The sequence below is a fragment of the Schistocerca americana genome, chromosome 8 (assembly GCF_021461395.2).
Source record: "Schistocerca americana isolate TAMUIC-IGC-003095 chromosome 8, iqSchAmer2.1, whole genome shotgun sequence".
Lineage (NCBI taxonomy): Eukaryota > Metazoa > Arthropoda > Insecta > Orthoptera > Acrididae > Schistocerca > Schistocerca americana.
In genome coordinates, this window is record NC_060126.1 from 80,538,265 (window position 1) to 80,826,622 (window position 288,358).

A 288,358-nucleotide genomic window follows, 5' to 3' on the forward strand; every position below is an offset into this window, starting at 1 on the left:
TCAGGTCAGAAATGTCACAGTTCTTAGTAATTGACGGAAAGTCATCGAGTAAGACAGAAGTAATATATGGCGTTCCCCAAGGAAGTTTTATAGGTCATCTGCTGTTCCTAATCTACATAAACGATTTACGAGACAATCTCAGTAGCACTCTTAGATTGTTTGCAGATGATACTGTCATTTACCGTCTTATAAAGTCATCAGATGATTAAAGCAAATTACAAAACTAGAGAAGATATCTGTATGGTATGGAAAGTGGCAACTCACTCTAAATAATGAAAAGTGTGAACTTACGCACATGAGTACGAAAAGGAATTCGCTGAGTTTCGGTTACACGATAAATCACACAAATCTAAAGGCTGTGTATTCAACTGAATACCGGAAACGGCGAGGAGGACACGATGATGATGATGATGATAGGGATTACAATTACGAACAAATTAAGTTGGAACGATCACATAGATAATGTTGTGGATAAAGGAGACCAAAGACAACGATTTATTGGCAGAACACTGAGAAAATGGAACAGGTCTACTAAACACACTGCCTGCACAACGCTTCTACGTCCTCTTCTGGAGTATTACTGTGCGATGTGGGGTCAGCATCAGACTTAGGACATCGAAAATGTTCAAAGAAAGCTAGCTCGTTTTGCACAATCGCCAAATAGGGGAGAGAGCGCCATAGATATGAAACGTGAAATGGGGTAGCAGTCATTAAAATAAAGGCGTTTGTCGTTGCGGCAGGATCCTCTCATGAAATTTCAATTATCAGCTTTCTCCTTGGAGTGTGAAAATATTTTGTTGAGTCCACCTTCATAGGGGGAAGGATCATGATAAAATAAGAGAAATCGGAGCTCGCATAGAAAGATTTAAGTGTTCGTTTTTCCCGCGCGCTGTTCGAGGGTGGAGCAGTAGAGAAATAGCTTGAAGGTGTTTCGATGAACCCTCTTCCACACACTTAACCGTGGATTGCAGAGTTATCATGTAGATGGAGATGTACGAGAGCTATTCGCTTATTAAGGTCCGATTCGCCGCGAAACAGAAATCATAGTGAAAATGGAAAATAGTTCAGCTGCTTCTCTGCACAATCGGCGCTCCGATTTAGACATGTGTTGTCGCGTTGTCCCAACTTTCCGATACCCTCGTCACAGAAGGCAGCCTCCTGTGATCTCCGCCAATTCTCTACACTCATCTCCAGCTAGCTGTGTGCGCCAGAATGTTGTCTCCATAGCCAGCAGATCATCCGAGCAGAGGTGAAACTCAGAGGGAGCCAAGTCCAGGCTGTATGGCGGGCGGCCAAACACTTTCCATCGAAACCACCGCAGGGGCGTCTTCATTGCCCCTGCAGTGTGCGGCCGAGAACTGTCGTGAAGAAGGAAATGCGTGACAGTCATGTTATGTGGGCTGCATGAAATCAGGCGAAATCTCTCACTGGGCCCTCATTCTAGGCGGGAAACATTATTTTCTAGGCATCTTAACGTGCTCACTTTGTGCTCAAAACTTAAAAGAGCGACGTGACGTGATCGACAGGCATAGACAATGCCCAACACATCTGAGGAAAACTTCATCGGATTTTCATTGTGGTTCAATTTTGCAACCAAACAGCCCTTGTAGTTCCACAAATGAATAAATAAATAAATTATGGCTTAAAATAACCAAAATTAAATCAAAGGTTACCAACAAATTATAAGCTTCTTCTTTCTCTTGGTGAGGTTGTCTATCACCTCCTGTGGTGTAATAGATATTGAACGATGAATGGTCAGGAGGGTTAATCCATTTATAGTCTTCTCTGAAAATATAAAACACAATTATCAGTTTAATTCCACTGATACAGCAGCATATGTTATTTACTTTTAGAACTTGTAGGTAACAATCAATGATAATCTAATAACTGTTATATGACTTCATGTGAGACAATGAATCTCAAAGTTCGCCTGTCCTGTTTAGCTTCACAAGTCTATCTTGATTCTCTTTGAAGTGAATATGGCCTCTCTGCTATGGCTGTAATTCAGGAAGTATGGTATCTTCATAATGTAGTTGATATATGGATATATGTATTGGTTGGATAATTGCAGTGCTTACATGGAGATGAAGGCCTAGAATCTTCTTTCACGAATTTCTTTCCCCACAAATGTAACTTAGCAATGACGTTTTCAACTCCACGCTTCATGTCTTCAGCGTTCAGTTCAATTAAGTCCTTCAACTGTTCTCGTTCTTCACTATTTTATAGTACTTCACTGCTTCAAATCTGGAACAGGAAGGAAGTCCAGACGACATTTTCTTACGTTCTGTAAACTTTGAGTTTCATTGTGTCAAAAAACAGTCTAAAAATGGAATAAAGACATCCCCCCGTTAGTACTCTTCAGGATCGTGCACCAAGTAGTATAGTATCTCAACCACCTGTGGATCCAATATTGAGATGTCCAGTTGTTGACAAACTTCAGTTGCCCTGACAAAAACAGTCGCGAAAGTTTTTATACCATCAGACCTCAGAATTTCCACTTTTCTTGTAGCTTCAGCTACTTCCATGACCTGTCTCAAACACAATTACATTATGTTATTTATAAAAATGCACACTACTTATTTGTTTCGAATCATAAAAGTTGTACACAAATTAATTAAGATGACACTTACTTACTTAACCAATCCTGTCAGAAACAGCTTCCCAATCCCCCCAAAATATATCTGGTGTTTTTGTGGGATTGGTGGGGATGGGTGTGACAAGTTAAAACTCCACACTGGGTGCCAAACTCCCTAGCTACGCCACTGCCTAATACAAAAATTTGACCAATTTCCAATGGCGTAACAACCCCTGGTGGCTGTGTCTTAGGGTCACTGACCAGTCACTGAGTGAGTTTTTTTAATTGTATTCTGAAAGATATAACTGTGTTAATTTAATCGTGCTAATCTTATATAGCCATAAATGTAACTTTTGTATCAGGAACAAATGCCTAAGTCTTGAAGTGCAGAAGAAGAAGAAGATAGTTTTTTTTTCTAGTGGCTTATTAATGAAGCAATACAAATAATCAAAGATCTTAGTTGTCCGTGATTTCAAGATGTAGCTAAGAATCTCTTGCGTTGATCTACGTCTGCTGAAAATTTTGAAATTGTGTGATCAATACGATACCATTAGCTAAACTATTTCCGATCGACAAAATTGCCAAATTAGAGAGTCGTGACTGACTTATAGTGGACTTAAAATAATTCGTAATTAGCTGAGTTTTGACAAACTCCTATTATAAGACACTTGCGAAACACAGAGAGTTAGGAAAATCGTAACACCACAATAAAGTTAGGAACAACTTCGGAAAATTCATATCCACCCGTGAACTGACAGAAACGTAAAGACATCCAGCCAAGAGACACTTGTTTTAGAACTTTGGCAGGTCGCAGAAATCTTCTTAGGCGTGCGAGCATACCCTCTTCAGAAATCTCATCATAACTGTCAACGATATTTTTTACATTTGTGGGAAATTCCATTTCCGAGGTTTTAATCAGACTGCTGAGCTCTAACACAGCAGAACGATCTGGTACACGTTCCATCGTTTTGCAGTATGTGTCGATATGTTGGAACAAACCTGTCGATGCACTCTAACACTGGCTTTCTTCGTTCCTGGTGCAAAGTCATCGTCTCAGTTGCAGCCTTCTCTCTAGGCACAATTTTCTTCTTCAAATGGCTCTGAGCACTATGGGACTCAACTGCTAAGGTCATTAGTCCCCTAGAACTTAGAACTAGTTAAACCTAACTAACCTAAGGACATCGCAAACATCCATGCCCGAGGCAGGATTCGAACCTGCGACCGTAGCGGTCTTGCGGTTCCAGACTGCAGCGCCTTTAACCGCACGGCCACTTCGGCCGGCTTTTCTTCTTCCTGATAGTTCTACTTTGTCCACTGGAATACCTATCTCGTTACATGTGGCCTTCGGAAATTGAAGTGCTTTGTGAACAAGATAATTTCTCTTGCCTTTCAGAAAGAGCTTTAAACGTATCATCTTCGTAATATACATTCCGAAGCTACCAAGAATCTGTAAGTACTTTTGAGCATGGTTGACTCCAAGACAGTACTTCGTGAACACAAAAATCACACAAAAGAGAATGAATGTGTGAAATCTTATGGGACTTATCTGCTAAAGTCATCAGTCCCTAAGCTTACACACTAATTAACCTAAATTATCCTAAGGACAAACACACAGACCCATGCCCGGGGGACGATTCGAACCTCCGCCGGGACCAGCCGCACAGTCCATGACTGCAGCGCCTTAAACCGCTCGGCTAATCCCGCGCGGTCACAAAAGAGAACTGATGCAATGCTGCCTGCATTGTTTCTATGATTTCCGAAGACTCAGACAGTTCTTCAGTGGCATCGATAGTCTTTTGAAACCAGTGAAACACCGGCCTAATAGCTTCGTAGCGAGCACTTCACAGTGAGTCTGTAAGTCTCGTAACTGTAGCTCCAACGTCTTTCGGAAGGATTATCCATCTGTGGGTAGAAACTGAATAAAACACGTAGAAACTTTCTAAAGTCTCAAGAGAGTCACACACAATGGAATTGTTGCAAAACGCGTAATCTGTACATATTGAGAGAATGGTCCTTAATATTAAGTTCACAAATTCTTGCTTGACTGCTGCATACACTCCACGCACTGTCGTATCCTTGTCGTCAGCACACTGTTATATCCACAGTATCCTCTTCAGTAACCTATAAATTATCTTACGTTACGAAAACGGCCTTCTTCCCAGTTTACAGCAAATAACCGAGAAATGATTCCTTTATTCTACTTTTATGTTATGATTGTGAACGTAACGAGCGATTTCGCTGATCTGATCTATATGCGAGATATAGAAAGTTTCAGAATAGGCAAAAGAAAATTCTATTGGAATATTTTGACCCGACGCAAGTACAACCCAAGTCATAGTGTTTAGCGACTGGCAAACTACGTTAACAATGCCCTCTGCACAAAAAAAATGGATGTAGAATTGAAATACGTGGCTTAACTATCTTAAATACTATGAGATGATAATGTTTGTTCACACGCTACGCCTATTTTAACGGTAAAAGGCGCTTATGCATGCAAAAGGGCAAGACCAGTCTATAAGCTCTCTAGCTGTACGCCCGCTTCCACAAGTGTCAGGAATGAAACGACGAAAAAAAGAAAAAGTTTTTTTAGTGCTCGTGCCGCAGATTCTATCAAGTTTTGTGTCCCCCACGGAGCTGGCACGCGGTGCGTACCACACCCCCCTCACTACACCACTGGTACTAGATACTTCGTATTGCTTTACTACTAATGGAACTCTGAGACGCTCTGACGTCTTACGTAAAAAAGCCGCAAAATCTTTGGTAACCACTATGTCGTTAAACCACGTTTCTTTTATTTCAAGGTTCTCAGACGCAATATCTCCACTTTATAGATATCGACAGAAGTCTGTATTAAGTTGTCGGTGCTAACAAAGGAAACTTCCCATCGCACCCCGCTCAGATTTAGTGGTAAGATGACCCATTATATAGGTACACGGATCAAGCATGATAACAGAAGAAGGTGTACTGACCTGTGAAGCAAAAAAGCAAAATAGAAACGGTGAACGGTCCAAGCTTAACGAGTGCAACATGGAGGAAAGTGTGCGGGCCACGGCGTCGTGGTTAAGTGGTCACGGGCTTGGACTGCAGGGTGGACGAGCCGGGTTCAGACTCCCTCGGGTCGTTTACTTTTTTTCACAGCATTAGGAACTGTCCGTCCGATCACTGAAATGTTTTTTCTCTTTCCGTAATCCTGACAGTTGTCATACTATACATTGTTTATAGAATATGAGTCATGTGGTGAGGACACATTACCATCGCAAGTAAATGTGATGAATAGTGAGAGCTGGCGGATACCACGTAGACGTCTCACAGAAATGAAAACAACAAATAACCGTGTGTGAACTATATTACAACAAAGGATTTCAAGGGTCAAAACTTCCAAAACGTTGAAAACATATGTTCTGACAGAGCACAGAGAAACTGTGTGATTGTGAAACCGTTGCGTTCATTTTTTGCAGCTCATGTGACAAAAAACATAATTTCTTTGCGAGTGATCACATTCACGTTCATACAAGACTGTTAAGCTGCGAGACGCACCGGAATTAACGCACGCAGCTCTTTCACACGTCACTGCCGAACGGCTCATCATGCAAGAAGGTTCATTCTGTTGTTGATAAGCTCGTTATCAACGTAGCAGATGACACTTCCAGAACAGCAATGTATTCCTCAGATTCGGATAAGGAGGGAGCTAAGAGATTTACCAGACGACTGACTGTAACTAATACCTTCAACGGCTTCAGTATTCAACAGTACGGTAAAATCCCTGCAGTATGCTTTTGCGTCACCCACAGCTCGTTCTGAAAAATTATCCTGTGTTTAAGTTAAAAATTTTCATCACTCTTGTTTGTAATTAGAATAGTACCAGGTGATAACGCGAGCATGTTATACTTTCCGTCTGGTCACCTAAGAAGCGCGTGGTGGTGCTGGAGTTTTGCCGAATATTATTTCATTCTCTGTAAAAATTAAATGATATTCTACTCTGATATTCTACTCTATATTGTTGCTTTGCTCGTCTCTTTTTATGTCTAAACTGCAACTGCTCACAACCTTGCGGGTTAGTTGGACGGCTGGCTGGCCAGTGCTGTCCAAGTTTAATGCGCCGGTAAAGCCGTTGTCCCGCAGTATTGCTCAGTCTATGTGCGTGTGACACAGTATAAACGTATCCTTATTATCGTACTTGACTGTCCTGGTCTCACAGCTGGCTTCCGCTCCACGTGAAAAAAAAAAAAAAACCCAATGAGATTCAAGCAAACGCGGAAGAAGACATGGCGTAATGTTTACAACAGATTTATTATTATGATGAACAGAGATAGCTGTTTTGCCGCCATAGGCAAGAACTGAAAAATAACGCCCCCTCGTTTCTACTACCATCCTGCGCTCCCCCCCCCCCCCATCCCCCACCCTTCACCTCACCCCCTGATCAACCACCACCACTGATGCCCAATGGCAGATCAATGCAAATCAGGGTCATGTTTCTTTAAAGTCAGTACAGCCATTACGCTGTTTTTTAATTGCAGTGTTACATTTACACGATCATGATTTCGGCTTTACAATGGCATGGTCAAGTGTTTTAATATTATACAGTGCCTAGGATGGCATACTGTCGTATTTAAAATACACTGTTAGACACATTGTCTAAGGGTCAACATTTCTTGTAAAAGCCTGCTGCTTTGTTTTATCACTGAGTATATCATCTTGTCACTGAGTATACCATCTTGTCAAGATGATATACTCAGTGATAAAACAAAGCAGTAGGCTTTTACCAGAAATATTGACCCTTAGACAATGTGTATAATAGTGTATTTTAAATACGACTGTATGCCATCCTAGGCACTGTATAATATTAAAACACTTGACCATGCCATTGTAAAACCGAAATCATGATCGCGTAAATGTAACACAGCAAATAAAAAACAGTCTAATGGCGGTACTGACTTTAAAGAAATATTTATGACTCTGGTCCCACATTATGAAAAAATTATTAAGGGTCATGTTTGTTTCGGTTTCGGACACAGTAGCGACTGCATTAATTTAGAAGCAGACAGAGGCAATGTGTTTACTTTCGTCAAAGTAAGTAAAAAGGCTTACTGAGTAACTGTTCAGTATGCTTTTGAAAACAACTCGGTGTTTTAATTTTTCCTCTTTTTCATTTTTTCTCTTCATTTGCACAACTTTTTCACATTTTCATTTGAAAGTAATTTTTTCCGCCCTTTGTCGCCCCTAAAATTTTCCCACTGCAGGTGGCCGCCTAGCCGTCGGCGCGCGGGCACTGCATCAAACGTTGAGCGCGCCGAGTTTCCTACATCACAGCGTGGAAGCAGGGGAGTCTTTCCGAACGTGCAGAGGAATATCTAGCGTGTCAGATATTCTGAACGTGCGTTTGAACGTTGACGGGTAAGATGGCTGAGCGTCGCCATCTCCCTTCGGTACAGAGTTGTGAGACGCCATATTGGCCTCAAGTTGAAGCCATTGTGTAGACTAAATACAGTATAACCTTAGTATTCGGACACTAAGAGATTTTTACTTTGCTGCATCGTAACTGTATTCTGAATAAAAGAAAAATATAATATATCGACGTACTATATGAAGGTAGATGTCTAGTAAATAAAAGTACGAATGATGTTTACACAGCGTATACTGCTTGTTAAATAATACGATTGAAATAAAGCACTCTTCGATGGCCACATTACTTTAATATCCGGACAGATGGCAGTGCCGCATTTGTTTTCACCGTCCACACCGGGGTAAATACTTCGAGTATAAAGGCAAGGGTGTGCTTACAAGCGCGGTCGACTGTCCAGACTGTACGATGCCACGCAAAGTTTATACTAGTTTGAAGATACGACAGCTTGTGATTTTTCGCAACGGGAAAGGCAAATGATATAGACAAATTGCTGCTACGCCCAACATAAGTAACAGTACTGCGGCAGATATCGTCAGACGATTCAAAAATGAGGACCGTATCGACTCTATACCGCAAAAGGGCCGGCCATACTCGGTGCAGCCAGGCCAGCACGTGAGCTGCTAAGCGGGACTGGCAAGAACGTACACCCTCAAACGATTTGCAGAGCACTGAAGGAAAGTGGCTAAAATGGAAGAGTGGCCAGGAAGAAACCGTATGTGAATGAACAGAATCAAAAGAAGAGATTGTACTTTGCCAGGGGATTTATTACGACGGATGAAACAGGGTGGAACGACGTCATTTTTGCCGACGAAAGTACGAGGGCAGTTCAATAAGTAATGCAACACATTTTTTTTCTGAAACAGGGGTTGTTTTATTCAGCATTGAAATACACCGGGTTATTCCCCAATCTTTTAGCTACACAACACTATTTCTCAACGTAATCTCCATTCAATGCTACGGCCTTACGCCACCTTGAAATGAGGGCCTGTATGCCTGCACGGTACCATTCCACTGGTCGATGTCGGAGCCAACGTCGTACTGCATCAATAACTTCTTCATCAGCCGCGTAGTGCCTCCCACGGATTGCGTCCTTCATTGGGCCAAACATGTGGAAATCCGACGGTGCGAGATCGGGGCTGTAGGGTGCATGAGGAAGAACAGTCCACTGAAGTTTTGTGAGCTCCTCTCGGGTGCGAAGACTTGTGTGAGGTCTTGCATTGTCATGAAAAAGGAGAAGTTCGTTCAGATTTTTGTGCCTACGAACACGCTGAAGTCGTTTCTTCAATTTCTGAAGAGTAGCACAATACACTTCAGAGTTGATCGTTTGACCATGGGGAAGGACATCGAACAGAATAACCCCTTCAGCGTCCCAGAAGACTGTAACCATGACTTTACCGGCTGAGGGTATGGCTTTAAACTTTTTCTTGGTAGGGGAGTGGGTGTGGCGCCAGGTTCGAAGTGATGAACCCATGTTTCATCGCCTGTAACAATCTATGACAAGAAATTGTCACCCTCTGCCACATGACGAGCAAGCAATTCCGCACAGATGGTTCTCCTTTGCTCTTTATGGTGTTCGGTTAGACAACGAGGGATCCAGCGGGAACAAACCTTTGAATATCCCAACTGGTGAACAATTGTGACAGCACTGCCAACAGAGATGTCAAGTTGAGCACTGAGTTGTTTGATGGTGATCCGTCGATCATCTCGAACGAGTGTGTTCGCACGCTCCGCCGTTGCAGGAGTCACAGCTGTGCACGGCTGGCCCGCACGCGGGAGATCAGAGAGTCTTGCTTGACCTTGCGGCGATGATGACACACGCTTTGCCCAACGACTCACCGTGCTTTTGTCCACTGCCAGATCACCGTAGACATTCTGCAAGCGCCTATGAATATCTGAGATAACCTGGTTTTCCGCCAAAAGAAACTCGATCACTGCCCGTTGTTTGCAACGCACATCCGTTACATACGCCATTTTAACAGCTCCGTACAGCGCTGCCACCTGTCGGAAGTCAGTGAAACTATACGAGACAAAGCGGGAATGTTTGAAAATATTCCACAAGAAATTTCCGGTTTTCTCAACCAAAATTGGCCGAGGAAAAAAATGTGTTGCATTACTTATTGAACTGCCCTCGTAAATTTAACGTTTTTGGGTCGGATGGACGAAGCACGGTGTGGTGGAAGAAGAATGAAGAATTTACAGTTACAAATATTAAACCGACTGTAAAGCATGGAGGTGGCAGTTTCGTGACTAGGTCTGTACATCGATATTTGGACCGGGCGAACTGGTGTTCATCGACAGTATTATGAACAAATATATCTATTTGAACATATTATGGAACAATTTACGGAAAAGTGCTGAAACCTTGGGGATATCACACAAGTTCAGATTTTACCAGGACAATGATCCGAAACGTAAGGCTCGCGTTGTGCAGCAATATTTGTTGTACAAGTGCCCCAAAGTCTTACATCCACCACCTCAATCACCTCTCCTCAACCCCATTCAGAATGTGTGGGGCGAACTGGAGCGACGTATTATAAAAACACCAGTATCGTCCAAGGAAACTTTGTCCCATTCTTCTTTTAATCGACACTTCAGTCTACGTGCGGATTTTTTAAAAAAGATCATTTGCAGTATGCCGCAGCGTTTGAAAGAAGTGGTAAAACAGAATGGCTACCCGACAAGATATTCAAACATTTAATGTTCCACAAACTCTTGTCTTGAAATGATTAGTTCTGTAAAGTGGCCACATATTAAAGTAACGTGAATATAGGACCGAGTTGTATTTAAATAGTGTTATAAAGGAACTTATGTACGTTATCTTAAAACGTTTATGCTATTATTTACAAGACACATCACGGAATATAATGCTTGGTTATATGTTTTGGTTTGTTTTGTTGCGAATAAAGTTATGATGCTACACGGTTAACATATCATAGTGTCCGAATATTAAAGTGATTCATTGTACGCCGTTCCTGAGCACGCAAATTGAGGATCAGTCAGAGACCCGTCGTTGATTGTACGATTCGTTGTAATAAAATGACGAGAAACGTATTATCCGTGGTGAAAGAATTATTATAACTTGCTTATTATGAGAGTACGCCATTTGAAGGGAACGGCATGTTGAGGATCCATCAGAAGCATATCGTCCTTGGTACAATTCTTTACAATTAAATTTCAGTTACCAGTATAACTACGATTAAAGCTTGCAGGAGATGATAAGATGCCAGCTACGGTCATCCAAAAATCGTGGTCAACATATCGGCCTGAGGAGCGCCACAAATTCGTAACGACAAGTATTGTGTGTTGATGCTTCGCGTCCCCCTACATCCACATATTTTCTTCTAACTTCCATTTTTTAATAGGTTCTGACACTGTCTTATTAATTAAACATAAATGTATATAATCGCTGTCTGTAAATGTAAGTGCGCTCTTTTCGAGGAGTGAGTTTGTTCAAAAATGGTTCAAATGGCTCTGAGCACTATGGGACTTAACTTCTGAGGTCATCAGTCCCCTAGAACTTAGAACTACTTAAACCTAACTAACCTAAGGACATCACACACACCCATGCCCGAGGCAGGATTCGAACCTGCGACCGTAGCGGTCGCGCGGTTCCAGACTGTAGCGCCAAGAACCGCTCGGCCACCCCGGCCGGCACATGTCGCTGTCCCATGACTTCTGTCACCTAAGTGTATCTTCTAGCCCTACAGAGACTACCCGAAAACACTCTAAGAAAAAATTGTGTCTGTATTAACGCAGTAAGAAAGATGACGCACAGAAACTAATTAATAACGATTAAAAGGGGAAAGTAGCTTTGAGGAAATTTAATTTCATTGTGGTGGTGGTGGTTAGTGTTTAACGTCCCGTCGACAACGAGGTCATTAGAGACGGAGCGCAAGCTCGGGTTAGGAAAGGATTGGGAAGGAAATCGGCCGTGCGCTTTCAAAGGAACCATCCCGGCATTTGCCTGAAACGATTTAGGGAAATCACGGAAAACCTAAATCAGGATGGCTGGAGACGGGATTGAACCGTCGTCCTCCCGAATGCGAGTCCAGTGTGCTAACCACTGCGCCACCTCGCTCGGTAATTTCATTGTCAGTTAACTTTTTACGAAGCAATGAATTCTTTAAACACACGTCAATCTGTCTATTTTCTATTTGCTCCATCCTCAATGAGCATGAATCTGTGGTGCGAATCACACCCAGCCAGGAATAGTATTGAGAACAAGTTTTTGTTTTTGTAATCAAGCGACGCACAGTCAGCTGGCTCGATGGCTGCCTTCTTAGTAAACCTTGAACTTACTCTTCCTTCGAGAAATAGTGGCACCTTGTGTTTACTTTTAAATTAACTCGTGTTTTTCTTATTCAGTAACATAAGTAAAAGAGAGTCATCCCGGTCAGCAGACTGCATGACACAACCGGAGTACGGCGGCGAGGCAGGCGCGACAGACGTCAGCGACGACGAAGGAGCCGCTGCTCTCTGCGCGTCTCCCGTGGCTCGTGTGAGTGGGGCCTTGAAGGCGCCCTTACTGGACCATACTCCATCTCGTCTGGGTTGATGTTGTCAGCAAAAGTGGAAACCACTGATCTAGTGGGCATAATGGCGATGCTGCCAAGTGTAGCCATAGCTGTACGCGGTCATTGGCAAATCACACAGCAGAAGGTTGCTTAAACACAGGTGTTAAAACTATTAAATACAAAACTGAATGAGGAGTCCAAAAGTTTGCTGTATATGTCTTTATTCAATAAGAGTCATCTTGTTACAGCGGAATATTTGACTCTTCATTCAGTTTTATATTTGACAGTTTTAACAGCTGTATTTAAACAACTGTCTACTGTACAAATTGTCAGTCAATAGTGTATAATTATTCTAGCTGTGGCTGTCCCAGCTTTAGAATTATCTGCAGCCGTAGCAGTCTTTTTTGCGTCATATTATTATAATTCCGTCTCCAGCGTGATTTTTATTGGATAATGTCTTACTGTTTAGTAATCTGAATGTACTAAAATTAGTTAAAATGAGTATGGTGGCAATTGAGAAAATTCTCCTTGTAGGTTCCGTGCGACGTCGGAGGTCGTGCGCTTCCAGAGAGCCGACTCACGGCTGGGAGCGGTGGCGCGCTCCTGTAACCCAAGCGACTGGGGAGCCGTTGTGTGGGAGAGAACTGCGGCTGTGCACGCAGTTTCGATCGTTCTGTGAGCTCCAGAACGACCGCGGCGACGTCCCCGAGCATTTACCCGGGGGTGTGAGGGGGTTCTCCGTGCTCGACAGCCGCCTGATGACAGGGGCGCTGATCACCTCGCGACGCCGCACGAAACGCGGCCGAGGCCGATCGAGACAGTAAGACGCGACGTGCTATGAGAGCGAACTGCGCAGCCAAGTCTCAGCCAGGGAGCCGAGGCCCGGAGTAGTCGCTAGCGAGGCGGCGGTTCTTCCCAGTCCAGGTGGCCCAGGGCCCGGGAATAGGCGCCGTTCCACCACACAACTACTTTTTTCTCGCATTTTCTTACTTGCTGTTTTATTGCCCATAATGAACCATTCACTCTGCAACGGAGTGTCCTCCCATTTAAAGCTGCCTGATACCTTAGAGCTGGATTTAGAACCCGCAATTTTTACCTTCGCTCTGCCGACTAAGCTGTACTGTTGTACAGTACTTAGGGTTAGAGACGGGACAACCGGATGTTTTCTAATAACTGGTTGGCCAGTCGGTTTTTTCAGTCGAGAGTAACCAGTCTCTGCGGCCACGTCGGCTGTATGGATGTTCGTCACCCACTCTCTGGATTTCAGTGGTTTCTCATAACGTGAGATAGTCGACTGACACAAGTCCCTGACGGTTGTATCAAGTTTATTCAATGTTTTCACCCTGTCTCCAGAGGTGTCCCACTTACGTATTTGTTCAGACTTCTCAATTAATAGATTTCCACATTTTCCCATTCTTTAACTTCAAGGGACTTGCTTTCCAGATGAGAATGCACTCCGAACAAGGTTCGACGAGTTCTTCGGGTCTGTTCAGCGTTGGCAGACTTGTAAATAGTCAAGGAGAATATATTATTAATGACTATGTATGTGATGTGTTTATTAAACTTTCGGAAAAAGGCTACGAACTTGTACAACAACCCAATACATCGAAAAGTTTATCCTTAATTCGACAAAAACTTCCCTTGTTGCTGCCATTGTACATACTGTTTTTTGAGACAAATTCAAGCTGGCATGAGCAATTCGAAGTTAATCGAAATCAATTTCGAGTGGTGACACAGCAGACGACGCCCTTGATTACACACAAAATGCCTAACGGGTATTCAATTTGCTTCAAACATAGCAGAGGCATAGCCATTCTATGAAAATTAAACTCGTTGGTTGCTGCCACAAGTCGGTTACAATCCAAGAAATGAATGGATAATTCAACCGGTAAGTAAACGTACAGCCGAGTGATGGGATTCTTTCCCAACAACTGACTGAGTCAAATGTTTATATTCGGTTGTTCCCATCAGTACTCGCGACCAGCGTTGCCACGTTCTATCTGAACTAAATCGTGAATTTTTACGAAACCTAGACAAAACGCACTTAGGCTAAAATTTAAAATACAATAATACAAAACACTGCATTCTGCCATATTGCTCGCTTTCAACCTTCTTAGTAGGATCTTCCCTTCTTCTCCGTCGATAAAACAAGGAAACTGCAGGAACGTAACTGACTGAATCGTGTTCACCGCTAATTCAATTTATAACTGTGGTGTTGAGTTTCTCTCAGCTCGCTAAAGGTTCATCAGCCTGAAAATTCGATCTAGACCAGCAGTGGAATGAGGTATAAAAAATATGAAACAGACAACTTCGTACTAGTTTTCACTGTTTTCATAACGTCGAAAAAAATTCATCCACTTATCATCCGACTTCAACTTAAAAAATTCTGCTCTTCATCCTTAAGAAACGTGTTCAGTTACACACATTCTTCGAACATAAAATCCTCGCCTACACGAAGTTCATCTAGAGACGTCACTTCTACGAATTCTAAAACTAAGCGCTGTTCCCCTATTAATGAAAGTGGTTTGATAGCTTTGTACACGGTCTCTTCAAACTCAAATCATTTGTCAGAGTAGTTCATGCCACGCTGCAAGTCGTCGGTCGCTTCTCTTTTCGATGTTTTGACACGCTCGTCATTTCTACACCTACATCTACATGGATACTCTGCAAATCACATTTAAGTGCCCGGCAGAGGGTTCATCGAACCACCTTCACGACTCTCTATTATTCCAATCTCGTATGGCGCGCGGAAAGAACGAAGACCTAGATCTTTCCGTACGAGCTCTGAGTTCCCTTATTTTATCGTGGTGATCGTTTCTCCCTATGTATGTCGGTGTCAACAAAATATTTTCGCATTCGGAGGAGAAAGTTGGTGACTGGAATTTCGTGAGAAGATCCCGTCGCAACGAAAAACGCCTTTCTTTTAATGATGTCCAGCCCAAATCCTGTATCATTTCAGTGACACTCTCTCCCATATTTCGCGGTAATACAAAAGGTCCTGCCCTTCTTTAAACTTTTTCGATGTACTCCATCAGTCCTATCTGGTAAGGATCCCACACCGCGCATTCTAAAAGAGGACGGACAAGCGTAGTGTAGGCAGTCTCTTTAGTAGATCTGTTACATTTTCTAAGTGTTCTGCCAATAAAACGCAGTCTTAGCTAGCCTTCCCCACAAAATTTCTCTGTGTTCCTTCCAATTTAAATTGTTCGTAATTGTAATTCCTAGGTATTTGGTTGAATTTACGGCCTTTAGATTAGACTGATTTACCGTGTAACCAAAGTTTAGCGGATTCCTTTTAGCACTCAGGAGGATGACCTCACACTTTTCGTTATTTAGGGTTAACTGCCAATTTTCACACCATGCAGATATCTTTTCTAAGTAGTTTTTGAATTTGTTTTGATCTTCTGATGACTTCATTTGTCGATAAACGACAGCGTCATCTGCAAACAACCAAAGACGGCTACTCAGATTGTCTATCAAATCGTTTATATAGATAAGGAACAGCAAAGGGCCTATAACATTACCCTGGGGAACGCTAGAAATCACTTCTCTTCTACTCGATGACTTTCCGTCAGTTACTACGAATTCTGATCTCCCTGCCAGGAAATCATGAATCCAGTCACATAATTGAGACGACATTCCATAAGCACGCAATTTCACGACAAGCCGCTTGTGTGGTACAGTGTCAAAAGCCTTCGGAAATCCAGAAATAAGGAATCGAAATCCCTTGTCAATAGCACTCAACACTTCATGCAAATAAAGAGCTAGTTGTGTTTCACAAGAACGATGTTTTCTAAACCCATGTTGACTGTGTGTCAATAGACTGTTTTCTTCGACATTGTTCATAATGTTTGAACACAATATATGTTCCAAAATCCTGCTGCATATCGACGTTAACGATATGGGCCTATAATTAAGTGGATTACTCCTACTACGTTTCTTGAATATTGGTGTGACGTGTGCAACTTTCCAGTCTTTAGGTTCGGCTCTTTTGTCAAGCGAACGGTTGTATATAATTGTTAAGTATGGAGCTAATGCATCAACATACTCTGAAAGGAACCTAATTGGTATACAGCCTGGACCAGAAGACTCGCTTTTATTAAGTGATTTAAGTTGCTTCACTACTTTGGGGATATTTACTTCAATGTGACTCATGTTGGCAGCTGTTCTTGGTTCGAATTCTAGAATATTTACTTCGTCTTCTTTTGTGAAGGCATCTGGTAAAGCTGTTTTTAGTAACTCTGCTTTGGCAGCACTGTCTTCGATAGTATCTCCATTGCTATCGCGCGGAGAGGGTAGTGATCTCACATTGAAGTCCGCACTAAATTTCGAGCTTCTGTGAAAGATCGCTAATCTTGGGGATTTTGCGTCTGTTTAAATTTGGCATGTTTGTTTCGTTGTTTCTGCAACAGTGTTCTGACCCGTTTTGTGTACCAAGGAGGATCAGCTCTGCCGTTTGTCAATTTATTTGGTATAAATCTCTCAACTGCTGCCGATACTGTTTCTTTGAATTCAAGTCACATCTGGCCTACACTTATATTATTAATTTGGGAAGAGTGGACATTGTCTCTCAAGAAGGTGTCAGGTGAATTTTTATCTGCCTTTTTGGAATAGGTATATTTTTCGTTTATTTGTGGAGGATTTGGGGGTTACAGTATTCAGTGTCGCTACGACAACCCTGTGTTCACTAATCCCTGTATCCGTTTTGATGCTCTTTATTGACTCAGGATTATTTGTTGCTAAGAAGTCAAGTGTTTTTTCACAACCGTTTACTATTCGCGTGGGCTCATGAACTAACTGCTCGAAATAATTTTCAGAGAATGCGTTTAGCACAATTTCGGATGATGTTCTATGCGTACCTCCGGAATTAAACATGTATTTTCGCCAACATATCGAGGGTGAATTAAAGTCACCACCAACTATAATCGTAAGAGTCGGCTACGTGTTTGAAATCAAACTCAAGTTTTCTTAGAAGCTTTCAGCAACTTTATCATTAATTAGGAGGTCGGTAAAAGGATCCCATTATTACTTTATTCCGGTTGCCAACAATGACCTATACCCATATTAACTCACAGGAACTATCTACTTCAATTTCGCGACAAGTTAGACTACTTTTAACTGCAACAAACACGCCACCGACAAGCGTGGTTAGCCTATCCTTTCGGAACACCGTTAGGTTCTTCGCAAAAATGTCGGCTGAGCTTGTATCAATTTCGGCTGAGCTTGTATCCGGCTTTAGCCAGCTTTCAGTGCCTATAACGATTTGAGTATCTGTGGTTTCTATTAGCGCCTGGAGCTCTGGTACTTTCCCAACACAGCTGCGGCAATTTACAACCGTTAAACCGATTGTTCCTGTATCTACGTTCTTCCTGTGTTCGACCTGCACCCTTTTTGACTGAAGCCCTTCTTGTATTTTCCCAAGACCCTCTGACCTAAGAAACCGCCCAGTCCACGCCACACAGCCCCTGCTACCCGTGTAGCCGCCTCCAGACCTATTCAGCGGAAACCGAAACCCAAGCACCCATTGGCGCGTCGAGGAATCTGCAGCCTACACGGTCGCAGAACAGTCTGAGCCTCTGATTCAGACCCTCCACTCGCCTCTGTATCAGAGGTCCGCAATCGGTCCTGTCGACTATGCTGCAAATGATCAGCTCTGCTTTCGTCTTGCAAGAAAGAGTGGCAATCTTTGCCACATCTGTTAGCCTCTCGAAACCAGAGAGAATCTCTTTTGATCCAAAGTGACATACATCAATGGTACCGACGTGAGCAACCACCTGCAGTTGGCTGCACACTGTAATCTTCATAGCATCCGGGAGGACTCGTTCCACATCTGGAATGACTTCACCCAGTATGCACACGGAGTGCGCATTGGTTTTCCTTTCCTTCGTGGCAGCCATGTTTCTAAGGGGCCCCATAACGCGCCTAACATGGGAGCTCCTAACTACCAATAATCCCACCCTCTGTGATTGTCCGGATCTTGCAGGCTGAGGTGTTTTCTCTGAAACAGGACAGGCGACAGCATCTGGCTCAGCGACAGTGTCAGCCACAGACAGCACCTGGAACTTGTTCGTCAGACAAACGGGGATGCTTTACATGCGGCCGCCTGGGAAGTTTTTCGCCACCTGCTACGCCCCGGGGCGACCTCCTAGTCGACCACAGGTGAGGGGTCAGCCTCAGTGGGAGCAGTAACTGGGCTGGCCACCGGTGAGGACCGATGGAGGACTCGGACGTCCGTTGGATCCCCACGGCCGGCCCACAACAGTGGTGTCAATCCACTGCAGCCTCAAGCTCTGTAACCGAATCCATCGCAGCCTGCATCTGAGAGTGAAGTGCCAGCAATTGGGCTCGCATCCCCACACAACAATCGCAGTCCCTGTCCATACTAAAGACTGTGAAAAACTAAACCATGCAGGTGAACAGACTATCGGCACGTGCTGCGCAACCCCACTCTAGACCCTGACGAAAACGCAGGAACTGTGTCTAATAGATTAGATTAATACGGAGCGATTTAAAAACCTAACTACCTGCACTCAGGTGAATTAGAAGCTCGTAAAAGTCACAATATCGGTTAGTTCCCTGTTGCTGCTTGTGTCTCGGCCGGCTACTGCTTCTGACTTCTAGACGACCGAGGACGCCCCAGAGGAAGCACACTTCAGAACACTGCTTAGTTGTTCCTGCAGAGAATGACTGAGCACTGTGACTCGAAAGCAACGGCTACTGAGTGAAGTTTGCCAGCTTAGTTCTCAGACGGACATTAAAAGCAGAATTTTAAATTTCAGTACCTTTTACAAGATTGCTTCTCAGTTTTAAACCCATAACGAACAATCTAAAGTGGAGATCGTAATATTATAGAAAATACTGTCGATTTTTGTGCTATTTACATTTTTACCTATCCCGACGAGGTTTAATAGCAAGTCGGGTATTTCATCTGGAAATTCGGGACAATACCGACTAAATCGAGATACCTGACAACTCTACCCAGGTCCCGCCGAGACTACTTCCGCCTGCACCTCTGTTATGTTTCCGCCTCATTTTTACCTGTTGTTGTCACGTGCAGATCCAGGGGAGGGGGGGATGGAGGTGTGGGACTCACGACGGTGAGGACGCCTCCCACCTCACTCCTCCCACAATATTTTACTAAAAGCGTAAATTTCCAAATTTCTCAGCGTAGTATCGGAAAATAAAGACGAAAATTAAGAGATGATAATTTAAGAAAACAGAAAACTACGTTGAAAGGCAGGCCAGTTTACACGCTTTTACCTGTCAGCGTGACATGAGTGCGTGCAGACAACAGAAGGCGAACACTCAGGGGCCGGCCTCACGCGCTGCCAGCACCAAGTCCGGCAGGGTTCCCACCGACTGGGTCGGAGATGTTCTCCGCTCAGGGATTGGCTGTTGTGTTGTCCTTATCAACATCATTTCGTCCCCATCGACGCGCAAGTCGCCGAAGTGGCGTCAACTCGAAAGACTTGCACCAGGGGAACAGTCTACCCGACGGGAGGCCCTAGCCACACGTCATTTACATTTATCAACAGGTCGAGTGAACCGAGACAGGAAGGGAAAGACACCCGAGAAAAGTGACAAGGAAGACCGACTGTCACGAATAGAAGTGGAAACTATTGAAAGAGACAGCATTTCTTCCGTTTACGTGCCCCCCCCCCCCCCCCTCCCCCAATGTTCAGTGCAAATTATGACTTCCTCACACTTTTGACAGTTTCAGACTTCTTAATTCAGTTGCATTAGACGTGCTTATCAGATTTTCGAACGAGTGCTTGCTTGTAAGACGATGTGTTTTTCAGAATAGTAATTTCTTGCAACTTGTATTAAAAGGATATACTAGGCACTACTGTAAACAAATTACCATTGTTAGTATTGCACTAAAACATTTATGTATTTTATTACAATTATTATTCAGATTTTAGACGTCTGTGGACATTAAAATTGTCAAAAGTGGAAGTGAGAATAAGCTATCTTTATGGGCGGGTGGTGGGTAGAAAAATAACAAACGCTGCCCCCCTGTCCCCCCGCCCCCACCTATTCCCTCTCCCCAGTCCAAATAACCAGAATCCGGAGCTGGTTGTTGCTGGCGTAGTCATCAGTCAAAAGACTGTTTTGATGACGCCCTTTGCAGTGGTCTATCTTCTGCTTACTACATTCAAGCTATGGTGTCCCGCCAAAATTCCTACTCACCACTTCCGTGAATCGCAGAATGAACTATTGCGTAATGCCTCAGAGTGTGTTCCATGTACCTACCCTTTTATCGTCTACTTGTGCCACAGAGGTCTTCTATACACGATGCACCTCAATAGCTCTTCGGCACCCACCCACCCACTTTTGTTGTTTGCACTTTCCATCGTCCACATTTCACTGATACATAACGGCACACACACACACCTCCTTACAGAGTCCACTGTTTTCGTGATTTGGCAACTTTATTTTCATTTAAACTTCCTGTCGCCACAGTCCTCAGTTAACCGAAGGGCTGGAAGTCGTGTGTGCCACCGCTCCGTATTATCGCGTTTTAACTGTTTGTGTATAGTATTTCATGAGGCACAGACTTGGGACCAGAGAAGCATTTGCCTGAAACAGCGTGGAGCACCGCCTAAAAGCCGCACTCAGGCTGGCCGGTGTGCCAGGAGAACGGTCGTTAACCGGCCGCACGCATTCCATCCTGATCTCGCTGTCCTCCCTGTCTCACAAGCTAGCGTCTTAAAGTAATCCGAGGATATAATATTTTGTTGTAGTCAATTTATATTTCATCGAAACAAAGTTCTATTTTTCGGGAACGCTGGATCGTTACTTCCAGCGTATATTTTATATCCTCAATACTTCCGGCATTGTCTATTATTTTACAACCCAAATGGCGATACTCACCTGATACTTTTAGCGTCTTATTTCCTAATCTAACGCTCTCAGCACTATAGGATTTAATTCCAATATACTTCGTTACCTTGATTCACCAATTCGAATATACTCCGTTACCTTGATTTACCGACGTTCATCTAATAAAATTTCTTCAATGCACTACCACCTCCATTCAACCAATCTTCCGAGCCCTTTGCTGCCTCAGACATAATTACAGTATCACAGACAAACCTGAACATATTCATTTCTCCTCCCTGAACTTCGATTTCTTTCCCACATTTCTCCTTGCTTTCCATTACTGCTTGGTCTGTGTACAGATTAATAACATGAGACACAGTCTACATCACTGCCTCACTCCCTTCTCAGTGTAATATATTTAAATAACCGCTCAGCTGAGACACAAAGTCCGCAGTAAACTCTATTGAAATGGTTTTTTTTTTTTTCAGTCTGACTCGCCATTGTAGTGTTCGTTCTTACTTTTTATTAACATGCAAGACGTCCGAAATAATACAGAAATAATCTACAAACGCTAGTAGAGGCATTACAAGTTAAAAAAAAGGAAAAAGAAAACACCGGATAAGCGACTCGTCGACGTCAGAGTCACCAGAGACTGAGGAGAGTGCGTTCAGTTTATGAAAGGTTGTGGGCGAGAGTTTGGCAGTCCACTTCCGGTGACATAAGGAAATTACGAGAAAATTCTGTATTTTCTCACAGATACGTAATCCCCAACGTTCCCGGATCCTAGTCTCGAATACGACTGCGTTGCGTTAACAATCGACTGTCGGGTAGTTAAGGGTGGGGGACGTCCCGCGAAGGGGTGGGGACGGTAGGCTCCCGTGCTGCCATCTGGCAGCCCAACGTTCGCGGCGTCTCTTCAAAGTAACTGCGGGGCGCGCGGTTTGGTTACAGGAAAACCTGCCGACGCCCGTACGTAGGGTTGGCAACCATCCCGTATAACCCAGGAAATGCCGTATATTCACTTCATTTGGACGAAAATCCCGAATCCCGTAATTTTCAAGACATATCGCGTATTTTCAGAACTCCAGCCATTAGATGATGATTGCTCTGATGCTCTTTGTCACTTCTTTTCCTTTGTGTGAATATCAGCTTATAGTCATTATTTATGTTATGTTATTCGTTTCTTAATCTGGATAATGCAGCAGTGACCGATTAGCTTTTTTTTGTGACTTGGTAAGTGACAAGGAGAGAGAAAGGGAAGTTAAGGCGGCAAACAATAAATCTGACTTCTTGAGCGGCACGTCACAAAAAGAATTATGCAGCGCAACTGCAGGAGAACTGGTATTCGTGTATGACAGGGGCGGGCAGGAATCGTGCACGTGTGCGGTGCACTAGCACGCGTGCAGTTAACAGGTGTTCTGCGTGCACACAGGGGCAAGCTGGCCACCCGATTCTCTCCCCTCCCCATCATACAGTCTCTCTGCTCCTTCGTCTGTAATGTGTTTTCTTTCCTAGCTTGCTTTATTGAGTGAAGGGATAAGGTTAGTAGGAGTGCTTGAAAGAAATCATGGTTTGAAACAGTACCTATTACTTACGATACGTTTTATTTAATTATCACAGGTGGAGTTTACAATACTTTTAATGTCTGGAACAAAATTTCTAGATACAGGCAAACGCAAACAGTTACGTAAATTTTCATCACTGATGTTTACTCTTAACTGAGACTTATTAATTTTGATAACGGAAAAAAAATCTCGAGCCAAACATTGACATTCTCTTCGCGGCTTCACCTTGGAGACGAGGAAACTCTTGCTGTGGAAAGTCAGGATAAAAGTCTATTGCACGCCTTGCCAAAAGGAATTTGTCTCTCAGACGAGAATTACACTGTAGATATATTAATTCCATTTGCATATTGGGATGAATATCATGTACAGAAACAGCAGATGGTCTCGAGAACCATTCAAAAGCATGGGATAAATATTATATATCCCCAAATGGCTTGAGAACTTCCTCTTTTATTGCACTAAGTACGGAAACATATTCTTTGCAATTCTGTTCTCGCACAACATACAGAGTATGGAAACGCACTGCGTTCCCTGACGAGAGCTGTTGTTCCAACAAATCCTCTTTGTTCCTCTTTCATTGCAGGTGCTCCGTCTGTTGTCACTGACACCAAACGTTCCCAGTTTAAGCCAACTGACTCGACAGCTTCTTCAACGGCTTTTAGGATGTCCGCGCTGGTGGTCGTGCTTTTTAAAGATATCATATCTAAAAAATCCTCTGTCATGTGCAGAGCAGTGTCCACGCCGCGGACATAAATCACTAATTGCGCGGCGTCTGAAATATCTGTGGTCTCATCAATTGCGATGGAAAATGCAATAAACTCCTGCACTGCATTCCTTAATTGACGGTAAACGTCACCTGCCATGGCACATATACGACGACTTACAGTCTGCCTCTGCCGAGAAAGAGTGACAGCTCGAAACTGATTTCCATTCAGTGGGCAAAGTAAATCAACAGCGTCATTGATGCATTCCTCTATAAACTCACTTTCAGGAAATGGTTTTGCAGCTCTCGCTATATTAAGCGCAATCTTATAACCTGCACGTACCGCTGGGCTATCATTGTTGTCGCCCTGAAAAATTGAAAACAGTGCTCAATAAAATGTTAAATCAGTTAGATGAGAGACATGGCGAAAAAAGTCGCAAATCTCTCGTGACAACAGCAACTTACGTCAGATTCATCTAGTATTGTCAGATCGCTCTTCTTAAGCTCAGTCAATTTCCCCATCCGCTCAGAATCCCACAATAAATTGTACTCGTTCTTGTTATATTTATTATAATAGCGTTCAATACTTTCTTCCGCTGACCAGCGAGAATACTGCCACATATTAAACATTTCGAATTTTCACGTTTTTGCACAAAGAAAAAATGATTCTCCCATTCCTTTTTAAAAGTTAGCAAATCTACACTTGTCTGTTTCCTTGATTCACTCTGCATTTTCCGGTTATTGAAATACGACGCTCACTATGTAACGTCCACAGCTCAGGCTCGCACTGCACTGCCGCGTCGCCACTGCCCCAGTCGACGATTGCACGCGAGCAGCGCACGTGCAGCGCTGTGCGCTCATGAGCCGCGTGCAACGTCTGCCCGCCCCTGGTGTATGACAATGTAAAACTTAACCTCAGTTGGACTGCAACATGAAACTGACGAAGGGAGTGTTCAGCGATTCGTGTACTTCAAAAAACATGCAGTGTGGTCTCACAGAAGCTGAAGATCTCATTACATATGTTTTGGCCCCCAAACGTGTGTTCGATTATACTGAAATTTTGAAATAACCATCTAAGTTGAACTTATTTTTCTCTGTTTGTACTGTGGTTTTTTTCCCTTGTTTGTATTTGCAGGAATGTATGTAATTTGTGTTGTTGATGTAGTGATATAACTTTTTTATTGAGAATAATAGAACGATTATTTACCAATTGTTATTCTGTATGAATAGTCAACTTTAGTTTCATTATTTTCTACAGTTATCCGTTATTTTCACTTCTCTTACGTACTACCATCCCGTACCTCCACTTTAAAGAGTTGGCAACCCTTTCTATATGACACGGCACTGACGGAAAGAAAAATCGCAGCTCCAAGAAGGGCTTGTGCGAAATAAACGAGAGTTGGTAGGCCTTTTTCTACACCTGAAAGATGTCTGTTCAAATTTCACGCCAGTCGCTAACGAGTGGCGCTAATAGTGTCACTATGAGAATGGAAATAGCGTTTGCTTTAAATACACGCTGTGATGGTTGTGTGCGTTAGTTACCTTTGAGATTGGATGTGGTGAGTTGCTTTTAGTCAGGAATGCCTTTAAGGCAGGGACGGCCACGGCGTGTCAAACTGCACGCGTGTACAGATGTGCTGCACGCGTGCCGTCCAGGACTCGGTCCGCCTCGCCACTCCTCGTGTTTCCTCGGTCTTTCGCGGCACTGCTCGGCACGGCGCGACGTTAGACTAGTTGTGCGATGCAACATCGTTTCATCCGGCATAGGGTGCGTTAGTTGATTCGTAGTGGCAGCCGTGTTTATTCCTCGCTATTTGTTAGCGATTCGTAGGAAGTTTATAAGTACAGGGCTATTACAAATGATTGAAGCGATTTCATAAATTCACTGTAGCTGCATTCATTGACATATGGTCACGACACACTACAGATACGTAGAAAAACTCATAAAGTTTTGTTCGGCTGAAGCCGCACTTCAGGTTTCTGCCGCCAGAGCGCTCGAGAGCGCAGTGAGACAAAATGGCGACAGGAGCCGAGAAAGCGTATGTCGTGCTTGAAATGCACTCACATCAGTCCGTCATAACAGTGCAACGACACTTCAGGACGAAGTTCAACTAAGATCCACCAACTGCTAACTCCATTCAGCGATGGTATGCGCAGTTTAAAGCTTCTGGATGCCTCTGTAAGCGGAAATCAACGGGTCGGCCTGCAGTGAGCGAAGAAACGGTTGAAAGCGTGCGAGCAAGTTTCACGCGTAGCCCGCGGAAGTCGACGAATAAAGCAAACAGGGACTTCATCTTTCAACAGGATGGTGCTCCACCGCACTCCCATCATGATGTTCGGCATTTCTTAAACAGGAGATTGGAAAACCGATGGATCGGTCGTGGTGGAGATCATGATCAGCAATTCATGTCATGGCCTCCACGCTCTCCCGACTTAACCCCATGGGATTTATTTCTGTGGGGTTATGTGAAAGATTCAGTGTTTAAACCTCCTCTACCAAGAAACGTGCCAGAACTGTGAGCTCGCATCAACGATGCTTTCGAACTCATTGATGGGGACATGATGCGCCGAGTGTGGGAGGAACTTGATTATCAACTTGATGTCTGCCGAATCACTAAAGGGGCACATATCGATCATTTGTGAACGCCTAAAAAAACTTTTTGAGTTCCTGTATGTGTGTGCAAAGTATTGTGAAAATACCTCAAATAATAAAGTTATTGTAGAGCTGTGAAATCGCTTCAATCATTTGTAATAACCCTGTACTTTTCAGTGGTTGTTGCAATGGAACACACGCTCACAAAGAGGCGGGGTAGTGACAGAACGTTACTAGCCTTCAGTGCTGATTGGGAATCACAATATTTTTTCGAAGAGAAGGATGAAAATTCTCAATGTCTATTATGCAGTCGCATACTCTCCGGGCACCGCAAATTTTCAATAGAACGGTATTATAACACCACACACAAAGTTGGGGCTGATAGATCAAACAAGTTGGCGGAATTAAGACGACGTAGTGTTATACAGCGAGACGGACCGAACGTGAGTACCCCTTGCAAATCTTTGTGCTTCTGATGTTTGTATTCGTACATATTTGTCGTTAGAATTCGAATTTAGAGTTCACTCAATTTTTGTTTCCTTTTTTTAGCCAGCAACCGAACCTGTCTTTAAGAGCAAGCTACAAAATAGCGTTCAAAGTTGCAAGAGCGAATAAGCCTTTCAGTGGTGGTGATTTCATCAAGGAGTGTATTGTTGAGGTTGGTTGGTTTGGGGAAGGAGACCAGACAGCGAGGTCATCGGTCTCATCGGATTAGGGAAGGACGGGGAAGGAAGTCGGCCATGCCCTTTCAAAGGAACCATCCCAGCATTTGCCTGGAGCGATATAGGGAAATCACGGAAAACCTAAATCAGGATGGCCGGACGCGGGATTGAACCGACGTCCTCCCGAATGCGAGTCCAGTGTCTAACCACTGAGCCACCCCGCTCGGTTGTATTGTTGAGGTGGCGGAACTCTTGCCGCCACTGGAAGTAAAGAAGTTTAGTGAAATTAGTCTTTCCAGACAGACAATAGCTCGCCGCATAGCTGGTATGGCAGCGGATGTCTATAGGCAGTTAATTGAAAGTGCCTGCAAGTTTATTGCATTCTCGATTGCTTTGGAAGAGTCGACCGACATTTCGGACACAGCGCAACTAGCGATTTATGTTCGTGGAGTCTGTGGTGTCACCGCCAGACACCACACTTGCTAGGTGGTAGCCTTTAAATCGGACGCAGTCCGTTGGTATAGGTCGGACCCGCGTGTCGCCACTATCAGTGATTGCAGACCGAGCGCCGCCACACGGCAGGCCTAGAAAGACTTCCTAGCACTCGCCCCAGTTGTACAGCCGACTTTGCTAGCGATGGTTCACTGACAAATTACCCTCTCATTTGCCGAGACGATAGTTAGCATAGCCTTCAGCTACGTCATTAGCTACGACCTAGCAAGGCGCCATTACCAGTTACTATTGATGCTGTAAAACATGTACCGTCAAGAGCGATGTTCACCAATTATGGATTAAAATTAAGTATTCCAGCAGCTACGTACGTTTTTTGCTAGTCTAATTTCCTTGACCTTTTCCAGACCTCACGCCAGCCTGCGTGAGCTACAACGCGTGCCTTTCGGCTTCCTCTCATAGTGGGTTGGCTGTCTTGCCAATCCACAACAGAGTCGACACAAATTTGCACGTGACGGAAGAACTGTTAGATTTAGTACCAATGAAAGACACAACGAGGGGTACCGACTTACTAAAAGCAGTTGAAGAGGCAGTTGGAGCCGTTGACCTGAACTGGAAAATGTTAGTTTCAGTCACCACGGATGGATCGCCAGCAATTCAGGGGCTCAAAATAGGCTTGTAGCATTGTTGCGTAAAAAACTAGGACGATCGACGTAAGATTTGTGCGGAATCATTGTTTTGTACACCAAGAAGCTCTTTGTGCTAAATATGCAAATTTGGAGCACGTCATGAAGTTGGTAGTCACCATAGTAAACTTTTTGAAATCGCATGGCTTAGTACACCGTCAGTTTCAACAGTTTCTCATGAAACTGAACGAAGAGTATGGAGATGTTATTTACCACTGGGAAATACACTCCTGGAAATGGAAAAAAGAACACATTGACACCGGTGTGTCAGACCCACCATACTTGCTCCGGACACTGCGAGAGGGCTGTACAAGCAATGATCACACGCACGGCACAGCGGACCCACCAGGAACCGCTGTGTTGGCCGTCGAATGGCGCTAGCTGCGCAGCATTTGTGCACCGCCGCCGTCAGTGTCAGCCAGTTTGCCGTGGCATACGGAGCTCCATCGCAGTCTTTAACACTGGTAGCATGCCGCAACAGCGTGGACGTGAACCGTATGTGCAGTTGACGGACTTTGAGCAAGGGCGTATAGTGGGCATGCGGGAGGCCGGGTGGACGTACCGCCAAATTGCTCAACACGTGGGGCGTGAGGTCTCCACAGTACATCGATGTTGTCGCCAGTGGTCGGCGGAAGGTGCATGTGCCCGTCGACCTGGGACCGGACCGCAGCGACGCACGGATGCACGCCAAGACCGTAGGATCCTACGCAGTGCCGTAGGGGACCGCACCCCCACTTCCCAGCAAATTAGGGACACTGTTGCTCCTGGGGTATCGGCGAGGACCATTCGCAACCGTCTCCATGAAGCTGGGCTACAGTCCCGCACACCGTTAGGCCGTCTTCCGCTCACGCCCCAACATCGTGCAGCCCGCCTCCAGTGGTGTCGCGACAGGCGTGAATGGAGGGACGAATGGAGACGTGTCGTCTTCAGCGATGAGAGTCGCTTCTGCCTTGGTGCCAATGATGGTCGTATGCGTGTTTGGCGCCGTGCAGGTGAGCGCCACATACAGGACTGCATACGACCGAGGCACACAGGGCCAACACCCGGCATCATGGTGTGGGGAGCGATCTCCTGCACTGGCCGTACACCACTGGTGATCGTCGAGGGGACACTGAATAGTGCACGGTACATCCAAACCGTCATCGAACCCATCGTTCTACCATTCCTAGACCGGCAAGGGAACTTGCTGTTCCAACAGGACAATGCACGTCCGCATGTATCCCGTGCCACCCAACGTGCTCTAGAAGGTGTAAGTCAACTACCCTGGCCAGCAAGATCTCCGGATCTGTCCCCCATTGAGCATGTTTGGGACTGGATGAAGCGTCGTCTCACGCGGTCTGCACGTCCAGCACGAACGCTGGTCCAACTGAGGCGCCAGGTGGAAATGGCATGGCAAGCTGTTCCACAGGACTACATCCAGCATCTCTACGATCGTCTCCATGGGAGAATAGCAGCCTGCATTGCTGCGAAAGGTGGATATACACTGTACTAGTGCCGACATTGTGCATGCTCTGTTGTCTGTGTCTATGTGCCTGTGGTTCTGTCAGTGTGATCATGTGATGTATCTGACCCCAGGAATGTGTCAATAAAGTTTCCCCTTCCTGGGACAATGAATTCACGGTGTTCTTATTTCAATTTCCAGGAGTGTACGTTGGTTAAGTCGAGGGTCATGCCTCGAGAGATTTTTCAATTTAAGACTCGCTATTGTTGAGCTCCTGAAGGAAAAAGGAAAGGCAGAGTAAAAATTAGAAGATCCAAAATGGATTGCAGACCTCGCCTTTTCAGTTGATCTGACTGCACACTCGAACGCTCTCAATAAGACGTTGCAAGGTGAGAAAGAGCTTATTTCTGATCTGATGAAAAAAGTGGATGCATTTAATAAGAAACTCACATTTTGGAAGGAACAACTCATGACAAAGAAAGTCAGAGAAAACGCAACTTCTGACGAATTCGTTTCTGTGTTGGAGGAACTACAGGCACAATTTTGTAAACGTTTTCAGGACACTGTCAGTCTGACATCTGTTCTTGAACTATTTTCTAGACCCTTTGCCGTTTCAGTTGAAAGTGCCCCAGTGCATTTGCAAATGGAATTGATCGATCTGCAGCGTAATTCCCGTTTAAAGGACAAATTTTTTTACTAAGGTTTTCCTCGTGAAGAGTTTCAATGTCTCCACAAGGAGGCTGCAAAAGTTATATCAATGTTTGGATCGACATACGTGTACGAAAGGTTTTTTTTAATTATGAAACTAAATAAGTCACGATTACGTGGCAATCTGAGTGACGAAAATACGAGAAACTGTCTACGTTTATCCGTGTGCCGTCAGTTTGTGCCGGTTATGAACTTTATTATGTCTACAGCGAGAAAAAAATAATTAAATTAATGGTGATAATTTTGTTGTATTTGTCATATGTTTTGTTGAGAATTGTAGTTATTGCAAATTCTGTACAGTAGTTCCAGATAATAAAATTTGCTTGTTTCACATGTAGTTGGAATCACTTATTCCACATCATACTGCATGCTGTAGACTACTTTTACGTCCCTTTCTATATCTCATCTTATATGTTGTAAGAATTTTACGAGTGACGATGTGAGAAGCACGATATTGTTGGTGTAATGCAGTTTCAAACCCAGCGTTATTGTTAATTTTCTCTAGGTGTACCAACAGCCAACAACGATTCGGTATTGCTCAACACGATGTGTTGTACAGAGCTTAATATTATCAAATGTCGTAATATGAAACTAAGCCACCTGCTAGCAGGGAGGTATTCTCTACACGAATGCACTGTCGCATGCGGCGTGTTCGTAGTTCCGCGAATGTGCGCGCAGTCTGCTGGTGTGGTAGTGGGGGACGTGTGACATCAGAAGGGAGCGACCCGCACGCGTGTGAAAGCTCGGCATGCGTGCATGCACACGTGCCGCGTTCTTGGCCGTCCCTGCTTTAAGGCGACGAAGACGCAATTATCGACACTTGACTGAATTTGAACGAGGTCGTGGAACAGTGCTACGAGAAGGTGGATGTTGCTTCAGCGATATTGCAGAAGGACTTGGCAGGAATATAGCCACTGTTCACCATTGCTGGCAACAGTGGTCGGGAGAACGTAGTATGTACATTTGGAAGAAGACCGGACTGGACGGGCACGTGGCTCTCCAGAGAGAGGAAACCAGCGTTTGAGCGGAAGGCTCTGTCGTGTCGCACTCCATCTGCAGCAGCAGCTGGCGCCACGGTGACACACCGAACCGTTACAAATCGGTTACTTCAAAGACAGCTCCGACACAGACAACATGTAGCATGCATTCCACTAATCCCAAACTAACGCCGTTTTTGACTTAGTAGTGTGAAGCGAGAGCTCATTGGAGGGCAGGGTAGGGGTTTGTCGTATTTTCTGATGAAAGCTGATTCTGCCTCGATGACAGTGATAGTCGCATGTTGGTTAGAAGGAGGCCAGATGAGTGCCTGCAAACAACCAGTGTGCGTCCTAAACACACTGGACTTACACCTGGATTTACGGTCTGGAGTGCGATTTCGTATGACGGCAGGAGCACTCTTGTGGCTATCCCACGCACCCTGCCTGCAAAATTATACGTCAGTCTGGTGATTCGACCTGTTGTGCTGCCATTCATTAACAGCGTTCCAGGGGGTGTCTTTCAAAGGGCGACGCTCGCCCACGGACCACAGTCCTACAGAGCGTCGACGTGTTGCCTTGGGTCGGCCGCGGTGGCCGAGCGGTTCTAGGCGCTTCAGTCCGGAACCAAGCGGCTGCTACGGTCGCAGGTTCGAATCCTGCCTCGGGCATGGACGTGTGCGATGTCCTTAGCTTAGTTAAGTTTAAGTAATTCTAAGCTTAGGAGACGGATGATTTCAGATGTTAAGTCCCATAGTGCTCAGAGCCATTTGAACGTGTTACCGCGGCCTGCCACGTCACCAGATCTGTCTCCAGTCGAGCACGTATTGGACAACGTCAGGCGACAGCTCCAGCGTTATCCACAAGCAGCATTAACTGTCCCTGTGCTGACTGACCAAGTGCAACAGGCATGGAACTCCAGCTCACAAACTGAAACACAATGCGTGCACGTTCTCATGCTTGCACTCAACATTCTAGCGGTTACACCGGTTGCGATTGTACCAGTATTTCACATTTGGAATCGCTTATCTCGCGCTTACATTAACCTGTAATTTTGCAATGTCAATCACTGCAATATGTTACCTAGACAAATGTATTCTCGAACTTTCATTACTCTTCATTAATTATTTTTTGATGCTCCGGTTGTTTCCGTCAGTGTAGCTTTGTTTCACTAAGGTAAACAGTCACTTCGAATTGAATAAGTGATCGTTCATTTGAGAAAACTGTACTGAGAAATTAAGTGGAACAAATGCAGTTTAGTTGAATCCATCATCAGTTATACTCATCTACAGCATTTTTGACAAGAAAGTAATTACAAGAATGGGGGAAAAAGTGTTCATCCAGTACGAGATAAGAGGCCAGCCGGTGTGGCAGAGCGGTTCTAGGCGCTTCAGTCTGGAACCGCGGGGCCGATACGGTCGCAGGTTCGAATCCTGCTTCGGGCATGGATGTGTGTGATGTCCTTAGGTTAGTTAGGTTTAATTAGTTCTACGTTCTAGGCGGCTGATGACCTCAGAAATTAAGTCCCATAGTGCTCAGAGCCATTTGAAAGTGATAAGAAGTCAACTATTAGATTCTTCTCTCTTTTATACTGCAACATAATCGTAAGGCACGAAATAAAAGTTATTGGAAAAGATGTCTTATAACAGCCAAGAGATGTTACACTAATATTTTTGTTATTTTCGACTAGTACCGTCAGGTAGACAAAACTTATCAAATTGGCCTGGACGGTACGGTTCGTTCACGCCGACAATACAGACAGAACACAGCAGTGACTTTACAGTACACTTCTACATCTACATCTACATCCATACTCCGCAAGCCACCTGGCGGTGTGTGGCGGAGGGTACCTTGAGTACCTCTATCGGTTCTCCTTTCTATTCCAGTCTCGTATTGTTCATGGAAAGAAAGGTTGTCGGTATGCCTCTGTGTGGGCTCTAATCTCTCTGATTTTATCCTCATGGTCTCTTCGCGAGATATGCGTAGGAGGGAGCAATACACAGCTAGACTCCTCGGTGAAGGTATGTTCTCGAAACTTCAACAAAAGCCCGTACCGAGCTACTGAGCGTCTCTCCTGCAGAGTCTTCCACTGGTGTTTGTCTACCATCTCCGTAACGCTTTCGCGATTACTAAATGACCCTGTAACGAAGCGCGCTGCTCTCCATTGTATCTTCTCTATCTCTTCTATCAACCCTATCTGGTACGGATCCCACACCGGTGAGCAGTATTCGAGCAGTGGGCGAACAAGTGTACTGTAACCTACTTCCTTTCTTTTCGGATTGCAGGATTCTTCCAGTGAATCTCAGTCTGGCACTGCTTTACCGACGATTAATTTTATATGGTCATTCCATTTTAAATCACTCCTAATGCCTACTCCCAGATAATTTATGGAATTAAATGCTTCCATTTGCTGACCTGCTATATTGCAGCTAAATGATAAAGATCTTTCTTTCTATGTATTCGCGGCACGTTACACTTGTCCCCTCACGTCCACGATGAGTCGATTCCTGAATTCAAACGAATTGTGATTACCTCTTGTAAATTATCTCATAGGGCTTTGAAAGAACAAATTTACTTTAAGATCTGCTTCCTGTTTCATGTCTCACAATTCCGTAACTATCACGTCACTGAACATCTGTCGCCCAAAAAACATTAATCGGTTCGGCATAGCAAACACTGAAAGTGAGCTGTGTGTGTCCGTCTGTAATGAAACTCAAAATAATCTCACACTTCGTACACGAAGCACTTTTAAAACTATTACGTCATTTGAAAATGATGAGTTAGACGCTACGAATCAATCTCTACCAAATAAATGAGCTTCCTGTGAAATTTGAAACTAGTGCTTTCGCTCTTAGTCGCTAAGGATAGAAAGAAGAAAGGTTGCAGTGTAACCTCTCCAAAAAAATTATTGGGAACGTTGCGACAGCTCATTTGCATACGGATAGCACGGGGCCAATATAAAGCAATCATCTTGTTATTCGTCTGAGGCGACTTACGGAACAATGGGAAGCGTACCTCATGAAGGCTGGATGTTGGTTTGCAAACTACTCTCTACGAATACGAAGCTCATTTCTTTACCAATACGCCACATCATTCGGGAGGAGAAAAGGAAGCTTGGGGGTCTAACGGCTCTTCGAGGTCATTACAGACGGAACAGGACAAGACCGGAGAAGAAAATCGACGATCTTCACAAAATGAATAATTCCAGAATTTGTCTTAAGTGATCTACGGAAACGACGAGAAACCTAAATCTGGATTGCCAGACGGACTCACTTTATGTGGTACGAATTGGATTACGTTATTTGTATTCAAATCACATGCCAAGTCGTGATATCTGACAAGCATTGCATCAGTGGTGCTCGATTTGGAACAAGCTGTTCTAATTCTGATGCTGGAAGAAATTCCAGCGCCGGTATTTATCGCAAATGAGGAGAAGAGGTGGAGAAATAAGTTTTCCGATCATGAGACTGCACGTCAGTCTGACCGTGGTACTTCAGAACGTGGCCGATGTCTCGTGAAGTGACGCCGTCTGGCGCTGGCTGCGGGTGGTGTGGGGGGAGGGGGCGGGGGGGGGGGGGGGGGAGTCGCCAGCCTTCAAACCCGGCAGCCTCCTCAGTGTTACTCGAAAGGCGCGTACTGCGTGGCAACAGCAGGTTCCTTCACGTTCCTACCTTTCTTTCCGCACTCATCCACAACAGAAGTTAGCCTCCGCATGGCACAAGCACCCATCACAGTCAGCGATCGATACACAAATGGGTTATAACGGGCGGAGAAAGGCAATGGCAAATCGGTAACACTAAAACCCAGACCGAGACAGAAATGGGACACCCCTACCTTGTCCCCAACATCAAGTCACGAATCACCAATGGACTGAGTTTGACTTTGTTAAATGTGCAGTCGTTACAAATATTTTAGCACAGAACCACTAATATTAGGAACATAACCCACAACAATGCGTTTTACGAGTGAAACTCCCATCATATGCCTGTCTGAGTTATATCAAATGCACTTCAAAAGCATTCGAGGTCACCCTATAAAAATAAATAAAATTATTCGGACATGAAGCTGTCGTCTTACTTTAAAAACGCCAACGCTAGATTCCCTGATACACTTATTGATATTAACTATCCGATCAAATTTACTTATCCTGTTGTCAGCATCATGCTTTACAGTATATCTCACTACGCTGTTTGCTGCGAACACCAACTGAAGATTGTATGCCAGAAAAAATTTCCCCTGTTTCTGTGAAATTTTCCCAGAATCTGGTAAGTGACGATCTTCTTATTCCTTGTTATTTCCTTTTTCCGTTTCTTCTTGCCCTTGTGACTAAGACGATTTGCCACCTCTGGAATGTACCCGACATTTCCTGCTGCATGCGTTTATAAAATACAGTGTACATAGCGAAACATATAGGAGAAACAGGTAGGAAATTTACGACAAGACACAGGGAACATATAAACACTTTAGATTGGGCAACTACGGCAGATAGGTGGTTGCCAAACATATGAAAGGCATAAAAGAGGACTTAAAGAGGAAAGGAAAAAAAAAACCGGACCTGCTAGAGGAACATGAAATAGCAAACCAACGAGTTAAGTTTAGGGAGAATTGTAATGCCTTCCTCAACGGCTTTTACATTTCTTTGAGGGTGGCGTTATTACGATAGATGTGAACAATTTGGCACAGATTATCACTAGTACGGTGTGTCTCCATCGCTTTGTACCATCTTTGGAGTGTTTAGGAACGGCTGGTGGCTCAGTGCAGTCTGGCAGAGCCGTAAGTACACATGTTTACCAACTAGCGGTGCACTGTGAGGCAGCTGATGTGGCCGCTGTTTAGCGGCCCACGGAAGCAACGCTTTGGAGAATGCGTGGAAACACGGATAAGTGGAGTAGGGGCTGTGGTGTTGGCGTTTCTAGAGTAAGACGAAGACTTCATGTCCGAATAAATTTATTTGTTCCTGCATTTTGATCTTGTGCATTTTATAGACGATTAAGTTAGACAGTCAAATTATGGAAATTTGACTCCCAAAGCGCGTTGCTACGGATTATGCTCGTAATATTAGTGGTTGTATGCTAAATTACTCATAACGATCACCTTAACAGCCGCTGTCTCGCTAGACAGTATTAACACTTTGCCGTCCGCACGTCTCGTACAAATTTACTTGCTTGTCGCCGGCCGCTTGTCACCTTCCCGTTGATAAGCTTTTACGCGCTTTAATTTTCCAGAAATTCTCTATTTTGCCGTATCGTTCCACAAACTCGAATTTTCTTTTCAAGTAACTTCTCTGCAAGTTCTACACTGTTACAATGATTATCCATGCACAGGTGATGCCTGTTTCCATCAGAAGGTATCAATACTTCCGTCACTGTTTTTGCTAAAGGCTGTCCAGCGCCGGAATGTGAGGAAATGGATCCCGTACTCGAATCACACAGCATCCGAATGAGTATGCCGTATTTATCAATTTTCGACGGATTGTGAACTTTAAAATTTAACCGTCCACGCCACGGTATCATTCCTTCACCAATTGAGATGTTTTGACTTAAATTAAATGCTTCTTTAAACTTTTTGGAAAAATAATCGACTACGAATTGCACTTTGACAAGCGGGTCGGCACTATCCAGTTTATTGTTGTTGTCGTAAAAATGTAAAAATGATAATATTTGTCTGAATCGGTTGCGGGACATCGTTTTGCCAAATATCGGTGTGTCTATGAACGGATTCGTTAACCAATAATCATTGATCCTTGCTTTTCTTACAATTCCCAGAGGATAGCAAGCCCAAACCATTTTCTAAGTTCGGGTCCCGTAATGTCGACAAATTTGGCATTTTTAAAATCCAGTTTCCTCCTATTGCAATTTTGACTGTAGTACTTGTTGATTTCGTTGCTAATATATTCAAACAGATCGTTCCCAGTAAATACGCTCTGTGTATCTTTGGGAAATATGTTTGCACCCGGGGATCCTTCAAATTTGTTATTGGTCCTCGGTAAATGAAAGTCTGACCACTGTGCACTGCCTTCTTCGTCTGATTCAGTCGAATCAGCTGGCAATCTTAGCGTTCGCCGAATTCTTCTTGGACGTATTTCACTATCTTCCTACGATTCTGCTTCACTTTCATTTTTTTAAATATCCAATGCCTTCTTCCCCTACCGGCCAAGTCGTCCGAAACGTCAGACAAGACGTCCGCGCATTCATCGTAAATAATCCTATTGCCTCTTTCGTCCGCCATGATGGAAAGGCACAAGTACTTCTAAAAACAAAACACTTGTTGACGTGTGTAACTTATTATTACCTAAACAAAACACCAACAGAACGCAAAAGATACTAACGTGCTGTCGCCGGCCACTGCGCGATACTATGCTCACGACACCACTGTGGTGTCGCAGGGCAGCATAGGGTTAAAAAGTGCAATCTGTAGTCTCATTTGTTTCCAATAAAATTCCCCGGATGACCAAGATTATTGTGCGCTGTTCAAGTCTTCTCGCTTTATAACAGCCTAAGGAAACCGTGTGAAACTCGTACTAGGACTGCGCTGCTCGCCGTCCCCCCCTCGCCTTCTCTACACCCACGCCCACAGTCTGTAAACCAATGTCTCACGTATTGGACTTTCTTCTAGTTCCAGTTGCGTATGGATGTCGGTGGGAATGACTGCTTAAATGGCTCTGTAATTTAACTTGTCTTTGCCGTCACTACCCGAGCGACACGTAGGCGGTTACTCTATATGCCAACATACCTCACACCATACTGGGTCTACCCGGCCTGGGTAGCAGAGTGGTTCTAGGCGCCACAGTCTGGAACCGCGCGGCCGCTACGGTCGCAGGTTCGAATCCTGCCTCGGACATGGATGTGTGTGATGACCTTAGGTTAGTTAGGTTTAAGTAGTTCTAAGTTCTAGGGGACTGATGACCTCAGAAGTTAAGTTCCATAGTGCTCAGAGCCATAAGAGACTGGATCTTGAAACTATGTAAGACGGCTCTCGCGGGATAGCTGACGTCTTCAGAGAGAATAGAGGAGCACTCACTGTCTCTAGGCATTCACAAATTCTTGACTGAGTCGGGCGCACTGGCGTCACCTATAAATTAAACCAATTCGTGTACCTAAGGCACATAATCTGGACCACAGACTCCTTCCTTCGAAAGCAGCAGTTACTTATAGGGAATACGTTCCGTTTCAGCCAGATACGATGAGTTGATGCAGGAATACTACAAGACTGGGTGAGTCCCCGTTATGTACCGTACACTGTTTACGGGAGCGACATACTTAATCAGGTAGGTCGCGAAACAGATCTTTACGCCGACGACTCTGTGATATTTAAGAGCTGTCGCAAACTTCACTTTATCCACAGAAAATTAGCGCAACATTTTAGCAAAACAGTCCAGTGGTGACGCATTTGGAAGATTAAAATTTACCTTACCAAGTGTCAATATTTCACAACACAATCACCATTTTTCTACTGGTGGCGAAGAGTTACCCTGCCGTGATTTGATAACATGTTTAGGCGGGAAGTGATAAATATATATCCCGGAATAATCACACAAATAAAATCACAAGCAAAGGTTGTATATCTTATTCCGAGCACACCCTCTCCTCAAAGGACAAGGGCCCACTACAGATTGCAAGCAAAGCGTTGGCATAATTATAGACTTACACCGTTGATGTCAGTCTGTTGTAGAATTATTGAACATGTTTCACGCTCACGTATTATGACGATTTTGGAGAACGTAAATCTCCTCTACAAAAATCGACATGGATTTCGCAAATAGTGGCATTGCCAAACTCAGCCAGCTCTGTTCCTCCTTGTGATCCGTGGACAACGGCGCTCAGGATGATGCCGCGTTCCTTGACTTCAGGACGGCATTTGACGCCGTCTCGTATTGCCTTTTAGTGAAAAAAAATATACGATTACCGAGTATCGGGCCAGATTTGCGAGTGGATTCGGACAGAACTCAACACATCACTCTGAATGGAACAAAATCGACAGATGTAAAGGTAATCTCCAGAGGATCCCATGGAGGTGTGACAGGACCGTTACTGTTTACACTGTATATAAATGAACTAATAGAAAGCGTCTTTAAGACTGTTTGCAGATGATGCAGTTGTCTATAAGAAAGTGGCTATCGATTTGCTAATGATCTACAGAGGGTTGATAAATGGCCCAGGCTCTGGCTGTTGACCCTGAACGTAAATAAATGTAACATATTGAGCAAACAAAGGTAAAGAAATCCACTCTTGTAGGCCTAAAACTACACTGCTGATGATAAATTGCTAGCAACAATATCTATTGTCTAATACCTCACTATATCCAGTGTCATATTAAGTGGAATGTACACGTAAAACAAACACAGCAAAAGCAGATGCCATACTGAGATTCACAGGAAATCTAACTCATCCACGAAAAAGGGGCTTATAAGGCGTTTGCTCGGCAGATTCTTGAGTACTGTTCACCAATCGGGGATGCTCACCGGGTACGACTGACAGACGAGACAGGGAAGCACAGACGAAGCGCGGCGCATTTCCCTCAGGGGAGAGCCTTACAGAGATTCTCGACAAACTCCATTGGCAGACATTACAAGAGGGGTGTTGCGCATCAAGGAGAGTTTTACTGTTGAAACTACATCTGGTGAAATAATCAGGATGAGAAATTTCGAGAAACCAGTGCTAATAGGCTTACCGACACTCATTCTTCCCACGCGCCATTCGCGTGTGGTTCAAATGGTTCAAATGGCTCTGAGCACTACGCGACTTAACTTCTGAGGTCATCAGTCGCCTAGAGCGCAGAACTAATTAAACCTAATTAACCTAAGGACATCACACACATCCATGCCCGAGGCAGGATTCGAACCAGCGACCGTAGCGGTCGCTCGGCTCCAGACTGCAGCGCCTAGAACCGCACGGCCACTCCGGCCGGCTTCGTGTGTGGAACAGGGTAAAGGGGGGGGGGGGGGGGGAGAGGACAATCTGTTAGTGGTGCCGTAAGTACCCTCAGCTGGTTGGGGAGGATTTATGTAAAAGTAGATGTAGTTTTTTGCCTTTTGGTACGGGTCCCACAAACTTGAGCAGGAGTGATTTGTAACCGTTTTCCTTTGTAGATTGCGCATTTCCCTAGTATTCTACAGTAAACTGAAGTCCGCTGCCTGCTTTGCCAACTAGTGAGCCTTTGTGACCGTTCCATTTCACGTCCCTACTAATAACGGACACCCCTGAGCTCGAATGCTCGGAGCCGCACGACACTATGTGTAGATTAACACTCTATCATAAAAACAACAGTGGTGTTTGTCATTTCCATGCAAAACTCCGCACATTTCTACTGACGCCATCAAATGGCAGCATGTTGCAGCTGCACTTACAAGTGTTTCAGTTGTGTTCAAATGGCTCTGAGCACTATGGGACTTAACTTCTAAGGTCATCAGTCCTCTAGAACTTAGAACTACTTAAACCTGACTAACCTAAGGACAGCACACACATCCACGCCCGAGGCAGGATTCGAACCTGCGTCCGTAGCGGTCGCGCGGTTCCAGACTGAAGCGCGTAGAACCGCTCGGCTACCACGGCCGGCTTCAGTTGTGTGGATGGTATAACTACTGCATGTGCTCGCACGCGGGCTGTTGTGTAAACTGTTTATAGTGATATCGTGAAGATAATTATTGCTATGAATGTGGTCAAAATATTAGGTACAAAGTTGCGACATGGTGGACATGGAAATGAAATCTGGGTCGAGGATAGAGAGTTCGCAGATATGCACTATAACACAATAATTTGGAAATACAACGGGAATAACACAGAAATATATGACGTTACACTAGATATGCTGATCCTGAAGGACAGGAAGAACCTGGACCTGAAGGTGGCTGGATGTTCAAGGAGTACACGTCGCTCATTTGCAGAACAACAGGAACAGTCCAGTCAAAATGAATACGAATTATCGCCACTCAAAAATTCGAGGCCCATTGTATTAGAAGATATTGATGACAGTCTACTAGAGAACATTTATTAAGACGGTTACAACCGTGGCTTCAATTCCTATAGCAAACTAACCAGGCGCTATAAGAACATTAAAAGTAAATCAAATTACAGATCAATTCTGTCTAGCAGAAGGCGAGCAGGGGTTCGTTTCAAAGGAGACAGACTGTCGCAATTACAAACTATAAAAGTGCATGTAATATTGCAGTTTGATAGAGCAAGTTCACTATTGGCATCTGCAAATGTGGCCACTAGAACCATCTAAAATGGTTAGCTTGGACGATTTGAGAGCTTCGATTTCTTTCATCGACAATATTAAGGCTGAACATGCCATTTGATTCAGGCATATTACTACGAGGTGCATTCAAGTTCTAAGGCCTCCGATTTTTTTTCTAATTAACTACTCACCCGAAATCGATGAAACTGGCGTTACTTCTCGACGTAATCGCCCTGCAGACGTACACATTTCTCACAACGCTGACGCCATGATTCCATGGCAGCGGCGAAGGTTTCTTTAGGAGTCTGTTTTGACCACTGGAAAATCGCTGAGGCAATAGCAGCACGGCTGGTGAATGTGCGGCCACGGAGAGTGTCTTTCATTGTTGCAAAAAGCCAAAAGTCACTAGGAGCCAGGTCAGGTGAGTAGGGAGCATGAGGAATCACTTCAAAGTTGTTATCACGAAGAAACTGTTGTGTAACGTTAGCTCGATGTGCGGGTGCGTTGTCTTGGTGAAACAGCACACGCGCAGCCCTTCCCGGACGTTTTTGTTGCAGTGCAGGAAGGTATTTGTTCTTCAAAACATTTTCGTAGGATGCACCTGTTACCGTAGTGCCCTTTGGAACGCAATGGGTAAGGATTACGCCCTCGCTGTCCCAGAACATGGACACCATCATTTTTTCAGCACTGGCGGTTACCCGAAATTTTTGGTGGTGGTGAATCTGTGTGCTTCCATTGAGCTGACTGGCGCTTTGTTTCTGGATTGAAAAATGGCATCCACGTCTCATCCATTGTCACAAACGACGAAAAGAAAGTCCCATTCATGCTGTCGTTGCACGTCAACATTGCTTGGCAACATGCCACACGGGCAGCCATGTGGTCGTCCGTCAGCATTCGTGGCACCCACCTGGATGACACTTTTCGCATTTTCAGGTCGCCATGCAGGATTGTGTGCACAGAACCCACAGAAATGCCAACTCTGGAGACGGTCTGTTCAACAGTCATTCGGCGATCCCCCAAAGCAATTCTCTCCACTTTCTCGATCATGTCGTCAGACCGGCTTGTGTGAGCCCGAGGTTTGTTGTCACACGATGTTCTGCCTTCATTAAACTGTCGCACCCACGAACGCACTTTCGACACATCCACAACTCCATCACCACATGTCTCCTTCACCTGTCGATGAATTTCAATTGGTTTCACACCACGCAAATTCAGAAAACGAATGATTGCACGCTGTTCAAGTAAGGAAAACGTGGCCATTTTAAGTATTTAAAACAGTTCTCATTCTCGCCGCTGGTGGTAAAATTCCGTCTGCCGTACGGTGCTGCCATCTCTGGGATGTATTGACAATGAACGCAGCCTCATTTTAAAACAATGCGCATGTTTCTATCTCTTTCCAGTCCGGAGAAAAAAATCGGAGGCCTTAAAACTTGAATGCACCTCGTATATTTGTCACACGTAAGTAAATAAAAGATGTAGTATACGTCAGAAGGCACAACATTTTATGGAGCAAGTGAATGTGTTTATGAGAGAGCAGGGTGTGGTTAAAGGAAATGTTTGGTACAGTGGCCAGAGTCAATTCGAATATGAAATGTCTTCATCATCAACACTGTCTCACAGAGGAAAGGAAACTACAGCTAGCGTGTTGCAGTCTGTACGTGACTCTACTCACAGCAATACAGTTGATGTGTCTTTATCAGTGTCAAATTGTACATTTGTTTTGAAGAGGCACAAGACGCTTTCGGTCCAAGTATTTCAAAGTCATTTGAAACAACCTGCCAACGAAACAAATATGTGAAGGCAAGTAAAAGTGTAGAAATTACTAAAAACATGAAACGTTCCCTATCTTCAGTCTTTGGCCGGAAAATGTAACAAGTGAAAAGAGCCTATTGCTGTGTGGTTACTCGTCAGGTCATAGAGATCGTGCACTTATAGCTACAAGTTTTCCAAACAAAGATGTTAAGCTGAAGATACTGCCACCGAAAGTATTGCGAATCCCATGATGTTTATTTCTTTCGACAATATGAAATGTGTATCAGAAGGATTACTAATTTTGTAGGAGTACAATGTGCCAAACCCCAAGTTAAGGTATATGGTGACACTTCGCTCTGTGATTTACAATCAATTTTCTGCACCAAAGCATGCGCCTATGTAGCAATATGCTTGGCGAAAGTCAGGTTATCTATGACACTGACATACCCATATCGTCATTTGAAACTGAAATTAACGTAACTTTTATTATCGGACTGCTTGAATGTGGGAGTGATTCTGAATGTAAAAACGGGGCTTTACTGAGGTGTTCTCATTGTTCTATTTCACTTTGTTTTAACCAGTTCATCGAAATCCCGCATTTGCACTATTGATTGAAAATGTGATAGTACAATGACGTCGTTGAATGACGTATAATTTCCCTCCTATGTTGATTTGTTTCTCTCTATTAAATTGACACTTGCCGTAGAATGCAACGTTTTGCGTGGAAATGACACAGATCACCGTTTTTTATGATCTAGCGGTACTCTAAGTACGGTTTAGAGCGGTTCCGAGCGTTCGAGGTCAGACGCGTCCCATGTAAGTGTTAGACCCAAGTATTTGTACGAGTTTACCGACTGCAGTTGTGAGGAATTGATACTATATTCGTAGGAGACTATGTTTTCTATTTTGTGAAGTGCACACTTTTATATTTCTCAACATTTAAAGCAAGTTCCAAATCTTTGCATCAGTTACATATGTTATCAAACTCTGATTATTTGTGCAGCTTCATTCAGTCTGTCCTTCATCTTAGGTAACTATTTCACGGGCGGAAAGTTTGAGGTTACTATTAATATTGTACGCAAGGTCTATAATACACAACATGGACAGGAAATGAGTAAACAAACTTCCCTGGGGCACATCTGAAGTTACTCCTACATCTGTCGACGACTCTCCGTACAAGACAACGTGCTGCGTTCTCCCTACGAAAAACCCCTCGGTCCAGTCACAAATCCCTCTCGACGCCCCATATGCTCACACTTCTGATGATAAACGTAGGTGTAGTACTGAGAGTCAAATGCTTTTCGGAAACAGAGAAACACTGCAGCCACCTGATTACCTTGATCCATGGCTTGCAGTATGCCACGTGAAAAAAGTGCGAGTTTGGTTACACATGATCTGTATTTCCGAATCTGTTCTGGTTAGCTTGGAGGGGGTCGGTCTGTTCGAGATGCCTGATTATGTCTGCTATCAGAATATGTCTAAGATTCTATAATAAATCGATGTCAAGAATACTGGGCGGTAGTTCTTGTAGACAGGTGTGATTTACGCTTTCTTCCAGCCAATAGGTACGGCTTCTTGTTCGAGAGATCTATAGCGCACTGAAGTTAACAGAGGTCTAACTTAGCCGCGAATTGGGTATAGAATCTGATAGGGATTCCATCGGGTCCTGTGGCTTTGTTCAGTTTTAACGATTTCAGCTGTTTCTCAATACCACTGACACTACTACCTATTTCACTTATCTTCTTAGTGGTACGAGGATTAAATAGGGGCAATACTCCTGGGTTTTGCTTCATAAATGAACATTTGAATACAGAGTTTAGCATTCCTGCTTTTCCTTTACTGGACTCAATTTCAGTTCGTGGTTTGTCCTCGAATGACTGGACACTAAATTTGGTGCCAGTAACAGCTTTTACATACGACCAGAACTTGAGTTTTGTGAAAGATCTTCGGACAGTATTTTGCTATGGTAATCATTGAAGGCATCACACATTGCTCTCTTCATAGCCAAACGCTTTCATTCGGCATCTCTCTATTTATAGCCCTAAGCTTTGTTTTATACCTGCCATGGCGTAGTATCTGTTTCTTTAGAAGTTCCTTTAAGTGACTGTATACCGTGGAGAATCGCTCCCATCATGAACGGTTCTACTGGGTACAGATTCGTCCAGTGCGTGGTCAATTATTCTTTTTAAAAAACTTGAGCTATAGACGCCCTTCATGTTCCTGTCCTGAGCTACACATTCAAGTTCTTCACTGAGATATGACACTACTGCTTCCTTGTCCCGTTTGCTGAACGTATAAGTTTTTATCCTTGTTTTAGTTGCTCTTTGTACTTCGGTATCCATCGTTGCTATAGCTGCCTCATGGTCATTGATGTGGACATCCTCAAAGAGGTCAGATCTGTGTGTTACCATCAGATCTAATATATTTTCATGATGAGTGGGGTTTCAAACTATCTATTCCAGGTAGTTTTCAAAGAAGGCATTTAGTTATGTTTCACAGGCTGTGTTGTTACGCCCACCACCAACAAAACTGTAACTGTCCAAATTAATGTTGGATGATTAAAGTCTCCTCCATTGATTACAATATGATCAGCGAACTTACGTACAAGTGAACTGAAGTTTTCTCTAAGATTTTCGGTTACATCGGGACAGTCTGGTGGTCGACAGAAGGAACCTATTACAGTTTTATGCCCGCCCTCGATACAGAGTCTTGCCGAAACAGTTTCTCATGCAGCTTCAATTTCTACAGCGGTGGATTTGAGTTTCCTGTCTACTTCGACAAATAGGTCACCTGCATTTCAAATCGTCTCGCTATACGTTTACATTTTCGCAAATTTCTTACTACTGTCAGTTTCAGGTTTTAACCAGACTTCTGTGTCTAGTATCATTTGAGCTTCAGTACTTTTTAGGAGCACTTTGTTGAGCATGCTTCGGCAATTTACCGAATTCCGTGCAGTTGCGATCGCGGACGTTTGCGGTCGGCAGGGTTTGCCGGACATTTGCCGCCACCACATTCGCCAGGCAGTTCGAGCAGCGATCCCCCAGGCAAGGAAGGCCCTTCCTCCTGGTCGCCGTGTCCGCCTTCAGACGCCGCCTCCGCATCTTACCCCACGCAGCCAGTACGAAAGGGGCCTCCTTCGACGTCCTGGATTCTTGAAATCACATTGCCATTTGAAAATACTGATATAATTGTTGATAGTGCCGCACAACGCAGATGGATTTTAGATACAGTAGTTGTATCTGATACCAACGTATTTCCAATAACTGTTCCATCGCACCGAAATATAGAGCTTCTTTTCAGAATACAGAAATGGAAATATTTAAAACTGTTGGGAAACGTGAGCAATACCATCGACTATACCAATATGTAACTAGATATTTCAAGCATGAATGTAGCCCCATTCACCCTCCGTCTGTACGGTAGTTTCTTACCACACTTACTAATTGCGATAGAAACAGCCCATCGCCATGGGAGGAACAGGAAAGGAACGATGTGAAAAGAATGCGAATGTTCGCTAATCATTTCGAACGCTCCGTTTGTGGTTATTTTAATTCCTATGACTGACAGTCCAAAACAACAATAAGGAAAGAAGAGATGGGTATCTGAATGGTTAAAAAGAAGAACGATGTCCCATGAACAAGAAAATCTTTAACAACGTGTCGCGGGACAACATTCAAGACAGAGAAAGAAAATATGATCGCTAAATAGGAAATTACAGATGAAAGATGGAACTGCAGTTTCTGGTGACAGGACGGTGAGGTGATGTGAGTGATGTTTAATGTTGGCTTCGTTAATTCAAATCCCACTGCTTGTTGATTAAACGCTAGTGAACCGAGCTACGACCAGCTAGTTTCATCATTAACCTATTTATGGATACTCTTGGGAGACCTGAAACTCACTTTAATTTTTACAACTAATAACGGCTGATAGCCATCAGTCTTTGGACTGTCAAAATAACTGATCGTTTCTCATTTCGGCGTGTTTAAAATCAGCCTAAATAGTGTTCGGCATTTTTATGCAAGGACTGCAGTGCACTCTACTTCTAACCATACCTTAACACTGGCGTCGAAAATGTTGCTAAACATACTTAATAATTTTAACTAAATAACCCGAGGATTCAGTAACCTTTATACCTTTTTAATACATTACTTTTTAACAGTTTTAGTTCAGCTTCTGAAATGGGCAATGGCTTTGAAGCAAGACCTAATGTTGCCTGCTCTTCAAAATTTTTATTGTTCTCTCTACCCTGTTGTCTAGCTTCAAGCATTTCTCCTTCCTCTTCTTCCCTTGAAGATGAAGTGGAGGGGCAAGGGTACTTACATACTCGCCTGAGTGTATGAAAATAATTCCATTCCTCCACCGGTGGGACTCACACTGATGGTGCACACTATCCGTGCTCTGTGGGTTTAAGCCCTGCAGAATACTTCCTTATTCCACATGTGGATATGCATTGTTAGTCGTAAAAATGAAAGACGCAGTGTCCAAACTAGACTTGGCCACTGTTTCTATGTTTCGATGCAGTGTATCGATACGTGGAACTGTTTCAGTGTTTCGGAACGGCTGTGGTTCACTGTTTCGAAACAGTGGTGTTTCATTCCGCCCCTGTCTCGGATAACAGGACCAGATTCGATCTCGAGCCAGACACAGAAACTGTATCGTTGTTTCAAAATAAGGCTGTTTCAGTCCACCTGTGCTTGGAACGGACTAATTGTATCGAAACAGTGATGTTTCATTCCGCTCTGTGTAGGACAAGATTCGGGCCGGCACAGGTACTGAAACATAACACACCACTCCATGAAACACTTTCAAGAGTGTCGAAATCTTTTTGACAAGCAATAGCATGAAGCTTAAGATATACGAAAATAAAGCTTCGCTTCTAGCTGACTGTCCTATTCCGAAATGGCGTAACATCTGCTTTATAAACACGAACCAAACAATAAAACAACGCATACTATTCACATTCTAAATAATAAATATGTGAAAATCATTCAGTTAAATTACACCTTTTTTTATAACATCCGCTTCTCTGTTCATGTACAGCAATCATATTAAGAAACACAAGTAAACTTACAACATTTTGAATAAAAAAGGCGTAGAGTGACAGTTATTAGACACATACATAAATTTGATGTAGGTATAATTGCAAGCAATCTGTTTGACATATCACTTATAGTGTAATGGTGAACGGGAAGGGCTGGGGAGCATGGTGAATTTATAGTAACGGTTCGAAACACCTTGAAAGTCAAAATTTTTTTCTGTTATATTTTGTTATTTATTCGAATTATTTGTGAGTCTATAGTCAATGTGCCTATTATCCACAATGATTCCCTTTGTGTGCTTGGAAATTAGCAGCATGGATATATTACCCATACTAACGGAATGTGGGAATCCCAGTAGCATATCCGTAGTTTCTGCAGTTTGCTCCCACCTCCAGTTCCGTTCGTTGTGGTTCCTCTGTCTTCAGCTATGGCTGTCCTCAGCCAATTGAAAAGTAAGAAAGTCACACGACACGAAAGCGGTGCATTTTCTGCAGGAAATACGAAATGCCTATACGCCTAAGTGATAGTTTCATACTTTCTGCAATGTGATTAGCGCTCTCGCTCCTCATTTGTGTTTATATGGACATACTTATACAGTAGACATTCAAGATGATAAAATGTGTAGGATTATTAGATAACTAAACACAAACTGTTCCACTGTTTCGAAACAGCGTATCGAAACATTACATTGTACTGTTTCATTTGTTTCGAAACATTTACGTGTTTCAGTTTGCCCATCTCTAGTCCAAACATTTGAAGGCCAGGATAACTACCACTCAGGACACCGGAACAATGATCATTTACCTGGGTGCAAAATGCATCACCAACCTGAGGAACCAACGCCCTGGGTATCTTCGAAAATGAACACCGAGACATCTGCATCCATGTCAGTGAGGAAGATGAGATTAAATGTAGAGGTCATCACCTTCGGACGGCGCTCCACAATGCCGCAGGCTCTTTCACTTTCCACATGATGCGATGTCTTCCACATTTTTGTCAATAGGTGTAACTTGGCTGTTTAGGTTTTTATGTTGGTAACGCCACGTAGCGCTCTGTATGAAAATCACTGGCTGTGCTGCGTGCAGTCTGTGGCTGGTTGGCATTGTTTGAATATTCGCTATTGTAATGTTGGGCAGTTGGATGTGAACAACGCGTAGCAGGGTTGTGATATGTACGAGAATTCTCATACGCATACGAGAATTTCGTCATTTGTACGATGTACGAGGCAAAAGTGAATATCGTACACGAACATACGAGAATTCTGCCTAAAACTTTTTTTTTAGCGTTTAATCCGATCGATAACTGGAGTCGTTACAGACGACTTAATCTACACTATTCTATCCTAACTTAGTCTACAGACATCACAGAAACATACATGCCCACGGGGGAACTCGAACCTTAGTAGTAGCCGGCTCGTGGCTCGTGACACCACGCCAAGTCGTGTGACTATGGAGGCGGGTCCAAATTTTTTACCAAATATACATTATACACATTTGTCTGGAAAATAACCAATTCATCTGTTATATTTTAAAAATGATTAGAAACTGTTACGAATCCATGCAGTCTGTACCAATCAACAAATTTCAGGCAGGAGAGAGAGCGCCAAACTACCGACATGACAAAACGATTAAAGTCGAGAATGAGGCTTAGTTCAAAGTCTGGCCCTGGAAAATAAATTAAATAAGCTAACAATAACGAATCACTTTGCTTTGCGTGACATATTTCACTCAGTTCGAATTGTTAGGTTTCAGAAATAGAGCGGCCAACGAATCTCAAAGCACTAAATGGAACTTTAATCGAATATTATTGGAAAGCAATTAACAGTAGACCTAATTACCCTACAATACTGTGGAATTCTTAAGTACAAACGAAAGACATTTCATCAGACGGTATTGTTTCGTCTTCAACAAACGATACTCTTAACAATGCGTATTTCGCGTATAGTCATTACGAGTACGTTTAGCTAAATTCATTTACTGTGTAGTTTCTTTTTGTAAGTGTTTCGGGTTACTGTGTGTTACTGTGAGTGGAGAAATGGGAAGTGACAGTGAATATGAAAACACAAGCACGAAACTTTCGTGCACGCCGGAGAAAAAACGTCTAAAAAGAGGTGAAATCTCGAAGATAGAACGGCCTGTCCATCGACAACAAAAATTTCGTGATGATATTGCAATACCAGCATGGTTTCCGAAATCCAGAATATTAAAAACCATTCCAGAAGTAAGAAGCACCTAAACATGGTGCAGTCTGTTACCGTGCGACAGCCTTCAGTTGCTCAATTTGTCACAAACGCACAACAAGTTAAGAGGAAGGTTGCTAAAGCTGAAATCAAATTATCAGCATTCTTAGCAGAACATAATGTGGCATTTTTAGCTGCTGACCATTTATCCGGTTTGTTAAAAGATATTTTTCCAGACTCTGATATTTTCCAGGGCCAGACTCTGAACTAAGCCTCATTCTCGACTTTAATCGTTTTGTCATGTCGGTAGTTTGGCGCTCTCTCTCCTGCCTGAAATTTGTTGATTGACACAGACTGCATGGATTCGTAACAGTTTCTTAAACGGCACAAAGCACGTGCCATTGTTTCTAATGTTATTGGGACGTCACACAAAGAAGTGTTGGCGAAAAAACTACAACACGCCAAATTTAGCATAATGACGGACGAGTCCACCGATATCGGAACTGTGAAAAATTCGTGCGTGGCGATCCGCTTTTATGACAAAGATTCAGGTGAGTAATAATAAGAGCTAGTTTTAAAATAATAACCAAATTAATTCTAAAATAAATTTTCCTGTCAAGTTACCACTTTGTATCACTTCTCCTTTTACAGGTTGTATTGAAAGTAAGTTTTGGGAGCTATATAAAGTTTATGAAGATGGAGACTTAAATATTGAGAAAGCTTCTACTGCAGAAAATCTCTACAATGGTGTAGTAAAAACGTTTCAACAGCATAACATTCCATTTGCCAATATTATTGGCTTTGGAGCAGATGGTTGCAATACTATGATGGGAGTTCGTAATTCTGTAGCAAGCAGATTCCGAGATAGCTGGCCGGGAATTTTTGTAATGAAGTGTGTTTGTCATTCGGTGCATATATGCGCAAGCGAGGCGTGCAAGAACCTTCCAAGAGCTTGTGAGGACCTCGCGAGGAATATTTATGGTTTTAAACTCAGTGCGAAGAACCAGGCAGAGTTAAAGGAATTTCAGGTATTGTAGCATTTTATATCTCGTAGACTTTATTTTACGTCCGATTGTGTGGAAATAGGCTAAACATTATGTTTTATTCCAGGTATTTTTAAACTTGGAACCACACAAATTACTACATCCTTCACAGACACGTTGGCTGTCAATGATCGCGGTTGTTAGGACAGTGCTGGAAAACTGGGATGCTCTAATGCTGTTTTTTAACCAAAAATGGCTTTCTGAGCGAGTTCTAAGTGCTGAACAAGTTTTTAACTGTTTACATGACTCCTTTGCAAAAATGTATTATATATTCTTAGAGTGGATTCTACCAAAATTTACTACTTTCAACGAGTATTTCCAGTCTAGAGCAGTAGTAATTCTTGACCTTCTTGACAAGATTAGATCTCTCTATACAGAAATACTTCTGTATTTCATGAAACGCACTTATGTCATGGGAAAAAATCTCAGTGATGTTGACCCAAAAAATGCAGCTCATCGTCTGGAAGATTCACAACTGTATTTGGGTGTGAAAATTCTGAAGACCGCTGGCACACCAGAGATAAAGAATCACCCACATCTTATCAACGATTTTTATCATCGATGCAGGAACTTTTTTGTGGTGAGTATACATTTGTGTGTTTATGTGTGGCAAACCTAATGAGAGCTATTAATTCTCAAATATTACAGACAGCTTCGTGCCAGATCAAATTACGGTATGATATGGAAGATAAAGTGCTGTCCAAACTAGCGGCACTCAAACCTACAAATGCCTTGTCACAAAGTTTCCGAGATACAACACCTTCACTCACGCCTTTAATGGAACTGTTGCCACGTATAATTCCTCCCTCAGATCTCAATTTAGCACAAACTACAGATGACGACCAGTGGAGCCGTCTCCCTCTGGTTTTGGCTTGTCTCCCAGACTCACTACATAAGGAACAATCACCGGATAAAATGTGGAATATATTAAATAACGAATATGAAGAATTTAAGGAATTGAGCGTTTTCGCTCTCTCAATTTTGAGTTTACGTCATTCAAATGCAGACTGCGAAAGAGGTTTTTCTAAGGTATGTAGACCAATGAAGCTAATAACTAGTTAATAATATGATTTCATACTTGTCAGGTTATTGAAGTTTCATGTTCAACTTCAAGTAAACCGCATGAAAACCAAAATTAGGAACAGACTCCAAACCAGTACACTGAATGGAGCACTTCTTGCCTCTGAATGCATTAAAGAACGACCAGGAAACAACGGAACATGTGTAACTTTTGAGCCAACACACGAAATGTACGAGAAAATGACGTCGGACACTCTTTATAAAACGAAACAGGAAGAAGAAGATGTAGACATCGAATTTGTTTCATAATTACAAATTCTTGTTCATAGTTTTATTCATATATATATATATATATATATATATATATATATATATATATATATATATATATATATATATATATATATATATATATATACGGTGTTACAAAAAGGTACGGCCAAACTTTCAGGAAACATTCCTCACACACAAATAAAGAAAAAATGTTATGTGGATATGTGTCCGGAAACGCTTAATTTCCATGTTAGAGCTCATTTTATTACTTCTCTTCAAATCACATTAATCATGGAATGGAAACATACAGCAACAGAATGTACCAGCGTGACTCCAAACACTTTGTTACAGGAAATGTTCAAAATGTCCTCCGTTAGCGAGGATACATGCATCTACCCTCCGTCGCATAGAATCCCTGATGCGCTGATGCAGCCCTGGAGAATGGCGTATTGTATCACAGCCGTCCACAATACGAGCACGAAGAGTCTCTACATTTGGTACCGGGGTTGCATAGACAAGAGCTTTCAAATGCCCCCATAAATGAAAGTCAAGAGGGTTGAGGTCAGGAGAGCGTGGAGGCCATGGAATTGGTCCGCCTCTACCAATCCATCGGTCACCGAATCTGTTGTTGAGGAGCTCCATCGTGCATGAACCACATGCTGTGTCGTACTTGTAAAGGCACATGTTCTAGCAGCACAGGTACAGTATCCCGTTTGAAATCATGATAACGTGCTCCATTGAGCGTAGGTGGAAGAACATGGGGCCCAATCAAGACATCACCAGCAATGCCTGCCCAAACGTTCACAGAAAATCTGTGTTAATGACGTGATTGCACAATTGCGTTTCTCGTCAGCCCACACATGTTGATTGTGAAAATTTACAATTTGATCACGTTGGAATGAAGCCTCATCCGTAAAGAGAACATTTGCACTGAAATGAGGATTGACACATTGTTGGATGAATCATTCGCAGAAGTGTACCTGTGGAGGCCAATCAGCTGCTGATAGTGCCTGCACACGCTGTACATGGTACGGAAACAACTGGTTCTCCCGTAGCACTCTCCATACAGTGACGTGGTCAACGTTACCTTGTACATCAGTAACTTCTCTGACGCTGACATTAGGGTTATCGTCAACTGCACGAAGAATTGCCTCGTCCATTGCAGGTGTCCTCGTCGTTCTAGGTCTTCCCCAGTCGCGAGTCATAGGCTGGAATGTTCCGTGCTCCCTAAGACGCCGATCAATTGCTTCGAACGTCTTCCTGTCGGGACACCTTCGTTCTGGAAATCTGTCTCGATACAAACGTACCGTGCCACGGCTATTGCCCCGTGCTAATCCATACATCAAATGGGCATCTGCCAACTCAGCATTTGTAAACATTGCACTGACTGCAAAACCACGTTCGTGATGAATACTAACCTGTTGATGTGCTTGGTGCTAGTACTGTAGAGCAGTGAGTCGCATGTCAACACAAGCACCGAAGTCAGCATTACCTTCCTTCAATTGGGCCAACTGGCAGTGAATCGAGGAAGTACAGTACATACTGACGAAACTAAAATGGGCTCTAACATGGAAATTAAGCGTTTCCGGACACATGTCCACATAACATCTTTTCTTTATTTGTGTGTGAGGAATGTTTCCTGAAAGTTTGGCTGTACCTTTTTGTAACACCATATATATATATATACTACGAATAAAAAATTTTCAAAACGTACGAGAATTTTTACTAAAATACGAGAATTTCATGAGGTTGGTACGAGAATCGCGCTGTCTGGATATCACAACCCTGGCGCGTAGCGTTGCGCAGTTGGAGGTGAGACGCCAACAGTGGTGGATGTGGGGAGAGAGATGGCGGAGTTTTGAGAGCGGACGATCTGGACTTGTGTCCATCAGAAAGAATAAATTTGTAAGACTGGATGCCATGAACTGATATACAGGGTGAGTCACCTAACATTACCGCTGGATATATTTCGTAAACCACATCAAATACTGACGAATCGATTACACAGACCGAACGTGAGGAGAGGGGCTAGTGTAATTCGTTAATACAAACCATAAAAAAATGCACGGAAGTATGTTTTCTAACACAAACCTACATTTTTTTAAATGCAACCCCGTTAGTTTTGTTAGCACATCTGAACATATAAACAATTACGTAATCAGTGCCGTTTGTTGCACTGTAAAATGTTAATTTCATCCGGAGATATTGTAACCTAAAGTTGACGCTTGAGTACCACTCCTCCGCTGTTCGATCGTGTGTATCGGAGAGCACCGAATTACGTAGGGATCCAAAGGGAACGGTGATGGACCCTAGGTACAGAAGAGACTGGAACAGCACATTACGCCCACATGCTAATACCTTTTTATTGGTCTTTTTCACTGACGCACATGTACATTACCATGAGGGGTGAGATACACGTACACACGTGGTTTCCGTTTTCAATTACGGAGTGGAATAGAGTGTGTCCCGACATGTCAGGCCAATAGATGTTCAACGTAGTGGCTATCATTTGCTGCACACAATTGCAATCTCTGGCGCAATGAATGTCGTACACGCCGCAGTACATCTGGTGTAATGTCGCCGCAGGCTGCCACAATACGTTGTTTCATACCCTCTGGGGTTGTAGGCACATCACGGTACACATTCTCCTTTAACGTACCTCACAGAAAGAAGTCCAGAGGTGTTAAGATCAGGAGAACGGGGTGGCCAATTTATGCGTCCTCCACGTCCTATGAAACGCCCGTCGAACATCCTGTCAAGGGTCAGCCTAGTGTTAATTGCGGAATGTGCAGGTGCACCATCATGCTGATACCACATACGTCGACGCGTTTCCAGTGGGACATTTTCGAGCAACGTTGGCAGATCATTCTATAGAAACGCGATGTATATTGCAGCTGTTTGGGCCCCTGCAATGAAATGAGGACCAATGAGGTGGTCGCCAATGATTCCGCACCATACATTTACAGTCCACGGTCGCTGTCGCTCTACCTGTCTGAGCCAGCGGGGATTGTCCAAGGACCAGTACTGCATGTTCCGTAGATTCACTGCCCCGTGGTTTGTGAAACCCGCTTCATCGGTAAACAGGTAGAACTGAAACGCACTCTCTGTTAATGCCCATTGACAGAATTGCACTCGATGATTAAAGTCATCACCATGTAATTGCTGATGTAGCGACACTTGAAATGGGTGAAAGAAGTGACGATGCAGTATGCGCATGACACTACTTTGACTCTGTCCACCGGCTCTCGCAATGTCCCGTGTACTCATGTGTGGGCTCATGGCAACAGCAGCTAACACACCAACTGCACCCGCTTCTCCTGTGACGGGCCTGTTACGGACCAGTTTGCGTGCTATGACCATACCTGTTGCATACAGTTGGCGGTAGATGTTTTGCAATGTGCGGCACGTTGGATGCTCTCTGTCCGGGTACCGTTCTGCATACACCCTACAGGCTTCAGCTGCATTTCGTCGACACTCGCCATAGATGAGTATCATCTCCGCCTTTTCAGAGTTCGAATACACCATGGTCACAGTTCCTACAACACTACACTACCACAGACGTCTGGTAACACGGTGTACTACAGTTGGTCTGCGTGCGGGGACGAATGCAGAATAACGATAGCAGCAAGCGCTACATGCGGACTCTGCGACAGCTAGACGAAACCACAACAGTGCACTACAGCCACACTCGTAAACACGGTCGTCATCGTAAACATGTCCCTGCAGATGCTGCTCGCCGACCGTGGCCCGTGTTTGTTACAACACGCAACTGAACGTCGGAGGTTTCAAGCGTCAACTTTAGGTTACAATATCTCCGGATGTAATTAACATTTTACAATGCAACAAACGGAGCTGATTACGTATTTGTTTATATGTTCAGATGTGCTAACAAAACTAACGTGGTTCCATTTAAAAAAACGTAGGATTGTGTTAAAAAACATACTTCCGTGCATTTTTGTATGGTTTGTATCAAACAATTACACTAGCCCCTCTCCTCACGTTCGGTCTGTAGAATCGGTTCGTCAGTATTTGATGTGGTTTACGAAATATATCCAGCGGTAACGTTAGGTGACTCACCCTGTATATATTATGACTTTTGAACACTATTAAGGTAAATACATTGTTTGTTCTCTATCAAAATCTTTCCTTTGCTGACTATGCCTATCAGTATTTAGTGCCTTCAGTAGTTAGAATATTTTATTTAGCTGGCAGTATTGGCGCTCGCTGTATTGCAGTAGTTCGAGTAACGAAGATTTTTGTGAGGAAAGTGATTCATGAAAGGTATAGGTTATTGTTAGTCACGACCATTCTTTTGTAGGGATTATTGAAAGACAGATTGCGTTGCGCTAAAAATATTGTGTGTCAGTTTAGTGCTGATCAGAATAAGTAAAGAGCGAAATGTCTGAGTACGTTCAGTTCTGCTCAGCTCTTTGAAAATCAAATGACGTAAGAGGTTTATCAGCACTGTAATTCATTAATTTTTCTGAGGGGACGTTACATAAGAAAGACCGCCTCTGTCTGTTATTTGAACCATCCTGTGTCTTGTGGGAGCAGCATAGTCTACACCATGCTATGTCCAGCTTTCTGTGAGAGCCAATGGATCGAAACATGTTAATGTTGGTTTAACACCAGACAGAGTGAGTCATTGTAGAGAAACAAAAATGTATGTATGTGTACACTTGTGATTGTGAGATATGGTTTTCCTCCAGTACAGGCGACAAAAGTTAACACAGGTCCTTGGAAGCGATTTCGATCACTGTCCGCCTGCTCCAGTCGACGGACGCAAGTATATTTAATGGGGTCATCACATATGGTCGATGTCAACACACAGAGCCGGCCGCGGTGGTCTCGCGGTTCTAGGCGCGCAGTCCGGAACCGTGCGACTGCTGCGGTCGCAGGTTCGAATCCTGCCACGGGCATGGATGTGTGTGATGTCCTTAGGTTAGTTAGGTTTAAGTAGTTCTAAGTTCTAGGGGACTGATGACCACAGCAGTTGAGTCCCATAGTGCTCAGAGCCATTTGAACCATTTTCAACACACAGACGGTAGTTGTTTCCGATGTAGCTCAATAGAGAGACGTGTTAAAATCTTATTGAGTTTTCTATCAGATGATGTTAGCCAAGTTTCTATAGTTCGTAGTTTTACTCCGTTGGATGTTAAAAAAAAAAAATAACAAGAGAGAGGGAGGGAGAGAGAGAGAGAGAGAGAGAGAGAGAGAGAGAGAGAGAGAGAGAAAGGGGGGGGGGGGCACTGTGCAGTCAGCGAAGAGTGGGACACCATTACGTTTTAGTATTTCCAAGGTGGTAATCATAGGAATACGATAAAGAACATTAGATCACGTACCAAGGGTATTTATAGACAGCCATTCGATATCGATCAATTGTAGGTGTTATGCTTTTGAATTTCTTTGAGCGGAACTCTGCACGGTTGTGAATTTCCTCCTATACGTTAGTGTGTTATTTTTCTCGTAGTGATAGCTGTTTACATAGCCAGTGACGGGTGGAGGACTAAACGGCCTTCTAACTAACTAATGGAACAGTGCTGTCGGAGCGTGATGTGAATTCGGCATAATTAACAGGGGTCTGTAATTTTGCGGCGGACATCTCCTATCGTTGAATCAGTTGTATCTAAATGCTACGTACCGAAGACCGGAGGATTCGTGGAAACACTGGTAGGCGATACTCTGACGAAAGGGGAATTGAGAGGTAAGCAGTGTACCGCTGCGGGTAAACATATTACAACCTCTCATATACGTCTCGCGGAGTGACTGCAATGAGAAAATTAGTGGTTAATACGAAGAGTTCTACAGAGAGACAATCACTAGCAGAATTTCTGTCTTTGTTTTCTCAATAAATAAGAGACAACATTCTTCCGTGAGTTTTAAGCGCCTATAAATGGATGGAGTGACATCTTCATACATAGGTAGACTAAATTTAAATCTACATCTATATGCATACCTCGCAAGCCATCGTATGGTGCATGGCGGAGGGTACCCTGTACGACTACTGGTCACTTCCTTTCCTATTCCACTCGCAAACAGAGCGAGGGGCAAAACGACTGTCTGTATGCCTCTGTATGAGCGCCGATTTGTCCTATCTTATCTTCGTGGCCCGTACGTGGAATGAATGTTGGCCGCAGTGGACTTCTTCTGCAGTCAGCTTCAAACGTCGATTCTGAATAATATTCCTTGAAAAGAACAGTGCATTCCCTCCAGGCATTCCCGTTGCAGTTCACGGAGCATCCGCCCACTAATTTAGCGGTAGCCAATTAGTAACACTTCTGTAGGGCTGTATTCTGAGAGAAACCTAGATCTGCCGACTCATAGGCGACTGGAATGCGGCGCTCAGTAGGCAGGTATTTTGCTACTGCTCACTGGGTCAGTCCATTTGGGATATTTCGAAAACACATCTCACAACGTTTCGGTTTGCAGGAGGGATGAGGGGAAGCAACTTGTTCAGCATCCTGGCATGTACCCCAGTGACGTTTAAGCGCCCAGTCCTGGGAAGGATAGGACAACTTTTGCGAGTCTGGAGTCATTAACAGCTGTCCTTCTTAGCGAGTGGCGGACTGTCGGCCTGGAGCAGTACAGCTCTGAGATTTGCTACCCAGCGGCAGCAGTGGAAGCTGTCCACGTGCGATGCGGTGGCGGCGGCGCGGATGGGGGTGGATGTGTCACGAGGGTGGAAAAGAGAGCGAAACGCCCTATTGCCCCCACAGACCGACAGGTCTCAGTACGATTAGTTCGGCAGCAGCATAGCTGAATTCTAAATGACTTACTTCCACCAGGATGGCACGGTAACCGAGAGACAGCTCAGCTATTTGACGACGGTTACCACCCATTTTGGTATCGGAAGAAGTGCCTGCCTGCCCTGTGGGAAGCCTTCAGAAAGGTCACGGAAGTGACTGTAACGGTTACCTTGCAAGGCCGGCCGCGGTGGTCTAGCGGTTCTAGGCGCTCAATCCGGAACCGCGCGACTGCTACGGTCGCAGGTTCGAATCCTGCCTCGGGCATGGATGTGTGTGATGTCCTTAGGTTAGTTAGGTTTAAGTAGTTCTAAGTTCTAGGGGACTGATGACCACAGATGTTAAGTCCCATAGTTCTCAGAGCCATTTGAACCATTTTTACCTTGCAAGTGTAATACGATAACAGAAAAAGAATTACTCACTTTGTAAAGGGACTCTCATCATCAATTTAACTAATTAGTCAATCAGTTTTATATCAATGACGTGCCACCAGGCGGATGGAGGCGAGGGCGTGGATATGATTGGAGAGGTGGAGCGGTAATAAGGCATGTTTTCGTTGCGGCGAGATCTAACAGAATTTCAGTCTCCCATTTACACAGGAAGAGATGATCATTATAATAAAAATCAGGTATATTAGCGAACCTATAAAGTGATAAGCAGTAGAAACCTGATATATACAACTCCTCTGTGCTGCTACCTTGACATACTTCGTCGGTGAAGCATTTGGTTACTTTAAGAGAGTTCGAAAGTGAGAAGGCATCGTATGACGGAGGTAGAGCATGCTCTCAGCATTCCGTCATGAGCCATCCTGTGGTGCAGGATGTGGCAGATTTTAGGCTGACAAGAACAGAATTTTTCTACTGATGAGAGAACGTTTCGAGGAAATATAGCCTGTGTCGTAGTGTTGTACAGGATTTTCACAAATAACGATACTTTAAGAATCTGAAAACGCATGTATGGTCCGATTTCTTCCTTGGAAAATAACTCGTATAAAACGGAGGAATCCACATTTTGCGTGAGAAATTCTAGGTGTTTTGACGAAACAACATCTCCGTTTCGGATTGGGTAAAGTTGGTTTTTTAAACTGAGGAGTTTGTCAGTTGTGGAACTGCAGTTAGTCCAGATCGCGCCTGCTCGTCTCACATTATGCCACGGCCAGCAGCAGGAGTGGTCGGGGGGGGGGGGGGGGGGGGGTCGCTGATCGAAAGCCGCAGCTTAAGCCTCTCGCTAGCGGTAGTTACAAAGACCGCTTCCGGGCGCTAAGCGGCAACAGCTTCGGCTCAACTCTCTGCGACCCCCGATTGCAACCCCCCCGCGGGACTCACCCGTTCTTCGGCAGGGTTTTCCCAGTGCCAGGGGCCGTTCACGTCGGATAACCCCGCGCACTGCAGGCCGCCCTCCTCTACCCCCGCTCTATTGCGCCCCGCGTTGCACTCCGCGCACATAGGTCGTAGGGTCTCCCCTCTCCTGTACGTACACAATATACTGCACTCTCGCCGAAAAAGCAAAAGTTGTCGTTTCGAAAAGAGCAAAATTGTCGTACACGCCCCCTCGAAGTTATCCAAATAAAACGTCCCGATGCAGGAAAGATGTCGGATCCTCCCTGCATGTCGCCTCCAGTAACCCGCAGTAAAGCTGCAGCACAAGAGGCGGGAATGCCGGCTGTTCCCGCCAACATCTCCGTCCCACTCTCCGCGTCCCAAGAGGCAGCTGCCTCGAAATACCAGAAGATCGCCGATCAGCAACTGCTGATCGAGGTGCTGATGGTGGGTGAACACGCACAAACACCGACACACCCACACACACACACACACACACACACACACGCGCGCGCCTGTCGCAAACACAAGAGATATGATAATTTTAACATTTTTATGCAGCGACAGCAACTGATATTGTTTATACAAGAATATACAGCCTACAGTTGCAGGTTAACTTTATCGTTTACCTAGGTTTCAACGTTAGTAATAACGTCTTCTTCAGAACCTGCAAAAAGTTCATATTATAATGTGCTAGTAAATTATATTAGATATGGTCATCCTACAGGATGCAACGTGTAGTACTTACATAAAATATTATTTAAATGTTTGCGTAGAACAAGCCATGTCCTAAGTCAACTTTATAAAACTTATGGTTATGCATCAAGTTTTATAAAGTTGACTTAGGACATGGCTTGTTTTAGGCAAACATTTAAATAATATTTTATGTAAGTACTACACGTTGCATCCTGTAGGATGACCATATCTAATATAATTTACTAGCACATTATAATATTAACTTTTTGCAGGTTCTGAAGAAGACGTTATTATTAACGTTGAAACCTAGGTAAACGATAAAGTTAACCTGCAACTGTAGGCTGTATATTCTTATATAAGCAAGAGATATGACCTCGCTCTCACCTCTGGCGGCTCAGGCACCGATAGAACCGGAGCCAGCGCCGACAGAAGACAGCAACAGCTCCGAAGACGGACCGTGGCATCAGTCAGGTCCACGACGCAAACCGCTTCAAAACACACAAACAAGTGAGTCCACAAACACACGAGGCAACCGCCGAGTGCTGCTGCCAACTCCATCTACATTGCAAAATAGCAACACCAGCAACACGGGGAACAATACGAACAACCCTGCGACAGCAGCACACACAAGCAGCTACGAAGAATCCGAACAAGTCCTCGGCTGGCTTCGCACCAGTAATTATACACAATTACGAAGACCGTAGTCTCCTAAACAAATAATTTAATAAGAGACACAACCCCGCAACATTTTACTCCAACCTCACCGGGTAGGTATGCCGACGCTGACCGAGAGATCAACACCGGCACCCAGCGGCAGCTGCCGAGTAACGACACCGCACAACGTCAAAGGTATCGACCTGCATGATACCCACTACTAACAAAGCCCCCTTGCATGACATGTCGCAGGCAGCAAGACATCCGCTACTGCTCTTACTATCCGACCTAACTATCGCAAAGGTTTTTTCCCTTGGCTCTCACCTTGGCACTTTTTTTCCCTCTGTCCTTCAAACCGCTATCCTTCGTTCGACTTTAGATCCCATCTATCTCCAGAAGAGCGCGTATTAATGGTTAACCTTAAGCAGACGTACGCAAACATCGCAGTATCCACATCTTGCAACACCTCACTGTATTGAAAACTAACCATTATGCAGATGGAAGTAGACCTTTCGAGACGGTCATCACGCCGGTGTTGGCGTGGGGAGGGGCTCCACCATTTTTTTCTTAAAAAAAAACAAAAGAAACAGAGGCTCAGCTCATCAGCGCACCTGACGATGGCGACATGTCTGATCGCCGAAATATTGTTCCCGTTGGACACTATGAACCAGCAGTACACCCGTCCACTCTTCAGTCAGCAAAAAATGGTTTTAGCCGTTTTTGCATCGTGGGGTTTTTAAACGTTAGCAAGAATCACCCTGTATAGACCGTGGCAGTGAGAGGGAGATGCTGAGTACGAAAGCTTCACTATGAAGAGAGACTGGGTACACGGGTTTGGAATGTTCTCTGTTAAAAGAGCGCCAGTACATTGACATGCCACAACTTTTGGTGTCGAAGATGGAATGTGGACTGAGACAGCTGGTTCCCCACTTTTCTTCCTTTTCATGACGAGCATAATCGCCTTGTTTGTGCTTCAAGTGGAGCGTTTCTTCGCTGGCTTACACTACGGTGCTCTACGTTGCACAAGATACTGCCGGCGGAACTCGAGTGAATTAACAATTGTTCGTGGTGCAGTAGGTGGAATCAGAATGCGCGGAGACTACGACATGTCAATCTACTGTATTTAGAAAACGGACGCCCCCGAAGAAATGGCGCGAAGTGTTCCAGCGCGGAGTAGAGAGTTTATACACAGGTTTATCAGAGTAACAGCTCCTGCTATTTTGGTGCCGTAGAGGGCAAGGATGTAAATATCACTCTTCAGTAATGCAGTGTCTGCAGATGCATCGTTTTCTACACGAAGATCAGTGATCATCACTCCGAGATTAGATGCCTGTGCTTCAGCTGTTATCATTACCAGAAGCCATGAAGTATTGAAGTTGGTTTATTACTATTGGTCACAGAATATCTTCGGCGGAGGTTCGAGTCCTTCCTCGGGCATGGGTGTGTGTGATTGTCCTTAGGATAATTTAGGTTAAGTAGTGTGTAAGCTTAGGGACTGATGACCTTAGCAGTTAAGTCCCATTAGATTTCACACACATTTGAACATTTTTGAACACAATATCTTCTACGAAATTTGTTTACTTAGTTTCGAGTATTAAAATGTATAATATTGTTTTCCTACGAAAGTGGCGATAGACAGGCTTCCTAAATAGAGATTCAGAATGTGCGGAGACTACGACATGTCATTGTACTGTATTTAAAAAACGGACGCCCCCGAAGAATGGCGCGAAGAGTTGCAGCGCGGAGTAGAGAGTTATTCACAGGTTTATCAGAGTAACAGCTCCTACTATTACTACTTGCTGCCTCCGGTATGTAATTTTTTTCCGTCTACATTTTCTGCTGTCATATTTCTGATTTCCACAGACATTTTTAATCAAAATAACAGTAGACTGCGCTAACTACGAATTTAAACAACTACACTCCTGGAAATGGAAAAAAGAACACATTGACACCGGTGTGTCAGACCCACCATACTTGCTCCGGACACTGCGAGAGGGCTGTACAAGCAATGATCACACGCACGGCACAGCGGACACACCAGGAACCGCGGTGTTGGCCGTCGAATGGCGCTAGCTGCGCAGCATTTGTGCACCGCCGCCGTCAGTGTCAGCCAGTTTGCCGTGGCATACGGAGCTCCATCGCAGTCTTTAACACTGGTAGCATGCCGCGACAGCGTGGACGTGAGCCTTATGTGCAGTTGACGGACTTTGAGCGAGGGCGTATAGTGGGCATGCGGGAGGCCGGGTGGACGTACCGCCGAATTGCTCAACACGTGGGGCGTGAGGTCTCCTCAGTACATCGATGTTGTCGCCAGTGGTCGGCGGAAGGTGCACGTGCCCGTCGACCTGGGACCGGACCGCAGCGACGCACGGATGCACGCCAAGACCGTAGGATCCTACGCAGTGCCGTAGGGGACCGCACCGCCACTTCCCAGCAAATTAGGGACACTGTTGCTCCTGGGGTATCGGCGAGGACCATTCGCAACCGTCTCCATGAAGCTGGGCTACGGTCCCGCACACCGTTAGGCCGTCTTCCGCTCACGCCCCAACATCGTGCAGCCCGCCTCCAGTGGTGTCGCGACAGGCGTGAATGGAGGGACGAATGGAGACGTGTCGTCTTCAGCGATGAGAGTCGCTTCTGCCTTGGTGCCAGTGATGGTCGTATGCGTGTTTGGCGCCGTGCAGGTGAGCGCCACAATCAGGACTGCATACGACCGAGGCACACAGGGCCAACACCCGGCATCATGGTATGGGGAGCGATCTCCTACACTGGCCGTACACCACTGGTGATCGTCGAGGGGACACTGAATAGTGCACGGTACATCCAAACCGTCATCGAACCCATCGTTCTACCATTCCTAGACCGGCAAGGGAACTTGCTGTTCCAACAGGACAATGCACGTCCGCATGTATCCCGTGCCACCCAACGTGCTCTAGAAGGTGTAAGTCAACTACCCTGGCCAGCAAGATCTCCGGATCTGTCCCCCATTGAGCATGTTTGGGACTGGATGAAGCGTCGTCTCACGCGGTCTGCACGTCAAGCACGAACGCTGGTCCAACTGAGGCGCCAGGTGGAAATGGCATGGCAAGCCGTTCCACAGGACTACATCCAGCATCTCTACGATCGTCTCCATGGGAGAATAGCAGCCTGCATTGCTGCGAAAGGTGGATATACACTGTACTAGTGCCGACATTGTGCATGCTCTGTTGCCTGTGTCTATGTGCCTGTGGTTCTGTCAGTGTGATCATGTGATGTATCTGACCCCAGGAATGTGTCAATAAAGTTTCCCCTTCCTGGGACAATGAATTCACGGTGTTCTTATTTCAATTTCCAGGAGTGTATAAATGTATTTCCAATTTTCATTGTATCTGATTATAATTTCATAGCAAAAAAACAGAAACACACTTGCGTGATGTGCCCTTGCTAATATCATGTTCTAAATTTCAAACTAGTTTTGCAATGAAGTCCTTATAGAACTTTTGTTACAGTATACAGTTTCCTCATACCAGTGCAATTTCAAAACGACACATTATTGGACATAGGTTAAATATGTGATTTCGTACTCTTTATTATTTCAGGAAACTATTAGTGGTTATTGTGACACGCGTTGTACAATGTTCAGTCACACTCAAAATTACAGGAAATGGAGAAAGATAAAAACCGTGTCAACCGTATCTCCCACTGCGCCTTTGAAATAACTGACGCAGCACTCGTATCAGTCATGAGTGAGCGAGCAAAGATTAAATATACCGAGAAAGAATACTAGTGCCTTGACGCGTTCATGGAGTAGGAGACTGAAAGAATAATAATAAACTGGTTTTAAAAGTAGTAACAAAGACAGTTATCAAGTTATCAGGATCCCAAGACCACCGAAGCCAGGGAACTGGATGATAGCGCAACTATAATCTACACAAACTGATACGACTGACGAACTTGCGAGTTCGGCTTCCGATGCCATCCAAAAATGGATATTGTAAAATGAGCGTAAGCCTCATTTAATTTTATTTTTAAAATGGTTTAATTTACTTTCACTTAAGTTTAAGACAAAAGGCTAAATATTATACTGATTTGTACATTGACGAAATGTCTTGTGCCAGTAATGCTGCGACGTGGTTATCTATCTCCACTTGTTCGCTGACGTCCCCACATAATATACATTAGCGCTATGTACAAGGTGAGTCAGGAGGGAAGGTACGTGTTTGATTCTGAACAAAAATCTTGATGTGGGTATATTCCCTATTACGAATGGTTTCCGAGATAGAGCGCTTTTAATGTACATTTCTATTTGTTTTCTGTTTTATTCATTATCATTGTTTACAACGTACCACAGTAATACTGAGGAAACTGAGACGAACATTTTGATACAGGACGCTTGTGGTCTATCGAGTCGGAAAACTGGCCTACAAAAAGCTTCCAAGGTACAGCGCACGCGCGTCGTGCGAGATTTTCAACATTATCGCGATATCTCCGCGCAAACTGTTAGTCCTAGACAAAAAATAAATAGGACCTTTCCGGTAGAAAATTTACTTTAGTTTAATTGTGTACTGAGACACGTTTTCGCTGGAGTGTGCGATTTTCGAATTATCAGAGAAAAACGTTCAGTTCAAAACTGATAAGCGAGTTCTACCTCGGAAACCATTTGCAGTAAAGCATGTGTCCATATATGGTCTTTTAGTCTTGAGACATTAGCACACTCGCTTGACAGCAACGACTCGCGCAATGAGTAGCATATTATAGCCTACTTGCATTTAACACTGTCAATGTCTCTTTGCGAGCCTTCCGTTCGGGAAATGTTTGAATCACAGTTGCCAAGGTTTCCAAATCTGTGAAGCTTTGTTGATGCATAGTTGATATGAGTCCACTTTAAACACGAGTCAGAGTGCCGAATACAATCAGCCTCGTCTACAGTCAGTGGACGAGCGCAAATGGTGTGCATAGCTACACATACATTCGGGAACAAACTTAATATTTTAAGAACGTGCGTCTTATTCAACCGTTGTAATTGTTACAAAGTAATATATTCAAAACTAAACTATGAATTGTTTTCAGATATTTAATTTATTCCTTTAAATCTATTGTGACATCATTATGGTATTCATAGATAAATAACTCGCACGCCTCAGCGACCTGATCGTCAGTCATCTTTAAGTATGTCCATAAAACCAAAATGTTCCATATAAAATATTCACTGTTTTTAATCGAGTTTTCAAGTTAGACACGAGATTGTCAATAATGCCATAAAATTCATCTCTCTTCAATAAATCTTGTGGATTCACATCTGTTACTTCATTCTTGGCTTTACCACGAAATGATTTCCTCTTCATCGTGTGCGCCTCCAGAAAGTCAGAATCGATATTAACTGCACTGGCAACAAGTTTAGATCAGGTACCATGGCGTCCCATCTTCGCTAATATATTTTAAGCAATTTAATAAGCTCGCAAAGTGTCGTACCTCAACATCAAAGGTAGTACTTCAAGCTTTTAATAATTTGCTTCTGTAGGCGTTTGGTACCAACCTTTGGATAAATTGACGCCTTCATTAAAAACTTGAATGAACTCACATAATCCATAAAAAAAACCGTACCACAGAACGTGTTTCAGCTGACAAATTTAACTTATTGGGAGGTTCATCAGAAACGGCAATCTTATTCTGGTGAGTTGCAATTAGGATTGCAGCGTCAAGCGAGCGCTCCAACGTTCATCAGTCATGGAATCTAAAAACTTTCCAAAACAAAGTTTCAGAAATTCCCATTGCGGTGTCCTGATATTGAACATGTTGTCGCGAAGTTGAGTCACTCCAAAAAAAAGTATCTGCTTATGGCAACTTTCAGCTGCATGGGCTCCATATAAGGTTATTACAAGCACATAGTAATTCAATAATACTTCTCATTCTCTTTATGGTCCAAAATGGCACCCCTGACGTGATGGGCACAACCAGAAATAAATTCATTCTGAGGTTCACTTGACAGATAACGCACTTATAAAACACTTTCCATCTTCTTGTCACCTCTGACCACGCTCATGGGTTTTGCAAAAACTGGATCGTAATGACTCGAGAGCTCTAACATTCCGAGGAAATTTCTGTTATTTGAATTTCTATAATTTTCTGAGCTGTGCCTCTGAAGGCCAATATAAGGCTTTTTTGTGTTGTTGCCTTGGATTATGATTACACGAATATTTTGTCAGGGCCCTTGAGGTACGGCAATACGTGAACACGGGAAGCAAGTTTAAACAGTTTTATTAACAAAGGCGGATTATAAAACACGCACGCTACACGCACCCATCATCACTGTGTCTGACATCCTAACACCGGACAATTACAGTCGTATCGAAAGGCTCCATGGTGAGCTAAGAAAAAGAGACTCATTCGGGCGCGCTAGTTAATACTGCGCGCTGCGGACGGCGGCCAGTCGCGTGCTCTCCGTCGCAGTACAAGGAAATAATGCCACAAGTAGCATGAGAGTTCCCATGTAAATTGGCTACTCTACGGACGAAGAAAAGAAGACATTACTTCTTTACTTCCGAACATCAGCATGGTCAAAGCAGCTCTTTCATGTCATCCATTTCTTCACTTCTATTATTCTTCCGGGACAGCTATATACAGACAGAAGTATTTATTTTGTGTTTACTCTTGAATGTAAAATATTTTCTGTGTACTCGTTTTTTGTCACCTTGTGATGGAATCACAATTGCCTTATCTTTGAATGTTGTTGGTAAACCTACGGAATTATAACGACGTTTTTCAGCTGTTGCCGTCTACACTTGCTCGGAAAATGTCTTGGTAGGATTTCCAACATTTAAAAACAAGCGCATTTTCGACTGCATCACAAGTTGCTTTTAGTGCACGATGCCTACAGAAAGTATTGTGCATTCAAGATCATACACGAAATAGAATTGTATGTAGTTAGTCTGTATGGATCATAAAACTGAAGTGGAAAGGAAGAGTAACATTGGTTACACTGATGCTGGGGTGATGGTCTTTTATTTACTGTATGATACAAAATTTGTTTTACAATAGCATATTTGCCAACTGAGCATCCTGTTTGTCTGAACATTACGTGAATGTATGACAGTTCACTTAATACTTCCCAGCCACAGAAATCTGTTTTGTTTTTATATGACGTGAGAGCTGAAACAAAGACCAAACAGCAAAATCGTGAAATGTAAACACGATTCACGTGGAGACTACCCAAGCACGGCTCACGACCTGTCCTCACATCTTCAGTTCTGCCAGTCCCTCGTCTCCTGCCTTCCAAACTTCACAGAACCTTGCAGAACTCGCACTCCTGGAAGAAAGGATATTGCAGTGACATGGCTTAGCCACAGCTTAGGGGGATGTTTCCAGAATGAGATTTTCACTCTGCAGCGGAGTAAGCGCTGATGTGAAATTTCCTGGCAGATTAAAACTGTTTTACTCTGCCAGTTCGAGTCTCGGTCCGGCAGACAGTTTTAATCTGCCAGAAGTTGCATATCAGCGCACACTCCGCCGCAGAGTGAAAAATCTCATTGGCACACTCCGCCGCAGAGTGAAAAATCTCATTCTTTTCTGTATGTTTTCGTATGGAGTGTATCCAGGTATGGAAGTGAAATATGGGCAATGAACAGTTTAGACAAGAAGAGAATAGAAGCTTTTGAAATGTGGTGGTACAGAAGAATGCTAATGATTAGATGGGTAGATCATGTAGTTAATGAGGAGGTACTGAACAGAACTGGGGAGGCAAGAAATTTGTGGCATAATCTGACTAAATGAAGGGATCGGTTGTTGGGACACATTCTGAGCCATCAGGATCGCCAGTTTAGTACTGGACGAAAATAGAGGGGCTAAAGAGTCGTAGAGGGAGAACAAGAGATGAATACAGTAAGCAGATTGAGAAGTATGTGCATTGCAGTAATTACTCGGAGATGAAGAGTCTTGCACACGATAGAGTGGCTTGGAGAACTGCATCAAACGTCTTGGACCAAAGAACACAACGGCAAGTCAGCGCTATGCTACAAGGAACGACTGTGGCCGATACTCCTGTTTTCCTTTTCAGTTCCACGTAATTCGATCAGTCTTTTGTCTGGGAGATGAGTAACGTCTTTTCGTTGCTAAGCGACCGCAGGATGCCAGCCAATGACGGACTGCGCATGAGCATGTAGCACAGCCCATGTTGCTGCGCTGCGTGTGGAATCGTTCGCGATGTGGTAAGTTAGCGGTGTGTGTGAAAAATGCAACCGGTGTAGTTTCGCGTTTTTTTTTATCTAGAAGTGTAGTTCGTAATTTATTTCGTTTTGGGCATTTATTCACTTCTATTTAATTTCACACCGTGCCTAGAGCGATAAGTGGCGTAAACCCATCACATGAAGTGAAACAAAGGAAGAAAAGCGTAGTGCATAGCCGGACTCGGGAATTTGGGTGTTCGGTGAGGGAGTATTTTGGAATAGAGAGGGAAAAAAATCTGCATTTATTTCCTACTGGTCAAAACGTAAAGAGGACTCCCGTAGCTTTTGAAAGTGTAGTGAGTATTGTATTCATATGTTTTATGTTTTTTTTATGTTACACTTTCCGACTTGTTCCACATTCACGAGAATCTCATTTTTGGGTCAGTGAAACAGAAGCTGAATCTAATCTTATCTATCGACCTCAGCTGCAGACGTATCAGCCGTAAATAATGAAAAATAATTAATGCGTGATATCTTCAAGATCACTTTCTTTTGGGTAGCTGCTTAACGCTCAGTTTTGTATTGTGACATGCTAGATGCTTAGTTATAGAGAAATAAACGTAGGCAGTATTTGATTCACTTATAGTAGGTGTCTACTTACTTTACAAGCAAAAAATAGTACAAAAGTAACAAAAAATACTGTTGTGACGTTAAGGATAGTTCTACTTTTTGTTTACGTTCCAGCCGACTACCACAATATAGTGCCAGCAGCGTAGTTACTGTTGTCAGGTAGTTATATACTGAGAGTGCGCTCTTTCGTCAGTCTGCAGACAGAATAATAATGAACTACACTGATGTTTCGAAATCCAGAAGTTCATTCGGAATTTCATTTTTCTATTTCTGCCTGTGGATTAATATTTCCTCCACGACATCAATTTTACAGGTGTGTTGTACGTAAAAGGAAATACTGTGACCTGGCTCCTGATGTATTTAGGTGTATCAAGTTCAGTGCATATTTTGAGTCTGAAACAGTCAATTTCTTCTTGCAAACAGGCTTTGAAGTTTCTGATCATTTTAACTACGGAATAGTTATTAAAATGACTACATATAACTTTAGATACCGGTATGCCTGAATCGCAATGTTACCCGTTTGCTTCGGAGATGTCATACACCAGTTGTTTCATGAAATCATTGGTAGATGTAAAAGTGTTTTGCAAATGCAATTTTAAATAGTTTATCCGAAATAACGTCTAAATACCGTACTATTATGCACTTGAGCTTTTGATTGATAACATAGGTGATGATACTATTTCCTAACAATCTGTTGTTGTCTTATTACATGATACAATAGTTATCGCTTTCAGATTCGTTACTATCACAACTGTGTGTTGCGGACTTGATGTTAAAACGAGTGTGTCTCATAAGCCTCCTGTGCTTATGGCCCTGAATGCTGTTAAATCGTTCGCTCGTATAATTTTTTTTTTTTTTTGACGTATATAACAGGACATACACTATCTATGAAGCATGTTAGTGTTGAACAGCAGTAGTCACATTTCTAATGAGTGATTATTCTCCCCAACCTTATCTTTCTGTAAATTTGCTTATATCAATTGGATACCCCTTACATTTTTTCGCAGTTGATTTACGACATTTGTTCATAATATGCATAAAAATACTTCTCAAGACCGGTGTGTTATATTTCCTGGGTCAAGAGGAATGATCGAAAAGAGTCGTCGGCTTTGGCCTGTGATGTAATGTTAATGGTTGCTGTCACGTCATGCATGTATTCACAGTTTTGTTATTAGTTGGTGAAGCCAACGTATTAGAAAGGGGGGGAAAAAAAACTCGTGACACATTGATCTGTAGCTTAGCCCGAGGTATAGGTTACAATGAAAGGTGACAGCCCGGTTGAGAGTCTACGAATTCAACAAATGTGATACTAAAATACAGGGGTTGTGGTGACAGACCAAAAAAATATCATCGCCAATAATATCACGTTATAGTCACCACATTGTTTATGGCGTTTGTCGCATGTTTCCGTTGTCAGTGTCACTGATCGAAGGCCAACGACTGCTATCGAACATACCTCGATATCCAGGTTTTGTGAAACAATTGAAATAACATTGCAGTTCCAGTTTTTTGTTACGAAAAGTGCGTTCAAATATGGCGCGAAAGTGCTGCTACTTGCAAGTTTCACAACTGTCACTTGGCATTCATATTCGTTGGCTTCGCCAACTCAAAACCAAATTGTTATCTTTCAGCCCAACCTTGACCTCGGACTACGCGAACGATCAGTCAATAACCAAAATCAAGATTTCAAGGAGGACGAAGCATCACACTGTAACCGAATTTTTCTGCCGTTGTATTCATTATCACCACGAATATTGTTACGAACTCACGTTTTTGTGTACAATTTCTGCTACTTAACTGTAATGATTTAGAATTTTATGGTCGGAAGGCACGCTGCTGAGCTTTCAGTGTTGTCCACCTAAAGAGCAGTCACTGTGTGTGGGGGGTGTTAATTAGCTTTGGAGAAGGCATTGCCCATAAACTCAGTAACGTTTTGTTGTGTTCGTTTACATGTTGAACATTTAATGCCCCACATAGGCCTCTCTGTTGAGTGGTTACCTTTATTCCATAGTCCTTCCAACATTTGAATTCCACCGAAGATTTTACTGATATGAAATTGTATTTAGCACTTGAATATATTGTCTACTCTGAAGTTTATTAGTAATTACATAATCTCTTAATTTCTGTGACATTCCATTGCATCTTTTTGTACTGTGAATTGGTTATGTAAGAATGTAGGTGCTTGTTAATAACTAATACTTGTATTCTCATTTAGATAACCTGTCATTGCCTGTGCTTGGTAATTGCATCATAGCCTCACTCAGAAGAACTTCTAACTTGATTAGGAAACTATTTCCACTAGAGGTGTAGACGTAGAATTACACTTCCCAGAATGCTATATAAAAAAAAAAGGCAGTTCATGGGGTGCTGTACTTGATTCCAAATCTTAAATGCATTGTGGGACATTCTTCCTCAATTTCTACTGGAGGATTGTGGTCTTTCCTAGCTCCATAGGGAAATACGGAAGCGTTGACCCTTCCATAGACTGAACACCTGTTTCATTTTCTTTTGGTACATGTTTGCTCATAATATAAATAAATATATGGGTATCTCATTAGCAATAACTTCTGTTTCTTCTAATTTTCTTAATGCCTCTGAATTTTATTGCAAAATTTTTAATGAAATTAGTTTACAAATGTTTTTCCCCTTCCTTCCTTTGTGTACAAAACTTGTGCTCCTTACTTCATACGACCATGCCACTCCATCAAAGCAGCATCTTTTAGTAGCATACCTTGAAGCTTTCTTGTTGTTTTTGTAGTCTTGTGTTGTGTGATTTAGTATTAGGAGGTACATATTTTGTGGATAACATGGCTACTTTAATGTAGGCATTACAAAAGTTAAGATTTGTGTTCTTTTCGTTACAGGCCCGCGTCGCCCCCCCCCCTCCCTCCTTCCACAAACACACACAGTCAAAATGAATTTGAAAGGTGAGTTGTAAGGAGCAGTGTTTCAAGAAGTAATTCTAAAATTTCTTGATACGGAAAGAAACACAGTTACGTTATTGTAGTATTACAGCAAATGTAATGGCATAATCAAAGTAGTCAGTTGTCACTGAAATCTAGTTTCTTGCTGTAGTTGACATAAAGATGACATTTGTAGTAATATGATAGGCACCCAGTGGAAAATGGACAGTGTGTGGAATAGTGCAATGCTTTCCATTACTCTATATGCATCAACATATTAACTTTTTTCAGTCTAAGTAGTTTTAACATACTGAGAATTATGTCATTGTTGCATAAGTGATACATTACCCCAGCATATCTTCAGAATCTGGTATAAATCATGTAGCAATGCCATCTAGTCTGAGGATATATCTGTCCCCTTTGTTGTGTGGTGCAGGAGTGGAACAATTGCAAGGCAATTTAACATCGTGGGAAGTAATGTAATTCCTGATTTTTATGAGGAGAAAAATGTAAATGATAATTGTACTGGAGAAGTAATTTGTTCTCGTTACATTAACTTCTAAGATTTATCAGTTTCTAAATCCTTTTATGAATATATGTAATGGTCCACACAGCTGTTTAAAATAATAGTGGTCCATATAAATGTATATTGTTTTTTAAATTTGTGTAATGGTAGATGTCTTTTAATTCTTGAAATACTCAACACAGTAGTTTGGGGGGAAGGGGTATATCTGAATATACTTGTAGTTGATTATATACATTTGCTGCATCTTAAGTAGTTGTCATCCAACATATCCAGGCTTTTTTTTTTTTTTTTTTTTTTGTTTGAGTAACATAATTACAATACAGATTTGGTTTGTTCTAATAAAAGGGGTTCACATAAGAAGTAAATGGAGGGTAGATAAAATAATATCGTTAATCAGAGCCGGTGTGGTACACTGTAGAGTACACGAGGTTCAGTTCAGCAGGTGAGCTCCTCTGTTGTTGTAAAGAGTCATCCTGTGCAGGGAACCCTGTTTCTTAATATTTGACATGGCTTTTGCAAATACAGATCTGAGCAGCTTACAGGTATCTTTGTGGTCCATGCTTGTGGCCTGATTGGAGGTGATCAGATGAGGTCTAACCATTGAGTGAGTAAGCTCTGACCTTGGGGTTCTCCAGTATGAAAATCTATGGATAACTGTGGAGAGTGCAGGCATTCAGTAAAGCATACAGTGGTTTTCCTGGAATTCAGTTGTGTCTTGGCAGATTGGTATCGATGTAATAAATTTGCGTGCTAGTTAGTACCTCAATAATTTAAAAATTTTATAATCGAGTAGAGCTGTGACGAAGGTGAGGGTTTATTTACTGATGAAGTTACATTTACTATATACTGAGTGTCGTACTGATGTATATAGCGAAAATAATTTCTCATTCTAGTGTTACATTAATAATGCTCCTGATATTGAACAGTGATTGATTGCTTACAACAAACTTCATAAAGGAGTAAAGCTACACTCAGGTTACAAGTCATGAGATACCTCCTAATATTGTGTCAGACCTCCTTTTGCCCATCATAGTGCAGCAACTAGATGTGGTGTGGACTCCACAAGTTGTTGGAAGTGCCCTGCAGAAATACTGAGACAAGCCAAGCTACAGCTGTCTGTAATTGTGAAAGTGTTACAGGTGCAGGATTTTGTGTGTGAACTTACCACTTTATTATGACCCATAAATGTTTGCTCGGATTCATGTCATGAAATATGGGTGGCCAAATCATTTGCTCAAATTGTCCAGCATATTCTTCAAACCATTCGTGAACCATTGTGGCCTGGTACTGTGGTGCATTGTCATTCATAAAAATTGCATCATTGGTTGGGAACATGAAGTCCATAAATGGCTGCAAATGGTCTCCAAATAGCTAAACATAATCATTTCTGGCCAATGATGCATATAAACACAGCCCCCACCATTATGGAGCCACCACCAACTTGCACAGTGCCTTGTTGACAACTCAGGTCCACAGCTTAATGGGGTCTGTGCCACACACAAACCCTACTGTCAGCTCTTACCAACTGAAACTGGGACTCATCTGACCAGGCCACGGTTTTCCATTTGTCTAGGGTCCAATCGATATGATCACGGGCCCAGGAGAGGCACTGCCGGTGATGTCATGCTGTTGCCAATGGCACTCACGTCGGTCATCTGCTGTCATAGCCCATTAAAAACAAATCTCTCCACATTGCCCTAATGGATACATTCGTCATACATCTCCATTGATTTCTGTGGTTATTTCATGCAGTGTTGGTGGTCTGTTAGTACTGACAACTCGACACAAATGACGGGCCTGCTGGTCGTTTAGTAAAGGCTGTAACAATTTCTTAAATGGATTCTCTTCTTTTTTGTTTTTCCCATAGTCCATGATTCACTACCATACAGTGCTGCATTCTGAATGTACATTCTTACAAAACTGTTCTTCAAATTAAGGCTAATATTTGATATTAGAATACTTCTTTTGCTTAGGAATTCCCTCTTTGGATGTGCTAGTCTATTTTGATTTTCTCCTTTGTTCATTCATCGTGTGTTATTTTGATTCCAAGGTAGCGGAATTCCTTAACTTCATCTGCTTTGTGGTCCCCAATTTTTATGTTAAGTTTATCACTAATCCTCTTCCTTCAGTTGACTCTCAGTCCATATTCTGTTCTTAGTAGACTATCAATTCTATTCAACACATTTTGTAATTCTTCTGCACTTTCACTGAGGAGAGCACTATTATTAGGGAATTTTGGTACTGATATCCTTTCACCCTGAATTTTAATCCAACTCTTGAACCTCCTTTTATTTTCATCATTGCTTCTTTGGTGTGTAGATTCAACAAGAAGGGAGACTTCAAATAAATTCCTGTCTTCCAATCTTTTTAATCAGGGTGTTTCATTCTTGTCTTAATTCGTATTGTTCCCATTTGAATCTTGTACATACTGGATATTATACTTCTTTCCCCATAGCTTTCCCATACTTTTCTCAGAGTGATGAACGTCTTGCACCATGTTGTTGAACATTTTTCCCATGTTGACAACTATGAACATTTCTTTATTTTTCTCACATCTTGCTTCCATTATTAATTGCAATTTTAGAACTGCTACTCTGGCGCTCTTACCTTTCAAAAGCCAAACTGACCATCATCTAACAGATCTTAATTTCGTTTTCCATTCTTTTGTATATTATTTTTGTCAGCAATATGGATGCATGAGCCATTAAGCTAACTGTGCAGTATTTTTTTGCATTTATCTACCCTTGCTACCTTGGGGATTGTCGTTGTTGTGGTGGTGGTCTTCAGTCCAGAGACTGGTTTGATGCAGCTCTCTGTGCTGCTCTATCCTGTGCACACTTCTTCATCTCCAAGTAACTACTGCAACCTACATCCTTCTGAATCTGCTTAGTGTATCCATGTCTCAGTCTCCCTCTATGATTTTTACCCTCCGCGCTTCCCTCCAATACTAAATTGATGATCCCTTGATGCCTCAGACTGTGTCCTACCAATCGATCCCTTCTTCTGGTCAAGTTGTGCCACAAATTCCTCTTCTCCCCAATTCTATTCAGTACCTCCTCATTAGCTATGTAATCTACCCATCTAATCTTTAGCATTCCTCTGTAGCACCACATTTCATAAGCTTCAATTCTCTTCTTGTCTAAACTATTCATCATGCATACATGGCTACACTCCATACAAATACTTTCAGAAAATACATCCTGACATTTAAATCTATACTTGATGCTAAAAATTTTCTCTTCTTCAGAAACACTTTCCTTTCCATTGCCAACCTACATTTTATATTCTTTCTACTTTGACCATCATAAATTATTTTGCTCCTCACCTGATTTAATTCAGCTACATTGCATTATCCTCATTTTGCTTTTGTTGATGTTCATTTTATATCCTCCTTTGAAGACGGTGTCCATTTCTTTCGACTGCTCTTCCACATCCTTTGCTGTCTCTGACGGAATTCCAGTGTCATCAGCAAACCTCAAAACATTGATTTCTTCTCCATGGATTTTAATTCCTACTCCAAATTTTTCTTTTGTTTCGTTTACTGCTTGCTCAGTATACAGATTAAATAAAATCGGAGGTAGGCTACAACCCTGTCTCACTCCATTCCCAACCACTGCTTCCCTTTCATGCCCCTCGACTCCTACAACTGCCATCAGGTTTCTGTACAAATTGTAAATAGCTTTTCACTTCTTGTATTTGACCCCTGCCACCTTCAGAATTTGAAAGAGAGTATTCCAGTCAACATTGTCAAAAGCTTTCTCTAAGTCTACAAATGCTAGGAACGTAGGTTTGCCTTTCCTTAATCTATCTTCTAAGATAAGTCATAGGATCAGATTGCCTCACGTGTTCCAACATTTCTATGGAATCCAAACTGATCTTCCCCAAGGTCAGCTGCTACCAGTTTTTCCCTTCTTCTGTAATGAATTCATGTTAGTATTTTGCAGCCATAACTTATTAAAGTGATAGTTCAGTAATTTTCACTTTCAGATTCAGATTCTTTATTGGTCATTCAGCATTATTGCATGCAATAGACTTCGTCAGTTCACTTAACCTATTAATTTTACAAAATAAATTTTTACATGTTTAAGTTGATACTGGGCATTTCTAAAAATTCTTCTAATGAATAGAATGGATTAGTTAACAAGAAGTTATGTACATTTTCTTTAAATAATTTGTCAGGCTTGATTGATGCATACTTAGACAATTTGTTATATATTTTAATTGCCGTATACTTACGACTGTTGTTAATTTTAGCTAATCTATTTTGTGGCAACAGCAGAGAAGTACAGGTTCTTGTATAGTAGTCATGCCTTTGATTTGTTACACTTAAATTTGGTAGTTCAGCAAGTATGTAGTTAACACTGTCAATAACATATAAATTAATAACTGTTAAAATTCTATATTTAATGAACAGTGCTTTACAGTGTGTTCTATTATCTACCTTTGCCATTACTCTGATTGCTTTCTTCTGGCTCACCATAATTTCATTTATTTTTCTGCTGTTTTCCCAGAGTATTAACCCATACCTTAAAACAGATTGAAAAAAGACAAAGTACGCTGTCCTTATGTACTCAAATGTCACAAAACACATCAGTCTCTTCAACAAATATGTAACTCTTGACAACCAACCACTATGTGATCAACATGAGAGTTTCATGTTAGACTGTTGTCAAGTATGATACCTAAAAACTTTGCCTTTTGTTTTTCTATTTTTGTAGTCTTTAATAGACTGAACCACATATTCTGGGTCTTTTCTTCATTTAATAATAGACCATTTGCATTAAACCATGGTGTTGCATTTTCTTTTGCCAATTTCATATCATTTACAAGGTTATCAAATACATGGTTTACAGGGAGAAAAGTTGTATCAACAGCATACATATACGTCTTTACATCTGTATTTCCTGGTAAGTCATTTATGTGTACAAGGAAGAGAAGTGATCCCAATTTAGATCCCTGTGGCACTCCGTGTTGAACCTCAAGTGTGTTTGACAGATGACTTCCTGAACTCACCACCTGTTTCCTTTTATTGAAGTATGATTTGATGAGTTTTAAACTTTTATCACATATTCCATAGTACTCAAGTTTAGAGAGCAAAAGTGATTGGTCAACACAAAGGCTTTGCTCAGATCACATAAGGTTACCTGTGTGTGAGCATGGTCCTCGAATGCTGCTAAAATGTCTCTGACTAAGAGCTCTATGGCATGTGTAGCTGACCTTCCTTTTCTGTAACCAAACTGTAATGCACTTAACATATCATTTAGTTCTAGGTACTCATACATCTGCTGATATATTATGCCTTCAAAGACATTTCCTAGTACTGGAATTAGTGAAACTGGTCTGTAGTTTGCAGGATCTGACTTGAAATCCTTCTTAAGGACTGGAGTGGAGTCACCTTGGATAGTTTGAGAGGATCAGGAAAAACTCCTTCTATGAGACACAGGTTTATAGAACATGTTAGTGGTGCTGCAATGTAATGTATGATTTCTTTCAATAGATTGTTTGACGTATTAAAAATGATTTGTACTGCATGAATTTTTCGTTTCTTTGACTTTTTTAAGAACTTCATGTTGATGTACCTCTTTAAAGTGTTTCAATGATGACCTGGCCCTATTATGGTTTAGGTTTGCACTCTTAAGATAATCTATACATGTTACATTGGGTTTACTGAGCACCTTTTTGATATCATCTGCACAGCTAACAAAATATTTGTTGAATGTATCTGCTGGTACTGGGGCTGTCTTATCAAAGTTTCTGACTTCACCTTTAACCATATTAATTACTGACGAGGCTGTTTTGCATTGGTTTTTATTATTTTTTGTGAGATTTGTGTTGTATCTTTGTTTCACCAATTATAACTCTTTCTTATACAGTTTCTTAGTGGTTTTTTCGAGATCCTTAATTTCATTAGAATTGTTTACTTTGGCAAGGTGCTTCAACAGTAGTTCTTTGGTGTACCACAATTTACCCTTTCTTGTTTTATGATATTTCTTTTGAACAAAATGGGTTTTTAAAGTACCTATTAAGTAATTGTGGAATGTTTCATAAACTGTTTGGGCACTGGAATCACAGTTTTGAAATAATTTGTCCCAGTTTGTTATGCTCAGCTGGTGTGTTAGTTTTCTGAGATTGTGTTTTGTTAATATTAAAGTATTAGATTTGGTTAACTTTTGTGCAGCCTTGCTCTCATCCCCTTTCATAAAATGTCTTAACTCTACTGTTAACATGGAGTGGTCTGAGAAAACAAATTCATTTACCTTGGTGGAGTACATATTATGAGCACAGTTGACAAAAGCATTATCCAAGCACGCTTTGAGTTTTGTTGGTTCTGAATTTACATGATGGAAGTTGTGCTGCCTTAGCATATTCAGTAACTTATTTACATTGGGTTTGTTACATGTTACATCAAAGCTTAAATTAAAATCTCCCCCAATTACAGTTACATATTGTTTCCAGTTCGTTATGTAGCAGAGTACACTGTCTAAATTATCTAAAAAAGTTTTATCATCTGAGTCAGGGTAATGGTAGATACACACTATAACTTTCATCATATCACATATGGTCCCGGTAATTTCAAAGTGTTTCTCTACACATGCCCAACTAAGATCTAGTGCCCTACACTCTATTTCATTTGAAACATATATAACAGTACCACCAATACGGTACTGAGATCTGCAAAAACTGCTTCCATGTTTATAACCTTCTGGTACATAGTATTGTATTTCTTCTGGTTTAAGCCAACGTTCAGATAGACATAAGAAAGAATACTTATTCTGTGGCAATGACTCCTCCAGAATTTCAACTTTACTTTCAAGACCCTGAATGTTTAAAAATAAGATGTTGCTGTGACTTATCTGTGAGTTAGCAGGCTGGTTTTTCACATTTTTATTTTCTTCTTGGCTTGAAACCATAAAAAATTATCACTGAATGACACAGATGTGTTTTTCCTTTGGCTCCTCCTTAAGTAGTGCTGTGTTGCTGCTCCAGTTGTTGTTGGTTCGGCTACTGCTGCTGCTGTTTCTGTTGTTGATGTTGCTGCTTCTGATGATAATGATGATGTTACTGTTGTTTCACTTATTTCTGGTGTTTGTTGTTCCACAACTGCTGTGCCTTTGTGTGAATTGTTAACATTTGGGGTGTTCACTTGCATTAATAAAATTTCACATTTGTCTTGGAGTGGTGTAGCTTCACTGACAGCAGATTTCACATTGGAGTTTCCAGGTAACACACGCTTCCCGTCCATGAGACGTATGACTTTTCTATCATCACACTGCACATTTGAGTTTTTATTTACTAGTTCTAAAATTTTTGTTACTATTACGTTTTTTCCAAGTGCATTTAGATGAGAACCGTGTCTTGTGTGAAATCTTTTACCGAAATTGCTGATGTTACATTTTCAAACTGCTTGCAAATATTTTGCATCTCTTTATTTGCAGTTTCAATTTCTTTATTTACACAGGACCATTCTATCAAGATATAACAGTGCGGCACTGAAAAAACAATAACATTTGTTCCTCTCAGCTCATACAGTTTTCTTTTTAGGGAGATTAAGAGATCGTTTTTTTCGTTGCTAGCGACATCATTTGATCCCACCAGGAAGATGGAAAAGTCCTTTTTGCTCAATGAGGAAACTTTTTCTTGACTCATTGACGTAGCAGCACTGAATTTTGCTCCTGGCTTAATTGTACAATTAAAATTAAAATTCTGACTGCTTGTACGCTGAAATTCAGTGGCTATATTTCGTCCTCGGCTGTCGGCATACAGTTCAGTTTTACCGGCACTTGCTGTTCCGAGATTACCTGTTTTCTGCCTACCTTTGCAATAAGCAAAGTCTTGTTCGGCACTATTTATTATGTCCTTTTTGTCAACACTTGCTTTCTTTGGGACTGGAATTAATTTATTCTTCTTGAAGTCTGAGCGTATTTTGCCTGTCATATACCTTGCTCACCAGATGGTAGAGTTTCGTCAGGGCTGACTCTCTGGAGGCTACTAGTTGTTCTAATGGAATGTTGTCTACTCCCGGAACCTTGTTTCGACTTAGGTCTTTCAGTGCTCTATCAAATTCTTCACGCAGTATCGTATCTCCCATCTCATCTTCATCTATGTCCTCTTCCATTTCAATAATGTTGCCCTCAAGTACTTAGCCTTTGTATAGACCCTCTATACACTCCTTCCACCTTTCTGCTTTTCCCTTCTTTGCTTAGAACTGGTTTTCCATCTGAACTCTTTATATTCATAGGATTGGTTCTCTTTTCTCCAAATGTCTCTTTAATTTTCCTGTAGGCAGTATCTTACACCCCCCACCCCCCCTCCCAGTGATATATGCCTCTACATCCTTACATTTGTCCTCTAGCCATTCCCGCTTAGCCATTTTGCATTTCATGTCAATCTTATTTTTGATACGTTTGTATTCCTTTTTGCCTGCTTCATTTAATGCATTTTTATATTTTCTCCTTTCATCAATTCAATATCTCTTCTGTTACCCAAGGATTTCTACTGGCCCTCATCTTTTTACCTTCTTGATCCTCTGCTGCCTTCACTATTTCATCTCTCAAAGCTACCCACTCTTCTTCTACTGTATTTCTTTCCTTTGCTCGTGTCAATTGTTCCCTAATGCTCTCTCTGAAACTCTGTACAACCTCTGGTTCTTTCAGTTTATCCAGGTCCCATCTCCTTAAATTTCCACCTTTTTGCAGTTTCTTCAGTTTTAATCTATTTTAATCTATAGTTCATAACCATAAGTGTGGTCAGAGTCCACATCTGCCCCTAGAAATGTCTTACAATTTAAAACATGGTTCCTAAATCTCGGTCTTACCATTATATAATCTATCAGAAACCTTCCAGTGTCTCCAGGCCTCTTCCTTGTATGCAGCTTTCTTTCATGATGCTTAAACCAAGTGTTAGCTATGGTTAAGTTATGCTTTGCGCAAAATTCTACCAGGCGGCTTCCTCTTTCTTTCCTTACCCCATTCCATATTCACTTGCTACTTTTCCTTCTCTTTTCCTACTGTTGAATTCCAATCCCCCATGACAAAAAAAGTTTCATCTCCCTCCGCTATATGAATAATTTCTTTTATCTCATCATATATTTCTTCAATCTCTTCATCATCTGTGGAACTAGTTGGCATATAAACTTGTACTGGTGTTGTAGGCGTGGGCTCAGTGTCTTTCTTGACTACAATAATGTGTTCACTATGCTGTTCGTAGTAGCTTACCTACACTCCTATTTTTTTTATTCATCATTAAACCTGCTCTTGCATTACCCCGATTTGATTTTGTATTTATAAACCTGTATTCACCTGACCAGAAGTCTTGTTCCTCCTGCCACCAAACTTCACTAATTCTCAGTATATCTAGCTTAAACCTATCAATTTCCCTTATTAAATTTTCTAACCTACCTGCCCAATTAAGGGATCTGACATTCCACGCTCCGATCCATAGAATGCCAGTTTTCTTTCTTCTGATGGCGACATCCTCCTTAGTAGTCCCTGCCCGGAAATTCGAATGCGGTACTATTTAGCTCCGGAATATTTTACCCAAGAGGACACCATCATCATTTAACCATACAGTAAAGCTGTATGCCCCTGGGAAAAATTACGGCTGTAGTTTTCTCTTGCTTTCAGCTGTTTGCAGTACCAGTGCAGAAAGGCTGTTTTGGTTCATGTTCAAAAGCCAAATCAGTCAATCATCCAGACTGTTGCCCCTGCAACTACTGAAACGGTTGCTGCTCCTCTTCAGGAACCACATGTTTGTTTGGCCTCTCAACAGATACCTTTCTGTTGTTATTGCACCTAAGGCTGTATCGCTGAGGCATGCAAGTCTCTCCGCCAATGGCAAGGTCCATGGTTCATGGGAGAAAGTCTGATAATGTACCTCCATGCTCAGAGATTCTGTTTTATTGTGACTTCCTCCACTGATTTCAGAAATTCTGAAGGAATGTTATCTATCCTTTCTGCCTTATGACTCACATTTCTTCACCACTTTTGTCATCAGACAGTTCCTCACCCTTATACAGGCCTTCACTGTGTCCTTTCTGCCTATTCCCATTGCACTGTTAATGTTGATTTCACCAAAGGATGTTTTGGCTTTTCTTTGTGCTGAGTCAGCCCTTCTGACAACCCGTTCTTTTTGATTCCTTCGCATTTTTCCTGCATCCATTTTGCCTTGGATTCTGTGAGCTTCCTATTTGTTTGGTTCCTAAGTGACTCATTTCTGCAGTGCTGAATTGCCATGAACATTTTTGTATTTCTTTCTCTTGGCAGTTAATTGAGGAATATCTTCATGTTTATGTTAGAGATGTCCATTCCTTTACAACTGAACTGTCGACCATGGTTTTCATTATCACAGTATCTATAGCCACTTTGCACTTCAAATGCATATCATACATCATTTGTCATTACTTCAATGTGGTGCTATTTTGCATACTGATTCTTCTGGACGAGTTTCTTAAACTTCGGCCTACCCTTCATAGTTACTATGGATCAGAAAATTAGCATATATTTTTTGCCAAAAACAGGATTATTTTCATCAAATCTCTCTCTCTCTCTCTCTCTCTCTCTCTCTCTCTCTCTGGTTGGGGAACTTTTTGCCTGGAATGTTGGCACTCTTGGGGGGACACTACTTTATCGTAGGCACCTTAAGCGTTGGACAGGAGGGCTTGCATGCCTCAGTGGTGCTGAGGGCTATGCCGGCAGTAGGATAGCTACTGGTAGTGCCACCGAAGCCAGACCAACCACAGTGGAGGGGGGGGGGGCAGCTAATGAAGAGTGTCACACAAGTACCTAAGTTTTTGTGATACAAGGCCTTAGGTGACTACCATGTTGTGGCTGAGTTACATAAAACCCTTAATTCTGTAAAGGTCTGCTCCAATATAATGGAGATGGACACAGGAATTGCATGGAATATTGAAAAATATCGATGACATGCAAGTGCAAGACTATACAAGGAGAACCAATTGCACATTGGAAAAAACTGCTAAATTTATTTTAATTTTTCATACTCCAGAATCACTTGAACATATTCTTGCAAGTTGTAGCAATTTTAGGGTTCAACTATTTGTTACCCAATGCGATGCTTCATGTGTCAAATATTTGGTCATACCACTACGGCATGTAATAGAAAGGCTATTGGGGGAAATATAGGAGGCTTAGCTCATGAAACAGACGATTCTTGTACACTTCCTTCAAAATGCATAAACAGTGATCATCTAATATGGAGTAAGAAGTGTGGGGTTTATAATGAGGAAAGGAAAATTCATCAGGAGTTGAAAGTTAAAACGGCATGCCCTATGGTGAAGCTAAAAAAAACTTTTAAAGCTATGCAACCTCTGCTGTTTGCTGCTACTTTTGCTTCAACCCTTAAGAGGCCAATCGGCAAGTGTGATGTTTCCACACAATCCAGACTACAGATTCAAGTAATAGTGGCTGTGCGAGAAAAGCTACACTTCAACATGAAATCTTTTGGAAGTTGTTGGCGACATACTTAGAACCTCCATCACATACCACTGCACACCATCAGTTGCCCATTAAGCCATTCTCTCTAGCCATATGAGCAACTCCTTGCATAAGTAAGAAAAAACATCTTACAAAAAGTGGCAGCTAAACGTTCGGATCAGTGAGTATACTCCCCTTCCGATGGTGATTTTAGTGCCAAGGATGTTGACATCTACATCGAGAACTGAACAGCTGGGCACCATCTAATGTCCCGCCTGACCTCCTGGCTAAATCTTCTCCACTGAGGAAGGAGTACAAAGACAGTTGTCACTAATAAATGGCTCCCACAGAGTCTTATTTGTTTGCAGTGGAACTTAAATGGATACTGATCACATATAGAAGAATGACAACTCATGGCCCAGGAGAGACCATTCTGCATCTGCTTGCAAGGAACTCATTTTAAAGTCACCAGTACTTCTGCATTTAGGAGCTACCACCCCTGCAGGAAAAACGATGCAACTGGAGATAGGGCTAAGAGTGGAGTGGCTGTTCTGGTTAATTCCAGATACCTCTCTCCTGTCTGTCTTACCACGGTCACACAAACAGATGCAGTGGAACTTCTCACACCGGTTAAAATCTCAGTGTGTTCTTTATGTTTTCCACCTCAGATGCACTGACAGAACTCTTCCAGGCACTCCCCTGCCAATTCCTCCTCATGGGGGACTTCAGTGCACACAATATGCTCTGCTACCATTTGCTGCAAGGGTCAAGTTACTAAGGGCTCTGTCCATTCAGAGAACATCTGCCTTGTGAACTCTGGTCAGATGACATTTCTCCACAGCTACAGGGTCTTTTTCAACCATTGACCTTTGCTTTTACTCCCCAGCTGTTGCAGTCTCAGTTCAGTGAGAAGTGGCCGCAGATACGCATTCCAATGACCAGTTTCTGGTCAGGATTCATCTGCTGACATGGACAGTGATCGACAGGAGATTGCAAAGATAGAGGATTCATAGGGCAGATTGGTTGTGATACAGTCAGCAGGCCATCTTGGAACAACAAATTGTGCTCAGGACATGGTGAATCATATCATTTGTGGGATCAAAGTAGCTGCCACAGATTCCATTCCCTGGTCTAGCAGCCACCATGGATGATGGTCTGTTCCTTGGTGGAATGACTAATGGTGCTCAGTAATCGAAGCCAGGTGGTCAGCTCTGAGGAAATTCAAACACCATCCAACTACAGAAAACCTTTGTGCCTTCAGATCTGCAAGAGCACAAGCAAGGTGAGTGATAAAAGAATGGAAGATGAAGTCTTGCAAGGAATTCACAATTACCATTAACTGGTCCACTTCCACTGGGCAAGTTTGGGATTTAATAAGACGGATTTCAGACAAGGGCAGTACACCTCCCATTAAGGCCTTGGTGAGAAATGAGGTCTTGGAGGACATGCCAAAAGACATGGTTCAGATTTTAGCTGAACATTTTTTACTGTCACTGCATCATCCAGACAAACTCTTGTGTTCCAGGTGTTCTGTAAGACTGCAGAAATGAGGAGGCTCTGCTTCTCATGTAATGAGGTTTACAATCTTCCATACTCCACGTGGGAATTAGAATCAGATCTTTCCATGGCCAGAGACACTGCTCCAGTACCCAATCAGATTTGTTATGCCATGTTCTGTCATCTGTGCCCAAAGCCAAAGACAAGCTCCTATCTTATTTCAGTCAGATTTGGTTTGATGGACAGTACCTTCACGACTTAGGAGGAGGCAATGTTAATTCCATTATGGAAACTAGGTAAGAATCATACCAACCCTAACAATTCACCAACTGTTTGGGTAAAACACAGACACATGGTCAACCATTGCCTCATTTGGCTTCTCGAATACTGAGGTCACTTGTGCCACTCCCAGTGTGGTTTCAAGTGCTATCATTTTGCCCTTGATAACTTCATTCTACTAGAGATGGCAGTGGCAATGCATGATTCCTTCTTATGCTGAAACCACTCGGTTAGTTTTTTTTTAACCTTGAAAAAGCACCTGTGATACCACTGGGAGGTACAACATACTTCACCAACATCATGAATGCAAATGAAGTGGATGTCTGCCACTTCTTATCTGATCCGTCCTTGAGGACTGTTCCTTTTGAAATTGTGTTGGTGATGCCTTGTCTAATTGCTATGTTCAGGACAGTTTCCCCCGAGGCATTACACTCAGTCTCACATTGTTTGGTGTCGCTTATCAGTGGCATCTCCTCCACAGTCAGGAGCTGTGTTAAATTGTCTTTGCAGATGATGATGCAGTCTTCTGCTCTTCATCCAATTTTACAGTGACGAGGCAACTACAGCTGACCATCAGGAGGCTGGAAGCTTGGGCCAATAAAACTAGTTAGGTTCTCACCAGAAAAGACTATGTGTGTCAATTTTTATTGTTCATGTTGAAATTTAACCAGCCAGAGCTCACAATATGGGATAGTATTCTACATTTTAAGAACGCGGTGTACTTTTTGGGCCTACTATTTGACTCTTAAATTAAACCGGTGATAACACCTGAAAGACCATCAAACAAAGGGCTTCAAACTGTTGAATATTTCGAAATTCCTCAGCCAGAAAGTGTGGGAGATGACAGGTACTGTATCCTGTAGTTTTACAGGTCATATGTCAGATCGAGTTTAGATTATGGCACATTGATCTATGAGTCAGCCCATATTTCCTACCCCTATATGATAGAGGCTATCCATCATGAGGGTATTGAGATATCAACTTGACCCTGATGGACCAACTCAGCTCAGAGTGTGTGTGCAGAGGCTGGTGAACCACCACTCTGGATTTGGTGGTGCCTCCTGGCTTGACAAGCCCTGAAAATATCAGCATTGCATCAATCATCGGCATTTAGTACAGTGATCCACCCTAACTTTGAGTGGCTGGTGGAACCGGCCCCATGTGACCAGGCCGTTTGAGATGCATGCTATGGACTGTCTCAATGATCTGAATATATCAGACCTCTGAATATACAACTAGGGAAGGAACAAACCACTGCATTTCTGTCCCTATAATCCCAAAAGTGATTTTTAATCTTAGTGTAGTACAAGAAAACTTCTACTGCAGATTAAACAATGGAAACACCAGGTAGGAATGTCATCAATGTAGGAAAAGACAGATTGCTACATACTGTAAAGAAGATATGTTAAGTTGCAGTCAGACACAATTAAGTCACTTACACAAAGCTTTTGGCCACAGCCTTTGCCAGCAGAAGATAAACTCGCACCATTTGTACACACAAGCGAGCACACCTTACGCACACATGACTGCCATCTCCAGCAGTTCGGACCAGTCTGCAGCTATCATGTGGGATGAAAGCAGTAATCTGGAGTGGGCAGGGAAGGGGACAAGATAGTAGTGTACGGGTGTCGGAGTGAGAGGAACCGTGTCCGGTGGAATGTGCAGGGACTAGAATGGCAACAGATGCAGCGTCAGGTTGTGGGGTAGGGAGGTGGATAAAAAAGGAGAGGAGCGGGGAAAGATGGGTGGGTGCATTGGCAGAGGGCAGCAAACAAAGAGCTTGGTAGATGAGAATGGGGAGGAAACGATAGGACAGAGGGGATGTAAACTATTGGGTGGAGGGTGTGGGGAGCGTATGTTACCTTAGGTTGAGGCTGGGATAACTACAGGAATGGAGAATGTATTGTAAGGCCAACTCCCATCTGTGCAATTCAGGAAAGCTGATAGTGTGGTGGAGGATCCAGATGGCTTGGGTAGTAAAGGAGCCATTGAAATCGAGCATTTTATGTTCACTTCACTTCACCAGCTGTGTCCATCCCAGTCCATCCCACATGATAGTTGCATTCTGGCCAGAGCTGCAGGAGTTGATGGTCGTGTGTGTGAGGTGTACTTGCTTGTGTGTATGAATGGTGTGTGTGTCTGTGTTGCTGATGAAGGCTGTAGCCGAAAGCCCTGTGTAAGTGTCTTCTAATTGTGCCTGTCTGCAACTTAACGTGTCTTCTTTGTGGTAAGTAGCAATCTATTCCAGTTTAGTGGTTTTTACAACTTTGCTTACTTCCGGTTTAAGTACATACCACAGTTTTGTCATTCTTAATACAGATAGATCCCATTAAGAGAAAGCCACTGGTTGTTTGGCTGTTTTTCCTGATATGGTTTTCAAAGTGCACCTTCTGGAACCCCCTGCCCCCCTACAGGTCTGGGTGTTAGAATAGGCCTGAGGTATTCCTGCCTGTTGTAGGAGGTGACTGAAAGGAGTCGCTCCTGTTTCGGCCTTAATGTGATGGTCCCCTGTGGGGTTTGACCTCCATTCTTCCAAATTTTTCTGAAGAGCAAGCCAATTTGGGAAGGGCACCTGACATGGTGCATTGTGTCCATCGTGCATTGAGATCTTTAGCCCTCTCTCTCATCGTGGCATTGCAGTCCCGCTCATCCTCCATCTCTTGGGCGAAGACACCTTCCTGGGTTTTCTCCATCCACCATGCAGGGTTGTTTTCTGTGCCGATGATGAGAATGGACTTCCTTGCACCTCATATCCAGTATGGTAGCCAGTCCGTTGTGGTGTACCCTGTTGGTTGTAGCCTTCTGACCCCCCCCCCCCCCCCCCCCCCCCAAGGGGGTTCACAACTCATTTGTGGATACGTGTGTGGCGAGCACGGTCGGGGCCCCGAGCTAGTGCAGTTCTCCTTCCTTTCTGGGCTGCCCTACCCCCCTTCCCCATCTCTCCTCGTCCCCAATCCCCCCCCCTTCCCCTTCACACTCCCTCTTCTTGGGAGTAATGCATCGAGCCTTCGTCCGGAGACGGACATTTTAAAACTCCAGGAACCTATTTCCTTTGTTTTTCTCCATCCTCACACTTTCTTCCTCTATTGGTCTTTCCCTACATTCACTCTTCTCCTTGCTTTCATGCCCTTAATTCTATCTCTGCCTCTTTCTCCTTGCCCTGTTCTCCTGGTCTTCTTTTCCGTGTCTTATTCTCCACTTCGGCGTTTGAGATTCTTTCTCTTTGCTCTCTTCTTTCCTCCGTGTGTGTGTCTGAAGGCCGACCCATGCGTTCGCATGCGTGGCCGGTGACAGGGTAACGCGTAATTCCCCGCCCTGGGTAGACAAGTAAGGCACACACGTACCCCCTGGCCCAGGGAGGGGTGATTGCCTGAGCTGTTACCTTCTGAATGTGCCGATTGGTCCCTCCGTCTGTTTCTTGGGAGGTGTGACCTGAGGTGTGAACAATCACCTAAGGTGGGAGTGCCCTCTGAGAGGGCCCCCACAAGGAAGGAGTGCACCATCGTAGATGCTGGCAATCATGGGGGACTCATCCGCAATGGATTTCTCTTCTTCTTCTTCCCTTTCTTCTGCCCAAAAAAGAAAGCTAGATGAGACTCCTGTTCCGAAAACTCTACCACCAGCACCGAAGTTTCTTGTTATCACAAGATCTGATGGTCACGATTTCTCAACAGTCAACCCTTTCGTCATTCAGAAGGGTGTATATGCGATTGCAGGACCAGTGAAATCTTGTACTCGGTTGCGCAACGGTACCTTGCTGTTGGAGACCAAGCGCGCCTTCCAGGCCCAAAAATTACTTTGAGCCACTCTCTTACACACATTTCCTGTACGGATGGAGGCCCACCACATCTTGAATTCGTCGTGTGGCGTGGTGTATACCAGGTCACTCGACGGACTAACTGGTGAGAAGATTCTGGTTTTCCTGCCTGATCGGGGAGTGACGGCCGTCCATCGGGTCGTGAAAAGGGTCGACAAGGACCTCATACCAACCCTAACCATATTCCTGACATTCGACAATGTGCAAGTGCCTTCACGAATTAAAGCGGGTTATGAGATTATTACTGTTTGGCCGTATGTACCCAGCCCTACAAGGTGTTGCCAATGTCAGCAGTTTAACCATACACGGCAGTCTTGTTCAAGTGTGGCTAAATGTGTTATCTGTTGCAGGGATGCCCATGAGGGTGACTGTCCACCTCCGTCCCCTCGTTGCATCAATTGTATGGGCGACCATGCTGCCTCCTCTCGCGACTATCCCCATCTACAAAGATGAGAAAAGTTTACAGGAAATTCAAGTGAAAGAGAAGGTGTCGACCTAGGCTGCTTGCAAGTTATTCAATAGCAGAAAGCCCACTGTGCTTCCGGCAGGTAAGTACAGTACCGTTCTCGCCTCTCCTCGGCTTACCAGGGAGGTAGCTACACAGACATTAGAGCTAACATTTAGCGATTCGGTCGTCAGATCAGCCAGTCCTAAGATCGCCCGATCAACGTCTCCCCTTCCTCCCACCAACCCTAAGGCTCAAACATCATCATCTGCTACTGCTAAGATGAGGACCTCTAAATCAGATGCTCGGACCTTCGCCGAGGTGCGTTTCTTCTCCTGCACAACCCAGTGGATGCCATCCCTGGCCATCTTCAGTTTTGCCAGGCCGCGCCGCTGGTAGCTGATCATCTGGCCTTCCTTTCACCGGCAGAGGAAGCTGCCCCTCCTGACCAGCTCAGGAAGGTGGCAGACGCAACTGTTGAGTTGATGGACCATGACTCACCACCTATCGATTGCAGCAGGAGTGCTCCCTTGAAGCCAGGCTCTCAGCGGCCATCGAGGTGACCCTTTCTTGTTTCTTTTTTTTTTTTTTTTTTTTTTTTTTTTCGTTTTCATAATGGTACTTCTTCAATGGAATATTCGCAGCATTCGGTCTAACCGGGAGGAACTAAAATTGCTCCTTCGATTGCACTGCCTGCTTGTCGTAGGTCTCCAAGAAACGAAGTTACGCCCATGCGATTGTATTGACCTGGCACACTATACCTCCATGTGTTTTGACCTACCCTCTGTGGCAGGTATTCCGGCTCATGGAGGGGTCATGTTCCTGGTTCGGGATGATGTTTACTACGATCCAATCACATTGCACACATATCTGCAGACAGTTGCCATCCGAATTACTCTCCCCATTTTCACATTTTCCATTTGTACAGTTTACACTTCATCATTGTCTGCCTTTACTAGGGCAGACATGATACAACTGATTGCTCGGCTTCCTACACCATTATTGTTGATTGGAGACTTTAATGCCCACCATCCCCTTTGGGGCTCTCCAGCATCCTGCCTGAGAGGCTCCCTCTTGGCAGACCTTTTCAACCACCTCAATCTAGTCTGCTTAAATACCGTTGCACATACCTTCCTTTCGGACGCAATGCATACCTATACCCCCCTTGGACCTCTCGATATCCACTATCCAACTCGCACGTCGGTTCGAGTGGTATGCTCTGTCTGACACATACTCCAGCGACCATTTCCCCTGTGTAATCCATCTCCTGCATCACACCCCTTCTCCACGTTCCATTAGCTGGAACATATGCAAAGCCAACTGGGGGCATTTCACCTCCCTGGTGACCTTCCATGACCAAAACTTCTCCAGCTGCGATAGTCAGGTCGTATACCTCACAAACGTTATTCTCACTGCTGCTGAATATTCCATCCCTTGTACTTCCTCTTCTCCATGTCGAGTCCCAGTCCCCTGGTGGACTACAGCACGCACCAACGCTATTTGTGCTCGGCGACGTGCTTTACACACCTTCCAACGCCACCCTATGATGGCGAACTGTATCAGTTCACTCCGTGCACAATATCGTCGTGTTATCAAAGAACGCAAAAAGGCTTGCTGGGTGACTTTCACTAGCTCATTCAACAGTTTTACTCCTCCTTCGGTTGTCTCGGGTGGCCTGTGCTGGCTATGTGGCACCAAGGTCCACTCCCCGATTTCTGGCCTGTCTGTAGCGAATGAAGTCCTTGTGTATCCTGAGGATGTCTCAAATTCCTTCGGCCACTTTTTTGTGGAGGTTTCGAGCTCTGCCCATTACCACCTGCGTTCCTCCCCCGAAAACAAGCAGAGGAGGCACGGCCACCTTCTTTCCAGTCTTTGAATCGTGAAAGTTACAATGCCACCTTCACCGAGCGGGAACTGGAAAGTGCACTCGCCCAGTCCCAATCCTCTGCTCCGGGGCCCGATGGTATTCAGCTGCTGAAGAACCTTTCTCCTGCAGGTAAAGGCTTTCTTCGTCGCACCTATAATTGCATCTGGACTGAAGGTCATGTAGCCACACGCTGGCGTGAAGCGATTGTTGTTCCTATACCCAAACCAGAAAAAGACGAACACCTTCCTTCCAGTTATCGCCCCATCTCCCATACCAGCTGCATCTGCAAGGTGATGGAGTGCATGGTAAATTCTCGATTGGTTTGGCTCCTTGAATCTCGACGCCTCCTTACCAATGTCCAATGTGGCTTTCGTAGGCACCACTCTGCTGTTGACCACCTAGTTACCTTGTCGATCTTCATTATGAACAACTTTTCGCATAAGCACCAGATGGTGGCTGTGTTCTTCGATTTGGAGAAGGCTTACGACACCTGTTGGAGGGCAGGCGTTCTCCGCACCATGCACGCTTGGAGCCTTCGCAGTTGCCTCCCTCTTTTTATTAATGCATTTTTAATGGATCGAATATTCAGGGTATGTGTGGTTTCTGTTTTGTCAGTTGCCTTTCGCCAGGAGAATGGGGTGCCCCAGGGCTCCATTTTGAGCGTGGCCCATTTTGCCATATCTATCAATCCAATAATGGATTGCCTTTTAGCTGACGTTTCAGCCTCCCTTTTTGTGGACGACTTTACAATCTACTACAGCACTCAGAGAACATGTCTCCTGGAGTGTTGTCTTCAGTGTTGTCTAGACCGTCTATATTCCTGGAGTGTCGCTAACGGTTTCTGTTTTTCTGGTGATAAAACGGTCTGTATGAACTTCTGGTGTTACAAACAGTTTCTTCCACGATCCGTACATCTTGGTCCCATTGCTCTCCCATTCGTGGAGACAACAAAATTTTTAGGTCTTACTTTTGACAGGAAACTTTGCTGGTCTCCACATGTGTCTTACTGCTCGTTGTACCCGTTCCCTAAATGTCCTCCGTGTTCTCAGTGGTACATCACGGGGAGCAGATCGAATCGTCCTGCTTTGCTTATATCGGTCCCTTGTCCGATCAAAGCTGGATTATGGGAGCTTTATCTACTCTTCTGCCCGGCTGTCCATCTTAACGCCGTCTAAACTCTATCCACCATCGGGGCTTACGTCTGGCGACTGGGGCATTCTATACCAGCCCGTTTGAGAGTCTCTATGCCGAAGCTGCCGAATTATTGCTAAACTACCAGAGTGATATGTTGCTTTGTCGGTACGCCTGCTGACTGATGTCAATGCCTGACCACCCATCATATTTCTCCTCCTTTGACGACTCTCTTGACCACCAATACGGGCTGTATGTCTCTGCCCTGTTACCTTCTGGAGTTCGCTTTTGTCGCCTGCTTCAGCAACTTGATTTTACCCTCCCTATGACTTTTCGTGTGGGTGAGAGCCCGACGCCACCTTGGCTACAGGCTCAGGTTCGCGTTCATCTTGAACTCAGCTCTCTCCCAAAGGAGAGGACCGCGGATTCGATATACCGCTCGGGGTTTGTCGAACTTTGTTTGATGCTCGCTAATAACGTCTTTATTTACACAGATGGCTCCAAGACTACTGCTGGCGTCGGATGTGCCTTTGTCGTTGGAGATGATACCTTTCAGTACCAGCTCCTTGACGAGTGTTCAAGCTTTACAGCTGAGCTTTTTGCTCTCTATCAGGCTGTTCAGTCTATCTGCCGCCATAGTCATTCTCCCTATGCCATCCAGTGGTTAGCACACTGGACTCGCATTCGGGAGGACGACGGTTCAATCCCGTCTCCGGCCTTCCTGATTTAGGTTTTCCGTGATTTCCCTAAATCGTTTCAGGCAAATGCCGGGATGGTTCCTTTGAAAGGGCACGGCCGATTTCCTTCCCAATCCTTCCCTAACCCGAGCTTGCGCTCCGTCTCTAATGACCTCGTTGTCGACGGGACGTTAAACACTAACCACCACCACCACCTATGCCATCTGCTCTGCTTCTTTGAGCGCCATTCAGAGTCTCTGTGACCCACATTCGGTCCACCCTCTCATGCAACGAATTCAATGGTCCCTTCAGTCGCTAGCTGATACCGGCGCCCGTGTCCCTTTTTTGTGGATACCTGGCTTCGTTGGTGTGCCTGGGAACGAAGCTGCTGATGCTGCGGCCAAGGCTGCTGTCCTCCTGCCTCGGTCAGCTTCCTTTTGTGTCCCATCAACTGATGTTAGTGGGGTTCTTTGTCAGTGCGTTTCATCATTTTGGCATGAGGCTTGGTCCTCTCACCATGAAAATAAGCTTAGGGCCATCAAATCGATTCTAACAGCTTGGACGACCTCCTTACGCCCTTCCCGGCGAGAGGAGGTCATTTTGGCCAGGTTGTGGATTGGGCATTGCTGATTTAGCCACTGCTACCTGTTGTCCGGTGACACCGCCCCGCAGTGCCCCTGTGGTCATCCATTGACGGTGCGCCATGTTTTATTGTCCTGTCCCCATTTTATTCACTCTTGTGTTGTCCTATGTCTGCCATCTACCTTACAGGAACTTTTAGCTGATGACGCTCGAGCAGCTGCTAGTATCCTTAGTTTTATTACATTGACGGACTTGTCCAAAAATATCTAACTCTTTATTTTGTGTATCTGCGTCTTTGTAAGTACTTTCTGGTGTTGCCCCCTTGCGTTTTTCTATGCTATTAGTGTACTAACATTTGTGACTGGGCGCAGATGACCTTAGTAGTTGAGCGCCACAAAAAAAAAAAAAAAAAAAAAAAAAAAAAAAAAACCTCCTGACACACGAGGATCGCTCTGCTGATGCCTGCGCCATTAACTCCCCACATATGCCAAGGAGTAGATGCCCGTCACCCCGGGGAATCGGACTCCCAGCAATGGCCATACTGCCTGGTGGCCTTCTCACCTACAATCCTACAATGCTAAAAAGTACGATGCTAAATCATTCTCCTCCCTGGCCACACCATGGGAGAAATGCCACGCTAAGGATGGCAGTGAACCTTATTCACCCCGATACCTCATATGTACGAGAGCTGATGGGGCTCCTTTGTTTCAGTGAAGTCTCAGTTTTTTGTAGAGCATTTAGAAGACAAGTTTGGGGAGGTGGACAGCTTGTCCAAAATGTGCCATGAGTCAGTTTTGATAAAAACAGCATCCTCTGGCCAGTCAAGGGCATTAATTGCTTGTGACAAGTTGGGGGATGTTTCTGTTACCATCACACCCCATAAGAGCTTAAATATGGTCCAGGGTATTATATTCCACAGAGGCCTTCTTTTGCAGTCTGATGATGAGCTGTGCGCTAATTTAGAGTGGCGAGGTGTTCATTTTGTCCAGCACATCCATCAGGGTCCGAGGGATAATCAGGTTGCCTCCAGTGATTCATCTTGGCCTTCGAGGGTGACACATTCCTCAAGAAGGTCAAGGTGATGGTCTACTGCAGTAATGTCAAGCCATATATCCCTCCCCCGATGCAGTGCTTTAAGTGCTGGAAGTTCGGGTCGAGATTGTGGATGTCCATCGCATCCCCATACTCCATGTGCCCCACCTCCCAGCTATGTCAACTGCAGAGAGTATCATTCACCTTGCTCACCAGACTGCAAGATTTTACAGAAAGAGGGGAAAATCATGGAATATAAGACCTTGGACCGACTGACTTACATTGAAGCGAAGAGGAAATTTGAGTGCCTGCATCCTGTAGCTATGACCTCCTCATATGCCGCTGCTACGGGAACAGTTGTCGCCCCATCAGTTCCTTGAATTCCTTTTGCCTCTCCGAACCGGAAGACCACACCTGCATCCTTGTGGTGGTGGAGGGGGGGGGGGCACTTCCCTTCTGGTTTCTCCCAAACCATCTACTTCAGGAGCAACACGCCCCCCCCCCTCCCCCCAACCATCGGGGATATCAGTCTCCACTTCTGAGCCAGAGAAGCATAAGTCTTTTTCGGCTCCTCTCACTAGGAAGGGGTTCCTTGGGTCACTCCCTTCCCAGGTTTCTGCTAGTGGGAAAGATGACACCCACCAGTGGCTGAAGAGCCTGAAAGCAGCTCATCCTCAGCCCCGGAGACTGATTCAGTGAAGTCCTCCCAGCCAGTGAAACCCAAGGAACAGCATGAGAAATCGAAAAAGAAGACCCCAAGGACAAGAACATTGCAGTGGCGGCACCACCACCACCGGTACCTACAAGCCCTGCATCTGAGAATGAGGTGGAGATTCTGGCGTCTGCTGAGGACCTAGATCTCGCCAGACTGTCAGACACTGCCTCACTGAATGTTCCATGCCTTCCCAGTCTAATGATGACGTCATCCTCCAGTGGAATTGCGGCATTTTTTTCCACTGCCTGGACGAGCTACAGCAACTGTTAAGCTTTACACCTGCTTTCTGCGTTGCCCTCCAGGAAACCGGGTTCCTGGCAATGTGGGCCCCTGCCCTCCACGGGTATAAGGGATATTACAGGAACTGTAGTGACTATAAACGAGTGTCAGGTGGAGTTTGCATTTATGTCCTAAACTCATTCTGTAGTGCTACTGTGCCCCTTCAAACTCCTCTTGAAGCTGTGGCTGTCAGAATAAGGATGACGCAGGAAATAACTGTCAGCAATGTATATCTTCCTCCAGATGGTGCAGTACCCCTGAGTGTATCAGCTACAGTGATTGATCAACTCCCTAAACCTTTCCTACTTTTGGAAGATTTTAACGCCCATAACCCCTTGTGGGGTGGCACCGTGCTTACTGGCAGAGGCAGAGATGTCAGAACTTACTGTCTAAGTTTGACTTCTGCCTCTTAAATACTGGGGCCACCACACATTTCTGTGTGGCTCAAGGTAGTTACTCAGCCATTGATTTATCAATTTGCAGCCCACGACTTCTCCCATCTATCCACTGGAGAGCACGTGACAACCTGTGTGTTAGTGACCACTTCCCCATCTTCCTGTCACTTCTCCAGCATCAGGCCCACGGATGCCTGCCCAGATGGGCTATAAACAAGGTGGACTGGGAAACTTTCACTATTGAATCTCCTCCACACGGTAACATAGATGTGATGGTTGAGCAGGTGACTACCACAATCATTTCTGCAGGAGAAAATGCGATCTCTCGCTCTTTAGGGTGCCCCCGGCAAAAGGCAGTCCCCTGGTGGTTGCCGGAAGTTGCTGACCCAATTAAGGAGTGCTGGCGAGCTCTACAGCAGCATAGGTGGCACTCTTCCCTGGAGCACATCGTAGCCTTTAAACGGCTCCATATCCGTGTTCACCAACTTATCAAACGACAGAAGCAGGAGTGTTGGGAGAGATATGTCTCGACCATTGGGTGCCATACATCACCTTCACAAGCCTGGGCAAAGATCAAGCGTGTTTTCAGGTACCAGACACCAACAGGTGTTCCTGGTGTTAACAGAAATGGCGTGTTATCTACCGACGCAAACGCGATTGCTGAGCACTTTGCTAAGCACTATGCTCCAGTCTCTTTGTCGGAGAATTACCCCCCCCCCCCTCGCCTTTTTGCACTCTCAAAGGATGGCTGTAAGGGAAAGTACTCTCATTCACTACAGGCCACAGTGAATCCTGTAACGCTCCATTTACAGAGTGGGAGCTCCTCAGTGCCCTTGCACATTGCCTCGACACAGCTCCAGGGCCAATTCGGATCCACAGTCAGATGCTTAAACATCTCTCATCTGACTACAAGCGACATTTCCTCGTCATCTTCAACCTGATCTGGTGCGATGGCGTGTTTCCACCACAATGGCGGGAGAGCATCGTCATTCCGGTGCTCAAACCTGGTAAAAACCCGCTTGATGTAGATAGCTATTGGCTCATCAGCCTCACCAATGTTCTTTGTAAGCTGCTGGAACATATGGTGTGTTGGCGGTTGGGTTGGGTCCTGGCCTACTAGCTCCATGTCAGGGCAGCTTCTGCCAGGGTCGCTCTACCACTGATAATCTTGTGTCCCTCGAGTCTGCCATCTGAACAGCCTTTTCCAGACATCAACACCTGGTTGCCGGATTTTTTGATTTACCACTTCGTACTTTCAATGTCCAAGTTGGTGCCTCCCATAGTTCTCCCAGTATCCAGGAGAATGGGCTCCCACAGGGCTCTGTATTGAGTGTCTCTCCATTTGTAGTGGCCATTAATGGTCTAGCAGCAGCTGTAGGGCCGTCCCTCTCAACTTCTCTGTATGCAGATGACTTCTGCATTTCATACTGCTCCACCAGTATTGGTGTTGCTGAGCGGCACCTACAGGGAGCCATCCACAATGCACAGTCATGGACTCCAGCCCACGATTTCACTTTTCGGCCGTAAAGTCATGTTATGCATATCTGTCGGCATCGTACCGTTCATCCAGAACCAGAACTTTATCTTAATGATGATCCACTCACCATAGTGGAGACATATCGATTCTTAGGACTGGTTTTCGACACCCGATTGACTTGGCTTTCTCACCTTCATCAGCTTAAGCAGCAGTGCAGGCATTACCTCAATGCCCTCCGCTGCCTGAGCAACATCAACAGGGGTGCAGATTGCTCTACACTGCTGCAGCCCTACAGAGTCCTTATTCAATCCCGCCTTGACTATGGGAGTCTGGTTTATGGTTCAGCGGCACACTCAGCGTTGTGTTTACTCGACGCGGTGCACCACTGTGGCGTTCACCTAGTGACAGAAGCTTTTTGGATGAGTCCGGTAACCAGCATCCTTCTGGAGGCTGGGGTCCCTCCATTGCAGGTTAGGTGTGCACAACTGCTGGCCAGTTACGTTGCATACATTTGTAGTTATCCTGAGCATCCGAATCATTGTCTGCTTTTCCCACCCACAGGGGTTCGTCTCCCGCATCGGCGGCCCAGGTCAGGGCTTCCCATACTCGAGATCCACTCACGTGCAGCTCCATGGTGTATGCCTAGCCCACGGCTTCGCCTGGACCTTTAACATGGCCCTAAGGCCTCAATTAACCCTGCGGCACTCCACTGCCACTTCATCTCAATTCTTGAAATGTACCAAGCCCACGAAGTGGTTTACACAGATGGCTCAATGGCTGCTGGTCACATAGGCTTCGAGTATGTCCATGGAGGACATGCTGAACAGCATTCCTTGCCCCATGGCTGCAATGTTTTCATTGCTGAGCTGGTGGCTATATCTCGTGCTCTTGAGCACATCCGTTCATGCCCTGGGGAGTCGTTTCTTCTGTACACTGTCTCCTTGAGCAGCCTATAAGCTATTGACAAGTGCTACTCTCATCATCCCGCCCCCCCCTCCCCCCCTCATGAACCATGGACCTTACCGTTGGTGGGGAGGCTTGTGTGCCTCAACGATACAGATAGCCGTACCGTAGGTGCAACCACAATGGAGGGGTATCTGTTGAGAGGCCAGACAAACGTGTCGTTCCTGAAGAGGGGCAGCAGGCCTTTCAGTAGTTGCAGGGGCAACAGTCTGGATGATTGACTGATCTGGCCTTGTAACACTAACCAAAAAGGCCTTGCCGTGATGGTACTGTGAACAGCTGAAAGCAAGGGTAAACTACAGCCGTAATTTTTCCCGAGGGCATGCAGCTTTACTGTAAAATATTCCGTAGGTAAAATAGACTCCCATTCAGATCTCCGGGCGGGGACTACTCAGGAGGACGTTGTTATCAGGAGAAAGAAAACTGGCATTCTACGGATTGGAGCGTGGAATGTCAGATCCCTTAATCGGGCAGGTAGGTTAGAAAATTTAAAAAGGGAAATGGATAGGTTAAAGTTAGATATAGTGGGAATTAGTGAAGTTCGGTGGCAGGAGGAACAAGACTTTTGGTCACGTGAATACAGAGTTATAAATACAAAATCAAATAGGGTAATGCAGGAGTAGGTTTAATAATGGATAAAAAAATAGGCGTGCGGGTAAGCTACTACAAACAGCATAGTGAACGCATTATTGTGGCCAAGATAGACACGAAGCCCACGCCTACTACAGTAGTACAAGTTTATATGCCAACTAGCTCCGCAGATGATGAAGAAATTGATGAAATGTATGATGAGATAAAAGAAATTATTCAGGTAGTGAGAGGAGAAGAAAATTTAATAGTCATGGGTGACTGGAATTCAAGAGGAGGAAAAGGGAGAGAAGGAAACATAGTAGGTGAATATGGATTGGGCCTAAGAAATGAAAGAGGAAGCCGCCTGGTAGAATTTTGCGGAGAGCATAACTTAATCATAGCTAATACTTGGTTTAAGAATCATGAAAGAAGTTTGTATACATGGAAGAACCCTGGAGATACTAAAAGGCATCAGATAGATTATATAATGGTAAGACAGAGATTTAGGAACCAGGTTTTAAATTGTAAGACATTTCCAGGGGCAGATGTGGACTCTGACCACAATCTATTGGTTATGAACTGTAGATTAAAACTGAAGAAACTGCAAAAAGGTGGTAATGTAAGGAGATGGGACCTGGATAAACTGAAAAAAAAAAACAGAGGTTGTACAGAGTTTCAGGGAGAGCATAAGAGAATAATTGACAGGAATGGGGGAAAGAAATACAGTAGAAGAAGAGTGGGTAGCTTTGAGGGATGAAATAGTGAAGGCAGCAGAGGATCAAATAGGTAAAAAGACGAGGACTAGTAGAATCCCTTGGGCAACAGAAGAAATATTGAATTTAATTGATGAAAGGAGAAAATATAAAAATGCAGTAAATGAAGCAGGCAAAAAGGAATACAAACATCTCAAAAATGATATCGACAGGAAGTGCAAAATGGCTAAGCAGGGATGGCTAGAGGACAAATGTAAGGATGTAGAGGTTTATCTCACTAGGGGTAAGATAGATACTGCCTACAGGAAAATTAAAGAGACCTTTGGAGAAAAGAGGTCCACTTGCATGAATATCAAGAGCTCAGATGGAAACCCAGTTCTAAGCAAAGAAGGGAAAGCAGAAAGGTGGAAGGAGTATATAGAGGGTCTATACAAGGGCGATGTAATCGAGAGCAATATTGTGGAAATGGAAGAGGATGTAGATGAAGATGAAATGGGATATATAATACTGCGGGAAATAACTGATGATGGTCGAAGTAGAGAGGATATATAATGTAGGCTGGCAATGGCAAGGAAAGCGTTTCTGAAGAAGATAAATTTGTTAACATCAAGTATAGATTTAAATGTCAGGAAGTCGTTTCTGAAAGTATTTGTATGGAGTGTAGCCATGTATAGAAGTGAAACGTGGACGATAAATAGTTTAGACAAGAAGAGAATAGAAGCTTTCAAAATGTGGTGCTACAGAAGAATGCTGAAGATTAGATGGGTAGATCGCATAACTAATGAGGAGGTATTGAATAGAATTGGGGAGAGGAGGAGCTTGTGGCACAACTTGAATAGAAGAAGGGATCGGTTGGTCCGACATGTTCTGAGACATCGAGGGATCACCAATTTAGTATTGGAGGGCAGCGTGGAGGGTAAAAATCATAGGGGAGACCAAGAGATGAATACACTAAGCAGATTCAGAAGGATGCAGGCTGCAGTAGGTACTGGGAGATGAAGAAGCTTGCACAGGATAGAGTAGCTAGGAGAGCTGCAACAAACCAGTCTCAGCCCTGAAGACCACAACAACAACACTCTCATCATCCCTTGGTAGCGAACATACAGGAGTCCATCTGTACCCTGGAACAGTTCACTCATTCAGTGGTGTTTGTCTGGATCCCAGGTCATGTCGGAACCGAAGGCAATGAACTTGCCGACAGGCTGGCCAAGCAGGCTATGGAGATTGGCTTCTTTGTAACTGACCTGCGTTCAGTACTACACCACAAGGTTTTGCGACTTTGGGAGACATAATGGCATAACCTCAGCACGTACAACAAACTGTGTGTCATTACGGACACTACGAATGTGTGGCAGTCCTCCATGTGGGCCTCTCGCAGCGACTCTGTGGTTCTCTGCCGGCTTGGCATTGGCCATGCTTGGGGGACACATGGCTACCTCCTGTGTCTTGATGATCCACCTCAGCATCGGTGCGGCACCCAGCTGATAGTGGCCCATATCTTGGTGAGCTGTCCTTCTTTGGCACCCCTGTGATGGACTCATCAGTTACTGGACTCGTTGCCATTAAATTTAGCTGACAACGCCTCATCAGCTAATTTAGTTTCACGTTTTATACATGATGGTGGGTTTTATCATTCTATATATGTTTTAGCACATGTTCTGTGTCCCTTTGTGTTCTCCGCTCTAATGCTTTTAGGGTGGGTGTTTTAATGTGTCGCAGAGTGGCTGGCTTTTCCTTTTTATTCTCATGGTCAGCCAGCCACAGTCATCTGCTCACTTGTTTTTACCCCTTGTACCTGTTTCTTGCTTCTCTCTGTCTTTTTCTTTTCCTGTTTTGTGCATAGTAGTGTTGGTTGTCCTCTTGTCATTCTTGTGGTTCTTCCTTTCTCCTGTTATTGTGCTGTATGTGTCATTTTCTTCTTTCTCTTGTGTAATTGTTTTAGCAGAAACAAGGGACCAATGACCTTGCAGTTTGGACCCTCCCTTCTCCCCCCCTCCGCCCCCCCCCTCTTTTAAACCAACCAACCAGCCTTCTGGAACAGTTTGAAAATTAAGATGTATAGTTGTGTGGCATTATGGCAGCACTGGAGTGCACAGGCATCACAGTGCAAAGTTTCTCATCTGTTCTGACTTGCTCAGTGCTCTAAAACTGATCCATCAAATGTATCTTGCAGACCAGTTGATACACCTCCTCCACGACTCCTCAAAACAGCTCCAACACCATGGCAAGGTGGTGAGGTGATCTTTCACTGAGTACCTGGAAACGTTGGCGTACAGGAAAATGACACAGCTAAGACAGTAGCCAAAGGTAAATGGACAGGAGGAAAAAAAAAAAAAAAAAAAAAAAAAACACCCTACTCACCATGCGGTGGCAGGATAACACACACACACACACACACACACACACACACACACACAAGGATTTAACTTTCACAAGCTTTCAGAACCAGTGGCTCCTCCTTCTGGCAGAAGAGTTGAAGGGGAAAGAAGAGGTGTGAAGGAAAAGGACTGGAGAGGTTTAGGGAAAGGGGTACAGTTCAGAAAAGTCACTCAGTACCCCAGGTCTGGGGAGACTTACCAGATGGGATGAGAAGGAAAGACTGATTGTTGGGAACTGCACCGATTTGAAAGTCTGAGAGCTTAAAAGTAGAAGACAGAGATTACTACTAAAACATGGTGCAAAAATTAATACGAGTGAAAAGATAATTGTTCTGTATGTAACAGAGGTGGGTGGGGGGACGGTGAAAAATAGACAAGTCAGAAAATGAAAGATGTAGAGAACTGAGATGGAATGAAGAAAGGAGTAGCTACTGTGAGTAAATGCTGAGACAGAAGGAATTAACATGAATTAAGGCCAGGGAAGAACCATGGCCCTGTTGTAAAGCTAGTTCCCACCTGCAGAGTTCTGAGAAACTGGTGCCTGGAGGAAGAATTCAGGTGGTGCGTATGGTGAAACAGGCACCGATGTCGTGACTGTCATGTTGTACAGCATGCTCCACAACGGGATATTGTGTGTTGCCTGTATGCACCCTCTGTCTATGCCCATTCATCCAGACTGATAATGGGTGGTAGTCATGCTCATGTAAAAAGTAGAGCCACCTGTGAAATGACATATGTCATATACCAGCTGTTATGTAAACACTGGCATTTTACATTGGCGTGACTACCACCCAGTTATCAGTCAGGATGAATGGGCATAGGCAGAGGGTGTACACAGGCAACATACTCTATCCTGTTGCAGAGCATGCTGTACAACATGGCAGTCATGACCTTGGTGCCTGTTTCACCACATGCGCCATCTGGATTCTTCCCCCAGACACCAGTTTCTCAGAACTCCACAGGTGGGAACTATCACAACATGTCCTTAGTTCTCGCCACCCACCTGGCCTTAATTTATGTTAATTACTTCTGTCTCAGCATTTATTCACAGTAACTACTCCTTCCTTCACTCCGTCTCAGTTTTCTACATCTTTTATTTTCTGACTTGTCTATATTTCACTGTCCCCCCTCCCCCTCTGTTACATACAATGCACTTAGCTTTTCACTCTTATTAACTTGTGCACCATGGTTTAGCAATAATCTCTGTCTTGCATATTACCCTGTCTTCTACCTTTAAGTTCTCAGGTTTTCAAATCTCATCCGGTCAGTCCGCAGCAATCAGTCTATCCTTCTCAGCCCCCTCTGGTAGATCTCCCCAGACCCGAGGCTCTGAGTGACTTTTCTAAACTGTACCCCTTTCCCTAAACCTCTCCAGTCCTTTTACTTCACCCCTCTTCCTAACCTTCTACTCTTCTGCCAGAAGGAGAAGCCACTGGCTTCAGAAGCTTGTGAAAGTTAAATCCTTTGGTGTGTGTTGTGTGTTCCCCTGCCACCGCTTGGTGAGTAGATCTTTTTATCTGTCCATTCACATTAAAGTAGCCAAAGGAGAGTATTGTGATGGTGTTGTACATCAATGTGACATCATCCACTTGCACGCTGTCATTTCACTATCTGACAGATGAATCGTGTCAGTGGGAAATTGTATTGTTTGAGGTGGCAGAAAACAAACTGGGATTAGTCAAATTGATCACACAAGCATGGTGTACTTCATGCCAACTCTACCAAAGGAAGTAAATGCTACTTACCAGACTGTGTATAGGACATAGCTTTTTTAACTCGGGGAGCCCTCCTTAGGGTCCAACTCTCAGTGAAATTTATTTGTACCATTTTCAGTTTATCATATTTTGGCTGTGTGTCTTGCACTCTGATTTCACCGCAGCCCTCGGTTCAGCTGGTTCTGAGATGTTGTGAACCATTGAGCCTCATCCGAGAAGTGCTGGTGAGGAGGGGTGGACTTTAATGTGTTACAAACTATTCCACAAGTGGAGACAGACTTTGCCCCCCCCCCCCCCCCCCCCCCACACACACACACACACAAGAATCACACACCAAATTTTTTGTCAGGGTGCTGATGTCCATGCTGTTGAGCATCCTGCATCCAAAATCATCATCTTCTGGAATGTTTACTTTTTCAAAACCTTCAGTTTTTTTCGAAACTGGCCTGTTTTTTTCTTTAGCCTGTATTTAAACTTTCAACAAGTGATTGTCCTGTTAAGGAGAAGTAGCCTTTTCCTGCCAACGAAGTGAATATGTGTTATAACGTCAAGTTTAACACATATATTTCAGAACGACACAACACATATGAGTCACAGAGTAAGTTGACAAGCAAGACATGTGTACACTTTAGCATTCGAATGAACACTGAGTCCCAGTCTAGCGGCCGCTGCTCGGCTGGCCGCTTAGGTGGCGCAGCTGCTGCATGGCTGGCATTCAGCGCCGCACGTATAGGACGCGCGTAATTGCGCGGCGGCGCTTTGAATGATCGGCGAGTCACAACACTTTTCCCCCCTTTGAAATTGTTGCACTGGTCTTGATGGAGGTGTCCTGGAGATGCCTAATGTCCATAGGCATTGTTTGACTCGCCATAAAGTCTCGAGAAGGCGTCTTCCCGTACGGACAGAAGTGTCCCCGATTTTAACGGGTCAAGATGACAGGAGACGTAGGTGTCGAATCTGTTGGGGCCCCATGCACCAATCTGCCCGTTGTGGTAAGTCCAGTTGATATGACAGGAGACATGGGTGATGTGTCAGCGTCCGTTGGAGGAGGAGGCGAGTAGATTTGTTCTGACAGAGGATGGTCACCCGGTTCCTGCATAGGCACGTCTCCTGGTGGCGTCCATTCTTGTGCTGGGATCACGATGACGGTGAGAGGGCTGCGTTGAGAGATGCCAAGATCCCAAGTGTCAGGTAGAGCCGAAGGTGGTGTAGCGGCATTTGGAACAGGCGTTGCCAGCACGCGAGGTCGAAGCTGGTCCAAATGACGCACTGCAACACTCGTGTCCGTCTGGATTTCATACAGGCGTCTGCCACAGTGTCGTAAGATGCGGCCCGGGCACCATTTTGGCCACCTGCCTTATACCCGTACCCAGACGAGGTCATCGGCGATGTAAGATGCGGCCCCCGGGCTCCATTTTGGCCGCCTGCCATATCCCCGTACCCAGACGAGGTCGTCGGTGGTGAACCGGCCAAGTGAAGGCGCCCGCGGCCGTGAGGTGGAAGGCCGCAGAAGATGAAGTAGCATGCGGGGCTGTCGGCGATGTAAGAGCTCAGCCGGGCTGTGGCCGCCCATGGGGGTGAAACAGTAAGACGCCAGAAACTGGAGAAGCACATCATCAGCAGCAGAAGAAGTCAGAAGTTTCCACATCTGAGCCTTAAATGTGCGGACCAGTCGTTCAGCCTCACCGTTGGATTGTGGATGGAACAGCAGGGCCGTGACATGTGTAATGCCGTGACGAGCACAAAAATCCGCATATTTGGAAGAGGAAAATAGGCAAGTTGCGGACCATTATCAGTAACAAGAGTAGAGGGGAGGCCTTCCAAAGAAAAAATGTGGGCGCGAGCACTGGTGGTTGCCGCGGTGGTAGGCGACGTGCAACGGACAATGAAAGGAAAGTTAGAGTAGGCGTCAATTACGAGGAGCCAATAAGTACTTAAAAAGGGTCCTGAAAGTCAGCATGAATGTGCTCCCAGGGCTTCTCAGGCGAAGGCCACGGTGACAAAGATGACTTCGGGGCAACAGCCTGTGACGCACAAAGACCGCAGGCAGTGACCATGTGTGCTATTTCAGAGTCGATGACAGGCCAGTACACATGACGGCGCGCCAGAGATTTTGTGCGAGACACACCCCAGTGGCCTTGGTGGAGGAGGCCCAAGACCGAAGCACGCAAAGACGCAGGTACCAGAACACGTGGCAAAGCATTGTCAGTGGAAAGGAGGATAACACCATCCCTAGCCGTGAGGCGGTAGTGCAAAGCGTAGTAGTTCCGCAACGGATCAAAAGTCTTAGTTGACGGGCGATCTGGCCAACCCTTCTGAATACAGCGTAAAACCCGGGAGAGGGTAGGGTCAGAACCCGCAGCAGCTGCCAGCCTGTCCCCAGTGATGGGGAACCCGTCCACAACCCGCTGCTCGGCAACATCCACGTGGAAACAAAAGTTCGTCCCTATCGAATGCCTGATTAGGACCCATGGGAAGGCGAGACAGAGCATCAGCATTTGCATGTTGAGCCGTTGGTCAGAAATGACTCTCATAATTGAAACGAGACAAGTAAAGAGCCCAACGCTGGATGCGGTGTGCAGCCTTGTCGGGAAGTGACTTGATGGATGAAACAAGGAAACAAGTGGTTTGTGATCCGTAACAAGATGAAATTTTGAGCCATAGAGAAAAACACCATACTTATGAAGAGCATAAATAATGGCCAAAGCTTCTTTCTCAATTTGAGAATACTTTTGTTGGGCATCTGTGAGCGTTTCGGAGGCATAAGCAATGGGTTGCTCCGAAGCGTCAGAAAAACGGTGCGCAAGGACTGCACCAACCCCATATTGAGAGGTGTCTGTGGCAAGAACAAGATGTTGGCCAGGCCGATAAGTAGCCAGGCACGGGGCCTGTTTCAGCATAGTCTTCAATTTCTGGAAAGCCCCATCGCATGACGCGGACCAGTGAAAAGGCACGTTTTCATGCAACAGGCGATGCAATGGTTGAGCCACCGAATCCGCAGACGGCAAAAACTTGTGATAGTATGCTATTTTCCCCAAGAAGGCCTGCAGTTCCTTAACAGGTGTGGGGTGAGGAAGGGCATCGATCGCAGCGACAGTTTGCTGAAGCGGACGAATACCATCCCGAGCGACTTGAAACCCCAAATACGTGATAGATGCCTGAAAAAGTTGTGATTTCTGAAGATTACACTTAAGACCGGCAGTCTGTAAGACATGAAAAAGTGTGCGGAGATTTTGAAGATGTTCTTCAGTGGTGGAGCCAGTGACAACAATGTCGTCCATGTAATTGATGCACCCAGGGACAGGGAGCAATAATTGTTCCAAGAATCGCTGAAAGAGAGCAGGGGCGCTAGCAACCCCGAATGGCAAGCGTTGGTATTGGTAGATGCCGAAAGGCGTGTTAAGGACCAGAAACTGCCGGGAAGCAGTGTCGAGAGGAAGTTGATGATAAGCTTCTGACACGTCAATTTTAGTAAAATACTGGCCTCCAGCAAGTTTAGTGAACAGTTCTTCAGGACGGGGCATAGGGTAAGTGTCGCTGAGCCATTGCGCATTTACAGTGGCTTTGAAATCGCCACAGAGACAAATATCACCATTTGGCTTAGCAACGACAACGACAGGAGAGGACCACTCACTGGAAGTGACAGGAAGCAAGACCCCTGAAGTAATGAGACGATCCAACTCCCGTTTTACGCGATCACAGAGGGCCACAGGAATGGGCCGAGCCCGAGAAAACTTAGGCCGAGCAGTGGGTTTGAGCGTGATATGAGCTTCAAAGTCATTTGCACGGCCTAACCCAGGAGAAAAAAGGGACGAAAATGTCGTTGACAAGGAATCCAGTTGAGCATAAGGAATAGCATCAGAGACAATATTGACAGAGTCATTTATGGAGAACCCAAAAATGCGAAAGGCATCGAAACCAAAAAGATTGTCTGCGTTGCTCTGGTCGACCACAAATATGGGAACAGTGCGAATGACGGATTTGTAAGATACCTCAGCATTAAACTGTCCCAAGAGAGAGATCCTCTGTTTATTGTACGTCCGTAATTGCCAAGTGACAGGTGACAGGAGTGGAGAACCCAACTGAAGATATGTCTGAGAATTAATTATAGTGGCAGCAGAACTGGTATCCACTTGCATGCAAACATCTTGACCAAGGATTTGGACAGTGAGGAATAACTTCCCTGAAAGGGAAGAAGGGCAATTGACAGACAACACAGAATCAGTATCAGTGTCATGTTCATGAACATCATGTATGCGGTCGGATTTGCAAACGGAAGACACATGACCTTTCTTTTTGCAATTGTGACACACAGCCCAACGTTGGGGACAATCCTCGCGTGAATGTTTCGTAAAACACCACGGACATGAAGGAAGTTGCCGGGGGTTTTGCTGCAGTTTCTTAGTGGGTTGTTTACGGTTAGGCCGAGGCTGCACGTGGGAGCGCACTGCGGCCACGTCGGCCAGCGGGGACGCGCCGCACGCGTCGTCAACAGCGCACAGAGGTTGTATTTCCCCGACATCACCCCTCGCCTATATTTACGCCCCAGCGGTGCGAGAAATTTCAAAAGACTCCACAATGGAGAGAACTGCATCTAGAGTTGGATTCGCCAACTGAAGGGCACGGTGCCAAACTTCTTTGTCGGGCGCCGACCGGATAATAGCATCCCGTACCATGGAATCGGCATACTGAGGCCGTGAAGTTCAGCAGCCAAAGCGCGATAGGATTGATGTGGCTGTTTTTGACAACAATAAAAGGCAACACGAGAGGCTACCACATGCGTTTGCTTTTGAAAATAGACAGACAGTAGTGAGCAAAGGACAAAGACGCAGGATCCTTCAAAGGAGCCAATTGCGACAACAACCGATACATTTGAGGTAAAATCCAGGAAAGGAACAGAGACTTACATGGTTGTTCATCCGTAACATGAAATGCCAAGAAGTGCTGTCGAAGACGTGTTTCATAATCAGACCAGTCTTCCGCTGTCTCGTTGTAAGGAGGAAAAGGAGGTATAGCCAACGACGAGAAACGCCCCGCATTTGACGCCGCGACGAAATCGCAAATTGCTGCTGTTAGAAGTGCTTGCTGTTCAAGGAAATTTTGCAATAGTTGCTCGACAGTAGCTATCGAAACCTGTGGGTCAACGGTGAAAAGGAAAAACTAACTACCTCGTCGCCAATTGTTATAACGTCAAGTTTAACAAATATATTTCAGAACGACACAACACATATAAGTCACAGAGTAAGTTATCAAGCAAGACATGTGTACACGTTAGCATTCGAATGAGCACTGAGTCCCAGTCTAGCGGCCGCTGCTCGGCTGGCCGCTTAGGTGGCGCAGCTGCTGCATTGCTGGCAGACAGCGCCACACATGGAGGACGCGCGTAATTGTGCGGCGGCGCTTTGAATGATCGGCGAGTAACAGCAATATGTATCTGATTCAATGTGTTTCTTGACATTATTTTTCTTTCCCACTTAATTTGATAATTACAAAATCTACCACATATTAATTTTGACATTATGTGGATGTTCATAGCCATGCAACCCATACTTCACAACGCAACAAATAGAACTCACAAGGCACTTAGCATAAAAGAGAATCGAAAATAACTTCTTTTGCATGTTCGCATTAAACAAACCATTCACACAGGAGGACTGTACAAATATACCACCATTTGACTGTTGCATAGACTCCTGCATGTTGTCCCTGGTGTAGAGAAGCAAATGAAGAGGTTGAAAACAGATAAAATACCAGGTCCAGATAGAATCCTAATTTGGTTTTTACAAAACGTGCTCTGTGCCATTGGCCCCTTATTTAGTTTGCTTTAATCGTGAGTTTTTTGCCCAAGACAAAGTCCGAAGCAGATGGAAAAAGTGTGGGTGATTCCTGTACATAAGGAAGGTAAAAGAGCAGAACTGCAAAATTATAGACCACCATCCATAACATCAGTTTACTGCAGAATTCTTGAACACCTTCTGAGTTTGAATATAATAAATTTCCTTGAGACAGGAAAGCTTCTGTCCACAAATAATCACGGATTTAGAAAGCACCACTCTTGCAAAACTCAGCTTGCCCTTTTCTCACATAATATCCTACAAATCACAGGTGGAGGACAACAGGGAGATTCCATATTCCTAGATTTCTAGTAAGCATTTGACACAGTGCCCTACTGCAGAATGTACGTGAAGGTCCAAGTATATGTATTAGATTCCTAGATATGTGAGTGGGTCAGAGACTTTTTAAGTGATAGAATCCAGTACATTGTTCTCATTGGCGAGTGTTTATCGGCGACAAGGGCGTTATCAGGAGTGTCTTAGGGAAGTGTGATAGGACCACTCTTATTCTCTATAGACATGAATGATCTCATGGGCAGGATGAGCAGCAGTTTGTGGCTGTTTGCTGTGATGTGTGAGAAGGTGTCGTAGTTGAGTGACCATAAGATGATGCAAGATGGCTTCTGCAGTCTTTCTAGTTCATGTGATCCATGGCAGCCTTGCTCTAAACATGTAAGTTAATGTGGGTGAATAGGATAAACAGTGTTCAAATACAGCCTTAGTAGTGTGCTGCTTGACGCAGTCACATCGATAAAATATCTTGGCATGAGGTTGCAAAGCAGTATGAAATGGAATGAGCACATCAAGGTGGTAGTTGGGAGGGCGAATGCTCAACTTTGTATTGTTGGGAGAATTTTAGGAAAGTGTTAGCTCATCTATAAAGGAGATGGCATACAGAATGGTGGTGTGACCCATTCTTAAGTACCGGAAGAGTGTTTTGGATTCCCACCGGGTCAAATTAAAGAGAGACATTGAAACAATTCAGAGGTGTGCTGCTAGGTTTGTTAATGGTAGGTTCAAGCAGACCACAAGTATTACAGAAATGTTTTGTGAACTAGAATGGGAAACGCTGCAGAAAGACAATGCTGTTTTCACAGACACTATTGCGGAAATTTAGAGAAATGACATTTGAGGCTGACTGCAGAACAATTCTGCTGACCACAACGTACATTTTGTGCAAGGACTATGAAGAAATTAAGGCTCATGCGGAGGCTTTTAGACAGTCATTTTTCCTTTGCTCTATTTGTGAGTGGATCAGGAAAGGAAATGACTGACAGTAGTACTTAGTACCTTCTGCTGCCATGCACTTTGCAGTGGCTTGCTACTTCTGGTGCTGAGACAGCTGTAATTGAAATCAGTGATGGACAAAGATTAGTCTTTTCATGCATTTCAAAATAAGAAAAGAAAATAATGAGCAACACACAACAAAAGTCATAAACACCAACTACCGTGTGATTGCTTATTGAGGATGGCAGAGTTGAGAGTATTGTAAATGAGATAGTTCAGGCCCAACCTCTAGCAGTATTTGACGCAACCACAATTCAAAACACCTGCCACAGAAACCACCACATTAAAGGCCAATTCACACTGACATTCATTCACAGCACTGTCGCAGCCGTGTGTATTCACATTGTCCATCACGTCATGTCAATTTGCTTAGCCCAATACTGAATGGTGAAAGTGAGGTTATGACTTACCATTCATGATAGGTTGGTTGATTTGGGGGAAGGGATCAAATAGTGAGGTTATCGGTCCCATTGGATTAGGGAAGGATGACGAAAGAAGTTTCAAAGGAAACATCATGCCATTTGCCTGAAGTGGTTAAGGGAAATCATGGGAAAACTATATCAGGGTGGCCAGACACGTTGTCCTGAATGCGAGTGCATTGTGCTAACCACTGCGCCACCTCGCTCAGTCATCCATGGTACAAAAAGTCAGATTATACTATCAGAATTGAGGAACTGACTATGCTAAAGTTTATTAATGGCCAAAAGAAACTTCATAACGTATGTTCTTGATCAGTTTTGTGTGTTATGAGAAGTGAAACAACATTTCAAAACATTGACATTTGTTTTCCAGCAAAAATATATACATACAAACACATCATACAGTACTTATAAGGGAATAAATAGAGCCTTTTGACCTGATCAATTATGTTTTTCCCCCTTGTGTAACTGATAACTTCATAAACAACTATATTTTTCTCCTTTATCACAGCTGCCTTTTTCACTTAAAGTATTATTTAATGAAAATTGCTTCATCGACTTATGTTATTATTTAAATGCACTGTGGGCATCAGCTCTATTGTGCTAACCTGTTGTAAAACATAAATAATTTTTTACTTTCAGATATCTGACCTCACTTGCAAAAAATATTCAAGCTGTCATGGAACATCTGTAATTTGCCACAAAAACAAAGCACAATAATAAAATAAAGATTAAAAAGACACAAAAGCACAAAATCTGTTACTGTAACATGGGTTTGTGTGACAAAAATAGATTAACTTTTGATGTTAGCAGACGATTACACCATCAAAAATTTTATCCCCAGAAAATCTTGATGTGATGTGATGGTCGGTTGATGGTCAGAGTGAATGCTGGCATTTGAAATGCATTGTGAAATGTTCTGAAGTGATGTTATGGTCAGTGTGAAATGGCCTTAAGAGTCTGCTTCATACCAGCTTTTGAACTATAGCCAACATAAAAATGTACACTGCACTCCCACTGATTTTTGTTATATGCTGCAACAACAGTGCTCTAAGTGGCAAATAAGTTATACTGTTACACTGCTGAATACCATATTTGGTGAATGTAAACACTACCATTTATATTTATAAAAAACAAAGATGCTGTGACTTACCAAACGAGAAAGCGCTGGTAGATAGACACAATAAAAAACACACAAACACGCACAAATTTCAAGCTTTCACAACCCAAGGTTGCTTCATCAGGAAAGAGGGAAGGAGAGGGAAAGACGAAAGGATGTGGGTTTTAAGGGAGAGTGTAAGGAGTCATTCCAATCCCGGGAGCAGAAAGACTTACCTTAGGGGGAAAGTGGTATCCCGGGATTGGAATGACTCCTTACCCTCTCCCTTAAAACCCATACCTTTCATCTTTCCCTCTCCTTCCCTCTTTCCTGATGAAGCAACCTTGGGTTGCGAAAGCTTGAAATTTGTTTGTGTGTTTTTTTATTGTGTCTATCTACCAGTGCTTTCTCATTTGGTAAGTCACAGCATCTTTGTTTTTTATATATATTTTTCCCACGTGGAATGTTTCCCTCTATTATATTCCTATCATTTATATTGATTTTTATAATGCTTTTTTTGGTGAGTGTGGGGGCTAATTTGTGCTTCCTTTTGCTGTCACTTGAGCAGAGCTATATTAGACTGTGGTACTGTGTTGCATTACACCCTCAGTTAGCATGGTACCAGAGCATTGGCTGCTCTGCTTCGTTGTTGCATTCATGCACTTTTTATTGTGCAAACATGCACTTAAGCGCATCGTCTTTCCATATTGGGCTTTGCTAGATGATGTGCAAAACTAGTCACCTTTTATATTTTTGATATTTATAGGCATCAAATAAAGATATTTCAAACTATCTCTTATGAAATAGTTCATCTGGATACAATTCGCCGTGAAATAATGTCTTTGATGTAATTTTGCATTTCGTTTTGCTGCAGAATTCACATCTCTGTTCACATTTATTGTGAAATGAATTTTTTTTGTCCTGAATCATTATTGGCTTGTATGAGTCATTACTGGCTTGTAAGCCAGATCTGTATCTGCTCCCGGGTAAGTCTTGCAACCCAGTATCTGATTCTGTCTGGCCATGATGTAATTAACTTGCAATAATTTGATATCTTGAAGCCTTTTCCAATTATGCCACCTCGTCTTGTGGTTTTTGAACTGTGTATCCACTATTTCTAGCTGAAATTTATTGCAGATATCAGCTAGCCTTTGTCCTCTTTCATTCCCACTATCAACCTGATACTCTCTTGTAACTTTCTTCTGTTGCTTGCCTGACCACTGCACTCCAGTGCCTCTTGATTAACATCTCCTTTTATGTACTGAATTACCCTTTTGATATCCTCATTCACTTCTCTAACAGAGGAAGGTTCAGATACAGTATCAACAATTGTGTAAAGAATATATTGCTACTCATTGCATGTATAACTTGTAGACAGGCACAACAAAAAGACTTGTGCACTCACCTTTTGATCAAAACCTTTTTCCTGCTGTTCTGGCCAGACTGCAGCTATTGTAGGGAATGAAAGCAGCAGGGAAGTGGCAGAGATAGCAGGTAAGGGTGCAGGGAGAGGGGAGTGCCATCTGATGAAGCGTGTGGGGACCAGAAGGTGTCAGGACAAGGCTGCCAGAAGCAGCATTGTGAGACTTTGGGTGAGGCGAGGGCCTGAAATAGTAAGTGGTAAAGAAGAGGAGCAGAGAGGAGAAAGGACTAGTGGGTATGTTGGCAGAGAGTGGTCCACAATGAGGCTGAGAGGACGTGAATTGGGAGTATGTGATTGGACAGAGGGAACAGGAACTGTTGGGTTTGCATAATTTTGTTGAGACCAAGATAATTTTGGAAACAAAGAATGAGTTGTAAGGATAACACCCATTTGCTCAGATCAGAAAAGCTGGTGGTGGAAGGGGGATCTAGTGTGCGCAGGTTGTGAAGCGGCCAGTGAAATCAAGCATATCATGATCAGCTGCATGTTGTGCCGCATGGTGGTCCACTTTGGTCTTGACCACAGTTTGGTGGTGGCCATTCATCGTGGTGGACATTTGCTTAGTAGTCATACAAATATAAACAACTGTACAATGATTGCAGCGGAGCTGGTATATGACATGGCTGTGGCTGTCACAGACTTTCAGAGGCCATGCCACCTGTGAACATAGCATTGATCATCCTCATTGTGAGCCACTTCCTGCCTATGCACCTACCACTCTTTTCCACACTCTGCTTCTCTCCTTTTCCATTCCCTGTTCCCCCTGCATCTAGAATGAGCCACTACATTTCCCTTTTCAGATTGTTCAGTTTCCCTATCACCTTCAAAAGTCATACATTCTGCACTCTAATTTGTAGTATGTTATCGCTTTGATAGTTATTCAGTCTTTTTCTCTCGATCATCTCCCACTTGGCGACCATGTGCAACAGGTCCAAATAGGGGACTACTCTGCATTCTTTGCCCAGTGGAGAGATCATAATGTCACTTTTCTAATTACAGGCCATGTGTCCTGTTGATACACATTGTCTGCCTGTAATGCAGTGGTATCCATTTCCTTCTGCACCCTGATGCTGTCGAGCATTGCTGGTACTGCTACCTTTTAGGAGCAGTTCACTGTCTCAAGGGAAAGAGATGGCTCTGAAGCTCTGTCCCCTCCTCTATTCCCTTTGACAAGGTCTTTACCAGTATGAGGGTGACTGCTCATGCCAGGAGTCTCTGGCAGTCTTTACTGATGACTTTTATTCAAAAGTTAGGCAGTGACTCTGTTCAAAGACAGGACTCGGGTTCTTTTGGTTACTAGTCAGGCTCTACCCCTAGCCAACAGTTCCAGTGCTACTGACATACAGTGCTAATGTTGACACGTATGATAAGAGACCCTAGAGGTGTCAAGTCAATAGCATACAATCCTCCCTATTCGCGGTGCTCGTACTGGTTTAGGCGATCACATGACAGTGTTATGTAGCAGTGTGGCAGCCTGACAGTCGGTCTTCAATATTGTATGAAGCTACACACCATGCTCCATTCATTGTTTTAGAACTGACCTGATTGTGTCTCATTGTCTTGCTTTGGACTAGCTCTTTGGTTATTCTTAAGTTTGTACGATGTCTTCTGCTTCCAACTGGTTTCTGATTTGCATGTTATTGCCATTACCGGATCAACACATTGGTATCACAACCGTCTGTGCCTGTTGCGAGCTCGCTGGTAGCCGCACTGCACTGAACTTTTCTGTTTACTGCTCTGCCGCCACGTCCAGTGGTCCGTTTCCTTAAAGCTGTGCCAGTGCCTGTTTAAATACTGTATAGTCAGATGGTACACTAACCTAATTCCTGTGGTGGCATGCTTGGGAGGCAACAAATATTTTCATGAAGCTTTGTTATAATTGAACACTAACCAGTCTGTGGTGTTTAAGGCAGTATCTACTGTTATGCACAGTACCAAACAGGATATGTGTGTTCTGCCTTAAAATTATTGAAAGATGTGCATATTCATGTTTTTGCAGCACAGTCACTGTACCATTAAATTTCAGGTGTGCAGCCGCATAAATCCAACTTCTAATATTTTGCTGTATATTGTTCAGCCTTCTTGAGTTTGAGCTGAAAGACTGACACTCCAGAATGCACTCCATCCCGTTAATCTTGTGGAACTCACCATGTGCATGTGGCCACAGATAACAGCTGCCAGAGACATTGATCAGTGGCAAAGAAGTACAATGTGCATAAATTATATCAATGAATGCGCAGTCGATCCACACTGGGGTGCCGTTGTGTCACTCTGAGCTGCACTGCCACGACATCTTTGTAGGTTAATTACAGAAAACACTGGATTCCATGACATACCCAAGCTGAAACCACAATATCTATTAATGGAATTCATCACAAAGTGAATTTCAGTTGCCTCTGTAACCAAGTCCCAGAAAGATGATATAGATCTAAAAATTCAGCATTTTTGTACATAATAGTAACCAGTATCAATACAGCATTCTGCCACAGCCAGTTTATTTGGCTGAAAGGGGTGGGTGTACCTGCTGTGTTATGTACATCTTTTGTGGACTGTATGAATCACTGTCCAACGTATGAGAAGCCACATTCACATGGGATCTTGTAAACCCCAGCCTTCTGGAACATCAAATTATCTTTAATGGAACACGAATGCTGTTGTCTTTGGTGTAGAACAAAAAATCATGTTCACTTTGCGCTTGCTGAATATCCATCCTATTTTTGATTATACATATCCCACGTATAATAGGAAAATGTGTTGAGGTCATTGTGTGTTTGAACAAAACAGTTTGAAAAAACCTGAAATCTTCAATCAATAAGTGTTAAGGATTCTGGAAGCAGAACATTTGTGAATAAACACACCACATCAAAGTGGACAAATAGGTCAGAACTCTTCGGTTTCAGTGATTTTAGCTTTCCAATGAAGTCCACAGAGTTGCACATATGATATGCACATTTTGCTGCAAGAGGTCTTAATAATGATGCCAAGTGTCTCACACAACCATAGTTTGCAGAGCCATTGCTACCCACTATTGAATGCATACCAACATCTTTCTTAGGGAGCTTTTTATTTAATAATGAAATTTTTGAACAGACTGGTGGTGTCCCTTGCACCTTTGGTGGTCAATTTATTTATGCACTTCAAGGAAAGGAAGGTGCTGGAATCTGCTGTCTTATTCTGGAGGTGTTTTGACAACACATTCATAGTGTGACCCCATGTTGAATATAAATTACAAGAATTTTTAAACCGTCTGAATTCCATCTGTGCACATAACCATTTTACAATGAAAACTGAAAAGGAAGCATGCCTTTCATTTGTGGTTGTGTAGGTTCTATGCAAAGATGATGGCACCTTGGGTCATACAGTATATCAGAAATAGATGCATACAGATTTATATTTATGTGCAAATAGCAGCCACCACCCTTCGCAGATAATGGGGGTTCTCAGAACTTTAGGTCATAGATTACACATAACTCCTGATGGGAGCAGCTTGCAGGACTAGTTGCTACACTTAAAGAGAGTTTTTGAAGCCAGCAAGTATTCTCCACAGCAGATACATCAGGTGCTATGAATGAAACAAAAAGGTGGCCATAAGCAGTGCAGAAGAACACACACAAAGTTTCAAATCCATGACTTTCCTGCCATATGTGGGAAGTGTATTATCAAAAATAGGGCAGATCCTCAGCAAGCACAAAGTGAAAGTGATTTTTCGTCCTCCATCGAAGACAGCAGCACTATTGTGTTCTGTTAAAGATTATCTGATGCTCTGGAAGGCTGGTTTTTATGCAATCTCCTGCGAATGTGGCCTCTTGTACATTGAACAGATGATTCGTACAGTCCATGAAAGGTATATGGAACTCCTGCCTCTTACAGCCAAATAAATCGGCTGTGGCAGAATGCTGATACTGTTCACTCTATATTGCATGAGAATGTTGAAATTTTAGTGTCTTCATCATCTTTCTGGGCATCAGTGGCTAGGCAGGCAATTGAAATTCGCTTTTAATTAATAGAGACAGCGACATCAGCTTGGATAAGTTGTGGGCTCTGACACTTTCTGTAATAAACTTACAAAGACATTGCAGCAGAAAAGCCCAGGGTAATACATTGACATCCCAACATGGATTGATTGCACAGCCACAGATATAATTCATGCACATTGTACTTCTTTGCTGCTTGCAGTAACACTGTTCACGTTTACGTCGCACTTCACTTAGCGTAGATCGGGACTGTGTCCTAGGCATGCCCGATGTTAACTGACTGGGCACGGCCTGTGCTGCCAGAGTTGTTGTTGTTGTTGTTGTTGTCATGCTGGCAGAGGTCGCGTCCAAATTCTCGCGTGCCCTCTGGTGGACGGGACTCTACTTGCGGCAACTACCGTCCGTGACGCGCCGTGCCAATGTGCGCCTCCCGCTATCTTTCTGGTGGCTACTACACTCCTCCTCCTTCGGGGGGTGAAGCCACTGTGATCCACTGCATCAGTAGGTGGAGCGTCGGGCAGGAGCGATGACCTCCACATCCATTGGATGGCTGGAGTCGAGGGGATCTGCCAACCCTCGAGCCGGAACCTTCGAATACGGCTGGAAGTGACCCACACGAAGAGGCCCCCGTCGTCCCACAACCGGAGCCCGGGACAGAACGGGCGACAAGCTGTCGAACTCCGGATCCTGTTCCACCCCGGGAGGAGCAAGACCCAGTGGCGGGGACGAAGGGGAAGGGACAACCACAGGCGAACCAACCTCCTGAGAAACCGGGCCTGCTAGGGGGGCCGGCTCTCGCTGGGGCATCTCGAACGATGGCGATGCCGATGCTGGAGCTACTGGAGGCTGCCAAGGCTGAGAACCATCACAGTGCGGCAGAGGCACAGCGAGGAGAGGAGGCAACGTCCCCTGTGAAACCAACACAGGTGCCGGCAATGGGGAAGCCGGTGTCCTAGAGGGCGGAGGGTGGGTGCCCGAACGTGGACGTAGCTGATTTTGGTGACGACGTACCACCCGGTCCCCCGCCTGCAAGGTATAGAGCCGGCGGCCATTTCGGCGCAGGACCACCGCTGGTATCCAACGTGGATTGCGAGCAAACCCACGGGCCCAGACCGACATACCCAGTGGAAAGCCAGGTACCACGTTTTGTGAAGACTGGCGAGGACCAGGCCGGAGGAGGTGCAGCAGAGTCCTAGGTTGACGCCCATGGAGGAGCTCTGCGGGGCTGCGTTCTCCCATTGGTGTGGTCCGGTATGCCGTCAAGAAAAACGTCAATGCTTCCTCCGCAGGAAAGTCGTGCACATACTTTTTCATCTGCGTCTTAAATGTGCGCACCATGTGCTCGGCTTCCCCATTCGATTGTGGATGGAAGGGGGGAGAGCAAACGTGCCGAATACCAAAGCGCCTACAAAAATCCTGGAAGGTCTGCAAAATAAACTGAGGTCCATTGTCCGAGACCAGGGTGATTGGCAGACCTTCCACAGAAAAGATTTTTGCTAGTGCCTGGATTGCAACTTCTGAAGTGGTTGAGGAGCAGCGAACCACATATGGGAATCGGGAATAAGCATCAATGACAATGAGCCAAAAACCATTGAGAAACGGGCCCGCAAAATCGATGTGAACACGTTCCCATGCTTGGGTTGCCGGCGGCCATGAAGAGAACGCTGCCCTGGGAGATGCTTGTTGGCTTGCACACTGGGAACAGGCGGCCACCAAGTGCTCAATTTCTCTGTCAATACCGGGCCAGTACACATGTCTGCGAGCCAAGGTTTTAGTACGGGAAACACCCCAGTGCCCCGCATGTAATAACGTGAGGACCTCCCGTCGTAAACTTGCAGGAACAACCACGCGAGGAGCTGTATCATCGGTAGCCAGAAGGAGAACGCCTTCCAAGACCGAGAGGCGGTCCCGTAGAAGAAAATAATTACGAAGAGGGTCCGAGGCCCGGCCCGGAGGGCGGGATGACCACCCCTGCTGAATGAGGCGAACTACTTGCCGGAGAACCGGGTCAGCTGCTGTTTCCCTGGCGACTCGAGAACTAGTGATCGGGAAGCCATCAACCGCTTGGCGGGATGCCTCATCCAAATGAAAACACATAATCTCCTCTCGATCGAACGTAGGATCCGGGCCCACCGGAAGACGGGAAAGAGCGTCGGCGTTGGCATGCTGTCCTGTAGGGCGAAAATGAATGTCATAATGGTACTTAGAGAGGAACAAGGCCCAGCGCTGTAGTCTGTGGGCCGCCCTATCCGGAATCTGAGAGGCGGGGCCAAATAACGATATTAACGGCTTATGGTCAGTGATTAACTGAAACTTCGTGCCATACAAGAAAGGGTGAAACTTGGTAACAGCGTAGACAATAGCCTCTTTTTCCACCTGGGAGTAATTGGCCTGCGCGGGACTAAGCGTTTTAGACGCAAACGCCAGTGGTTGCTCGGAACCATCTGCGTTGCGATGGGCCAGGACCGCCCCCACCCCATACTGCGAAGCATCTGTAGCCAGGACCAATGGCTTATGGGGATCAAAAGTAGCCAAACAAGGGGCTGACGTGAGGAGGCCCTTCAACGAGGTGAACGCTCGCTCGCATGCAGGCGACCAATCAAAAGGAACACCCTTGTGCAGAAGGCAGTACAGGGGGTGGGCTATAGTGGAAGCCCTGGGAATGAACCGGTGGTAATAGGCTATCTTGCCTAAAAAAGCTTGTAACTCTTTCAGCGAAGCGGGCCGAGGAAGGTTGACGATACCTTGGACCAAACTGCCTAGTGGCTGGATACCGTGCCGAGAGATGGTGTAGCCCACCTACTCAATGGATGGTTGAAAGAAGGTTGACTTATGCAGGTTGCAACGCAAGCCCATAGACCTGAATTTGAGAAAGAGGGTGCGAAGGTTGTGCAAGTGTTCCTTCGTGCTGCGGCCTGTGACAATTATGTCATCCAGGTAATTAATACAGTGAGGAATTGTCGACGTGACATGCTCAAGATAACGCTGGAATATCGCCGGGGCACTGGATATCCCAAAGGCCAACCGCTGGTATTGGTAAAGGCCAAACGGGGTGTTGATGACTGCCAGCCGTTTGGAGTCCTCATCAAGTGGTATCTGACGATAAGCCTCTGACAGTTCGATTTTCAAAAAATATTGGCCTCCTGCCACAGAGGAGAACAATTCATCAGCACGAGGCAAAGGATAGGTGTCCACCACCAATTGGGAATTAATGGTGACCTTGAAATCGCCACAAACACGTAATTTTCCCGAGGGCTTCCTTACAATAACGAGGGGCGAAGCCCACTCACTGGAAGAAATGGGAAGAACGACCCCTAGGGCTGTCAGCCGGTCTAGCTCTTCCTTTACCTGAGGGCGGAGAGCCAAGGGGATCTGCCTCGCGCGTAGAAAACGCGGGGGAGCCGACGCCTTCAACGTTAAATGTGCTTCAAAATCTGAAACACGCCCCCAGGCCCTCCTCAATAATATCTGGAAAGTCGGAGATCAAAGATTCCAATGATTGATAGGGAACGTCTTCGGAGACCAACTGTATGGTGTCAGCGATAGAAAAACCGAAAGCTTGAAAGGCATCCAGGCCAAAATGGTTATTTCATTTGAAACATATATAACAGTACCACCAATACGGTACTGAGATCTGCAAAAACTGCTTCCATGTTTATAACCTTCTGGTACATAGTATTGTATTTCTTCTGGTTTAAGCCAACGTTCAGATAGACATAAGAAAGAATACTTATTCTGTGGCAATGACTCCTCCAGAATTTCAACTTTACTTTCAAGACCCTGAATGTTTAAAAATAAGATGTTGCTGTGACTTATCTGTGAGTTAGCAGGCTGGTTTTTCACATTTTTATTTTCTTCTTGGCTTGAAACCATAAAAAATTATCACTGAATGACACAGATGTGTTTTTCCTTTGGCTCCTCCTTAAGTAGTGCTGTGTTGCTGCTCCAGTTGTTGTTGGTTCGGCTACTGCTGCTGCTGTTTCTGTTGTTGATGTTGCTGCTTCTGATGATAATGATGATGTTACTGTTGTTTCACTTATTTCTGGTGTTTGTTGTTCCACAACTGCTGTGCCTTTGTGTGAATTGTTAACATTTGGGGTGTTCACTTGCATTAATAAAATTTCACATTTGTCTTGGAGTGGTGTAGCTTCACTGACAGCAGATTTCACATTGGAGTTTCCAGGTAACACACGCTTCCCGTCCATGAGACGTATGACTTTTCTATCATCACACTGCACATTTGAGTTTTTATTTACTAGTTCTAAAATTTTTGTTACTATTACGTTTTTTCCAAGTGCATTTAGATGAGAACCGTGTCTTGTGTGAAATCTTTTACCGAAATTGCTGATGTTACATTTTCAAACTGCTTGCAAATATTTTGCATCTCTTTATTTGCAGTTTCAATTTCTTTATTTACACAGGACCATTCTATCAAGATATAACAGTGCGGCACTGAAAAAACAATAACATTTGTTCCTCTCAGCTCATACAGTTTTCTTTTTAGGGAGATTAAGAGATCGTTTTTTTCGTTGCTAGCGACATCATTTGATCCCACCAGGAAGATGGAAAAGTCCTTTTTGCTCAATGAGGAAACTTTTTCTTGACTCATTGACGTAGCAGCACTGAATTTTGCTCCTGGCTTAATTGTACAATTAAAATTAAAATTCTGACTGCTTGTACGCTGAAATTCAGTGGCTATATTTCGTCCTCGGCTGTCGGCATACAGTTCAGTTTTACCGGCACTTGCTGTTCCGAGATTACCTGTTTTCTGCCTACCTTTGCAATAAGCAAAGTCTTGTTCGGCACTATTTATTATGTCCTTTTTGTCAACACTTGCTTTCTTTGGGACTGGAATTAATTTATTCTTCTTGAAGTCTGAGCGTATTTTGCCTGTCATATACCTTGCTCACCAGATGGTAGAGTTTCGTCAGGGCTGACTCTCTGGAGGCTACTAGTTGTTCTAATGGAATGTTGTCTACTCCCGGAACCTTGTTTCGACTTAGGTCTTTCAGTGCTCTATCAAATTCTTCACGCAGTATCGTATCTCCCATCTCATCTTCATCTATGTCCTCTTCCATTTCAATAATGTTGCCCTCAAGTACTTAGCCTTTGTATAGACCCTCTATACACTCCTTCCACCTTTCTGCTTTTCCCTTCTTTGCTTAGAACTGGTTTTCCATCTGAACTCTTTATATTCATAGGATTGGTTCTCTTTTCTCCAAATGTCTCTTTAATTTTCCTGTAGGCAGTATCTTACACCCCCCACCCCCCCCTCCCAGTGATATATGCCTCTACATCCTTACATTTGTCCTCTAGCCATTCCCGCTTAGCCATTTTGCATTTCATGTCAATCTTATTTTTGATACGTTTGTATTCCTTTTTGCCTGCTTCATTTAATGCATTTTTATATTTTCTCCTTTCATCAATTCAATATCTCTTCTGTTACCCAAGGATTTCTACTGGCCCTCATCTTTTTACCTTCTTGATCCTCTGCTGCCTTCACTATTTCATCTCTCAAAGCTACCCACTCTTCTTCTACTGTATTTCTTTCCTTTGCTCGTGTCAATTGTTCCCTAATGCTCTCTCTGAAACTCTGTACAACCTCTGGTTCTTTCAGTTTATCCAGGTCCCATCTCCTTAAATTTCCACCTTTTTGCAGTTTCTTCAGTTTTAATCTATTTTAATCTATAGTTCATAACCATAAGTGTGGTCAGAGTCCACATCTGCCCCTAGAAATGTCTTACAATTTAAAACATGGTTCCTAAATCTCGGTCTTACCATTATATAATCTATCAGAAACCTTCCAGTGTCTCCAGGCCTCTTCCTTGTATGCAGCTTTCTTTCATGATGCTTAAACCAAGTGTTAGCTATGGTTAAGTTATGCTTTGCGCAAAATTCTACCAGGCGGCTTCCTCTTTCTTTCCTTACCCCATTCCATATTCACTTGCTACTTTTCCTTCTCTTTTCCTACTGTTGAATTCCAATCCCCCATGACAAAAAAAGTTTCATCTCCCTCCGCTATATGAATAATTTCTTTTATCTCATCATATATTTCTTCAATCTCTTCATCATCTGTGGAACTAGTTGGCATATAAACTTGTACTGGTGTTGTAGGCGTGGGCTCAGTGTCTTTCTTGACTACAATAATGTGTTCACTATGCTGTTCGTAGTAGCTTACCTACACTCCTATTTTTTTTATTCATCATTAAACCTGCTCTTGCATTACCCCGATTTGATTTTGTATTTATAAACCTGTATTCACCTGACCAGAAGTCTTGTTCCTCCTGCCACCAAACTTCACTAATTCTCAGTATATCTAGCTTAAACCTATCAATTTCCCTTATTAAATTTTCTAACCTACCTGCCCAATTAAGGGATCTGACATTCCACGCTCCGATCCATAGAATGCCAGTTTTCTTTCTTCTGATGGCGACATCCTCCTTAGTAGTCCCTGCCCGGAAATTCGAATGCGGTACTATTTAGCTCCGGAATATTTTACCCAAGAGGACACCATCATCATTTAACCATACAGTAAAGCTGTATGCCCCTGGGAAAAATTATGGCTGTAGTTTCCCCTTGCTTTCAGCTGTTCGCAGTACCAGCACAGAAAGGCTGTTTTGGTTCATGTTAAAAAGCCAAATCAGTCAGTCACCCAGACTGTTGCCCCTGCAACTACTGAAAAGGTTGCTGCCCCATTTCAGGAACCACACGTTTGTTTGGCCTCTCAACAGATACCCTTCTGTTGTTATTGCACCTAAGGCTGTATCGCTGACGCATGCAAGCCTCTCCACCAACGGCAAGGTCCATGGTTCATGGGAGAAAGTCTGATAACGTAGCTCCATGCTCAGAGATTCTCCTTTATTGCCACTTCCTCCACTGATTTCAGAAATTCTGAAGGAATGTTATCTATCCTTTCTGCCTTATGACTCACATTTCTTCACCAATTTTGTCATCAGACATTTCCTCACCCTTATACAGGCCTTCAGTGTGTCCATTATGCCTATTCCCATTGCACTGGAAATGTTGACACACTTGCTTTTAATTTCACCAAAGGATGTTTTGGCTTTTCTTTGTGCTGAATCAGCCCTTCTGACAACCCATTCTTTTTGATTCCTTCACATTTTTCCTGCAGCCATTTTGCCTTGGATTCTGTGAGCTTCCTATTTGTTTGGTTACTAAGTGATTCATTTCTGTAATACTGAATTGCCATGAACATTTTTTGTATTTCTTTCTCTTGGCAGTTAATTGAGGAATATCTTCATGTTTTTGTTAGAGATGTCCATTGCTTTCCAACTGAACTGTCTACCATGGCTTTCATTATCACAGTATCTATAGCCACTTTGTACTTCAAATGCATATCATATATCCTTTGTCATTACTTCGGTGTGGTGCTTCTTTGCATAATGATTCTTCTGGACAAGTTTCTTAAACTTCGGCCTACTCTTCATCATTACTATGGATCAGAAAATTAGCATATATTTTTTGCCAAAAATAGGATTATTTTCATAAAATCTCTCAATCTCTCTCTCTCTCTCTCTCTCTCTCTCTCTCTCTCTCTCTCTCTCTCTCTCCCCCCCCCCCCCCTCCCTCTCCCTCCCTCTCTCTTTCTCTCTCTCTAATTTGTTTTCCCAAGTGATAAGACGCACAAGTTTAAATGGTTGTCACACTACATGAGTGAAGGCAAATCCTTAGAGCTAGGAAAATGGCTGTTTAAAAAAGTACTGATTGGGGAACTTTTTGACTGGAAAGTTGGCACTCTTGGGGGGACACTGCTTTATCGTAGGTGCCTTAAGCGTTGGGCTTGCATGCCTCAGTGATGCTGAGGGCTATGCCGGCAGTAGGATAGCTACTGGTAGTGCCACTGAAGCCAGACAGACCTCAATGGGGGGGGGGGGGGGGGGCTAACGAACAGTGTCACACAACATAGGCAAAGCAAGTACCTATGCTTTTGTGATACAAGGCCTTGGGTGACTACCATGTTGTGGCTGAGTTACATAAAACCCTTAATTCTTAATACAAGGAGAATCAATTGCACATTGGAAAAAACTGCTAAATTTATTTTTCATACTCCAGAATCACTTGAACATATTCTTGCAAGTTATAGCAATTTTAAGGTTCAACTATTTGTTACCCAATGCGATGCTTCATGTGTCAAATATTTGGTCATACCACTATGGCATGTAATGGAAAGGCTGTGGGGGGAAATATAGGAGGCTTAGCTCATGAAACAGACGATTCTTGTACACTTTCTTCAAAACGCATAAACAGTGATCATCTAATATGGAGTAAGAAGTGTGGGGTTTATAATGAGGAAAGGAAAATTCATCAGGAGTTGAAAGTTAAAAGGGCATGCCCTATTGTGAAGCTAAAAAAAACTTTTAAAGCTATGCAACCTGTGCTGTTTGCTGCTACTTTTGCTTCAACCCTTAAGAAGCCAATCGTCAAGTGTGATGTTTCCACACAATCCAGACTACAGATTCAAGTAATAGTGCCTGTGTGAGAAAAGCTACACTTCAACACGAAATCTTTTGGAAGTTGTTGTCGACATACTTGGAACCATTAGTTGCCCATTAAGCCATCCTCTCTAGCCATATGAGCAACTCCTTCCATAAGTAAGAAAAAAACATCACACAAAAAGTGGCAGCTAAACCTTCGGATCAATGAGTATACTCCCCTTCCGATGATGATTTTAGTGCCTAGGATGTTGACATCTACATCAAGGAACTGAACAGCTGGGCACCGTCTAATGTTCCCCCTGACCTCCCAGCTACATCTTCTCCACTGAGGAGGGAGTACAAAGACAGTTGTCACTAATAAATGGCTCCCACAGGGACTTACTTGTTTGCAGTGGAACTTAAATGGATACTGATCACATATGGAAGAACGACAACGCATGGTCCAGGAGAGACCATTCTGCATCTGCTTACAAGGAACTCATTTTAAAGCCACCAATACTTTTGCATTTAGGAGCTACCACCCCTGCAGGAAAAACGCTGCAACTGGAGATAGGGCTAAGACTGGAGTGGCTGTTCTGGTTAATTCCAGATACCCCTCTCCTGTCCATCTTACCACGGCCACACAAGCAGATGCAGTGGAACTTCTCACACCAGTTAAAATCTCAGTGTGTTGTTTGTTTTCCACCTCAGATGCACTGACAGAACTCTTCCAGGCACTCCCCTGCCAATTCCTCCTCATGGGGGACTTCAGCACACAAAATATCTCTGCTACCATTTGCTGCAAGGGTCAAATTACTAAGGGCTTTGTCCATTCAGAGAACATCTGCTTTGTGAACTCTGGTCAGATGACACATTTCTCCACAGCTGCAGGGTCTTTTTCAGCCATTGATCTTTGCTTTTACTCCCCAGCTGTTGCAGTCTCAGTTCAGTGAGAAGTGGCCATAGATATGCATTCCAATGACCACTTTCTGGTCAGGACTCATCTGCTGACATGGGCAGTGATTGACAGGAAACTGCAAAGATAGAGGGTTCATAGGGCAGATTGGTTGTGATACAGTCAGCAGGGCATCTTGGAACAACAAATTGTGCTCAGGACATGGTGAATCATATCACTTGTGAGATCACAGATTCTATTCCCTGGTCTAGCAGCCACCTAGGATGACGGTCTGTACCTTGGTGGAATGACTAATGGTGCTCGGTAATCAAAGCCAGGTGTTTGGCTCTGAGGAAATTAAAACACCATCCAACTAAAGAAAACCTTTGAGCCTTCAGATCTGCAAGAGCACAAGCAAGGTGAGTGATAACAGAATGGAAGATGAAGTCTTGCAAGGAATTCACAATTTCCATTAAGTGGTCCACTACCACTGGGCAAGTTTGGGATTTAATAAGATGGATTTTAGAGAAGGGCAGTACACCTCCCCTTAAGGCCTCGGTGAGAAATGAGGTCTTGGAGGACATGCCAAAAGACATGGTTCAGATTTTAGCTAAACATTTTTTACTGTCACTGCATCATCCAGACAAACTCTTGTGTTCCAGGTGTTCTGTAAGACTGCAGAAATGAGGAGGCTCTGCTTCTCATGTAATGATGTTTACAATCTTCCATACTCCAAGTGGGAATTAGAATCAGATCTTTCCATGGCCAGAGACACTGCTCCAGGACCCAATCAGATTTGTTACGCCATGTTCTGTCGTCTGTGCCCAAAGCCAAAGACAAGCTCCTATCTTATTTCAGTCAGATTTGGTTTGATGGACAGTACCTCCACGGCTTAGAAGGAGGCAATGTTAATTCCATTATGGAAACTAGGTAAGAATCATACCAATCCTAACACTTCACCAACTGTTTGGGTAAAACTCAGACACATGGTCAACCATTGCCTCATTTGGCTTCTCGAATACTGAGGTCACTTGTGCCACTCCCAGTGTGGTTTCAAGTGCTATCATTTTGCCCTTGATAACTTCATTCTACTGGAGATGGCAGTGGCAATGCAAGATTCCTTCTTATGCTGAAACGACTTGGTTATTTTTGTTTTGTTTTTTGACCTTGAAAAAGTGCCTGTGATACTTCTTGGAGGTACAAACGTACTTCACCAGCATCATGAATGCAAATTAAGTGGATGTCTGCCACTTCTTATCTGATCCGTCCTTGAGGACTGCTCCTTTTGAAATTTTGTTGGTGATGCCTTGTCTAATTGCTATGTTCAGGACAGTTTCCCCCGAGGCATTACACTCAGTCTCACATTGTTTGGTGTCACTTATCAGTGGCATCTCCTCCACAGTCAGGAGCTGTGTTAAATTGTCTTTGCAGATGATGATGCAGTCTTCTACTCTTCATCCAATTTTACAGTGACGAGGCAACTACAGCTGACCATCAGGAGGCTGGAAGCTTGGGCCAATAAAACTAGTTAGGTTCTCACCAGAAAAGACTGTGTGTGTCAATTTTTATTGTTCATGTTGAAATTTAACCAGCCAGAACTCACAATATGGGATAATATTTTACATTTTAAGAATGCTGTGTACTTTTTGGGCCTACTATTTGACTCTTAAATTAAACCAGTGATCACATCTGAAAGACCATCAGACAAAGGGCTTCAAACTGTTGAATATTTCGAAATTCCTCAGCCAAAAAGTGTGGGAGATGACAGGTACTATGTCATATGCCAGATCGAGTTTAGATTATGGCACATTGATCTATGAGTCAGCCCATATTTCCTACCCCTATATGATAAGGGCTATCCATCATGAGGGTATTGAGATATCAACTTGACCCTGATGGACCAACTCAGCTCAGAGTCTGCGTGCAGAGGCTGGTGAACCACCATTCTGGATTTAGTGGTGCCTCCTGGCTTCACAAGCCCTGAAAATATCAGCATTGCATCAATCATTGGCATTTAGTACAGTGATCCACCCTAACTTTGAGTGGCTGGTGGAACCGGCCCCATGTGACCGGGCCATTTGAGATGCATGCTGTGGACTGTCTCAAGGATCTGAATATATCAGACCTCTGAATATACAGCTAGGGAAGGAACAAAACACTGCATTTCTGTCCCTAGAATCCCAAAAGTGATTTTTAATCTTGGTGTAGTACAAGAAAACTTCTATTGCAGATTAAACAATGGAAACACCAGGTAGGAATATCATCAATGTAGGAAAAGACAGATTGCTACATACTGTAAAGAAGACATGTTAAGTTGCAGACAGACACAATTAAGTCACTTACACAAAGCTTTTGGCCACAGCCTTTGCCAGCAGAAGATAAACTCGCATCATTTGTACATATATGCAAGCACACCTTACGCACACATGACTGCCATCTCCAGCAGTTCGGACCAGACTGCAACTATCATGTGGGATGAAAGCAGTAATCTGGAGTAGGCAGGGAAGGGGACAAGATAGTAGTGTACGGGTGTCGGAGTGAGAGGAACCCTGTCCGGTGGAATGTGCAGGGACTAGAATACCAACAGATGCAGCGTCAGGTTGTGGGGCAGGGAGGTGGATATAAAAGGAGCGGAAAAGGAGAGGAGCAGGGAAAGATGGGTGGGTGCATTGGCAGAGGGCAGCAAACAAAGAGCTTGGTAGACGAGAATTGGGAGGAAATGATAGGACAGAGGGGATGGAAACTATTGGGTGGAGAGTGTGGGTAGAGTGTATGTTATCGTAGGTTGAGGCTGGGATAACAACAGGAATGGAGAATGTATTGTAAGGACAACTCCCATCTGTGCAATTCAGGAAAGCTGATGGTGGAGTGGAAGATCCAGATGGCTTGGGTAGTAAAGCAGCCATTGAAATCGAGCATTTTATGTTCAGTTGCACGTTGTGCCACAGCGTGGTCTGCTTGCACAGCTATCTGGATCCTCCCCTCCACTACCAGCATTTCTGAATTGTGCAGATGGGCGTTATCCTTACAACACATTCTCTGCTCCTGTAATTATCCCAGCCTCAACCTATAGTAACATGCTTTCCCCCACAGTTTCCATCTCCTCTGTCCTATCATCTCCCCCATTCTCATCTTCCACTCTATTTGTTTACCACACTGTGCCAGTGCACCCGCCCATCCTTCCCCACTTCTCCCCTTTTTCACTCCTTTTTGCCCCACAATCTCCTGACACTGCACCTACTGGCATTCTAGTCTCTACACACACAGTCAGACAGTGTTCTTCTCTCCCCCCACCTGTACATTACTATCTCTTTCCCTTCCCTTCCCTTCCCTTCCCTTCCCTTCGCTTCACTTCGCTTCGCTTCGCTTCGTTTCCCTTCCCTTCACTTCCCAGCCCCCAGCTGTGTCCATCCCACATGATAGTTGCATTCTGGCCAGAGCTGCGGGAGTTGACAGTTGTGTGTGTGAGGTGTACTTGCTTGTGCGTATGAATGGTGTGTGTGTGTCTCTGTTGCTGATGAAGGCTGTAGCCGAAAGCCCTGTGTAAGTGTCTTCTAGTTGTGCCTGTCTGCAACTTAACTTGTCTTCTTTGTGGTAAGTAGCAATCTATTCCAGTTTATGTTTTTACAACTTTGCTTACTTCAGTTTTAAGTACATACCACAGTTTTGTCATTCTTAATACAGATAGATCCCATTAAGAGAAAGCCACTGGTTGTTTGGCTGTTTTTCCTGATATGGTTTTCAAAGTGCACCTTCTGGAACCCCCTACAAGTCCGGGTGTTAGAATAGGCCTGAGGTATTCCTGCCTGTCGTAAGAGGTGACTGAAAGGAGTCTCTCCTGTTTCGGCCTTAATGTGATGGTCCCCTGTAGGGTTTGACCTCCATTCTGCCAAATTTTTCCGAAGAGCAAGCCAATTTGGGAAGGGCACCTGACATGGTGCATTGTGTCCATCGTGCATTGAGATCTTTAGTCCTCTCTCTCATCGTGGCATTGCAGTCCCGCTCATCCTCCATCTCTTGGGTGGGGACACCTTCCTGGGTTTTCTCCATCCACCATGCAGAGTTGTTTTCTGTGCCGATGATGAGAATGGACTTCCTTGCACCTCATATCCAGTATGGTAGCCGGTCCGTTGTGGTGAGGCCGCCATGTACCCTGTTGGTTGTAGCATACTGACACCCCCCCCCCCCCCCTGTCCAGGGGGTCCACAACTCTTTTGTGGATACGTGTGTGGCGAGCACGGTCGGGGCCCCGAGCTAGTGCAGTTCTGCTTCCTTTCTGGGCTGCCCTACCCCCCTTCCCCATCTCTCCTCGTCCCCAATCCTTCCCCCCCCTCCCCTTCACACTCTATCTTCTTGGAAGTAATGTATTGAGCCTTCGTCAGGAGACAGACGTTTGAAAACTCCAGGATCCTGTTTCCTTTCTTTTTCTCCATCCTCACGCTTTCTTCCTCTATTGGTCTTTCCCAACGTTCACTCTTCTCCTTGCTTTCATGCTCTTGCTTCTATCTCTGCCTCTTTCTCCTTGCCCTGCTCTCCTTGTCTTCTTTTCCGTGTCTTATTCTCCGCTTCGGCTTCTGAGATTCTTTCTCTTTGCTCTCTTCTTTCCTCCGTGTGCGTGTCTGAAGGCCGACCCATGCATTCACATGTGTAGCCGGTGACATGGTAATGCGTAATTCACCGCCCTGGGTAGACAAGTAAGGCACGCACGTACCCCTGGTAAAGGCCAGGCCCAGGGAGGGGTGATTGCCTGAGCTGTTACCTTCTGAATGTGCCGATTGGTCCCTCCGTCTGTTTCTTGGGAGGTGTGACCTGAGGTGTGAACAATCACCTAAGGCAGGAGTGCCCTCTGAGAGGGCCCCCACAAGGAAGGAGCACACCATCGGAGACACTGGCAATCATGGGGGACTCATCCGCAATGGATTTCTCTTCTTCTTCTTCCCTGTATTATGCCCAAAAAAGAAAGCTAGATGAGACTCCTGTTCTGAAAATTCTACCACCAGCACCGAAGTTTCTTGTTATCACAAGATCTGACGGTCACAATTTCTCAACAGTCAACCCTTTAGGGTGTATAGGCGATTGCAGGACCAGTGAAATCTTGTACTCGGTTGCGCAACGGTACCTTGCTGTTGCAGACCAAGTGCGCCTTCCAGGCCCAAAAATTACTTTGAGCCACTCTCTTACACACATTTCTTGTACGGATGGAGGCACACCGCACCTTGAATTCGTCGCGTGGCATGGTTTATACCAGGTCACTCGACGGACTAACTGAGGAGATGCTGTCTTTCCTGTCTGATCGAGGAGTGACGGCCGTCCATCGGGTCGTGAAAAGGGTGAACAAGGACCTTATACTGACCCGAACCATATTCCTGACATTCGACAATGTGCAAGTGCCTTCACGAATTAAAGTGGGTTAAGAGATCATTTCTGTTCGGCCGTATGTACCCAGCCCTACAAGGTGTTGCCAATGTCAGCAGTTTAACCATACACAGCAGTCTTCTCCAAGTGCAGCTAAATGTGTTACCTGTGGCAGGGACCCTCATGAGGGTGACTGTCCACCTCTGTCCCTTCGTTGCATCAATTGTATGGGCGACCATGCTGCCTCCTCTCACGACTGCCCCGTCTACAAAGATGAGAAAAGTATACAGGAAATTTGAGTGAAAGAGAAGGTGTCGACCTCAGCTGCTCGCAAGTTATTCAATAGCAGAAAGCCCACTGTGCTTCCAGTAGGTAAATACAGTACTGTTCTCGCCTCTCCTCGGCGTACCAGGGAGGTAGGTACACAGACATGAGATCTAACATTTAGCGATTCAGTCGTCAGGTAGGCCAGTGCTAAGATCGCCCGATCAACGTCTCCTCTTCCTCCCATGAACCCTAAGGCTCAATCATCATCATTTGCTACTGCTAAGATGAGGACCTCTAAATCAGATGCTCAGACCTTCAAGAAAGAACTGACACATGAAGATTTCTTGAGTACACAAACTTCACAGCAATCAACTGTTCTTTTGACAAAACGTAATTCTTCAAAGAAGGATCATAGAAAGAAGAAAGAGTTCTCCATCTCCGCCGAGGTGCGTTTCTTCTCCCGCCCAACCCAGCGGATGCCATCCCTGGCCATCTTCAGTTTTGCCGGGACCCACTGCTGGTAGCTGATCATCTGGCCTTCCTTTCATCGGCGGAGGAAGCTGCCCCTCCTGAGCAACTCAGGAAGGTGGCAGACGCAACTGTTGAGTTGATGGACCATGACTCACCACCTATCGATTGCAGCAGCAGTGCTCCCTTGAAGCCAGGCTTTCAGCGGCCATCGAGGTGACCCTTTCTTGTTTCTTCTCTTTCTTTTCGTTTTCATAATGGCACTTCTTCAATGGAATATTCACGGTATTCGGTCTAACCGGGGGAACTAAAATTGCTCCTTCGAATGCACTGCCTGCTTGTCGTAGGTCTCCAAGAAACAAAGTTACGCCCATGCGATCATATTGACCTGGCACACTATACCTCTGTGGGTTTTGACCTACCCTCTGTAGCAGGTATTCTGGCTCATGGAGGGATCATGTTGCTAGTTCGGGATGATGTCTACTACGATCCAGTCACATTGCACACAGATCTGCATGCAGTTGCCGTCCGAATTACTCTCCCCACTTTCACATTTTCCATTTGTACTGTTTACACTCCATCATCGTCTGCCTTTACTAGGGCAGACATGATACAACTGATAGCTCAGTTTCCTACACCATTTTTGTTGATTGGAGACTTTAATGCCCACCATCCCCTTTGGGGTCTCCAGCATCCTGCCCTAGAGGCTCTCTCTTGGCAGACCTTTTCAACCACCTCAATCTAGTCTGCTTAAATACTGGTGCACCTACCTTCCTTTCGGACGCAACGCATACCTATTACCACCTGGACCTCTCGATATCCACTGTCCAACTCGCACGTCGGTTCAAGTGGTATGCTCTGTCTGACACATACTTGAGCGACCATTTCCCCTATGTAATCCATCTCCTGCGTCACACCCCTTCTCCACGTTCCACTAGTTGGAACATATCCAAAGCCGACTGGGGGCTTTTCACCTCCCTGGTGACCTTCCATGATCAAAACTTCAGGTTGTATAACTCACGGACGTTATTCTCATTGCTGCTGAATATTCCATCCCTCGTATTTCCTCTTCTCCACGTCGAGTCCCAGTCCCCTGGTGGACTACAGCATGCAGCAACGCTATTCGTGCTCAGCAACGTGCTTTACACACCTTCCAACGCCACCCTACGATGGCGAACTGTGTCAGTTACAAACGGCTCCGTGCACAATGTCGTCGTGTTATCAAAGAAAGCAAAAAGGCTTGCTGGGTGGCTTTCACTAGCTCATTCAACTGTTTTACTCCTTCTTCGGTTGTCTCGGGTGGCCTGCGCCGGCTATCTGGCACCAAGGTCCACTCCCCGATTTCTGGCCTGTCTGTAGCGAATGAAATCCTTGTGGATCCTGAGGATGTCTCAAATGCCTTTGGCCGCTTTTTTGCGGAGGTTTCGAGCTCTGCCCATTACCATCCTGCCTTCCTCCCCCGAGAACGAGCAGAGGAGGCACGGCCTCCTTCTTTCCAGTCTTTGAATCGTGAAAGTTACAATGCCAACTTCACCGTGCGGGAACTCGAAAGTGCACTCGTCCGGTCCCGATTCTCTGCTCCGGGGCCTGATGGTATCCATATTCAGATGCTAAAGAACCTTTCTCATGCAGGTGAAGGCTTTCTTTGTCGCACCTATAATCGCATCTGGACTGAAGGTCATGCACCCACACGCTGGCGTGAAGCGATTGTTGTTCCCATACCGAAACCAGGAAAAGACAAACACCTTCCTTCCATTTATCGCCCCATCTCCCATACCAGCTGCACCTGCAAGATGATGGAGTGAATGGTAAATTCTCGATTGGTTTGGCTCCTTGAATCTCGACGCCTCCTTAACAATTTTCAATGTGGCTTTCGTAGGCGTCGCTCTGCTGTTGACCACCTAGTTACCTTGTAGACCTTCATTATGAACAACTTTTTGCATAAGCGCCGGACGGTGGCTGTGTTCTTCGATTTGGAGAAGGCTTATGACACCTGTTGGAGGGTGGGCATTCTCTGCACCATGCACACTTCGGGCCTTTGCAGTCGCCTCCATCTTTTTATTAATGCATTTTTAATGGTTCGAATGTTCAGGGTACGTGTGGGTTCTGTTTTGTCAGATGCCTTTCGCCAGGAGAATGGGGTGCCCCAGGGCTCCATTTTGAGCGTGGCCCTTTTTTCCATAGCTATCAATCCAATAATGGATTGCCTTCTAGCTGACGTTTCAGGCTCTCTTTTCGTGGACGACTTTACGATATACTACAGCACTCAGAGAACATGTCTCCTGGAGCGCTGTCTTCAGCATTGTCTAGACCGTCTATGTTGCTGGAGTGTCGCTAACGGTTTCCGTTTTTCTGGTGAAAAAACGGTCTGTATGAACTTCTGGGGTTACAAACAGTTTCTTCCACGATCCTTACATCTCGGTCCCGTTGCTCTCCCATTCGTGGAGACAACAAAATTTTTAGGTCTTACTTTTGACAGGAAACTTTGCTGTGCTACATGTGTCTTACTGCACGTTGTACCCGTTCCCTAAATGTCCTCCATGTTCTCAGCGGTACGTCATGGGGAGCAGATCAAATGGTCCTGCTTTGCTTATATCGGTCCCCAAAGCTGGAATATGGGAGCTTTATCTACTCTTCTGCCCGGCCGTCCATCTTACGCCGTCTAAACTCTATCCACCAACGGGGCTTACGTCTGGCGACTGGAGCATTCTATACTAGCGCTTTTGAGAGTCTGTATGCCGAAGCTGCCGAATTACTGCTAAACTACCGGCGTGATATGTTGCTTTGTCGGTACGCCTGCTGACTGATGTCAATGTTCGACCACACGTCATATTTCTCCTTCTTTGACGACTCTCTCGACCACCAATACGGGCTGTATGTCTCTGCCCTGTTACTTCCTGGAGTTCGCTTTTGTCGCCTGCTTCAGCAGCTTGATTTTACCCTCCCTACGACTTTTCAAGTGGGTGAGAGCCTGACACCACCTTGGCTACAGACTCAGGTTCGCGTTCACCTTGAGCTCAGCTCTCTCCCAAAGGAGAGGACCCGGATTCGATATACCGCTCGGGGTTTGTCGAACTTCGTTCGAGGTTCGCTAATAACGTCTTTATTTACACAGATGGCTCCAAGACTACTGCTGGCGTCGGATGTGTCTTTGTCATTGGAGATGATACCTTTCAATACCGGCTCCTTGACCAGTGTTCAAGCTTTACAGCTGAGCTTTTTGCTCTCTATCAGTCATTCTCGCTATGCCATCTGCTCTGCTTCTTTGAACGCCATTCTGAGTCTCTGTGACCCATATTCGGTCCACCCTCTCATGCAATGAATTCAACGGTCCCTTCAGTTGCTAGCTGATACCGGCGCCCGTGTCCCTTTTTTGTGGATACCTGGCCATGTTGGTGTGCCTGGGAATGAAGCTGCTGATGCTGCGGCCAAGGCTGCTGTCCTGCCTTGGACAGGTTCCTTTTGTGTCCCATCAACTGATGTTAGTGGGGTTCTTTGTCGGCGCGTTTCATCATTTTGGCATGAGGCTTGGTCCTCTCTCCATGAAAATAAGCTTAGGACTATCAAACCGAGCCTGATGGCTTGGACGACCTCCTCACGCCCTTCCTGGTGAGAGGAGGTCATTTTGGCCAGGTTGCGGATTGGGCATTGCTGATTTAGCCACCGCTACCTTTTGTCCGGTGAGCCCGCCACACAGTGCCCCTGTGGTCATCCATTGACAGTGCGCCATGTTTTATTGTCCTGTCTCCATTTTATTCACTCTCGTGTTGTCCTGTGTCTGCTGTCTACCTTACAGGAACTTTTAGCTGATGACGCTCGAACAGCTGCTAGTATCCTTAGTTTTATTACATTGATGGACTTGTCCAAAAAGATCTAACTCTTTTATTTTGTTTATTTGCATTTTTGTAAGTACTTTCTGGTGTTGCCCCCTTGCGTTTTTCTATGCTATTAGTGCACTAATGACCTTAGTAGTTGAGCGCCACAAAAAAAAAAAAAAAAAAAACCCTCCTGACACACGAGGATCGCTCTGCTGATGCCTGCGCCGTTAACTCCCCACATATGCCAAGGAGTAGATGCCCGTCACTCCCAGCAATGGCCATACTGCCTGGTGGCCTTCTCACCTACAATGCAAAAAAGTATGATGCTAAATCATTCCCCTCTTTGGCCACACCATGGAAGGAATGCCAGGCTAAGGATGGCAGTGAACCTTATTCACCCCAATACCTCATATGTACGAGAGCTGATGGGGCCCCTTTGTTTCAGTGAAGTCTCAGTTTTCTTAGAGCATTTAGAAGACAAGTTTGGGGAGGTGGACAACTTGTCCAAAATGTGCCATGAGTCAGTTTTGATAAAAACAGCATCCTCTGCCCAGTCAAGGGCATTAATTGCTTGTGGCAAGTTGGGGGATGTTTCTGTTACCATCACACCCCATAAGAGCTTAAATATGGTCCAGGGTATTATATTCCACAGAGGCCTTCTTTTGCAGTCTGATGATGAGCTGTGCGCCAATTTTGAGCGGCGAGGTGTTCATTTTGTCCAGCGCATCCATCAGGGTCCGAGGGATAATCAGGTTGCCTCCGGTGATTCATCTAGGCCTTCGAGGGTGACACATTCCTCAAGAAGGTCAAGGTGATGGTCTACTGCTGTAATGTCAAGCCATATATCCCTCCCCCGATCCAGTGCTTTAAGTGCTGGAAGTTCGGGTCGAGATTGTGGATGTCCATCGCATCCCCATACTCCATGTGCCCCACCTCCCCTATGTCAACTGCAGAGAGTATCATTCACCTTGCTCACCAGACTGCAATATTTTACAGAAAGAGGGGAAAATCATGGAATATAAGACCTTGGACCGACTGACTCACACTGAAGTGAAGAGGAAATTTGAGTGCCTACATCCTGTAGCTATGACCACCTCATATGCCGCTGCTACAAGAACAGTTGTCGCCCCATCAGTTCCTCGAATTCCTGTTGCCTCTCAGAACAGGAAGACCACACCTGCCTCCTTGTGGTGGTGGAGAGAGGGGGGGGGGGCACTTCCCTTCTGGTTTCTCCCAAACCATCTACTTCAGGAGCAACACGCCCCCCCCCCCCCCCCCATCCCCTCCAACCATCGGGGATATCAGTCTCCACTTCTGAGCCGGAGAGGCATAAGTCTTCTTCGGCTCCTCTCACTAGGAAGGGGTTCCTTGGGTCACTCCCTTCCCAGGTTTCTGCTAGTGGGAAAGATGACACCCACCAGTGGCTGAAGAGCCTGAAAGCAGCTGGTTGTAGGACTTCATGCTCATCCTCAGCCCCGGAGACTGATTCAGTGAAGTCCTCCCAGCCAGTGAAACCCAACGAACAGCATGAGAAATCAGAAAAGAAGACCCCCAAGAAGAAGGAAACTGCAGTGGCGGCACCACCACCACCGCTACCTACAAGCTCTGCATCTGAGAATGAGGTGGAGATTCTGGCGTCCGCTGAGGACCTAGATCTCGCCACACTGTCAGACGCAATGGACTGCTCAGACAATAAGTTAATGGCAGCAGGTGACCCTGAGGCATAAACTGCCTCATTGAATGTTCTATGCCTTCCCAGTCTAATGATGACGTCATCCTCCAGTGGAATTGCGGCATTTTTTCCACTGCTTGGCCGAGCTACAGCAACTGTTAAGCTTTACACCTGCTTTCTGCGTTGCCCTCCAGGAAACCTGGTTCCTGGCGATGCAGACCCCTGCCCTCCATGGCTATAAGGGATATTACAGGAACTGTAGCGACTGTAAACGAGTGTCAGGTGGAGTTTTCGTTTATGTCCTAAGCTCAGTCTGTGGTGCAACTGTGCCCCTTCAAACCCCTCTTGAAGCTGTAGCTGTCAGAATAAGGACAACTCAGGAAACAACTGTCAGCAATGTATATCTTCCTCCAGATGGTGCAGTACCCCTGAGTGTATCAGCTGCAGTGATTGATCAACTCCCTACGCCTTTCCTACTTTTGGGAGATTTTAACACCTATAACCCCTTGTGGGGTGGCACCATGCTTACTGGCAGAGGCAGAGATGTCGAAACTTACTGTCTAAGTTTGACTTCTGCCTCTTAAATACTGGGGCCACCACACATTTCTGTGTGGCTCAAGGTAGTTACTCAGCCATTGATTTATCAATTTGCAGCTCACGACTTCTCCCATCTATCCACTGGAGAGCACGTGACAACCTGTGTGTTAGTGACCACTTCCCCATCTTCCTGTCACTTCTCCAGCATCAGGCCCACGGATGCCTGCCCAGATGGGCTATAAACAAGGTGGACTGGGAAACTTCACTATTGAATCTCCTCCACACGGTAACATAGATGTGATGGTTGAGCAGGTGACTACCACAATCATTTCTGCAGGAGAAAATGCGATCCCTTGCTCTTTAGGGTGCCCCCGGCAAAAGGCAGTCCCCTGGTGGTTGCCGGAAGTTGCTGACCCAATTAAGGAGCGCTGGCGAGCTCTACAGCGGCATAGGTGGCACCATTCCCTGGAGCACCTCATAGCCTTTAAACGGCTCCATACCCCGTTCACCAACTTATCAAACGACAGAAGCAGGAGTGTTGGGAGAGATATGTCTCGACCATTGGGTGCCATACATCACCTTCTCAAGTCTGGGCAAAGATCAAGCGTGTTTTCGGGTACCAGACACCAACAGGTGTTCCTGATGTTAACAGAAATGGCGTGTTATCTACCGACGCAAACGCGATTGCCGAGCACTTTGCTAAGCACTATGCTCAAGCGTCTGTGTCGGAGAATTACCCCCCCCCCCCCCCCCTCCCTTTTGCACTCGCAAAGGACGGCTGTAAGGGAAAGTACTCTCATTCACTACAGGCCACAGTGAATCCTATAACACCCTATTTACAGAGTGGGAGCTCCTCAGTGGCCTTGCACATTGCCTCGACACAGCTCCAGAGCCAATTCAGATCCACAGTCAGATGCTTAAACATCTCTCATCTGACTACAAGCAACATGTCCTCACCATCTTCAACCTGATCTGGTGCGATGGCATGTTTCCACCGCAATGGCGGGAGAGCATCATCATTCTGGTGCTCAAACCTGGTGAAAACCTGCTTGATGTGGATAGCTATTGGCTCATCAGCCTCACCAATGTTCTTTGTAAGCTGCTGGAACATATGGTGTGTTGGCGGTTGGGTTGGGTCCTGGCCTACTGGCTCCACGTCAGGGCAGCTTCTGCCAGGGTTGCTCTACCACTGATAATCTTGTGTCCCTCACGTCTGCCATCTGAACAGCCTTTTCCAGACACCAACACCTGGTTGCCGGATTTTTTGATTTACCACTTCGTACTTTCCATGTCCAAGTTGGTGCCTCCCATAGTCCTCCCCATATCCAGGAGAATGGGGTGCCACAGGGCTCTGTATTGAATGTCTCTCCATTTTTAGTGGCCATTAATGGTCTAGCAGCAGCTGTAGTGCCGTCCCTCTCAACTTCTCTGTATGCAGATGACTTCTGCATTTCATACTGCTCCACCAGTATTGGTGTTGCTGAGCGGCACCTACAGGGGGCCATCCACAATGCACAGTCATGGACTCCAGCCCACGGTTTCACTTTTCGGCCGTAAAGTCATGTTATGCATATCTGTCGGCGTTGTACCGTTCATCCAGAACCAGAGCTTTATCTTAATCACCATAGTGGAGACGTATCGATTCTTAGGACTGGTTTTTGACACCCGATTGACTTGGCTTCCTCACCTTCATCAGCTTAAGCAGCAGTGCTGGCATTACCTCAATGCCGTCTGCTGCCTGAGCAACACCAACAGGGGTGCAGATTGCTCTACGCCGCTACAGATCTACAGAGCCCTTGTTAAATCCCGCCTTGACTATGGGAGTCTGGTTTATGGTTCGGCGGCACACTCAGCATTGTGTTTACTCGATGCAGTGCATCACTGTGGCGTTCGCCTAGTGACAGAAGCTTTTTGGATGAGTCTGGTGACCAGCGTCCTTCTGAAGGCTGGAGTCCCTCCATTGCAGGTTAGGTGTGCACAACTTCTGGCCAGTTACGTTGCACACATTTGTAGTTATCCTGAGCATCCGAATCACTGTCTCCTTTTCCCACCCACAGCAGTTCGTCTCACGCATCAGCGGCCCAGGTCAGGGCTTCCCATTGCAATTCGTGTCCGATCCCTTCTTTCCGTACTGGAGTCCTTGCCTTTACCACCTATACTCGAGATCCACTCATGCGCAGCTCCATGGTGTATGCCTAAGCCATGGCTTCGCCTGGACCTTTAACATGGCCCTAAGGCCTCAGTTAACCCTGCGGCACTCCACTGCCACTTCATCTCAATTCTTGACATTACCGAGCCCATGAAGTGGTTTACACAGACGGCTCAATGGCTGATGGTCACATAGGCTTCGCGTATGTCCATGGAGGACATACTGAACAGCATTCCTTGCCCGATGTCTGCAATGTTTTCACTGCTGAGATGGTGGCTATATCTCGTGCTCTTGAGTACATCCGTTCATGCGCTGGGGAGTCGTGTCTTCTATATACTGACTCCTTGAGCAGCCTACAAGCTATTGACAAGTGCTACTCTCATCATCCCTCGGTAGTGAACATCCAGGAGTCCATCTGTGCCCTGGAACAGTCCGCTCATTCAGTGGTGTTTGTCTGAACCCCAGGTCATGTCGGAATCGTAGGCAATGAGCTTGCCGACAGGCTGGCCAAGCAGACTATGGAGATTGGCTTCTTTATAACTGACCTGCGTTCAGTACTACGCCACAAGGTTTCACGGCTTTGGGAGACAAAATGGCATAACCTCAGCACGTACAACAAAATGTGTGCCATTAAGGAGACTACGAATGTGTGGCAGTCCTCCATTTGGGCCTCTCGCAGGGACTCTGTGGTTCTCTGCCGTGGCTTGGCATTGGCCATGCTTGGGGGACACATGGCTACCTCCTGTGCCTTGATGACCCACCTCAGTGTCGGTGCGGTACCTGGCTGATAGTGGCCCATATCTTGGTGAGCTGTCCTCCTTAGGCTGCCCTGTGATGGACTGATCAGTTACTGGACTTGTTGCCATTAATTTTAGCTGAGAACGCCTCATCAGCTACTTTAGTTTCATGTTTTATACATAATGGTGGGTTTTATCATTCTATATATGTTTTAGCGCATGTCCTGTCTCCCTTTGTGTTCTCCGCTCTAATGCTTTTAGGGTGAATGTTTTAATGTGTCACAGAGTGGCTGGCTTTTCCTTTTTATTCTGATGGTCAGCCAGCCACGGTCATCTGCTCACTTGTTTTTACCCCTTGTACCTGCTTCTTGCTTCTCTCTGTCTTTTTCTTTTCCTGTTTTGTGCATAGTAGTGTTGGTTGTCCTCCTGTCATTCTTATGGTTCTTCCTTTCTCCTGTTATTGTGCTGTATGTGTCATTTTCTTCTTTTTCTTGTGTAATTGTTTTATCAGAAACAAGGGACCAATGACCTTGCAGTTTGGCCCCTACCCTCTCCTCTCTCCCTGCCCCCCTCTTTTAAACCAACCAACCAGCCTTCTGTAACAGTTTGAAAATTGAGGTGCATAGTTGTGTGGCATTATGGCAGCACTGGAGTGCACAGGCATCACAGTGCAAAGTTTCTCAACTGTTCTGACTTGCTCAGTGCTCTAAAAGTGGTCCACCAAATGTATCTTGCAGACCACTTGATACAGCTCCTCCACGACTCCTCAAAACAGCTCCAACACCATAGCAAGGTGGTGAGGTGATCTTTCACTGAGTACCTGGAAACATTGGCGTACAGGAAAATGACACAGCTAAGACAGTAGTCAAAGGTAAATGGACAGATAAAAAAAAAAGCGTACTCACCAAGCAGTGGCAGGATAACACACACACACACACACACACACACACACACACACACACATGGATTTAACTTTCACAAGCTTTCGGAACCAGTGGCTCCTCCTGGCAGAAGAGTTGAAGGGGAAGGAAGAGGTGTGAAGGAAAAGGACTGGAGAGGTTTAGGGAAAGGGGTACAGTTTAGAAAAGTCACTCAGAACCCCAGGTCTGGGGAGACTTACCAGATGGGATGAGAAGGAAAGACTGATTGTTGGGAACTGCACCGATTTGAAAGTCTGAGAGCTTAAAAGTGGAAGACAGAGATTACTACTAAAACATGGTGCAAAAATTAATAAGAGTGAAAAGCTGGTTGCGCTGTATGTAACAGAGGTGGATGGGAAGATGGTGAAAAATAGACAAGTCAGAAAATGAAAGATGTAGAGAACTGAGATGGAATGAAGAAAGGAGTAGCTACTGTGAGTAAATGCCGAGTCAGAAGGAATTAACATGAATTAAGGCCAGGGAGGAACCATGGACCTGTTGTAATGCTAGTTCCCACCTGCAGAGTTCTGAGAAACTGGTGCCTGGAGGAAGAATTCAGGTGGCGCGTATGGTGAAACAGGCACCGAGGTCGTGACTGTCATGTTGTACAGCATGCTCCACAACGGGGTATTGTGTGTTGCCTGTATACACCCTCTGTCTATGCCCATTCATCCAGACTGATAAATGGGTGGTAGTCATGCTCATGTAAAAAGTAGAGCCACCTGTGAAATGACATATGTCATATACCAGTTGTTATGTAAACACTGGCATTTTACATTGGCATGACTACCACCCAGTTATCAGCCAGGATGAGTGGGCATAGGCAGAGGGTGTACACAGGCAACATACTCTATCCTGTTGCAGAGCATGCTGTACAACATGGCAGTCATGACCTTGGGGCCTGTTTCACCACATGCGCCATCTTGGTTCTTCCCCCAGACATCAGTTCCTCAGAACTCCACAGGTGGGAACTATCACAACAACATGTCCTTAGTTCTCGCCACCCACCTGGCCTTAATTTATGTTAATTACTTCTGTCTCAGCATTTATTCACAGTAAATACTCCTTCCTTCACTCCGTCTCAGTTTTCTACATCTTTTATTTCCTGACTTGTCTATATTTCACTGTCCCCCCTCCCCCCTCTGTTACATACAATGCACTTAGCTTTTCACTCTTATTAACTTGTGCACCATCTTTTAGCAGTAATCTCTGTCTTGCATATAACCCTGTCTTCTACCTTTAAGTTCTCAGGTTTTCAAATCTCGTCCGGTCAGTCCGCAGCAATCAGTCTTTCCTTCTCACCCCCTCTGGTAGATCTCCCCAGACCCGAGGCTCTGAGTAACTTTTCTAAACTGTAGCCCTTTCCCTAAACCTCTCCAGTCCTTTTACTTCACCCCTCTTCCTAACCTTCTACTCTTCTGCCAGAAGAAGAAGCCACTGGCTTCAGAAGCTTGTGAAAGTTAAATCTTTTGGTGTGTGTTGTGTGTTCCCCTGCCACCGCTTGGTGAGTAGATTTTTTTATCTGTCCTTTCACATTAAAGTAGCCAAAGGAGAGTATTGTGATGGTGTTGTACATCAATGTGCCATCATCCACTTGCACGCTGTCATTTCACTATCTGACAGATGAATCAAGTCAGTGGGAAATTGTATTGTTGGAGGTGGCAGAAAATAAACTGGGATTAGTCAAATTGATCACACAAGCATGGTGTACTTCGTGCCAACTCTACCAATGGAAGTAAGTGCTACTTACCAGACTGTGTATAGACATAGCTTTTTTAACTCGGGGATTCCTCCTGAGGGTCCACCTCTCAGTGAAATTTATTTGTACCATTTTCAGTTCATCATATTTTGGCTGTGTGCCTTGCACTCTGATTTCACCGCAGCCCTCGGTTCAGCTGGTTCTGAGATGTTGTGAACCATTGAGCCTCATCTGTGAAGTGCTGGCAAGGAGGGGTGGACTTTAATGTGTTACAAACTATTCCACAACTGGAGGCAGACTTTGCCCCCCCCCCCCCCCCCCCACCTACACACACACCAAATTTTTGTCAGGGTGCAGATGTCCATGCTGTTGAGCACCCTGTATCCAAAATAATAATAATAATAATCATCATCATCATCATCATCTGGAATGTTTGCTTTTTCAAAACCTTCAGTTTTTTTCCAAACTGGAATGTTTTCTTCTTTAGCCTGTATTTAAACTTTCAACAAGTGATTGTTTTGTTGAAGAGAAGTAGCCTTTTCCTGCCGATGAAGTGAATATGTATCTGATTTAATGTGTTTCTTGACATTTTTCTTTCCCATTTAATTTGATAATTACAAAATCTACCACATATTAATTTTCACATTATGTGGATGTTCATAGCCATGCAACCCATACTTCACAACACAACAAATAGAACCGACAAGGCACACTTCACAACACAACAAATAGAACCGACAAGGCACTTAGCATAAAAGAGAATTGAAAATAACTTCTGTTTGCATTAAACAAATCATTCACACAGGAAGACTGTACAAATATACCATCATTTGACTGTTGCATAGACTCCTGCATGTTGTCCCTGGTGTAGGGAAGCAAACGAAGAGGTTGAAAACAGATAAAATACCATGTCCAGATATAATCCCAATTTGGTTTTTACAGAAAGTGCTCTGTGGCATTGGCCCCTTATTTAGTTTGCTTTAATCGTGAGTTTCTTGCCCAAGACAAAGTCCGAAGCAGATTTAAAAATGCAGGCGATTCCTGTACATAAGGAAGGTAAAAGAGCAGAACTGCAAAATTATAGACCACCGTCCATAACATCAGTTTACTGCAGAATTCTTGAACACCTTCTGAGTTTGAATATAATAAATTTCCTTGAGACAGGAAAGCTTCTGTCCACAAATAATCACGGATTTAGAAAGCACCACTCTTGCAAAACTCAGCTTGCCCTTTTCTCACATAATATCCTACAAATCACAGGTGGAGGACAACAGGGAGATTCCATATTCCTAGATTTCTAGTAAGCATTTGACACAGTGCCCTACTGCAGAATGTACGTGAAGGTCCAAGTATATGTATTAGATTCCTAGATATGTGAGTGGGTCAGAGAGTTTTTAAGTGATAGAATCCAGTACATTGTTCTCATTCGCGAGTGTTGTTTGGAGACAAGGGTGTTAACAGAAGTGTCTTAGGGAAGTGTGATTAGGACCACTCTTATTCTCTATAGACATGAATGATCTGATGGGCAGGGTGAGCAGCAGTTTGTGGCTGTTTGCTGTGATGTGTGGGAAGGTGTCGTAGTTGACTGACCATAAGATGATGCAAGATGGCTTCTGCAGTCTTTCTAGTTCATGTGATCCATGGCAGCCTTGCTCTAAACATGTAAGTTAATGTGGGTGAGTAGGTAAAACAGTGTTCAAATACAGCCTTAGTAATGTGCTGCTTGATGCAGTCACATCGATAAAATATCTTGGCATAAGATTGCAAAGCAATATGAAATGGAATGAGCGCATCAAGGCGGTAGTTGGGAGGGTGAATGCTCAACTTTGTTGTGTTGGGAGAATTTTGGAAAAGTGTTAGCTCATCTATAAAGAAGATGGCGTACAGAATGGTGGTGTGACCCATTCTTAAGTACTGGAAGAGTGTTTTGGATCCCTACCAGGTCAAATTAAAGAAAACCATTGAAACAATTCAGTGGTGTGCTGCTAGGTTTGTTAATGGTAGGTTCAAGCAGAACACAAGTATTACAGAAATGTTTTGTGAACTAGAATGGGAAATGCTGGAGAAAGACAATGCTCTTTTCACAGACACTATTGCGGAAATTTAGAGAAATGACATTTGTGGCTGACTGCAGAACAATTCTGCTGACAACAACGTACATTTTGTGCAAGGACTATGAAGAAATTAAGGCTCGTGCGGAGGCTTTTGGACAGTCATTTTTCCTTCACTCTATTTGTGAGTGGAACAGGAAAGGGAATGACTGACAGTAGTACTTAGTACCTTCTGCTGCCATGCACTTTACAGTGGCTTGCTACTTCTGGTGATGAGACAGCTGTAATTGAAATCAGTGATGGACTAAGATTAGTCTTTTCATGCATTTCAAAATAAGAAAAGAAAATAATGAGCAACACACAACAAAAGTCATAAACACCAGCTACTCTGCGATTGCTTATTGAGGATGGCAGATTTGAGAGTATTGTAAATGAGGATAGTTCAGGCCCAACCTCTAGCAGTATTTGACACAACCACAATTCAAAACACCTGCCACAGAAACCACCACATTAAAGGCCAATTCACACTGACATTCATTCACAACACTGTCGCAACAGTGTGTATTCACATTGTCCATCACGTCATGTCAGTTTGCTTAGCCCAATACTGAATGGTGAAAGTGAGGTTACGACTTACCATTCATGATAGGTTGGTTGATTTGGGGGAAGGGATCAAATAGTGAGGTTATCGGTCCCATCGGATTAGGGAAGGATGACGAAAGAAGTTTCAAAGGAAACATCCCGGCATTTGCCTGGAGTGATTAAGGGATGGCCAGACACGTCATACTGAATGCGAGTCCATTGTGCTAACCACTGCGCCACCTCGCTTAGTCATCCATGATACAAAAAGTCAGATTATAGTATCAGAATTGAGGAACTGACTATGCTAAAGTTTATTAATGGCCAAAGCAAACTTCATAACGTTTGTTCTTGATCAGTTTTGTGTGTTACGAGAAGTGAAACAACATTTCAAAACATTGACATTTGTTTTCCAGCAAAAATATATACATACAAACACATCATACAATACTTATAAGGGAATAAATAGAGCCTTTTGACCTGATCAATTATGTTTTCCCCCCTTGTGTAACTGATAAATTCATAAACAACTATATTTTTCTCCTTTATTACAGCTGCCTTTTTCACTTAAAATATTATTTAATGAAAATTGCTTCATCGACTTATGTTGTTATTTAAATGCACTGTGGGCATCAGCTCTGTTGTGCTAACCTGTTGTAAAACATAAATAATTTTTTACTTTCAGATATCTGACCTCACTTGCAAAAACTATTCAAGCCATCATGGAACATCTGCAATTTGCCACAAAAACAAAGCACAATAATAAAATAAAGATTAAAAAGACACAAAAGCACAAAATCTGTTACTGTAACATGGGTTTGTGTGACAAAAATAGATTAACTTTTGATGTTAGCAGACGATTACACCATCAAAAATTTTATCCCCAAGAAATCTTGATGCGATGTGATGGTTAATTGATGGCCAGAGTGAATGCTGGCATTTGAAATGCATTGTGAAATGTTCTGAAGTGATGTTATGGTCAGTGTGACATGGCCTTAAGAGTCTGCTTCATACCAGCTTTTGAACTAAAGCCAACATAAAAATGTACACTGCACTCCCGCTGATTTTTGTTATATGCTGCAACAACAGTGCTCTAAGTGGCAAATAAGTTACACTGTTACACTGCTGAATACCATATTTGGTGAATGTAAACACTATCATTTATATTTATAAAAAACAAAGATGCTGTGACTTACCAAACGAGAAAGCGCTGGTAGATAGACACAATAAAAAACACACAAACACACATACAAATTTCAAGCTTTCGCAACCCAAGTTCGCTTCATCAGGAAAGAGGGAAGGAGAGGGAAAGACGAAAGGATGCGGGTTTTAAGGGAGAGTGTAAGGAGTCATTCCAATCTCGGGAGCGGAAAGACTTACCTTAGGGGGAAAGTGGTATCCTGGGATTGAAATGACTCCTTACCCTCTCCCTTAAAACCCACATCCTTTCATCTTTCCCTCTCCTTCCCTCTTTCCTGATGAAGCAACCTTGGGTTGCAAAAGCTTGAAATTTGTGTGTGTGTTTTATGTTGTGTCTATCTACCAGCACTTTCTCATTTGGTAAGTCACAGCATCTTTGTTTTTTGTATATATTTTTCCCATGTGGAATGTTTCCCTCTATTATATTCCTATCATTTATATTGATTTTTATAATGCTTTTTTTTGGTGAGTGTGGGAGCTAATTTGTGCTTTCTTTTGCTGTCACTTGAGCAGAGCTATATTAGACTGTGGTACTGTGTTGCATTACGCCCTCAGTTAGCATGGTACCAGAGCATTGGCTGCTCTGCTTCGTTGTTGCATTCATGCACTTTTTATTGTGCAAACATGCACTTAAGCGCATCATCTTTCCATATTGGGCTTTTCTAGATGATGTGTAAAACTAGTAACCTTTTATATTTTTGATATTCATAGGCATAAAATAAAGCTATTTCAAACGATATCTTATGAAATAGTTCATCTGGATTCAGTTCGCTGTGAAATAACGCCTTTGATGTAATTTTGCATTTCGTTTTGCTGCAGAATTCACATTTCTGTTCACATTTATTGTGAAACGCAATTTTTTTTTGTCCTGAATCATTACTGGCTTGTAAGCCAGATCTGTATCTGCTCCTGGGTAAGTCTTGCAACCCAGTATCTGATTCTGTCTGACCATGATGTAATTAACTTGCAATAATTTGATATCTTGAAGCCTTTTCCAATTATGCCGCCTCGTCTTGTGGTTTTTGAACTGTGTATTCACTATTTCTAGCTGAAATTTATTGCAGATATCAGCTAGCCTTTGTCCTCTTTCATTCCCACTATCAACCTGATACTCTCCTGTAACTTTCTTCTGTTGCTTGCTCGACCACTGCACTCCAGTGCCCCTTGATTATCATCTCCTTTTATGTACTGAATTACCCTTTTGATATCCTCATTCACTTCTCTAACAGTGGAATGTTCAGATACAGTATCAACAATTGTGCAAAGAATATATTGCTGCTCATTGCATGTATAACTTGTAGACAGGCACAACAAAAAGACAGTTGCACACTGACCTTTTGATCAAAACCTTTTTCAGAAAAGTTTGGAAAACACACCCACATTTACACAGGCAGGCACGCCGTTAGCACACAAGTGCTATTTCCTGCTGTTCTGGCCAGACTGCAGCTGTTGCAGGGAATGAAAGCAGCAGGGAAGTGGCACAGATAGCAGGTATAGGTGCAGGGAGAGGGAAGTGCCATCTGATGAAGCGTGTGGGGACCAGAAGGTGACAGGACAAGGCTGCCAGAAATGAGGGCCTGAAACAGTAAGTGGTAAAGAAGAGGAGCAGAGAGGAGAAAAGACTAGTGGGTATGTTGGCAGAGAGTTGTCCACAATGAGGCTGAGAGGATGTGAATTGGGAGTATGTGATAGGACAGATGGGACAGGAACTGTTGGGTTAGCATAATTTTGTTGAGAGCAGGATAATTTTGGAAACAAAGAATGAGTTGTAAGGATAACACCCATTTGCTCAGATCAGAAAAGCTGGTGGTGAAAGGGGCGATCCAGTGTGCGCAGGTTGTGAAGTGGCCATTGAAATCAAGCATATTATGTTCAGCTTCATGTTGTGCCGTGTGGTGGTCCACTTTGGTCTTGACCACAGTTTGGTGGTGGCCATTCATCCTGCTGTACATTTGCTTGGTAGTCATACCAATATAAACAACTGTACAGTGATTGCAGCGGAGCTGGTATATGACATGGCTGTGGCTGTCACAGACTTTCAGAGGCCATGCCACCTGTGAACATAGCATTGATCATCCTCATTGTGAGCCACTTCCTGCCTATGCACCTACCACTCTTTTCCACTCTCTGCTTCTCTCCTTTTCCATTCCCTGTTCCCCCTGCATCTAGAATGAGCCACTACATTTCCCTTTTCAGATTGTTCAGTTTCCCTATCACCTTCAAAAGTCATACATTCTGCACTCTAATTTGTAGTATGTTATCGCTTTGATAGTTATTCAGTCTTTTTCTCTCGATCATCTCCCACTTGGCGATCATATGCAACAGGTCCAAATAGGGGACTACTCTGCATTCTGTGCCCAGTGGAGAGATCATAATGTCACTTTTCTAATTACAGGCCATGTGTTCTGTTGATACACATTGTCTGCCTGTAATGCAGTGGTATCCATTTCCTTCTGCACCCTGATGCTGTTGAGCATTGCTGATACTGCTACGTTTTAGGAGCAGTTCACTGTCTCAAGGGAAGGAGATGGCTCCGAAGTTCTGTCCCCTCCTCTATTCCCTTTGATAAGGTCTTTACCAGTATGAGGGTGACTGCTCATGCCAGGAGTCTCTGGCAGTCTTTACTGATGACTTTTATTCAAAACTTAGGCAGTGACTCTGTTCAATGCCAGGACTCGGGTTCTTTTGGTTACTAGTCAGGCTCTACCCCTAGCCGACAGTTCCAGTACTACTGACATACAGTGCTAATGTTGACACGTATGATAAGAGACCCTAGAGGTGTCAAGTCAATAGCATACAATCCTTCCTATGCGCGGTGCTCGTATTGGTTTAGGTGATCACATGACAGTGTTATGTAGCAGTGTGGCAGCCTGACAGTCGGTCTCCAATATTGTATGAAGCTACACACCAGGCACCATTCATTGTTTTAGAACTGACCTGATTGTCTTGCTTTGGACTAGCTCTTTGGTTATTCTCAAGTTTGTACGATGTCTTTTGCTTCCAACTGGTTTCTGATTTGCATGTTATTGCCATTACCGGATCAACACATTGGTCTCACAACCGTCTGTGCCTGTTGTGAGCTCTCTGGTAGCCACACTGCACTGAACTTTTCTGTTTACTGCTCTGCCGCCACATCCAGTGGTCCGTTTCCTTGAAGCTATGACACTGCCTGTTTCAATACTGTGTAGTCAGATAGTACACTAACGTAATTCCTGTGGTGGCATGCTTGGGTGGCAACAAATGTTTTCATGAAGCTGTGTTATAATTGAACACTAACCAGTCTGTGGTGTGTAAGGCAGTGTCTACCGTTATGCACAATACCAAACAGGATATGTGTGTTCTGCTTTAAAATTATTGAAAGATGTGCATATTCATGTTTTTGCAGCACAGTCACTGTACCATTAAATTTCAGGTGTACAGCCACATAAATCCAACTTCTTCTAATATTTTGCTGTATAATTTTCAGCCTTCTTGAGTTCGAACTGAAAGACTGACACTCCATAATGCACTCCGTCCCGTTAATCTTGTGGCCACAGATACACAGTTGCCAGAGACATTGATTAGTGGCAAAGAAGTACAATGTGCATGAATTATATCAATGAATGCGCAGTCGATCCACACTGGGGTGCCGTTGTGTCACTCTGAGCTGCACTGCCACGACATCTTTGTAGGTTAATTAGAGAAAACACTGGATTCCATGACGTACCAAAGCTGAAACCACAATCTCTATTAGTGGAATTCATCACAAAGTGAATTTCAATTGCCTCTGTAACCATCAAGTCCCAGAAAGATGATATACACTCCTGGAAATGGAAAAAAGAACACATTGACGCCGGTGTGTCAGACCCACCATACTTGCTCCGGACACTGCGAGAGGGCTGTACAAGCAATGATCACACGCACGGCACAGCGGACACACCAGGAACCGCGATGTTGGCCGTCGAATGGCGCTAGCTGCGCAGCATTTGTGCACCGCCGCCGTCAGTGTCAGCCAGTTTGCCGTGGCATACGGAGCTCCATCGCAGTCTTTAACACTGGTAGCATGCCGCGACAGCGTGGACGTGAACCGTATGTGCAGTTGACGGACTTTGAGCGAGGGCGTATAGTGGGCATGCGGGAGGCCGGGTGGACGTACCGCCGAATTGCTCAACACGTGGGGCGTGAGGTCTCCACAGTACATCGATGTTGTCGCCAGTGGTCGGCGGAAGGTGCACGTGCCCGTCGACCTGGGACCGGACCGCAGCGACGCACGGATGCACGCCAAGACCGTAGGATCCTACGCAGTGCCGTAGGGGACCGCACCGCCACTTCCCAGCAAATTAGGGACACTGTTGCTCCTGGGGTATCGGCAAGGACCATTCGCAACCGTCTCCATGAAGCTGGGCTACGGTCCCGCACACCGTTAGGCCGTCTTCCGCTCACGCCCCAACATCGTGCAGCCCGCGTCCAGTGGTGTCGCGACAGGGGTGAATGGAGGGACGAATGGAGACGTGTCGTCTTCAGCGATGAGAGTCGCTTCTGCCTTGGTGCCAATGATGGTCGTATGCGTGTTTGGCGCCATGCAGGTGTGCGCCACAATCAGGACTGCATACGACTGAGGCACACAGGGCCAACACCCGGCATCATGGTGTGGGGAGCGATCTCCTACACTGGCCGTACACCACTGGTGATCGTCGAGGGGACACTGAATAGTGCACGGTACATCCAAACCGTCATCGAACCCATCGTTCTACCATTCCTAGACCGGCAAGGGAACTTGCTGTTCCAACAGGACAATGCACGTCCGCATGTATCCCGTGCCACCCAACGTGCTCTAGAAGGTGTAAGTCAACTACCCTGGCCAGCAAGATCTCCGGATCTGTCCCCCATGGAGCATGTTTGGGACTGGATGAAGCGTCGTCTCACGCGGTCTGCACGTCCAGCACGAACGCTGGTCCAACTGAGGCGCCAGGTGGAAATGGCATGGCAAGCCGTTCCACAGGACTACATCCAGCATCTCTACGATCGTCTCCATGGGAGAATAGCAGCCTGCATTGCTGCGAAAGGTGGATATACACTGTACTAGTGCCGACATTGTGCATGCTCTGTTGCCTGTGTCTATGTGCCTGTGGTTCTGTCAGTGTGATCATGTGATGTATCTGACCCCAGGAATGTGTCAATAAAGTTTCCCCTTCCTGGGACAATGAATTCACGGTGTTCTTATTTCAATTTCCAGGAGTGTAGATCTAAAAATGCAGCATTTTTGTACATCATAGTAACCAGTATCAATACAGCATTCTGCCACACCCAGTTTATTTGGCTTGAAGAGGTGGGTGTACCTGCTGTGTTATGTACACCTTTTGTGGACTGTATGAATCACTGTCCAACTTATGAGAAGCCACATTCACATGGAATCTTGTAAAGCCCAGCCTACTGGAACATCAGATAATCTTTAATGGAACACAAGTGCTGTTGTCTTTGGTGTAGAACAAAAAATTATGTTCACTTTGCGCTTGCTGAATATCCATCCTATTTTTGATTATACATATCCCACGTATAACAGGAGAGTGTGTTGAGGTCATTGTGTGTTTGAACAAAACAGTTCGAAAAAACCTGAAATCTTCTATCAATAAATGTTAAGGATTCTGGAAGCAGAACATTTGTGAATAAACACACCACATCAAAGTGGACAAATAGATCAGAACTCTTGGGTTTCAGTGATTTTAGCTTTCCAATGAAGTTCACAGAGTTGCATATGTGATATGCACATTTTCCTGCAAGAGTTCTTAATAATGGTGCCAAGTGTCTCACACAGCCATAGTTTGCAGAGAGCCATTGCTACTCACTATTGAATGCATAGCAACATCTTTCTTAGGGAGCTTTTTATTTAATAATGAAATTTTTGAACGGACAGGTGGTGTCCCTTGCACCTTTGGTGGTCAATTTATTTATGAACTTCAAGGAAAGGAAGGTGCTGGAATCTGCTGTCTTATTCTGGAGGTGTTTTGACAACACATTCATAGTGTGACCCCATGTTGAATATAAATTACAAGAATTTTTAAACCATCTGAATTCCATCTGTGCACAAATCCATTTTACAATGAAAACTGAAAAGGAAGGATGCCTTTCATTTGTGGTTGTGTAGGTTCTATGCAAAGATGGTGGCACCTTGGGTCATATAGTATATCAGAAACAGATGCATACAGATTTATATTTATGTGCAAATAGCTGCCACCACCCTTCGCAGATAATGGGAGTTCTCAGAACTTTAGGTCATAGATTACATGTAACTGCTGATGGGAGCAGCTTGCTACACTTAAAAAGAGTTTTTGAAGCCAGCAAGTATTCTCCACAGCAGATACATCATATCTGCTGTGGAGAATAATGAAGGTTCAGAGTTACTTGTGAAAACAGGTAAGGTAAGTGATATTCCATGACTCTACTTACATCATCACATACATCAGTCTAGGCAAAGTAGTTTTTCATTAATGTCATGCAGAATAATGATCTAAACAGTAAAGGTGAGTTATCTGTGAGCCTAATGAATAAAGGGGAAAACTTTTGAAATTTATTTGGGACCAAATTTATGATAACATAGATAAATGTGCATTCTGAAGTAAGTTAGCTGTGGGTAGTCAAAATTTGTATCCAGATTGGTGGAATGAAGTAAAAGAAGATCGAAGTAGGAAATGTAATTTTGACAGTAATATATTTTGTGTTCCTTCTGTAATAAGTGATCTTAGTTGTGCTATGGAATCCATTCAGTGTGTTCAATCTTTACCTGACAACATGAGTAACCAAAGTAATGCTATGATACCAGTAAAGTTGATAAAACTCTCCAAAAACAGGGTAGATGTACCTTTCGATGAAATTGAAAGTGACCTTTTACATGAAGTGTCCAATAGCAGAGATGATGATTCAGATTTTGGATGTCCTTACATTAAAATGAAGATTGATCAGTGGGAAGGGAACTGTTCGATTGATACAGGTAGCCCTATTTGTGACATATCTGAGCAATTTAGAGATGAGATACAGTGTAGTAAGAATTTTGTGGAAATGCCCATTGCACATATAAAGATAAGAGGAGCTAGTGGTAAGCAAAGCAAATATGTAAAATGTCAACTACTGTTAACATTTAGTATAGAGGACAAGATATATGAACATGAATGCGTAATGATACCTAGTCTGGAAAAAAAAGAATATTCACTATGTCTGCAGATTTTTGATACTATGTAACTGTGATTTGCGTACCATGAATTTGGTATGTAAGATCTTGTAGTTTCTAGAGTCCTTTCTTACCCATTGACTGAGTTTGAATCTATCTGTAGATTCATAAAACTGTATAACAGTGTTTTATGTATCATGAACTTAGTATGTAAGATGTTGTGATTTTCAAAAGTTTTGTCTTATCGATAGACTGAGTAAAATCTATGATACACTATACAGGTATGTGCGTTAGAATTAGATACATATATGCTGTAAGACTAAATGGGTAGATCCTTCTGCAATTTTGAAATGGGACAATATTCATAATTTGTACTGCAAAAGTTAGGAGTAGTATCTGAGCATATCTGCATGTATCACCTTATTAGTACATTCTTTTTATTGCATTTAACTCTGATTATTAATGTTTCATATATGAACGCTTTTTAATGGGTGCTGCGTAACGTTCTCAAGCATCTGTCAACTGGATTTGTGTTGTGACTAATATTTGTGTATCGTTAGCCAAGACTGCTAAAGACAGTGTTATTCAGCATAAATGCATGTAGAGGGATTAACTTTCCGATCATTATGTAACTTTAAATCAGTATGTATTTTTTTATCATTTGTAAATGAATCTTCTCGGTCTTTATGTATGTAGGTTAGTTTGGGTGGACAGTTAGGAAATAGTGTGGAAGACATATGCTAGTATGAACAATATAAAAAGGCGTATACATGTCTGCTTTCGTACTCTGATTTTAGTTCTTAAGCTACTTGATTGTGTCATTATTCAAAGCTAAATATGACTCTGTTTACTTATACGTATCCTGAGTATTGCAATATTGTTTGTGATTGGATCTTGAATTGTGGACAGACTCATGCTTAGCTCTGTGTTGGGTACCCCTCACTGTGTTTGTGTGTGTGTGTGTGTGTGTACTCAAGGAGAACGTACAAACATTGATTGAAGCTAGATGCTTCTCACAACTACTCTTTGCATATGATTGAACTTGCAGATATGATTATGAACTTTATTCATTTTGTTGTGTCGAAGGTTTTTTGCTGGTTTGCACCTGGTGTTGTTTGGATTCATGGGTCGATCCCTACATCATAAACTTAAGCCCTAATATTTTTCCATTATTTTGTCCTTTCATGAGTCAACATATCCTTGAATACTCTTGTTTTATGTGGTTGATTGATTCCTATTCATGATTGAGTATATTCTAAGCTTCCATGACTCTTATGGTCATCAAAAACCAACACAACATTCTGATCATGCTGTTCTTTTCTTTCTCAAAGCTCATTTACAAATGATATCAGTTGCTAGGTAAACCGTGAATAGAACTGCGGTTCTGCCATCCAACCATTCTTAGATATTGTGTAGAGTGCACCAGATGCAGTTTTATCTGGGGTCCACTGTGCCTGAACTGCAACACCTTGAAAAACAACCATTGGTGGTAACAAAGAGCCATCTCCTGACATGCAGGCAAGGATAGTTGATTCTCTGCTTGAACCTCCAGATATTCTTGATTATTTCTACCCTTTTCACCTATGAGAAGGGGACGTGTAGGGTCACTCTGAAAATTACTTTCACCTGCCTTAAAAATGAAATAGCCTTCATTTTTATCTGTTAATCTTTTTCACTGCATTACTTTTGCAAACTATTGTGGATGTCATAAACAGTGTATGGATCAGTTGCATTTTGTTTCTGTTTCTGTAAGTGTTCTGCTTTCCTTAACGACAATCTTGGATGTCCCTTCATAAATCCCAGATACCAGTAATCTCCAGGAACATTATTTTTAAATGGTGATACCTGTTTGTTTACTTCAATATATTTGCCAACTAAGTATAAGAGTTCTTTAAGATCACAGTAATATCCAAGTTTGGAATGGGCCAACAAATATTTTTCGATAGCAGCTTCTTGCTTGAATACTGGGACAAGGTTTCCGACCACCATCAATAGTCACTTCAATGTCATTTGTCTTTTTACTAACCCAGGACTGAATTACAATTTGAGGAATGCCAAACTTCCTTGACACTGCTCACTGTGATGATTTATATTGTCAAACACCTTCAATATCTGCTCGAAGACTTTTGGCAGTATATGAGGGTCTAGATTTCCTTTTGTTGTAATTTCTAGAATTCTTATTAGTTTCTTAACTCATTTGCTGAAAAATACATGATAATTGAAATAATTGGGTCATCCTGAACAATCTATGTGGTATCATGCCTCAGTACCACCCCACGAGCATCATAGCAACAGAATTGCCAGTTCCGTCTGACAACGATGGTGGTCGCATGTGATCTGGTGGACTGAATGGTGCATGCCCAGTAGGGCACACCCTCAGCTGTAATATACCACAAGGGGCCTCTGCTGCCACGATATAGGACAGCCGACAGCAGCCACTCACTCCACAAGTGCTTGGCATCTCTTCCTTATGAAGTTGACAGCTGGACTCTATTTCTTGCTGCGGTACTTGAAATGAGTCTTTGTATGCTTGGAGAAATAAGTCAAGTAAATCTTCTGTTTGTTGTGTTAACTTGTTTACGAATTGTTACTGCTCCTGTCCAGCTTTGCTACGATGACAGTTGCCGCACCACTCTATAGCCCACCTCTGCTTACTGTTGTGTACAGAGGTGTACACAGTAATCAATGCTAATTTAAAAGTGTAGTTCACATCTACCTCAATTATGTAAAAGTAGTGGAGTTATTTAGATCATGTCATCACATGTCTCTCTGCGGTCTATCCTGGTGGATTGCTTCCATAATGTGATAGCATTGTGGTTTTGTTTTAAGCCCGAGTATGGTTTTCTTTCTGGACAGTGTGCATTTGTTTTTGTGTTTGAGGTCCGCTCACCTAGACACTGAAATATAAACAATAAATCCCGTATTTTCGCCCCAGGGAGCTCCCAGCTCTTTCATGAGTGTGTGCTTGGCACACACGAGGCTCTGAGCTATTGCTGCCCATTCTTTCTTCCTGGGCTGCACTTGCTTCCCCATGTCCCTCCCCCCTGTCCTCGCTCCTTCTCCTCTGCCCCCTCCTACTCCTCTCTTGGTTTTCTAACTTATGTCAGCCTGGCTATCTGTCTAATTTCTTGTTTTCCTTCTGTTTTTTGATTCCCTTGCCTTTTCTTTTTAACCTTTCCTTATTGGCATTTTTTGTCCCTCTTTGGGGTTTGACTTCCCCTTCTAAATCCCCCCCCCCCCCCCCCCCCCCCCTTCACATACCCCACTAGGTCTCCAGCACATGCAGCCAGTCTGTGTGGTGGTGCTGTTATGTACCCATCTGGCTGAGTCCCACGACAACACAGGGATCACACTTCTGATATCTGAGCTGTTGCCTCCCTGTGTTTGCCTAGGAGTGGTTGCTTGTCATTCTGGAGCTCTGGAAGTCTCGGTAACAGCTGCCATGCCGTACGGCCCCATGTTGTGGCTGCGTGACATGCACGGTGAGAGCCCCTGATCAGGGTGGGTGGTTCAGGGTGGATACTTTGGGTATGAAACATATTAGGCTCCAAAAAACTGGCTGGTTAGTAAGAAGGACAAAAAGATATAGGAGTGTAAGGCCCTTAATCAGTTCATCCTACACTGATGCTCATCAGAAATGTGACATTCTTCACCCTGTGTCAGTGACATCTAGCTTTGCCTCTGTTATGTCCTTTCCTGAATCCCACCTCCCTATTGTCTCACCTTCCTCTGGAATTCCCTCGCCCTGCCTTCCAGGTGGCCCTCCCCTCGCTGGCTCAGAAATGTTCCTCATCTTTGGTATCCATCGGAGATGGGGCACCTTCTTCCCAGTGTCTGGAGGCCTACTGCCACAACTTGGCCACAGGACTCACACTCCATACATCCTAAGGTCACCCACCCTCCCTCTTCCTGGATCTTGCAGAAGTGTGCTCTCTTTCTGTGTCCTGTCCTCATTGACCAACGAAAGAGAACAAGAAGAAACAAGGCCCCTCTGGTGTCCCCTTGAAGTCTGTGTGTGACCTCTTATTTATGGATGTCACCGTCCTTTTTGGTGACTTGGTGGCGTGATTGGCTCCAGCCCGTTTGCCTCCCATTTGGATCCCTGTTCCGTGCTAATTAGTTGAACTGTAATGGATACTATGCAGAGTAGAAATCCAATATTTCCTTTTACTTGGCAGCTTGTGTCGTTCTCCAGTAATTTCATTTTACTGGTGCTCACTCTCCGACCTTTCGTAAATTTTGTGGATTATGTCAGAACTGGGTTGCGCCTTTGCAGGCTTCTAGTGGCGTTTGCACATTGGTCCATATGGATATTGTTAGAAATGGATCCCCCTTCTTATCTTGAAGTTGCCTTTTGGATCCACTTAGACTCTGCAGTCTTGGTTTGCAGTCTCTGTCTTCCTCCTGACAGGCCACTTAACCCGCTGCCCTACCTGCTCTCCTTCAGCAACACCCCTTCCCCTTCTCCTCCTTAGGGATTTCAATGCCCATCACTCTTTGTGGGGCAGTGCTATTTTATCTAGTCGGGGGCTCCTTATTGACCAATTTCTTGCAAACCATGACCTGTGCCTTCTTAATGATGGTTCTCCTACTCTTTTTCACTTCTGCCTACGGCACTTCCTCTGCCATTGATTTTTTTGCTCAGTCCCCCCCTCCCCCTCCCCCCCCCCCTCTTCCCTCCTTACACTGGAATGCTGACCACTTCTTGTTGAATCTCTCATTCAGTTCCCACCTCCTGATGGCCAGGTTACCCCATTGGGCTTTCCGACATGCTGATTGACTTCCCTGTACTTCCCAGGTCATGTTTACACCTTCTTTGTCAGGTTCTATTGAAGAAGTTTTCGTGATCTGTCCGATAAGATAATTCGTGCCACCTGCATTACCACTGCCTGCTTGACGTGCCCCATTTGCTGCTGGACAGTTCTGTGGTGGAGCATGGCTATTGTCAGTGTCACGCGTGATCGCTTTTGCACTATGCAACATCTTAAGTGACACCCGTCCTTTGCCAGTCGTATTACCTATAAATGTCTTCTTGCTAAAGCCCAGTATTTAATCAGACAGAGCAAGTAGTTGTGTTGGGAATGCTTTGTCCCCTCCCTAAGTTCTTTTGTCCCTTCATCACAGATGTGGGCTATGCAGAACACATCATGACCTAGTCTGTGACAGCATCAGCACCAGCCTTCTATCCAGCTGCCTCCCTCCTCTGGAAACAGTGGGCTGAAGCTTCCCTCTTAAGTTATACACCTTGTGAGGTGGACTCCTACAATGAACCGTTTACTGTTTGGGGACTTCCTCTGGTTCTCTCTTCTTCCCACGATTCAGTGCCTGGCCCTGATTCCATCCATAATCAATTGCTTCAGCACCTCAGTCCTTCACAATGATAATACCTCCTCCAGGTGTATTTGGCTACAAGGCTTTTTCCTCTCATTGGAGAGACAGGATTGTTGTTCCTTTCCTTAAGCTGGGCAAGGGTCCGTTGTCCCTTGATAGTTGGTCATAGTTACCTGTCAGTGAACCTGACCAGTGTCCCCTGCTAATTGCACGAATGGATGGTGGTTTGTCGGCTCAGTTGGGCCCTCAAATCTTGTAATCTTTTATCTTCCTATCAGTGCGGCTTTCGGGAGGGACGGTCCTGATAGATCATCTGCTTTGATTGAAAACTGCAGTTCGGCAGGCCTTTTCTCAGTGCCACCATCTTGTCACAGTGTTCTTCAATCTTCGTAATTCCCATGACGCATCTTGGCACCATGACATCCCATTATGCTCCATGAGTGGGGCTTTTGGAGCCCCCTCCTAATTTTTATTCACCATTTCCTGTCCCACCATCTGTGCAGTTTGTGGGTTGGTACTGTTTTTCAGCTCTCTGCAGACCCAGGAGAATTGCATTCCATAGGACTCTGTATCATGTGTCCTTTTTCTCATCACTACAATGGACTTGAAGCCTCTGCTGGACTGTTGAGCAGCGCTGCTCTATATGTCGATGATTCCTAAATTTGGGCTAGCTACCATTCGTTGGCATATGTGGAGCAACAATTCCAGGGTGCCATTCTTCCACATGGACACTCTCACACTGTTTTCAAAGCTCTCCCTTTAAGTGGAGGGTTGTGCATTTCTGTCTCCGTACTATAGTCCATCCTGATTCGGAGCTGTACTTTGACACCGCAACACCTGACCGTGGTCCCCCAGTTCAGTTTCTTGGGTCTTTCTTTCACAAAAGGCTTACCTGGTTGCCCCATACCTGCCTTCCGAAGGTTGGTTGCTTTCGTAAACTCAATGTCCTTCAGTTCCTTGCCCGCACCTCTTGTGGCATGGATTGTTTGACTCCTCTCCGCCTCTATTGGATGTTAGTTCTGTCTCATCCAAAGTATCGTTGTGAAGTTTATGCATCAGCTGCCTCTTCCATGCTGCTGCACTTTGGCTCAGTTCACCATTGTGGTATCCATTTAGCCGCCAGTGCCTTTCACACTAGCCATACCAATAGTCTTCTGATTGACACTGGGATCGCTGCCCAATGGTGCCTTTCGAATTAGCCCTGTCAGTAGTTTTTTCATTGATGCTGTGATCCCTGCCGTATTGGTTCAGTAGTCCCAGCTCCTGATTTCCTATGCTGTCACTATCCACTTTTCCCCTGCTCACACTCCTCATTCTGTTCTTTTTCTTTCTGCAGCTTCAGACATTGCTCGTTGGCTGCCCACCCTCGGATGAGTTTACCAGTTGGGCTCCACCTCGTTTCTCTCTGTCACAATTTCCATCTCCCCTCATCCTCTTCCCCACATTGCCTCCTTACCATCCCTCCTTGGTTAGTTCCTCGACCCTGGATTCGGATGAATCACATCCAGAGTCCAAAAGACCCCATTGCTCTAATGGTGTTTGGTTGGTTGTTCCACCTGCTCTTACGGGAGTTTCAGGACGATAATGTATTTTACTCTGATGGCTCTGAATCTGCCGATCTTGTGTGGTATGCCTTCATGTACATCTCTTGCCTGCCACGTGTGGCGTGTGTACCATGACACTGATGGCCATCTATTGGGCTCTCTGCTTTATTAAAGGATCTTCCCTCACACGAGTTTTGTTATGTATGGGCTCAATAAGTGCCCTTCAGGCTGTAGCTCAGTGCTTTTCCTGTCACGCCTTGGTCTCTCGTATCCATGATCCATGACCTTCTCACCTATCCTGACGTTGCTGCATGTTTGGTTGATTTACTTCGGGTTCCTGGCCATGTGGGTATCCCGGGTATAAGGTAACGAGCTTGCTGATTGTCTGGTTGGGGGGGGGGGGGGGGGGTCACCTGCCTCCCACCTCCAATTCTCTGCGACCTCTCTGGGGGCTGGATTTGTGTCAAATCGCTTTTTGCTCAATTGGTGGCCAACTCTTGTGGGGGGGGGGGCGGGGGGGGGGGGGGGGGGTTACCCCTTGTATAATGACCTTCGAGGTGCTCTTCTGTCAGCGACTCCAAGTTGGGATCTGTCATCCCGCACTGTCTTCGTATCGGCCATACTAGGTTGACCCATGGTTTTTATATCTCATAATTGGCTGCTGCCCCGCCCCCTTTCCCTTTTGCAGTTGCGGGGCCCTCCTCACAGTGATTGAATTTTGCTTTTGGCCCTTCACACTAAATATGCTCTAACCACTCGCCTTGTCCTGTGGGTTATTGGATGACTCTTGTGGTGGTTAAGCCTTTCCTCAGTTTTGTTTGTGAAGGTAGTTTGTCCTCTCAGGTGTAAGTGCCTGAATTTTCCTCTGGAATTGAAGTCTCTCGCGTTGGTGCTGGCTATGGTGTCCTTGGCCTTGCCTCCGCACCGGCCACATTTCCCCCCCCCTCCCTCCCTCCCTCCCCCTTTTCCTTTCCCCTAAATTCTACCCATTTTCCCTACAATTTTGCTTGTCTTTCGTGCTGATTTGTTTCCCCTTTACTTGTGTCTTCTTCTCATGGTGTTGTTCCCATTGTGTTGTGATCATGGCATGGTGTGAGGATCAGGAAGGATCAGCAGCATTGTGAGTGCCACAACATGCATAGTGTCTCCGAGGGGTCCCTGTTCTCTCTCTGTTCCTCTCCTGCCCCCTCCCCCACCTCCTGCAGCCCTGATGTTCCTTTTACCTCTTTGTTTGCCCATTTTCCTGTCCGCTTGACTGGACTGTGCTGTTTCTGTAGTTCCTCTCTTGGTTTCTGCCACCTTAGATCAGGGGACCGATGATCTCACTGTTTTATCCCCTCCCACAGTCAGCCAACCAACAACCATAAATTTTGTATTTTAGTTTGTATGTAAATAGAAACAACAGCTACTTTTTGTCTTATTCTGTTAACCCCCCACCTGAAGTTTACCTCTCACCACCATCCCAGCTTATCTCCCCCAACCAGTCAACCCGTAACTATATGGTTCTGTTGTACCAGTTCCTTTGTTTATGTAACTAAATAGTGAATTAAATTTCTCAGGGCTGATTGAAAAATGTGAAGAAGCTGCTTTTGTCTGGATCTATTATGGCTGCTGACAGTGTGTATTAAACTTTCGTGTGAAACGGATCAACAAAGGTAAGCAGTATTCTTTTTCCATTATGAACTAAGAATATTGTGAAGTGAATTGACAAAAGGTAATGAGTATTCTTTCTTCTATTATGAACTAAGAAACGGTCAAGTGGCATTATTATCCTGGTGTTACATATGCCTGTGGAGGCTAACTATTTGGAGCCAGACAATTTTTCGTGGCTACAATCAGTGAGAAAGAAGAGAAGTAATAATTTGCCTTCTTGTGGTTAAGCATATGACTATGGTACGATGATGATGATGATGCTGTCGCAGTTTATAAATCACTTTTCTTATATTTTTGAAAGGATAAACCTCCATTTGACTATACATTACTGTATTTTTCTTATGTACTGTCTAGATTTAAGCTTTTATGCCATTATTGAGTATAACTCTTAAAGTTCTTAAATCATTAACATGTCATATCTGGTCTAAGAACTTTTAGCATCGTACTCGATAACTGCATAAAAGCTGAAATCTAGATAGTATAGGAGAACAATACAGTAGTATACAGTTTATTCTTTCAAAAAATTCTACATGGCTGTGGCTCGCCGTGATTGAAAACTTCTCACTTTCCTTAAATTGTGTCTGAACCGATGTCAAATGTTAAATGTGAAATCTTATGCCCTCCCATTTGCTACGTGTTTTGTGCATGTCCAGTGACATAATATTATGTTATTTTATATAAGGGATTACGAAGATATTACTTTGTTACTGTGTATGTTGAGAGCTGTTATGCTGAACAGTTTAATTTGGAAGAAATTTTGGGTAATGGGTATACATTTGATATCTTCTTAGAGGAGGAGAAGTCAAGCCTGTACCTGTTAAGAAGACTAAATTTCACAAAATTTTGTGAACTCCTTTAAAATTTTGGATGCTCTTCCATGTCAGGCTGCATTATGGTAAGTGATGTGAGTACTATTGTGACCAAGATTTGACTGAATGTCTGGAATGATTTAAGAGAAACTCACTGAGGCTAGACTAACTGACCTGAGTTAATCAAAAGAGGATTGCAGAATGAAAACACAAATATTGAGGAATGGAGAAGTAGAGATGGTGGTACAGATAAAAAAAAATTCCAATGAGTAATCCGAAGAAAGAGAACCTGAGATGTAGTGAAAGCTGAGACCAAGAATCAACAGTTCATGGCGGGTCATGGCCCATCGAACATAGGCCGGTGTGAGGTGAAGCGTACACCATTAAGTTAAGTAGTGGTTTTGACTTTGTACATATGTACTGTTTGTGTTTTCCTTTTTTCCGTTTAGAAATGTATAGCTATGGTGTTTTTTTAATCATTGACAAAGGTCTTCTTAGGCACTTGTGGGTTTTATTGTTCTGAAGAAGGTGTAGTTATCTACGCCGAAACCTAGGTTAGCACTAGGTGCTTTTTTCGCAATCGAGGCGGGTTTCTAGTTTTTTAATATATTAACCAACGATTGCTGACGTGCTACGATGTTGAAGGTTCTTAATATCATGTAAGTGCCCTTGATTTCCATTGTGGTATCACATACACTGAGGTGACAAGTCATGGGATACCTCTTAATATTGTGTCAGATCCCCTTTTGTCTGACGCAGCACAGCAATTCCACATGGTACAGACTCGACAAGTTACCAGAAGTCCCCTGCAGAAATATTGAGCCATGCTGCCTCAATAGCCATCCATAATCGTGAAATGAAGGTAAAAACATTTAGTAACTGGAATTGTGCACAACCAGGAGGCACTGGCCAACCGGCCAAGGGTGTCGATGGTGAGTTGCTGAAAACCACAAAAAGCAATTACAGCTATGGACGAACAGCAAAGTGACGTGCAGAATGACTAGTCCAGAGTGGAAACCAAATTGGGAGCATTAGACATAGCAACACACAGAACCAAACAATTCTGCATATAATAATCAAATGATAGCGTAGTCGAAATACGACTCAGGTCCAGACCTTTGCACTCCAGCTTAATAGCATGGCCGTGGGTGCAACGGTTGGTGTGTGGGGCATGGACCACGTGTAGTGCTGAGGCAGTGAAAGCAGCATTTGCAAATATTAGGAATGCTAACTAGTGGCTGTTGTCTGGATCCGTGACTTCTGGCAGGCTTTCAAACTTGTCGAGGTGGGATACCATATAACAGAAAACTGGTTCACTAGATATGACAGTGATGTAACTGAAGAAGTTAGTATATAATGGGCTAATTGAGAGCTGCACAACTGCTTAAATATGCTTTTCGGTCAGTTGGTAACTCTTGCTTTGCTCTTGTCTATTCCTGGAATTCAAGATTGTTAAGATTCTGATTCTGTAAAATCATAAGTGGATTATTACTGCCCGTGTATGCACTATCTTCCATTATTGAGAGTGTAGTGGACATCTTACAAACTAAAGTAACAACTCATGTGGACAGTAAAACCCATACAAATGTTAGGATGTTGCTGAAGGACTCCATTTCAACTACACCTGAAAGTGAACACTAAGAGAAATATTTTGCTGTTTTCAGTTGTTTCTGTGATTGTGGCTGTTACTTGCTTAGCATTCTCAGCTAGGCACATTTATGGCTGCAGGATGGTGTATAGCAACACTTAAGATCAGTTGAATCTTGTTCAGTGCGATGGCAAGAGCCTGGCATTGGTTCCATTACTGGATGCAACCTGCAAATGCTCGTCTTCGGCGGCAGCTGTGCACCTGCATCACTGCGACCAGGCAGCATGCAGTAGGCTGGTGTCTCACAACTGGATACCCAGCCCTTCAATGCAGTGCACTGCATAAGGAGTTGCCAGCAGTAAGCAATCATCACCATGACAGGCTCAAATCTTGCAGTCACTGACGATGTGATGAACAGTTTGGTGTGAAGCTGCACAGTCAGAGTTTGGATTAGGCAGCTTTTTCCATTTGGCTGTGGCCTGATCTCATTTATTTCAGGGCAGTCCAGGTCTTGCTTGGTAGTTGGGATCCACTTGGAAGTCTACCACCTATAAAGATGTTACGCACAGGTACACATCTGTTACTGCTTCTGACCGACATTTCCATTTATCAACAGATTTAAAATCCTTGGCATCCATGTCAGCAGCATCACGCAGGATTGGGTGGCATGAATTCAGCCTTTTAAGATTCAAAATTGGCAGGTCACTGTGCACAGGTAGATTGTTTGAGATCTTGTGGAATTCCTTCTTAAGGGTAGCAGATGTGCATAGATCATGAGGTATAATACCGGTTGACAGTGGAAGCCAATGAAGTGGAGTAGATCTGATTGTACCGGATATTATGTGTTTGTAGTATTCTAGTAGTCAGCTGGATGTGAACAAGCCTTGTATGATGACTGTCCATCCAAACAGCAGCACAATGCTCAGCACTTGTGTACACCAAACTCAAGGCTGAAGATGAGAGAGTGGTTGCTGAAGATCGCCAAGTTGTTCCGCATAACGTATGAAAGGTCTCGTTTGGAGTCCTCAGCTTTTGAGCCAGGTTCAAAAGGTACTGTTTGAAGGATGGTGTGTGGTCCAAGATGACACAAATATATTTTAGGTTCCAATTATGACAAGAATTCTGCCTCTGAAACTTACATTAAGATTCATATTCACCAAATTATTATTTAAATGGAAGCAAGACACCTCTGTTTTACTCACCCTGGGTTGAAGTCTCCAAATTTTATACTAATTGTCCAGTACAGACAAGTCTTGGGTAGGATCTCTCCTGTTTTTGCTTCCATTTCCTGGCATTGTAGAGCTAGAACCAGGTTGTCAGTATAGCAGAATTTTCTGGACAAAGTGTCAGGTAGGTCCGATAAATACTAGCTGATCAGTAATGGTGAGAGAACTGATCTATGGAACAGTCCATTGTTAAGCTTCCTCTCCTTTCTTATCTTGCTTCCAGTGATTATCTAGAATTTACCCTGTTGTTAAGCAGGTGGGCCATCATTCTATATGAACAAATAAGGCCTTTCCTCTAGACCGTGTTGAAGGCAGCAGTAGCTCACATCTCTACAGGTCTTTTCAGCTTCATTTGATATTCTGCTTTTATGAAGGATGTAAGAGACAATACTTGGTCGTGGCAGCTACATCTGGTCTGAAGCATGCCAGATCAACTGAAATATGCTCTACGATAGAGCTACTTATTCTTTTATGTATTACCAAGTGAGGTGGTGCAGTGGTTAGCACACTGGACTTGCATTCGGGAGGACGATGGTTCAATCCCACGTCCAGCCATCCTGATTTAGGTTTTCTGTGATTTCCCTAAATCGTTCCTGGTTAAGGCCGGGATGATTCCTTTGAAAGGGCACGGCTGACTTCCTTCCCTGTCCTTCCCTAATCTGATAAGACCGATGACCTTGCTGTTTGGTCTTCTCCCCCAACAACAACCCAACTCTTTTATGTATCAGCTATTGAAAAAGCTTATAACAGCAACTAAGGAGGACAATAGGGCAATGTGTAAGTCTGCAGGCTTTCGTGGCTGTTGTCACTCAAGTTAAAATCTTCCGGGTTATTAGGCCGCATCATGTTTCTTTTAAAATTTTAGAAGAAACATGACGTGGCCTAATAACCCAGAAGATTTTAACTTCAATAGGGCAATAGCTTTCTACCTTGTTGCTGTGTTTGCCAGGTTTCAAAAGAAAGATTATCTTTGTCTTCTTGAAGTCCAATGGAAGTTGACCAGTCAACAGGGTGTGAGTGAAGAATTCTACCAACCATTTCTCAGGATATCCTCCCATATGAATAAGGAATTGTGGCTGGATGCCATCAAATTCAGCTGCCTTAAAGGGTTAGAGATCCTTCAGTCCCATGCCATTGCCTGAAACTGTGAAGGGATGTGAGTTTTCAGATTAGGGAGATGCCATCCTTATCACATTATGGAGCTTCAATCTAACACATTTGATATTTTTCTTGTCAGGAGCCACTCTTGATGTAGTAATGATGTGAGAAACACTTTGGCAAGGTGTTACTTCTGGATGTTTCCTGCATACTGGTGCACTTGCTCACAGTTTTCTTGGGAGGCTCCATGCTTCTCTGTTAGAGTGGGTGAAGTCAATATTTTCAACAGTTTCTCTCTGTTTCTTCCAAGCTCAACAAAAGTTTTGTGCCTTTCTTTGGGCCTCCACTTTGCTGGAAGAGTTGGTACAGTGTTTCATCATTCCATGCTAGGAGGTATTCTTTTCAGTATCCTCGTGGCATACACTTTTTAGCTGTTACTGTTACTACAACGGTGAAGTGCCAGTAGTTCTTATGTGATTAAGGAATCCAACAAATGTTCTTATCCAGTTCTGTCGAAAACTTCATCCGGTCAGCTCCCTGGAAATTCCATCGAGCATGTGGAGTTGATCATGTGACAGGGACTGTGCAACCAGTTTGTATTATTATTGGTCTGTGCTGGCTGTGAGGAAAGGCATCTATCATCTTTCCTGTGGTGTTGATGGAAAAGCCACTTTCGTTGCAGCTAACAAAACAGAAACCAGGATTTTAATCCTTCCCCCAAGCAGCTGACCTGAAAGTACCTTGATTGTTGGCATCAAACAATAGATGAAGATTGTTCTCTTCAGCCCATTCTGCAAGCATGCTTTCATTTTCATCATTGTCAGAGTACTTCCAAAGTTCATGGTGACTATTGAAGTCCCCGTACATAAATTTCAGGGTGTTATGCTGTGCTTAACACAAAATCAGGCCAGAGTGCATTGGGTGGTTTGTAGACATTTGTGACAATGATACCACATAACTGTATCACAGTTATCAACAGATATGTAACTTGTGGCCAATGTTTGCCACGAAACACAAGGGCACACATTTCAGACTGAATGATTGGGATCTCATGATACCCTATTTCAAGGTGAAATTTGTGACTGGTTAAGATAGACAAGTTGTATCTTTACGTGTGTTTGAAGAGAAGATGAAGATTTTCATGGACCATATGGAGGTTATTTCTTGTATGAGTTGCAGCTGGATGTACCCAGGATGGTTTGCAAAGCCATCGTTTAGTTGTCATGTGGCCAAGAGATGGTCACTTTTGATACAGAACTTTACCATTTTTGTCCTAGCTTCACAAGGGAGTCAGGAAGGGAACACATCCTTGGCTAGCTGGGTGCTGATGAAAGAGAGAACTTTCTTCGGCAAGTGGCTGGCAGTCGACAAGTAATAGTCCCCATTGTTCCTTATTGATTACACACATTCTGCCCATTGGCAGCAGATTCTTTGTCAGCCCTTGAGGGGAATAAATAACCTTTTCTGAGGTGACAATCCTACTTGATGCGTAGGCCACAATGAATCAGAATCGACCAATACAAATTAATATTCTTAATGAAAAGTTAGAGATAGCTGTTAGCCTCACTGGACAATATGTACAATAGGGTTGTTCTTCCGCCTCTTCGACCAGTTCTGTGCATTTACATGTTTCTTAATTGGAATGCACTTTTTATCATAACATTTGTAAGGTGAAAGTGATACATTTTCTGTCATTGTTAGAAGCTCACTGAGTTCTGTTGCCTGAGTCTGTAAGCTTTTTGCATTCAATGTTCTAATTGTTGTCTGTAGGTGACACAAATGCATAATTTGTTCCACTTGACTGAGGAGGAGTGGTTTTTTTGTGTGATGCAGTGAGAGGTTTTGCTATGGCGGTCAGAGTTTTTGAAAATAAAAAATCCATGGTATTTTATGGTGGTGATGGAACTAGCAGTGTTATTTTGAATTCTTCATTTTTTTGTAGTTGTTGTTGTTGTTGTGGTCTTCAGTCCTGAGACTGGTTTGATGCAGCTCTCCATGCTACTCTATCCGGTGCAAGCTTCTTCATCTCCCAGTACCTACTGTAACCTACATCCTTCTGAATCTGTTTAGTGTATTCATCTCTTGGTCTCCCTCTACAATTTTTACCCTCCACGCTGCCCTCCAATACTAAATTGGTGATCCCTTGATGCCTCAGAACATGTCCTACGAACCAATCCCTTCTTCTAGTCAAGTTGTGCCATAAACTCCTCTTCTCCTCAATTCTATTCAGTGCCTCCTCATTAGTTATGTGATCTACCCATCTAATCTTCAGCATTCTTCTGTAGCACCACATTTCGAAAGCTTCTATTCTCTTCTTATCCAAACTAGTTATCGTCCATGTTTCACTTCCATACATGGTTACACTCTATACAAATACTTTCAGAAACGACTTCCTGACACTTAAATCTATACACGATGTTAACAAATTTCTCTTCTTCAGAAACGCTTTCCTTGCCATTGCCAGTCTACATTTGATATCCTCTCTACTTCGACCATCATCAGTTATTTTGCTCCCCAAATAGCAAAACTCCTTTACTACTTTAAGTGTCTCATTTCCTAATCTAATTCCCTCAGCATCACCCGACTTAATTCGACTACATTCCATTATCCTCGTTTTGCTTTTGTTGATGTTCATCTTATACCCTCCTTTCATGACACTGTCCATTCCGTTCAACTGCTCTTCCAAGTCCTTTGCTGTCTCTGACACAATTACAATGTCATCGGCGAACCTCAAAGTTTTTATTTCTTCTCCATGGATTTTAATACCTACTCCGAATTTTTCTGCCCCTCGACTCATAACTGCCATCTAGTTTCTGTACAAATTGTAAATAGCCTTTCGCTCCCTGTATTTTACCCCTGCCTCCTTCAGAATTTGAAATAGAGAAAGCTTTTAACATTGTTGACTGGAATACTCTAAGTCTACAAATGCTAGAAACGTAGGTTTGCCTTTCCTTAATCTAGCTTCTAAGATAAGTCGTAGGGTCAATATTACCTCACGTGTTCCAATATTTCTACGGAATCCAAACTGATCTTCCCTGAGGTCAGCTTCTACCAGTTTTTCCAATCGTCTGTAAAGAATACGCGTTAGTATTTTGCAGCTGTGACTTGTTAAACTGATTGTTCAGTAATTTTCACATCTGTCAGCACCTACTTTCTTTGGGATCGGAATTATTATATTCTTCTTGAAGTCTGAGGGTATTTCGCCTGTCTCATACATTTTGCTCACCAGATGGTAGAGTTTTGTCAGGACTGGCTCTCCCAAGCCCGTCAGTAGTTCTAATGAAATGTTGTCTACTCCTGGGGCCTTGTTTCGACTCAGGTCTTTCAGTGCTCTGTCAAACTCTTCACGCAGTATCGTATCTCCCATTTCATCGTCATCTACATCCTCTTCCATTTCCATAATATTGTCCTCAAGTACATTTCAAAAATGATTTGTTGTTGCTGTTTCCTTTTGTGATTGGTCTATTTATGTTTATGTAAGGGTTGACCAACAAATTTTTTTGTACATGACTTCAGTCGAAGCTAATTGTGTCATTGGTATTCACTTTCATTGAATGATTTTTGAATAGACTGATTTGGTACTGTTTTCTTTCTTGTCCTCGTGTATATCCCTTGGATTGTTTGAATGTTGCATATAAATCCTGGCTGCTCTTGTGTACAGATTGTAAATTTTGGCATTTCTAATTTTGGTATGCTGAAATCTTTGCTAAGGTGGTAGCTTCCCCATCTTGCCTCAGATGTGCCATTGCTCATGGTGTGTTAGAACCTCTGCTACTGTTTATTGTGCCAGTACATTTTCTTGATGTAAGTTTGTTTGTATGTGAGAGTATAGCAAGTTGAATGTCATTAATTTTATTATTGCATTTTGCTTTTGGTGGCTGCACAAATAATTTAGAAGTTGCTCATTTCAGATCAAGGACCTGTAGCCACAAAAACCAGTGTTTTCCGATAAATTGCTTTAAGGATTTTATCCCTTAAGATGAGTACATTCTTGTGGTTTTCACAAACGTTTCTACAGTAATTAAGAAGTATATTTCATTCATTGTGGTTTTCTACTAGCTGTTCCATACTCTAAGTCACATGTTAGATGCTAATGAAATATTTTGTGAAATTATGCATGTAGTTAGGGTGGTACTTGATTTAAAGAGAAATCATCAGTAGCAAAGGGTTCTGATTTTGGCTAGCATGAGACTGTTAAGCAAACTCAATATTCCCAGAAGCATTTAGGTAGACTTTGGATTTTTGCAATGCACACATAGCAATTTTTGAAACACAACACGGATCTCACTGCCTTCTTTGGTTAAGTTTGTGTGAGTGGCTGCTATTATTAATAAAAACCTGCGTATATTATACGGAATGTTGTAATAAAAATTAGTTCACAGGGGGCCTGATAGCAGCTGGTTTAGTTATGTACCAATTTTAAAAGGACAGTTAATACCCGAGATATTTCTGTTTTCATGAAAGGTAATATATTATTTTAATTATTTTTCATTAGCAAGGCAAAACAAAGGAGTTCTTGACCAACACAGATAAAATAATGAAGGTTCTATATCATAATCTTTATTTCTGTAAAAATAATTTCTTTTTTTTCCAAATGCACTTTAACACTTCTATCATCACATGACGAATTATTCATCAGAATGCAAAAACTCCATTTGATTTTTTTTAATAAACATACGTGGTGTTCCACAACATGGGCCCCCTAGTGAGGGTGGACCCAAACATCGTGAGCATTTTTTAGTGGACATACTCACTATTAATTCATATAGTCGTCCGAAAGTTCACTTTTACATCACATTGACAAGTACATTAAATCAAATTACATTGGAACATGTTGTACACTTTTTATAGTTTCATTACATGCACATGCGCGCGAGCTCGCGCGCGCGCAAACACACACACACACACACACACACACACACACACACACACACATTCATTTTGTCTTTCCGTTCTTGTGTTATATATCGACATATTGTATGTGCCTGTGTCCTCAACACAAGTGTAGATTTGTAATGTGCTGGCACACAATTTACAGAATCAACACAGTCATGTTTGTATATATTTGTTTTAAAAATCAGTTTTTTGTTATGAGTATCACCTTTACATAATGTTTGGTGAAAAGAAAGTTTACATTTAACATTTAACTATGTGTTTCTCATTTCATAGTACAAAAGCATGTATTGTCAATTTGTTAAAGAAATCCTCTTTGGTAGTGATGAAATTGTTGAGATGCAGATGGCGAGTCATTAGTATGTGACGGCAGCAGTGTAAGCAGCAGCATGCCACATGGGGTGACGATTCGGTGACCGGAGCTTTGACATGAGCAGTGAAAGCCGAAGATTGGTCGTCGCACAGCGCCCATCAGCTGTGCGGTCCGGGATGCCAGGTTGCCACTGTGCCTCACACATGACATGCAAACATTTCACCAAGCATCAGTTCATTTACATAATGAAACAATTACACGTACAGGAGAGGCTGAAAGGAAATGCTAGTAGTCTTCATTCACTCCTCGCTCATACGTGTAAACTGTTTATATCTCCGCTGATAAGGTATTTGAACATATGAGATCCAGTCCTTCAAATAAGATTTCAGCTTTTATCAACACTTATTCCACTTTTTCTTATTAATTAATGCTTTTATTTCTTGTTCACAAACTTTGCACTGCACTATTTCACTGTGGTAAGCATTCGGTGCGAATACATTGCGGTGATACTTTTTGAGATTCCTATGTTGGCACTTGCGTCACCTGTAGCATTTGACTGCTCACTGTCACACAAGTATTGCATCTTAACACAGTCCACATTGGATTATCCATCCATAGGAAGTCTGTTTTGTTCATGATTTTAACACTGTTTATGACAGAAATCACTGCATACTACATTCCACTTTTATCACATTTTCACCATGTATGCTGGAAATTTTTAAACTATACTAGTTTACTGGACATATTTGTCAGTCATCAACTGTGAAATACAGTCCATTTTCGCTGTGCTTTTACACCATCTTTCAGTTCACTTTTATATTATATTCCAACTCTTGAATCACTTTATTCTCATATCATTGATTGAGTGTCCAGATAGTTTCACACAGAATTTATGAGCACATAATGCTCTATTTATGAAAGAAACATGCATCGTTAATCACAGTTTCTCATTCCACATATAACATAAATCAGTACCTTTTGTGGTTAAAGTTATTTAAACAGTGTGTGTTATAGCCAGCATTTCTTTCTTAGAAAGTCTGACCAATTGGTCTTTCTGGACTCGAGAGCTCAGTAAATTTGTGTATCTGACATCAGTAAACATTCAACACTGATTCAAATTCATTTCGATTATTGCGCTTGCAGTTGCCTTACATGTGACGGTAAGACTGCAAGCACTTCTAGGCTGGTATTTGTGCAGAATTTAAACATCTGCCCCAACTTTTTTTTTCCCCTATCATCTCAGTAGATTTTTTTTTCTCAGCAAATAATGATTGAAACAGGCTCAGGCAACCGTGCACAATGCCTAATAAAATTTTGTGCCTTGAGCCTCAAATCGGATTCATTAACTGTAACCTTGTCCAGATGTGTACCTTCAGATACATACATCCCATTCAAACAAATAGCTTACATATATACTCTCTTATATAGTCACACGTATATACCAATGCATACAAATGAACTGCAAAGGCATATGAATTGAAAATCAAATCCTAACTACACTTAAACTACAACTTATAAACTACTAACTATTTACAGTTCAGTTGAGTTTTTCACTCAATTAAGTATCAGTTTCTTCATTCAAAGATATGAAGGCCTTTAAGGCTCTGTCAGGGTACAACCTTACATCTTCTTTGTCTCAGGGTATGCCAACAGGTAGCACCCATCATGTGGTACGTTAATTATTAGGTGTGGCCCCGTATACAAAATTTGCCACTTTTTTATTTATTCTTTTAATATTATAAGCCTTGGGGTGGTTTTTCAACATAACCAAGTCTCCTATTTTGTAGGTATATATTTGATTCAGGTTTCTATCAAACTTCACGGCATGGTGTTGCAGTGACAGCAAAGCTCGTTGTAACCTCTGCTCTCTTGATATTGTCATAATCCTGGAGTGCCGAAACCCACCTTGTAAGATGTTTATGAAGCAACCTGCATGTAAATACCGGGTGATCAAAAAGTCAGTATAAATTTGAAAAATTAATAAACCACAGAATAATGTAGATAGAGAGGTAAAAATTGACACACATGCTTGGAATGACATGGGGTTTTATTAGAACAAAAAAAAAAAAAAAAAAAGAAACAATGTTCACAAAATGTCTGACAGATGGCGCTGGACAGCAAAACGTCAGTGACTGCCCGTGACAATCGTGTATAAAAGGAGCTGTAATGAGAGAGAGAATCAGATGTGCCAGCAGTTGCAGCATGTTGACGTTACCTGAAAAGGCGCTTTTAGTGAAGCTGAAGCTGTATCATCAGAATGGGGAATGTGCTAGTTATGCGTTACGATCCTATCGCCATAGGAAGGGGATTCAAACAGGTAAAGGTCCGTTGACGAATGCAGCTGTGGTGAGAATGATTTAGAAGTTCGAAGCCACGGGCTGTTTAGGCGATAGACCCCGTAGTGGCCGACCGAGCACAAGGCATAATGCTGCTGAGACAGTTCAGGAAGAAATGGAGACTGTAGCGGGTTCATCTATGCACGGGGAAGTCAGCGCTCGTGCAGTCGCACGTCGCACCGGCATTCTGTACACAACTGTTTGGTTGGCACTGAGGCGTACCCTCCTATGCTATCCGTACAAAATCCATCAGCATCATGAACTGTTACCTGGCGATTTAGTGAAGCGGAGGGCCTTTGCGGTGTGGGCATTTCAAAAGATGGCGGAAGATGACGATTGGTTGAGTAACGTTTTGTGGACCGACGAAGCTCATTTCACGCTCCGAGGGTCTGTCAACGCCCACAACTGCAGAATTTGGGCTACCGAAAATCCTAGAACTGTCGTGGAAACTCCATTGCACGCCGAGAAAGTCATGGTATGGGATGGATTTTTCACATCTACCGTTATCAGGCCTTTTTTCTTCGAGGAAATGCGTGATTCTGGTTTTGTAACTGCTACCGTGACGGGTGAGAAGTACGCCGATACGTTACAGAATCGCATCATCCCCAGCTTGGCTGATAAACACCTGCTGGAACGTACGATGTTTATGCAGGATGGCGCTCCACCCCATATTGCTAGATGCGTGAAAGATCTCTTGCACACTTCGTTTAGTGATGATTGTGTGCTCAGCTGCCACTTTTGTCATGCTTGGCCTCCCAGGTCTCCAGACCTCAGTCCGTGCAATTATTGGCTTTGGGGTTACCTGAAGTCACAAGCGTATCATGATCGACCGACATCTCTAGGGATGCTGAAAGACAACATCCAACGCCACTGCCTCACCATAACTCTGGACATGCTTTACAGTGCTGTTCACAACATTATTCCTCGACTACAGCTATTGCTGAGGAATGATGGTGGACATATTGAGCATTTCCTGTAAAGAACATCATCTTTGCTTTGTCTTACTTTGTTATGCTAATTATTGCTATTCTGATCAGATGAAGCGCCATCTGTCGAACATTTTTTGAACTTTTGTATTTTTATGGTTCTAATAAAACCCCATGTCATTCCAAGCATGTGTGTCAATTTGTACCTCTATCTACATTATTTCGTGATTTATTCAGTTTTCAAATTTATACTGACTTTTTGATCACCGGGTGCATAGCTATTTGCCTGGTGGTCACAAAATATGATTATTCTTTTGCCATAGACATAATGGTGGTACTTCTTTAATGCCCATACCACTGCGAATTTGTCATAACTATTTGACAGTGTGTGTATCCTGTGGACTAATGTGGTACTTTGTTGTATATCTTTTCAAAGATGGATACAAGTTCCACCCACTTAGTCAATTGGTTAGCCACATAGGCTCCGATGAATCTGTTTAAGTCACAGAAACATTGTGCTACGGGATTCCCGCTAGGATTAAAATATGATACTAATATATGTCTAATTTCTTGGTCCCGTAGAATCTGTTTCCAACATTGACTTTTAAAGTAGCTGGCATTACCTGTCAAGAGTTATTGGTTTTCCAATACTTGGGATATAATCGGCCACGAGTTTTCTGATAATTGTCTTAGATGTTGGATATAGTTTTAGGTATTTTGAAAAGATATCGAAATCTGCAATGATAGATTTTACCCCATCTTTAGGTATTGGCAAAGATCCCATTACATTAACAGCTGTGATCTGTAAAGGTTCTGCCAGAACGATTAGATGCAGCTCATTTTTAGTACTATGTGTACTAGGTTTTGTCTTCTGATGGATAAGGCATGACCTCACAAGTTCATTGATCTTCCCATGTAGACTAGGAAAATAGCAATACCTGGTTAGTATACTGGCACATTTTTTATCACGAAGTGTCCCCAATAATCATGGGTTTACCAGGTTCAATTGTTTATTGTTTGTGTAAGTATGCAGATGCACCAGTTCTCGGAAGCTTCATGCATCCTGTGATATAAAAGATGATTGTGCATCTTATAAAGTTTTCCAAATTCTCCATCTGGATTATTCCTCAACGAGTTACCTATTTTTTCCCAAATTGGGCCACCTCGTCGCATTTCTTTGATTTCTTGGTGCATGCATAAGTATTTTTGCCTTCTGTTGGAGTCTTTTAACAACAAAATTTTGAACTCAGTTGATTGTTCAACCAGTCCTGCAAACTCGGGCAATCCCTGTGGTAACCTTGATAATGCATTGGCAACAACATTATCCGTGCCTTTGACATGCCTAATTTGGAAGTCATAATCCTGGAGTGCCAAAACCCACCTCGTAAGATGTTTATGAAGCAACCTACGTGTAAGTACATAGCTAAGTGCCTGGCGGTCACAAAATATGATTATTCTCTTGCCATAGACATAATAGTGGTACTTCTTTAATGCCCATACCACTGCGAGCACTTCCAGTTCCGTAGCGGAGTAGGAATGCTCACACAAATTCAGGACTCAACTTGCAAATCCAATTATTTTTACCTCTGTCAGTTGTCCTATGCTGTCTGCTTGAAACAGACAGGCACCTAACCCACAAATGGAAGCATCTGCCGCAAGATAAAAATCCTGCGCCATGTTAGGATGACGGAGTATTTCAGCATTTACCAGTGCCTCTTTAATCTGATTATATGCTCTTTTACATGCATCTGTAAATACCCATGGTCGGTTTTTTCTTAACAGATTTAACAAATCCTCATTATTTAGTAACTGAGCAGGGACAAAAGGCCTAAAAATGATGCCATTCTTGTAAACGCTTTTAATTACTTTTTGTTGTTGGGCCAAGGCATCTCCTCTATCGCACGTAATTTCTTCGAGTTAGGTAAGATACCCACCGGAGAAGTAATGAGCCCTAAAAATTTAATTTCTTCTCGCCCAAATTTGGTTTTCGTGATATTGGCAGTAACACCTACCTCAGAAAACCTTTCTAAGATACAGTGTAAAATTTCCATGTGTTCTGCACATGTTTCGGATGCTACCAAGATGTCGTCTACATAGACAGTCACCTTTTCCAAAATGTCAGGCCCTAATACAGTTTCAAGTGCCATAATAAATACACCTGCACTGGCATTCAGCCCAAATGCCAAAACTCTAAATTGACAACTCCGACCGGCAAATATAAATGCAGTGTTTTTCCTAGAGCCTGGTGTTAAGGGAAACTGCCAGTAGGAAGGCTTCATGTCAAGGCTTGTCAAGTATTTGACGCCTTGAAATTTCTGGATTTGCTCCAAATGTTTTCGGGCCTCGTCCATACATGTATAATTATATTGTTGATATCTCGCACATCCAACACCAATCTGATACTGCCTCTGCTATTGTCACAGCTAGCAGCAGGCTACTGTAAGGTGACATTGATGGCTCTGTTATCTACCAAAGCAGCATTCTCAGTATTTCTCTCCCCATGGCTTGCCTTTTTGTCCAAGGCACAGGGTAGGTAGTTCAACAGAATGTATTGTGTGGTTGTACTTGCATATTGAATTCGTATCCACAAATAATTCCACTTTTTTTTTTTAAAAAAAAAACTGCTGCAAAAATTGGTTCAACAACTGTATAAGTTCACCTGTTGTTGCTGACTCAGATAGGCTGATTTGGCTACCTTTTCATTGATATATTGTTTTATGGTGACAGTTTCTTGTGCCCAGTCGGATTCCTGTTTATTATCGTTCTCCGTAGGCCCACCGTCTTTAATGCACATTGCATGTGGATCAGCTTTCGTTACACGGACATGCCAGCAATAATTGTCCAGGATCCTAATTAGTGCCAGGTCAATTCGTCAGTTTTGGCAGAATAAGATACAGATGGCTCAGGAGAGGTCTATTTTAGTCTTCATTTCCCTAAGCACGTCCAACCCCAAGATGCAAGGTACCACTGGATTCTTTACCACTAGGAATGAGCACTTGATGTCTTCGTTTTCCTTGGTTATCTCAGCCTGCACCTGATTTTTTATGAATTGTACCCTGTCCCATAGAGCACCTACCACCTTACAATTCTCAACCGACAGAATTTGCAATGTCCTCATCCGATCTACACTTTTAAACAACTGTTCATCAATAACGAAGCCACTAGCACCTGTATCCAGAATCACTGACACCGATATGCCATTTATTTGCCCCTGAAAAGCAGCCTGCATTAGTTCTACTCCTGATTGTGCCGTCTGTCACAGATCAATCGTCAACTCCTCATTGATGTCACAAACGTCATTATATCATAATAAATGAATATTCACATTCTGTCTCCCCCCTCTTTTGGCTTGCCAACAGTCAGGGTAGGGCCTACAGCGATCTGCCAGAGTTTGACAACCTGTCACACTTTGCCAGTACCTGATCTGTCACACCAGTTATCCTTACACCGCCCTTCACAGTGCAAGGTGGATTTGTGACACAAGCACTTGTGATGGGTCACTTTGTGGCTGTAGTGGGGGTGGTGGCATCGGAATCGCATTAATGTGGTTAACGGGTACATGGCCTGCAGGCATTGCATGTTGCGACTGCCAGTTAGCCTGCCCTGTTCATTGCCACTGCTCATTACTCATCTGCAAGCTTTTATTAGCGAAGAGGGTATTACCTCCTTCTTCGGCTCTTCTCTTCTGGTTAAAATTATCTCCTCCACTTTTGGTTGGACACTGGCTCACATTAGCATAATGATTACCATCATAACTACTGCGACGCCAATTACCATTGCCTGCTGGCGCATTGTTCATCATGTTGATACTTTTCGTATAGTTTTCCCCATGAGGATATTCACTATTACGTGCAAATCCATTCTTTCGCAGACTGCCGTTGCCTTGATTTAGTGCTTTATTGTTCCCCTGACCATTATTTGAATTCCCGTATTCATTCTGTCGAGCATCCTCTTAAATAGGGTCAAGGGAACCACTTGTGGCCACAAATTGTTCAAGGTCAGTATCTGGGACATGTACTAATTTTTTGTGAATAGCAATCAGTAATTTTCCTTTTAAAATTCGCAAAACATCCCACACCTGCATTGGTTCGTCCCAATATCGGGTCTTGTTGAAGTATCGTTCAAAATATGTTCGAAGGTTTCCGAGTCTGGGATTGAAATGCTCGGGGTTATAAACCTGTTTGCATGATCTTTCTTGTACTGACCAAGACCAAAATCTTGCCAAGAATTTACTTTCAAAATCCAGAAACATCGGACACTGATCGGCAATTTCCATTGCCCACAGAGCCGCATCACTGGTTATAAAGGGTATTACAGTCTGTATCTTCTAGTGTTCATTCCAAGATAAGGACAACACATTTCTGATACTTTTTACGAAAATCACTGGGTGAACACTTTTCTTTTCGTCATTGAAAGTTTGGAACTGGCGGTGCGTAATCAATGACTCCTCATGTTTAACTTGTGCTACAGTTGGTAGCACGCATGCATCTGTCATAGCAATAATGCCTGTGTAACTTCATGGAGAGAGCAGCTGCATACTCTCGCTGGCTGATGTCTCCATGGTGGGAATATTAATCGGTATGTTTCCGTACTGCTCTTTTCCTGGCGATGTGTGGGTCACATGCAATGGTTCTGCCAAGCATGACTGAAATTGTTCGCCTGACAGATGCTCGTCAATTCGTTGTTATAAACCTTGTGTAATATCATCAACAGTTTTGCTGATGATTTTCACTTGGCTCCCCCAAACACGTTTGCGCTCTGTCATGGTGGTCTACTTTATCATCTAAATTTGAAACTTGTTGCTGGATGTTTTTGTTCTGCCCTACAAGTCCTGCAACTTGCTGTTTTGACAATATCAATTTCTTGTGCAGATATGAAACAATCACCTTGTTGCATTGGTCGAGAATCTATTGAACTTTGTTAGAAATTGAGCATCTCGCTCTTGCTCTCTTTTTTCACATTGTTGTCTCTCATGTCAAGCTGTGCTAAAAGCACTGCAAGAAAGTCTGGTATAGGTGGTGATGTTGGCAACACATCAGCTGTTGATACCGTTGCATCACATTTCTCTACAGTATCAGCTGTGTGAATGTTTTTACTCATTTGAGTTTCTGCACTAGAATCTAAAGACGCATTATCTATGCAATGTCGCTCGTTTTCCCGTTCAGGAATTCGTGAGCTTTACATTTCACCTTGTTTATTTAATGCAAAATCTTGGACATTATCATCCAATTCAAATTTGGACATGTTCTCATCCTCTACTCAATTATCCCTCCATGTCTTAACCATCTTTACTCAGAATCAGTTTCATTATCACAGCAGAGACACACAGAAAAATATAATACACCGAAATAGCATGCACAAGAAACATTTAAATTACACAAAACACACAGAAAAATATTGAACATATCATAAAGAAATTTTGTATAGTGCACTTTAAGCTAACTATGTGTCCTACGTCTTTAAGTAAGTTACTTTGTGCAGTACACCTTTAGCAACACATGTACAGTGTAATGTTAATAAATGTTACACTGCGCAAACGATTATTTAAACATTACTATACACATATGAATCTCCCATATAATCGAACTTGACTTTGGCTAATTGCCACACAGCAGATTGTCTGAACAGTATATAACAGATCACCTATTTGACTCAAAATCCCTAAGCTTTGTTACACAAAGTCAGTGAAGCTGTAGCAAATGAATCTTTCTAAAAATATTTGTGGCAAAAGTACTGTATAAACAGTAAGAACAACACTGTGATTAATTTTAGACTACACAGTCACCACAGTGCATGGCCCCCGGATACCTTTCCTTCTCTTGGTTCCCAGCCCAGAAGCACTTGCAATCACCCTCTTACCTTTTGTAATTGGTTCTTGAATGCTGCTGTTTGTCTCGGTTCAGACACCTCTTATATTGTCATAAAGCTGTGGACCCAAATTCTCCACTGCAGCAGTCTCGTCTCTCAGGTTTGACTGTCTCTCAGGTACAATGAATGGTGATATGGTACATGAAACAATATTATATATAAAAACAAAGATGAGGTGACTTACCGAACAAAAGCGCTGGCAGGTCGATAGACACACAAACAAACACAAACACACACACAAAATTCAAGCTTTCGCAACAAACTGTTGCCTCATCAGGAAAGAGGGAAGGAGAGGGGAAGACGAAAGGAAGTGGGTTTTAAGGGAGAGGGTAAGGAGTCATTCCAATCCCGGGAGCGGAAAGACTTACCTTAGGGGGAAAAAAGGACAGGTATACACTCGCACACACGCACATATCCATCCACACATACAGACACAAGCAGACATATTTAAATATGTCTTTAAATATGTCTGCTTGTGTCTGTATGTGTGGATGGATATGTGCGTGTGTGCGAGTGTATACCTGTCCTTTTTTCCCCCTAAGGTAAGTCTTTCCGCTCCCGGGATTGGAATGACTCCTTACCCTCTCCCTTAAAACCCACTTCCTTTCGTCTTCCCCTCTCCTTCCCTCTTTCCTGATGAGGCAACAGTTTGTTGCGAAAGCTTGAATTTTGTGTGTGTGTTTGTGTTTGTTTGTGTGTCTATCGACCTGCCAGCGCTTTTGTTCGGTAAGTCACCTCATCTTTGTTTTTATATATAATTTTTCCCACGTGGAATGTTTCCTTCCATTATAATGAAACAATATTATATATACATAATTAACTTATGCACCATACTCATTATTACATACATAAAATATATTTCATAAAATTGAAACGAAATGATCATATGGCGTTGTTGGCCGGGAGGCCCCATTCGGGGGAGTTCGGCCGCAGTATTGCAAGTCCTTTTTAGGTCATGACACATCAGCGACTTGCGAGTAAATGTTGATGAAAATGATGATGGACACACAACACCCAGTCCCCTGCCGGGAATCAAACCCGGGCCCCCTGCTGCATGGTAGGCAGTAATGCTTGCTATGGAGCCGCACTATATTTCATAAATAAGCTTTGACAATTTTTTAAACTCAGATATACATCAGGTTAGTATTATGTACTCTATTAAGTATATAAGTAAATTGGTAAATAAATTTGGACCCCCAAGTTCTGGGTGTCAGTTGTGGTGGTATATTAAAAACAAAGATTCCATAACTTACCAAACGGGAAAGTGCTGGTAGATAGGCACAAAAAAAAAAAAAAACACACAAACACACACACAAAATTTCAAGCTTTCGCAACCAATGGTCACTTCGTCAGGAAAGAGGGAAGGAGAGGGAAAGCCGAAAGGATGTGGGTAGAGCACTTGCCCGCGAAAGGCAAAGGTTCCGAGTTCGAGTCTCGGTTGGGCACACAGTTTTAATCTGCCAGGAAGTTTCAAAATACAGTTGTGTTCTCACAGCTGTCTAATGCTTGTACTTTACTGTTTCAAAATGACAAGACACATATTTTTAAATGCGTAATGTAAACCAAAAGTGGTTTAAATGAAATAGCTAAGATGATGAACTAGTGACAAAAGAATATATGAAGTCTATTATGTGATATCCTCACTTTTAACTCATTAGCAATATTGAGTCCTTGATATAATGTGTGATGTTACCTAGGAGGAATAATACCCTTATTACATAAATCTAAAGAATCGTTTTTCTTTTCTTTACTTACGCGGAGAGGACCATCATATATTGGGCACAGAATATTGTTTTTATGTCCCAGACTTGTTGCATTTCATAGGCTATGTCTTTTCTAGGTGTGCAGAATTTGGAATTCAGAATCATCATACAAATGCTTGAAAAGTATTATGTCAGGTTGATATTTCCAATATTGCATCCAAACAATCTTAAGCCATTTTAGTTTCTCTATTTTCAACAGATTTTTTAAAAAAAATTCTGAATTAGTTTCTTCTGTAGCTGGTTGAAACATAAAATTTAAGTATTATCCATTTCTGTAAATCTGCGATTGTCAGAGGTCATTCTTGCAATACTGCACCAGCCAGTGGCATCAAAAACATTCACACATTTACATTTTCTGAGTCTACTTCATTTCTGAATGTCCAAGCTCAAAAAAGCATTGGTTTGTAGTTGGAATATCTAGTATATTCACTGCATGCAAACACACAGTGTTTGTGTTGGCATTCCTGTTTTGGCCCCCCACAAGTATCAGAAAACAAGGCTGCTATTTTCCTAGTGCATGATCTTTCACAGATTTCCATACACATGAAGCCATTTCTATGGAACATCTTTTTGCTGTTGTCTTATTCCACATGTAGCAATCAGTTTTGTTTCCCCCTAGTTAAGAACCATGAGAGTGTACACAGAGAACCTTCTTTTATAGAATATCGCCTTTGCATTCACTTTAGGGCAATAAAGCGCAGCTTGCAAAATTCAGACAGCACAGGTTCACCTTTTCTTGCAGTTTTTTTTTCAAAGTTCTCATACTCCTTTGCCATATCTTCCCTTCTCATTTGCTCTCGCTCTTCCCTTTTAAAAACTTAGTCTTCCTTTTCCTCAGCTGAAAGATGTGAAAATTTTAAACATTCATCACACATGTAATGTCAGATTCAATTCTGTAGTGGAAATCTGTCAGTACAACCATAATTTCTGCTTCAAAACATTGCTTCTGACATAACTCATACATTACGTTAATACTCATATCAGCAGGTAAATCATCTGCTGTACATTGTTCCCTCTTGTAATGGGAAGGAAGTGTAGGAAAATTCTTAATTTCTTTCCTTATAGCCTCTCAGCTTTCTTCTAGTTTCTTTATACATGGCTCAAGACATCCTCTTCTCTCTTTCTCAGTTGCATAATGCTCATATCTTGTTTTAATAGTGTTTTTTTACAAAGGCTTCAGAAATGTCAAGTCATGAGTAAAAGCGGCATACACACTTGAAATTTACCAGCTCCCTTTATTAGATATAATTTTGTGGTGTTCTTCTTTCATGACCTATCATATTTAGTTCTCACACTTCGTTTTTCTTCTTCCTCCACTAACTTGTTTAGGAACTGCCTTTGTAGCTCAACTAATCCAAGACCCCAGTAGGATATTTTGTCTGTCTTGCTCAGTAAACTTATTGCTGCACCGTCTCTGACATTTTAGCAATCTTTTGGCTTCACATTTCTTGCAGGACCTAACGGAATTATTTATTGAAGTATGTGCTACATGATGCTATCAACTGATTTTGCTTTGATTTCTTTTCCATTCCTCTTTAATTGCCATCTTTTTTCATTTTCTAGCAATGTTACCATTCTTAACATGAGCTCTGTCAACTAAAATTTCCCAATCCTGATTTTGATGCTTTACTTGTTGTGCCCTAGTTACATCCTCAGCAATTTTTGTAACATTCTTTACAAGGGAGGTTCCGTGTTCAAGACTGAATACTTGCCTTTATAATTACAGATGGCAGAGGAAAGAAAGTTACAAATTGCAACATTGTCTGGCTACTCATCAGAATCAGTAGATTCATCTGGTTGATAGGAGGGATCGTCTGTATCTGAATCAATGGACATCCTCAGCATCTCTTCATCCTTTTCACATTGCAATTCTTCCACAGTGAGAATAGCAACAACAACAACAATAATAATAATAATAATTACTAACAAAAATATACACTAAGAAACAGGCTCTAATACTTACAAAATTCCACTAAATTAATTCCTTGTCCTAGGTCCATTATGCTTGAACTTGCTTCTAAACTCTTTCCTTGCCTGGGAGTCACATTTCATAATTGTGACAGAGCCATGGTGACAGTACACCTAAAAAGTCGCAGGAAAACCACCTTCTAACAACTCTATTGGAATCATAGATATTCAAGAGATGTTCCATTTCAGAAATTAAAACTATGTCCTGTGGTCTAAAAACAGGTCAGCTCTTCTGTCTGTCTAATTCATACTAATTCATACACTACTGGCCAATAAAATTGCTACACCACGAAGATGACGTGCTACAGACGCGAAATTTAATTGACAGGAAGAAGATGCTGTGACATGCAAACGATTAGCTTTTCAGAGCATTCACACAAGGTTGGCGCTGGTGGCGACACCTACAACATGCTGACATGAGGAAAGTTTCCAACCGATTTCTCATACACAAACAGCAGTTGAGCGGCATTGCCTGGTGAAACGTTGTTGTGGTGCCTCTTGTAAGGAGGAGAAATGCGTACCATCACGTTTCTGACTTTGATAAAGGTTGGATTGTAGCTTCTCGCGATAGCGATTTATCATATCGCGACATTGCTGCTCGTGTTGGTCGAGATCAAATGACTGTTAGCAGATTATGAAATAAGTGGGTCCAGGAGAAGTGGGTCCAGGAGGGTAATATGGAACACCGTGCTGGATCCCAATGGCCTCGTATCACTAGCAGTTGAGATGACAGGCATCTTATCCGCATGGCTGTAACGGGTCGTGCAGCCACGTCTCGATCCGAGCCAACAGATGGGGATGTTTGCAAGACAACAACCATCTGCACGAACAGTTCGACGACGTTTGCAGCACCATGGACTATCAGCTCGGAGACCATGGTTGCGGTTACCCTTGACGCTGCATCACAGACAGGAGCGCCTGCAATGGTGTACTCAACGACAAACCTGGGTGGATGAATGGCAAAACATCATTTTTTCGGATGAATACAGGTTCTGTTTACAGCATTACGATGGTCGCATCCGTGTTTGGCAACATCACGGTGAACACACATTGGAAGCGTGTATTCGTCATCGCCATACTGGCATATCACCCAGCGTGATCGTATGGAGTGCCATTGCTTACACGTCTTGGTCACCTGTTGTTCGCATCGACAGCACTTTGAACAGTGGACGTTACATTTCAGATGTGTTACGACCCGTAGCTCTACCCTTCATTCGATCCCTGCGAAACCCTACATTTCAGCAGGATAATGCACCACTGCATGTTGCAGGTTCTGTACGGGCCTTTCTGGATACAGGGAACGTTCGACTGCTGCCCTGGCCAGCATATTCTCCAGATCTCTCAACAACTGAAAACGTCTGGTCAATGGTGTCCGAGCAACTGGCTCGTCACAATACGCCAGTCACTACTCTTGATGAACTGTGGTATCGTGTTGAAGCTGCATGGGCAGCTGAACCTGTACACGCCATCCAAGCCCTGTTTGACTCAATGCCCAGGCATATCAAGGCCGTTATTATGGCCAGAGGTGGTTGTTCTGGGTACTGATTTCTCAGGATCTATGCACCCAAATTGCGTGAAAATGTAATCACATGTCAGTTTTAGTATAATATATTTGTCCAATGAATACCCGTTTATCATCTGCATTTCTTCTTTGTGTAGCAATTTTAATGGCCAGTAGTGTGTTATTTTTTATAAAATGTAGACATATTGGCAGCCAGAAAGGAAAAGAGTTGAGATACAGTACTCTTGTTCGATTGTAAGACAGTTCTCGAATCTGTATCTTATGGTAGAAACAAAAGTGCCAAAGCATAGTTACGTGTGTTGATGAAATGATCTTACTCAGAATCAGAATTTTATTGTTTCATAACGTACATGATATTGATCTAGTGTACAGGAGACTCACCAAGCTTATAACTATAATAGATTGTACATTGAATACATTTACTAGGGGAAAAAAAAAAGTATATATATATATATATATATATATATATATATAAAAAAAAAACAAAGATGAGGTGACTTACCGAACGAAAGCGCTGGCAGGTCGATAGACACACAAACATACACACAAAATTCAAGCTTTCGCAACAAACTGTTGCCTCATCAGGAAAGAGGGAAGGAGAGGGGAAGACGAAAGGAAGTGGGTTTTAAGGGAGAGGGTAAGGGGTCATTCCAATCCCGGGAGCGGAAAGACTTACCTTTGAGGGGAAAAAAGGACAGGTATACACTCGCACACACGCACATATCCATCCACACAAAGGTAAGTCTTTCCGCACCCGGGATTGGAATGACTCCTTACCCTCTCCCTTAAAACCCACTTCCTTTCGTCTTCCCCTCTCCTTCCCTCTTTCCTGATGAGGCAACAGTTTGTTGCGAAAGCTTGAATTTTGTGTGTATGTTTGTGTTTGTTTGTGTGTCTATACACCTGCCAGCGCTTTCGATCGGTAAGTCACCTCATCTTTGTTTTTATATATAATTTTTCCCTCGTGGAATGTTTCCTTCTATTTTATATATATATATATATATATATATATATATATATATATATATATATATATATATATATCCTGCTCAAAAAAATTCATCAATAAAGTAATACAGTGGAACTTAGATTTTACAGTCTCTGATTTAATGTTTTTCATGGTTCTACACAATGAATTCATAGTCCCTCTGAGAAACCTATAAGATTAATGCTAAAAATTCCCTTATTTTACATTTTGTCCTTGTAAGGGGTATCTTGATTTTCATTTCTTACTCAATGTCTTGCTTAAATTAATGGAATATTTTAGGTCATTGTTGAGAGGAGAGATGTGAGAGAGGAAATGCTGATGTAATCCACCATCAGCACAACTTGCAGTATTTAGCTTCAATGCGCAATTGATACACCTACTGCCGGTTTGCAGCGGTAATGTAAAAACAAGACAGTCGACACAAAGTGTTCTGGACTGAGCCAATACGTGACAAAGGGGCCCAGCCAGCACTTTTTGTTGTGCCACTTACAACTCAGTCTCATCTTTTTACATGTATTTCTGACGTACTGTATTCAGCAACAATATCAGTCATCAACCTTTTAAATTCAAACACCAAGTCTAGAAGAATATGCTCGGTCATAATCAAGGAAATGTCTCCCATTTATGGATAGTGAGCTCTTGTTGGCTGACAGAACAGCCATCGCACCACACTAACACACATAAAATGAGCTCACCTACTGGATATGTGGAGAAGGGGAGTGGACCTTCAGCGACGGGAGCTCAGGTAGGGATGAAAGCATTTTATGAAGTGCCGAAAATATGCTTTACATGCTGGTGATGTTCTATGACAGAGATGCCACATGAAAATAGAACAAGGGTTTTGTGATAGAACATTTTAAAGACTTCCGTATTCAAATCTGACATGATACAGTTGCAACACTACATACACTACTTGTGTGTGTACTTTGCACCACACACACACACACACACACACACACACACACACACACACACACTGTAGAGTGTAAAGATTGGCAGCAATGATAGAGGCTATGAAACGAAACTGTAGCACCTGAGCTTTCTTTCAAATTTACATTGTACACAGTGTACAGAAATTCACTGAGCTGCCTCCTAATAAGCTTGTAACATCAGTTGGGAAGTAAACTCATTTCTTCACATCTCTGTTTCATCAAGACTAAAATAACACTTTAATGGTGGTGAGTATACGAAGTGCGGCTCATAAGAAAAGCATTAAACAATAACAGCAATGGTGACAAAGTATATCTTAAGCAGATCTCTGCATTTATGCTTATGGTTTAACCACTTATCTGCTGCCATGCTTTTGGTTTAATTCATAAATTTTTTGCCTTTTTCCTGGGTGAGCGCAAAGGATGATCTCAAAAATGCATATTTTGGACGTATAATTTGTAGTTGTAGTATGGCGGAAAAGAGCTGGATTACCTTTGTAGGCAATGAATTAAACCCACGTACAGCTTGCGCAAAATACTTTATTTTTCCAACTTGGACAAGAAAACTTACTGAACTAACAGTCAAAGAGTAAAAACTTATATCTAACATCCCCTGCATTTTCATGGCGTAAAGCACGCATCACTGGCTACTCCCACGTTCCCACACAGCCCCCCTCCCCCCCCTTCCCCCCCCCCCTCCCTCCTTTAAAGTGTGGTGCATTGGTGATAAATGGGTATTTAAACTTGACTTGTCTCCCTGCTCTTGTATGGACAACTTGGTGCTGTGAGGATGAGGGAGCCGGTGTGAGCTGTCATGTTGTGGTTCCATGTCCTCTTGGCATGGGTTCGTCTGCCATATCCTGCTTAATGAGTTCCAAACTTTGATCCTTCTCATCCTGTTGAATGTCCCGTATTCCGGTTCTGGTAAGACCCATGCTGGTTTTACCCTCTCTATGGACACACTAATAGTTTTGTCATTCTGTGAGATGTCCATAGTATGGGTGTTGCGTCATACTATTTGATAAGGCCCAATATATGGAGGTTGCAGTGGCGCTCTGACACTGTGTGGAGCATGACATGTGTACAGTCAGCAAACGCCTTGTGCACAAAAACTGGTTGCTCACCATGTCTAGATACTTTAGGCTTTCTCATTGTTTCCACATGATCACAGATTTCATGTGAGAGGTTTGTTGGCATTGGTGATGTGACAGCAGCGGTTAGGTAATCTGCTGAGATTCTCAATGATTCCCCCTACACCAATACTACCATTGAGGCACCAATGTCTGTCTTGTATGCGGTCTGTAATCCAAGGAGAACCAATGGTAATGCTTCTGTCCCGCTTCTCTGATGACACATGAGAACTGCCTTCAACATCCTGTGCCATGTCTCCACCATACCATTGCTCGCTGGATGGTAGCCTGTTGTATGGTGGTGCTGGAACCCACATAAATTAACAAGCTCGTTGGACAGACTAGACTCAAACTGGCGGCCTTGGTCTGTTGTGATATGAAGGGGGCACCCAAAGCAAGCTAGCCATTGAGAGACAAATGCCCTCTGCAACCGTTTCTGGCACTATGTCAGTGATCGGAATGGCCTCCACCCATCTCCTGCACTGTCTACCACTGTTAACAAGTATTTATAGCCAACCGAAAATGGGAGTGGACCCACTAAGTCCAGATGGACTTGCTAGTGATTCTGTGAAATTCCCCATTTCCGTGTGAACGTGTCATCCTACTTTGCAGCGCGGACATTGTAGCCATGCTCGAGTTCATTCCCTGCTGTCCTTTTTAATTGATGGCCAGATGAAACTTGCTGTCAGTAACTTGATCGTGGCACTTGTCTCTCGGTGTGCCAGGCCAGGAGCACTGTCAAATGCCGCCTTACGGAATGGTTGTGGAATGTATGGACGTGGCTTCTGCCGTGATATATTGCACCATGCCTTCTTCCTGACATGAGTATTGACTGCAAGTATAACCCTGTTGTGTGGTCTGTCAATAACTTTTGCAGATCCAGATCCGCTTTCTGCAATGTCATTAGTTCTTCGTAGTTTATTGTGGTGGTCACATCACAAACATGAGATAAGTAATCTGCGACCAGATGCTCCGCACCTCTGGTATACCTTATATCTGTGGTGAATTGACTGACAAACTGTATGTGCCGGGACTGTTTTGGCAAGCACTTATTGTGTGGGGTCTTACCCACTCGTCACGTACAGGATGCCTAAAGGATGGTGAGTTTATGGAATGCTATACAATAATTCAAACAAATAACATTAGTAGTTTTATTTCTAGAAAGCAACTGACAAAACTTAACTTTGGAGATACATCGTTGTCACGAGTAACATGCACACAGTAAGATTCTTCATTATAGTTAAAGTTCAGACAAGTATCAGATAAGGATCACAACTAGGGGTTCTTGTAGCACGCTCCACAAATACGTTCCACTAATATCAGTACACTGAGGTGATCTGAGTGGCTAAGGCTAGCAGGAGCAGCAGTTATATTCACTTCTTCCAGGTGTCACTCTTGACGCTGCATGGTCCAATTGCGCCCACCATTCGCCGATGTTTCCACACTGCCTTCTCTGGTCTTCCATTCTGTATCTTTGTTCTGGCGATTGTGGTTACGCCAGAATGTATTGCTGATGTTACTGAAAGCTGACACTATAGGTTTATGATTAGTGAAAATTGTTACGGGGCTGGTTTCAATATATGGGCAGAAATGTTTGATGCTTTCATATATCGCCAACAACTCTGTTATATGCACTCCATTTTCTCTGTCGGAGTTGCAGCTTCTTTGAGAAGAAACTAAGAGGTTGCCAATGTCCATTGACCTGTTGTTGCAAGACTGCATCAGTTGTGATCTGGCTGGCGTCTACTACAATAGTCAACGGTGCTGCAGGTATTGGGTGCGCAAGTAACAATGCCTCCTCTAAGCTTCTTTGTAAGTTGCCAAAAGCTTTGGTCATTTCTGGTGTCCATTGCAGCTTCCGCTTTCCTGTGGTATTCTTACCAGCCAGTGCATTTCGGCGGTAATTGGTAAATGATGCCGGTAAAAATTTACCATACTAAGATAACGTCTACGTTGTTTGTAATCTGTAGGCTTGGGTAGGTTGCACAACATGTCGATCTTCTCCAGTAATGGCTGTATACACTACTCCATATGTAATGTGTGGTGTCACCGCCAGACACCACACTTGCTAGGTGGTAGCCTTTAAATCGGCCGCGGTCCATTAGTATACGGCGGACCCGCGTGTCGCCACTGTCAGTGATAGCAGACCGAGCGCCACCACACGGCAGGTCTAGAGAGACTTACTGGCACTCGCCCCAGTTGTACAGCGGACTTTGCTAGCGAAGCTACACTGACGAAGACTCTCTCATTTGCCGAGAAGATAGTTAGCATAGCCTTCAGCTAAGTCAATTGCTACAACCTAGCAAGGCACCGTATTCAATTGATATTTATTATATGAAGCATGTATCATCAAGAGCGATGTTCTACAATTGTGGATTAAAGTTAAGTATTCCAGAAGCTATGTACTTTTCTTTATAGCATTCATTACGTATCCTGTTTCAGACCTCACGCCAGCCTGCGTGAGTTTAAGCGCGTGCCTTTCGGCTTCCTCTCATTGTGTCTAGGCTGTCTTGTCTAGACACAACATAATGAGTCTCTGTCGTACCTCCTAAATATGTCTATCATGTGATTGAATAACCTTTGAGAATCCCAAAATATCATCCAGATATGCATAACAGAAAGATAATCTGTGGAGTACTTCATCAATGAACCTTAAACATGCGTCCCACCCCTGGTGGAGTCCGAGTGGCATAAACAGAAATTTGAATAGCCCATAGGGTGTGATCACCACCGTCTTTGCCACTTTAGCTGGAGCCACAGGCATCTGATTGTATGCCTTACGACAATCCAGTACTGAGAATAGTTTTGCACCCGCAAGGAGTATAGGTTAACTCATGAATGTTTGGTATGGTGTACTTGTCCAGGAGTGTTCACGTGTTGTGTTCAATCAGCGGTAGTCACCACAGGGATGCCGTGTGTCATCTTTCTTGCCTACAAGGTGGAGAGGGGACGCCCAAGAACTGTCAGACCTTCTAATTACTCCAGCCTGGAGCAGCTCCTCAAATACAGCTTTTGCCTCTGCTAATTGCTGTGGGGCTTATCTGTGGATGTGTCTTGATGCTGGTGGACCTGGGGTGGTGCTTATATAATGCACTGTATTATGTTTAACTGCTGTAATCTTTACAGTCTCCCCAACAAGGAGCCATATAGTTGAGCTACTGACTACTCCTACAACAGCGTCTGCCGCACTGCACCAAAAACCTTTTACTACCAGATCAAATATGGGCATGATAAAAGAGTCATTTGGCAAGTCCACGTGAGTGCAAAATGAGACAAGAAATCTGCACTTAAGATTGACTGTAAAATATCTGCCACTACAAAATTCCACTTGTAACAGGTAGATAAATAAATATCTATTGTGAGCTCTTTATAACCGTATGTGTTTATACTTGAATTGTTAACTGCTATCAATTTCAAAGGCTTCCACGTGTCCTCCTTAACAAAGCTTGGGGTCAGCAAGGCATTCACTTCTGAGCCAGTGTCTGTCAGGAAGTTGAGAGTCACTTGTGCGATGTTAGCTGATACTCCAAGGGTGAATCAAAGTGGCATAAAGTTATAGCATATGGGAAGCCTTCAAGTGCCTTACCTTGACTATGCATTTGCTGCCTGCAACTGTCACCTGGTTCCTTGTTCGTATACGACACCATTTGTGAGTGCCGCAGCCTGTGGTGCCTAAAGTGGGCTGCCCTCGCTGTTTGGGTATCCTCAAGGTTTTGTGGCTCTCATAGCTTGAGGCCAAATTGTCTGTGATGTCAGCAAAAATTTTCGGTTTGAGCTTAATTCTGTTTGAAGTGTGACCTCTTCTTGTTACTGGTGGACCTGATGGACATCTGCAGCTCCACGTTATGTAGCTGAGTAGCCATATTTTCCATCGCGTCTTGCAGTTTCCTAATCCCCTCAGCCCCCCTGCCTGGTCTTTGTCTCTAACATGTGACTGCACGGCTTAATTTTTATTCTTCTAACCATTCTGATGAATCATCATTGGCTTTCATTGCAGAGGTGGCAGATGATGTTGCTACGGACACTACGAAAACGTTGACTGTAGAGTAGCGAAAGCTCTGTAAGCTATTTGCCGTTGTTTGTCGAGAGACTGTCCTTCATGCACAATCAATGGTGGTTGAACTTGATGAGGCAGCTGCTATTGCCAGACTTGCAGTAAAATTCATTGAATATCACGTGTGCATTGACTATAGTGCTTAAATGTCTCCATAATTCAGATGGACTTCTGTCCCCACATTTCTCCTGATTCATCACCTGGGAAAATCGCTGTTCGGATAATTTCATGCAGCAAGCGATCAATGCCATATTAAGTGTGGTGTATGATTGATATGATCATACATCTGCCACTCCAACAGAGACTATCGCTGTTGCCCTCTGATCCAGGTTGCTAATCGCAAGAGTGAATTTCTTGCGGTCTTCGATTATATGTTGTTCCTCAAAGATATTCTCTATTATTGTGAACCATATGTCTGGTTGCATAGGCGTGACTGGAGACACTCTTAACTGCAACCGTGGCGTGGTCGATAACGGCACGTTCATGTGTGAAAAATCTTTGGTATGTGAGTATGCTTGTGGTGTGGCTGCCACTACTGGAGCTTGCAAATTCATAGATTCCATTTTGCTATCATTCTTCAGTGTTGCAAGCTCCAAAAGCCCAATATCTTGGCTTAGCTGTCGTATCTCGCCGTTGGTTGCTTGCACAATTTTATTAGCTTCTTCCATCTTTGGCGAAACTGCCACACAATATTGCGAGAGCTTTTTTTATTTTTCCCAGGGTCACCAATTATGTAGGCAACAAATTAAACCCACATACAGGTTTGCACAAAATGCTTTATTTTTCCAACTCGAACAAGAAAACTCACTGATCGAACAGTCAAAGAGTAGAAACTTATATATAACATCTGCTGCACTTGCATGGAGTAAATGATTCGTGCATCTCTGGCTACTCCCATGTTCACACACCTTGTACCCAAATACCAATTTCAATATTTTGAAGAGTTTTTACTTGCTCTCTGTTACACATCTGTCATTTTTTAAGAACTGATGAAATGCACTGCCACAAATTATTGCATAAGAATTGTATTGTACTTTTAATTTCTTTCACTTAGACATATTTCTTACAAAGTATTGGAGAGGGTTGTGATTTGTAATCATATATGCCAGTAACATGTGTTTTTGCTCATATTCGGGGGGGGCAGAGGGCGGGGGGTTCCAACATTTTCATCTGTTCTGCATATTCCTCTACTTCGAGTTTTTTGCGTCTTTTCATGAAAACGTAAAACTGGGGTTTCACTTTGGCATTTTGGTACCAGAGTGCTATATAATTTTCTTTTTACTAGATCAGTTTCAATCTTTCAAAAATTTGTCTTTTTTAACTAATCATAGATTTTCATCCCCGTATACTGTGGGATCTGCAAGAAAACATTGAGTCTATGTGTAGGAAGCATGAAACTTTCTTTGTTTCTAATTTCATATCTGTGCCGGAAGTTATTTGGAGCAAACAATTCTGGATTACTATTTATGGAAAGAATTATTTCACATAAATACAGTGAGGGAACACATGTTTAGGTCTCTTAATAGTGGCCAACAAGATTCTATTGGCTTTGCACTACACGTGTTCCTTATCATTTGTTTCTGTGAATTTAATATTCTTGTCAAATTGCTAACATTTCCCCAAAAGACAATGCCATATCTCACTATTGCCTCAAAGCATATATAGTACACTGCCTTTTTCATGTCTGTGGCAGTGACACTGACCAAGATTGACATAGCAAATGCCAGGATGTTCCGTTCATATTTTAAATAGTCTATATGTGATGACCATGACAGGCTTCTGTTCAACTGGATTCCTAAGAACTTAACACATTCTGCATCATTTAGTCCTAGACTTCTGAATTGTCTTAAACTGCATAAGCTGTGTTTTTGAAATATAGGCTATTTAGATGGAACAGCACATCTAGATTTTCAGGAGTTTTTATAACATTTTTGGGAATTTCTTCTGCATTTTTATTTTCTATCAGCACTGATGTGTCACCAGCGAATAAAACCGAATGATGACTTATGTTTATGGGTAAATCATTTTGTAAAAAAGTAGTAGTATTGGGACTATAATTGATCTTTGTGGTACCCCCCTGTGAGAAGTTCTCCATTTCGAGGAGTATTTTCTTTTGTCTCATGACTATCCTTTGCTGTCTCTTTGTCAAATATGACTCACACCATTGTAAGGCACAGTCTGTAATTAAGTATTTTTGCATTTTATATTACAATAGTGAGTGGTTAACATAGTCACATGCTTTGGATAGGTCACAGAATGTTTCTGCAGCTTTTTTTGATTTATCTGAGGTGGAAATAACTTACATTGATTGCATAAATTGTATTTTTGTCTTGATTTTTTGAGATTATATTGAATTGTGACAGAAATTTTGTATTTGGATTGCAACGATCATTTCAAATATGTTAGAAGACACAGGAAGAAGGAAAATTGGACAGTAATTTCCCATATGTTCTTTAGAGCTTTTTTAAAATAATGGTTTCACTTCGGCATATTTTAGAACATGTGAAAAGTAGCCTCCTTCAAGCGGCTTTGATGACTGTAGCAGGTATTTCATCCCATCTCTCAGAATTTTTATTTCTTAGGTTTAATATTTTTTTCTACATCCTTTACTCGTACTTTTTCAGGTTTAATTAGACTCTCATTCATGCTCTTCATGCTCTTCATCTACAACAATATCAGATTTTGCTGCTGTTATAAAAAATCTGGTAACATTTTCTGAAATTTGAGCAGGATTTACAATTATTTTGTCTTGTATCTTTATTTTAGAAATTTCCTGGTGGTTAGAAATTTCCTGGTGGCTAGGATTAATTTGAAGTTTAGATTTGACAACTGTCCATACTGCCATGGATTTATTTCTGTGCTGTCTGATAAATTTAGTATTTGCCTTTTTGTTTGCTGCTTTTACAACCTTCCTAAATATTTTTCATGTGATTTAATGTAGTTAATGAACTCAGGACTGTTATTAGATTTCAGCTCAGCACGTAGCTGTCTCTTTCTGTTAGTAGATATTATTATGCCAGTAGTATTCCACTTTAGTTTATTACTTGCCTTTCTGTGACAGACTACAGGTGGAAAAGATTCACTGAAAATATGTATAAAGCTGTTTAAAAACTTACCAAAATTTTTTGAACACGAGTTTTCATGTTGTAGACTGAGTCAAGTAAATTGGTCATTACAACAGAAGAAGTGTATGTTTTCTTCACTGAGCCAGCCGCGGTGGCTGAGCAGTTCTAGGCGCTCAGTCTGGAACTGCGCGACTGCTACGGTCGCAGGTTCGAATCCTGCTTCGGGCATGGGTGTGTGTGATGTCCTTAGGTTAGTTAGGTTAAAGTAGTTCTAAGTTCTAGAGGACTGATGACCACAGATGTTAAGTCCCATAATGCTCAGAGCCATTTGAACAATTTTTAGGCCTTTACAAATGTCTGCTCGTGTCTGTGTATGTGCGGATGGATATGTGTGTATGCGTGAGTGTATACCTGTCCTTTCACCCCCTAAGGTAAGTCTTTCCGCTCCCGGGATTGGAATGACTCCTTACCCTCTCCCTTAAAACCCACATCCTTTCATCTTTCCCTCTCCTTCCCTCTTTCCTGACGAAGCAACCGGGGGTTGCGAAAGCTCGAAATTTTGTGTGTTTTTTATTGTGCCTATCTACCAGCGCGTTCCTATATATATATATATATATATATATATATATACTTCCTTTGCGCAATCCAGATTTTTTTCAGGAGGTCCATAGCCTCATTGATCGAGCCCTCACAACTGGTTTTCTCAGAAGCTGTTAGAAAGTGCTCATTAAGGCTTGCAACATCAGTTTCTTTAATCAAACAACTACAATGTCTTATTTCTATGTTTGAAACACTATCATCTTTTTTCCCCAACTCCCTTTTGATAGCACTCCAGATGGTTTTTAATTTATTGTTTGAGTTGTCTATTTCCGATTTAGTATATAATGTTTTAGAGCTCTTTATAACTCTTTTCCAGTATTTTGCAATATGATTTATTATGTTCTTTTACAGCAGGCTCACCAGAACATTTTTGTGATGTACTCTTTTTGTGTTATATGAAATTTTTATCGCTTTTGTAATCCAGGGTTTCATTTTTCAAGCCTTGGTACTCATATTTTGTGAAATACTGCTTCAAAAAAGGACATGAATTCATCTGTGAATACGTTTAATTTAACATTTCCTTCTTTATATACTGGACTTCAGTCAATCAGCTGCAGGAGCTTATTGAAATTTTCTAATGTTTCCACATTGATTGTTGTGAAAGATCTAAAACCTGGTTTACATTTAATGCTCAAACATATGTTACTAAGAGTAAGCAACTGCCCATCATGGTCAGTCAAACCATAGAGAATTTGACTTATAGTCCTGTGACTAGTGCTAAACTTATCAATAAAGATGTCAATCAGGCATACACTGGTATCTGTCACTTGGGTAGGAAATTCAACTACTGGAGTTTTAACAGATGTTCTAGTTCTATTCTGTTGGCATTGTCTGTAAGGAAATTCACATTAAAGTCACCCAGAATGACTAAATGGCTCAGCCTTTGAATACATTTTTAACAAAACTGATTCAAGCTGTTTTAAGAATGCCCAGGAGCCCTATGTATTGTCACCACTTTAACCAACCTATTATCAGCAAAAATTTCAGATCCACAGGATTCAGTAATTAAATAAACAAAGCAGAGTGGTCTGAGATACCTAGGTCTAAAGAGAATTTGGGAGCGTCATTAAATGCATTATTTGTTAAAATATCATCTATATGTGTTGCAGTTCACTCATTTACTCTGTTGACTTAATTCAAGAATATGGCTTTAGACTAATTTTCACAGATTTCACCAAACTTAGATACACAGAATGAAACCACCTTGTCAACTATGTCAAAATCAGCAGCAATTACAATTTCCTTTCATCTTTTCTTTTGTGAGTTTATGTAGGAGACACTGGAATTTCTCTAAAAATAATATAGTCACATCACTACTTGGAATCCTGTATATTGAGATAATAGTAATAATATTATGTTGTCCTAGCTCTACACAGCAACTTTCAAATACAAATTCTTCGTTAACAAAATTAACATGGTCTCTTTCTTTATATTCTAATGAGATGTTAGCCAGTATATAGGAGCCATCATGGGTTCTGTTTTTCCTACAAAAACTGGTAGCTACTGCATGTTTTCTGTTTAAAACTGTGATTGAATCTTCCATAAGGCAGTGTTCATTTAGGAAAATACCTTTGATAATTCTTCCTTCTGAAAGAATAATTTGTAGCTCGTCAATTTTCACGATTTTATCCTCTGGATATGTTGCACTGAGGTAATTTATGTTCCAGTGCATTAAGAATCAAGACATAAATACTTATACTTTTAAACACATCTTTCCCTGAACACTGTTCTTTTTTTACTGTGTTTTTGTAAATTAGTGATAGAGTATTTGCTTACGTAATAGTCGACTGAATCACAAGCCATGGTAAATATAATTTGAATGTTAAAGCCCATAAGGCATAATATGAAGAATCATTGAGAAGAGATAAATGTTAGAAAACTATTATGAAGGGTGTACTGAGAACAGTGTTCCCCTGAGCACAGATTCCCATCAAGAAGCAGCTGGCAGCTGGGAAAAGTGGAGGCTACAGGCGAAGGCAGTTAGCAGTTGACGATGAGGTGAGCGTGATGCACCTGGAATTCCCCGATTGACGGATGCTGCCCACACCTGCCAAGCGCCCACACTGACAGGTGACATGCCCCCCAACACTGGGGGAGTCACGCAGAAACGCCAAATGGTCACGGACAGTCCGTATGGACAACCCGTAAGGCGACGCGCTGCCAGCTTGGCAGCAGTTGCCAAATACAAAATTGAAGACTGTGGCGACCGCAGGAGGTGAGCTTGGCTACCCTAGGTCAGGCGTTGCGATGCGGCAGGATGGATGAGAGAAGAGGGACGGGTGCATTCAAGGGAAGTGGCATCAGTGGTGATGTGTTAGCAACACCACCACACCCACGGTGTCTGCAGTACCGAATCAAGAGACATGTCAGACTCACCACCAGAGCTGGGCGTGGCAGGACTGCAGAAGGAAGAAAGGGGAATGAAGCTACCGAGGGAGTGACGTCTCGAGTAGTGGCTGTCCGCACAACACTTGCTGATAAGGCCACACTACTATAAGATGTCTGCCAGGTGGATCCAGGCAGTCGCGACTCGTCAAGAGGCGATGACAGCTGGGGTGAATTCATCCTGCCCTGGAGGTCGATGCTTACCTGATGCAGAAACACGTGCAGCCGTGTTCTGTTGCTGCTGTAAACATGGGGCACCACAGGTCCTGTTGAGCTGCTGCCAAATCATGAGGGAGAGGCCAGAGGCAAGGAGTTGATCTGCGTGACAGAGGGACAGCTACAGTCCTTACCTGCACAACGAGTTTCCTCCCTCCGCTCACCAAGTAGCCCAACACGGATGTCCTCCAAATGCCCCAAGCCCAATAGTAAAGTGTATAAAAGTGTTCGAAAGTGACACGTATTTAACAAAGGTAGAGCGTGTGTTTTGTTTTTTTTAGCGGACCTGATTTTATACTCATATTATCTTTATGTAATTTTTCAAAAATGTTCTTATGTTAATGATACGGACTGATTTCTTAAAATCTGTGATTTTCGTAGTGAAAAGGAAATTCTACTTTCAAACTGATCTCTTGTTTTCTAACTAAAGAAAATATGGACCAGTGTTAAAGAAAGGACTTTACCACTTTAATCCGAAGTTCAGTAATGAAACTTAAAAGTATTTTAACGACTTTATATGATAATATCAGAAATTTCAATCATATTTGTTTGCCAATTGAAAAAAATGGAAAATATTTATGAAGTGCCAAAATAAGCAGGGGAATGTTATATTAACTGAACTTTGTCTTGTAGATTATTTCAGAGGAGGACACGCTTACGAAAAGATACTAATAATATTAGTTTTCAAAAGTTGGTTATCGATTTGTATACATGTTTTATGAGAAGTACGTATTTGTACACGAGCATTTCGAATGTTTAAAACGTAGAAAATGATCATGTCTTTGGTAACAATTTCAAAATTGCACTCGCTTACATAACATTTAAAACGGAATGCTTGGCTTAGGGAATAGATGAAATGACTTTCGTTCAGATTCAATACTAAGTCAAATCATGTATGTTTTGCGCAATGATGTTTCAGAAGGACATGGGCCGATATGTTATTGCGTTAGGGTTGTGTCGATATTCACTGAGCCGGCCGGAGTGGCCGAGCGGTTCTAGGCACTTCAGTCTGGAACCGCGCGACCGCTATGGTCGCAGGTTCGAATCCTGCCTCGGGCATGGAGGTATGTGATGTTCTTAGGTTAGTTAGGTTTAAGTAGTTCTAGGGGACTGATGACCTCAGCTGTTAAGCCCCATAGTGCTCAGAGCCATTTATGATATTCATTGAAGGAGAATAATTTAATAGTTAATAATTTCCACATATTATGTTGTATATATTCGATTATTAGAATGTTGTGTACTTAAAATTAGTGGTCAACCATATATTTACTTGCCGTAGCTCTTGCCACTATGATTAAAAAACTCTTTGATAATGCCCTTCCAAAGCAAGGACACTTGGAGCCGTTACATAACCTTCCCCTACTGAGAAAAAAACGAGCAGCATGTGAGCCGCTACATGGCTTGTTACAAGAGTCACACGCTCAAAACACATCTGGGTGCCCTTCCGACACTCAGGGAATTTTAATCCGGAATTATGTTACATTATCAATCTTCGTAGGCTATAGTCAACAAATGTGAATGCGGGTCGTCTGCTGACGTATGCATGGGGGTTCTCTGAATGTGGAGATGCAATTTAGCCAACCATTGTATCAAGTAGAGTGTGACTGCACTAGACCAGAGAGATGTAAGTTCCCCGCGCGATAGCAGGCCCCGTTAGGTTGGCAAATAGCCGCTGTGCAGACTCTCTGAGCCCTTCCGGCCACCGTGTGTGGACCCCGGACGAGGGAAGATGGTTGGGCATTCCCTGCTGAGCCTCTTGTGAGTATAGACGCTCTGCGTGATGGCTCCTATAGTTATCTTAGTTAGGACGTATAGTTAGGTTGCATAAAATTACTAATTTTTTTTATCACTGATGACGGGCCAGCATTCCATATAACCGTGCCATTAAGTAAAGTGAGTGATCAAGGAGGTATTTTCATGATTTTTATTAAATAAAATGTTGTTGTCATATAAAATGTTGTTGTCATATAAAATTCTTTGTCTCACAGCTCCGTCTTACTTCCGTCACCATTCCAGTTAAGTTACTCAAACTTTCAACTTAAAAGTTAACCAATAATCAGAAATTTTGTAGTGATATTTGCTCATGCAAACGGTTGTAGGTGTCTTTCACAAAAGATACAGGTGCCATTTTCAAGTTGAGGATGCCTGCCAAGGCTTTGCGGAAAGCAAGTATCACTTTTAGTGAGTTCTGATAGATTACTCAGATCGAACAAGAAGTTACATAATTAAAAATTCTTGTCTGTGATTTGAATTAGCGTTCATATGTGTGTCATTACCATACAACTGTTACATTTTTCAATAATTATTGTGTTACACTTTTCATAAGCACCTCTAGAAATAAAATTCACATACAATTATAATTTATACTGAAGTCGATAATGGTTTTTTTATACCCTTGGGTGCTACCAACATCTATTTGTTCATAATGGAAATGTTTTAATAATAGTGTTTTATTTCATTTGAAACCTGTTCTTATCTTGTAATTTTTTGTCCATATTACTTTTGACACTTGAACTATTCGGTCAAACACTGGTATGCTTCTTTTTTTAAAAAATAAAACACATTTTTTCAAGGTTTTTTTCATTCAACTAGTAGTAAAGCTCCCATTAGGTTCCTATATATGGGTAAATTTGTTAGAGACTAAGCACAACAAGGCCCTGGAAAAATACAAAAATGGACCAGGAAAACTCAGGGAATTTTTTTTTTCTTAAAATCGCTGGACACCCTGATTTTATGATCTGAAGATGGCAATAGCTGAAACCGGTCATAGTGAATTTAAAAAAATTATTTTACAGGTACTTCCTGATCAAATAATGTGCCAAGAAAAATATGATCACAGACTCATTTTCAGACTTTATGTCTTCGGTTGATAACATTCAATATGTACGTGTGTGGTTGCCTGACAGTTCTTCTCTCCCGTGTTAGTTGTCCGGTTGACAGAGATGTTGACTGTGCCACGTCGTCTCTACTAAAACACTACACACCGGATTCTGAGGAGGCGCCGTAGAAATCAGCCGAATACCATTAAAGATGCGCTACCTCGTCGTCGCTGCGGACACCCATATCCTCATGAGTTAAAGGAACTACAAAAGCATGTTACCGCAGTGTTCCACGAATGTTGTTTTGTTTTGTCTTGGGTCCGTATGACCATAGTTGTTTTTCCGCCCTACGTCAGAACTAGACCACGAAGAGGAGTTAAAAACGACTACACATTAAGCGCAGTCGACGGAAGGAATGACAGGTAAAGAAACGAACTTGGAGAAAGGTCCATAAAATAAGCCACAGAGAAATGGAGGTGCTGAACTAATGATTAAATGTCCTTCGCCATATTGTTACGACGGATAAAAAGTAAAGTGTGGTCGACAGACCGTGCGTCGTTCGGTGAAACGGCCAATTACTCAAACGGCAAACAAATGAGAACGTCAGCGGTTTAAAAAAAAAAAAACATTCCGTGTGGAAATGCCGAACCGTCAGAGGGATAATACGCTGTACACTTTTAAACACATATACACTTACGATGTTGTTGGTCGCACTATATTTCACTCGCTGTAACATGTATATGTAACACCACAGAAAAAGTGTTTGATCACAGTGTTTTCTATGTGTCTTTCAGCTTGTTTTGCCTATCCTCATAATAATGTGGCAAAAGTAAGTCGCCACATGTAGGTGGGTTACTTAATTTGCGTGTCACAAACCAGCCATCACACTCCAATTCATATCAGTATCATATTATGGTTATTTACTACTATTTGCATAATATAATATTTTTCCATAAGTAAAATGCGATTCCCCCCCCCCCCCCCTCTCTCTCTCTCTCTCCGTCAACAAAATTTTCAAATTTGCTTTTTGTTAAGTACAGTATGGTATTTTTATATATCCTTTATTTCTTTTAATGTGTGTGTCATACCCGGTATGTAAAAACTGCAAACAATTCTCACTAAGATGCTACATTAGGGCATCAAATTAAAATCATATTCTTTTTCACTCTGAAAAGGCAGTATTACCTAACTCATACAAATAAATATTTAAATATCAACAACAAAAACAAAATGGCTGCAAAAAAATTAAATGTCGCTTTGGTACACAAAGCTAAAGGACTAAAAATAAACTTACAAAACTGCTTGCGACTTATCTTAAAATAAAAAGGATGCAACAAGAAACGAAGAGACTTGAACAAACCAGTATTGTGAAAAACAGAACAAAGGAAAATCCAAACAAAATACTTTTTGACAAAAGTACTGTGTTAACTTGTAAATACACGCTTATTACGTTACGAAAAAAAAAAAAAGAAAAGAAAAATGCGCCGCTGGGCCGTTAATTTTTCCCCTTCTTGCCGCCACCCCCTCTTTTCATGCTACTGTTCTCATCCTTCCATACGAATTAGATTACTGTAATAAACATATGATACAAAATTTATTATCTCAATTTAAGGAATAATATGTGAAGGAAAACTGCCGAAAATTCCAGAAAAATGACGAAACTGTAGGTTCCCACAGATATTTTCTCAAATACACTACTGGCCATTAAAATTGCTACACCACGAAGATGTGCTACAGACGCGAAATTTAACCGACAGGAAGAAGATGCTGTGATATGCAAATGATTAGCTTCTCAGAGCATTCACACAAGGTTGGCGCCGGTGGCGACACTACAATGTGCTGACATGAGGGAAGTTTCCAACCGATTTCTCATACACAGACAGCAGTTGAGCAGCGTTGCTGGTAAGACGTTGTGATGCCTCGTGTAAGGAGGAGAAATGCGTACCATCACGTTTCCGACTTTGATAAAGGTCCGATTGTAGCCTATCGCGACTGCGGTTTATCGTATCGCGACATTGCTGCTCGCGTTGGTCGAGATCAAATGACTGTTAGCAGAACATGGAATCTATGGGTTCAGGAGGGTTATATGAAATGCCAGCCATCTTATCCGCATGGCTGTAACGGATCGTGCAGCCACGTCTCGATCCCTGTGTCAACAGATGGGGACGTTTGCAAGACAACCATCTGCACGAACAATTCGACGATGGTTACAGCAGCACCGACCATCAGCTCGGAGACCATGGTTGCGGTTACCCTTGACGCTGCATCACAGACAGGAGCGCCTGCGATGGTGTACTCAACGACGAACCTAGGTGCACGAATGGCAAAACGCCATTTTTTCGGATGAATCCAGGTTCTGTTTACAACATCATGATGGTCGCATCCGTGTTTGACGACATCGCGGTGAACGCACATTGGAAGCGTGTATTCGTCATCGCCATACTGGCGTATCACCCAGCGTGATGGTATGGGGTGCCATTGGTTACACGTCTCGATCACCTCTTGTTCGCATTAACAGCACTTTGAACAGTGGACGTTACATTTCAGATGTGTTACGACCCGTGGCTCTACCCTTCATTCGATCCTTGCGAAACCCTACATTTCAGCAGAATAATGTACGACCGCATGTTGCAGGTCCTGTACGGGCGTTTCTGGATACAGAAAATGTTCGACTGCTGCCCTGGCCAGCACATTCTCCATATCTCTCACCAACTGAAAACGTCTGGTCAGTGGTGGCCGAGCAACTGGCTCGTCACAATACGCCAGTCACTACTCTTTTGAACTGTGGTATCGTGTTGAAGCTGCATGGGCAGCTGTACCTGTCACGCCATCCAAGCTCTGTTTGACTCAATGCCCAGGTGTATCAAGGCCGTTATTACGGCCAGAGGTGGTTGTTCTGGGTTGCCCACTTTTCTGCCAAAGTCCTCATTCCGCCTTCCTCACCAAAAATTTTGGAAGCTTCGCAGGACGAGCGAACATGTTATGTAAGAAATTTACCAAGTAAAATTTCAGTTTTGTTGAGTTAAATGCTCAATAAATAGCAGATTTTGTATTAGAACTTTAGAAATACCGTTAAAAGCGCACTTTTGTGAATAAGATTCGTCATATATGTCATACGAGACTAAGTATTTGTATTTGGCGGAACTCCAGAATCGGCAAGTTAACTTTGCGAAATTATTGATGCTGGTAAAACGTGTGCTATATTTACACATACAGTTTTGAAACAACAATATTTTTAACGCCAACAGCAAATCCCAAAACTTTCACACAGAACATCACAGTAAATTTTTTTATCATCCAACTTTTCGAATCTCTAGACTCCCCTCGTGTTTCCGACTACAAATAAATATCGTAACTGTGAACTTTCCGACTGACATGGATAAAATGTGAAGAGATGTTTTTAGTTTCATCTTTTTTTCATTTCATTTATTTTTTGTTGATTAATGTTGAACAACAACAAAAAATACAGTAGCAAATTGATAACCTTTTTATCTTATCAATCGTAATTTCTTATTCAATTTTTTGTAAAAAGGCTAGAGATTTTAAACATCTTTTTAAATCTCCAGAGTCTTCATATGTTTTCATAATGTCTTTTAATCTTTTGTCAAGATCCATGTACTTTTTTTTTCTTTTTTGAAGAGGTAGGCCAATGGAATCTTCTTTAATTTCAAAAATAGCATTCACTGCCTCCTCCTTCAGCTTTTGAATCAGAAAATACACATTTGGATGCTTCTGATTTATTGAGGAGTTCAGTTTTCTATGCCAACCTTCGACAGCATTCGTCGTTCTGTGTCGTTGGTTAAAAACATTCCACATTTCAATACGTATATTAGGATTTTCCATCCACTGATCAACCATATAGTCTGCAAATGCTGTGATCTTCTCTCCACTGGGCATTTGTTCCAGTATTAAAATCCACGCATCATCTACAGTGTTACGTGGAAGATGTGCCACTGCAGCACACATGCGACAATCGGACTTCCTCCCTATCCCTGTAGTCTTCCATTAACAAGTGTCTGTGGAAGAAGATACAGGAACTGGGATTAAAGTGAAAATTACAACCGGAAAGTTGTGTTTAGGGAACACTGCAGTGCTAGATTTTGAAATGGCTACAATTAAAGCAATGAATTCAGTTTTTGGTGACCACCCAAGTATCTTAGACTTTTTCTGGACTGAAATCTTTCATATGAATTTTGACTTTTGTTTGGCAGCAAAACAAATAAAACAGGAAATATCTTAGTTGCCTCTTCTGTACTTCCGATGTCGACATGGATTGTGTACAATTGTTTGAACTGTTTCGAACAGCTGTCAAATGTCCCATCCATAAGCACAGTTCCATTGTCGCAAAGGATTTTCTCTGCTTTTTCACAAGCAAATACTATAAGTCTCTTGCTGGAACAGAGCCATCATCAATCTTCATAAAACTATTACCTTCCATTAATTTCAAAAGGTCTTCGCTAAGGTATATTTCTGAACTAGAGAAAGGGTTCTGGGTTGTCCCAATAGCTCCTCTTCTCGCTTTACACAATTAACTCTTGGAGCTGTCATAATTCGGAATATAAGCCACGAATTCTAATCCTTTATCTTTCAAACCTGGAAATTCCTGCTTAAAAAAAATGGCTCTGAGCACTATGGGACTCAACTGCTGAGGTCATTAGTCCCCTAGAACTTAGGTTAGTTGGGTTTAACTAGTTCTAAGGACATCACAAACATCCATGCCCGAGGCAGGATTCGAACCTGCGACCGTAGCGGTCTTGCGGTTCCAGACTGCAGCGCCTTTAACCGCACGGCCACCTGCTTAAAAATTTCGGCTACAGGCACTGTCTTTTCTTCGCGAACTCTCCATATCTGTGTTGTCAGGTGGACAAGAATGTTGCTGTTGAGCAACGATTTCACCATTCGCAGTTTTTAAACGGCCTTTGCCCCTACTCCGTTCATAATTGACGCACATCCAGTTCGTTATTCTTCATTTTTCCTATAAATACGGTAGCGACGACCATCCTTGATAAGACAAGGCCTCCCTTTCGTTGTTATCACTTCCATCGTGTACACTGCATGGAACAGAAGTCGTATAGGAAAACGCACGGAACGAAATCTATCGACGACGACACTGTCTGAGAAACGGTGACAACACCTGCACTCAGGGTGAGCGACTGGCGTAGACAAGCAGTGGGGGAGGCTCACTTCCCAAACACCTCTTTAGGGAACCGGTTGCTAGGGACAGTTTCGCTACCTGTTGCACCCTTTAGGAAACCCCACGTAGCCCCTGCCATATGGGCCAAAACCCGAGAGGCTGAGAGCGGCAGTCGGGGCAAGTCGGGAAGGAAGGGGGTTGACACCAATGCAGTGGGCAGTTTTCGCAAATTACTCAAATACCAGCGTGTTAGTCCTGCGCCACACAGCAGGAACAAAATGTGTCCCTCGCCAGTGACGGAAACGAATGACAGGTGGTGTGTCGAACATCGTCTAACGCATGCATGTGGGGGCGCGGCTGCCAATTCGGCAATTGCTTCCGAGACGCCGGGCGTAAGATGCGTGTCATGTCCAAGTTTCTAGTACGTACGCTACGCAGCGCCTTTGGGGCAAGTGGCCGTTGTGCTGTACGTATGGCCCGATTGCGGCCAACTGCGATTGTCTGTGTCTGGAGAAGAGCCGACGGCGACTTGTGGCGTGCCATTACATTGTAGTGGCGTAAATGGCCGTAACATGCTGAATACACCCGTTCTCGTCCGATCACTGAAGTTAAGCAATACCGTGACGTGTTACTACTTGTACGGATGACCGCCTGGGAACATGTGTGCCGCCAGCGTTAGCTGTCTGCCGTAACCGCTCGCCGTGAGCGATCGTCTTCTTGTTCACAACTGTTGGGGAGTTTTTCAACGAGCAACATGACGAGTAACACCACGGTGCAGCGCACCTTTGACCGCGAATACCAGAGAACATCCGCAATCGAATACAGAAGAGTGGATGTATGAAGAGCTCAGAATAGAGGAGGATGAAACACAAGAGAGTGCCAGCTGCCTTGCGAAACCACTGAAACCGGTACGGAGCAGGCAGCTAGGTATGCCGTAGTTTTGACGAGCCAGAACCCGCACACTGGAGGTAGCAAATAAATAACGTAACTGACAGAAATAACCGGTTACTGAGAAGCAGCAGCTACACTTCACGCTGCTCAGCCACTTAAAACGGAGGTCAGATGCTACACTCCTGACAGTGTTAACAGGGCAATAAAAAAAAATTTAAACACAGGGACAGCTGAGTTAGTGACGTCATAAGTACGTACGCTGGACATGGCGTGAGAACTATGGACGTATATAACCTCCAGTCTGAGTGCCAAATGACGAATTGTCACACTGGATGGACACCGTCTCTTCGTAACGAGAGGTTTCTGGCGTGCGGGCCACACGTATAAAGTGAACTCGGAAGTCAGGTCCGTCCCGATAGTATTAACCTTTACGCGCTCGCGCGGGCGGTGAAGTGACCGCCTTTTTGCAGTTTCGCGCCACAGTTACTCCACAAAGATAATGAGGCAGCGGGAGGGACATGTATTCTCTAGTTTCACCTTTTTCCGACAGATGCTACTCAAAGTTCGTCCAAGTCGCACCTCTCTGAACTAGTCCTGAGAGGCAAATAGGTCCGAACACGTTCGGCGGTCAGTTTACCGCCTTGCGAGCGCTCACGGCACTTACAAACACGGTCAGTTTACCGCCTTGCAAGCGCTTACGAGACTTTATTCTACTCGTCTACTTCGGAATGTAAGTATTTCTATTTGTAATTCCCCTATAATTCCTCAATTTTATAGACTCTTCCAATTCTCTAGTGAATGTGCATTACTTTCTATAAATTTTGCCATTCACAAATTCTGTTTTTCTTTCTACTTTAAAAACTAAAAATAATTGCTACTTTTGCCAACAGAAATTTCTGAGAATGACGAAGTGTTAAAGGGAACGACGAAACCTTACATCTGATGACATACATAGAATCTTGGCTGAATTGGAGAGAGAGGGGAAAGGCCATGAGGAATCCCTAGAAGATGACGTTTCAGATGACCCAGATTATGAACAAGAATGGATTGAAGATGATATACATCAAAGTGAGTCGGAAATTGATTTGCAAAACGGGGGAGAAAATGACATAGATCACCAGGAGCTACCAACAAATGACATCAGATTTTATATGGGTAAGAACATGGAAACTATTTGGGATAGTAGTGTCAATATTACCAGCACAAAATCAAAGTCAAAAAATATAATCAAAACTCTACCAGGTCCTAGAGGACAAGCCAGACAATGTGAAACTTGACTGGAAATTTTTCAGTGTATAACAACCCCCGAAATGGTAGAAGGGATCGTAAGGTACACGAATATTTATATTGAAAGGCAAAAATTGGCACGTCAAGCACTGGCAGAAGGAAGCAGTAACTCTGAAGTACGTGAAAGGGATTATAAGCTGACGACAACGGCTGAAATGCTAGCATTGTTTGGTGCTCTGTTTTTTATTGCAGTCAAGAGGAAACTGTGCAAATTTCTCTGAGTATTTCAATAGCAATGGAACAGGTCTGACAATTTTGCGAGCCAATTTCAGCCTAAATAGAATTAGATTTTTGCTACGTCAAGCAATGGACAAACTTGCTCATATATAAGAAATTTCGTCTTCTTTCATTGCTAACAGCCAAAAATCATTCAGTTTAGGGGAATTTGTTACTATTGATGAGATGTTGGTTGCGTTTAGAGGACGATGTTCATTCATCCAGTACATGTCTCAGAAATCAGCCAAATACAGGTTAAAAATGTATGCATTGTGTGATGCACGCACTTTTTATACATATAATTTGGAAGTGTACTGCGGAAAACAAGTGCCAGGCCCTAACGTACTCTCCAACAAACCATACGACTTGGTCGATAGATTGCTTGAATGCATAGAAGGAACAAATAGAAATGTAACAACTGATAGTTATTTTTCAAGTTACCCGTTGGCTGAATACCTCCTTAGCAAAGGCCTCACTTTTTTAGGTACAATGAGAAAAAATAAAAAAGAAATTCCCCCAGAATTTGTGACAGTAAATGAAAATGCAGTGGCAGGAGACTACATGTTCGGTTGTCAAGATGACAAAACTTTGATTTGTATGAAACAAAAAAAAGGAAAGCTGTAGTAGTGCTCTCCACAATGCATTATACCGACATAATTGATGAAGTACCAAAAAACCTGTACAAATCACGGACTATAATGCAACCAAAGGTGAAGTTGAAATTCTGGAGCACATGAGGTCTACAGTATCAACATCAAGAAGACCACAAAGGTGGCCTGCATGTATATTTTTCCGCTTACTTGACTTGGCAGGAATAAATTCGTTACGCATTTTTCAATTCAACACAGGTAATATGAAAGAAAAAACGAGAAGACAATTCTTACATGCGTTATCTTTGGAACTGATGAGCGAAAACCTGAAAGAAAGAGCTAAATTGAAGCATTTATCAAAAGATTTGTTAGTATTTTTGGAAAATTACAGAGTGTGACGTAGTTTATCCAGCTGTATCAACCCCTACAAGGAGAGGAATATGTTATTTGTGTGGCTAAAAAAAGAATATAAAAACAAAGCGAGAATACGGTGAATGTGGAAGAAATGTCTGTCTACGACATTCAACCACGACAGTTACGTGCAATAATTGTTGTCAGCGTCAAAACGAAAATGAAATGGATACAGACTGATCAGCATTTTTCATCTGACATAAATGTTTCTGATGTTTTCAATCAATGAGTCTTTTTTCAATACAAAATTAGCTTTTCTTGTGACGAGTTAAGACTAGAAGTATTCACTGTCTTAAGTATTACATTATATAGTCCCAAAACATTCCAATTAAAAAAAATGTTCTTATATTTCATTTGGGTATTTGGCTTCCTTTTTGTATTCCATTGTATATTTTATTGTTAAATAAATAATTTTGATTACAAATGTGTTTGTAATATTGTGTGAGATATCCTATGTCGATACTTTGTGGAAATATGACCTTTAAAAACGGAAAACCTCAAGAGATTGATGAAAACTCTCGGGCGGTCGGTCGAGCGCCGCCGCAAGCGCTCGCGTGACTATTTCTAGCGCGAGCGCATGAAGGTTAACCATGGAAGGCGGATCGTGTTTCTTTAAAGTGGGACAAAGAGGGATCGTGTCGTATAGCCGGCAACCAGCGACATGCCATCTGCAGATCGACCGAGGCAGCTAGTTATGCCCTAGTTTTGTTGAGCCAGAGCCCGCGCACTAGAGGTAGCAAAAAAATAACGTAGCTGATAGAGATAACCGATTGCTGAGAAGTAGCAGCTTATCTGATTCAAGCAGTTATTTAAATAACTGCCAACAGTGCCTCGCGCCACTGTTTACCGAAGCTCGTACTATGCTTTCGCATCATCCGAGATCTGGCCACAAAGGAGAGGGATAGACCATCTGGAAGATGTTCTATACGTCATGGAAATAACTGTGAGACCGCACGCCATCTATTCGTAGAACTGTGTACTAGTCTTCGGTGCGCTCACACTAATCACTCTTTTCAGTTAGTGTCTTAGCGTTGGCTGATGGGAGCGACCGTAAAGGCATTTCACACAAAAGGTCGTTGATCCACCGCGCTGTTTGTCAACATACTTTGGGCGGATAGTACCAATAGTGACCATAAGGAATACGAGCGACTATAGAAATAACTGTCAAACGTCTGTATTTTCCTCTGGCAGTTATCGAATACGATAACAATTCTTCTTCTCTGGGAGTTAACGGGCTCCCACTACAGGTAACCTAGAAGTTTGTAACTGCGTTCCCGACTCCAGTTAAAGATCGTAAAGCCTGTGATACTTCCAGAGAGGGTAGTCATTGAAGTGAACAAGTATTTTCGTACTGCTACGGAAATAACCGCTGGCCAGAAATCACACAGCTGTGTAGTATTTTGTAAGGATACATTGTGTTAATTATTGGCAGTATAGGTGACTAACGTCTGCAGTAACGCAAGATACAGCACATCTACAACCTTCTCAAAGAATGTGCCTAATAAGTTGTGGCATTATTGTGTGGAAAAACACTCACTGTGTTTTATCTCGTACATAGTATGGAAAGCTACTAAGTATTGTAAACAGTATGCAACATGTTAATATTTTTAGAGATTTTACACTTACTGAAGTATTTGAGTATTGTAGGTGATCTGAAATGGAAAATACTTGACTACCTATACGATATCCATAACTTTTATTGGTCTTGGCCATTGACTTGGAAACAATTTCTACTAAGTATCAAGCACATCAGTTATATACAGGAAAATTATACAATGAAATATTTACATTTCAGACACAAGTGTTGCAAAATAAGCATTTCATGGAGGCATATCTGGAATGAATGCAGGTGTGTACAATAATAATCAGGTCAGATATTTGTGAGTGGTATTTAAATAAAAGTATAGATTTACTTACATTAGGGCCTGTTAGTACTTGTGCATTCTCCATGAAAATATTTGCATATTACATGTTTCTTTATCATCAAAGAGCTCAAGTCAGTACATTTTCTATTGTGTTAGGCAACACTAAGAAACTTTCTGCCACATACACTCATTATGATGTAGAGGTTTTGTTATGTACAAAATTTAACCCTTCATTTTGGGTGGTCATGAAGTAGCCTGTTATATAGTTAGACAGTTAACTGTCATGATACTAAATTGTAGAAACAAAGAAAAAACTGAAGCAGGAAGGTGGTATTGACAGATAAAGGATATTGGAAATCGTGCACGTTTCTGCGTCATATATTTGTCAGAATGGGTACACTATCATCACATTTAAGAAAAAAAAAGGCAAAACATAGAATCGACAGGTGAAGTATTCCACGGCAGAGGAAATTTTTGAGAAATTTCTTTAAACTTATAGCAAATTCGTGTTCCCCACATCAGTACTATTAATTCTGAATCCCGCAATTTGGATACCCAAAGAAGAATTAGAGCAACAGAGTAAAAAGGTATAGTAATGACTTCGGGCCCGCCCGGCTAGCCGCTGCTTCTCGAGCGGGAAGGTGTGCCGGTCCCCGGCACGAATCCGCCTGGCTGATTAGTGTCAAGGTCTGGTGTGCCGGCCAGCCTGTGGATGGTTTTTAAGGCGGTTTTCCATCTGCCTCGGCGAATGCGGGCTGGTTCCCCTTGTACGCGTACGTGGAGATAGTGTTTACGCAGCAATAGCTGACATGGTGTAAATTATAATTACTCTACCACGCAAACATTTGGGGTTACACGCGCCTGGTACAAGACGTTCCTGCGTGTGGGGGAGGGGCGGTCCCCTGGGGCCGAACCGCACAATAACTCTGGGTTCGGTGTGGGGCGGGTCGATTGCTGTTGCTTGTTGTGAACCACTGAGGGCTACGGCGGGCCAAAGCCACTCTGTCGTTTCTAGGTCCCCGGTTCAATACAATACATCAATATCATTAATTCTCAATCTCACAATCTGGATACCCAAAGAAGAATTATATCAGCAGAGTAAAAACGTATAGTAATGACATCTGAGGCGTTTGGTTGTGTTAACCTCTTACGAGTAACATATTTAATCATCCACTGGAATTCTACGTACAATAATACTAAACGTAAGAGACAGGCTATTTACATTTCTCCAAGACTTCAGTTTATTGCCTTTCTCCCACCAAAAGATCAAGACCCTGTTGGTACCTGAAGAAACAGAACAGTTTTCCAGATCTCACATAAAACTTCCCTCAATTAGATTATCTTGTACAGGGGTAAATGAATCTCATCTCGTTGCGTATATTTTTGTGTGTATTACAGGGCCCTATACTTACTCCATTAAGTGAACAGCATCAGATATCAAGCTTCGAATTTTACCTTCAGTATTCAGCTTACATATTAGCTTAGACCTGAAAAGGCGCGATTTTAACATTTCACTTTAACAATGCAGTAGCAAAGTTGCAGTTACTTTCTGCGAGAGAAATAGTTCTAATAGCGACTGATTACCTATATACATATAATATGAAACACAAATAACCGTTCCCACATCAACTGATGTGTACTGGACAGTTAATATGCTAAGGTTATGGCATGATCCATGCGACATTCCTGCCACATCGCACTACTCTCAATTACTGACAAACTAAACTGATGATTGGTCACAAACTGTACCACACGTACACTGGTGTGGTTACGATCTTGGAACTTACTTACGTTAAATGAAACTTTAAGATATTCTAATGTATTAACAGCCATCAACGTTTTTGTCTATCACGATGTAGTTGTGTAGTTTTTATTTCAAAAATCGTGCACAGTCCCAGTGTCTGTTGCTGTGCTCTTGATTGTCGCGCTGTTAACCCTTTGACTGCTGGAGGCACAGCACCTGCTTGGCGCTCTGAGGCCCATCTGTCCCTCGGAGCCACCGCCGGGCTGGAGACGAGACGAGGGGCCCGCGCTGCCCAACCCGCCCTGTGCCGAATACTTCTGGACTGGTTACAACTCGCGCAAAGCCAGCGTGAATTTTTGGCGACTTTGAGCTGTAATAACTCGGCCAATATTTATTTCTTTACAAAAACTGTTGCCCATGTTGTACAACTTTATGTATTGTCTTAAGAATAATAATGAAAAGAATTTTACTTGCCATATTGAGCAAGAAAATTGATTTTTTTTTCGGGCGCCTACCTTATTGACCGATTTTACCTACAAAGTTTGGCTTCTTGCATCTCCTGGACTAACGGTATGACGAACGTGAAACTTGAAATGTAGTAACCTAACAATACAAGGTTCTTAATTCATTCAGTACTGGGAATTACTACGCAAATGAAACTTTATATTTAAGTGCAAAATCGAAGACTTTGTGAAAACGTCAAAAATGAGTTATTTTCGTTCTGATTTTGCTGAAAACTATGTTATAGCACCTATAAAACATTCCAAGCTGTGTAATTGGAATGAAAGTTGGGCACGGAAATCAGGCCCGAAAACAATGTAAACTTCGATTAGCATATCTAGTAGAGTGAACGCATGACAACAATGAAATTTAGAGTGCAAGAAATTCATAGCACAAAAATATGAAATAAAAATTTTAATTCCCGTACTATTTTCCAATAATCTTCATAAAAATCAACATCTTTCCGACTAATTTGTAAAGATGCAACCAGGGTATATTCGATACTTCTTTTAGCAATACCATTTTTTATTAATGCTTCAAAGCTAGTCTCATTCGAACAACCAATTTTAAGCCCCCCACACTCCCCAGAACAGTGTTGTTAGCCAATACTGGAAATTAAACTCAGAGGCAAAGTAGCAAGAAAAATCGCACTGAGAACAATTTTCACTTTGGCATGTTATTTCTCGTTGATCAAAGGCGTTTGAAATCTGTTATGAAAAACAGTACTACAAATTACGTCACATTCGGTCTACTTGTACAAAAACGAAGGATAAACTGTCTATGTCACGTGTGTATCGTACATTGATTAATATAAGAATTTTGTTATACGGGCGCAATTTACTCGGAGTAATTACATTTGCCGCTGTACAGATATTTTCTCAGTCACAAAGTCGGTTCATTTGCCAGCAAACTGCAACATACGAAGAAATCAGGCATTGTTTGAATAATTTAAAATCTTTTCGATCCGGGCTTTGGACCGGCACTGGCAAAGTTAAAAATAGATTCATATATGCATTTTTTTGTAATAATTCATTCAGAAGTGTCAATTATTTTTTTCAGATTTAATTCCCAATGATTAATAATGCTTCTTTCTATGATAAGTCTCAAACCAGAATTCATCGCGTAATGAAACGTTGCAAGTTTTGCATTGGGATCTAGTTTCCCGGCGCGCTTTCTGTTTCGTGTAAACCACCCATCTGCGCATTAGTGTACTTTTCTGCGAAAGTTCACTCACAACAACCGCCGGAAAATGTCTCCCTGTGACTCGCAGAGGATTCTCGTCATCGTAACGCCTTCCCCTACGAGGTTTTTTTCCGTTCTGTAGAATATTTTTTCTACAATCTCCCCTACGAGAGAAAGGCGAAATTCTGCAAGTGCCATTTTTCGCCCTGCTACCGACCGGTGGAGAGCATGAGAATTTAGAATGCACAAACCCAGAAGGTGAAAAAAATATTTCTTGTACCATTTCACAGTCTTACACACTGATCTCACTGACCTCAGTAATATGTCACAACGGTCAACTGCACCCATACTCAAATTGTAATCTACAGTAGATTGTAGTTTCTTTATTTTTTCGCCAGTATGTCTGTCAATCTTCCCTGTTTCAACCATTTGTGTTGTGTGACTTTTAGTCAACATGCACACCTCTCTCATATCACACCACTTAATAGCAAGGATCGTGTCAGTGGACTAAAATTCAGTTTTTCCTCGTTTTAATTCTTCTGTAGTTTTGGAAAGTTGCACCTTTTCTTACGAACAGTGCCACATGCGGTTGTTCCATGGTTGTGAAGCAAGAGGAACAGGTCCGAGCTAGAGTACCAGTTATCGACCTATAGAATATGACCCTGTTCCAAATACAGCTCCATAAATACAGGGAGAGAAAGGCTATTTACAATTTGTATAGAAACCTGATGGCAGTTATGAGAGTCGAGGGGTATGAAAGGGAAGCAGTGGTTGGGAAGGGAGTGAGACAGGGTTGTAGCCTCTCCCCGATGTTATTCAATCTGTATATGGAGCAAGCAGTGAAGGAAATAAAAGAAAAATTCGGAGTAGGTATTAAAATCCATGGAGAAGAAATAAAAACTTTGACACAATTACAATGTCATCGGCGAACCTCAGAGACAGCAAAGGACTTGGAAGAGCAGTTGAATGGAATGGAAAGGAGGATATAAGATGAACATCAACAAAAGCAAAACGAGGATAATGGAATGTAGTCAAATTAAATCGTGTGATGCTGAGGGAATTAGATTAGGAAATGAGACACTTAAAGTAGTAAAGGAGTTTTGCTATTTAGGGAGCAAAATAACTGATGATGGTCGAAGTAGAGAGGATATAAAATGTAGACTGGCAATGGCAAGGAAATCGTTTCTGAAGAAGAGAAATTTGTTAACATCGAGTATAGATTTAAGTGTCAGGAAGTCGTTTCTGAAAGTATTTGTATGGAGTGTAGCCATGTGTGGAAGTGAAACATGGACGATAAATAGTTTAGACAAGAAGAGAATAGAAGCTTTCGAAATGTGGTGCTACAGAAGAATGCTGAAGATTAGATGGGTAGATCACATAAGTAATGAGGAGGTGTTGAAGAGGATTGGGGAGAAGTTTGTGGCACAACTTGACTAGAAGAAGGGATCGGTTGGTAGGACATGTTCTGAGGCATCAAGGGAGCACCAATTTAGTATTGGAGGGCAGCGTGGAGGGTAAAAATCGTAGAGGGAGACCAAGAGATGAATACACGAAGCAGATTCAGAAGGATGTAGGTTGCAGTAGGTACTGGGAGATGAAGAAGCTTGCACAGGATAGAGTAGCATGGAGAGCTGCATCAAACCAGTCTCAGGACTGAAGACCACAACAACAACAACAACAACAACAACAACAACAAGAGTTGCCACTAGGTCGCCACTTTCCGCTTAATTGTGGAACCCAATTTCTGTTGTTGCGCCTGTATATACAATAAAATCCTAAATATAGCCACTCAGTCAGTCACATAGTACAAATGTCTTTATTCCAACCAAGCGAAGTAGATTCAGAATAAGTTGCTTAAAAGATAACCGTCCTTTGAACAGCAAGAGACTTTCATCTATACAAAGCTTGTTACGTGGACGAAATGAATTGTTTAACGTCTTACGAACTTAGTCAATTGTCCTCATTTTAAATAGACCGTCGCCTCCAGTACTCGCAGTACCACTGAAGTGTAGCATTCCCAGAAGTTGGAAAAAATGGTCTCGTGACATAATTTCGCTGAAAACTGGTGTGGACCAATAATCACTTAATTTTAACTTCTTAACTTGCTCCATTAGAAGACAAATAGCAAAAAACAATACATTTTCTCAAATCCAGTGGCTTTCCACTTTACACCTGAGAAAATACTACAGAATCTGTGAATACTCGACTGTCAAACGTAAAAACGATTTGTTTCGTCTGCGATAAACTGCAACAGTTTTTCAGACATAAATATCACAAGAATAAAAGACTGCTTGTGGCAGTATCTACTTGACATTTGTGTCCTGAACTCGATCATCAAAGTAATGGTTTAACGGCTGCAAACTGGTTTCTTTCCAGTCAGACGTGTCACTTAAGCGAGTTCTCTTCCGAACCGTTTAAACGTCATTTTCTGATCACTCGGATTCAGATGAACTGCTGACTGTAATACTTGCGTTCCACTTTGATGTGAAGGGCTGAGGACTACAGCTTCGAGATTTTGTTGAAGACTCACAACTACTAGACTAGCAACATCAGACAATTAACACTCACAGTCGCTCCTAGTGAGCATATCCAGAATCTCTTTACCTGTGCAACCACGGCGGCATGAAATTTCTCCCATAGGAAACAAAAAATGTGACGAAAACACGGGAAGCGATATAGAATCCGGCAAAGAGGGAACAAAGCAACAAACATATACGCACTCTAGAACTATGCAGTCACACCACTGAACAGCTACTGGAAAAGCAGGGCGGAAAGACAGCTCTGCTTGTTTACTCGTCTGTCTCGCTCAGGTAGATGTGACGCAGCGTGCCTAAAATAGTTCCCTAGCGGTGGAAAGTCCGATGGCACGGCACCCGTCAACACGTGCCCTAGGATTTCACCCGGAACAAGTCCCGCCCATTCACCCCCTTCCATGCCTATCCGTAGTGTAAGGCCCTCCCCTAAGCAGGCGCCGGTTCCGCAAGCTGGAAGCTACATCAAAGTTGCTATCGTCACAGTCCAACACATGTTAGGCTGCGATGAAATTCAGTAATGATAAGAAATTTAAGTTTTTCTGGATAGTCGTATAATATGAATGTGTTTTATTAAAGAAAAAAAATATTTATAGAGAACTGAAAGCATCGCCAGCAATAGAAAACAAAATATAACTAATTCACTTATTATAATACGTTCATTTGAGGAAAACAGCAGAGCAAACATACAATGCGAAAACAATGGTCTTGAATCTGTTAAGCCGGGTTCACACAGACAACAAAAGTATCGCCACTGCTAATGGCGAACTTCAGTTACTTTGTAGTTGCATGTGTGAACGCCTCGTTTTCGGTGGCGCCATTTAAGAAGCGCAACTTTTGTCACGCCACAAAAAGTTGAACTAGGCTCTACTTTGTTGCGCCATTTTGCCTTCTCCACAATCGAATAACGTCATTCGATTGCTACCTCGCGGCTGGATTCAAACCTTTCTAGTGCGTATTGGTTCGCAGATAGAGCTTTTGTTTGTGCGTTTGCTATTAATATGTCGAAAACGTGGTCAACAGCGACAATGATGAGCTTCTTGGAGGTGTATCAAGAACAAGAACGCATTTGGAACCGCAAAAGCGAATCATAGAAAGACAGAAATTTGAGAGATGCTGGATTAATTGAAATAGTAAACAGTATGCGTGAATATGTACCTGGAATTGATGTAGCTACAACAAAATTAAAAATTCGAAGCATTCGAAATGCTTACATGAATTAATATAAAAAAAGTACTGAAATCACTTAAGAGTGGTGCGTCTACAGATGGTATTTATAAACCCAGCCTTGCTTGGTTTGAAGTTGCAGACCGGTTCTTAAAACATGTAATCGAGACTAGAGAGACGAGAAACGCTTTGGTAAGTAATATTTTACATTTATTATGTTTCCAAAACATCTTATTTAGTAATATGTACAGCCTTTTAATCAGCTGAGACAAGTGTAGCCATTTTGCAAACTGCGCAATTACGAAGAATTTGTGGCGTCCTGTGTGAACGGTAGTTCACAGCGCCGCTCCAGAATGACTTGACTTTGTGGCGATACTTTCGTTGCGTGTGTGAACCCGGCTTTACGTCCGAAGTAAAGCCACGGATTCAGTCGAATAACTCTACTGTCTAAAATCAACGTTATACAGAAAGAAGTCAAAGTCGTTTTGTTTATGTAGGCCCTCATAGTAGCTCACGAAAATTAAAGAATATAGGAATGCGGTAAAGTAGATATGCCTAATGAAAGCAGTAAGATATTTTATTATCACATATTTCGTTAGTATTTGCATGGGTAATGAGAATTTTAACTCGTAAATTCTTCTAATGCCATCCTTGCGCATTAAAACGAGATTATAAAGAATTGTGGCTGTTTCTGTGTGATTAGTGTGCAACATGCTGCTGCAAACGTTTCTGGAAAATAATCTGTCGTTATTCTCTGTCCTGTCTGTTTTTAACCAACAGAGTTATTAATTTCGTAAATGTAATTCAAACCATTTTAAAAAAATGATGATGTGTATGTTTGTCACAGAGCAGTTATGGAGGAAATAAATGCTGCAGTGCTTCACGGCTGTAAGACGTCCTTCATGCTGTGCTACTTCTTGTTCCACCTCTAAAACTTTTCAGCAAAACTGTTCTTGCTAGATCGATCCAAGCTGTTTTTTCGTGTTATTCACTGAACAAAGTAATTTTGATGCTCTTTGGAAGTACAGTGAACATTGGTGCTTGTTTCACATATATTGTCTAGGTTCTGAAACTGAAGTGTCAAGTATACTGTGGTTCCACTTTCTCCAAGCAAATTATTCTTTGAGGGTAGGTTTTTCCATTTTTAGTTTTGGGTGCTCTTTCTCGAATTGAAGCATGTTTATTCGTAGGCTGTTCATCTGAATACTGAGTTCTCATATTTAAAGAATTCGGTGCTAAATTGTTTTCTCTTACGTTACAAAAAAGTGCACAATTGGTCTCAGCTCTGCCAGGTATCTCCACAGCAAACAGGTCTTCTAATTATCTGACAAAATTTAACATCTAACAAGATATAATTTTCAGACTTTCTGGAGTCAATGTTAAATTTATGTCTGTTTGCATAAGCTTTAAAAATTGATTTCAAGGCACAATTGTTGTAGTGGACTGGCCAGACAGCCAATCCACTATGACCGGTAGCCAAAAGGCACGCGTTTAAGCTCACGCAGGCTGGCGTGAGGTGGTGGTGGTGGTGGTGGTGGTTGTTGGGATGTTTAAGGGGGACTAAACAGCTAAGGTCATCAGTCCCCCATTCCAAAAACAGGCGAGACATAAAGTCGCGGAGCAGATAAAACCCCAAGGGGAAGGAGACACCCCCCCCCCAGGCACTAAAGAACACAAATTAGGCAACGAACACTACAGAAAAGAAGAGTACAGACGAACATCAGAGAGAAAGAAATAGAAGAAAAGAAGATGGCCGGAGACTGGTTTACTGACCACAAGAACAAAAAAAAAAGGGGAAAGAGTCAACCATCCGACGACACACCAAAACAGCAACAAATATTGAGAGACGCGAGGACAAAAGACACAGAAAGGGAAAGGTGCAGGACCCCCCTAAATGGAACCATAAAAAGGACTACCACGGATAAAACGTAAAACATTGTCAGCCATGGAGGCATCGTCGCATAAAATCAAAGGCAAAGTGCCCGGGATATTAAAAGACTGCCGGAGGGTGCGCAGTCGAGGACACTCCAATAAAATGTGGGCGACCGTCAGCCGGGACGCACACCGACACAGGGGGGGGATCCTCCTGACGCAAAAGATGGCCGTGCGTCAGGTAGGTATGGCCGATGCGCAGCCGACACAAGAGTACAGAGTCCCTGCGAGAAGGCCGCAGGGAGGAGCGCCACACATCGGTCGTCTCCTTGACAGCCCGCAGTTTATTAGGCGCTGTCATGCCACGCCACTCAACAGCCCACATCCCAAGCACCTTACGGCGCAACACCAGCTGCTGATCGCGAGCCGTAAGGCCGATCTCCAAAGCTGGGGCGTCGATCGCCCCTTTGGCCAGCCTGTCAACACATTCGTTCCCCGGGATGCCAACGTGACCTGGCGTCCAAACAAATACCACCGAACGACCAGAGCGGGTAATGGTGGAAACAGACTCCCGAATAGAGGACACCAGGGGAGAAGAGGGATAGCAGCAGTCGATGGCCTTGAGGCTGCTCAGGGAGTCACTGCAGATGACGATGGACCTACCTGAGCAGGAACGCATATGCTCAAGAGCGCGCAATATGGCCACCAGCTCTGCAGTAAAAATACTGCAGCCAGCCGGCAAGGAGCGCTGTTCAACATGGGCAGCGTGAGCAAAAGCGTAGGCAGTGCGACCATCAACCAGGGAACCATCAGTGTAGACAGGCTCACAGCCCGGAAATGAGGCGAGGAGCGCAACAAAACGGCGACAGAGGGCCACAGGCGGAACCGAGTCCTTGGGTCCCTATGCCAAGTCCAGACGGACGGACGGACGGACGGACGGACGGCCGGGGCAAACACCAGGGAGGCGTAGGTGCTGGCGTGAGGTCTGGAACATTACAAGGAAATGAGAACTTAGAAAAACGGACGCAGTTGCTGTAATACTTAACTTTAATCCATAATTGTAGAACATCGCTCTTGATGATACAGAATTATAATCTCAATATAAACTGGTAATGGCGCCTTGCTAGGTCGTAGCAAATGACGTAGCTGAAGGCTATGCTAACTATCGTCTCGGCAAATGAGAGCGTATTTGTCAGTGTAGCATCGCTAGCAAAGTCGGCTTACAACTGGGGCGAGTGCTAGGAAGTCCCTGCCGTGTGGCGGCGCTCGGTCTCCAATCACTGACAGTGGCGATACGCGGGTCCGACGTATACTAGCGGACCGCGGCCGATTTAAAGGCTACCACCTAGCAAGTGTGGTGTCTGGCGGTGACCCCACAATTGTGAAATTATAATAGATTTAATGTGCTGGAAAAGCTTTTGAACTGTACGTTTGTAGTTCACCACAATATGAGTAAAGAAGCACTTTATAAAATAAATAAAATAAATAAAAAAATGTTATTTTAAATATGTTAATTATTCTATCTGTATGATGGTGATTGTGATTGCAATTGTATTTGCTTATCTGGAACGTGGACGTTTAATTATTCGGTATCAGACGCTTGACAATGGCTTTTTCGTAAAGGCAATGTTACTCGTAGTTGACCGTGAAATAAAACTGAATAATCGGACTTCGTAATTAAATCGTTTCCAAAGACTGCTGCGGTAGGTGCGGACTCATAATCTAAATCTCAATATTACAATAATTTGCCAGCCATGCCAATACGTCGTACAGAGGTGATTGTCTACTAAACATAAAAAAAGTTACACAGTTAGTTAAATCAGATATATTCAATGAATAAGCCTACAGTTCATAATCCTACTTACTTTTATAAATATAATTCTTTACAGAATCGAGTGCCTAGTGTGGTTGTAACTCGCAGTATTCTTCTATAACATGAAATATGGCGGTGTGCCAGACAATAAAATAAAATACGTGCTTCTCGCACCACTTCAACCAGAGCTCTCTCTTTCTTAATCAAACATAAGAGTAACGTAATTGTGCTTTTGTTTTATCAGCGACACAGCGCTGCAGTTGTGTGCCATAGGCTTTATTTATGTGTCACTGATTATTTATTTAATTAATATTTCGCGTTTCTGCGGAAACTCACGCTCGGCATGCAAATGTGCCTTTATATTGCCCCCTGAATTGCGAGCCGAAAGGACACACCTGCAGGCGAGCAATTCACCTAAAGGCACAAGAAAATCTAAGTTATCTACAACTATTTACATGACTTACATTACACATTATACACATTATATACAAAATTTGAATGACGCGGGTGCGCCGTAAAAGTTCTTATGTTGGCAGATAGAGTGCGCGCATGCGCAGAAGCGTCTGTGTAACTGCGGCACTGCCGTTATATCGTACAGTTAGATCACGCGGCACAGTATTGCAGATCATATTGTTCGTGTGCGCGCGTTTTTCAGTCGTTGCACAAAGAAAATATTCAACCAAGATTACATATGAAGACTACATTCTATGACAGGTAACTTAGTTTTAAATTTACAATATTTGTTATAACACAATACAACTTAGATTGTTGAATGTTCTTAGTTACATAGTATTGTTTTGAAATACTTCAAAGAAAAATGTCTGTATTTTTCAGGTGCGTTGACCTATACACATCGTGTCGTTATTACAGTTCATATTCATCCGCTGCACAATAATTTTTTACAGGTTAGTATCGTCGTGGTAAAGTTTTTTGATCACAGTAACATTGTTGTATAACAACGTGATTAATACATAAGCGTGTCCATTTCTCATTTCCATTATAGTCGTAGTGATGCAGTTCATTGTGACTAAAAGCATTGCTTATTACAGATCAGACGTGACCCGTCGAGTAATTGGTCCACGTGCAGTTCGTTTTTTACATTCCGTGGAAGCTTGGTTGCAGAACCTCGGACGGCACATAGCTGGCGTCGATCCTTGGACAGTCCAGGTAAGAGTGTCCGTCACATTTCGAGAACATTTCATTCCCTGAAGTTCCAACCAAAATTCTTCCACCCGTCGTGTTGTTTTCTGGACAGGCACCTTGTGTCCATTTAATCCAGTTAACATCTTGAAGTTGGGTACTGTAGTAATATCACTAGACGATACACCAATTACGCACTTCACATTTTCAGTTTTTTGCTAAATATAGCTCACCTAAATGTTCGTAGTTACTTATCAAAGAAATCGTTCATCGCGTTCACATAGATACGCTGCATAATGAATGGCATTAACAGTTTCTTTCACATAGGTTTCCGCGTAGTTGCAGAGTTAGTAATGTTCGTTAATGTCCGTGAACAGTGGTTCACTATGCAATGTCTTTTTGGCACTCGTTTTGTTCAAATTTTTACATAGTAACAGTTACACTATACATCAGTTAAAAAAATAAGTAATTATACATACACACGTCACATATTTTCTTAGCATAAACATAATATAGTTGCACATAAACATGTTTACATCATCATTACATCGCTATAGGTTATTACATTGTGTCACATTTGATTACATGAATTGCAGATATTTACATCCTCTTTAGCGGTTTTGCTGGGATATTATCGATGTTTTTTGTGATGTCATCTGAAATTAAGATAGGTTAGACACAACATTCATTACATCAGTAGGCAAGACCAGGCGTTTTCACTACTCAATAAATATTCAAAATAGTAAGAGAGAGAAAATGTTCGATTCCTTGCGTTTTGTGCGTGTGTGTAGAGTGTCTGTGTGGCCTTGACTACTGATAGATGCTTTTCGTGTTGAGAGATGTGCGTCTAATCTATTTCTCAAAGTAAAAGATCGCTTCACAGATGATGTCTGTCAGTTCGTCAGGTGTCACACCAAGTCAGTGGTACCTTCAGTAACAAATGTTCCGTGAAAAATTAATATGTCATCCACTGCTACGTAATCATAAATTTTACTTTAATATTCCGTCTTTCAGGTGGAGGCGCGCGCTGAAAGAAGAGTTCTTCTGTCTTCAACTGCGTCACTGGAACCGCTGAAATGAAAATTTCTATACTACTTATTATCTGTGTTGTAACAACAAAGTTTTTCGAGTTGCTTAGCAATATTTTGATGGGTATGACTTTGACATTATTCAGCATGAAATGCTCTAAGATCTCGGTGTGCGTATAGCCCAATAATTTTGTTAGTTCTAGGATGTTGTAACAGATACGCACCAGGATGCGGTATGTTAATAATTATATAAGGTCCTTCATATAACAGACGCCACTTAGCGTTGCGTCGTTTGAGTGCTACAGATTTATGATGAGTACGAAGTAGTACAAGCATTCCTACCTCGAATTTTTGTTTTCTTTTTATTATGTTTCTGTGATGTTTGTTTCGTATTTGTGCGTGATGTGTCAATGTAGTCAATACTTCTTTTATTTTCTGTTCAGGTGTGATTTCCTTGTCTGACAACTTAGGTAATGGTTCTATCCACTGATCGTTCTGTTTGCAATTGAACATGATCTCGTTAGGTGTGTAATTCGTATCGTAAATATTTAAGTTATTGTGTACGTCTTCGAAAAGACTTAGGTAGGACACCCAATTAGTATGTTTTGATGAAATATAGGTCCTCATGAAACGGTTTAATTCTCGGAAAAGTCTCTCAGTCGCGTTACATTGTGGACTAAACCTCGAAATAAATATACTTTTAATGTTATTGTCCTTCAAGAAATTTCTCCATTTGTACCCAGAGTAGTATGCTGCATTATCTGATAGAATTGCTTTAGGTTTTCCCACGTGCGTCAGGTAATCACTTGAGAATCTTCGTATTATAGCATTTGCAGTGGCGGATTTTAAAGCATAAAGTTTTACATGTTTAGAAAATATATCGTAAAAAGCTAAGATATATTTGACGCCTCCAGAGCTTGCTGGATGCGGTCCACTGATGTCAGTACACAGAATTTCCAGGGGTTTACTGGGTAAAATAGAATGTAAATCTATTTTTGTGGATAAATTCTGAGGTTTTGATTTTTGACATATGACACATGTTTTTAGTTCCCTGTAAATTTTTCTTCTCATATTGCTAAAATAACAGTATGTGCTGAGCTTTGCCAAACACTTTTTTGTCCCATAATGACCCCAAACTAAGTGTGTGTGCCAAATTAGATTACGTTCAGACTCTTTGGGAATGCATACACACCAGTTAGTAGCCTTTGGATGTCGGCGGTAAAATAACACATCATTGTGTAACTTGTAATACTTAGTCAAAGGATGATTGTGTTTTTCTACCAGTAATGTTATTATCTTATACCAGTGAGGATCAGATTTTTGTAATTCAGCCATGTTTCTGCACATATCAATATAATATTGGTGATACTGCTTGTCTTGCATTAAGAGAATCCTGTAGTCATTTATATTTTCTAAGTCACTGTTGGTATCATTCATACCTTGTGGAAGTCTAGACAAAGTGTCTGCAATGGTGTTGTCCTTACCTCTTATGTACTTAATTTCAAAAGAGTAGTTCTGAAGTGTAACTGCCCATCGTGATAGTCTAGGATGTACAAGTTTACAAGTTAACAAAAATGTCAGGGCCTGGTGATCGGTGTAAATTACCGTATGTTTTCCAAATAAATAATAATTGAATTTCTTGAATGCCCATACTATGGAAAGTGTTTCTAACTCAGTAGTGGAGTATGTACGCTCACATTCAGTTAGAGTGCGACTCGCAAACCCAATAATTCTTATCTGTTCCTCCTCTTTATTCTTTACAACTTGAAATAAGCAACAGCCCAAGCCAGTACGTGAAGCGTCACAAGTCATACAAAAATCTAAATTGAAATCTGGATGGCTCAATATGTTAGCATTCACTAAAGCATGTTTAATTGTATTAAAGTCATTCTGGCACTGTTCCGACCAGATCCAAACTTGATTCTTTCTGAGTAGATTTAGCAGATGTTTACTGTTCGAAAGTGGTTGTGGCAAAAAACGTCTGAAAAATGAACATAGCCCAAGGAATGATTTTAACTGCTTTTTAGTTCGAGGGCTAGGAAAGTTTCTGATAGCATCTAATTTACTGGGATCTGGACGTATGCCCTGTGAATTAATGATATGTCCTAAATACTTTATCTCACTGCAACCAAACTTTGATTTTCTTAGGTTGGCTGTGACTCCAGCTTGTGCAAATTTTTCTAAAATTCCTTGAAGAGTGTCAACGTGTTCATTCCAAGATTGTGTAGCTATCAGTATATCATCTACATAGTGTGTGACTGTCTCAACTAAATCGTCGCCAAGCACGGTATCCAGGGCTGTAATGAATACCCCAGAGCTGACATTCAGTCCGAAGGGTAGAACACAAAACTGATAGGTTCGCCCCCCGAACATAAATGCAGTATATTTCCGAGAATCAGGAGTGATACCCACCTGCCAAAACGAATTAGCGAGATCTATTGTGGAAAAATATTTTGCATCTAGAAATTTCTGTAATTGCTCTTCTAAATTTTCAGGTTTTGTGTGAACCGGTAAAATTATTTCATTAATAGCTCGTGCGTCTAACACTAACCTAATGCTTCCATTTGATTTTTTGACAACAAGTAGAGGACTACAATAAGGTGAGGTGGATGGTTCAATGACCTTCCAGTCTAACATTTGTTTTAATTCTTGCTACACAGCAGGTCGTTGAGATAACGGTACGTTATATGTCTTATGGTAGAAGATCTTGTGAGGCTTAACTTCAATCTTGTACACATACGTGTTGATAACACCTAATCGTTTGGTAAAAACTTGTAAATATTTGGATAACACTTCCTGTAGTTTTATACGTTCATGTACACTGAGAGCTGTAGCTTCACTTATCTTATGATCAAGCAATGTTTTCAAGTCCATTAGCTCTGTGTCAGATGAGTGTGTTTGCATGTCTTGAATGTCATTGTCAAGTACTAACTGAACCTTGTACCCTGTACAGTGTTTGTCATGCTTTAGAGTTCTCCTGTCCAAATCAATAATAATTACACTGCCTTTATCATTTAAAATACATTTACCTTTGGAGAAGTCTATAATGCAGTCCTTCTCGCTCATAATATCTATTCCTAATATGCAATTTGTCACAAGGTTTTGTACAACCAGGAATGGCCATTGTACGGTTCCATTACCTATTTTAACGTTTACAAAAACTTGCTTCGTAACCCTACATGACTTATTACCTAGTGCAGTAGTTATTTTACAGTTTTGGGCAGGAAACTCAGGCACAGGTTCCAATTCACACATCTTTTTATAGAAATTAAAAGACAAAACGCTCACAGCTGCACCTGTATCTAGGATAATAGTAGTTGGAATCCCACCTACTACACCAGTAGTAGATGCTAAAACAATTTCATTTGTGTTTAAACGACATTGTGTACTGTCTTGTAAACGTTCATCTGATATATTGTTATTGTGGTTGTATCTTATAAATAAAACAGGTAGTTTTTGTTTAGAATTACTCGGCATATCATTATTCTGTTGTTCAAGTGTGGTGTCAAATAACTGATTAACATTGAAGTCGCCCCCCAAGAATTCTTCAGCCACGACCTGGGGCAAAGTAGTGACTGTTTCTAGTTTGTTGGATTATCATTTGTACTAGGTACTGACACAGATTGAGGTTGTGCATCAGGTGTCATTTCTATTATATTCACATTCGGATATTGCCTATTATGATCTCCAAACTTTTGCGGTTGTTGTTGCTGTTGCGCATTATAACTTACCTGTCGGTCGTAAGGTATGCTCCAATTTTGACCTGGTGGCTGCTGTGGTAAAGCAGAGTTTGAATGAAAGTACTGATCGTTACGAGTCCAACCTTGATGCTGTCTTGGCTCGTAGTTATTATTATTTCTATTTCTGTTTGTGTTTTTGTTATTACCTTTGTATCCGTTGTTACCGTTGTAGTTATTACCGCGGTGCCTTTTGTATGGATTGCCGCATGAAATGTTATTACTGTTGTAACTATTGTTTGCATTGGAATACGCGTGTTGATTTTGATTTCCGTACTGAGACGGCATGTGAGTTTGCTGTTTTTGTTGTACCGCGTATCCAACTGTGGGCGCGCCAGAATTGTGTTGGCAAGCCTGCATGTTTTGCATACCACTAGTGTAAACATTGTGGCTGCTGTTTTGCCGCGCGAAGCGCTGATCTTCAAGTAACATGTCAACCGAATCTAAAGCTGTTAAAAAATAATCTGAATCGTCATCCGGGATATGTAGGAGTTTTTCTTTAATGTTGAAAGGCAATTTGGCCTTCAACGCTCGGAGTATATCACGCGTTGCGACTGGTTCGTCTAAAAAATGTCCCATGTTCAAGTATTTTTCAAAATATCTGCGTAAGTTACCATTTTTACTGTTAAAAGTTTCAGGTTCTAAAATTTGTCTTCTGAGTCGCTCCTGGACGGATTGCGACCAGAATTTGTTCAGAAAAGCACGCTCAAACTCACTGTACGTGGTACATACGTCAGCTTGACTGTATGCCCAGACAGCTGCATCGCCTTGGATGTAACCGACAATATATGAAATCTTTTTCCGGTCACTCCAAGTGCGTGGAAATGCGTTACTAAAAGATTTAAGAAAAATCACCGGGTGAATGGTTCGTTTTTCTGGGATAAAAATCTGAAATTGCCTGTGTTTCATTAAGCTTTCATCTTCCTTCGCATTGTGATATGGATTTATTCCACTGTAATTACTGGTATGTTCAGCTGGCGAGTAATTACGATAATGTTGCTGTGGTTTACCATGATAATAGCTTGTGTTTGTGTTTCCACATCGTGGTATGTGTTGTAGTCGTGGTGTGTTTTGTTCTTGTGTATTTGTCGTGTGCGGAATGTGTGTATCATACTCGAATGTATATTGGTTTCTGAACTGTACATTTTGACTGATATTTTCGTTACATTCAGACTGTAGTTGATCGGTGAATTGTCTCATGGGTGCAGTGACGGATTGTACTGCGTCACTGATCAGCTGTTTGTTATTAGTAATGTATTGCGCTACGGAGTCGTGCACAATTGTTGGTAAATTTTCACGTAAGCATCTATCAAAATGTTTGTCTTTGTTCTCAACCCAATCATGAAATTCTTTATTAATATTTTGAAAATGAGCTGTGGCATCTGATTGTAAGATGTCAGTCAGGTGTTGTTCAACATTGTCAAATTTATTCTGTACGTCAGTAATTCGTTTTTCAAGATTGTCATGTACTGAAGGATATGTTTGAATTTGTTCAGTAAGAACTTCACACGTGACATTAAGGTTTTTTACTTGTGTCTGTAAAAGTGCTACGTCAGTTGTAGTCTTTTCTTGTCTCGTATTGAGCTGGGAAAATTTAGTACTGAGTTCGGTCATCTGTTTGGTCAGTGTGGCGTCTATAAGTTCCACACGCTTACATAAAGTGTCATTACCTATCTTGATTGCTATGAGATCAGATTTGATTTCGTCATTTTGTGTTTTTAACTGTTCATTTTGTGTCTCTAATTGTGCCTTTAAGGTTGCCATGTTTTCGGCGTTTTGTTTCATTAGCATTTGTAACATGTCGGCAATGTTTACCGTTTGCAAGGTCTCTGCCCCCGCCGCGTCATTAGACGTGACGTCATGCATTAACATGGGCTCTGATTGAGATTTTGAAATTTTTGTAGTGGACGGCCTATCGTCAAAATTTTCGTCAACACTTGCGTCAATGTTTGATGAATCGTCACTACCGGTTGCTGTCGTAAAGTCATTTTCTAACACTTGTCTCACGTCCGAGTCGGATTGCGTCTGAATAGTACGTCCTTGCTGTTCCATTTTTGCGTATTGTTTTCTAGTTATTACCATGCCACACGTGATATATGTTTCAAGAAAATTTTTGACACTGATTTTAAAATAAAATGTAGTTGAGCATGAATCGCTCGTAGCAACAATGGCTGTCTGTTAATTTAAAAATATTAACTGAATTTGAGATTATTGGTAATGGCTGCTGGCCATGTTACATGATATCGTACAGAAGTCGGCCATATTGTACACTCGTGTATTGGTATTGTTGCATACGTTATTGTTTAGGGAAAAGTACTGAGAATGAAATTTATCACTGAAACTGTTATGTAGAAAAGAAACACTACAGAATTTACTGAAAAGCTAATACACTGAATTATACGTCTGGTCAAGCCTACCAATGCAAAGATGCTGCGTCTTACCTTATTTTGCTGGAAGTTTCATTGCGTCTTCCCGCAAAATTTCAGACTTGGAAAATATCTTCAGATTTTGTTATCTCTCATACATTGACGTCCAGGTCCAGAAAGTTGATTTTTTACATGAAACAAAGAGAACAATGTAACAAATGACAAAATAACAAGTCCGACACGCAGTCGCCAATATAAAATAAATAAAATTAAAAAAAATGTTATTTTAAATATGTTAATTATTCTATCTGTATGATGGTGATTGTGATTGCAATTGTATTTGCTTATCTGGAACGTGGACGTTTAATTATTCGGTATCAGACGCTTGACAATGGCTTTTTCGTAAAGGCAATGTTACTCGTAGTTGACCGTGAAATAAAACTGAATAATCGGACTTCGTAATTAAATCGTTTCCAAAGACTGCTGCGGTAGGTGCGGACTCATAATCTAAATCTCAATATTACAATAATTTGCCAGCCATGCCAATACGTCGTACAGAGGTGATTGTCTACTAAACATAAAAAAAGTTACACAGTTAGTTAAATCAGATATATTCAATGAATAAGCCTACAGTTCATAATCCTACTTACTTTTATAAATATAATTCTTTACAGAATCGAGTGCCTAGTGTGGTTGCAACTCGCAGTATTCTTCTATAACATGAAATATGGCGGTGTGCCAGACAATAAAATAAAATACGTGCTTCTCGCACCACTTCAACCAGAGCTCTCTCTTTCTTAATCAAACATAAGAGTAACGTAATTGTGCTTTTGTTTTATCAGCGACACAGCGCTGCAGTTGTGTGCCATAGGCTTTATTTATGTGTCACTGATTATTTATTTAATTAATATTTCGCGTTTCCGCGGAAACTCACGCTCGGCATGCAAATGTGCCTTTATAACTTCCGTTTTTTAATTGTTTGTTATTATATGTTAACCAGTACCAGCGTCATTGCATATTCTACAACTCAAATTAATTTCACTGGCAAAGTGTTGATGACAGTGTGTGAGGGAGAGGGGTCAACGGAAGCGTCCGATTCCCCCGCCTGCTCTTACCCATAACATTGCGGTGTTGTGGTGTGTGACGTCAATACGGCGCCGAGTTTATGATGTTTGACTTCTGAATTTTTGAGGTGTTGTGGTTTGTGGTTTTGTTTTACATAGTTGTAGGCGTTGGTTTTTTTCGTATCAATAGTTGTGGTTGACCTATATGGTCAAGGGAAATGATCGATTCAAATTTTTGTAGTTTTATATGTAGATATTGGTGTTTTGGTATTGTCAGCTGTGGTCAAGGGAAACGTCTGATTCCAATTTCCGTGGTTTTTGCTGTTGGCGTTGTTTTGATATCGTCAGCTGCGGTTGACCTCTTATTTATACGTATTTTCGTGTTTGTTGCCGTGTGTATGTAGTCACATCATAGGCGTCATTATGGGGGCGCATAGAATAACCATTTCCGCCATCTTTATGATCTCGTGGGTCAAAGCAGACATGTGGAATCGGACACTTCCGTAATCCCAGGGAGAGATAGATGTTTTAAAAAATTTACAGTATACCACCTGTGGACAGTTCCATCCTTACAGACATATCATTTGTACAATTGTAAGTGAAGGAATAACATGAAAATAAAATCCATAAGCTACTTGGTTGTATGTTGTTCATATTAAGGTATCTCCATACAAAACTAAGATCTTATGAAGCACTCCGTACACATTTTCTCCTAAAAAAATTAAAACCTAGTGTTAATATAGAATGAGGCAATTAAATAATACTACTGGCTCTGTTTTGGGCTCGTGGAACTCAATATATGAAATTTTGCAGATGTAACATGTTTAGTATAACTTATTGTGAAAGGATATAATCCAGTTTCATGTTTATGACCAAATGAAGAGCATTAAGTTAACAGATTTAATGTGAAAGATTAAATTTTTCAGTACTGAAATTAAATCTTTCCCAATATTCTGTGATAGGTTCTTGTCAACTTGTATCATTCTCTTTTGGCCATACAAATTTATTCCCCTTTCTGTCAAACGATTTAACTACATTTTTTCACATTGTTACATGGCATGTTGTCCAACAATTAGTGCTAATGTTCTCATTCAGAATCTGGTTTAATAATAACCCACTGCATATTAAACAATGAAAAGTTTTCACTAATGCAACAAGCAATGAAAGAATTTATGAATGTTTCTTCTTGAACACTCTGGTTGCCGTTAGGTATAAACTGGAAGTCTGTGCCATTTCCAAACAATAATCTCATTTACTGTATATTTCCTGATGGTACAGAGCCTGTGCACTTGAGTGTTTGGGAGAGACCTGGTATTATTCCAATACAGTTGTACCTGGTCAGCTTAGGTTTTCACCTTCACCACTGGAACTTACATTATTACATCTTTTATTTAGGGAGTTTGTACATTGTACAGAAGACGTGCAGTCAGTTAAAAGTGTTTGTCTAGCTTTCACACAAAGCCAAAGCTGATGCTCTGTTTCCATCACAGAATATTTCCATTACTTTAAGATTATAAGTTTTTTTCCTGAAGTTCTCTTTTCTGATTAAAAGCATGAACACCTAGCTTATCATCTTGCAGATTTGTTATCAGTCTAGTTTCATATTCCATTGCATCTGTGTAAGCCACTGCTGTGTAAATAGTGATTTGTTCATTACTTCAGCATGTACTCCTTGCTTCATTCTGATGAACAATATGATCTCACTTAAATCAGTCTGGAGAGCACAATAATGTTTCCTTCAAACACACTGAATGCTGCATGCACAGTGATGGGTGTTTCACCACCATGCTGGCAAGCGCACAGCATCAGGCTCTGTTGTTGGTAACTGCAGCCAATTATGGCAGTAAATGAGTTAAAGGAACTACTTTATTGTACCATTTCTAAAATATAAAAAGGTGTTTCCAAATATTGTATGAAATTTTTTGGTGGTCTCTAAATGATTTACTAAAACAATGAAATAGCAAACTAACATTTTATACCAAATGTAATGTACCAGAAGTCATGGTTGTTTATCCACTTTCAGCAAATCATCATCTGCCCATTTTCTGTAAAAATATAAATTATACCTCATTATAGTGTTAAATATTGTATAATTTCAGAAATTGTACATTACGACTTTTGAACTGATGCACAAGAAGACAAAATTTATTTCATTTCGAAACTCAGCTTTTTTATTTGACTTTTTGTGGAGTTACAAACCACATGAATGGATTGCTATATCATTTATGCATTTAAGAAAATAAACTGATAAAAGGACACTTATTTATTTTCAAATGGTTCAAATGGCTCTGGGCACTATGAGACTTAACATCTGAGGTCATCAGTCCCCTAGAACTTAGGTTTGAATCCTGCCTCGGGCATGGATGTATGTGATGTCCTTAGAACTACTTAAACCTAACTAACCTGTGACCATAGAGGTCGTGTGGTTCCAGACTGAAGTGCCTAGAACCGCTCGGCCACACCAGCTGGCTATTTATTTTACTGATGAAAATGGAAGTGAAAGACATCATACACTCCTGCATGTTCTTCTGTTAAAGGAAACCACAGAAGAACAAACTGAAATGAAAAGAGGTTGCACCACACTTATGGCCATCATTATTCTTAGCCGATAAAAATCTATAGTAGGGAGGGACACAGTAAAGGGTAACTGGAGTAAGTGAATACATGTATAAAACCCTACAAATTTAGTTTTCAGTAATAGAAGTTCCATTGCTGCACATGGGTTAGAATAATAATTATAATCATTTATCTTGCGATGTGTTAATTTGTTTTCAAACTTGTAACTTTCCACGGAGTTTCCGTATACTTCTACAGATTGTTAGTTTTTCATCACTAACCATGATCATTTAACGCAGCAAGTGTGAAAGAAATCAGATATTTTAGTTGAAAATGTTTACCTTTTGTGTTGTTTTCATCAAGTGAACCGTTAATGAATGTGTTCATTACATTTGTCAGGGAATTGACCCATCTGATATAAAATGATCCTCTGGAAGTGAAATATGTTGTCAGTATTTGCTCTCCTCGAAGCTGCCACTTTCGGAACAGCTGCAGTCGAGGTATTAATGAATTATTGGAAGATGCTCTAGGGTGATATACATATACCAGTAAATGCACAAGTAGGTACATACAAAAGAAATTTACTCTTCCTCTGATATGTACATAGTAACTCAGGATTAACATAGTCTTCTACAGATCAATAACTTTAAATGGTGGTTACAGAGTTATGCAGTTAGCTCAGTTTTAAATTTATGTGGGTTCAAAACTCTAACTTTCACATGTGTTGAAAGTTTATTGTGACACAACAAAAGCACTTCCCTAGAAATTGAATATGGGTGGGAAGTCTATGTGTATTGCATATTGTAACTTGTAATGATTATATATTTCATGATTTATCTGAATTTTATTGTGATGTTTGTCTCTGTTAGTTACAAGTATTGCCACTTCTCTTCAAAGGCCTTCTGCATAATGCTCCAAGTGCTAAAAAATTGTTGCTTGTTCATGCCAAAGTAAAAGGTTTGGATATTGTAGTACATATTAAAGTATTTTCAGCTAGTAAAATATTTTGAGAATATGAAAATTTTTGGTATTCCAGATTACATCTAATAGTGCCACCTAGAGTAAAATAGACAGGCTCTTGTGGTAGCACTTTCATTTCTCTGTACCTAATGAAACAACTTACTATACTTTAGGTGCACAAGAGCAAACACATTTGATAATTTAGTAATTCATAAGTACATTCTGAACATTATTTTCTCATCAATTTAATTTTTTTTATACGACTGCACCTTGAGTTACAAAGATCATGTGATAAAGTTCGCTAGTAAGAAATGGTTATGAAATTTCTTGTCATCCAGATTAACAATACAGATCCAAATGAAAGTGTCTTATGCAGAACACAATCACAAAGCTATTACATTACTGTGAAGTTTCAGCAGCACCACTTCAGATCTCCCACACAATTACTAGTTTGCAACTATGTGAAATGAGCAAGGAAATAAAATAAAAAAACCACAAATTCTAATACGACATACTTTTATTGCCTCAGTAAAATTTTTATAACAACTTAATACATCAGAATCAAACAAATGTGGAAACAAAGTGTAAGTGACATACAAGTGGACTTCTGATAGGTCAAATTGTCAGTTGGCTTCGGTAGTGTGATACACACAACAGTAATGCTGACTTCAACAGTCAGAAATAATTTCGGTGTGCTAACTCTATTATAAATGATTAAAAGATTTTTCAGTGCTTACTACAATGAAACAACTCTGAACATTTCCAAAGGGACAGAAGCATGTGTCCCAGCTTCACCCAAAATAATAATCTTTCTTGAGTGTTTTGAAATAACTCAGAACTCCAATTAAATTATGATTACTGTTGATTGTGGGACCCAAACATCATTACTGGCTCACTTCCCATTTTCCAAAAATACTGAGAGACTTCAGCAATGAAGACAATACTCATGAGTAAAATTATTACAGACAAATAACTCCCAAAGGTCATTTAAAAGGGAAAAAAAGTAACAGACACAAATACAAATAAATTAGTGTATACATTAAATAATACCGTCCAGTGTGCCAAGCTCACAGTGAGATCATACATGATACATCTATTTACAAAAGAATAAATATGCTAACACGTCACCCACAGATTCTATGTGAAGTGGTTTTCATGGATGTGAAGTAAATAAAGTAGTCTTAAACATATCTTCATTTAAGAAGTAATAATAAAATTTAAATACAATGTGTAAATCCACAATACACTAGTGTACAAAAAATTCTTAACCTTTTGTAGCCACGCACCATCAAACCGAAAATTGGTTTACCACACATATTTACACAGAACGTATTACTCATTCGAACATGCAGAGGTAAAATTTTCCATAAAATTTATGTTATTTGGTACACTTGGTACATCAGTTAGATCTACAAACAAATTTGTGAATGGAGTAGAGGAAGTTGGCCACCAGTTAACTATTTAATCTTCTCTTAAATTGAATGTATTACTAGTTACATATTTTGAAGAGACAAGTTATTTATATGGTGTATTCTTGAACAATGAACACCTTCTACACCAAAGTAACTACATTTACATCTTTACTGTAGATTAGTCTTATTTCTAGTATTGAACCATGAACTAAGCAGTTGATTTAAAGAGATATTGTACATTGTGGCTGTTCTTACCACTTGTATCTGTATGTTGTAATAGTGTTTTAAAATGACAGCTTTTAAATGTGAAATTTGCGGAAACGAGTACAGTTACTGCAAGACTCTGAAAGGCATATATCCACAGTCCACCTACAGAAACTGAGCGAAATGATGCCTTCTGTTACAAGTAATGAACGTTAGTGTACCTGCCACTGCTATTTATGCGACAAGGATTTTACTTGTAAAGGCAGTTTAAAATGCCATCAACAAAATATTCTTGATGAACTACAACAGAAAAGGTTCGAGCGTACGATGTGTGCATTCGAAACCAATTCTAAAAAGTGCTGGATGGATCTTTCCAGTCTGCACAAGCATTATGTGTGAAACCAGAAGCCTAGAATTCTCCAGTGAAGAAGAATTTTTAAAATGGAATGTGCAACACATTTCAAATTTGTTAAAAGCTTTGGCACTAGCTATTATATTTGCCATTTCTCAGGTCAGTTTATCTCCAAAGGTGATGGGCGCAGCCATCTAAAATTGACAGGAGCAACAAAATCAATGGAAATTGCCTGAAGAGATTTAAGTCTAATGCAAGGAAGGAAACTGCCATGTTAATTTTCTGTCCATTCATGTTGGTCACCATCTGGACCTAAGTCATCTGAATTTGACAGAAAAAGAACAGATGAAGATAGCTGAAGACATTGCTGCAGGAATCCCGTTTCCTGCTGTCCATAAAATTCAAGAAACAGTGCAGAATTCAAATTTTGAGAATTTCGGGAGAGTGCATCTTACATTGATGCAGGATTTGCATAACATTGACTGACTTTGTAGCTGCATAAAACCTGTCTTCAAACAACCAAATGATGTGATCAGCAGTGACAGTTGGGAGCAAGTGCAGCAAAATGAAAATCCATGTGTATTGTTCTATAAGCCTCAAGAAACAATTAATGATCTACAACCTCAAATGAGAAGTGAAGACTTTGTGTTAATTATAATGAACAATATAATGAAATATTAGCTAAATATGGAAGTGATTGTATTTGTGTTGATGGAACTCATGGCCTAAATGGCTATGATTTTCAAGTTACCACAGTACTTGTACCAGATGATATGAGGCATGGATTTCCATGTGCTTTCCTCATATCTAACAGGAATGACTCAGATGTTTGAGTATATTTTTCAGTTGTGTTAAGTCTCAGTTGAACAGATCTCAGGTTGGACATATTTCCCCAAAAGTATTCATGACAGACCTGGCAGAATCGTATACTACCGCTTGGAACAAAACAATTGGACCCCCTAAAATGAGACTTTTCTGTACCAGGCATGTCGATAGAGCCTGGAAGACAAATAATAAGTGGAAAATTCAAAATTTGGACAAGAGAAACAAGGTGTACAAACTTGTTAAGTCGTTAATGCAGGTAAGAGACGTTGCTGTGTTTCAAGAATCGTTGGTAAAAGCATTGCAGAAACTCAACAGCGATTCAGAGACTTCAGAATTTGGTCACTACTTTAAGAAGTATTATGAAAAAAATGTGAAGTGTTGGGATATTGTCATAGGAGAGCCGGACTCAACACAAACATGCACCTGGAGAGAATGCATAAGACATTGAAATATATACATGCCAATGCAAAGCAGGTGAAATATTTGGATAAAGGTCTATCTGCATTGATGTTGTTTGTAACAGCAAAGCTGTTTGATGAGCTCATTGTCGATTTGAAAGAAAAACTAACAAGTAAAATGATAAGCATTCACTGTAAGCACAAATCCAGTATTTTTTTTATGAATAAGGACTCAAGTAGGAATGTAGGCAGATGGTTGGAAGTACCAGCCACAAAGTCACAGTGAATAATATTTTCTTCTACAAGATAAACTTCATGTAACTGTAAATTAGTGTGCACTGACTGTAAAGTGTGCAGTCACAGGTATTCCTGCACGTGTATTTACTATAGCATTAAGTTAAATATGTGCAAGCATATAATGTCTGCCAACTAGCGAGTACAGAAGAAAATCTGTTTGAAATTTCTGAGTTACCAGATGTACTAGTTACAAATGTTGGAGATATGTCTCTTTCATTAATGAGAGAGAAGTGATTCTGAAGCAAGTTAGTTCCTATGCCTGAGAAGTATTGGCTGAAGAGAAGAGAAAAATTATTTCTATTGTTTCTGGTATGTCAGCTACTGAAGTTCGGCTGGCTAACAAAATGATGATTTCATTGAAGGCTAATGTAGGTGCTGTTCACAGCAGTAGTGGTATCTCTTTCATTAGCCCACAAACGAGTCACAAGAGAAAACTTGCACTTCCTCAAGCTGCATACCCATGGCAGTTCCTGATACAGAATTAACCAACAAGTTACTGAGAACACTTCTGGATGAAGGTTTATTGCACATTAGATAGCACATTGGTCTCCTATTCAGGAACATGTTGGTTCTCTTATATGTCCTGCCATCCAGATTTAGGTTTTCCATTATTTCCCTAAATCACTCAAGGAAAAGGCTGGGATAGTTCCCTTGAAAGGCCAAGGCTGATTTTCTTCTCTGTCCTCTGTACCAGAGCTTGTGCTCTGACATCCTGTCAAAGGTGAAGTCGTCAGAAACAAACGTCAATCTTTCTTTCTTCTTCACCAGCCTCTGGTATGGCAGTTCTGCTGATATGTGGGATATTATGCATGGCCAGCAATTGACGCTGCTTTTGCCACCAGCCAAGAATGTTAGCACTCCTAGGTCAATCCGCTCCCATGTCAAGCTGGGCAGTGATGATTGTGATTAAGACTCAGTGCGATGCTGTTGTTGACCATGCACCATCCCTAAATTACAACAGAGTAAGTTGCAATCATGAACTTGTATGAGTGTTACTCATCTAGCTGGATTGAAAAGTAATATATATTACAACTGTTAAACAAATAAATATTTTCTTGTTCTAGCTGGGAATATATCTACATCTTATTGTTTACAAACAATTTTCCTGATAATGTAACTCATTTACCTAAAAATAAATTTCATAAATAAATATTATTTCAGGATCAGTATAAACACATGGTGGTGGAATTAGGAATGAGTGGATAAGTAATTCTGAATGTAGCAATATAACTCTCAGCTGAAAGCCTTTTTGATTCTACTTTGCAGTACATATTTTACTTTTTTTAAAAATCCCATTATTTCAAAAGTTATCTGTAACCAAATTTCTCATATTCCAGAATGTTTTATTTTTAACTGGTTGTTATTTCCATAATACAGGCACATAGTTTTGTATCCCTAATTTATCAGGGAACAAAAATGCCTTTTGCATGTGGAAACAAGTAATAATTTCAAACTTGTCGTTAATCCAAGTAACATCCTGACACAGATGCTAACAGAGCAGATACTAAGTCTCACTGCTTGTCTTTTGGATACAGATATTGATTATTGTTTGAATGGGGAGAGGGACCACATGGTGACGTCATCGGTCCCAAGATCCAAAATGTCACAGGCTGTGGGAGCAACACACCAACAGCACAGTCTAGTCGATGGCAATAGAAAACAGTCAAACAAAGAAGCAGAAGGAACACTGGGGTGGCAGGAAGAGTAAAGAACAGGAGAGCGGGGAGATCACAATGTGCCTCAATTATGCTATGTGCAACAGGGTGCTGGAATCACTGCAAACCCACGCCGGTCCCCACATCACACCACGACTGTGACACAGTCGGGACAACACCGGAGGAAGATGACACAAGAAGAGGGGGGTGGGGAGGTTGGTTGGTTGGTTTGTGGGATTAAAAGGACCAGACTGCGATGGTCATCGGTCCCTTTTTCCAAAAAAATTAAAACCGCCCAAAGAGAATAAAAAACGAACAGCAAGAAAGACGTCAGACGACACAGAACGAGAAACACTCCGACAGAGATCAGACAAAACAAATTAAAACAACACACAGAGTGTGACGGTCGTTGGTCGACCATAGAGAAAAAAAAGAGGAAATCCCAACCACCAACAACACATTAAAAACTCAGTTTAAAATCAGAGGCTAAAAGCCAGAATCAACACTAAAAAACAAACACTCAGATTAAACTATAAAAACCCCCTGCCCCAAATAAAACACAAAACCAAGTCCACCATGGCAGAGTCATCTACTAAAAGGGCAGGGAGCGTATCAGGCAGCGCAAATGTCTGCCTGAGCACAGTTAAAAGCGGACAAGTTAATAAAATGTGCACCACCGTCAAAACCGCCCCACAGCGACAGAGAGGCGGGTCCTCACGACGCAATAAATAACTGTGAGACAGTCGGGAGTGGCCAATGCAGAGCCGACAAAGAACAACTGCATCTCTGCGAGTGGCTCGCAGGGATGACTGCCACACACGCTTCGTCGCCTTGAGAGAACGGAGTTTGTTTGGCGTGGGCAGATTGCGCCATTCAGTATCCCAAAGCGAGAGAACTTTGCGGCAGAAGACTGCCCGCATATCAGTCTCCGGGAGGCCAATGTCCAGGGTGGGTTCACAGGTGGCCTGTTTGGCTAGGCGGTCAACACGTTCATTGCCCGGGATACCGACGTGACCGGGGCTCCATACAAAGACCACAGAGCGGCCGCAACGCGCAAGAGTATGCAGGGACTCATGGATAGCCATCACCAGACGAGAACGAGGAAAATACTGGTCGAGAGCTCGTAAACCGCTCAGGGAATCGCTACAGATAACGAAGGACTCACCTGAGCAGGAGCGGATATACTCTAGGGCACGAAAGATGGCGACCAGCTCAGCAGTGTAAACGCTGCAGCCATCCGGCAAGGAACATTGTTCGGAATGGTCCCCTAGAGTTAGCGCATACCCAACACGACCAGCAACCATTGAACAGTCAGTGTAAACAATTCCAGAGCCCTGATACGTGGCCAGGATGGAATAAAAGCGGCGGCGGAAGGCCTCTGGAGGGACTGAGTCCTTCGAGCCCTGTGCCAAGTCGAACCGAAGGCAAGGGTGAGGAACACACCACGGGGGTGTACGCAGAGGTGCCCGGAAAGGAGGTGGAACAGGGAAAACCCCAAGTCTGGAGAGAAGCTCCTTGACGCGTACGGCGATCGGACAACCCGACCGGGGCCGACGGTCTGGCAGATGGACGACTGACTGCGGGAACAGGACACGGTAATTTGGATGCCCGGGCAAGCTAAAAACATGGGCAGCATAAGCAGCCAGTAATTGTTGGCGTCGTAACCGCAGTGGAGAGGCACCTGCCTCCACTAGTATGCTGTCCACAGGGCTGGTGCGGAAAGCACCAGTGGCAAGGCGTATGCCGCTATGGAGTATTGGGTCCAGCACCCGCAACGCAGATGGGGAAGCTGAGCCATAAGCCAGGCTCCCATAATCCAGACGAGACTGGATTAACGCCTGGTAGAGCCGCAACAGGGTAGATCGGTCGGCGCCCTAGCGGGTGTGGCTCAAACATTGCAGAGCATTGAGATGCCGCCAACACGCCTGTTTGAGCTACCGGATATGAGGCAGCCAAGTCAACTGGGCATCGAAAACCACCCCCAAAAACCTGTGTGATTACACCACTGAAAGAAGTTCGCTGTTAAGAGAAAGCTGCGGCTCCGGGTGGACAGTACGTCGCCGGCAGAAATGCATAACGCAGGTCTTGGCTGCCGAAAACTGGAACCCATGAGCTACAGCCCAAGACTGCGCCTTGCGGATTGCGCCCTGTAGCTGACGTTCAACAGCTGCAATGCCAGTAGAGCTGTAGTAAAGGCAGAAGTCGTCAGCATACAGGGAAGCGGAGACAGAATTTCCCACGGCCGCAGCGAGCCCGTTAATGGCTATTAAAAACAGGCAGACACTTAAAACAGAACTCTGCGGCACGCCGTTCTCCTGGACGTAGGAGGAACTATATGAGGTTGCGGATAAAAATCGGCAGAGGGCCCCGAAGACCCCATCCATGAAGCGTAGAAAGGATGTGATGACGCCATGTCGTATCGTACGCCTTCCGCATGTCGAAAAAGACAGCGACCAGGTGCTGACGGCGGGCAAAGGCAGTACGGATGGCTGACTCCAGGCTCACCAGATTGTCGGCGGCGGAGTGGCCTTTACGGAACCCACCCAGAGACGGAGCCAGAAGGGCCCGAAACTCCAGTACCCAATTCAAGCGCCAGCTCACCATCCGTTCGAGAAGCTTGCAAAGAACGTTGGTGAGGCTAATGGGGCGGTAGCTGTCCACCTCCAAAGGGCTCTTGCCCGGTTTCAAAACGGGGATGACAATGCTCTCCCGCCATTGCGACGGAAACTCACCCTCGACCCAGAGACGATTGTAAAGGTCGAGGAGACTTCGCTAGCAGTCCACTGAAAGGTGTTTCAGCATCTGACAGTGGATGCTATCGGGCCCAGGAGCAGTATCAGGGCAAGCGGCAAGGGCACTGTGAAATTCCCACTCACTGAATGGAGCATTGTAGGATTCAGAAGTGTTTGTGCAAAAAGAAAGGCTCCGACGTTCCATCCGTGCTTTAATGGAGCGGAAGGCCTGGGGGTAATTCGCAGAAGCGGAACTGATAGCAAAATGCTCTGCTAAGCGGTTTGCAATGACGTCGGAGTCAGTACAAACTGCTCCATTCAGTGAGAGCGCAGGGACGACGGCAGGGGTCCGATAGCCGTAGACGCGTCGAATCTTGGCCCAGACCTGGGATGGAGTGACATGGAGGCCAATGGTGGACACATGCCGCTCCCAGCACTCCTTCTTGCCTTGGCTGATAAGGAGGCGGGCCTGCCCACGCAGCCGTTTGAAGGCGATAAGGTGGTCTATAGAGGGATGTTGCTTGTGACATTGGAGCGCCCGCCGGCGATCTTTATTCACTGCAGCGATCTCAGGCGACCACCAAGGCACAGCCATCCACCGAGGGGACCCAGAAGAACGGGGAATGGCAGATTCGGCGACAGTAACGATGCCGGTGGTGACCGATTGAACCACCGCATCAATGTCATCATTAGAGAGAGTCTCAATACCGGCATTGGAGGAGAGCAAGTAGCAGTCAGCCTTATTCATAGCCCATCTGCTAGGGTGCCCAGAAAAGTGACGCTGTGGTAGTGACAGAAAGATTGGAAAGTGGTCACTACCACATAGGTCGTCATGCACACTCCATTGGACAGACGGTATGAGGCTAGGGCTACAGATCGAAAGGTCAATGGCGGAGTGTGTGCCATTCACCACACTGAAGTGTGTGAAGGCACCATCATTTAAAATCGAGAGATCGAGCTACGACAATAAATGCTCAACGGTGGCGCCTCGACCTGTCGCCACTGACCCACCCCACAGAGGGTTATGGGCGTTGAAGTCGCCCAGTAGCAAGAAAGGTGGCGGCAATTGGGCTATCAGCGCAGCCAGGACATGCTGCGAGACATCACCATTCGGTGGAGGGTAAAGACTGCAGACGGTAACAGCCTGTGGCGTCCACACCTGAACAGCGACAGCCTCTAAAGGTGTTTGGAGAGGGACAGACTCGCTGTGCAGAGTGTGAAGGACATAGAGGCAGACGCCACCAGACACCCTTCCATAAGCTGCCCGGTTCTTATAACAACCCCAATAGCCATGGAGGGCGGGAGTTCGCATTGCTGGAAACCAAGTTTCCTGAAGAGCAATGCAGAAGAAAGGGTGAAGGCTGATAAGTTGTCGGAGCTCAGCTAGATGGTGGAAAAAACCGCTGCAGTTCCACTGGAGGATGGCATTGTCCATGCCTGAGAAAGGCGTGACGGGACTGGGATTATGCCGCTCGGTCACCTGCTGCCTCCGATGGAGCACCTGTGCAAGTGCTATCCATTGCGTCTGAGGGACCGGCGAGATCGAGGTCCTCAGCGGACGCAAGGATCTCCACCTCATCCTCAGACGCAGAGCTTTTAGGTAGCGGTGGAGTAGGTGCCACTGCAGGTGTCTTGTTCTTACGGGTCTTCAAAGTCGTTTTCTCTCGCTGTTCCTTTGGTTGCCGTTGTTGAGAGGGCTTATTGGAGTCAGTCTCCGGGACCGAAGAGGATCGCGATGCCCGTCGACCAGCGACCTGTGGCTCCTTCAGCCACTGGTTGGTGTCTGCTGTGCCGCTGGTAGGAACCTGGGAAGGGAGTGACCCAAGGGATCCCTTCCGAGCGAGAGAAGCCGAAGAAGACTTACGCTTCTCCGGCTTAGAAGTGGTTTAGTGGGTGCTGCTCCCGAGGTAGATGGTGTGGGAGCAACAGCGAGAGAAGGGGCCCCCATCGTCAAGGGGGCAGGTGAGGTCCTCTGACTCTGAGAGCTGACTGTATATCTTGCAGCTGAAGGAGCTGGAGCAGGAGTGACAGTGGAGGCATAAGATGACATCATGCGCACGGGATGTAGCCGTTCAAATTTCCGCTTAGCCTCAGTGTAGGTCAGTCGGTCCAGGGTCTTATATTCCATGACGTTGCGTTCTTTCTGTAAGATACTGCTGTCCGGCGAGCAAGGTGAATGAGGCTCTCCACAGTTGACACAGACGGGAGGCGGAGCACATGGAGTATCGGGATGAGATGGGCGTCCATAATCTCGACATGTGAGGCTAGAAGTACAGCGAGAGGACATGTGACCGAACTTCCAGCACTTAAAGCACCGCATCGGGGGAGGGATATAGGGTTTGATGTCACATCGGTAGACCATCACCTTGACCTGCTCTGGTAATGTATCACCTTCGAAGGCCAAGAGGAAGGCACCGGTAGCTACCTGATTGTCCCTCAGACCCCGATGAACGCACCGGACGAAATGTACACCTCGGCACTCTAAACTGGCGCGCAGCTCGTCATCAGACTGCAAAAGTAGGTCCCGATGGAAAATAATACCCTAGACAATATTTAAACTCTTATGTGGGGTGATGGTAACGTTAACATCCCCCAACTTGTCACAAGCAAGTAACCTGCGTGACTGGGCAAAGGATGCTGTTTTTATCAAAACTGACCCAGAGCGCATTTTGGACAAGCCCTCCACCTCCCCAAACTTGTCCTCTAAATGCTCTACAAAGAACTGAGGCTTCACGGATAGAAACGAGTCACCATCAGCTCTGGTACAGACGAGATACCTGGGCGAATACACATCACTGTCATTCATTGCCTTTCGTTCCTGCCATGGTGTGGCCAGGGATGGGAACGATTTGGGGTCATAAACGTTAGCTTTAAAATGAGCCCTCGAACGCTTAGAGACTGCTGGTGGCTGGCCACCAGCAAGAGAAGATGTGCCACGCTTCATTGCGTGTCATCCACCCTGATGCCACCTACTCCGGCCAAGGGCCCTCCCCACGGGCGCCACCCAGCCACAGCAAGGGCCACCTGCCAGGATCGCCATTGCCGGGAGTCCCGATGCCCCAAGGAGATGGGCATCTACTCCTTGGCATACGTGGGGAGTTAACGGCGCAGGCATCAGTAGAGCGATCTCTGTGTTGTCAGGGGGCTACAACCAACAGGGTACATGGCGGCCCCACCACAACGGACTGGCTACCGTGCTGGATGTTAGGTGACATGTGGTCCATGGTCGCCGTCAGTGCAGAAAGTGGCCCTGCACATAGCTTGGCATAGTGCACGCAGGAGCGTATCCATGCCCAAGAGATTTAGAGGGGGCAGGACTGCAACGCAACGACGAATAAGCTGGCGAAAGTTCTCAACGCAAGATGGACACAATGCACCAAGTAAGGCGCTGTGATATTCGCTATTTTTGGCTTAATTAAAACAGCAAATTCAGCCAGAAGGCAAATACTTGTTTATAAAGAATGATTAATATATAATAAGGCGTCGCATGGCGACGGTGGAATTTTCTAGATAATGTAATTCGTCGTCTTTGGGCGGCAATATAAACAGAAAAGTACGGATGGATATGCGATCCTTCACTATTTTGTTCGCTGGAGAACAAATGAAGCCTTGAGCGCTAAAAAGACTTTTACTGTTTTTCTCGAGTAAGACGGACGCAGATTTGTGGCGGTCTGATCTAATTATTTTTACTAAATAAATAAAAACGTGTTCCGTCTAAGTTTTGAGTGAAGTGTAGGAAGAAGAACTGTTGTAACTTACCGTGACGAAGCACGAGCGACTCAAGAGGACAATGGCTATATAAAAGAGCGCTCAATGGACATGATATGGACATAAAAATCTACCGTCATTGTAGTATTAAGCTTAAGGTACGATATATGTTTTAGTTATAATAAATATTTTTTCTCGGAATACTGAATCATTTAGCAGTGCTCATTTCTATAATCTCCTCAGTATTATTTTCATTTTAATTATGCATTTTGCTAATATTACAGACTCCAAGATCAGCAGTCCAATGTGCGTGTTACCTTGATAAAAAGAAAACTGTTTTATCGTCTTCTTGCATCAGCTTTAATATTGAATTTCTCTTTTGTGTGATGTTACAGTTGTTTTTGCGCCCTTAAGAACTTTCTGGTCCCTTAGGAAATTTTTTTGTCATAACAATAACTTCACAACCGGGTATGATCGTATCTACGATCATGAAGTAATTAGAAAGACGATAACGCAACTTCTTAATCAATAGCACGCTAGTTGTGACTGCCTCAAGCCACGCGAAACCGCAAGTAAAAACTATTCACATCTAATAATGCAATATTTTATGACAATGGTCAATCCATGATTCTTACGCCAATTGTGATTGATAAAACAGTTAGTTAAATCTCAATTTCCAACTTTCCATTGAATAGCAACATCACTTCTATTTTGTAACATCACAGCGCCCTTCCCCAATCGGCTCGCTCTTCGGAAAAATTTTGAGATATGGAGGTCAAACCCGACAGGGGACCATCACATAAGGCCGAAACGTTTGAGACTCCTTTTAGTCGCCTCTTGCGACAGGCAGGAATACCGCAGGCCTATTCGTACCAACGAACCCGCAGGGGGGAGGGGGGAGGAAAGAGCACAAAATGGGGAGGGTAACCCGGCCAGCATGAAGGCAATGATGAAGGCCTCCAATTATGGAAGACAATTCAGGTACTTAAATATACGGGACAAACCACTTTTATGATGATAACCGAAGACAGATGTAACTACGCAAGGTCATCTGCTAACGTCTGTAACCATGGAGAGTGGAAGAGCATTTTTAATGCGAAAGGCCAAAAGGTTGGGGGAGTCTAGTAAAATATGGATGACAATGAAGGGTGGGGGTGGAGGGGGGGGGGGAGATCATTATGGAGTAAGAGGCTTGAGTCAACCTGGTATGACCAATACAAAGATAGCAGAGGATGGTAGATCCGCTGTGGGCCATGCAGTGAGAGTCCCCTTATTGCAAGAAGTTTATTGGGTAGGGGGTGGACCCCAAGAGTCAGCCCAAGACTGAGCAAAAAGGAATTTGTGATGTGAAACCGTATAGCTTTACATCACTGATAAACCATAACCTTGACATTTTCTGGGAGGGTATCCCCTTCAAAGACCAGAATAAAGTGGTCATTATCAGTGTGGTTGTCCTTAGGGCCTTTCTGAACAAAATGAATACCTTGCCATTCCAGACTGGCCTGCAGATCACCAGTTTGGAAGATGAGGTCCCTATGAGGAATGACACCCTGAAACATATTCAAAGGCTGTTGAGGAGTAATGGACATGAAAATGTTGTGAAGATTATCACAGGCATAGTGCCACAGACTGTTCAGCGGCAGAAAATATGATCAATAGAGCAGCCAAACTTGTCTTGGACAGTTTCCACCAAAAATAATGGGCTGGTAGTGGGAAGGTGTCCTTGTCAGTCTTGATGCAGACCAGGTAGCAGGAAGAGATCTCCATCCCAAGCCAGTGAGTCTGACCCTCCTCCCATCAAGGGATATCCAGGGAGGGGAAGTTATAGGTTCAAAAGAGGTAACATGAAAATAGTCATTCCCGACTAAAGGATAGCCATAGAACGGCCGTTTTTCTTTTTTTAAGTTTTAAATGTTTGATACACAAAGTGTTCACCCTGATATCACCAAAACCAATCAGGGGCTTTTCCCTTGTGCACTACTCAGTCACATCAAGGGCCACTTGGAATAGGAGTTGTTGCTGGGAGTTCCAATGCTCCAGAACAACAAGCCACTACTCCTAGGCATACACGGGAAGGTAGCAGCTCAATTATCAGAACTGTGATCCCTGTGTTGTCAGATGACTCAACCAAAAGAGTACAGAACACCCCAAGCACATGAAATGAGTACTGTGCTAGCTGTAGAGCATGAAAAGGACAATGGCATGAGGCCTTACCAGCTCTTCCATTTTTTACCTGAAGCCAAAGACTTCATGTATGGTGGTGTTCCCCATTTGGCTCACACCATGGAGACAAAATTTAGAGGAGTTCAACTCCAAAGAGGGACCAAAAACTCCAAATAGGAAAGTGAAAAGCAAGAAGAATAAAACTGTAAGGGATAGCAAAAAACCAGGATAGCCACGTCAGTATAAGCAAGGAAACAGAGCTATAAAGAAAGGGAAGATAGGAAGGAGTGAGGACAGGGATGGACGAGCACAGGAGAGTTAATGCAGCCTGGAAAAGTAGAAAGGATTCAATTACTAGGAGCCTCATGTGCTCCATGCACAAACTCACAAAATAGTTATGACCCGTCTCCCTGGGAATGGGGACGGGGGATGGATGCAGATATGGAAACACGATCCTGTGATGTTAAAGATAAATAAATAAACGTTTCCGTACCTGAGTATTACTGGATTTGCTCCAAATATCCACTGGCCAAAATGCAAACCTGGGGTACAGAGGTCCGACTGGCCTTCCTGACAAGTCTATTTCTCATACACCACCATCCATTGGAGCAGACAAACTACACAACACTGTTGACACCATTACAGCGGCATACTGTATTGCCATGCTAGGTGACAGTCATGATAATGCATCATAGTATACACAGCTACTCAATGCTTACTCTACAGCCCTGCAAATAAATATTAAATTGACTGAGCATATACGAATTCTGAGATAACTCACAACTCATTTCAATAATGTGCATAACATAGAATCAGTCTCATACCTAGAGTGAAAAGAAATGACGATGTGGCATTTCTGTCTGGGAGATCCTGTGCAGGACCATTCGGTTGCCTACTGCAAGTCTTCACCAGATGATACCACTTTGGTGATTTGCCATTATCACAATTTTACCTTATTTTGAAATGCAACACATAACCCAGCCCCCGAGAGGATAGACTCTCCGACTTGGCAAGGAATTGCACCTGGGACCCTACGTAGCTATCAGTCTCTCTAACCACACAGCTACAGGGACAGACATAGGTGGCATGTTGGCTGTGTTGCTGCCATTGTTCAGTGACACTTGCTGTGCCACACAGACAAACCGATGGGCCCTAAAAGTAAATATTAAATCAGAGTGCAGACATAGTGCATTGGAACAGAAAAGTAACATTGAGCATATGTGAATTTTGGGATGACTCACAGGGCATTTCTGTATAGTGCATAACACTGAATTAATCGCATACCTGGTGTGTTGTGTGTAAGCTCTTGTTTTCATGGTATATCAAAAGCACCTTCCTAAACTCATTTGCTGACAGGTCCTGTAAGTAAACATTAAATCAGAATGCAGGCATTGAGTATTGGAACAGAAAAGAACTATTGGGCATACATGAATATAAGGATGACCCATGAGGTATTTCAGTTTTGTGCATACCATAGAATTAATCTCATACCTGGTGCGGTGTGAGGAAGCTCTTGCTGCCATGGCAAGCTTCCTGCTTCCTGCTCACACTCAGTGTCTGTTGGTTGGTTGGGTTAAAGATTAAAGGAACCAAACTGCAAAGGTCATCGGTCCCTTGTTTCATAAAAACACAGAGCACAGGGAAACTATCCACCAGTCAGGCGAAGCACTAAAAGAAAAATTCCGGGGGAAGAAAAGCCCCATGGGCCATTGTAAGACAACACGAAAAACAGAGCTCAGTAACAAAAACAACATAGAGAACAAAGGCAGAAGGAATTAAAACTACACAGCAGAGGACTGTGGCTGGCTGATCACGAAAATAATAGGATGAGCCAGCCACTCTGCAACACGTTAAAACCTCCAGCCTAAAAGTTTAGGGTGGAGTCGAATTACAACACAAAACTAAGTAAAAGATACAGCTCAAAAGAGGGTGATGTTAAAAAAATTTAAATGGACCTATAAAAGCCGCTTGCGCGAATAAAACTTAAAACCCGATTTGCCATAGAGACATTGTCACCTAAAAGAGAGGATAAATCACCCAGGAGATTAAAATCACGCCTGAGAGCGGTTAAAAGAGGATATTCCAACAATATATGGGCCACCGTCATGTTCGCACCACAGCGACAATGAGGGGGGTCCTCTCGACGCAGCAGATGACCATACGTCAGTCAAGAGTGACCAATGCGGAGCCTACACAGAACAACAGAATCCCTGCGAGAGGCCCGCATGGAGGAACCCCAAACAGTCGTGGTCGCCTTTACCTGCCGCAGCTTGTTGGGTGCAGACAGAGTGCGCCATTCGTCTCCCCACATCCCAAAGACCCGACGATGCAAAACCGTTCGGAGATCAGTTGCCGGGAGGCCGATCTCCGACGGCAGTTTGCGGGTAGCTTCTTTGGCTAACTTGTCGGTGAGTTCGTTTCCCGCTATTCCAACGTGTCCCGGGGTCCATATGAACACCACCGAACGACCACGCTGTTCAAGAGCGTGAATGGATCCCTGGATGGCACCAACAATGGGATGGCGTGGGTAGCACTGGTCAAGAGCCTGCAGACTACTGAGCGAGTCACTGCAAATGACGAAGGACTCTCCAGTGCTGGTACGAATATGCTCAAGGGCACGAAAAATGGCTGTCAGTTCTGCGGTGTAAACACTGCAGTCTTCCGGCAAGGAGCGATGGTCGACATAGTCCGCATGAGCATAAGCGTACCCCACACGGCCATCAACCATCGAGCCATCGGTATAGATAACCTCCGAGGCATGGTATGCGCCTAGGAGAGCAAGGAATTGGCGGCGCAAGACTGCAGGAGGAACTGAATCTTCTGGCCATCGGGAAAGTTCCAGCCGAAGCTGCGGCCGACGAATACACCAAGGTGGTGTATGTGGGCGGACCTGGAAAGCAGATGGAAGAGGCTAACACTCGAGGTCGATAAGGAGCGACCAAACATGGATCCCAATTGTATGGCCTGATCGTGGCCGCTGGTGTGGGATATGGACTGCTGCATTTTCGAAAAGGAGACGATAGTTAGGGTGATGGGGCGAACAATGGACGTGGGCAGCATAGTTGGCTAAGAGTTGTTGACGCCGAATGTGGAGCGGAGGAACCCCAGCCTCAGCAAGTAGGCTATTAACAGGACTGGTGCGGAATGCTCCTGTCGCCTGTCGAACCCCACAGTGGTGAACGGGATCCAGCAGTTGCAACGCTGAGGGCGATGCTGACCCATACGCCACACTCCCATAATCCAGTCGGGACAGCACAAGGGCTTTGTAGAGCTGCAGCAGCGTGCGACGATCTGCACCCCAAGTTGTGTTGCTTAAGCAGCGGAGGGCATTCAGATGCTGCCAGCACTGACGCTTGAGCTGACGAATATGTGGAAGCCAAGTAAGCCGGGCATCGAACAGCAATCCCAGAAAACAGTAAGAGGCAACAACCCTGAGCATGGCATCCTGAAGATAGAGCTCAGGGTGGGGATGGACAGTACGACGCCAAAAAAGTGCATAACACAAGTCTTCGCAGGAGAAAATTGAAACCCATGGGCTAGGGCCCACGCCTGTGCCTTGCGTATGGCTCCCTGGAACCTACGTTCTGCAACACTAATGGTGGAGGAGCTGAAAAAGATGCAGACATCGTCAGCATATAACGTGGGTGAGACAGACGACCCTACTGCTGCTGCAAGGCCATTAATGGCCACAAGCAAAAGGGGCACGCTCATTACAGAGCCCTGTGGAACGCCGTTCTCCTGGATATGAAGTGAACTATGGGATGTGCCAATTAAAACGTGGAATGTCCGCATAGATAAAAAATTCTGAATAAAAATGGGGAGAGAGCCCCGGAGACCCCACCTGTCCAACGTGGCGTGAATATGGTGCCGCCACGTCGTGTCATATGCTCTGGAGAGGTCGAAAAAGACGGAGACGAGGTGTTGGCGTCTGGAAAAAGCAGTGCGGATTGCAGACTCAAGAAAGACCAAAGTGTCAGAAGTGGAACGGTCCTGACGGAAGCCGCTCTGGCACGGAGCCAGAAGACCCCGAGACTCGAGCAGCCAACACAGCCGTCGACTCACCATGCGTTCCAATAGTTTGCACAGAGTATTTGTCAAGCTGATTGGCCGATAGCTATCCACATTAAGCGGGTCCTTACCAGGCTTCAGCACTGGAATGACGGTACTCTCCCGCCACTGCGACGGAAAGACACCATCGCCCCATATGCAGTTGGAAGATGGCAAGAACACACCGCTGACAGTCCGGGGAAAGGTGTTTGAGCATCTGATTGTGGATGCCATCTGGCGGTATCGGGGCACTGTGCCAGGGCGCTCTGGAGTTCCCACAAACTAAATGGGGCGTTATACACCTCAGGGTGGCGAGAAGCAAAGGAAAGCCGTTTGCCTTCCTCCCGGCATGTGAGCGCGCGAAACGCGGGCGGGTTATTCCCCGACGCAGAGGCCCGAACATAGTGCTGAGCGAAATGCTCGGCGATTGCATCGGCATCGGCGAATACCGCCCCGTTGATGATAAGCCCTGCGACACCTGTAGAGTGCTGCAATCCAAAGATGCGCCGAATCTTCATCCACACCTGGGAGGGTGAAGTACGGGAACCAATGGTGGAAACGTACCTCTCCCAGCACTCCTGTTTCCGCCTTCTGATGAGCCGCCATGCCTGAGCACGGAGACACTTGAAAAAAATTAGGTTCTCCAAAGACGGGTGCTGCTTATGTCGCTGAAGAGCCCGCCGACGTTCTTTAATGGCTTCAGCGACCTCCGGAGACAACCAAGGCACTGACTTTCGCCTGGGGCACCCTAACGAACAAGGAATGGTACGTTCCGCACCGAAAACAACCGCTGCAGTCAGTGTCTCAATTGCCACATCGATGGTACCGTGGGGGAGAGATTCAACAGTGGCAGCAGAGGAGAACGTTTCCCAGTTTGCCTTGCTAAATGCCCATCGAGGCAGGCGTTCATGGGATCGACGCTGGGGTAGTGAAAGGAAGATGGGAAAATGGTCACTACCACACAAGTCTCAGTGTCTGTCCTGTAAGTAAACAATTAAACATTAAATCAGAATGCAGGCATTGTATATTGGAACAGGGAAGTAACATTGGGCATACATGAATATAGAGATCTCTCACAAGGCATTTCAGTATTGTGCATAACACAGAATTAATCTCATACCTGGTGTGCTATTTTGGAGCTGTTGCTGCATTGGTTGACTCAAAGTTTGTAGCACATACATACTGACAAGTACAGGATTTTAAATCATGTTCCATACATAGAACAGAAAAATGGCACTGTGTATGTGTGAAATAGAAGATAAATCAGATGCAGTGTGGTCCACTTCATGGAATTACCATCACATAACAGGGATGCACGTTGCATGTCTCACTGCTGTGTGTGCCACTATGTTTTCACTCAGTAATTCTAATGGTATACTTAATTTGCCATACAGAGAAAGCACTTTATTCTCCAAGCATTTACTCAGTGCGGCATATTAAATTTTCATCAGTGTTATAGCAGGCTATTACTTGTGAGTCATCTGCATAGAGGATGATATCAGAGTACACAATGATACGTCATGCTTGGTTCAGTCTAAGTTCAAACTTATTTGCAGGTTCCAGCAATACTGATAGAATGACTGAGTGGAAATACAGCAGCACACCACAGCAAGTAAAAAATAATTAAACTATGCTAACCCAGGAATTGTTCACTTCACCACAAAACAGTCTGTGGAATTTATATGCGAAATACACGATTTGATCAAAAAGAAAAAGTGTCAAAAACATATGTGTATCAGTAATTAAAAAGATATTGTGGAGTTAGCAGGTATACAGGATACTAAGTAACAAAACAAAATCATGAACACCATAAATAATATCATTGAAATAAAATAAACACAAGATATATTTTTTATACTTTCATCAGTCATTACCTAATGTATTATTTTTTGGGGTTCTGAGAAAACTAACTTCCTCAATGCTTTTAGACTACAAAAAATACTATCCAAGCCATAGTGGGAGCTAAAACAAAACCCACAGGTTTTTCAGGGAAGAGTGATTCAGTCACAGACTAAAGCTACATGAAAAAACTCCACATCACATGAACATGAAATTTATAAATAAAATCTGAAAGGGGAAGTATGGCAAAATAGTAATAATAATACTGAAGCACACATGGGAAGATATCTGAACGTTATTGACACTATATCATACTGTAGAAAATGCACCGAATGATGATAATGGCAAGTAGTAGCCATGTTTGTCTAAAGAAGTAACACCATATGCACTACCACAATAGATAATTGTCTTCAGTGATAACCATATTATTATTTTAATATTAACAGCAAAGAGTTGCAAATTAATGGTACAGACCTTCATTCAGAAGTGTTCTCAGGATGTTGTTGGTTTCTTCTGCATTAGGAACTGCCACGGATATGCGGTGTGAGGAACTTGTGCCCCAGAGGAGGTTGTTTTCAACAAAGAAGGTAAGTTTCCTCTTGAGACTTATTTGTGGGCTAATGTAAGAGATACCACTACTGGTGCGAACAGCACCTACGTTAGTCTTCAATGAAGTCACCATATTGTTAGCCAGCTGAACTTCAGTAGCTGACATACCAGAAACAATTGCTGAAAACCTAGAAATAATTTTTCTCTTCTCTTCTGCCAATGCTTCTGGGCTGCAGGAATTAGCATTTCCACTTACTTGCTTCAGAATCACTTCTCTCTCATTAATGAACGACAAGATGCAGTAGCTACAAATGTTGGAGATATGTAATTCAGAAATTTCAAAAGGATTTTGCCTCGTACTGTCTAGTTGGCAAACATCATGTATGTGCTTGCACATATTTAACTTAATGCTATAATCAATATACGTGCAGGAATACCTATAAATGCACACTTTACAGTCAGTGCACACTAATTTACAGTTACAGAGGATATTACTTTCTTCTACAAGGTAAACTTCATGTTATTTTGTGACTGGTACTTCCCAACCTCTGCCTACCTTCCTAATTGAGTCCTTATTCATCAGAATGCTGGATTTGTGCTTACGGCAAATGTTTTTCATTTTACTTGTTAGCTTTCCTTTCAGGCTGACAATGAGCCTGTCAAACAGCTTTGCTGTTACAAGGGACATCGAAGTGGATATACCTTTATCCAAACGTTTCACCTGCTTTGCATTAGCATGTATATATTTCAATGTCTTATGCATTCTCTTCAGGTGCATGTGTGTGTTTTTCATTTTACTTGTTAGCTTTCCTTTCAGGCTGACAATGAGCCTGTCAAACAGCTTTGCTGTTACAAGGGACATCGAAGTGGATATACCTTTATCCAAACGTTTCACCTGCTTTGCATTAGCATGTATATATTTCAATGTCTTATGCATTCTCTTCAGGTGCATGTGTGTGTTGAGTCTGGCTCACACCCTATGACAATATCCCAATACTTCACATTTTTTTCATAATACTTCTTAAAGTAGTGACCAAATTCTGAAGTCTCTGAATAGCTGTTGAGTTTCTGCAATGCTTTTACCAATGATTCTTGAAACACAGCAACGTCTCTTACCTGCATTAATAAGTTAACAAGTTTTTGCACCTCGTTTCTCTTGTCTAAACTTCTAATTTTGTTCATAATATTGGCCCTCCAGGCTCTATCGACATGTCAGGTACAGAAAAGTCTCATCTCAGGAGGTCCCATTGCTTTGTTCCAAGCGATACTATACGATTCTGCCAGGTCTCTCATGAATACTTTTGGGGAAATTTGTCCAACCTGAGACCTAACACAATTGAAAAATATACTCAAAACATCTGAGTCATTCCTGTTAGATATGAGGAAAGCACGTGGAAATCCTTGCATCATATCATCCAGTACAAGTAATGTTGTAACCTCAAAATCATAACCATTTAGGCCATGAGTTCCATCGACACAAATACAATCACTTCCATATTTAGCTAATATTTCGCCTTGTGGGTTGTTCATTTTAATTAATACTAAATCTTTACTTCTCAGTTCAGGGTGCAGACCATTGTTTCTTGAGGCTTATAGAACAATACACATGGATTGTCACTTTGCTGCACTTCTTGCACCCAAGCTTCAACACTGATCGCATCATTTGAATGTCTAACTGACTTTGAAGCCAGGTTGTACACAGCTGCAATATTATGCAAATCCTGCACCGTTTCTTGAATTTTTTGGAGGACAGTAGGAAATGGGATTCCTGTAGCTATGTCTTCAGCTATCTTCATCCGTTCTTTTTCCGCCAGTTTGAGATGACTTAGGTCCAGATCGTGACCAACGTGAGTGGACACAAAAGTAACGTGGCATTTTCCTTCTTTGTATTGGACTTTAATCTCTGCAGGGCACTTTCCATTAATCTTGTTGCTTCCTGTCAATTTCAGATGTCGTCTCCCATCACCTTTGGAGGTAAACTGACCTGAGCGATGGCAAACGTAATAACATGTGGGGCCATCATCGTAAAATTTAGTGCCACAGCTTTTAATGAATTTGGAATATGTAGCACATTTCATTTCTTCTTTCCATTTTAAAAATTCTTATTCACTGGAGGATTCCAGGGCTTCTGGTTTCACACATAATGTATGTGCAGACTGAAACCGATTCTAAAAAGTGCTGGATGGATCATTTCCAAATGCACACATCGTACACTTAAACACTTTCTGTTGTGGTTGGCCATGAATATTTTGTTGGTGGCGTTTTAAACTACCTTTACAAGTAAAATCCTCGTCGCATATGTAGCATTGGTATGTACACGAAGGTTCCTTATCTGTAACAGGAGGCATCATTTCGCTCAGCTTCCGTGGTTGGGCTGTGGACATATGCCTCTTCAGAGTCTTGCGGTAACTGTACTCGTAATAGTGTTTAATAATGAGTTCTTTTAAATGTGAAGTTTGCGGAAACAACACACGAAACGCTTTTCACACGCGAATAGTTCACAACAAATGGTACACGATAAAACACTTTCCACACGCAAAACACGATAAAACACTTTCCACACACAAAACACGATAAAAAACCTTTCACATGCGAAATGTATTAAATCGAACGGCTAAAAAACCAATGATATACCGCAACGTGCAGCCAAACGTGGAAACCACGTGGATCAACTGAAACGATGCCCAGGCGACGAGCAAAGACCAGGAAAACCAGAGGTGAATGGTCCGGCCTTGTTCCAGAGGGGGTGAGTGGGCGGGACTTGTTTGGGGTGAAATCCTAGCGCTAACGATTACTAAAGACAAGGGCTCCGCTTAAATACGTCGGGCCCGCCGGGGAAACGGCGAGGTATGACGAGTTAACACGTCCCCAGCAGTCAAAGGGTTAACATGCAGTATGAAAATGGCTGAAGCTGCTTCCTGTTGCATAATGAAACACGCTATTCCTGGTGATCGCAAATAACACAGAGCAAAACCGAAAGCTTTTCCAATTAAAGCGCATAGGCAACTTGGAAGTGTGTGCAGAAGTACTTCGTAACAAAGCAGCATACACCAAGGCACAGTCTTCCGCCGAGGTGACCCAGAAGAACGGGGAATGGCAGATTCTGCGACAGTAACGATGCTGGTCCCATCTAACCTTGGTGGTGTCATTAGAAAGAGGCTCAATAGCGGCAATGGAGGAGAACAAATCCCAGCCTTATTCATAGCCCATCTGCAAGGGCGCCCAGAAGAGTGACGCTGTGACAGTGACAGAAAGATCGGAAAGTGGTCACTACCACACAGGTCGTCATGCACACTCCATTGGATAGACAGTAAGAGGCGAGGGCTACAGATCGAAAGGTCGATAGCGGAGTACGTGCCATGCGCCACGCTGAAGTGTGAGAAGGAACCATCATTTAAAATCGAAAGATCGTGCTGTGCCAATAAACGCTCAATGGTGGCGCCTCGACCTGTTGCCACTGACCCACCCCACAGAGGGTTATGGGCGTTGAAGTCGGAAAGGTGGCGGCAATTGGGCTATCAGCGCAGCCAGGACATGCTGTGCGACATCACCATCCGGTGGAAGGTAAAGACTGCAGACGGTAACAGCCTGTGGCGTCCACACCCGAACAGCGACAGCCTCTAAATGTGTTTGTAGAGGGACAGACTCGCTGTGAAGAGAGTTAAGGACATAGATGCAGACGCCACCAGACACCCTTTCATACGCTGCCCGGTTTTTATAATAAACCCCGATAGCCATGGAGCGTGGGGGTTCGCATTGCTGGAAACCAAGTTTCCTGAAGAGCAATGCAGAAGAAAGGGTGAAGGCTGATAAGTTGTCGGAGCTCAGCTAGATGATGGAAGAAACCACTACAGTTCCACTGGAGGATGAGATTGTCCATGGCTCTGAAAGGCGTGAAGGGGCTGGGAAGGCAGTTTACGCCGCTTGTTCACTCGCTGCCACCGATTCAGTACCAGCACGAGTGACATCCATGGCGTTCCACCGGTTCAGTACCAGCACGAGTGACATCCATGGCGTCTGAGGGACTGGCGAGATCCAGGTCTTCAGCAGACGCCAGAATCTCGACCTCGTCCCCAGACACTGAGCTTGTAGGAAGTGGTGGGACGGGTGCCACCACAATGTCGGTATTCTTGGGAACCTTTTTCTTTTTAAGCTTATCTTGCTGTGCCTTCTGTGGTTCAGGCTGGGAGGGCTTCACTGGGCCAGTCTCATGGATGGACGACGACCGTGAGGTCCTAAGACCAGGGATGGTGGCTGCTTGAGCCACTTGCGGGTTTGCACTTTTATACTGGTCGGAACTTGCAAAGGGAGGTCCCCAAGGGACCCCTTCCTGGCGAGAGGAGCCGAATAAGGCTTACGCTTCTCCGGCTGGGAAGGGGGAACTGATGTCCCCGATGGTTGGGGGGTGTTGCTCCTGAAGTAGATGGAGGATGAGCAACAGGGAGTCTAGTGTCACATCAAGGGGGCAGGTGTGGTTCTTCGACTCTGAGAGCTGACTGGAAGTACTGGAGCTAATGGAACTGTAGCAGGAGTGACAGTTGCGGCATAAGATGATGTCATACGCACTGGATGAAGCCGATCAAATTTCCAGTTAGCCTCAGTGTACGCCAGTCGGTCCAGGGTCTTGATTTCCATTATTTTCCTTTCCTTTTGCAGAATCGGACAGTCCGGCAAGCAAGGGGGATGGTGCTCTCCGCAGTTGACACAGATGGGAGGTGGGGCACAGGGAGTATCAGGATGGGATGGTCGACCACAATCGCGACATACGAGGCTGGAAGCACAGCGTGAAGACATATGGCCGAACTTCCAACACTTGAAGCACCGCATCGGGGGAGGGATATATGGCTTGGCATCACAACGGTACACCATCACCTTGACCTTCTCAGGTAATGTGTCACCCTCGAAGGCCAAGATGAAGGCACCGGTGGCAACTTGATGATCCGTCGGACCCCGGTGGACGCGCCGGATGAGATGGACACCTCGTCGCTCTAAGTTGGCGCGCAGCTTGTCATTGGACTGTAAAAGGAGATCCCTGTGGAAAATAGTACCCTGGACCATATTGAAGCTTTTATGGGGCGTGATATTAACTGAAACATCCCCCAGCTGTTTACAAGCGAGCAAGGCCCGTGACTGCGCAGGGGATGCTGTTTTTATCAAGACTGAACCGGACCACATTTTGGACAAGCCCTCCACCTCCCCGAACTTGTCCTCTAAAAGGTCTACAAAGAACTGAGGCTTCACAGATACAAAGGATTCACCATCAGCTCTGGTACAGACGAGATACCGGGACGAATATGTTTCACTGGCATTCATAGACTTTCGTTCCTCCCACGGTGCAGCCAGGGAGGGGAACGATTTGGGGTCATACACATTAGCTTTAAAATGAGCCCTCGAATGCTTAGAGACTGCTGGCGGCTGGCCACCAGCGAGAGACGATGTACCACGCTTCATTGCGGGTCATCCGCCCTGATGCCACCTACTCCGACCATGGGCCCTCCCCACGGGCGCCACCCAGCCTCAGCAAGAGCCACATGGCAGGATGGCCATTGCCGGGAGTCCTGATACCCCAGGAGGATAGGCATCTACTCTTGGCATATGTGGGGAGTTAACAGCGCAGGCATCAGTAGAGCGATCCCTGTGTTGTCAGGGGGCTACAACCAACAGGGTACATAGTGGCCCCACCACAACGGACTGGGTACCGTGCTGGATCGCAAAAATGTCCAAGGTCGTCGTCGCAGCTAAAAGCAACACTGCACAGTGCAGCGTGGTAATCGCACCCAGGGATGTTTCCTCGCCCAAGAGATGGAAAACGAGCGGTACACCAGTGCAACGACGAGAAAGCCGGCTAAAGGTCTCAATGCACGACGGATACAGTGCACCATGTAAAGCGCCCTTCACCAATTGGCTCACTCTTTGGAAGAATTTAGAAAGATGGAGGTCAAACCCGAGAGGGGACCATCACATAAAGCCGAAACGTTTGAGACTTCTTTTAGTCGCCTCTTACGACAGACAGGAATACCACGGGCCTAGTCTTACCCCCGAACCCGCAGGGGGTTTGTTGGGATTAATTTCAGGTATCTACGTGTGATGCCGTCAGTGCCTAGTTTTCCGCTAGCTACTGCCTGCCTGTCTTATTTCTCTTGTCACGGTGTCTGACAGGAGTGCCATTTGGTCTTCGTCATGTATGTTGTAGTGTGTTTCTTCCAGGTGTTTGTTGGTTTCCGCCTCTATTATTTCTGGTTTCCGCCTCTATTATTTCCTGCTGCTGATCATCGAACCTGTCGTCTTGTGGGTGAGCATATACTTCTTTTAGCACTTCCAGGAATGCTGCTGCTTTGTCTTTCTCGGAGTTCGTAATTTCGCCGCTGACGATGAGTGGTGCTTCTTCACCTTGCTTTTGCTCAGTCATTCTTAAAGTCTGCAGGGTCTATGCTCTGTGTTCACAACAGCCAGCCTGCCGGGACCAGCACTTTTTTTACGAGAGATGGGGCCCCTCCACACCCGCACCAACGTGGTGACCAAACCGTAAGTTCTACTGTCACCTCCGTCAACATGTTAGTTGTCTAATCAGTGTATCACAGGATGCTGGGCTATGATGTTATACGTGTGTCTGGATAAGATTACGCATTAACATGGTCAATCATGTGATCGATTGTGGACGAAACGCGAATGAGGGTAGTAATTTGAAGAGTAGAGGGAAAAAAGTGCCAAGGCTCGTGCAGAGGGAAAAAAACCTCTGCGTCAGTGGGATGGGTAGTAAGAGCAGTAGTGGCTTACTAGCTGCGATAGTTCATGCAAGATTGGATTTGTTAGTATGGGTATCATGCATCAATATCGAGGCAAGCAATGCCGATGTATCTCAGTCTGCTGCAGCCGCTGCATTCCTGGAACAGTCAAGATCGTTATATATTAGTGAGAGATCGGCCATAGATAATCTCACTGTGTAGGGGGTGGGTATAGCTTGTCTGCATGCAGTGTACGGTACGGCTTCCCTGCGTGGTGCCTGTTTTTCGGCAGATGTATTCCAACTGGGTATCCAGTAATGGGGCTGATAAGCAAGGGCTCACCTGTACCGTTGTGTTTGCATGTACTTGGCCATAAATGTTAAGCCCTTGCAAGTATGTCTTTTGGTCTTTTATGTTTCCGTCTATGGTTGTGGTCGTAGTTCCCCAGATTCAGAATGAACGGGTTCTGCGAATGTCTGGAGTTTCTGTATAGTCTTGTGGTGAGTTTGTGGATTACCTCCGTGGGAGTCTTAAGTCGATATTCCCGGTGAAGATCCGCGATGCGTGTGGATCGTGGAGCATTGCTTACGATTTTGAGAACTTTAGTTTGTATGATCTGCAGGTGACGCAGGCGTGTAGGCGCAGCGCATCCCCAGACAGGGGCTGCGTACGTCATCAGGGGTCGAATGAGTGTCATGTACATGGACCTCGACACCCGTCTATTCATTGTGCTATGCCTGTTGAACACACGGTAGAGATGTTTGAGCCTTGTGCTTGCTCTGTTGGTCATGTGTTGTACGTGGTCCCCGCAGAGTAATTTCCGGTCCAGCCAGACACCGAGGTAATTGACTTTCTCACGGAAGCGTACTGGGCATACATGCAGTGTTATTGGTCTGCAGTCTCGATGTTTGCACAGTTGCTTCGGTCTCCTAGTGAACAGAACAGCTTCTCACTTGTCGACCTTTACTCTAACACGCCATTTCTCTAACCAACCCTCAGCCACACTGAATGTGGTCTGTAATCGTGACGTAATGTTTGATGGTTTCCACTACTGTGCGAGGACGGCAGTGTCATCCGCGTAGATTGCCACCGTTGTGTTGTGTGTGGTTGGGAGATCGTTTATGTAGAGGTGAAACAGCAGGGCCCTAGGATGCTTCCTTGGCGTACTCCCGCATGTATACGTATCGTTTTTCTGGTGTTGTCTGTGGCTGCTGTGTTGTTGCAGGGGCTGTTTGTGTATGTGTGAGGGGGCACTGAGGTTCCGCAGACTGCTGTTCCGCCAGGACGAACAACCTTGGCAAACGTTACGCCGTTCCTAACTGAGTTTGGCGCCGGCCTTGGACGTGGAATGTCGTGCAGTGCCCTGTGTGTGTCTTGTTTACGCTTCTGCGCCTGTTTGTATATGCAGCTCGGATCGACTCCAGGATGTCCGGCGGAAGCTGCACTTCTCCTTCGGCTGCATCTGCCGCCGCAAGTGTGTAGTGGGTGAATGCCGCATCCACCCCCTCCTCGTCAGGATCAGGTGTGGCTGTGACCGACAGGTCCTGCTGAAAGTGCGCCCAGTCGGTGTTGAGGCGGGTGCTGCGATGCTCAGGTGGTGCCATTCCGTCTGTGGCCAGGCCAAAGATCACTGGCAGGTGATCGGAAGACAGGGCACAGCGAGTGCTCACGATCGCGTTGTTGGTTGGTTGGGTTAAAGATTAAAGGGACCAAACTACAAAGGTCATCGGTCCCTTGTTTCATAAAAACACAGAGCAGAGTGAAACTATCCACCAGGCACGCGAAGCACTAAAAGAAAAATTCCGGGGGAAGAAAAGCCCCATAGTCCATTGTAAGACAACACGGAAAACAGAGCACAGCAACAAAAACAACATAGAGAACAAAGGCAGAAGGAATTAAAACTGCACAGCAGAGGACTGTGGCTGGCTGATCACGAAAATAATAGGATGAGCCAGCCACTCTGCAACACGTTAAAACCTCCAGCCTAAAAGTTTAGGGCGGAGTCGAATCACAACACAAAACTAATTAAAAGAGAGAGCTCAAAAGAGGGTGATGTTAAAAAAAAAATTTAAATGGACCTATAAAAGCCGCTTGCGCGAATAAAACTTAAAACCCGATCTGCCATAGAGACATTGTCACCTAAAAGAGATGATAAAGCACCCTGGAGATTAAAAGTTCGCCTGAGGGCGGTTAAAAGAGGACAGTCCAACAATATATGGGCCACCGTCATAATCGCACCACAGCGACAATGAGGGGGGTCCTCTCGACGCAGCAGATGACCATGCGTCAGCCAAGAGCGACCAATGCGGAGCCTACAGAGAACCACAGAATCCCTGCGAGAGGCCCGCATGGAGGAACCCCACACGGTCGTGGCCTCCTTTACACGCCGCAGCTTGTTGGGTACAGACAGGGTGCGCCATTCGTCTGCCCACATCCCAAAGACCTGACGGCGTAACACCGATCGGAGATCAGTTGCCGGGAGGCCGATCTCCAACGGCAGTTTGCGGGTGGCTTCTTTAGCTAACTTGTCGGCGTGTTCATTGCCCGCTATCCCAACGTGTCCTGGGGTCCATATGAACACCACTGAACGGCCACGTTGTTCAAGAGCATGAACGGACTCTTGGATGGCAACAACAATGGGATGGCGTGGGTAGCACTGGTCAAGAGCCTGGAGACTACTGAGCGAGTCACTGCAAATGACGAAGGACTGTCCAGTTCTGGTACGAATGTGCTCAAGGGCACGAAAAATGGCTGTCAGTTCTGCGGTGTAAACACTGCAGCCTTCCGGCAAGGAGCGCTGGTCGACATAGTCCGCATGAGCATAAGCGTACCCCACACGTTGGTTGGTTGGTTTGGGGGATTAAAGGGACCAGACTGCCATGGTCATCGGTCCCTTTTTCCAAAGACAAAGAACACCCACAGAGAATAAAAACAAGGAACAGAAGAGATCACAGACGATACAGAACAAGAGAAACGGAGACAAGGACAAGACAAAACGAACTAAAACCACACAGAGTGTGACGGTGGTTGGCCGACCATAGAAATAAATAAGGAAAAGCCAACCACTTAGAAACACATTAAAAAACCAGTGGAAAATCATAGGCCAAAGGCCAGAGTCAACACAAAACAATAAAATAAAACAGAAACACTCAGAGTAAATGATAAAATCCCCCTGCCCGAATAAAACGTAAAACTAAGTCAGCCATAGTGGAGTCGTCTGTTAAAAGGGCAGGGAGCGTAGCAGGCAGCGCAAATGTCTGCCTGACCACTGCTAAAAGGGGGCAGGCCAGCAAAATGTGGGCCACTGTCAAAGCTGCCCCACAGCGACATAGAGGAGGGTCCTCCCGGCGCAGTAAATAACTGTGTGTCAGCCGGGAGTGGCCAATGCGGAGCCGGCAAAGAACTACTGAGTCCCTGCGAGTGGCTCGCAGGGATGACCGCCACACAGCCGTCGTCTCCTTGACAGCACGGAGTTTATTGCGCATTGGCAGTTCGCGCCATTCATCGTCCCATAGCGCCAAGATTTTGCGGCGGAAGACTGCCCGCAAATCAGTCTCTGGGAGGCCAACGTCCAGAGATGGCTTACTGGTGGCCTCTTTCGCCAGGCGGTCAACATGTTCGTTACCCGGAATACCGACATGACCGGGGGTCCACACAAAGACCACAGAGCGGCCGCAACAGGCGAGAGTATGCAGAGACTCGTGGATAGCCATCACCAAACGAGAACGAGGGAAACACTGGTCGAGAGCTCGTAAACCGCTCAGGGAATCGCTACAGATAACGAAGGACTCACCTGAGCAGGAGCGGATATACTCTAGGGCACGAAAGATGGCGACCAGTTCAGCAGTGTAAACGCTGCAGCCATCCGGCAAGGAACGTTGTTCGGAAAGGTCCCCTAGAGTGAGCGCATATCCGACACGACCAGCAACCATCGAACCGTCAGTGTAAACAACACCAGAGCCCTGATACGTGGCCAGGATGGAATAAAAGCGGCGGCGGAAGGCCTCTTGAGGGACTGAGTCCTTAGGGCCCTGTGCCAAGTCGAGCCGAAGGCTAGGGCGACGAACACACCATGGGGGTGTATGCAAAGTAGCCCGGAAAGGAGGTGGAACAGTGAAACCCTGGAGCCCAGAGAGAAGCTCCTTGACGCGGACCGCTATTGTACAACCAGACCGGGGCCGACGTTCTGGCATACGGACGACCGACCGCGGGAACAGGAGACGATAGTTTGGATGCCCGGGCGAGCTTAGAACATGGGCAGCATAAGCGGCCAGCAAACGTTGGCGTCGGAACCGCAGTGGAGGTACACCTGCCTCCACTAGTACGCTGTCCACAGGGCTGGTGCGGAAAGCACCAGTGGCAAGGCGTATCCCGCTGTGGAGAATCGGGTCCAGCACCCGTAACGCAGATGGGGATGCCGAGCCATAAGCCAGGCTCCCATAATCCAGACGGGACTGGATTAACGCCTGGTAGAGCCGCAACAGTGTAGAGCGGTCGGCGCCCCAGTGGGTGTTGCTCAAGCATCTCAGAGCGTTTAGATGCCGCCAACACGTCTGTTTCAGCTGCCGGATATGAGGCAGCCAAGTCAACCGGGCATCGAAAACCACCCCCAAAAACCTGTGGGTCTCCACCACAGCAAGGAGTTCGTCGGCAAGATAAAGCCGCGGCTCAGGATGGACTGTTCGGCACCGGCAGAAATGCATAACGCAGGTCTTGGCTGCCGAAAACTGAAACCCATGCGCTACAGCCCAAGACTGCGCCTTACGGATAGCGCCCTGTAGCTGACGTTCAACAGCTGCAATGCCAGTAGAGCTGTAATAAAGGCAGAAGTCGTCAGCATACAGGGAAGCGGAGACAGAATTTCCCACGGCCGCAGCAAGCCCGTTAATGGCTATTAAAAACAGGCAGACACTTAAAACAGAGCCCTGTGGCACACCGTTCTCCTGGACGTGGGAGGAACTATACGAGGCCGCGACTTGCACCCGGAAGGTACGACACGACAGAAAATTGCGGATAAAAATCGGCAGAGGACCCCGAAGACCCCATCCATGGAGCGTAGAAAGAATGTGATGACGCCACGTCGTATCGTACGCCTTCCGCATGTCGAAAAAGACAGCGACCAGGTGCTGACGGCGGGGAAAAGGCAGTACGGATGGCCGACTCCAGGCTCACCAGATTGTCGGCGGCGGAGCGGCCTTTACGGAACCCACCCTGAGATGGAGCCAGAAGGCCCCTAGACTCCAGTACCCAATTCAAGCGCCGGCTCACCATCCGTTCAAGCAACTTGCAAAGAACGTTGGTGAGGCTAATGGGACGGTAGCTGTCCACCTCCAGAGGGTTCTTTCCAGGCTTCAAAACGGGGATGACAATGCCTTCCCGCCATTGCGACGGAAACTCCCCCTCGACCCAAAGACGGTTGTAAAGATCGAGAAGGCGCCGCTGGCAGTCCACTGAAAGGTGTTTCAGCATCTGACAGTGGATGCCATCTGGCCCAGGAGCGGTATCAGGGCAAGCAGCTAGGGCACTGCGAAATTCCCACTCACTGAATGGAGCATTGTAAGATTCCGGGTGGTTGCTGCGAAACGAAAGGCTCCGACGTTCCAGCCGCTCTTTAAAGGAGCGGAAGGCCTGGGGGTAATTCGCAGAAGCGGAACTCATAGCAAAATGCTCTGCTAAGCGATTTGCAATGACGTCGGAGTCGGTACAAACGGCTCCATTCAGTGAGAGCGCAGGGACGCTGGCAGGGGTCCGATAGCCGTAGACGCGTCGAATCTTGGCCCAGACCTGCGAGGGAGTGACATGGAGGCCAATCGTGGACACATACCGCTCCCAGCACTCCTTCTTGCCCTGGCGGATAAGGAGGCGGGCCCGCGCACGCAGCCGTTTGAAGGCGATAAGGTGGGCTAAGGAGGGATGCCGCTTGTGACGCTGGAGCGCCCGCCGGCGATCTTTAATCGCTTCAGCGATCTCAGGCGACCACCAAGGCACAGCCTTCCGCCGAGGGGACCCACAGGAATGGGGAATGGCAGATTCGGCGGCAGTAACGATGCCGGTGGTGACCGACTGAACCACCGCATCAATGTCATCGGTAGAGAGAGGCTCAAAAGCGGCAGTGGAGGAGAACAAGTCCCAGTCAGCCTTATTCAGAGCCCATCTGCTAGGGCACCCAGAACAGTGGCGCTGTGGTAGTGACAAAAAGATCGGAAAGTGGTCACTACCACACAGGTCGTCATGCACACTCCATTGGACAGACGGTAAGAGGCTATGGCTACAGATGGAAAGGTCAATGGCGGAGTAGGTGCCATGCGCCACACTGAAGTGTGTGAAGGCACCATCATTTAACAGCGAGAGATCGAGCTGCGACAATAAATGCTCAACGATGGCGCCTCGACCTGTTGCCACTGACCCACCCCACAGAGGGTTATGGGCGTTGAAGTCGCCCAATAGCAAGAAAGGTGGCGGCAATTGGGCGACCAGTGCAGCCAGGACAAGCTGCGAGACATCACCATCCGGTGGGATGTAAAGACTGCAGACAGTAACAGCCTGTGGCGTCCACACGCGTACAGCGACAGCCTCTAAAGGCGTCTGGAGAGGGACAGACTCGCTGTGCAGAGTGTGAAGGACATATATGCAGACGCCACCAGACACCCTTTCATAAGCTGCTCGGTTCTTATAATAACCCCGATAGCCACGGAGGGTGGGGGTTCGCATTGCTGGAAACCAAGTTTCCTGGAGAGCAATGCAGAAGAAAGGGTGAAGGCTGATAAGTTGGCGAAGCTCAGCGAGATGGTGGAAGAAACCGCTGCAGTTCCACTGGAGGATGGTATTGTCCATGGCTGAGAAAGGCGTGACGGGACGGGGAAGGCAGATTACGCCGCTGGGTCACCTGTTGCCTCCGATTGAGCACCCGTGCTAGTGTTATCCATGGCATCTGAGGGACCGGCGAGTTCTAGGTCCTCAGCGGACGCCAGGATCTCCACCTCGTCCTCAGACGCAGAGCTGTAAGGCGGCGTTGGGGTGGCTGCCACCGCGAGTTCCTTGGGCTTAGAGCTCTTCTTCTTTGATTTCTCACGCTGCTCCTTGGGTTTAACTGGCTGGGAGGGCTTCACCGATTCAGTCTCCGGGACTGAGGAGGATCGTGAAGCCCGTCGACCAGCTGATTGCGGGCACTTACGCCACTGGCGGTCGTCAGCCTTCCCACTGGTGGAAACCTGGGAAGGGAGGGACCCGAGGGACCCCTTGCGAGCGTGAGAAGCCGAAGAAGTTGGACACTTCTCCGGCTTAGAAGCAGGGACGGACGTCCCTGATGGGGGGGATGGTGTTGCCCCTGAGGTAGGTGGCGCAGGAGCAACCCGGTGGGTAGAGCCCCCCACTGGCAAGGGGGCAGGAGGAGTCTTACTGGTTATCGAGCTGGCTGGAAGTCGTGAAACTGATGGGGCGAGCACAGGTGTTGTAGCGGCGGCGTAGGATGACGTCATTCGCACGGGATGTAATCGGTCGTATTTCCGCTTGGCCTCATTATAAGTCAGTCGGTCCAGGGTCTTATATTCCATGATTTTGCGTTCTTTCTGGAAGATTCTGCAGTCTGGCGAGCAAGGTGAATGGTGCTCCCCGCAGTTGACACAGATGGGAGGCGGGGCACATGGAGTATCGGGATGAGACGGGCGTCCGCAATCTCGACATGTGAGGCTGGAAGTGCAGCGGGAAGACATATGGCCAAACTTCCAGCACTTGAAGCACCGCATCGGGGGAGGAATATAGGGCCTGACGTCACATCGGTAGACCATCACCTTGACCTTTTCCGGTAACGTATCACCCTCGAAGGCCAAGATGAAGGCACCTGTAGCTATCTGATTTTCCTTCGGACCCCGATGAACGCGCCGGACGAAATGTACACCTCTGCGCTCTAAGTTGGCGCGCAGCTCGTCATCAGACTGCAAAAGAAGGTCCTTATGGTAAATAACTCCCTGGACCATATTTAAACTCTTATGCGGTGTGATCGTAACAGCAACATCCCCCAACTTGTCACAAGCAAGTAACCGTCGTGACTGGGCAGAGGATGCCGTTTGGATCAGGACCAATCCAGAGCGCATTTTTGACAAGTCCTCCACCTCCCCAAACTTGTCCTCTAAATGCTCGACGAAGAACTGAGGCTTTGTTGAGAGAAAAGACTCCCCATCAGCTCTCGTACAAACTAAGAATCGGGGCGAATAAGTGCTACTGCCATCCTGAGATTTACGTTCCTCCCACGGCGTGGCCAGAGAGGGGAACGTTTTCGGATTGTACTTTTCAGCATTAAATTGAGCCCGAGAACGCTTAGAGACTGCTGGCGGCTGGCCGCCAGCGAGAGATGATGTACCACGCTTCATTGCGGGTCATCCGCCCTGATGCCACCTACTCCGACCAAGGGCCCTCCCCACGGGCGCCACCCAGCCGCAGCAATAGCCACCTGGCAGGATGTCCGTTGCCGGGAGTCCTGATGCCCCAGGGAGATGGGCATCTACTCCTTGGCATACGTGGGGAGTGAACGGCGCAGGCATCAGTAGAGCGATCCCTGTGTTGTCAGGGGGCTACAACCAAGAGGGTACATGGCGACCCCACGACAACGGACTGGCTACCGTGCTGGATCTTAGGTGCAAAAATGGCCAAGGTCGTCGTCACTGTTAAAAGAAACACTGCAGAGTGCAGCGTGGTAATCGCCCAAGAGATCGAAAACGAGCGGGACACCATTGCAACGACGAGAAAGACGGCTATAGGTCTAATTGCACGAAGGATACAGTGCACCATGTAAGGTGCCCTTCCCCAATTGGCTCGCTCTTCGGAATAATTTAGATGGATGGAGGTCAAACCCGAGAGGGGACCATCACATAAGGCCGAAACGTTTGAGACTCCTTTTAGTCGCCTCTTACGACAGGCAGGACTACCGCGGGCCTATTCTTACTCCCGAACCCGCAGGGGGGAGAAAACCATGTGTGAAGGGACTGTGCCCGATGCGGAGGCGAGTGAGGAGAACCTCATCCCGCCTGCATGACTGGGAGGAAGTACGCCATGGCCGCGTGGTGGCCTTCACCAGACGCAGCTTATTTTCACCGACTGCCAGCCACTCCTCTTCCCACTGACGCATAACGCGAAAACGCAGGAGGGAGGTAACAGCATGGAGGGGAACGGCACATGCAACAACGTCAGGGAGGGAACATGCATCTTTGGCAGCCACATCCGCCAGCTCGTTTCCCCTAATACCCACGTGCCCCAGCACCCAGCAGAAGGAAACCTCCTTCCCCTGCTGCTGCAGGTGGAGTAGGGCATCATGGAAGTTCTGAACGACCGTATCCGCTGGGTACAAGTGTTGCACGGTCTGAAGGGCACTCAGGGAGTCAGAACAGATGAGGAACTTACGACTGGGGACACATCTCATCTGCTCCAAAGCCCGCATGATCGCAAACAATTCGGCATCAAAGATGGTAAACGCCGCAGGAAGCCGTAACTTGACGAGTCGATCAGGGAAAACAACAGCACAACCAACAGAGTCCCCCTGTTTAGAGCCATCCGTAAATACTGGTACATGGTCGGGATGCTGATTTAAAATATCAGAAAATAAGGCGGTAAAAACAAACGCAGGAGTGCAGCTCCTCCGGTACTCCGACAAGTCTAAAACGACGCTGGGCCTCTGGAGCAACCAGGGAGGCAGGCGAGTAAAACCTTGTCGTTGGGGGGCCACACGCTCCACACCAAGGGACTCGAGCAAATGCTTGGCACGAATCCCAAACGGTCTCGTTGCCCTGGGACGACTGGAAAAGAGACGTTCCATAGGCGGTCGGGCAACGGTAGGGTACGCAGGGGAGGTAGGACAGGCAAGGAATTGACACACCCGTCGCACCATGAGGAGTTTCCGCCGGATGGCGAGCGGCGGTTCCCCTGCCTCAGCACACAGGCTGGGGATGGGACTAGTACGGAAGGCACCAGTGGCCAGCCTGATACCCTCATGGTGTACTGCGTCAAGAATCTTCAGATACGAAGGCCTTGCTGACCCATACACGGTGCAACCATAGTCAAGTCGCGATCGGACGAAAGCCCTATAAAACTGCAGCAGACGCGCCCGATCTGCTCCCCAGGACCGATGGCTCAGACACTTCAAAATATTCAGTGCCTTTAGGGCCCGCACCTTGAGGTTCTTAATGTGAGGCAACCACGACAACTTTGAATCAAAAGTGAGGCCCAGGAACCGCACAGTGTCGCTAAAAGGAAGAATGGTGTCCCTCAGACGCAATTCAGGGGAGGTAAAAAGATGTCGAGAACGATTAAAATGAACACACACACATTTGTCTGCAGAAAAGGTAAAACCCGTCTTCGCAGTCCATGCCTCTAATCGCTGTATCGTAAGCTGCAACTGTCGACTAGCAGTGACAAGACTGGAGGAAGAACAGAAAACAGCAAAATCGTCCACAAACAAGGAGCATTGGGCAGGACTCCGGATAGTGGACGTGATACTGTTAATGGCGACGGCAAAGAGGGTGACACTTAAAACGCTGCCCTGAGGAACACCATTCTCCTGCACATACAAATCAGATAGCACATTACCAACCCTATAGCGAAAGAGGCGGTGGGAAAGAAAGGACCGAATGAAGATGGGGAGACGGCCACGAAAGCCCCACTCATGGAGCTGATTGAGGATATGGCGGCGCCAAGTAGTGTCATACGCCTTATGAATGTCAAAGAATACACCTAGACAATGCTGGTTACGCAGGAAGGCCTGCTGGATGGCCGCCTCAAGCAGGGTCAAGTTGTCTATAGTAGAACGCCATCTCCGAAAGCCACACTGAGAGGGGCTAAGGAGCTGCCTGGTCTCGAGCAGCAAAACCAGGCGACGATTGACCATGCGTTCCAACGTCTTCCCGACACAGCTCGTCAAGGTGATACTTCGATAACTACTGGGATGCGTTCGGTCCTTCCCTGGTTTGAGGAGGGGTATCAAAATCGCTTCCCTCCACGAGTCAGGGTACATGCCGGATAACCATATCATATTAAAACAATTCAGGAGAACTTCCTTGGAAGGTAGTAACAAGTGCCGCAGCATGCTATACCGGATTGGATCATGACCAGGCGCAGTATCATGAGCCACAGACAGCGCCGAATCCAGTTCCCACATTGTGAAGGGGCAGTTGTAGGGTTCAGAATTAGGAGACCGGAAGTCCAAGTGACCCCTCTCGATGGCAGTGCGGTAGCGGCAGAAATCTGGATCACAGTTAATAGTGGCGGTAGATTCCGCAAAATGCATGGCCAGTGTCTGGGCAATGTCTCTCGGCGCCGTGAGGAGACTACCCTGATGCAGCAAGGCCGTGACAGGTAGCTGGCCGAGAGGAAGATCGGAAAATGGTCACTACCACACAAGTCCTCGTGGACTCTCCAGTGGACCGATGGTACAAGCCCTGGGCTGCACAACGACAGATCTATGGCCGAGAACGTGCCATGCGCCACACTGAAATGTGTGGCAGCACCAGTGTTTAAGAGGCAGAGGTCGAGTTGGGAGATGAGATTCTCGACCTCCTGGCCTCGGCCAGTAACCTTCGTTCCACCCCACAGGGGATTGTGGGCGTTAAAATCCCCCAGGAGAAGAAAAGGCGAGGGGAGTTGGGCGACAAGTGCAGCCAATTCGGTCAGGGAGACTGTACCACCTGGAGGGAGATAGACACTGCAGACGGTTATGTCCTGGGTAGTCCTTACACGGACAGCCACAGCTTCCAATGATGTTTGAAGGGGCACAGGAGCACTATATACAGAGGTAAGGACATACACGCAGGCTCCACCTGACACACAAATGTAAGTGCTACGGTTGCAGTAATAGCCCCTGTATCCACGAAGGACAGGGGTCCGCATTGCCGGGAACCAGGTTTCCTGGAGGGCAATGCAGAAAGCAGGTGTCAGGCTTAGAAGCTGTCGTAGCTCAGGGAGATGGCTAAAATAACCGCCACAATTCCACTGGAGGATTGTACAAAGCGTGTCCGGTAGGGGTATTCAGGCACTGAAAAGGCAAATTACTTGGCAGGGTCACATGCTGCCACCGACTGAGCGACGGACGTCACTACGGCCATCGTTTCTGAGGAGACGGCGAGATCCAGGTCATCAGTGGACGCAAAGAGCTCGACCTCGTCCTCAGAGGCTGAGCTGACAGGGAGCGTTGGTGCGGGAACCACTGGGTCCTTATCCTTCTTGGAGAGCTTCCTCTTCTCTCTCTTGTCTTTGGGAGGAGGGTTGGCATGCTGGGAGGGCTGTCCTGCCGCATTGTCAGGAACAGAGGAAGAGCGTGAAGCCCTTCGACCAGCAGCTGGTGGCTTTTTCAGCCACTGGCTAGTGTCTTGTGAGACACTGGGGAAGTCCGTGGAAGGGACGCCCCCAAGGGATCCCTTCCGAACAAGTGAGGCCGGAGGAGGCTGTTGCGTCTCCGGCTGAGCAGCCGGAGGGAGCTGTCGCTTCCCCGGCTGAGGAGCCGGAGAGGGCCGTCGCCGCTCCGGCTGAGAGGTGGGGACCAACATCCCCGGTTGCTTGGGGCGCACTGCTCCCAAACTCGGTGTTTTGGGAGCAGTGGAAGAGAGAGCGGCCTGTCCCAGCGGTGGGGCAGACGTTACTTGATTTCTCTGTGGGCCAACAGAGAAGGGAGTCTGTGCAGGAGCTGGTGGCGGCAGTGTGACGGTAGCGTAACTCCTCAACATAGGAGTGGGGTTGAGTCGTTCTAATTTCTTCTTTGCCTCTTGGTAACTTAAACGGTCCAAGGTCTTAATTACTTGTATCTTCCGCTCTCGTTGAAAGACTGCACAGTCTGGTGAGCAGGGAGAATGATGCTCCCCACAGTTAACGCAGGTGGGAGGCGGAGCACATGGAGCATTAGGATGTGGAGGTCGCCCACAATCACGACACGTGGGGCTGGAAGTGCACCTGGAGGACATGTGTCCGAATTTCCAGCACTGGAAGCATCGCATAGGGGGCGGGACATAGGGCTTGACATCGCACCGGTATATCATGACCTTGACTTTCTCAGGCAAGCAGTCGCCCTCAAAGGCCAGGATGAAAGCACCGGTAGCGACCCTATTATCCTTCGGCCCCCTAAAGACACGACGGACAAAGTGTACACCTCGTCGTGCCAGGTTCTCACGTAGCTCGTCATCAGACTGTAGCAGAAGATCTTTATGAAAAATAATCCCCCGGACCAAATTTAAGGACTTATGGGGAGTGACAGTAACGGGGATGTCACCGAGCTTCTCACAGGCGAGTAATGCCTGGGACTGTGCAGATGAAGCTGCTTGTATAAAAATGGCCCCGCTCCTCATTTTGGAAAGAGACGCCACTTCCCCAAACTTATCTTCGAGATTGTGCACGAAGAAAAGAGGCTTAGTCCCCAAAAACGAATCCCCATCAGTTCTGCTGCATACAAGGTATCGTGGCGAATACGGCTCCTGTCTGTCTGCAGCCCTACGTTCCTCCCATGGTGTGGCTAGGGAAGGGAACGACTTCGGGTTATATGTCACAGCGTTAAATTCCACCTTACCACGCTTAGAGACATTGGCGGTCGGACGACCACCAGATTGAGATTTCACCCGCTTCATTGCGGGGCATCCGCCCCGATGCCACCCAATCCGACCAGGGGCTCTCCCCACGGGCGCCACCCAGCCACAGCAAAGGCCACCTGGCAGGACGGCCGTTGCCGGGAGTCCCGATGCCCCAGAGAGACGAGCATCTACTCCTTGGCTTACGTGGGGAGGTGTCAGCTCAGCCATCGGCAGTACGATCCCTGTGTTGTCAGGGGGCTACAACCTAGAGGGTACATGACGACCCCACCACAACGGGCTGGCTACCGTGCTGCATTTTGGGTGCCATGGGTAGTCCATAGTGATCGTGGGTGCTGGTGGTGACGCACTAAGGGCGGTACTTACACAATACATCAGGTGCCTATGCCCAAAATGAGGGACGGAGGGTGCAGGTACGACGCCAACACGATCAAGAGTGCCAAGGTCGTAGGGCACAGAGGACTGATGGTGCACCACGTAAGGTGTCCTTCCCCAAAAGTCTCGTACTTCTGTGGAATTTGGAAAAATGGAGGTCAAACCCTAATGGGGACCATCACATTAAGGCCAAAACGTGTGAGACTCCTTTTAGTCGCCTCTTACGACAGGCAGGAATACCGCGGGCCTATTCTTACCCCCGAACCCGCAGGGGGGGCGATCGCGTTGTGTGCTGGCCCTTTCACAATCGCGATGTCGAGCACGTCGGGACGGCCGCGCGTCGGGTAGTGCGTCGGGTCGAAGGGACCCAGCACCACGGCGTCGTGGTCGTTCACGACCCGGAGAAGCCATCTGCTGCTGATGGTGGTGACCCTGGAGTTCCACTCCGAGTGTTTTGCGGTGAGATCGCCGCCGATGAGCAGGTTCCCGCGCATCGACAGCAGCGTCTCGATGTCCCTGGAGTGGAGGTGTCCTGACGGCTGTCGGTAGGCACGCACGAATGTTACGTGGCCCACGGAGGTGTTGACCACGACGCCGGTCATCTCCAGGGTTGGCGTCTCGGGGAGTTGCACCTGGTGGCGACGCAGCGACGTCATTACGTACACCGCCGTTTCGCGGCCGTGGGTGGTCCGGTCGGTGCGGTAGCAGCGGAAGTTTGCCGCCCGCACGTCCACGCCCGGCTTCAGCCAAATTTCTGTGACGAGGCAGACGTCCACGTGTTCGTCTCGCAGAAACTGGCGGAATTCTCCCGCTTGGGAACGAATGCTGTTCGCGTTTCACACGCAAACGGTTACACCCTGGTTGTCCGACCCATGTTTGGGTGTGGGAACAGCTGGTGTGGTGGTGGCCTGGGCGGCCGACTGCACTGCAGACGCGATCATCTGAGGGAGTTGTTGCAGGAGCAGCTTGAAGTCCTCCCTCAAGGCCCTGACTTCATCCGCGACGCTCGCTGCGGATGTAAAGTCAGCGCGGGGAGAGGATACTGCTTCCTGGGCTCGAACAGCGGACCGTGCGGCTGCTGGCTCGCGGGCAGGGCGCTCCCTCCGCCGTCCGCGCCAGCGGGCGACCCTGGCTGCCGTAGGGTGCTCCCTCGGCGGTCCGCGCCCGTGGATGACTACCGCCGCTGGCGGACGACAGACGCACTGCTGACGAAAAACATTGGAGACGACGTCACGCTAGATACGATCCAGGACCTAACGTCGGACCACAATCCGGTACTAGTGAAACTCCGCAGGCTAAACTCTATCCCGGACATTCCGAGAAGAGTTATAGACATGAACTGGGAACAGTATCGCAGGGTCCTCACAGACACAATAGACCCAACACTGGACCTGTCGTCAGAGGAAAAGCTGGACGACGCTGTCGAATACCTGACAACCAAGATACAAAAAGCCATAAAACAGACCAGGATAACCACAACACTACCGGATAGACACGAAACAGAACTCCCTCCGCTACTGCGGGAACTTCGATGCCAGAAAATCAGACACAGAAAGCTGTGGCAAAGAAGCAGGGACCCGCGGGAGCGGAGAGAAATGAACAGACTGTCTCGTGAGCTTGAAAAGCGGCTGAAAGAATGGCGCGCTGAAACCTGGGAAGACAGGATGGAGACACTCTGCCTCCAAACCCAGGACGAGTGGCAACTAGTCAAACATATTCGACAGCAGCGACCAGCTAAAAGGGCTATGCTAGGACCCCAGGGAACCGTGTTTGATGCCTTGTCGAAAGCCGAACTGTTTGCGGACACGTACGAGGAGCAAAACACAACACCACAGATCGACCTCACAGCTGCAGAACAACTTGAGGAAGAGAATGTCACACAAACAGTTCAAAATCTCCGAGACACACCGACACAAACAGCACCAGAACTCACAACACCGACACACATAAAGAAAATAATAGCCTGCAGAAAGGGCAGATCCGCACCAGGACTAGACAAAATTTCAAATTTGCATCTAAAGAACCTCTCTAGGAAACCACTAGTCCTGCTAACACGCATAATAAATAGCTGCATGCTGCTACAAAAATTCCCTGCGGCCTGGAAGGCAGCAAAAGTCATTACAATCCCAAAGGCAGGGAAAGACCCAAAACTACCGGCGAACCACCGCCCAATCAGTTTACTCTCCACAATGGGGAAAACACTTGAAAGGGTAGTATTGGACAGGATCAACAAATGTCTCATAGACGATGAAACCATCAGACTGGAACAATTTGGGTTCCAGAAAAAGGTCTCTGCAGAGCTACAAGTCCTTCGACTAACAGAACATATCACACACAATTTCAACTACACAAACTCAACAGCAGCAGTATTCCTCGATTGGGAAAAGGCTTACGACAAGGTTTGGCACGACAACTTAACCTATAAGATACACCACAACACGACGATCCCCGATGTGTACACAAAACTAATAGACAGCTTTCTGACAGACCGGACGTTTCTTGTTGAGGTAGACAGAAAACGCTCCTCAAGAAAGACCCTGAGGGCCAGCATCCCCCAAGGGTCGGTTCTATCACCCACACTTTTCAACATATACGCAAACGACATCCCCCTGTCACCGCATGCCAGGATAGCCCAATTCGCGGATGACACAGCCTTCTACACGAGTGGCAGGCAGCATCACTCAAACATAGCACGCCTCCAAAGGCAGCTAGACATGGTAGAAGACTGGTGTAGGGGAAACAAAATGACATTAAACGCAGACAAAACTACAGCTGTCTACTTCACAAGGAAGCGGCCGGTACTCAGAAACCAGCTGTCCCTAAACGCCCAGGAATTACCGTGGAGAGACTCCGTGAAATACCTGGGCGTAACATTAGACAAAAAGATGTTGTTTCACCTTCACATCGGGGAAAAGCGAGAGAGTGGTATAAACCTCGCAAAAGCCCTCCTGCCCTTCTTCCTCAGCAGGGAGATGTGGATGGAAACAAAACGAACACTGTACAAAACAACAGTCCTCCCAGCACTAACGTACGGGTGTTCTGCGTGGGGAATCACGTGGCAGACAAACCACAAAAAATTGCAAAGGGTGCAAAACAAGGTGCTAAGGTGGATTCTGGACGCCCCACCGTGGACACCCGTACAAGAACTCCACGAAACAGTGGAAGTCGAGAGGATACAAGACACAGTGCAAAGACTGGTAACAACACTGTTTGACAAACTTGAACAAACCAGAGAAAACTGCAGACAACTCAGGGGCACAGGTACTGTGATACCCCGAACGTGGCACAGGCAAAGAGTGCCACGCCGAATCATACAAGCCCCCATAGACTAGTAAGAAAGTAGTAAGCAATAGTAAAAACACAATAGTTAATAAGATGTCGTTTTAGTTTAACATAATACACTGTAATTGTCCTTAAAAATCCATGCTCCCTTGGTGGGAACCAATAGGAAATAGGAATATGTCTATTTATTTGTGCATTGATTGTTAGTTTAAATTTTCTTGCTGATTATTAGCGTAGGACCAGAACTAAGTCTAAGATGTAATCACCAAGCCCCTCCCCCACTCTCTGTCGGCTGCACGACCACCCTTAGCTATATAGAATAAACTAGAGTTAACCACTTGACAAAATGTTGTAAAAAATTAATGTTAAAGTGAGACGCAGATCCTCAAATGTACGACGCCGTACCCAGTGGGCAAGCGGCGGAAACAACGGGCACAGCGGCCGCCACGGAACGACGACCTCATCTCGCCGAGCGGCCGACTGGCACAACTTCACAAAAGGAAAGCAGTGGGAAGCAGCACCCGCTGCACAGAACCCACGCCTCAAAAATCGAGGATGGTCGGGGGGCCGCAAGGCCTTATTGTTACCGACCATGCCCTCCAAAGCCTACGATTTTGTTTCTGTAAATAAAAATTTAATCACAGAGAACAACAAACCAAACCATACAAATACACGTAGATTCGGCAAAGCCGAAGGAACTGTAGAACACCATGTGACACAAAAAACGACAGACGCATACACGCACGCGACGCACGCACGCACGCACTCCGAGCTGAGATGTCGAGGCGAGAGGACGTGTTTGACGATCGAGCGAAGGGTGTGGCGGATCGCTGTCCGGCGGGGTCAGCTCAGGCGACTGAGTTGCTCCCGTCGGCGGCCCAATCCGGCCCCCCACCTATGACGAACCGGCGCCGACTACCTGACAATGACTTGGACGTTTCTCTTGGTGATGTTTCTCGCTCCCAGGAGCGCATGGAAGTGCGCATGCACAAGCTTGCACATGGGGGTGACTACCCCGGTCGTGAGGACGACGAAGCTGCCATGCTTGCATACCGCAGGATCTAGAAGGCTTCTGCACTGCCGGGCACGGGGCGACAGGTGAGCCGGTGGGGGCCTCGCCAGGCGCACAGGCTGCGTCCCTGGCGATGGCGGTCTCACAGGGTGCGCCACAGGGGCCGGCCGTGCAAGAGGTCGGTTCGCTCGTGGCTGCTCCTACGGCCCTGCAACATCAAGAACCCGTAGCCACGCCAGTTTCTGCCCCGCCCTGCGCGAAGGGCACTACCGCGGTCCGGGCGGGTGCAAAACCAGCCCAAGAGGCCGCCATGATTACCGACGACGACGACTTGCCAGACGCAAATCTTGCGGAGGCCATTGCTGACGCAGACAGACGTGACGCTGACGATGCTCGTGCGCTCCGGAAGCGCCGGGCTGACGCGGCTGACGACTCTGACGGCCGCTCCCAAGCCTCCGACACTGCTCGGCCGCGGAAGAAGGCCCCTAAGGCCTCCCGCGCCGCCGCTGCCACTGCGGCCCAGACGGTCGAGACGACGGTGTGCGCGAGGGAGCAGAGGTCCTCCTCTGGGCCTGCTGCTGCGCGCCACCTTGATGAGGACGGTTTTGTTACCCCTGCCAGGCGGCACACGGCAAGGGCGGCTGTCCTACAGCCTGCGCTGCCGCTGCCGACCGCCAACGCCTTCCAGGACGCGTCTGATGACGTCTCGGACGACGCCGGGGTGCCACCCCGGCCTGCTGCGCCGCGCCCCCCGCCGATTGTCGTCCAATGGGACGGCCCTTATCGGCTGTTCGAGCAGAAGATCGCCAGGGTGGCGCCAACTGCCAGCGTCAGGACTGCTGGCAATAATCTTTACCGGCTTCTCACGACTTCTGCTGAGGACTACCGTGCAGTCATGGAGGTCATCTGCAAAGATGGCCTCCATTGCTACACGCACCCGTCGGAACCACTCAAACTGCTGAAGGTGGTGTTCCGCCGCCTCCCCCTCCAGTTTGGGGCGGATTATCTACGTGAAGAACTGGAGGACATGGGCTTCGGCATCCGGCACACGGGGCTCATGAACTCCCCACGCACCCACCGACCGATGCCGCTGTACCTGGTTGTCCTTGTTGACAACCTGGAAAATCGCAAGATCTTTCAGGTGCGGCGGGTCGGGCGGGTCGACGTCGCAGTGGAGCCACTGCGGGCCAAGGGCCCAGTGTTTCTCCTGCCAACACGGCTCGACCATGTGTCGCGCTACTGTTCGATGCCGCCCCGCTGTGTCAAGTGCGGGGCCCAGCATCAGAGCAAGGAATGCCCGCTCCCGCGAGAGGATAAACCGACGTGCTGCAACTGCAGTGGCGCGCACGTTGCGAGCTACCGGGGATGTCCGGCCTTCCAACGTGGCCGCCAGCAGCACGGTGGCCGGGCTGCCCCTTCCCGCAAGGTGCAGCCTGGCACCAGCTTCGCTGATGCCGCCAAGGGGGGGGGGGGGGGGCGCCCGCCCCCTCTACTCAGCGACCTGCTGCCTCTGATGGCGCTGCGCTGCAGCAGCCTGCCTCGTCCGATGTGGCTGCTGCCCCTGCACCCGCGCGTTCCGCACCGGCTGCCTCCCCCCGCCGGCGCCGCCGACGGCCGCGGCGTACCGCCCCTGCGGCGGAACGTCCGGCCACTGCTGCCCCGCGACAGCGGTCTGCCCCTCGGACTGTGCCGCTGCAAACGCCGCCTCCTGCGGTCCCACCGCAGCCTGCTGTTCCTGCCTTGGAGGCCGCCCCAGGGCCCCCCACGGCTCCTGATGCAGCTGAACTCCGCACGCTTTTGCGTTCGTTGAGCCAGCTGCTCGAGCAGCTGTCGGTGCTAGTCACCGCCGTCACGTCCGCCCTCCAGGCCGGCGTTGTTCCTGCGGACCGCCATGGAAAATGAGCATGTACATGGGCTCACCGTGTGCGGCTTTAACGCACGCGGCTTAGTTCCCCAACAAGGGGAATTCCGCCAATTCCTCCAAGATGAGGCGATAGACATCTGTCTCGTCTGCGAGACGTTTCTGA

At 44.1% G+C, this 288,358-nt stretch overlaps 1 protein-coding gene and 1 long non-coding RNA gene across 2 annotated transcripts; one reads left to right on the forward strand and one right to left on the reverse strand.

Annotated features, from left to right (window-relative positions):
• Nucleotides 1-50,302: 50,302 nt before the first annotated feature.
• LOC124545569 lies at nucleotides 50,303-189,267 on the forward strand. Its single transcript, XM_047124517.1, has 5 exons — nucleotides 50,303-50,456; nucleotides 50,637-50,795; nucleotides 50,896-51,272; nucleotides 51,355-51,513; nucleotides 189,193-189,267. Exons 1-5 carry the CDS (start codon nucleotides 50,303-50,305, stop codon nucleotides 189,265-189,267), a joined length of 924 nt encoding a protein of 307 aa, XP_046980473.1.
• A 52,429-nt stretch (nucleotides 189,268-241,696) lies between these two features.
• On the reverse strand, nucleotides 241,697-256,088 carry LOC124545404. Its single transcript, XR_006967616.1, has 3 exons — nucleotides 255,768-256,088; nucleotides 255,437-255,671; nucleotides 241,697-245,632 (listed from the first exon to the last, which is right to left on the reverse strand). It is a non-coding gene; the product is annotated as an uncharacterized LOC124545404 (long non-coding RNA).
• Nucleotides 256,089-288,358: the final 32,270 nt, after the last annotated feature.

Excerpts from the sequence above, each read along its gene's own strand:
- LOC124545569 (XM_047124517.1), top strand. The coding sequence starts at position 50,303 with ATGGTGCAGTCTGTTACCGTGCGACAGCCTTCAGTTGCTCAATTTGTC. Across the intron at positions 50,457-50,636 it reads AGCTGCTGACCATTTATCCG|CACGTGCCATTGTTTCTAAT; the intron begins GTTTGTTAAAAG and ends AACGGCACAAAG. Across the intron at positions 51,514-189,192 it reads GAGTTCTAAGTGCTGAACAA|ATGGCAGAGGAAAGAAAGTT; the intron begins GTTTTTAACTGT and ends TTATAATTACAG.